The 288,358-nt window shown below is 32.3% G+C and overlaps 9 protein-coding genes and 1 long non-coding RNA gene across 13 annotated transcripts; 3 read left to right on the top strand and 7 right to left on the bottom strand.

Moving 5' to 3' along the window:
* Positions 1 to 13,234: 13,234 nt before the first annotated feature.
* LOC145324739 (uncharacterized) lies at positions 13,235 to 14,464 on the top strand. The gene is made up of 4 exons (XM_080167345.1): positions 13,235 to 13,337; positions 13,541 to 13,707; positions 13,790 to 13,876; positions 14,112 to 14,464. Exons 2-4 carry the CDS (start codon positions 13,542 to 13,544, stop codon positions 14,255 to 14,257), a joined length of 399 nt encoding a protein of 132 aa, XP_080023471.1. The 5' UTR covers positions 13,235 to 13,337; position 13,541; the 3' UTR covers positions 14,258 to 14,464.
* Positions 14,465 to 49,108: 34,644 nt separating this feature from the next.
* Positions 49,109 to 54,373, bottom strand: LOC145324738 (uncharacterized). 2 transcript variants are annotated; one of them, XM_080167343.1, is made up of 5 exons: positions 54,097 to 54,373; positions 52,616 to 52,713; positions 51,511 to 51,651; positions 51,057 to 51,155; positions 49,109 to 50,376 (listed from the first exon to the last, which is right to left on the bottom strand). In XM_080167343.1, the coding sequence occupies exons 2-5, from the start codon at positions 52,703 to 52,705 to the stop codon at positions 49,237 to 49,239; spliced, it is 1,470 nt and encodes a 489-aa protein (XP_080023469.1). In that variant the 5' UTR covers positions 52,706 to 52,713; positions 54,097 to 54,373; the 3' UTR covers positions 49,109 to 49,236. The 2 variants fall into 2 exon arrangements, with proteins under 2 accessions (XP_080023469.1, XP_080023470.1); XM_080167344.1 differs by lacking the exon at positions 54,097 to 54,373 and adding an exon at positions 53,874 to 54,088.
* Positions 54,374 to 58,163: 3,790 nt separating this feature from the next.
* On the top strand, positions 58,164 to 60,298 carry LOC145324737 (trehalase-like). Its single transcript, XM_080167342.1, has 5 exons — positions 58,164 to 58,424; positions 58,597 to 58,654; positions 59,090 to 59,126; positions 59,313 to 59,372; positions 60,207 to 60,298. The coding sequence occupies exons 1-5, from the start codon at positions 58,406 to 58,408 to the stop codon at positions 60,279 to 60,281; spliced, it is 249 nt and encodes an 82-aa protein (XP_080023468.1). The 5' UTR covers positions 58,164 to 58,405; the 3' UTR covers positions 60,282 to 60,298.
* Positions 60,299 to 60,520: 222 nt separating this feature from the next.
* LOC145324735 (trehalase-like) lies at positions 60,521 to 83,767 on the top strand. The gene is made up of 23 exons (XM_080167341.1): positions 60,521 to 60,551; positions 60,917 to 60,981; positions 61,716 to 61,755; positions 62,196 to 62,236; positions 62,673 to 62,768; positions 77,804 to 77,903; positions 78,012 to 78,052; positions 78,133 to 78,196; positions 78,680 to 78,787; positions 78,971 to 79,043; positions 79,179 to 79,219; positions 79,298 to 79,359; positions 79,532 to 79,627; positions 79,813 to 79,911; positions 80,140 to 80,208; positions 80,350 to 80,421; positions 80,789 to 80,832; positions 81,061 to 81,137; positions 81,344 to 81,401; positions 81,614 to 81,671; positions 82,198 to 82,267; positions 83,017 to 83,099; positions 83,421 to 83,767. The coding sequence occupies exons 5-23, from the start codon at positions 62,695 to 62,697 to the stop codon at positions 83,482 to 83,484; spliced, it is 1,353 nt and encodes a 450-aa protein (XP_080023467.1). The 5' UTR covers positions 60,521 to 60,551; positions 60,917 to 60,981; positions 61,716 to 61,755; positions 62,196 to 62,236; positions 62,673 to 62,694; the 3' UTR covers positions 83,485 to 83,767.
* Positions 63,964 to 72,432, bottom strand: cathD (cathepsin D). Its single transcript, XM_080167340.1, has 12 exons — positions 72,311 to 72,432; positions 71,673 to 71,759; positions 71,136 to 71,244; positions 70,805 to 70,890; positions 70,509 to 70,621; positions 68,394 to 68,557; positions 67,835 to 67,956; positions 66,980 to 67,052; positions 66,410 to 66,485; positions 65,737 to 65,858; positions 65,183 to 65,282; positions 63,964 to 64,175 (listed from the first exon to the last, which is right to left on the bottom strand). The coding sequence occupies exons 1-12, from the start codon at positions 72,373 to 72,375 to the stop codon at positions 64,102 to 64,104; spliced, it is 1,191 nt and encodes a 396-aa protein (XP_080023466.1). The 5' UTR covers positions 72,376 to 72,432; the 3' UTR covers positions 63,964 to 64,101.
* A 12,806-nt stretch (positions 83,768 to 96,573) lies between the features above and the next one.
* On the bottom strand, positions 96,574 to 116,662 carry LOC145324072 (uncharacterized). Its single transcript, XM_080166698.1, has 12 exons — positions 116,637 to 116,662; positions 109,504 to 109,543; positions 108,485 to 108,552; positions 108,142 to 108,200; positions 106,702 to 106,756; positions 106,304 to 106,355; positions 105,968 to 106,055; positions 101,016 to 101,064; positions 100,772 to 100,833; positions 99,938 to 100,022; positions 98,104 to 98,204; positions 96,574 to 97,291 (listed from the first exon to the last, which is right to left on the bottom strand). The coding sequence occupies exons 4-12, from the start codon at positions 108,154 to 108,156 to the stop codon at positions 97,169 to 97,171; spliced, it is 630 nt and encodes a 209-aa protein (XP_080022824.1). The 5' UTR covers positions 108,157 to 108,200; positions 108,485 to 108,552; positions 109,504 to 109,543; positions 116,637 to 116,662; the 3' UTR covers positions 96,574 to 97,168.
* A 749-nt stretch (positions 116,663 to 117,411) lies between these two features.
* Positions 117,412 to 120,814, bottom strand: LOC145324071 (uncharacterized). The gene is made up of 3 exons (XR_013881181.1): positions 120,728 to 120,814; positions 119,731 to 119,780; positions 117,412 to 117,533 (listed from the first exon to the last, which is right to left on the bottom strand). It is a non-coding gene; the product is annotated as an uncharacterized LOC145324071 (long non-coding RNA).
* A 5,715-nt stretch (positions 120,815 to 126,529) lies between these two features.
* ktub (Tub domain-containing protein ktub) lies at positions 126,530 to 193,763 on the bottom strand. Of its 3 annotated transcripts, none has more exons than XM_080167337.1 (18): positions 193,381 to 193,763; positions 179,440 to 179,536; positions 176,064 to 176,152; positions 174,762 to 174,825; positions 174,055 to 174,130; positions 166,969 to 167,068; positions 164,217 to 164,326; positions 153,839 to 153,891; positions 152,877 to 152,960; positions 151,521 to 151,572; positions 141,020 to 141,065; positions 132,341 to 132,408; positions 131,721 to 131,829; positions 131,531 to 131,607; positions 130,849 to 130,927; positions 130,380 to 130,488; positions 129,641 to 129,741; positions 126,530 to 127,898 (listed from the first exon to the last, which is right to left on the bottom strand). In XM_080167337.1, the coding sequence occupies exons 1-18, from the start codon at positions 193,383 to 193,385 to the stop codon at positions 127,826 to 127,828; spliced, it is 1,392 nt and encodes a 463-aa protein (XP_080023463.1). In that variant the 5' UTR covers positions 193,386 to 193,763; the 3' UTR covers positions 126,530 to 127,825. The 3 variants fall into 3 exon arrangements, with proteins under 3 accessions (XP_080023463.1, XP_080023462.1, XP_080023461.1); XM_080167336.1 differs by lacking the exon at positions 193,381 to 193,763 and adding an exon at positions 190,516 to 190,588; XM_080167335.1 differs by lacking the exon at positions 193,381 to 193,763 and adding an exon at positions 181,204 to 181,282.
* A 36,057-nt stretch (positions 193,764 to 229,820) lies between these two features.
* On the bottom strand, positions 229,821 to 245,150 carry LOC145324726 (uncharacterized). Its single transcript, XM_080167330.1, has 20 exons — positions 245,051 to 245,150; positions 244,757 to 244,836; positions 243,967 to 244,018; positions 243,375 to 243,443; positions 241,575 to 241,619; positions 241,162 to 241,237; positions 240,762 to 240,909; positions 239,972 to 240,180; positions 239,575 to 239,668; positions 237,454 to 237,493; positions 236,924 to 237,046; positions 236,730 to 236,779; positions 236,482 to 236,549; positions 236,069 to 236,115; positions 235,344 to 235,422; positions 234,912 to 234,999; positions 232,366 to 232,387; positions 231,933 to 231,970; positions 231,291 to 231,353; positions 229,821 to 230,212 (listed from the first exon to the last, which is right to left on the bottom strand). The coding sequence occupies exons 2-20, from the start codon at positions 244,819 to 244,821 to the stop codon at positions 230,128 to 230,130; spliced, it is 1,461 nt and encodes a 486-aa protein (XP_080023456.1). The 5' UTR covers positions 244,822 to 244,836; positions 245,051 to 245,150; the 3' UTR covers positions 229,821 to 230,127.
* Positions 245,151 to 253,223: 8,073 nt separating this feature from the next.
* On the bottom strand, positions 253,224 to 258,838 carry LOC145324730 (uncharacterized). Its single transcript, XM_080167333.1, has 10 exons — positions 258,675 to 258,838; positions 258,003 to 258,100; positions 257,811 to 257,915; positions 257,598 to 257,644; positions 257,088 to 257,246; positions 256,836 to 257,001; positions 256,562 to 256,635; positions 256,278 to 256,365; positions 255,863 to 255,916; positions 253,224 to 255,379 (listed from the first exon to the last, which is right to left on the bottom strand). Exons 1-10 carry the CDS (start codon positions 258,746 to 258,748, stop codon positions 255,276 to 255,278), a joined length of 969 nt encoding a protein of 322 aa, XP_080023459.1. The 5' UTR covers positions 258,749 to 258,838; the 3' UTR covers positions 253,224 to 255,275.
* Between the last annotated feature and the right edge of the window lie 29,520 nt (positions 258,839 to 288,358).

The raw sequence follows: 288,358 nt of genomic DNA, 5'->3' as shown, positions 1-288,358 counted from the left end.
AGTTTTGTTCAGGAATTTTTGGACGCCATGAAGGTGGACATTGATTATTACAGGAAGTTGTCACCGGTGGAGAAGGAGGAGTATATGCTCGAATTTATGGTCTCGTTGCAGGGTGATATTCATTCCAATGGGGATATGCTGGTTAATCTGACTGGACGAATGGCGCCGCTGGAGGCGAAAGTTCAGGAGTTGACGGATAATGTTGATACCAACAGTGCTGCGGTTACAGGATTAGCTAACAGTATGGACGATTTCGAAGCTCGAACTGCTAATGAAAAATTTAGTTTCCTTGAACAAGAAAGTTTGGTGGTGTTGCCAACACTTTCTATGGACGATTTCAAAGCTCCAATTGCTAATGAAAAATTGTGTTTCCTTGAACAAGAAAGTTTGGTGGTGTTGCCAAACAGGTTAGGGGGGGGAGAGTGTATAGGTGGAGAGGACCAGGTAACAGTCAAGGAGATGGTGAACCAGGTCGAACCTCTGGAGGAGGAGAGACATGTGATGCTGGACCAGATCGAATTCCTGGACCAGTTATGCTTGAAGAATGGAGAGATGGTGAACCAGGTCGAACCCCTGGTGAAGGAGAGATATGTGATGGTTAAGAACACCATGTCATCATCCTGTCCATTGAAGGACACCACGACACCATCCTGTCTAGTGAAGGACAACATGTGGGTGGAGGACACCAACATAATGTCCAGGGAAAGATATGTGCCGCCCTGGACATGTACTATGTTGGTGGAGGACACCATGAAAGGGGAAAAGGTGCCGCCCTGGACATTGCAGGACAACATGTGGGTGGAGGACACCAACATAATGTCCAGGGAAAGATATGTGCCGCCCTGGACATGTACTATGTTGGTGGAGGACACCATGAAAGGGGAAAAGGTGCCGCCCTGGACATGTATCAGCAGGGAGAGAAGGATAGACATGTGTTGTTAAAAATATATCCTTTTATAGTTTGTTTCTACAGGGAGACGAGGACAGTTGAGTATTGTTAAAAATTGTTAAAAATGTATTCTCTCTATTGTGTATTGATTAAACGAGTATTTCTTTCTACAATTTGCAGGGAAGAAGGATTTTCTCTACAGTTTTGGATTGTATCAGCAGGATATACATGTACTACGGCGATTTGACGGCGGTGTGGCGGCGATCGATTTTTGTAGTTTTGCAATTAAGATATCTATAATTGAATAAGTTTTGTATCTGATAGATTTGACGGCTTATAAAAATGTATAGAAGTTGTGCTTCTGGAAGTATTTTTATTTAGGAAATAAAACTCGCAGATGTTATGTTGACATACAAATCATAGATTATTTGTGGAGCAACTTTTTCTAGAATGAACGAAAATTTATCTGCTATTGTTATATCCCTGTATATTACTGATCTTACTCGATTTTTTGGGAATGAACGTCAATTTATTTTCCATTGTTGTATCCATTGCTAATCAATGTAGATCTCTGATATTATTCGAATTAGTGGGATAAATGTTAATTTATCTGCCATTGTGGTGTCCATGCATAAGGTTAGAATTTATAACATATAATTTGGAAAGCGCTGACATTGTTTAAATAATAAGAAGAGAAACGAAGCAACTCTATAAAGTTTGTGATGGAAAATAATTTGATTTATGGTAATTATTTGAATTCTGGAAATATAACATTTTGTTAACTATTGAATACGAGTTTATGAGATTATGTTATTATGAAAATCAAAATATATGCATTTATTTTTTTTTTGGTTTGTTACACTGGAATTGGATATTTGGATATATTTATTTTTGTTTCAGACTATTGTGGTGTCTAACAGAGATAAGAATAATAAAAAATTGAAGATGGATTAATTTCAAAGAAAATAGGAATACAATTTTGTAAAATTGTTAATGGAAGAAAATTGATTTTATTAAATGTTAATATCGTGATTTTATGAAAATTGGATAAAAATTTGAAATTAGATACTTTAAAAAGTATTAGAATTTTGATGAAAGGCTGAAAATTGTTTTAAAAGTTGAGTCAGTTATTATGGTTCTAAGTATTTAATTTTAAAACAATTATATTGCGGTTTATGTATAAATAAGAGTAAAGCTACTCTTAAGTTTATATGAATGGAAACAAAATATTTTGAATATGGTTAAAATGTGCTATGAATAATAACGATTGTACTTGCGTGAAGATAGATATGTGATCTTTGATCTGTGATATATTATTCATAGTACGAAATTTCTATTATAGATAGAACAGAAATTTTGTTTGTTTTGTTTTTGAATTTACGTTGATTTGGATTGATACATACTTGTCATCATGATCAGTAGAATGTGATATTTGATTAATGGGCGGAATTTTTGTGGATTTAACTAGATTTATTTTAAACAATTAAATGGCGATTTAAGATTGGAATGCATAACTCAGCAAAAATTTTTAATGAAGCAAAAATTGTTATTCAGTATTTGATTATGATGTGAGATAGAGAGAGAGAGAGAGAGAGAGAGAGAGAAAGAGAGAGAGAGAGTGAGAGAGAGATATGTGTGTAGAATTGGATTGTACAATGGACATATTATATGTGGATTAATTATGATATGTGTGCAAAATTGAAATGTATAATGGACATATTATATATATATGAATGAATTATCGGAAATATTTGTATAGTAGGAAATGAATGTTATTGGAAATATTTGTATGGAGAGAAGAGAAAACTTGTTGATGTGTGTACAATGGATATATTATTTATGGATGTTTGTTGAAAATAATATTTGTATAGTAGGAAATGAATGTTATTGGAAATATTTGTATGGAGAGAAGAGAACACTTGTTGATGTGTGTACAATGGATATATTATTTATGGATGTTTGTTGAAAATAAAACTTTGTGCAAGTTTTGACAATAGATCTATTATATATAGGATTGTGTAGGGAAGAGATGTCTATTGTGTATATCTATATCCAATGATGGGTGATGCAATATAGATTAATACTAAATGTGTTGTTTAGAATTGGTGGTTAAATGTTGCAAGTTTAGTTTGACTTATATATGACTTCTATTGTAATTGAAACGTTTTCGAATATGATGTATAAACCAAGGATATTAATATTCATAAAAATGGAGCATTAACACTCGTATAGTAAATGTTGATATATGATTTATATGATATATGATTTTTATTGTAAAGAGGATATGATGTATAAAAACAAAGATGACAGCATCCGTAAAAACGAAGCAATGGAATGGCAGGACAAACGGACATCAACACTTGTATAGTGTCAAAATTAAATAATCAGAATATACATATAAGATTCAATGCAAAAATTGTAAGCAAATTTGTTTGTAATAAACAAGGAAGACAACATTAATAAAAGCGAAGTATTGAATGGTAGGACAAACGAACATCAACACTTGCATAGTGTCAGAACTGAATAATCTTTGTAAAAACAAGGAAGACAACATTAACAAAAGCGAAGCATTGAATGGAAGGACAAACGAACATCAACACTTGTATAGTGTCAAAACTGAAAAAATAAGTGCATAAGAGTCGATGTAAAATTGTAAGTAAATGTGTTAAAAAAGAACTGATTGATACAGATTGATGTTTTACTTACATTTTATGAACTTGCTTATAGAGTGGCTTCGCTTATAAACCGCTTAACACGTAGCACATCTACTTGTCGTTGGGTAGGTGATAGGTTTGAATCTCGGTCTGACACTGAGTCATAACTAACAAAGTTAAAAATGGTTCCTACTGCTACTATGTGAGATGTGTGACGTTAAAGTTAGAATGGGGGAAATGTTTTGGCCAAATCCGGTGAAACTCGTTACCATGCACAGTTAAGATTTCTCGAAAAAGGTTGTGCATCTCAGAGTGTTGGTTGTCTGAAGGGTGATTGGATGCTTGACACTGCAAGCATAAAGTATTGTGCTTTATTGTCCCAGGAATCAATATACATCGAATCAATCGGATAATTAGATCATATATGATTATTGGATAATTAGATATTTCAACTGCTTCGATTAAAATGTTGAATTTTGTTGTTCCCGGAATTAGTATACAATCGGATAATTAGATCATATAGAAATTTGTGGTCAAATCAACATGTTTACAAATGGAAGTACGGACGTCATAGAAATGATTATAGTGTTGCTACGTTTTCTAAATTGTACCTACCTGCTGCAGAAATCACCATGTAAAGTTCGAAATACAAAAAGTAGATAGATGTAAAGTATGGATGGGCGGACCGAATCTAATTATAGAAAAAACAAATATATCAATAACACAGGGTGGTGAATCAAAATGGTCGTATGGATGGGCGGACCAAACCTAATTATAGGAGAAGCAATTATATAATTAACACAGGGTGGTGAATCAAATTGCACTCAAACTTGAAATTGAAACACTATGTGTTGCTAAATTTTGGATGAATCAAATTAAAGTGAATAGATGTGGGCGGATTTCAATCTATTTAAAAACTTGGAATATAATGAACGTATTGCGAAAGTTTTGGTGGATCAGAATAGAATGGAAGAATATTGAGGGGCGGATTGAGATCTATTAAAACTTGGAATTATAATGGATGTGTTAAGTTTTTGTTTAAGCTTAAATTTTATTAAGGACACTCGATATAGAATAGTATATATTGCGATTTAGTGATGTTGATTCAGCAAAATTATTTATGAAGCTTAGAATTTCATGAAGCAAAATTGTTATAATGCATTAGATATTTGTGTGGAGCTGTCTCTCTTCATGGAGAAGGGGGGTGGGCAATAATTTGGCAAGGAAAGTTTGCACTGTCTCTCGGAGTTGGTATGCGCAAGATGGGGTGGTGCAGAGAGGTAGCTGCAATGATGAGCAGGAGTTGGGCGTTGTATGCGCAAAAGTTGAGCTGCGCAAGAAAGTGCTCTCAGGTATAGAGCAAAATAGTTAGTTGTGCTTCAACTTTCAAGATTCTAATACATAAAAATAGTTGTGGATGATATAAGTTATTATTCAGATATTTCATTGAATAATTAGGTAAATTTTTTACTGTATTAGACTAATATATTGTATTAAGAATTATTTTTATGTTGCTCGATTATTGACAAACATTTGATTAATATTATATTTCTTAATACATTTTTAAGAAGACATGTTGAAATTTTATTTGTTAAGTGATAACATTTAAGTATGGCATCTAAAATAATTGTATTATGTTTTAGATTGGTCGAAAAGAGGAGTAGTTGTGGTGGTTGAGATACAGTATTACCTGTTGGTGAGTTTTAGTTTGTTAAGATTTTATTTTTAATGATGTTCAATATTGATATACATTTGATTAATATATACTAATACATGTTAAAGAAATTATTTTATTTTGTTGAGTGAAAATAAAATATGTATTAAATAAGTTTTGGCATCTAAAATGATTGTATTTTGTTTTAGATCGGCCGTAAGAGAAGTAGTTGGTGGTGACTGAAATCTGGTTTTGAATTTGGCCATTGTTTTGTGTTGACATTGATATTATTTGTAGGTGAGTGATTTGTTTTGTTTTTTATTTGCTTTTTCTATTGTCATTGTTAGTAAGAAAAATGTCGGAATTTGATGTAGACAGGCATTTTGAAATGGCTTATGAGTTTTGGGAAGATATTCGTGAATTCTTTGCTCATTTTAACAGTGTTTTATCTACGCATATACACAACCCTGCTGAACCCAAGGAGTTTGTTAGAGATTGTGCAAAGAGTTACTTGACCAAGTTAGAGGCTTTGTTCAATTGTTTTAGCATCGCTAGGCCAGAATATGGTGATCACTTTGAAGATACTAGAATAAAATTGACTCCTATTCTAGAGAATATTGATGCTATGTATGATGATTTTAAGGACTTAATTACTGTTAGAATAATATTAGAAAAAGTATAGAAAATTATATTATTGTAGTTGATATTTTAGGAGCATTATTTATGATTGTTTGGTAATTGGGTCAGTAATATTGTGAAACATGCTATTGCTGCTGGAGAATCTGTTTATAGATTAGATGTGAAGTCTGTTGAAGTTCAGGATGCTAAAACTGCTCTCAATAATGCGGTCAGGAAGCTTGGAGTATCACCAGGAAGGTAGATATCAAGTTCAAGGTTCCTGTATTCTCTGGCAACTATAAGGAGATTTAGTGATCATGAAAAGTACCTGTAGCTAACAACTGAGTGCTTGCACAAAACTCCAAAGGAATCCTGTGCTGGATTGACAACATATTTGGAATGTATGGAGCTGCTGGAGTTTATGGATTTACTAATATTCTGTCTATTGTGCAACAGAATATGTTTCCACATGATGTACTAGAGCTGAAGAAGAGAGTTGAAAGTAAAAGGAGAGCTGATGATGTTACAGATTTAATACTTGCAAACAATGATTGATGAAGCTATCTTTGAGCTTGAATATGATATCTCTATATATGGGAAGACTATTACTGATCTTGGCAAGAAGAGTCTTAAATCAACCAGTAGTGGCAAATCATATGCAACTAATGATAGTACTGGTGATAGTGATGATCATAATCCTACTGAAGCAAGTCAATCTGTTGGTACTGGTGATAGTGATAATCATAATCCTACTGAAGCAAGTCAATCTGTTGGTACTGTTGTTGCAACCCTTTCTCAACCTGTTATAAGTACTCCAATCAACAGTCCAACTGCTGCCAAGGAGAAGAAAAGTAATTTAGATTTATAGATTGCTAGATTTATAATAACTGTTGAAAAGTTTTGAAGACTTGGAGGTGTTAAATTTAAGCATTTAAGCAACAGTTGTGGATAATAAGACGTCGGAGAGTAGTTTTGAAGCTTAATTTGAAAATTGAGGATTCGTATGTCAAGGATAATGAAATAACATTGAGTTAAACGAAATATGTTGATATTGTAACATTTTGAACAGATGTGCACAGTGTGCCAGAATAACGTAAATAAATGCACAGTGAGTCAGGTAGCTACAAAGAGATGTATTTACAGTTGTCAAAATGAGAGGTATTTAGTTGATAGATAATGATATACAGAGATATACACCATGGGCTAGAAGCTATTGTGAAGTTGTGCAGAATTTTAAAATAGCATGCATTGTATCTTAAATATATTTATGACTGATAAAACGGATATTTGTAAGTTGTTAATACAGTGGGCAGTTAAAGTAAAATGCTGGTTAGTGAAATTTTAGCTGTTCTAAAGAAGGCGGGGCTTAAAGATGATGTGGCTGTTGTAGATTTGACTGCCAGGTTGGATATCTTACTTGTCAATAGCTGGTGTTTTTGTCGATAGTTAGTATTGAAAAACGAAATGGATCAGATTTCGAATCAATCTATGGCGAAGGTTTTGGTTGCTTTTGTTCGGCTGCAGTTTTCTCTGTGTTTGTTATTTCTGTTCATTGTTTTCAACGTTATCATTGGTTGGAGTGTCGACAGTAGCATCATTGTTATAACGAAAATCATTGGCAGTTTCTGTATTTTGAATGGCATGTCGATTTTTGGATTCTAACAGAGATGTTAATAGCAGTTATTGTGGTTGTCATTATTAGGCTTAAGTCATGCCTGACTATGCAATAGATATAATCTCATGGATGATAAATGTGAACAGCAGTTCAGATTTTTGACCTGAGACCTCAAACATTTGGCAGGTTTGGCTACTAGAATGGTTGAGTTAGATGCTCGGTTGGCTAACCTGCAGGATCAGCAACGTATTTTGAAATTCGATCCCAATTTTATTGAAGAGATTGGAGGCTTCTTGTGGTGGAGGTGAATGGCTGTTGTGTTGTTTGAGAAAATCACAGTTGCTAAGTGGAAACCAGTTTATAACTAAGTTTATAACTAAGCTAAGGTCAACTGGTATGGTTATATCGTTTGTGGTGTTGTAGCATTGGTATGGTTATGTCATTTGTGAGATGTTGATGGATTGATGGATAATGATGGATTGATGGATATGAATGATACTACTATTATCAAGAAAAATTTGGCAAAAGAAAATGAATATTATGATCAATGATTATGAATAATTATAGTTTTATGTGTGTTAATTCAAAGAAAATGAATATTATGATCAATGATTATGAATAATTATAGTTTTATGTGTGTTAATTCATAGTTTTATTTTATGTGTTAATGTTTAAGTATTTGTTGAGGCAGTAGTAGTCTCGAAAGGTTTAATATTAATGCTTTTATAACAATGCATCTCTAATGACATGTTTTTAAATCAATGCATTATATGTTAACCAATGCATTTTCAATGATTATATGTTAATCAATGTTTGTTTTTTTAAAAAAATAATAAAAAGAAAAAAAAAACACATAAAGAAAAAAGGAACAACTAAAAAACACAAAAGAGTTCTAAGGAACCAAAATAAAAAGAAAAAAAATGTATATGAAGTGTTTAAAGATCTGGAAATAAAATAAAAAAAAATATATGGCAGGTGTCATACCAGATCAATTATTATCTATTTAATAAGCATTCAATGCTATTTATAATATATTTGATAATTAACATGTAATAAACATATTGTTATATTCAATCTGTAATGTTACAGTTTCGAAATTTATGTTTATGTTAAAGCCAGGGAGAAATGTGATGTATAGTCCCTTTCTTCCTGACTTGAGAGCATTATATGTATTTTGTATATTAGCTGTCAGTTCTTGTGTCAACCGTTTCGGAGCAAGTCATTGCTCTGCAACTCGGCACGAACATAAAAGTGAATACTTGCTATTATAATTAATATTATTATTGTATGTTTAACTTGTCTTGAATTAATACACTTTATTAGAATATTTAGCTGTTTATTCTTACTATTGCTACACGTCATTAATAAGGTAAAAAAGTGATAATCTAAATCTTAATTTTGGGGATGATGATTTTAAAGACACTTTTGCTATTGGTGAAGTTGACCCAGATGGTATCAAAACATTAACATTATGACAACTTATCTATTAAACTATGGTCCCATTTTTGTATTTGTAGCATTCTTCAATCAAGAGAAATCCCAAAACATACAATCATGATTTTTAAATTCTCCAATTCATAAGGTAAATACTGTATTTTTAAAAAGATGGTTATATTTCTTGTTACAACTTTTAATTGGAGGCTGCTACAAATACAAAAATTGGACTATAGTTCAATAGATGAGTTGTCATAATGCTCATGTACTTGGATACCATCTGGGTCATCATCACCACCAGTAAGAGCGTCCTTCAGATCATCATCCCCAAAATTAAGATTTAGATTATCATTTTTTTACCATATTAAAAAACTTTTTGTTTTACTTTTTGGGCTAATTATTATCGCTAACAAGTATTTAACTACATCCTGTCAACTTGAGGTTGGCAGTTGTCCTCTGAAGTGATAGAGGTCAAATTTCATATTTTCCAAATTTTCTTTCTTTGAAATACATTAATTCCTACCCAATATTATGTTTCAGTATAATCAATGCATAAATCCCTTCAAGAATAGCCAATTTAACAGAACCAAACTTTAAAAATTAGAGAAAAGTAAAAATAAGTATTTTTTCTGTTGATTTTATGGTATCTGTGCATATAAAAGGTAACTCCCAAATTTGCCTTTTTTTGGTATTTTCATTAATTTTCCTTGAAATATAAAGATATCTTAAAACTGATTGATTGGGCTTGTAAGGGAACTATTTGAGTATCTTCGGTCGAAAAAGGTCTGATTTGTGAGCATTTTCGACCAAGTTGTAGCCAAATATTAATGAAACATATAAAAAGGTAACACACTTTATTTAATTTGAATTTAAAATAGTAAAGTCCAACTAATTATTCATTCTACAAATAGAGTAATTAAAGATTTACATTGTCTTTTCCCTGATATTAAAATTGTATGGTTATACTTTCTTTTAATATTCTGCTTAATGCTAATGTAATTAGAATAATAGCCTATTTATAATATGTCAGCCAGAAGGTCGACATTAACAATAAAAAAATAATTCGACACAATATGATTAAACTTTAAAAGAGTTTAATCTAAATTAAGAATTGAGCACGGATGTTCATTTTAAAAGGTTCCTAAAGGCAATGTATTCATCTAGTATCACACCAAAATAGCAACCAATTATGATTCTTAAACCAATTGTAATTGTAAAACTTATAAGCATTTTAGAACCTGAAATTAGTCTTTGTTTATCAATGGTAAATGTGAGGGTAATTTAATATTCAAATTAGTACCCACAAATACAGGAATTGGTATAATGCATGGGATATAGATGGCAACATTCCTTACAAGCGAAGCACTAAACACTTTTGAAAGTCCTCATAAGATATTTATGTTACACTAGCGGCTACGCCCCTAGAGGTATCTAGTGGCTCTTTAAATATTTTTTTTTACTTCAAATATCTAATTTGAGGAATAATTTAGTAATTTGTGTATGTTGCGTTCAAGTATCTACGTAAAAGCTAGAATTTTTATTAAAAAATTCATTTTTTTGTTATTTATATTGGGAGGGTGGTGGTGGTACCCCCCTTAAATAGTTATAACCATTCCTGGGACCTATGAGAAGCTACGCTGTTAAGGTGAACCCTTTCGGTTCAGCGGTTAGCGAGGTCCTTCAGTAAAAACATACAAAGACACAAACATCTTGTTACTTTATTCATAGACGTTTAGAAGTTTTTTTTTTTGGAGGGGGGTAAAAATTTTTCAAGGGGGGGGGTGGTAAAATGGCGCGCGAATCGCGCCGCAAATTTTTTACCCCGGGGGTAAAATTTGCTTGGGGGGGTAATTACCCCACCTGAAATCTGTTGGCAGGGGTAAATTTAGTTTACCCCCCCCAAAAAAAATTTATCCCCGGGGTAAAAAAAATTTAGTATTAAAAGTTTTTATTAGAGATTTTTTATTTTGGGGGGGGTATTTACCCCCCCCAAATTGTTTAGGGGGGTAAATACCACCTCCTAAATGGTTAGGGGTGCCTACGGCACCCCAATGGTAGGGGTAAATTTTAAATGAGGGGTAAAATGAAAAAAAAATCGTTTGGGGGGGGGGGGGGAATCGCCCCATTACTCCCTCCCTTGGACATCTATGACTTTATTATAAGAAATATTTATTAGGTACCAAGTAAGCAGAACACATTTTTCTGAATATTATAAATGGACAAAAAGTTTTTGCTTAGATAAACACAGATCTGCAAAATCTTCACCAAATATAATCCGCCAGCTATCTTTAATAACAGCTGAAAATAAGACATTTTTCATAATCCACAAGGGAACCTAGTAAAAGTGTCTGACTCTGATTATGACGTAAAAAAATTTGCCAATGATACATATTTTCTTGTTTGTTGTCTCTTTTTCTCTGAAAATATGTCAGCACTCGGCATTCCCTTGAACCCTTTTCTCATTTGTAAGAGACAGGTATGTTGAATATTCCAGTAAGGCGTTGAAACCGATAAATATAGTGAAAAAATCTTGTATAGCATGTTATTACAGACAATTTTCCACAAAAAAATTTAATTTGTTAGCCTTGGCCTTTGGCCACTAGAGGCCTACAAAACTGGTTTTAATCGAAAAATGTATCCGCGGAAAGCTGTCTAGCATACGATGTAATAAACAACTATGCCAAATTTAATAAAATATTCAGGACAGTCAAAGATTTCATTTATTTCAGTCCGACCGTTAAATCACCATTAAGCTTTATGATTTACTAGTGGCTGCGCCCCTAGCATCTAGGGGCTCTATATTCGAAGGGATATAGAAAAGCAGAAAAATAGCTCAAAACCATGCACAGACTAATTTTTAAAATAAAATAGCCTTAAACCATCTCAGGGCCTATACGAAGCTTCCCTCTACAGGAGAACCAAATCGATTCATTAGTTAGCTACAAACCAAAAACGCTTAGTACTTTATATAATAGGATTTCTTAACATCATTATCTCTGTTTCATATAGTTTCATGTCTATGTGTTACTCTCTTATATCTTTAATTTCCCTAGACAAACATTTAGCATAATTAGCATAGGTACCATCTTTCTTTATTAGTATTTATACTTTTTCTTTATTTATCTAACATTCCAGGTATCTAAAGGGATAAGACAATAGCCGATAAATTTATGTACATCCACAATGTACAATAGAGGTTGAAACTTTTAGACACTTAACTAAATAAACTAATCGATCAAATTTCATTAAAAGTCCCCAAGTTTGTCAATCCAACGAATTAGAAATCGTTATTTTAAAGCTTTAGGGACCAGTGCAATAAAGATCCCAATGTCCCTCCCTCCCTGCTAACATTCACAGAGTTTTTTTTATTTAAATGATATGTAAATTGATAAGCAGCTTCACTCCAAGTTTTTTTTTATTTTCGGGTTTGCTTAGAATTAGATTTAGATACAAAACTAACTACAATGTAACTGTGTAGGCTAATTTGCTTTTACGTATGGTTTGCTACCTAGGAATATTTTTAAACATGCAGATAAGTTCATTGGCTTATTGGTCGCTTTACGCTGCTGCCGAGCCAATTTAGATAATTCATTTTAATTTTCTAAAAAAAATGTACTCTTTGATTTTATCAATAAAAATTATTATTGTGCACTTTTATTGCGATTTCTGATCATTAAAAGTGTACACCATAAAAAATGAATTTAAGCAGAAAGAATTATTTTTTATTTTGTTTTGGTGTTGATTTACAATAAATCTAAATATGTACGAAGCTAAATAATCACATTTTACATATTTTGATAATTTGTGATCAATAAAATTTTGCAAACTGCTGCTTCAAGGGATCAATGGCTAAGATGTCCTTTACAGTAAGCAGTAACTTTTTAAGTTTTAAGTATTTGTTAAGGCTTATTAATTATCAAGTAGCATAAATTGTATTACATAATGGTTGTTTAATTGATTTATTGTTAATAAATGGTTAAAACGTAAAAATTCTATTGATGTTCAAAAACCATAGACATGACTGCAAATTTTTTTGCTGTTTTGACAATCAAGTGAAAAAAATCTATATGTTTAAAAAAATACATAACATTATAAAATTGTATGTAAAGGAGAAATGGATGTTCTTATTTTTTTTTGAAAATAAGAGAGATTTAAAAGATATAATTAAAAAAATATCTTTTATAGACTATCTACATATATGTTGGTTTTATTTATCAAAGTCATCTTAAAACATTTAATCTTGAAATCAAAATTTGTAGTTATAAACTCAAAAATTTAACTTTAAACAAAACTCACTTTTTACACGATTTTTACCTAAATTTGGTGATTTTACAGAAACATAATATAATTTTATCACCAACTCATCACTGAAAAAAATGCACTATCCTTCATTTAAAAATTTCTATATAAAAATGGGCTTTTTATCTTTTGTTATCAGTCTTCCATAAGCTCCAAACCCAAGCTCTAAAAGAGGTAAACAAATTTTAAAAATTAACTTATAATTAAATAAAAAATAATGAAAGAAATCATTAGACATTAAACATTATTGCGATTTTGTTTGGTTAGTTTCTATGAAATATTTTTATTAACATTACAATGAATCAAAAAATTTATTGTATATCCTTTTTGAGCCTCTTTTAATTTGCAATGATAAAAAGATAATAAAACAATTTCAGAATGATGCGTGCTGTATTTGTCCTAGCATGTCTTGCTACAGTTGCAATTGCCCAGCGTCCATTTGGCCCCAATGGTCCTGTTGGTAATGGACCAAGAGGCCCTGGACCTAGAGGTCCTGGTCCAAAGTGTGCTGATGGTTCCAGGCCTAATTGCCAGTTCAATCCAGGTAATATTAATAACAATCTTATTTTTGAAAACTAATGCGTTTCTTCATGTTTTTTGCTTATTTGACAAGTTTCCAACTTTAGGAAGTCGTCCAAGCTGTACCTGCGCAGATGGTTCCAGCCCCTCTATCAAGCCACCTTGTGATGACGGATCCTTCCCTCAGTGCCCAGGTAATAGCAAAAAGTTACAGTAAGTAATATACATGGTGATAAGAATATAATTATATCAACCCCTAGAAACTTTAACTTGTTGAGATGGAGTTAGTTAGACTTGTAATTTACTTTTCATTCCCTTCAACTGACTTTAAGAAGGGGACAGGGAATCCTTTATTTCTTTGTTTAATTTAAAAAATCGTTTGGATGAATCCTAGAATAGTTCAATTTGTTTACCTATTTATAATTGTAGGAGCCTGCCAGGATGGATCAGATGCAATTCTTACTGGCCAACCCTTTGTGAACCCACCCTGTGCTGACAACAGTTTCCCTGACCTGTCCAAGTGTGCCTGCGCAGATGGTACTGCTCTACCTGCCCGCCCACCAAGACGTGGATAGAAGACGACGTTTGAATTAAAACTTTATGGCTTTTAGTAAAAAGTAAAATTTGGAAAGAATACTACATGAATCAATTTGTATTTTAAAGAAATATCAAATACTTCAAATTTACAAAAGTTTACTAAAAGCCATATTTTAATAACATTGACCACAAGCATTTACAAATTATATAACTTGTTTAGAAATGAAATATAAAGCTACACCAAAGTAACTGTTAAATACATTAGATTTGATATCCTATTAAATAACTTGTAGTAAGAGTTATTTGTCTGAAGCTTAAGATATCTATTACTAAAGACCTGATTCAGTTCTCCCTTTTAGGAAATTTTTGTATAGATCTATGAATGGCTTAAGGAAATATTTCTGCCTACATCCTACCCCTTGTAAGACAGATAACTAGATTCTAGGGGCGCAGTTGCTGGTTAATATATATTGTACAGTAGCTTTGCTCTAAAAATGAATATTTTGCATAATCTTTCCCATCTTATCCAAACTAATATATTAAACTTCTCATAAGCTTTTACAACAAATTTTAGAATTTTAAACAACATAAACCAAAAGTTTTTTGTTGTCATGTATTTTAGATAAAGGGATCTGTAAATTAGGCAGATTTTTTAAAACCTCCTATACCCAAATTATTAAAATGAAGTTACATTAAACACCAAATCTTGTGTTAACTGCGAAGTTGTATGAACAAAAGGTATTTAATCAAGTATCAATAATTAGACAACCATCTCTTGAATTACAATTTTGTCTTTGGTAGGTTAAGATTGTTTGTTAATATATATATATTATTACTTAAATCTTATACCAGATATTCATGTTCTCTAAAAAGGTAAAACAAGCAGCTGGCTAAAATTAGGATTATCCTTTTTATCCCATCCACTCCTCTCATACTGATAAACAAATTGACTGATATATGAGTTCAGTGGTTTACTAGTGTTTCAATGTGGACAATTATGCTTTGAATTATAACTTTCTGGTTCCTGAATGACTGGATGTATATGATTAAACTTAGCTTGGCCTAACATCAAAGAATTTCTCCAAAAAATTTTGCAAAATTTGATACAAACTTTGAAAATGCAAACCATGGTTTTGAGTTTAGGTAGACAGAAAAATTATTATTTGTGTCTTTTTAGATAACTTACTAACATTCAAAATTATTAATAGATGAAATGTTAATCTTATATAATGTGTAATGTGGACTGTCTAAAATTATAATTTCTAAATAGCTGCTTAGGTTTAGTTTCATTGGTTATGATTTAGAGAACTGAAAAGTAGGATACCTGTCATCTAAAATGTCATCTAAATCACTGAGAATAGACACAGATCATTAATAGGCAATGGTGAGGTAGGGGAAAAATTACAGGAGGGGGGGGGGGGGGTGCGAGGTTACCCATTAACTAAACCTGAATGGTATATAATTTTCCAACCTTGATTTAAAATCTTGGCAGAAATATTTTTAAACAATCTGGCAACATATTTTCCACCCAACTGATCAGAGACAGAGAGTTTTAGCCATATATCATATTATGTATTTACTCCTTTATACAACTTTAATAGTTCCTACTTTTCACTGACAAAGAAACATATCCTTATGTAAAAATAAAATAATGTGATTTTTTCTTGCTAACAGTAAAATCATTAGAGGTGTTTTGAAGGTTTTGAGGTATGTTTTGAAAATATTGCTAAACTCAAAGAGAAATCCAGAAAATCCTTGTTTAACTAGTATCTGATTTAGTTGGCTGTTTAAACTCTCTTACCCTAATTTTTGAGATATAATGGTCTCTAGCACATAATAAAACTTATAAACAAAAAAATATTGTATAAATAATAGTATCAATAGCAATATATTGCTGTTGGTTATTTTGATTTTCTAAAAGAAATATTTTCTGCTTTTTAGCTATAGCTTTTAGGAACTTATTTTTTTATACAACTAGCTCAAAGAGATTTAAAGATTTAAAGCATCCCTGAAAACAAATCTTGATAGATCAAACACATAATTTAAAAGATCACATAGGAAGGACATGCAATGTCTTTCCTTTTAATTAGTAAAACAAGTAAAATGTTTTGTAAAATAATTACATCTAAATTTAATACACACAAAAAGCATGTTTTCATATTTTATAATGGTAGTTCATTGAGCTTGTATGGATATTATATAATGTGTTTTAACAGTATATATTTTGCTTACTGTAGTGTGATATTGTTATTACATGACTTTAGATCCCACTGGTATGATGTTGTATTGTAAAGTGTGCTATTTTTCTTGTCAAAACTTTATAGGAACAATATCTCAGACAAAAAAGTTTTATCCCAAAATGTGGGTTTATAGTTACAGTATTTCTTGTAATGCAATTTATTTGGTAGCAAAAATCAATTTTAGCCAAGGGCTCAAAAAGCTTTTTTTAAGGGAAAGGAGGCTATAATACAGCAAATGAATAATATATAAAATGGTTCCAGTTTTATAGTTGTTCTATTTATTCAAAAAAGAAAGAAGAAAAGCATACCTAATCATTTGGATAACTTGGCAAGAAAAAATTATTTCCAAGGGTGTAAAAATTCTAAAAAAATATCTATCAATCATATGCTTCTAAACCAGAGTAAAAGCAAAGAAGATATCTTCTTTGAGTAAAAGTTTTGGACATTCTGTATTAAAAACTCTGAATTTAGAATCAAAAAAAGATTTTTGCTCATCCAATGATTTTCTTTAAAACATTTTATATAAATCTTAATTTTGCTGCACCATTTCCAGTGTAAATACAAGACGAATACAATAAATGTCATGTGTCTATATTTTAGTTGACTTTATATATAATCTTCTGTCTTATATTTTAGTGTTCCAAAAATTCTTGGTCTATGATATTTTGTAATAGATAAATTTGGGTAACAGTGTAGTGGAAAGACCCAATACCGAGTGGCTGTGCTGCTTTGGGAGGAGCTTTATTCTTGTAGATAATCCAACTATGTTATCCTATTATATAAAGTAGTAAGCTTTTTTTGAACCGATGAACAGATATGATTCTGCTTTACAGTGAAGCTTCTTAAAGGTTCCGAGAACGTTTTTAAATATTTTGGAAAAGGGTATCTCCACTCCACTCTCTCAATAAAAAATTAACCCCCTGGCCCCCCCTCTACCAAAAACAATTGTTTTTACATTTTCTTTTAAAAACTCAAATTGGAAATGGGGGTCTACTTTTTCCCCTCCTCTAGAGGATTCTAGGGGCGCAGCCGCTAGTGATATTATAAGGAGACAATATATACCATCTAATCTATCTTTTAAACTGTACAGTATCATGTTACTCAGTTCTTGGTTTACCTTTGATTGTAAGTACATCAAACTTAGTGTGCTTCATACTTTAGGAGTAGAGCAGCTACCTTTACAAGTACTACTTGACCCTACAATAAAGTTAGAGAATAGAGGGAGCAAGGGTACATGACTATATAGAACTATCGTAAAGACCTACCAACACAATCCCATTGCTCAAGAAATTTGACAGCTTAGACTCTAAAATGGCTGAGTTTTATACAGGGTTTTTCATTTTTAGAAACAATACCCTAACTATAAAATTTATTATGTATTTGTGTTTGTCCTTTATAGATAATGCATATATCTTAAAATTAATATATTAAAAAAAAAATTTTGGTGTTGTCAAAAAATTATAAAATCATAAAAATCTGGATAGTAATTTCATTACAAGCTGTCTTGAGTACAATTATTTCGGAAAGTAGAGATTATTTCCATTTTTTATAATAACAATATTAAAGTTCAAGTTAACAGCACTATAGATTTAATTTGTTTTTAAAAATATATTTCTTTTTTTAGGAGGCTTTTAAATCTTTATCTTAGTACTAGATAGATAACTTTCTTCCTTACAACTTTCCTAAATAGTTTAACTGTCCATAGCAATGTGAACTGAACCAGAGCGCATGTATGTGTATATGTCATATTTAGTAGCGAAGCTACTCTATAATTCACTTTGTCTATCCATCAGAAAGTCCGGAATTTTTTTTCAATGAACTTGTAATTAAAATCAATCTGTATTTACCTTTTATAAAAGGATATTACATCCCAATAAATATATGTAAATTATTTCAAATTGTAGCTCATTTATGACACTATACATGCTATACTCTGCTTTTACAGTTACAAAATGAATGTAGTTATTTTGAATTCCTGAAAATAATGAAAATCTGTAAATTGCTATATACATTTTCAATATTTCATGCAATAAATCAACTGATTTTTGAAAGACATATTTGTTAAATGTTGCTAAACTTGATATCATCATCCTTGTTAGAATGTACTATAGTATTTGAATAAAAAATGTATTATTATTTTTTGAAGCTAGCTTTTAAATAGTTATGTTTAAATTCTTTTAGATTTACTGATAATTATCATATAATAATTTTTTGCTTATTTTCAAGGTCTTACTATTCTAATTATATATACATTATTATGTTTAATAAGAAAATTCCGACATTCATCTTAGGTTTTTTTTTTTAAAAATTGCTATCTTTGAATTAAATATTCAAATAAAATTACACAGTACAAATAACAAAAAACAGGTTTTGCTTACAAAACACAATCAAATTAATGGAAACACTTTTGAAAAGATAGCATTGATTTTAAATGATAAATATGCTCTAAATTTTTACAAAAATTAGGCAAAACATTTATTTTTTGTCGTTGATAACAATATCTTATTCTTATACTCTTATTTACAAATAGTTTTACACTAAAATCTTTTGATTTAATTGTTTTAACTCTTGTACATTAGGTCACATGACTTTAATTAATAATAAAGGTCCCCCAAATCCTTAAAACAAAATATACGGTGGTTTTGATTAATTAGTAAAGTTCCTTCAAATATTATTCCAATGACAGCTAATGAGCTTTCTAGCAGCTAAGTTAGAAAGCAAAATTTCTATCGATAAACAACCTTCTGCAGCGTCAGGGGTCTTTGAAAAAAGAAAATGGTTTCATAGCTATTTATCACTCTATATATATTACTTTAATGACCCTACTCTGCAATTTGTACTCGTTCTGCTATCCGTTTAACTTCTGGGTTCACGCCACTTCGCTACAACAGCATAAAAAATACAAAAAAGTTGACATCAATTGATTTGTATTGATGGGTTTATCTATTTATTTTTTTGGGTGGGGGGAGGAGGGGGGGGGAACCAGACTGTAGATATAAAGAAATGTAGAATGGTTTTATTGTCTAGAGATGTTTTGTATCAGAATATAAAGATAGGTATGTAAGCTTTGATTTTGAATTAACAGTAGTATAAATTAGAAATTCTTTAAATAACTTCTTTGATGATTTTAGGTTTCAAGCCCAGTAATTTATCCAATTTATAATATTTTTCATTCATTTTTTATTAATTACTGACGTCGTTGTGTCCAATGATATTAATCTACAGAAAGGGTAATTTGGATTCTCATCATTGTGGTTATAAAAAAATCCATCGTCCATTGTCTTATCCCTTAAGATCCCTGATCCTTGTGTACATGTGTAATAGGATTAAACAAATAGTGGTGTCATGAGTCACAAATGTAATTTCCTAGATTTTTTCTCAACTCAAATAGCACAATTGAATACCAGCCTTTTATAACCTACAACAGTACTGTCTTGCTTTTATAGCTGTAAGACTTTTGGAAGTATAAAAATACTAATCCGGAAAATGGGGAATTTTTACCTAGACTTTTCCTCTCCAGGAAAAAAAGAATATTTATTCTATAAATGATTGAACATTTATAAGAAATGTTTACATTTACTGATTATGTCTTGAGAAAAAGGTCTTATAAAAAGGCCATGCACATAGCAGATACATAAACTCATTTTTACATCTCTAGACCAAGAAATGACGTGGATTAGGATCGGCCAAGGTTAAATATTTGATTTTTAGGGGGGTTGTGAGATATTTTTCTTAAAAATTTGATAGAGAACCTATTTCTCCAGCGTTTAGCCAGGTCCTTTGCTACACAGAACAGATCTATAGTATAGATGTATACACAAACAACTACCTCCCATCCTTTTTCAAAGACCTCTTTCGTCTGCTTCTAAATTATTTTCTGCTACTTGGCTGTGTTAATATAAGCGACACCATTGGTTTGATTACCCAATAGAAAGGTTGAACAAGGCAGTTGCGATGGGGAGATACAGCTATTTAACCCTTTTTCCCTCTAGTGTTTTACTCTAATCTACACAGAGACATATAGACATTACGTTACTTTCATATTTTTAAAATTCAATAAACGAATTACTAAAATTCAGGTAAACTTATTTTTAGAATGATGAAAGTTTTAACAAATCTTTCTTGTAAGTTGCCATGAACTTGGGTAAATCATGAAAAATAACAATTGTAGTTCTTTATATAATTAGAATTAATACTCAGAAACTAATGAAAACTTTTTATATTAATCTTCACATTGGGTTGGAGTTAAGCAAGTCCAAAAGAAGTGAAGTCGAATTTAAAGATATAAATAATTGAATAAATGTTACAATTTAATATGGTAAATTTAAATTTCTTTAAAAACCTGAAAACTTTAATTTCAAAATCTACATTAGTGCATGTTGAGCTACTTATCAAAAAACTGCAGCATAGATAAAATATTTTTTGTGGGATTGCCATGGATGGATAGACAGACAGACATTTTGCTACCTAGTATAGAAATATTTTATCTGTTATCAAACCTCTGTGAAGCAAGAAAGAAAGAAAACTAAATTTCATTGTTTATCTCAAGTTGGATAAAATCTTTATAAGGTTAAACTTTCATTTACTTTCATAGAATAAAATAAATATAATAATTGAATTTGATTATCCTGCCAATTATAAATTTAATATTTTACTTTTGTCATCTTTAATAAAACAGCTAAACTTTTTATTTGTATTGGTTTAATTAAAAGGATCGCGACCTTTAGGGTTGACAAATGAATAAAAGTTAAAATAAAAAAAGTCTTTATAATGCATATTAGAGAAGTATGCTGTCATGACATCATCAGAATAGCGTTAAGTGCATTGTTTTTTATACATGATTTTTATTTTATTAAAATGAATTTAATGCCTATGAAGTAACAACAGATTTATGTTTATAGATCAAATAGTTAAAAGGAACCATTACAGTTTTTTCTCAAAAGACTGCTTTCAATTTTAACTTATCATAATACTCTATTTTGTTTGAATAATGCAATAAAGTTAATATTAGTATAAATTACATAAAAAATGAAGGTTTACTTAACTTTTTCATCTACACATAATTAATTTACCATAATGAAAATATTTTAACTCTTGCAAATCTGTTCTAAATATGAAGTCCACAATGACATTAAAAGAATATGATTAAAGTTCCTCCACATATTATGACGTCATACGATAGAATAGCCAATGAGAGGCCAGTTTACACTGCATTTGACCAATGGTAAAACTTATGCTGGCCTCTCATCGGTTATTCTATCGTATGACGTCAAAATCTGTGGAGGAACTTTAACCCTTTACAGTCGGGCCCCTTGCCGCACCTTAATCAGTCAGGGGAGAGGGGCGTTCAACCCCCCCCCCTTCCCTATTATATCAGTTCCTACTAGAGCTAGAGGGCTAAATTTTTTTTGTGCAAGTCCCCTGTTTGATAATGAATTTCCTACCTTTTATAAGTCTAAGTCAATTTTCGCTTCCTTCATCCTTTTATTTAACAACCTTTGTTTTTAGGTCTATTTTTTACTTAAAAATTCCAAACGGCTGTAATTTTCGTACTTTTGAAGCTAGAAGAAATTTTTTTTCTAGAAAATGTTATTTTTATGTAAATTTTACATTAGAAATATCAAAATATAAATTTCAGCGGCCGCAGCTGTAAATTGGCAGCTGTCAGCCGCCGCAGTCGGCGGTCGGCGGGAAAACGGCGGCGGATCTTTATGAAATTTTAATACATTATGTAGACATGTAAGAAAAGCTAAAGTGTAAAACTTGAAGTCTTTAAGTCAAAAATTGCGGCCAAAGGAGCCTTTTTAAAGATTTCTGGAGACCTGTAGGATCAGGACCTGCAGGATCATACCTGGAACCTAAAAGTGACTTGAACACCTGTATTTCATATCAGGATGTACTTGAGGATATTTTAGTATTTTGGTATGATAAAATGCTTTGTTTTAGTCAAAAAATATTTTGCTCTTTACCTGGATGACCCTGCCAGGTATGCTGGCATCCTGTGCCCGCCAGGAAGGATATATTCAAAAAATTCTTATTCTCAGTTATGTGTCATACCCATACTTAAAAAGTCACGCAGTTTGGGCTCATTATCTTTCACATGCAAAAAATGAGATAGAAAAAACCGGAAGGGGTGGCTTTCAACCCCCCCCCCCCCCCCCCTACCGTTAAGGGTTAATCATCTTCCATTAAAAAAATAGTACAATTATAAAGGAGATAAAACGTTCATAAAAATATGTTCGTTAACCATATTGTCGACTTGAAACACCTCTCATACTAGCATTTAGATAATAAGATAGAGTTTGGACACCGAGGGTTCGTACAGGCCCAATTTAATAAAACATTTCCATTTCTATTTACTTCTAAAATGCTGTACTTTACATGTCATTAAAATCTTTGTAAGTCGACTAAATTTTCATTAAGTTTTTTCTTTATTGTTTTATTATATCATTATACAAAAGGTTTATTAGCATCAATGACACGGATATACACAATTAATCATAATAGTTATTTATCGCATTGTATTATAAACAGTTTTCCGCGGATTGTAAGATTTAAATTGTATAAGAATAATCTAAGTTTTATTAAACCCGAGAGGCAAATAGCTAGGCTAACAAAAATTATATTAATATAGGGATCTTTATTTCATTATTTGCAGAAAATAGCCTACAAATACAATACAATACGATAAATTATTTATAATTATTGCTAAGAAACAGTTCTTTACTGTATGGCGGATTTTTTGTAATTGACTCATTTTTTTCAACTAAAAGCGGTCATTTGTTAATTATTTAAGGTGAATAAATAAAATGGAACTCAATTTCTTTTATTACAAATTCTTTATTTAAATTTCATAACATTTGTATCCATCTGTGACTTTTCCAAAGGTTTATTACAGAACACATGGCATTTACAATAATGAATTATATTGCATTTCATTATTTATCATTAAATTTTTTTTATTGCCATTATAAAAGTATGAAAATGTAATTTGTTTTTTAAAGGAAGAGGTAATTCAATATACAATCCTTTCTTATTACTAACATTACTGCTAGCTGCCAAACGGCTTAACGTACAGATCATGCCCGCACACCATTTTAGGCAGCATAAGAAGTGCTACAAATAATCTGGAATAGCCAAGACCCTATGATGCACAGCGAAAGCTTTGCTGAAGAAAAAACGCGTAAAATAGATCTTTTTCGCGCATTTATCTGCACTGCGAGATAATTATGCATTTTTGACTTATGGTTATTCCAGATTATTTGTAGGCCTTCTTATTCCGCTTAAAACAGTGTGCGGGCATGATCTGTACGTTAGGCCGTTTGGCAGCTAGCAGCCTTTAATTAAAATCAATACATTTTTAGAAATATTCGTTACCAGGAATATTTTACTGTGAATGTGGTAAGCCGAAGCGTTTCAGCTCACCGGTTGCGAGTTCGAATCCAACGAGCCCTAGCCTTGAAGTATTCTACCAAAACAAACTAGCAGGATTTAGTCATACAGAAATTATATATTTAACTGAATACATTTACAATGGATGTTTACTATATATATACAAATAGATTATAACAATAGGTTAGGTTTGAAGGGGGTGTGGGAGACAAGGGCGTAGCCCGCGGCGGTAGACAGTCTGTGGGGTTAGCTGTGGTAAAAGGGGAGGCACCGCCTCCCGGTTGTATAGTTGCATGAGGGGCGCGTGATTGCTGCGTGTCCGTGCCCCTCCCCTATTTAGCCAGTCCAGTTTGACCGCTGCGCAACGGGGTCATCTGCGGTCATGAGGTGAATGGTGATATAATAGGATTAGTGCAGAAGGCTTGTCATGATAAGCCACTGCGTAGCAACTCTGTAAACTACCCGTCCGTCTGTTGCCGTATTACCACAACCTCCCCTTCAAGGGCTGCGGGGCTCCCGAGCCACCAGGCCTTGAACCTGGGGATACGGCAGCCTCTGTCTGCGCACGACAACATCTTCCTGGGGCACAGCTCGGTGTAGGACAGCTCTGGCTATACAGGCTCCGCGGGACACTCGCTGCTCGGTCTGGCTGTGGTTGGATATCAGCATTGTCAACTCCCGGTTGGCTTCCAGCCGCGGATTGGCGACAGCCAGGCCCCGTCGTTGGAAGTTTGGCCTTGTTTGCAGGACTAGTTCTGTCTCGGCTTGTAACTGGACACGGAAGCCTAGGCTCACTCTGGAGGCTCCCAAGGGGGGAATAATGATGGAGGAAGGCGCGTAGAATTCCATGGGGGCGCCTGCCTGGTCCAGGTTGCTTGGCCTCTTAGCTCCCACTCGGATGGGGACGGCTGTCATCAGTAGGGGACACATCGCTTCAGCTTCACCCTCTGGGGCCGCCACTTCCATCTCAGTGGCCGCTTCTCCTCCTGCAGGCTCGCTGCTGGCCGGCAGGGGCTCCATGTCAGCATCAGGGTTCCAGATTGCATCCCTAGGTGGCTCTGGGGCTGGCAGCGGCAGCGGTGGTTCGTTGGGTTGGTGCTGCAGGTTCTCTTCTACAGGGTCACGATCCTGGCCGCTAGGCTGTGGGGCGGCGGCTGCCGGCTGGTACACTGGGAACTGTCCTGGGTCACTAGCTGGCAGCGCCGCGGCTCCGGCTGGCAGCTCAGTGGCGTCCTCGTCGCCGTCCAGGTCGCCTTGGATGTCTGTTGGAATCTGCTGGGCAGTTACATCTCCGGTGTATTTGCGCAGTCGGCCTACATGCGCGGTGATTTCCGAGATCTTGGCTGTTGGAGAGGCAGGTTTGATGACATAATGGACGTCTGTGGCTTGTCTCACTATCTTCCAAGGGCCAGTCCATCTCTTGGTAATCTTGGCTGACTTCCCTGGCACCAGGCGGGGGGCCAGATACCAGACCAGGTCTCCAACTTTGTACTTGGCCGTGCCTTCGTAGGCGGCCGCGCTCCTTCGGATGGTTCCCTCCTCATCGCTGCTGGATTGCGTCGTACACGGCATGGTAGCGTTGCAGGAGAGCTTGGACGTTGGCTGGGACTGAGGCATATTCAGTGTCTGGCAGCCGGAGTACCATGTCCACCGGAAGCTTGGCCTCTCTCCCAAAGTAGGCCAGGAACGGGGTCACGCCCGTGGATCTGCAGGCTTTGGTATTGTAGGCGAAGGAAATGGCAGGCAAGTGTGGCTCCCAGTTGTTGTCGTCTCTGTCCAGGAACAGCCGCATGCCTGTGTTGAGCGTCCGATGGAACCTCTCCACCCGGTTGGACTGCGGGTTGTAGGGCGGTGGATGTGTCAGGCCAATCTCGAGCTTGGAGGCCAGTTCCTTGAATACCTGGCCAGTAAACTCCATCCCATTGTCAGAGTGGATCTTCAGGGGACATCCGAACGTGGCCAGGTGGCGGTGCAGTAGGGTTTCAGCCACTGTGAGAGTGCGCTTGTTGGGGATGGCGTAGAGGCTGACAAACCGGCTGAACCCATCCTGACAGGTGAGGATGTAGCGGTTCCCGGCTGGTGTCTCTGGCAGGGGCCCCACCAGGTCAATAAACAGGACTTGCTGTGGATACCCCTGGCGGGAGGGCACGTGTATCCCTAACTTCAGCCTCTCCTTGGTGACCTTCTGTACACACTCAGGGCAAGTCTGAACCATCAGGCGGACGTCACGGGACAGGTTGGGCCACCAGAAATGCATGGCGACGCGGGCAATAGTGGCGTCCATCCCAAAGAATTCCATGGGGGCGCCTGCCTGGTCCAGGTTGCTTGGCCTCTTAGCTCCCACTCGGATGGGGACGGCTGTCATCAGTAGGGGACACATCGCTTCAGCTTCACCCTCTGGGGCCGCCACTTCCATCTCAGTGGCCGCTTCTCCTCCTGCAGGCTTGCTGCTGGCCGGCAGGGGCTCCATGTCAGCATCAGGGTTCCAGATTGCATCCCTAGGTGGCTCTGGGGCTGGCAGCGGCAGCGGTGGTTCGTTGGGTTGGTGCTGCAGGTTCTCTTCTACAGGGTCACGATCCTGGCCGCTAGGCTGTGGGGCGGCGGCTGCCGGCTGGTACACTGGGAACTGTCCTGGGTCACTAGCTGGCAGCGCCGCGGCTCCGGCTGGCAGCTCAGTGGCGTCCTCGTCGCCGTCCAAGTCGCCTTGGATGTCTGTTGGAATCTGCTGGGCAGTTACATCTCCGGTGTATTTGCGCAGTCGGCCTACATGCGCGGTGATTTCCGAGATCTTGGCTGTTGGAGAGGCAGGTTTGATGACATAATGGACGTCTGTGGCTTGTCTCACTATCTTCCAAGGGCCAGTCCATCTCTTGGTAATCTTGGCTGACTTCCCTGGCACCAGGCGGGGGGCCAGATACCAGACCAGGTCTCCAACTTCGTACTTGGCCGTGCCTTCGTAGGCGGCCGCACTCCTTCGGATGGTTCCCTCCTCATCGCTGCTGGATTGCGTCGTACACGGCATGGTAGCGTTGCAGGAGAGCTTGGACGTTGGCTGGGACTGAGGCATATTCAGTGTCTGGCAGCCGGAGTACCATGTCCACCGGGAGCTTGGCCTCTCTCCCAAAGTAGGCCAGGAACGGGGTCACGCCCGTGGATCTGCAGGCTTTGGTATTGTAGGCGAAGGCAATGGCAGGCAAGTGTGGCTCCCAGTTGTTGTCGTCTCTGTCCAGGAACAGCCGCATGCCTGTGTTGAGCGTCCAATGGAACCTCTCCACCCGGTTGGACTGCGGGTTGTAGGGCGGTGGATGTGTCAGGCCAATCTCGAGCTTGGAGGCCAGTTCCTTGAATACCTGGCCAGTAAACTCCATCCAATTGTCGGAGTGGATCTTCAGGGGACATCCGAACGTGGCCAGGTGGCGGTGCAGTAGGGTTTCAGCCACCGTGAGAGTGCGCTTGTTGGGGATGGCGTAGAGGCTGACAAACCGGCTGAACCCATCCTGACAGATGAGGATGTAGCGGTTCCCGGCTGGTGTCTCTGGCAGGGGCCCCACCAGGTCAATAAACAGGACTTGCTGTGGATACCCCTGGCGGGAGGGCACGTGTATCCCTAACTTCAGCCTCTCCTTGGTGACCTTCTGTACACACTCAGGGCAAGTCTGAACCATCAGGCGGACGTCACGGGACAGGTTGGGCCACCAGAAATGCATGGCGACGCGGGCAATAGTGGCGTCCATCCCAAAGTGCCCGGCCACTGGGGTCCCATGGGCCAGGAAAAACGCGTCCTGCTGGAGGGCCGAAGGCAGCAGGTATCTTGTCCTCTCTCCTGTCAGGGTCTTGTCGGTAGTGGTGAGGCAGCCATGCTCGTCGAGTCCCAGGGCTGCGAAGCGGCTGGCATACTGCTGCTCGTCCCGGTCCTTGCCTCGCAGCTCAGCCTTAGTTGGGGCCTTGCCGTCGGCCACCCACTGGCGGACACGGAGCAAGAGGGGATCCTGTGTCTGTGCCTCTAAGACTCTGGCCGGGTCCAGCCGTGCTGCGGAGGGCCTGCCAGCTGCGGGCTCCCCTAGCTGGCAAAGGGTGTGAATGTACTCAGCCTGCTCTGCTAATTCTTCGGCGGTGGCTGTCGGCATATTATCGTCCTCTCGGCGGCTGAGGGCGTCAGCATTGGTGTTCTGGGTGCCAGGACGATGGCAGACAGTGAAATCTAGGGCCGCTAGCTCCTCCTGCCAGCGGGCCACCATCCCTGTGGATGTGTTCAGTGACTTCATCTGTAGCAAGGCTGAGGAATCAGTGTTGATCTGGAAACTACGGTAGGACAAGATGCCGTGAAATTTCCGAATTCCATACATGATGGCGGCCATCTCTCCCTTCCAGGATGGGTAGCGAGTTTCGGAGTCGGTTGTCTTGCGCCCCACGGCGGCAATAAGCCTCTCCTTGCCGTCCTGGCATTGGCTGAGTATGGCAGAGATGGCGCGGCTGCTGAAGTCTGTGGTGAGCTGGAACACGGCCGGTAAGTCAAACCTGGGTGGCGCTCGGATGGGGGCTTGGTGAAACTTGTCCTTGAGCTGTACCAGCTGGGCTTCCATCTCAGTTCAGTGTCTTGGCCGTTTTCTGCCGATTCATCTCGTAGGTGAGGTCGGCATACTCTGGGATGAACAGGCGGTAGTAGCCAAAGAACCCCAGGAGCGCCAGCAGGTCCTTGGGGGTGATGGGGGCCGGCCAGTCAAGGATGCGGTCAATATAATCCTCTTGCATGGCTATCCCCTCACGGCTGAGGGTGTGGCCCAGGTAGTCTACTTTGGCTCGAAACAGCTTGGTCTTGGCTGGCTTGAGGTGGATTCCTCCCCTGCGGTGGGCTTCCAAGACTTCCCGGAGCCTAGCCAGGTGGGCCCAGGTATCTTGGTGAAAGGTCAGGACGTCATCAAGATATGACTGGAGGTTGGCCGTGCCTAATGGGTTCAGGACTCCTGCAATAAATCTGGAGTAGACAGATGGTGCTGTAGCTAGGCCAAAGGGCATCCTTTTCCATTGGTACAAGCCTCTGGGGGTGGTGAAGGCAGTGCAGGGCCGGCTGTCCTCTGACACTCGGATGGTGTAGTACGCAGCCACCGCGTCTAAGGCACTGTAGACGCGGTGTCCCCCGGCTCTTTCTACCAGCTGCTGGATCCTGGGCAAGGGGTAGCTGTCCAGCTCAAGACACTTGTTGAGGGCCCTGTAGTCGACGGCCCAGCGGGTGCTCCTGTCCTTCTTCTTGATGGGCACCAGGGGGCTGCTCCAGGCGGAGTCTGAAGGCTCTATGACTCCCTCTTGCAGCCAGGTGTCCAGTTGCTTCTCCAGCTCAGCCTCCTGCCGCGGGTTCAGATCCCTAAATCTCTGGCGGATCGGCTGGGTCCCTGGCTTGAGGCGCAGCTGTAACTCTACTACATCAGTGCAGCCGGGGGTAGAGTTTGAGAAGACATCTCTGTACTCTGACAACATGGTCCAGACCTCCTTCTTGAGCAGGGGGTCCTTGCGCAGAAATTCGTTCTCCTCCATCTCAAGGGCTGCCCACAGCTGCTGCATATCTGGGGGCTCAACAGGCTCTTGGAATGAATGGATACGAGGGGGAGGCTTGTCAGAAACCTCCAGAATGTTGGGCTTTACTCGTTCAGCAGGAGAGGCATCTCCCCCTCATTTACCACCAGCACTCGGAACACGCTGGCGGAGCCAGGCCTGTGTGCATACAGGCCTTCTGGGATGACAAGATACTCCCCAAACCTCTGTTCTGGGGCAGATAGTTGGATGGCATCCTTGGTACGGTGTCCCACTAGTTCAACAGGGACAGCCATGACACCGCGGCCAGGCAAGACCACCCTCTTGGCCGTACGAAGTTGGGGTGGTTGGCCATCGGTTGGAGTGACAGCGCTTAGCCTGTACGTGGCTGGCACGGGGTCAGCTTCGGCTCCGGGAGCCACCGGCCGCGATTTGACGGGCTCGGCGCCGGGAGGGGCTGAGATGTCGGAGCCATGCGTGGCTCCGAGGGCGTCCGGCCACGATTTGACGGGCTCGGGGCTTGGAGAGGCCGGCGTGCTGGGACCAGCCTTGGCTCCGTGGGCGTTCGGCCGCGACTTGACGGGCTCGGCGCTGGGAGAGGCTGAGGCATCGGAGCCATGCATGGCTCAGGGGGCATCCGGCCACGACTTGACGGGCACGGCGCCGGGAGAGGCTGATTCCTGGGGGTTGAGCGTGGCTCTGGGTGCATCAGACCGCGACTTGACGGGCCTGGACTCGGACTTGGCCGGTTGGATTGCTGGGGGCCCCAGGTAGAGGGGGCCAGGTGGACACGGCTGGCCGTTGATGAAGGTGTCGGCGGAGAAGATAGGCTCTGGAGGGCTGGAAATCTCGGGAAACGGCGTTGGCAGGTTCTGGGCACTGGGGGCAACCCCATGGCTAGCAGGTTCAGCGCAGCATCCACCCAGTGCGTGCCTTTCTCAACTACACGCGGCTACTCTGGCAGTGGGCCTGGCAGAGGCCCCTCGTAACTCAACTCTCTCTCGGCTGTCTCCCGGTCGATGGGGACGCCACGGAGTGGGATAAACTCCCCACGCACCCACAAGCAGGGGGGTTGCATGTCGAAACAGAGCCTAGTTCCGAACTCCTTGAGAAAATACCCTCCTAGGTTCAGAGGGTGTGAGAGATTCCGTACCACAGTCACGTGGTACAGATGGAGTATAAGAGTGTGTGAAACTGCCATATATAATTCATATAATTTTCCAATTACCTGAAGGGGCTGCCCTTCCTCATTAGCAGTCAGGATTTGGGTGTTGTCTGGAACCAACATGCGCTGCACGCCCATTGCGTGCATGAGGTGTTCAGAAATGACGGCAGACCCTGGGACACGGTTGCCAGAATCTACCATGGAGGTCCTGCCCTTGAGACAGGGGGGCCTCCCGCTCGGCTGGGGTCGGCAGGAACTTCGGCGGTGGCCGAACCGCAGCTATGGTAGTATCGCTTACCATGGTGTGTGTGTGTAGACCGCTGGTGGTGGCTTATACTGTAGCTTCGAATCACTAGAGCTTATCAATTATCACTGGGTCAACAAATTTTATATTTCTTTTTATCACTTGGTTGACATTTATACACACTTATGTGTAGTTATCACTAGGAGCTCTAGGTGTGATTCTGGAAGCACCGGCAGCAGGGAATGTCCATCCTGCAAGGGTCAGATGGATGGCGGCGGCAGGGAATGTCCCGTCCTGCAGCGCCGCTGGTTCGAATCCCGAAAGGTGGCGGCAGGGAATGGCCCTTCCTGCAGCGCCTCGGGTTCGAATCCTGGGAGGCAGCGGCAGGGAATGTCCCGTCCTGCCGTGCCTTTGGCTCAAATTCTGCTATCCGTCGCAGTGGTAGGCCTTACTTGTGTGCTGAAGCTTCGCAGCCACACATTGCCTTCTCAGGGAGACCAGCACTTAGCTGTCCGTCTCGTAGGTTTGGCCTGGGTGTCCTGGGGCTTGTCCCAGCTACACTTGCCAATTTAGACTCAGTTTTGTAGCCGTCTGAGCTAAATTATCCGATTACCGTGGCTGCGCACCTAGCGCTACTCCTACACAGTACGGAAAAACGCTGTAAACTGGCGCTTTTAGCAGGCTAAATCTGCTTGCCGTAGGCCAGAGGCCTACATAATGCGTTCAATTGATGGAAAATCGACCTAAAAAGGCCGTCTCACGGGTCAGTTGGCTTCTCAGTTGGCAGCTGACTGTCCCCTTACTTGCAAAAGGGTCCAATCAGAGGTAGAATAGGCTAATTTCTGTAGGGCTCGATTGAAACACGCTGACACCAAGATGTGGTAAGCCGAAGCGTTTCAGCTCACCGGTTGCGAGTTCGAATCCAACGAGCCCTAGCCTTGAAGTATTCTACCAAAACAAACTAGCAGGATTTAGTCATACAGAAATTATATATTTAACTGAATACATTTACAATGGATGTTTACTATATATATATACAAATAGATTAAAACAATAGGTTAGGTTTGAAGGGGGTGTGGGAGACAAGGGCGTAGCCCGCGGCGGTAGACAGTCTGTGGGGGTAGCTGTGGTAAAAGGGGAGGCACCGCCTCCCGGTTGTATAGTTGCGTGAGGGGCGCATGATTGCTGCGTGTCCGTGCCCCTCCCCTATTTAGCCAGTCCAGTTTGACCGCTGCGCAATGGGGTCATCTGCGGTCATGAGGTGAATGGTGATATAATAGGATTAGTGCAGAAGGCTTGTCATGATAAGCCACTGCGTAGCAACTCTGTAAACTACCCGTCCGTCTGTTGCCGTATTACCACATGAACTGCAGTTGATCCTTAACGGGCTACAAAAGTCAAATCTAATAATATTAAGTAATGGATTCATGCATCATATTTAAAAATACTATTAAGTTATCAAAATATAATTTAATAACTTGAAGTGTTCTTATTTAATCAAGCTTATTTACTGCATTACTTTTTCTTATTGCTTTTGCAGACATAATTGTAATCGATTAGTTAACAAGATTTTTTTTTTATTAGAATACCTTTTTCAATAAAATGTTATTTACCTAAACTCTTTCCTTTAGACAAACAATTGGTATGTTTACTTTAGTCTAATGACCTTTGTTTTATTCTTGTTAAAACAAGGATCACAACATTTTTTCTAGCGAAGATCAACAAATAAATATAAGACATATGGGGAAAATTTAATAAAAAAATATCATTTAAGATTTATGAAATTAAGCTCAGCGTAAGTAAGCAGTAAAATTTAGAACACAGTAAAAGTGTCGGACTGATTATGACGTAAAAAATAGCCAATAAGAGGACACTATAAATTCTACCATTGGTCAATAATGGACTCTCATTTGCTAATTTTTTTACGTCATAATCAGTCCGACACTTTTACTGTGTTCTAAATTTTATTATGATGCCATTCATCTTCGTTTATGTTTGGGGAGAAAGTCATCCAAAAAACAGCCACGTGACGTCTTCAAAATGAGGAATAATCAATCTCTTTTTTAGAGTTTTTTTTTCCCACTTCTCCTCCCATCTGCCTCATTTTTATGACGTCACGTGGCTGATTTTTGAGAATCTTTCTCCCCTACCTGATTATACCTAATTGTTTCAGAAATCCATACAAGATATTTTAATTAAAAACGATTGAAATATGCAAAGATTTACAAACAAAGCTGACAATTAAGTCAGACATACATACCCTAAATTTAGAAAATGCTTCACTTCAAATAATATCCCTCTGCTATTACTGTTAGCCTTTTTTCTGCATTTGTTTTAACTTTTTCATGATGTAGGACTTTTACAATTTCCATGTTATTTCATTCAGCCATTGTACCATACAACTATAAGTTATGTTATACATTTTTTTAAAGCGATGCTTTTCTATAATTAAGGTCGGTCCGTCCGTCACAAACGGATAGCTTTTTTTAGTTACTTTAGGCATGTTAGAATTGTCCTATCGATTTCAAACTTTACATGGTGATTCCTTTAGTAGTTAGGTACGATTTAGACAACAAATTTAACAAAAAAATTTTGTGAGCTAATCATCCGGTTAATCTGATTTTTGGTATGTTCATTCCTGGGACAACAAAGTTGTTTTAAGCAAAGCAACTCTATAATCAAGTCCTAAAAATGTAAGTATGCCCATAAACATTATCCTGTATCAAGCAGTTTTTCAACAAATTTACACTTACAATTTGCTTCAACTCTTATACATTTATATTCTGATTATTCAGTTCTAACACTATATAAGTGTTAATGTCCGTTTGTCCTACAGTTTCAGTGCTTCGCTTTTATGGATGTTGTCATCCTTGTTTTATTATCAAATAGGAAAGAAGGGGTATGAAAACTTTTAGTATCATAATTTAAACGGCAAATCTGTTTAAGAAAAATATTTAATTCAAAGTAAATTAAGTAATTTTAAGATTTATTTAATATCCTGAAAGTCTTTTCAGAAAACTGAAAAGCTCATCTGAAAATAAATTTTTCAAAGTTATTATTTCATTTTTTTATGTTGTATTCATAACAATGGGACTTTATACTTAATTACTTTATTTTTTAACTTGCGGCTACGCCCCTAGAGTCATTAGCGCCCTTAAGGGTGCGGGGTGGGAAGTCGACCCCCTCCCCCCCTACTTGCAATTATAGTTTTTAGAAGAAAAGTGTAAAAAAAATTAGGTAGGCACTTTTATTCAAGGGTCGATTTCTCTCAGGATATTGGTAAAACCCTCACCCTAAATAGTTATAATCAATAATCCTTCCCTAAAATAGTTATGAGAAGCCACCCTGTAAAGAAGAAATATATCGGTTCATCGATTAGCGAGAACCTATCGTTTCAGACATAAAACAAAGTTTACTTTTTATACATTAGGATTAAAGAAATGTCTACTAAAATAACTGGATAGCAAATATGTATGGTAGCATTTTAAGGGTCATATGAACTACATGAAATAATGGTCGAGTTTCATGCAAAGTGAATTAAATATACAACTACTACTGACTGGGTAATGTTCCAATTTATTCTTTTTCCTGTTACTCAAAACTTTGTCAAAGGGTCCTACAATATTGCACATAAAAATTGTTGGATAATTATATTTTTCATCCTTTATAAAATACTAGTGGCTTTGCCCCTAGCCCCTAGGGGCTTTGCCCCAAGAGGTAATTAAAAAAAAAGTATTTCTGGTGCTGCTATTAATTTGATGTAAATGCCTAAAAACTATTTTTTTTAGGGAGGGGAATTTTTATTTTTGGAGTGGTTGGGGGTGTCCACTCCCTCAAGAAAATAGCCTAAAACCACCACATGACTAATAGGTATATACCCTGAAGAGTAGAATCCGATCAGTTCAGTAGTTATCGAGATATTAAGGGATAAACAGATGGACGGACGGACAGACATGATTATACTTTGTATTATAGGTTATAGCAATACTGAAACCTTAAAAATTGTATCTCTAAAAGCAACATGTAACATATGGGAAGCTTGTAAAAATCAATCGCCCCAAAGGCCCCAAAGGCTAGAATCCATAGATCGTTTTTATCATTTAAGATAAAAGCCAAATTCCATAATCTAATTACAAAAGTGTTAACTTGTTTTGTCTTTTTTGATGTTTACAAATCTTTTTCAACATATAAACTAAATATGATACAATAAAGAACTTTATTCAGTATTAGTGTATTATGTTAATTGAAAATAATTTGGAAAACAGTGGGCAGTAAATTACATTCATAGTTCTTCTACTTGAACTTAGATAGAGAAAGATAGATTCATAAAAAAGAGAAGAAAAATGAAAAGGATAAATATAAATAAAAAAGGATATTCATAGATGGATAAATAAAATAATAAATTGATATAAAACAAGGAATACTACATCCATAAAAGCGAAGCTTTGAAACAGCAGGACAAACGAACATTAGCACTTGTAGAGTGTCAGAACTGAAAAACTGCTTAAATACAGGATAGTGTTCAAGGACATACTTACATTTGTAGGACAATTATAACATGCCTACTGCTACAATAATGAAAAAAAGCTATCCGTTCCAGACGGACGGATGGACTGACCTGTCCTATTTATAGTAAAGCTTTGCTTTTAAAAATATTTGAATAATGATCAAGTATGAAAGAGTAAAGTCATTTTCTTTTGAGTAGAATTAAATCCCCCCGACATAGTTTTTATATTTACCAGGACAAACGCAGGAGTCCCAAACGTCGGAGTAGACAAACGCAGGAGTGTTATATTATTAAGTATTTATTAAGTATTTCTATACAGATTAGGTTAGGTTAAGATATGAATGAACAAATAAGCCCCCCGCAGGGGTTAGGCATATAAAAAACCTATAAGATGGTCTAAAATAGGTTAGGTTAGGTGTCCACTCCGACGTTTGGGACTCCTGCGTTTATCGTAGGACCGTTATTATATTTACCAGGGCTTGGAAGCCGGATCAGCCTCAGCAACAGCCACCATCTTTCGCACGGCTTACAGTGCAGCGGCCTAAAAACAGCCGTGCGTTTTCAGTCCCCTTAAAATATTGTACATCTAACAAACTAATTTTGACAGACAATAGGTTTCAAAGCTGTACTAAAATGCGTATATAATTAATAAAATAGCTTAAAATGATCAATCTAAAACCCTATATTGAATAATTTAATAATTGATTTTCTAAAAGTTTCTTCAATAATTATTCAAAATTAAAAACCTAATAACCACAAAACTGCACTCAGGATTTTTTAAAGAATTTAAAACATTTATTTTATGATTTCCAAACATTGAAAAAGTTTAATAAACTCGGATTGCCTTTGGGCTAAACTATGTTGTATAAAAAGTTAAGGGTGGTGTTTAGAAAACGGTTGATGAAAAATGTTTTGTTTGTAATAAATATTACCTTGAATTTGGCCATGACTGACAAATCGTCTTCATGCAGGTTATAAAGGCTTTATTAATGCCAATTAATTGCATGAAATATTAGTTTTATAGACAGCTTTCCGCGGATATTAAAATGAAAAACTGTTTTATTACAAGCGGGGTGGGGGAAGGAGGGGCGAATGCCAAACCTAATTATATTGGTATTTAATTTATAATTTCTTTTAATCTAATTGTCTGTAATACGATGCTTATCATTACTTTTTAATATTAAGAACCAGTTCTAATCGGTTTCGAAGCCATACTGGAATTTATTTTTTCAATCTTTGATATAAAATATTTGAAAAAAAGTGATTTTGTTTTTGTATAAAATCGTTGAGTATGGCTAGACACAATGATTAATGTGTTAAAATGAGACTCATGTTAAGGAATATCCCCTTCAAAGCTTTAAGAACATAACCCTGCATTCCAAAATAATTATAAAGCAAACAACAATATAGATATTTAAGATTTTTTAATGGGGGGGGGGGGGCGGACATGGAGGATTGTTTGGACTTTCCTAAAATGAATCCAACCTTCAGAACCTGTATTTAGTCTAACAGTAAAAAAAGAAAAAAATTATGATAGTGTATAGCAAGAGAGAAGCTTAAAAACAGACAGACGGACATAGTTATTACTTATTTTATGTAGAAACTCTCTTCATACAAATTTTTGTTCATATGTTTATCTATGACTTTCTTATATGTGGTTCCCTTCTGTCTTTAACATGGAAAAGGGAGAGGCTATTAATATTCCAGCTTTATTTCTTGTTTAAGTCATATTTTATGATTTAGAAAATGTCTTTCTTTCTGTAGAAGCTTTCATTTGCCAAATATTCAAAACGATAAAAAAAATTTAAAAAGACGTGAATGTTTGTTACTTTATCCTGTAGGATTTTTTATTAAATTTGGATTGGTTGGTATAAACTTGCACTGTTTAACTTATCCATAGATGTTTTTATATTAAAATTAGGGTTGTACACCAATTTAATATTTATCATCCAGTGTCTTATCCCTTAATATCCCTGATAATGATAATATAAAGTCATCACAGCAAAGATTTAAATTTATGATGGAGAAGTTGACAAGTACAAGTCTGTTCAATTTTGTAGCACAGGCAAAATCTTGGAATATGATAAGATCTGATCATTTTTTAGGGCGCAAGACTACTGCAAACTTCCCCAAAAACGAATTCCTCATTTAAAATATGTTGGAAGGAAGAAAATTTTGAAGAAAACAATTTAGATAGCAAAACAATATTTTCATTTTTTTCTTAAATGATTATAGTTTAAAAGAAAGAAAGCTCAATTTAGCATCAATTGTACTTTCTCTGTATCCCCTCCAAAATTAAACCAACTATAGAGTTATAGAGTTGCTATTTCTCTGATATAAATTATAATAAATATATATTCTTAAGATTAATGGACAAGAGTTGCTACGCTACTAATATTATGTCTCTCTTGGAGTTAATTAAATTTGATGAGACTATGCTCTATACATTCTCTTTAGTGTGGCATGGAAGGGAATATCTGAAATCTAGGATTCGGAATAAGTTATCTTAAAAGTATAGATGTTTAACCCAAACAATTACCAGGATCAAATGTTGGGGATACTTTTCGTCTGCTAGCAAATTGATTTCTGCTATTGTGTAGCGACTTGACCGTGTTAATACTTGCAACACTATTTGCAGATAATCTAAGACCCAATTGAAAGTCTGCACAGGGTCCACGAGGTGGAGACAAACAGTTATTTAACTCTATTAGTATGTTGTCATAATCCGCGACCGTGGCATCCGCTCGTCGTCGGGAAGGTGATAGGTTCGAATCTCGATCTGACACCGAGGTATACTATCCATTGGAATTTCATATTATGCAAAAAAGTCTAAATTAATAATAGTCAAAGAAGTAATTTCAGTATTTATTCAAATGCTAATGTGTATTGATACCTATGTATTATAACTTCATCAAATTTCAACAAGGGTTGATAATCATGGATTTACAGAAGAGGTTGTACAAGAATTTGAACAACCTCCTAACAAAGATAATGTTCATTCTAATACAATTCTATTATACAATTATGTTTTCTCTTATTTTTATCACGCTCCCTGGTTTTAAAATGGTTAGATGGTGTTTTTAATAATTTCTTAAATAAATAAATGGAGGGATTTTACAAATTAAATAAATCTTTACCTTAAATACATAAAACTATGCTCTGAAACAGTAGGACAAACGAACATTAACACATGTAGAGGGCCATAACTGAATAATTAGAATATAAATGTATATAATTAGAAACAAAAATTTAGCAAATTTGTTGAAAAACTGCGCTAATACAGGATAATGTTTAAGGACATACTTACATTTTTAGGAATTGATTATAGAGTTGCTTTGCTTATAACATTGTACTTTGTTGTCCGAGGAATCAGTATTCCAAAAATCAGATCAATCGAATAATTCTATCAAATAAAAATTTGTTGTTAACCCTTACAGATCGGGCCCCAATTCCCACCTTAATAGATCGGGGGGGGGGGGGGGGGGCTCAAAGAGCCCCCCCCTCTATCTCGTCTCCTGGTACAGATAAAGACGTAATTTTTTTTTCTGGTGGTTCATGTGTATTTTTAGAGAAAATTACTTTTTCTAGTCATAGCAGTCAGACCGCTCCTTGGCCGCTTTTTAGCAGCCAGCCGCTAAATTTAAAAACAGCTGTAGAGCTGCCAATTTTGCAGCTAGGATGACCAAATTTTAGGACGAACTTTTATTTTTTATAACAAAAAAATTACTTTTTCTGACCATAGGCGAAAAACGGCAAATAACGGAAACCGCCATTTTCGGCGGTTTCGGCGGTAAAACGGCGATTGGCGGCACAAATTAATATTTTTATCTGTTCATTATTGCTCAAGGATTTACCAAAAAAAAATATAGGTCTCTAGCTGTAATAGAAGCCACGATATTCATGATATATTACTGTAGTAAAAGCCGGACAAAAATCGGTCATAAAGTCGGTCAGGGAGCGGTCAAACGGTCATAACACCACTTTTCTCAGATGGTCATTGATATCTAAGTATTCACCAAAAAATTTTTAGGTTTCTACCTTATACACAAAAGTCATAATGTAGAAATTAAGATTTATTAAGAATTTTTCTAATTTTTTTTGCTACCCAACCGACTTTGACCGGACACCACGACCGACACAGACCAGATATCCTAATAAAATCAACTCTTGCCGACGTATAATTACTAAACTTAAAAAGTCATGAAGTTACAGCTCTCCATCTTACCTACAAAAAAAATGAGATTGAAAAAACTAGAGGGGGGGGCTCTTTGAGCCCCCCCCCCCCCCCGATCTGTAAGGGTTAAAAAGTTAAAAATCAACATTCTCGTAACGATCATAGAGTTGGTACGCTTTCTAAATTGTACCTAACTACTACAGGAATCACCAGGCAAAGTTTGAAATCGATAGGACAACTCTGACATGCCTAAATTAATGAAAAGAGCTAACTGTTACAGTCTGACGGACGGACTGACCGCCCTAATTATAGAAAAGCTTCGCTTTTAAAAATCAATAAATATTTTAGTTATTTTATATAATTTGTATTTTTAGGAAAGCAATGTACCTTTCTGTTTAAAATACTCTTGGTATTTTAGTTATTTTATATAATTTGTATTTTTAGGAAAGCAATGTACCTTTCTGTTTAAAATACCCTTGGTATTTTAGTTATTTTATATAATTTGTATTTTTAGGAAAGCAATGTACCTTTCTGTTTAAAATACCCTTGGTATTTTAGTTATTTTATATAATTTGTATTTTTAGGAAAGCAATGTACCTTTCTGTCCAAATACCCTGGGTATAAACTCTTTGATTGTACATCCTTTGTGTAAACTTGAGTTTTTATTTGATCAAAATATTCCCCCTATTCTTACTATTTATATCACGAGCCCTTCATAGTAATTAGTAGTTACCAATATAATGTCCTCACGTTACTAATTACACTTATTATTTGAAAAATAACTCTGACCGACAGACTTTAATCATAGAGCTACTACAAATCGTTATTAATATTTCTGTGTAATTAATTAAAAATTTTAAATTAGTTTTTCTTCTTTGAAATTTAAATTTATTTCAATTAACCTCAATAATTCAATATCTTTGAATTAATCAGTACTTTAATTGTATCTTTACAGAAAAATATTTGAAATAATGATTTAAAATAAAAAAATTAACAATTAACAAATTGAAGATATCTGTAAATCAAAATTTTCATTAGAAATATTTCGGAGAAATTGAATAAAATTGAACCTACGCAGCGCATTTGATAGTTTTAGTTTTTTAAAAGCGAAACTTTTCTATAATTATTCTCGGTCCGTCTGTAACGTAAAGCTCTTAACGTTAATTTAGAAATGTTAGAATATTCCAACTGATTTCCAACTGAGAATAATGAATCTTGTATCAGTTAACCCATTAGTGCCGAACTTCCCCCCTGTCGTCAGAATCGCTTCAAATTTTAAACACAGCTTCCTTAAGGGATTGTAAGACATTTGTATTTTTAGATTTTTTGATTTGTGGCATACCAAAGAAGTTTTTTTTTTGCGTCGTTTCCGACGCATTCGGACTAATCATTTTACCCATGCGTCTATTATGTACCATATCGGACTAATCATCTTAGGCTTTTACTGAATAATCTATTAGTTGCTTCGCCCCTAACCTCTAGGGTGGGTGGGGAATGTCAGAAAAATAGCATAAAGCCATCCCAAGATATTTATAAAGCTTTCCTGATAAGTAAAACCAATTCAGACCCGAAATTTCTAAAATCTTTAGCTTGAGACAAAAACCTTACTACTTTATAGTATGGAACACTATACTAGCAGCGGTTAAGCCCCTAGAGGCATTAAGGGACTCTTGGGTTGGGGGGGAGTCAAACACCCTCTTTTAATTATAGTTTTTAGAGAAAAATTGATAAAAAATTTTGAGAGGGGTTTATTATTTTCTAGGGGTGATTTCTCCTAGGGCGGTTGTGGTACTCTCCCCGAAAATAGTTATAAACCTTACCAGGTCCTATGAGAAGCTACCATGTAAAGGAGAACAATATCGGTTCAGTGGTTAGTGAGATCCCTTAGTACACACAGACACATATATATAGAATGTATATCCTGTTACTTTATTTTAAGGATGTACATAACACAGATACTTTACAATCAGTGTCTGTCTGTGCGTCCATTTGTCTGCATAAAACAATTCAGAATATAATTATTTGGTACTAGTAGCTACGCCCCTAGAGGCCTTTAGGGGCACTTGAGATGGGGAGAGGTCATTGAATTCAACAACAATATTTTTTTTTTAGATTTAAAAAGAATTAATTTAATTAAGTTAATTCTATTTTATTTGTGTTGGGGATTTCTCTTTGGGGTTTTTTAAAGGGGCGATTTCTCTTTGGAGGGTGGTGATACTCTCCCCCAAAATAATTATAAACCTTACCAGGTTCTATGAGAAGCTACCATGTAAAGGAGAACCATATCGGTTCAGTGGTTAGTGAGATCCCTTAGTACACACAGACACATGTAGAATATATATCCTGTTACTTTATTATAAGAATACATCACACAGATACTCTACAATCAGTGTCTGTCTGTACGTCCATTCGTCTGTATAAAACAATTCAGAATATAATTATTTGGTACCAATGGCTACGCCTCTAGAGGCCTTTAGGGGCACTTGAGATGGGGAGAGGTCATTGAATTCAACAACAATGTTTTTTTATTTTAGATTTAAAAAGAATTAATTTCATGTAGTTTATTCTATTTTTTCTTGTGTTGGGTTTTTTTTTAAGTGGCGATTTCTCTTTGGAGGGTGGAGGTAACCTCCCAAAAAATAGTTAGTTATAAACCTTTCCAGGACCTATGAGAAGCTACAAAGTAAAAAAAGAAGCATATCAGTTAAGCAGATACACAGAGAGATATCCTTTCACTCTATTACAATGCTTTAGCTAAGAAATATGGTTTTGTCGACAATTATATTGAACAACCCAATACATGACAAACCCTCGCCCCCCCTCCCAGCCCCTGTTAGTCCCCAAAGTTTTATAATAACTTTTTCTTATTTGTTGTCTTGCTAACTTTGGGGAATTGTATTTGTATTTTGATTGGTTGGTTTATTAAGTTAAGTGTCCAAATGTTTCAACCACTAAATGTAATCTACAGAAAGATTTTATAGTATAAGAGCCCTGAGTAAGTACATCAATTTATCGGCCATTGACTTATTACTTTAGATCCCTAACAAATACATTTCTTAGTTGTAGTGTAGTTGTTAATTAATTGGATGCAATTGTGTATATACAGACGGACGTATATACAGACAGACCATAATTGTAGAGTATCTGCGCTATTTTCATGAATCCCTTAACAGCTAGGCTGCAATAAAAATTACAGAAGTATAAACATATTTACAGTCTTTAATTGGCTGTAATTTTGATATATAGACAGACATACATACATTCCCTAGTTGTAAGGTAGCTATTATTTATTTGGATGCAATTATGGAAATACAGACAGGTGGACGTACAGACAGACCCTAGTTGTAGATTATCTGCGCTACTATTTTTATATCCTTAAAATAAAGTAACAGGTTATTGTATGTCTTTGTGTGTGTACCAAAGGACCTTGCTAACCACTGAACCTAAATGGTGCTCCGTTACATGGTAGCTTCTACTAGGTCCTGGAAAGGTTTATAGCTATTTTGAAGGAGGGTACCACCACCATCCCGAGAGAAATCACCCCTAGAAAAAAAAAAAAAAAAAATTTAAAAAAAAACTTGTTCTTTAAAAAATTTTAATTGAAAGAGGGGATTTGACTCCCCCCGCAACCTAAGGGCCCCTAGATGCCTCTAGGGGCGTAGCCGCTGCTTGTATTGTATTCCATACTAAAAAGTAGTAAGGTTTTTTGTCTCAAGCCAAAGATTACAGAAATTGCGGGTCTTAATTGGTTTTACTTATCAGAGAAGCTTTATAAACACCTTGGGATGGTTTTGTGCTATTTTCCTGACATCCCCCACCCACCCTAGAGGTTAGGGGCGAAGGAACTAGCAGATTATAGGAGATTATACAGTAAAATTCTAAAATGATTAGTCCTATAAGGTCAAAAAGGACGCAATGGCTAAAATGATTAGTCCGAATGCGTCCAATACGACGCACAACAAATTATCAAAAAAAAGTATGTAAACTAACTAAAATTAAAGAAAACTAAGCAGAAACTAAAAATATATAATAAATGCTATAATTAATTATAAATAAGTATGTTTTAATTCATTAATAGAAAAAAGTTAGACCTGGTGTGGAAATTTTTTCCTATTTTTTCCACCTCTGCCATGAAAATATGATTTCATCTGGTCATCGAATTAAGTGAGAGCCCAAGCAATGTAGAGGACAAAACTTGAAGCTCTATTCAGTTATTTACAAACATTTAAAAAGGACAGCACAAAAAAATAGAGTGATAGTATAGGTTTGAATTTGTGCGTCGTTTAAGACCCTATTGTCATTAATGGGTTAAATACGACGAGTTAGATAAAGCATAGCAATTCTATAATCGTTATCAGAAAGTCCATGGGTCTTTTTAAAAATAAGTATGATATCGTATTATGGACAATGTTCCACGAATAATAAAATAAAAATCAAATTTCCTGGAGTTATCTTTTTTTTCATTTACTTTAAATTGTGTAAAAACAACTATTAATTCTCCCTCGTTTAATTATTATATACAAAATATACATTAAGGACCTAAGCATTAGTTATAGATTATTATCAAAATATTGCTCTAACGAGAATAAATACATGCTTTAGCTAATGTATTGAAAATAACATTTCGCAAAGAAACAAAAAATAAAAATAGACAAACAGCGTAGGGGACAAAAGGCTTTGTAGAACACCTTTAACTTTTAGAAAAAGGAAAGCTCATTGAAAAAAACTTTTCATTTTTATATTCTTAAAATGAATTATATATAACCCCTGCGGGAGGACTTATATATCTCACACTTATTTGGTTTCCTAACCTATACTTTTTAAAATGAACATCACTCATCAAATTATAAGAACTATTTGAGGTTTACAGAGAGGCTATCCTCCACATATTATTAGGCGAGTACAGACTTTGGGTTCATTAATCAACAAGAATAATAGATCTGGCGAAAAATATCAAGCTACATTAAAAACAGGGATGCCAACATCCATAAAAGCGAAGCTCTGAAATTGAAGGACAAACAAACATTAACACTTGTAGAGGGTCATAACTGAATAAGCAGATTATTATTGCATAAGTATAAACAAAATTGTAAGTAAATTTGTTGCAAAACTGCATAAATACATATAATGGTAAAGAACATACTTACATTATTAGGACTTAATTATAATGATGCTTCGCTTATAATTAAGCCTTGTTGTAACAGGAATCAGTTTTAAAAAAATCAGACGAAGCAGATACAAACATACAAAAATTTGATGTCAAAAAATAACAAATTAGCATGTTTAAAATGGGCGTACTGACTTTCTGGTAACGATTATAGAGTTGCTTCGCTTTCTAAGTCGTACCTAACTGTTATAGGCATCATCATGCAAACTTAAAATTTAGATTTTTTGGGGAAGTTTGAAGCTTTTTTTGCTAGTAGTAAATATTGAGATAAAATGAGGAAACACTGCGGAAACTGTGTACACAATCGGCAACTCAAATTCAGCTGACCGTATATTGGAGAAAAAGTCAAGGTATATAATTATATCATTTTTTATTATTATACCATTGTTTACAGAAGCATAGCTTCTCTATAATAAGTTAAATTGCACCTTCCTTTTTGGAAAAAAAATGGGGAAGTTTCCATTAAAATGCCCATTTGAACACAGCAAACCTTACTTCACCCTTAGGTGTAATTAATTAAAAATATAGAGAAAAGGGGTAAATTTTTAATGTGAATGTAATTTACTTTAGACTAGGTTAGGTTAGATTTTGTTCAGAGAAGTCTCGCAGAGAAAAGTCAGGGATTAGGCACACGGAAAAATAAATAAAAAATAATATACTAAATATTTTATTTTGCAAAGCTCCCCTGGAAAAGCAAAACTTATTATTTCAGACAAAAATTATAATGAAATTTTATTAAATTTTGTTCAAGAACAATTTTGAAGGATAAATGAACCGAATAGTTTTTTTATTTATTGAATAACTCCAATTTTGTTTAACCCTTAACAGTTGGGCCCCTTGCCGCACCTTAATCTTAGCTACTATTAAAGCTAGAGGGCTAAAAAAATTTGTGCCCGTCCCCTAATTGATAATGAATTTCCGACAATAAGTGAGTCAAAGTAAATCTTTGCTTCCTTCACCCTTTTATTTTACAAACTTTGTTTTTAGGTCCTTTTTTACTTAAAATTTCAAAAGGCTGTCATTTTCTTATTTTTAAAGCTAGAAAAACAATTTTTTTTCAGAAAATGTTTATCTTTCTGTAAATTTTTATAATAGAAATATCAAAACATGTTTTGCGTTTAAACTGAAAAAGTAAGTCCATCTCCAATTATGTTTACCACGCAGTGGGCTAAAAAAATATTCACCCCCTTTACCCAATCCCCTTCCCTCCTACTGAGTGAACGAAATGACCAATAACTGAGAGTTCCATATTAGTAAGCTAACACGACGTCAATTTTTCCCAGTCCTAATATCCACGAATATTCTACATCCTTAACTACTAATAAAAGCCATAATCAATATATATAAACTTTCCTAAAAAGGGAAAATGGTTAGTGTAGCATTAGAGTAAAACACTAGAGGGAGAAATGGTTAAATAACTGTATCTCCCCATCGCAATCGTCTTGCTCAACCTTCCTATTGGGTCATTGAAAATCAACCAATGTTAACGCTTATATTAACACAGCTAAGTAGCAGAAAATTATTAAGAAGCAGACGAAAGAGGTCTTTGAAAAATTAAGGGAGGTAGTTGTCTGTATATACATCTATACTATAGATCTGTTAGTGTAGCGAGGGAAATCTTGTTTAATCTAGTGTTAATAATCAAAATGTTTTTAATAGCGAAGCTTTTCTATAATTAGGGTCGGTCCGTCCGTACGTCTGGAACGGTTAGTTCTTTTCTTTGATTTAAGCATGTTACAATTGTCGTATCAATTTCAAACTTTACATGGTGATTATTGTAGTGATGATTTAGAAAGCGTAGCAACTTTATAATAGTTACAAGAATTTCCGTTTTTCATTTTAAACATAATGATTAACTTTTTTTTAACAAATAATATTTATGTGATAAAATTATTTCATTAATCTGATTTTAAGAATACTGTTTCCTAGGACAACAAAGTACAGTTTAAAAAGTGAAGCACCTCTTTAACCAAGTCCAAAAAATTAAGTATGTCCTCAAACAATATCCTGTATACTATGTAAGCAGTTTTTTCAACAAATTTACTTAAACTTTTTTTTCGACTTTTATGCATTGAAATTCAGATATTTAGTTCTAAAACTGTACAAGTGTAAATGTTAAATTGTCCTACTGTTTCAGGGCTTCGCTTTTATGGATGCCGTCATCCTTGTTTTTAACATCAACAAAAGAAAAACTTCCAAAATTACATTAAATAGTTATTGATCGTTGCTTTAAATCTATGGCCAATGTTTCAAACTTTTTAAAAGCGAAGTTTTTCTGAGATGGGTTTTTAATAAATGCCGCGTTTTTTCGACAATTTTTTAGACATTGATTGATTGAACGAAGACGATGGGAGAGTATACAACTTAAGAATTCAAAATTTTTAAATTATTATTTTAGCCATTTGTATAATGTCTAATACAACTTAAATCCATTTTCGCTGCATATTTATTAATGCATCTTTTTAATCTGTATTAGACATTATACAAATGCATGCCAAAATAATAATTTAAAAATTTTGAATCCTTAAGTTGTGTACTCTGTTTTAAACCTTATTTCATCTTGAAGATCAATGCACCGTACGATTTTAAGAGAGTATACAAATTAAGAAATCAAAATTTTAAAGTTATTATTTTAGCCATTTGTATAATATCTAATACAGCTATAAAAAGATGCATTAATAAATATGCAGCGAAAATGGATTTAAGTTGTATTAGACATTATACAAATGGCTAAAATAATAATTTTAAAATTTTGAATTTTTAAGTTGTATACTCTCCCATCGTCTTCGTTCAATCAATCAATGTCTAAAAAATTGTCGAAAAAACGCGGCATTTATTAAAAACCCATCTCTGTAAATAAGGTCTGTCCTTACGTACGTCCGTCAGTGACATTTGACTATTCATTGTTGATTTTGTTATGGTAGAATTTTTCCTATGGATTTCATTTGTGCACGAGGGTTTCTTTAACATTTAGGTACCAGGTATAAGGTGAATACAACAAGCGAAATGATTCTAAAATAATATTTTAAGGGTAGAAAAAAAGGTAATTAATTTTGATAAGTGTTGGCCCCAAACCACAACAGAAAAACATGTATAAGTTTCCTTTTTGTGGTTCGCATTTAAATCATTTTATTAAAAATCTAGCCAATAAAATGATGGCATATTTGTAGAGCCCTAAGAATTGGGTAATTTTTTAAAAAAAATAATCGTGTATTCTCCTTATGAAAACTCAACTCTGGCTAAAGGCTAAACATTACAGTAAAACACTAGAGGGAGAAAGGGTTGAATAACTGTATCTCCCCATCGCAATCGTCTTGAGCCACCATCCTATTGGGAAATTGAAAATCAACCAATGGTATCACTTATATTAACACAGCTAAGCAGCAGAAAATTATTTAGAAGCAGACGAAAGAGGTCTTTGAAAAATGAAGGGAGGTAGTTGACTGTATATACATCTATACTATAGAGCTGAGATGGGTTTTTGAGAAAGAATGCCGCGTTTTTCCGGCATTTTTTAGACATTGATTGATTGAACGAAGACGATATCGTCTTCGTTCAATCAATCATTATTATGTAAATGCCAACAGAGTATACAACTAAAGAATTCATTATTTTCAAATTAATATTTTAGTCATTTGTATAATGTCTAATACAGCTCTAAAAAGATGCATTAATTAATATGCAGCAAAAATAGATTTAAGATAATTTGTTTTTCTTCTATGAAAGCCGTACCAACAAAAGCGAAATAATTATATAAATAGTTGTACATTCTGTTTATTCGACATGTCTAAAAAATGTCAAAAAAAACGCGGCATTCTTTTTTCAAAAACCCATCTCTGTTGGCTAAACAAGCTGCTAAACTTTGTAAAAAAAATTTCCTACAAAATAATTTGTCGTCTTCGAAAACTTTAAACCGAAAAATATTCTAGTTGATCTAGTCGACAACGTAAAGGATGAAAACATCCATTAAAGCGAAGCTCTGAAACAATATGGCAAACATGCATTTAAACTTATCGAGTGTCATAACTAAATAATTAGAATATAAATGTTTAAGTCTGAACAAAATTGTAAGTTAATTTGTTTCAAAACTGCTTAAATACAGGGTACTGTTTAAGAACATACTTACATTTTTAAGACACGATTAGAGATGCTTTGCTTAGAACATTTTAACTTAGTTCCCATGTGAATAAGTATATCAAAAATCAGATAAAAAGATTAGATAGAATTATAACTAGTGAAAAATTGATGCCAAAATTGTTAAAAATTAATAGGTTTTAAATGGACGTTCTGACATTCAGATAACTATTAAGGAGTTGCTACGCTTTTTAAATCGGATCTATGCAAAGTTTAAAGTCAATAGGACAACTTGAACATGCTAAAATTAACGATAAGAGCAATCTGTTACGGACGTACGAACAGACTGACTATGATTGTAGAAAAGCCCCTTTTTTTAATGAAATATTTAAAACAATTTTTCAATACTTATACTCTTTATTCATAAATTTAGGTTTAAAATACATAATCATGTAAATTACATAAATACTAACTAATTATAAATATCATCAAGTAAAATGTAAATCAGAGAAAAAGTAATGTTGCTCAATTGGAATGTCTGCCTTGGTTCCTTCTTCCCTTTTCCTTTCCTCTACCAGGTTTTCCTTTATTAGGGGCTTTTGTATGATCAACGCTTACGTCTTCAGCTTCAAATCGGTTTGGGATATCTTGTGATGAATCTGATGTTGCTTCCCCAACTTTAAACTGATTTGGTATGTCGTTGGATGCATCTTGAGGTTTCTTGTGTCTATGACTTCTGCCTTTCTTGGACATATTGGCAGGATTTTTATTAGGAGCTTGTTCACTTACATCTTCAGCTTTAAATTGGTTTGGGATGTCCATTGATGAATCTGATGTTGCTTCATCAACTTCAAAATGATTTGGTATGTCATTTGATGCATCTTGAGTTTTCTTGTTTCTGTGTCTACTACCTTTCTTTGACAAATTGGCACGCTTTTTCTGATGTTCATCTTTGCCTACATTTGGAAGATTTTTCAAACCCTTCTTAACTGCTGGTTTTTTAACTTTAATATCTGCATCATTTGAAACTTCAGATGGGGTTTTAGAAGATTTATCTTTCTTTGCCTTATACCTCGTACGTCTACCTCTTACTTCATTGCCAGTGGTGTCATGAGCAAATTTCTCACCTTTAACAGCTTTGATTTTTTCCCTCATTTCATTTAATTTTGTTTTTCTCATTTCTTTCAACTGTTCCTTGTTATCAGTCTTTTTTGGAATATCAACATTAGAATCTTCAGAAGAAGTTTTAGAATGTTGTTGTTGATAGCCGTAAGTTTTAGAATGCTTATTTTGCTTGGAATTAGCCTTTGCAAGTTTACCTCTTACTTTGTTAACAGTGGTGTCACGGGCAGCTTTAATTTTTTCTCTCATTTCTTTCAATTTTGTATTTCTCATTTTCTTTTTATCATTTGAATCTTCGGAGGTAACTTCAGAAGCAACATTTTTCTTAACCTTTTTGGAAAGTTTTCCTTTTACTGGTGGCTTTTTATTTTTAGCGTGTACTATTGGAGCTATTTCAGCCATGTGAGTAAAATCTTCGTTGGTCTTATTTGGGATATCATCGGCATCATTTGAATCTTCATCAGCACTTTCATTATTTAGAGTTTCAGGATTTTCAGTATCAACAGGAGCGTCTACATGTTTGTAGATTTTTGGCTCATAACCCTAAAATTAAAAGAAATTATTATAAAAATAAAAGCTTGAATTTGGAAAATAATTACATCTGGCCATCTATCTGAAACTTAAGATATTGGTAACCACTGAACCAATTGGGCTCTATTAATTGAATAAACTGGCTGTACAGTTGTTTTCTTGGGAGGTGTAACATCCACCCCCCCCTTCCAACTTAAAAAAAAACAGAAAAATACGAAATATTTTTTTTAAATAAAAAAGGGTAAGGGGTTATAAAAGATTTATAACAACCCAAGACAAAACTACCACCAACTAAGTCTAGGGGCGAAGCCACTAGATTTTGTACAGAGCATTCTTTAATGACATAATGATCATACCTAGAACCTTAACACCTCCCCCCCCCCTCTCACCATATTCTATAAAATTCTACCAGCTCAGAAAGCAAATTCGAAGTAATTCTTTATAAAGTACGTTTCATGTAGCCTGTCAAATATTTTTAAACGAAGCTTTTCTATAATTATTTTAAATAAATGCTTTTATTTTAATCATATCATCATCCTTAAACAATATCAAACAATTTATGCAGTTTTGAAACAAACCTTTTTTTTCGACTTTTACATATTATATTCTTTTTTTTTCATTTAGGACACTCTACAGGTGTTAATGTTAGTTAGTTCTATAGTTTTAGAGCTTGAAAGTGTTAACTAAGTTACCTTTGGTTGATATCTGATTCTGACTTGAACCTGACAGGTACCACAGCGCTTCTCCCAGGTTGAATCAAAGTTCTGGTAACAAACACAAAACTCGTTACCCTAAATAAAATAAACTAATAAATAACAAACACAATAATTAAAATATTAGTTGAATGATCAATCGAGCCACTTAAAAGATCTAATAGACATACATACAGACATTATGCCACTTTAGGCGTTAATGCTCCTTAAGTTCTATAAGAGAACTTGAAATGGGATTTGTCATGTACTCCTACAAATTATTGAAAAAACTTCCCTCAACCAAAAAAAAAAGATTCACTGGAAATTAAAACCATAAATCAGTCCATTGGTACAATTACACAGACAAACATCCTGTAATCTTAATTAATAAGACGTACGAACAGTCAACACAACCAACTTGAAATAGTATAATACAACAAAGAAAGAAACTTACAAATCTCTCAAAGTCCATCAAGCTCCCAACAACTCTATCGCATAAAGTTACTTCAAATGACTTGTTTTCAGGGAACTGCTGTACATCCTTCGCATTTTCTTGAGAACAAACTGCACCAAAGTAGTCAAGCAAATAATAGGCCTTAAATAAAAAAAAAAGAATAAAAGAAAATAGACAAGGAAGACGACATCAATCTCAAAATTTTAATGAGTATTAAGAATGAGAATATAGCCTAAAATAATAAATATTAAAAGCAAAGCTTTTCTATAATTAGAGCCTTCCTTTCGTTCGCTCTACTCATTAATTTAGACATGTTAGTATTTTTTTTATAGATCTCAAACTTTGACCGGTGATTCCTAAGAGAGTAAGGTAATATTTAGAAAGCATAGCAACTAAATAATAGTTACCAGAAAGTCAACTTTATAAAAGTCATGGGGGGTATACCAACCCTTCGCCACAGGCTAAGGGAGAAACAAATAATAGCATTATAAACAAGCCCTCAAGTGCCAATAATAGACTATTAGACATACTATATCTAAATTACGCTTCTGACCCGGTTTTTCGTCAAATCTTAAAAGGGAACATTATTAGCAGACGATAGTATTGTTTACTTTCGACTTAAGCTGAGGTGGATTCTTTAAAAAAATAGACTCACTACTTGATGGGGAGGCAAAATTATTTTAGTTTAAAATGCATTTAAAATGTGGGCTGTTTTTTTATGTTTGTTTATTACTTTTTGTCAGGTTAGGTTTTTTTTTTTGATACTGTGTAGGTTGAAAGGTTTAGAAAGCCACATGAGCAGGCACCGAAATTTTAAATTGCAATGTAAGCGCTCAATCGCCTATGGTACCAACACCCATCAGACAACCAACCCTTTGATTGCACGACCTTTATCTGAGAAATCGTAAATATGCATGGTAATGAGTAGCGCCTGTTTCGGGCCAAGGCATTCCCCCTACACTAACTATTTATTCCGCGCATCTGACATAGCCGCAGTAGAAACCATTTTTAACGTATTTATTTATGACACGGTGTCAGACTGAGATCAGAACCTTGCGCTACTTGTTGAGCCATAGGCACGGGTTAGGCTCATAGAAAAAGTTACCTTAATTTGAGAATACATACGTTTCTCCTCTCTTCCACTGGCGAAATTTAAACAACAACAAAGGGCTGTTAGCAAAAAGAACAGCCTCATTATATAACCTAAAAGTAGTAAAAAATAATATAATGGATAATACAAGGATCACAACATCCATAAAAGCGAAGCTCTGAATCATTAGGACAAACGAACATTAACACTTGTAGCGTGTCAGAACTGATTATTCAGAGTATGAAACCAAATTATAAGTTAATTAGTTAAAAAAACTGCTTAAAAAAAAGGATAATGTTAAAGGAAATACTTACATGTCAATGACTTAGTTATAGAAAAGCTTGGATTTTAACAATGTACTTTGTTGTCCTATGAATCAGTTTTCCAAAAATCAGATCAATCTGATTATTATCACATATCGCATAAAAATTTGTTAAAAAATTTATAAATCAACATATTTAAAATGGAAATACGGACATTCTGGTAAAGATTATAGAGTTGCTATGCTTTTTAAATCGTACCTAACTACTATAGGAATCCCCATGTAATGTCTGAAATCAATAGGACAGTTCTAACATGCCTAAATTAACGAAAAAAAACTACCCCTTTCAGACGGACGGACAGACGAACCTACGGACCGACCCTAATGATAGAAAAGCTTCGCAACGAATACCAATAATTTCCTCTGGAATATATTTTCTCAGAAGTAAATTCCTATTTTATTGTTCTAAATATTTTTAAAAGCGAAGCTTTTCTATAATTAGGGTCGGTCCGTCCGTACGTCCGTCCGTCCGTACGTCCGTCCGTACGTCCGTCCGAGATAGATAGCTTTTCTTCGTTAATTTAGGCATGTTAGAATTGTCCTATCGATTTCAAACTTTGGATGATGATTCCTGTAGTAGTTGGGTACGATTTAGAAAGCGTAGCAACTCTATAATGATTACCAGAATGTCCGTACGTCCATTTTAAACATGTTGATTTTTCTCCTTTTTTAACAACAAATTTTCAAGTGTTCTAATTATCCGTTTGATCTGATTTTTGGTATATTGATTCCTGGGACAACAAAGAACAATATTATAAGCGAAGCAACTCTATAATCTAGTCAAAAAATTTAAGTATGTCCATAAACATTATCCTGCTTCAAGCAGCTTTTCAACAAATTTACTTACAATTTTGCTTTGGCTCTTATACTTTTAAATTCTGATTATTCAGTTCAGATACTATACAAGTGTTAATGTCTGATTGTCCTACCGTTTCAGTGCTTCGCTTTTACCTGCTGGAAATTGACTGGTTTGGTGCCTTCTGTAAAATCAGTTATCATATTATTAACAAAGTTACACGAATAATAATTTTACTATCCACTGAAAGCTACTTAAATTACTATGCGTTAAAAAAATATTCTCATTTATGAATTTATAAGATAAACATAACAAACTAAACTGAAAATAATACGTCAAATTTTGAAACAAAAAAATTTAAAAGATTAAACTACATACCTCTTACAGATAAAACCGCTCTATTCCTATCAAATGCTAACGACTAACTAACAAAATTTTGTACTATTTGTACACGTACTTTGGCAGGGGAAAATATTTAAACCCAGGGGGGTGAAATTATATTTTTATAAAATATCAAATTTAAATTGAATATATTATTACAAATGTACGATAACATACGCAAAATATTTTCTGAAATAAATTGGAATTGAAAATATTAATCCCTGTTATTTAACCCTACACAGAAAGCATTTTATAGATTTTTATACAAAAAAAAAATACAAAACATCTTTTAAAAAGCAAAGCTTTTCTATAATTGGGTAGGTCCGTACGTCCGTCTGGAACGGATAGCTTTTTTCGTTAATTTAGGGATGTTAGAATTGTCTTATCAATTTTAAAACTTTTCATGGTGATTCCTGTAGTAGTAAGGTACGATTTAGAAACTGTATAATCGTTACTAGAATGTCCGTACACCAATTTTTAACATGTTGATTTTTAACTATTTTAAAAGTTAACTTTTTGGTGATAAAATAATTTGATTTACCTGATTTTTTGGAATACTAATTCCTAGGACAACAAAGTAAAATGCTATAGGCGAAGAATTTCTAGAATCAATTAAAAAATGTAAGTATGGCCTAAATCATTATCCTGTATTTTCGCATTTTTTCAAAACAAATCGACGTTTATACATTTATATTCTAATTATTAAGTTCTGACACTCTACGAGTGTTGATTCTCGTTTGTCCTACCGTTTCAGAGATTCGCTTTTATGGATAATGTCATCCTTTTTCATATAAAAATTTAATCCTATTATTGTTAATTTGTTTTATTTCAATATTAAAAGCATTTTAATAATCATTTAATTGAGATCGACCTTTCTGAAAATAAGATTTTCTTCCATGAGAGTAGCGGGGGGGGGGGAGAGGTTACCCCATTTATCGTTTTTGTTTTAAATAGAGGATAATGTTTTCTTTCGAAGCAATATTTCTTTATGGGGACAGGTATTGAAACGACTAATAAACAGCCTAAATCTTACCATTGTCTATTTCATTTTATGCTAGATAGTGAGAATATACATAATTGTTCATTTCTGTAGCTTAGCCACTGTATTATAAGAGTATGTCCAAAGCACGGCCTTCCGTTCATATTTTACTATGTAAAATTAGTAGTATTTTTAATGTATTTTTTCACTACATACCCATATTTATTTCCTTGCGCATTTACTCCTTAATAAGGGTATGTCTTAGAGTCCTTAAACATAGGATCTTTATTCTTTATGTCACATCGTACGATAAAATGTAATTTAGCTTAAAAACTTTTAATTTCAATTCAATGCCTTTTTAAAAGCGAAGCTTTTCTATAATTAGGGTCGGTCCGTCCGTACACATCCGTCTGGAACGGATAGTTAATTTAAGCATGTTAGAATTGATCTTTCGATTTTAAACCTTGCATGGTGATTCCTGTAGTAGTTAGATACAAATTAGAAAATGTAGCAATGTTATTATCATTACCAGAAAGTTCTTACGTCCAATTAAAACATGTTGATTTTTAATTTTTTTAAGAACAAGTTTTTATATGATATAATTATCTGATTCATCTGATTTTTGGAATACTGATCCCTAGGACAACAAAGTACAATGTTACAAGCAAAGCATCTATAATCAAGTTATAAAAATGTAAGTATGTCCTTATAAAATCCTTATAATTCTGTTTATACAAATACATTTATATTAAATCTGATTATTCAGTTTGACGGCTAGTCGTTTTGACACATTACAAGTGTTAATGTTCGTTTGTCCTACCGTTTCAGAGCTTCGCTTTTATGGATGCTGTCATCCTTGTTTATGGTAAACTTGATATACTTTATGTTCTTGATTTACCAACTTTAAGATTTAGGAATTTTTAAAATAAGATTTTACCATTCTTTTTGCTGCACTACTTATGAACTTAATTTTCCCTGTATCAATATATTTATTTATAATTATTGACCTACATATTAACACATATGTTTAGGTAATTAAACAAGGATGACTATCTTTTAGAAGCGAAGCAAAGAGCACTTTCACACAAAGTGGGTACTGGTGGGTACTGCTACCTACCCCTCTTATAAAATAATTTGGATAAAACAAATTTGGTGTTTGCCGTAGGCAACCCCAACATTTTTTTTAAAAATATATTATTATCAACCTCCTTCCTAAATAACACAATGATGACAACATCTATATATAATAGCTCTGAAACAAAAGGGCATTAACACTTGTATAGAGTCAGTCAGAACTGAATAATCAGAATCAGTCAAAGCAAAATTGTAAGCTAATTTGTTGAAAAATTGCTTGATGCAGGATAATGTTTAAGGGCATACTTACATTTTTTGGACTATACACTTATAGATATTGTACTTTGTTGTCCCAGGAATCAGTATACCAAAAATAAGATCAAACGAACAATTAGATCCTATAAAATTTGTTGTTAAAAATTGAAAAAATCTACATTTTGAAAAGGGACGTACGGACATTCTGGTAACAATTGTAGAGTTGCTAAGTACGCTTTCAAAATTGTACCTAACTACTACAGGGATAACCATGCAAAATTTGAAATCGATAGGACAATTCTAACGTGCCTAAATTACAGAAAAAAGCTATCCGTCACGGACGGACCGACCCTAATTATAGAAAAGCTTTGCTTTAAAAAGTAAAAGAGGATTGAAATTTGCTTTGAACTTTGCATTGAACTTTGCTTTAAAAAGTAAAAAGAGCATTGAAATTAATAAAAGATATTCAATATTGTTTAATCAACTTACTTAATCATCCTAAGAATCACGAATGAAAAAAGAACATATGGATATAATATTTTTATATTTTATCATAATTAAATTAAGATATGATTAAAAAGAAATAGTAAGTTATAGAGTGCTATTCTGTTTTAAATATAATACATAGAGTTATATATAAAATCAATAGGTAAGCGTAATATGTTGAATACTTCTCTAAAGTCGATTATTTACAATATAATAACACTACAGTAAAATGTTTTCAAATGATGATTTTTACAGTTTTACTATCAATTTCATAGTTTTAGAAACTTCAGATACAAAACACTTGTTCTCTAATGTAGGAAGATATTCGATCATTTTTTTAACTTGAATGATATGTTTTATATCTTTAATTGCTATTTGAAATTGTATTTGTTTTCTTTTTTTTGTAATATGTTTAAAGTTATTTTAGTACAATTTGTTTTTTGGTTTGTTATATTTATCCTATCCATCAGATTTTTGGATTAGTTTTGGAATAACTATTTATATTACTGAAACGGTAGGACAAACGGATATTAACATTTGTATAGTGTCAGAACTGAATAATCAGAATATAAATGTATAAGAGTCGAACCAAAATTGTAAGTGAATTTGTTGAAAAACTGCTTGATACAGGATAATGTTTATGGACATACATACATTTTTAGGACTTAATAACAGAGTTGCTTCGCTTATAACATTATACTTTGTTGTCCCAGGAATTAATATATTCCAAAAATCAGATCAATCGGATGATTAGAACACATGAAAATTTGTTGTCAAACAATTTTTTTTAAAATCGACAGGTTTAAAGTGAACGTACCTATTATTATAGAGTTGCTACGCATTTTAAATCGTACCTAACTACTAAAGGAATCACCATGCAAAGTTACGGACGGACCGACCCTAATCATAGAAAATCTGCGCTTTAAAAAAAAGCATGTTCTGTATTATTTTTTGTGAATCAATGCCCATGGAATATATGAATCATCCTTGAAGTAATAGTTTATGTATCATTCAGTAGTTTTGTTTTCTTCTAAAGATATGTTATTATGTAATATTGTATTTCACTGATAGTGCTTTTAGTTTTAAGTCAGGGAAAGGGATATTTCTCTTTAAAACAATTCGTAGAACATATATATGCATAGGGTAAAAAAAGGTGGTTTTAAAGGTTATAGAGTGATAATTTAACGTATTTTTTAAAACTTTATGGGGTTTAATGAGGGGTTTCAAAACTTTAGAATGAGAGACGAATTAATCAACTCTTTTAATATATTAAAATAAATGAGTAAAAAATTGTTATATGTTCTTTTTTTCATTTTTTTTCTTGGACCTAATAAAACGCTCATCTGTTCTACATTTAGTTTTATAGAATCATAATTCATATCCGTAATTTTTGATCAGGTGTTTATGTTTGTAAACAAATCTTAAAGTGAAAAATAAAAGTTATCTCTTACAGCATATGATTTGATAAAAAAAGCAATTATAAATAGTGATAAAAAATTAACCTAGAAAAAGATGTTTTTTACACATAAAGGTATGTTTACTTTTATTTACTATCAAGCTTACCAAGACCTGAATTTATGATAAAATAAATAAACTATTAGGATATATGTAAAGCCTCACTTTAATGAAAACCTTATCGGTATAGTGTCATTCATGTAGTCTAAATATATATATTTACATAAAGTGTTTATTTTTATATTTAGTTATTTTGCAAGCTGTTCTAATATTATCTGTGCAACTAAATGTTCTTGTTTCTTCTAGGTATAGTGAATACAATTATAATCTTTATGCCAAAAATCTACAAGCCTTTAGAGTATTTTTCTTTAGTTTATATATATTTTATTTTATAAGAAGAAAGAATGAATTTGTCCCATCTATATTATAGGCAGCTTTTCGCGGAAAATGAAAAATTATAGGATAAAAAAAACTAGTTTTATTAGACCAGAGGGGCCATAGTCCCGGTAAATCAAAACTGTTAATAATTTTATGATTTTTAAGTTGGCTGAGACTCGGTTCTAATCCAGAGGATATTGATCGGGTTTGAAGCCATACTGAAATAGATTATCTTAAATTAAAGCGACTTAGAAAAAGTTAATGTTTTCATTATTAAAAATCAATGTAAAAAACTGTATAAGAATACACAGTAACCAATAGAGAATCTTCACTTCTAAAAAAAATTAATTGATATTCTACAAGTGATATTCCCAGCGATGAGTGGCCCTGTGATAATCAGGTTCAATTTATTAAAAATTTGTTTAACGCAAACATAATGTTATTATTAATACAAAGGGTGTTGTTTTCTTGTATTTAACTGCACATTTTTAAATGTTAAATTATAAAATTCTTGACATACCGAACTTACTTTTATAATCAAATGGTTATATTAGCTATTAAAATATATTTTTATGGCCTTTTTTAGATTTTCTGCAAACCATTCTCTGGTATTCTTCATACTGTTCAAACACTCGGAATATTTGAGGTAATATAAATAGGACTAGTGGCTTCGCCGCTAGAGGTAATGGAAAGTCTCTCCTCGCATATGAAATTGTTCTTAAAGCTATAGGAAATATTATCAAAAAAATCAAGTTAATCTATGACAAAATTAAACCCAGGATAAAAGCTTCTGTAAAATTGAACGTATAATCTTTCGTAATTATTTCTAAAACTATTGGTAACTTTTTCAGGGGGGGGGGGGCTTCGTTAGGTGGGTTTCTCCCATTTTCCTTACTGGCTTTGTTTAAATTTTGTTTGATTAAAATCACTGCAGGCCAACCGTAGAAAATTCCCTGAAGATTAGAGCCCATTTGGTTCAGACGGACATAAACATCGTTCTACTTTGTATTATACATAAGAAACAAGCTCAAAATTTATATTTTAAACCTTTTCCTCTTACATTTATGTTGGTTATTATTAGCAGGTACGCTCTTAGAAGCTCTTCAATCTAAAATAAATTATGAATGAAATTTAATGTTGTGTAGTTTTTTTTTATATGGGGTTGATTTCTCGTGATGCACAATCCCAAAAATAACTGAACACAAAACAAAGGACATTAAATGAAAAACCCTTACTATTTTATATAATACTAGCGGCTGTGCCCCTAGCATATAGGGGAATCTTTATCTAAAGGGGTATACATGGGGCAGAAAAATAGCCTAAAACTAAATTAAAAACCAAAATAGCCTAAAACCTTCCCTGGACATATAAGAAGCTTCATTGTAAAGGAGAACCATATATGTTCAGCGGTTAGCGAGATCCTTCGCTAGAGAAAAGAAAAGCTTACTACTTTATATAATAGGATAATTGTTATTTTCAGGACAGTAAAACATTTGTCGATATGCCTATGAAGTATTCTGAAAATGTTACACTCACAAGGAAATGTTTTATATAATTTACAAAAAAAATAATGCTTTTGGAGTTAACTAAAATTTTTTTATTTCGTCTATTTAGATTTTTTAGAGGGATTGGGAGGGGGAAGGGGGGGTTAACGGGGATAGTAAATGCAATAAGGTTAAAGACAATTTAACTATTTCTCCCTCTAATATTTTAGATGTTAATATTTTAATAAATATTTTAATCTGAATGTTTTAAAATATGCTATCTTAAGTTTAATAAAACATTTTTAAGATTTAATCAAATTAACACTGAGTCAAAAGAAGCGGTAATTAGTTTTGATGTTTATTTATTACAAAATTTGATTTCTATAACGGTTACACTTACTTTTGCGAAGCTTTAATTATTTAATGGTTTTACTATTTCGAGCGATGCGTAGCCTATAGCCAGTTGGGGAACCCAGTACTCAAATGTAAACTAACAATCAGAAAACTGCCCCCAAACTTTATTTTCACAAAAGTAGTCATTACGTGCCAACATTAGAAAATAGTGAAGCACAAAAAAATGAACGGACATACACAGCTTCAGAGATTTTTTATAATTCAACAAAAATTTGTAATCTGTATTGCTTTTTAGTAAAAAGATTCATAACAAAAACATATGAATTTAAAACTATAATATTTATTTTGTAAGGTAAAAGAATTTGTAGAAGAATTTTTCTTACCAGCAGGAACTGAAATAGTAGCATATAATATTAGGTAACCATTAAAATATGTTCTCGTATTTATTCGAATCCGGTGGATAGGAACCGGTTCTCATCCATACTAAAGAACTATGTGTAGCATCGTATTATATCCAGCTTTCTATGAATATAAAAATGTACAATCATAAGATTAAAACCAGTTTTTTAGCCCCTAGGTGCCGTAGGCACGGGCTAAAAAAAAATCATATAATTGTACATTCTATATCCGCGGAAAGCGGTTTATAATACGATGAAAGAAATAACTATTAAATCTCAATTAATAACGAATTTTCATGTATATTGTTTTATTTTATGCTTAGATCTTACATTATTTCATTGCAAATTCTGAAAATATATGTATGAATTAAAAAAAAACATAGTGCCTTAGCCTCTAGCCAAGAGTGACGATTTCCCTTCTTCAAAACAATCCCAGAACCAGTAAGCTTCACAGTAAAAAGGCACCATTTATGTTGACTGGCCAGCAAGATATTTCAGACAGACAGACAGATACACATCAATATACTTATATATTAGTATATAATTATTCCTTGCTGCTACGTACGTACCTTTAAAGTAACGGTCACTCCCCAAAATAGATAGAAAAAACCCCTCCCAGAAACTAAATCAAACTTTAATGGAAATGAGAACAGCCGCGGTTAGCGAGGTCCTTTTATACAGAAACAAACAGACAAACAGCTGAACGCCGAACTGACTTTTTTTGTGTTTCTACCTTTTTGAATAATATTTTAGCGAATGGCAAGAAAATCCTGCAATACTGAACACAATCCAGGTAATATAAGGGATTTTCAGGGAAAAGACAATGGTGAGGTGATATTTGATTTGCATCCACAATGATGAACAAAATAACCCCTATGTAAATTATCTATTCTTGAAGCTACCCTAAAATAAAGTTTGTCTTATCGTCCACTGTCTGTGCGTCCAAACGATGTGTGATTTTATCGGCTCTTGTCCAGATAGGCTTATGATTTTTTTGCATGTGAAGATACCATTTACCAATAATAATTATCTAGTATAAAACTTACTTTGCCCGTAGGTCATATATATGTATAAATATTTGATATAAAGGTTTCGTGATTTTCTTTTGGATATTTAAATTTCAGTCCCTGTTTACTATAAAAATTAACTGTTTAGTGTTTAGCTCAGTTTTTCGCTTCTTATCGATGATGTCATCCTTGTTTATCTAATGAAAAAAAAACTTATTTTTTTTAGAATGATGTTGCTAAAAAGTTAGTTAAAAGTCTTCATGAAAGGTAAAAACCTAAATTTCTACTAAAACTTTTCAAAAGACTAGCGGTTGAAGCCTGAGCAACTAGGGGCTTATGATTCGGACAGAAAAGTAGGCTAAAACCATCCCAAGACTTAAATTACATCTTTCCTGGATCATTTGTGAAAATTCTATAAAATAATGGATATAGGAAATAACTGGATATATTGACAGGGCAAAATTTGTGGACCTCATTTATTGCCCAGTTCGTTTATACAGTAGGAGATAAGAGGATGCGATAGAGGTTGGAAATGAGGTTTAAACCAGCTGAGAGCATCACTTTATTAGAGTACATGAAAATTATTTGAAACATTGAATATTATGTCTTCTCATCCAAGTAATAATATTTCGATTCTTAAAATGAACAATTCCATTGGTTTAGTAAATTGGAGAAAACGGAGAAATACAAGTTTTGCTTTTAGATGGAAGCATTTATCTAAGCAAATGTCAACGAATATAGATGAAACAAGAACAACATTGATCAAGCTCAACCATCCATTTATTGTTCCTGGCGGCAGGTAAAATGATAGTAGCTACGCTGTTGTACAGGCCTTAATGTATGTATGTCCGTATTGAAACTTCGCCTTTTTAAAACGATAACCAGGAAAAGAGGGATCCATGGACAAAAGTAACAGGATGTCTCTTTGTCAGTGTGTTTGTATCTTTGTACCGAAAGATCTCCCTAACCGCTGAATCGATATGATTCTCCTTTACAGGGTAGCTTCTCAAAGGTCCTGGTAAGATTTTAAACTATTTTGGGGAGTTTTTTTTGTACCTATAGAGACTTCAACGCATTATTATAGGGTATCGTAGAAACTTAAAGCAACATAGATGGGTATTGTATTATTTAAAAAAAAAACATTTAAAGTGCCTCTAGAGGCCTCTATGGACGTAGCCGCTAGTTACATATAAAGTATTATAACCAAGTTATCATGAAACATTGAATTTATTGGCTTCCTTCTTTGTGTGTTCAAACATTACAACCGATGATTTTAATCAAAAGAAGGGACAGTTTTGTTTATTATCAATAAAATGAATATCCATAAGGATCATGGAAAGAATACGAAGTAGCTGGTTTCGTCGTATTTTCAAGTAGCTTTTTATAGGAAATTTTAGGAGTAATGATTGCATGCACTGCAAGGTTAGGAAATAGGCCCCGCAGGGGTTAGAAATAGGAAAAAAGATACTGTGAAAATACGACGAAACCCACTACTTCATTTTCTTTCCATGATCCAGCAATTGTCTTATGAAAAGAGCTATAATCATATTAGATCGAGTTATAGCAGATTTAATTTAGTAATGCCTAATTTTAAACAGAATATTGACAAACATGCAAGAGGAATTGGCGCCTATAACATTGAACTTAATAAAACATTGACTTCTGAGGTGGATTCTTAAAAAACTTTCTTTTGTCTTTGTTGGTATAAATGGTTTTTAAACATGTTTTTTAGGCTTAATTTGAATACTTGATGATTTGAAAAATCTTTGAATTAAAAAAAAATATTCCAAATTTATTGTTGCTATTGTGAATGGAAATCACATTTCCCCCATTTAATGAGGCAAAAAAATGGGGGAATTAACAAGGGTAAATAACGGGGGAAAAGAGTGGGGGAAATTCAGTGGGGCAAAGTTTTTTAAAAATCCACCTCTGATCTTTTTTTAAAAATCATAACAAAATACATTAGAAATCGCATTAAAAAAATACACAAAAGATATATTTGAAAATTTATTGAAATAAAAAAGTATTTTTTTTAGATTATTACATAAAAGAATTACTTAAAATTAAGCAATTAGAGTATTTTTGGATCAATCAAGAGTTAATTTCAAATAAATAAGAATAGTTGATATAAATTAATTGTTATGAACGGTGGTTCTGGCGAAACCAATCCTGTCATTTCCCAGATCAAACTCTGTGTAGTAGGGTCCTGAAATACATAGTTTTAGATACTTTACATTGGTTTTTAAAACGCATTTTACAGATCAATTGAATTAGGCTTGTAAAAGAGTCGCTTATCCTTATACTAAAGTAACAGGATGTCTATGTGTTTGTGTGTTTGTACCGAAGGATCTCGCTAACCGCTGAACCGATCGGGTTCTCCTTAACAGGGTAGCTTCTCATAGGTCCCGGGAAGGTTTATAACTATTTTGGGGGAGGGTACCACCACTCTCCCAAGAGAAATCGCACCAAGAAAAAAATTACCCCTCCCGAAAAAGAGACTTGATCGAAACATAAACCAATTTTTTCTCTAATTAGATATTTTAAATAAAATAAAACATTCAAAGTGCCACTAGAGGCCTCTAGGGGCGTAGCCGCTAGTAAAATATAAAATATTAAAACTTTGGTCAAACTGATCTGGTTGATGTCATAATAGAAAGAGATATGACGTCAATCGGGATTCATCGTCCAATGCTTTTTTATAATTTGTCTCCTTTTCAGGAGACACTTTTACCAGATCAAAGACGTCAGTAAAGTGGGGATTACCCCCCCCCCCCATTTAAAATTTACCCCTACCCTGGGGGTGCCGTCCTCAACTTTGCGCGCATTTAAATAATAAATATTTCATAATTAGGCAGGTACCCCCCAAAAGTTTTTTCCCGGGGGTAAATTTTTTTTTTGGGGGGGAGTAAAAAAATTTACCCCTTCCAACAGATTTCAGGGGGGGGGGTAATTACCCCCCCACTTGAAAATTTTTTACCCCCCCCCCCAAAAAAAAAGCTTGGACGCCCCTGTACCAGATCTTAATAAAATTAAGAGATTTAATATATTTGGGAAATGCTTTCCAATTATTAATATTTATTTTGTCATAGCTGAAAATCTATGTAAATATCTAGGTATACTTATCAACAACACACAAAATGTATCTGGTTAAAGCTTATTTCACCAATTTACTACTATTAAAATCAAGAAAAATATTGGTCTTTAATTACTTACCAATGAAAACATCTCCCAAGATCCAGATAGGTCCCATGGGTGGGGGGACATCCAGACCCATAAAGCCAGACAGGCACATAGTCTTACCAAACTGGGAAATCTAGATAAAATTTAAAGTAAATAAAAAGGAATTTACAGCAAAATATGGTTTGTGACCTTTGATGGAAATTCTTTTAAGTAGATCAGTTTCAGCTGTTCTATATAAAATTAAAGTCAGGATGGGTTTAGGCCAGTTTAGTTCTCCTTCCTATTCTTCAGTATGCAGTGTACTCCGCTAGTTCTACTTTTAAATGTTAACAATTTTGTATATTATTAGTTTTAATTGAAGAGAATTACTAGAGGTTTAAGTTTACAGTGTGTTTTTAAAAAATCTCCTAATGATAAACAGAGTAGGCTCTTTTTAGGGAAGCTTGATATAGGTTAAAATAAAGTTATTTAGATGATTTAAAAAAAAAATTTAGATCACAGACTCATTACCTTTATCTTTGTTTCTTTTCTATTTAAGAACAAAAAAGTTTTTGAAAGTTTTTAAAATCCGTAATAAATCATTTTACCTTCATGACATATTGATCAGGGGTGAGAGGGAAATCAATGCCAGCAATGTTGAAGTTTATGTTGGGTAGGTTGGGTAAGGTAGCACAGTCAATAATATATTCACCTCCAACCACAGGGGTACCTACACAATTAAAATATTATTAAATACAACTCAACATTTTATCATTAGAAAATAATCCGGTATAGTCCCTTTCGTGGCAACGCCCCTTAAGGAGCGTTTCTTCGTATTTTCACAGTAGCTTTTCTCCTATTTCTAGCCCCTTGCGAGGCCAATTGTCTATCCCTGCGGGGCAATCACCTGACCCAATGTAACCTAACCTAACCTATCAAAATTTATTTTTAAAATACGACGAATCGCCCCTTAAGGAGCGTTGCCAAGAAAGGGGACCATACCAAATAATCCTTATAGAAAAGTTACAGGATGTCTTTTGTGTGTGTGTGTGTTTGTGTGTCTCATTGTTCCTGGGAAAGTTTATGACTTTTTCGGGGGAGGATACCACCACTCTCCAAAGAGAAATAGTCGCTAGCAAAGCAAATTAAAATTTATAATTGGAGAGGATAGACTTTCCCTCTCGAGCCGCTAGTATTAATATTTTGTAATCAAAAGTAGTATTTTTTTTTTAATTTAAAAGTAAATAGCAATTAAAAAGTATTTAATATTTATATTTTTACCTCCTAAAGCCTTGTTAATAGCAGTAACTTGGTCGCTAGGTCCAGCAATCAAAGAGGTTCCAGTATCAGCAATAGCCTAATAAAATATGTTTGTCTTTATGAATATAGTTCCAGAGAAAAACTTTTTAATAATACTTCAAATTTTAAAAAAAATATATAATTTAATTAGAATTGACAGATTTCTATTAGATTAAAAATTTCTTGTTATCAGTACGTCAATCATAATAAATAAATGTACAAAAAATGTGCATTTAAGCACTTTGATAGAACTTGAATTGGCTTCAACTTTTAATAAACTCTCATATGACAACAAACCCAGGAGAGTTTTACATATTCGCAATTGTTTTAAATAGCAAATGCATAAAAGAAAGTGTTTTAAAAAGATTAACAGGACAGTTTTTGTTAACCAAACATATCAGTTCTGATGATGATTTGCTAATGTAATATATGTGCAGAATTGTAGAAACACACTTAAAAAGCAAAATTTTTGTAACCATTAGTTTTTTTATGAATAATGCTCTTAAACAAATGTAAAAAAGTTCAAATTTTTACTTATTACTATTTGCATACCTGGCATCCACCAGTGCAGAACTTCTTGTCTCCAAGAGTAACCTCATCCATCTCAAACTGCCAGTATCCTTTTCTAAAAAAAGTTTTAATTTTGTAAAATTTAAGAGTAAGAAAAGCAATTTAAATATAGGAATGGATATATTCTACTTGGGTGTTACACCAGATTTTTAAATAAAGTGTAACTCGCAGCAGGCTAAAATAACAATTCCACCCTTAAACCCCCTTTACCCCATCACGCTATTCTCTTACTAAACGAATGAACTGACCAATTGGAGAGTTCTCATGTAAGAAACCTAGATTTTCTCCTGTTATAATACCCAGGTATATTCTACATCCATTGCTACATAGGAAAATAATTTGTCATCCCAACTGATTTAATTATGTGTGATTGTGAAAGAGAATAAGTTATCATATGTTACTCATTATAAACATAAAAAATTTAGTGTTTTTTTAAATTATTTTCATATTTCTTTTTTATCTAATATAAATCTTTGTGACTTAAGGACACTATAAGAAAATCCGCGAATAGTCCCTTTCGTAACATCGCCCCATAAGTGGCGATTCATCGTATTTTTAAAATGGATTTTTATAGGTTATTTTAGGTTAGGTTAGGTTATATTGGGTTAGGTGATTGTCTCACAGGGTTAGGTAATTAGCCCCGCAGGGTTAGAGCCCCTTGCAGGGGCTAGAAATAGGAGAAAAGCTACTGTGAAAAGCACGAAGAATCGCCCCATAAGGTGCGATGTTACGAAAAGGGACTATACCCGAAAATCCAACTAAGAAAAATATCTAAATAAAAACATTAAGCTACTAATGCTTTTAATTCACAGACAACCAACAATATATAATACTCACTTGGTTACAGGAACATACGTAAAGTTTCCTTCATAATATTTATCATCAGAGCCACCCAGAATAATTTCACCTCCAACCTCTCCAGCAGGATCTCTGTTCAGGTAGAAACTGAACAATGGAGCCTGAACAAAATATTCTTCAAAATATATTTCCCACATTTTATAGATTTAACATATTTTTTTCTTTCTATGCCTTTCTTTCCATCTTTGACATATACAAAATTTAAAACTTTATATTGGTATAATGAAACTATTGGAGATTCTATTATTTTTTTTATAATCTTCCAAAATAAAACTTCAATTTTTTTGATACCATTACCAAAGGTAAAAACAGATCGCAAAGTTCGAGGAATAATGTGTAAATTCAAATACCCCCCTACTCTTAAGAATGTGCAATAGTAGTAGAGTCATTAGATCTTAATATAAAAAGAAACATTGATTGCATTCTTTTTATTTTATCCTTTATAATTTAGTAAGTGTGTTTGTCTCTTGGTAGGTTTTAGTTTATTTTTCTTTTATGAAGCTAGCTTTAACCCCATCAAAAATTTGTGTAAACTTACAGGAACAAGATTTTGTTTGATCATATTGTAGAAAGGAGGAACAACGCCGTTCACAGCAATAGTAGAATATCCCATGCCAAGGATACCATCAAACTTGGCGGCTACAAAAGCCATGCCAGGCTCATTAACTGCTTCAGCAAAGGTTTGGCCTTCAATGGTTTCACCTAGAATGAATAACAATTGTAAAAAGGTGGCATAAGAATACAACAATAGGAAACAGGATACAACTTCCAGGGACCAAACACTATAATCCAATCTATAGATAAAGATCATTTAGGAAAAACTTTTTATGATTTACAGCACTAAGTTTCCCATTTGCCCCCCACGGCTGGTTTTTTATTAAATGAATAAGTTAGGGTACAATGTTTGGCACTTTCGATATAAGTAAATGATAATGAAAAACCCATAGAATACGATAATACCTTCAGAAAAATCGATAAAAATAGTTTTCATACTAAATTTTGATTTTTAAATTTTTTTTCTTAAATGTCATAGCAGAAGATGCAAAATGTCGTCTTAGTTTTTGAGGGTTTTCATATTCTCTGAAATCTAAATTATCAAAATATTTTTTTTGGTAAATGATTATATGATATATGTCAAACATTTTATCAGAAAAAAAATATTTAAAATTATAAAGTAGAAACCTGAATAATTTTTCTTGTGGAAATACTTTTCTTTAATTTTGATAAACATATGTCTGCTAGCATGAAGATGTTTGTACTGCCAATACACGTTGGGTTTTATTTAAAGAATTTCTTTAAAATGTTGTTTTTTTACCTTGTATACCAATAACGCAAATTGCTATCAGAAAACCCCCGTACCCCCCAATCGACCAAGACTTGCCTACGGCCCGATCTTTTAGGATTGCTTTGTAATTCACATTTTTGAAAGTCTTTCAACAGTATACACAGCAAATGCTCTCTTTTTTAACTAACTTTCCGAATAATATACCTAAAGCATTTGAATTAACAAAGGATATGCTAATATTTTTACCATTCAAGTTTATTTAATATTCTAACAAATAGTGCAACCCTCCAAGTTATGGCTACTTTTCATGAACATATGATCTAAAGAATAAGCTCTGACGCAATGTCATATAAGGATATTATAATATTCATTAAAAAAATTGTTATTTTTGCATATATGTTACATTTTACAGTATTTTGTGGCTCAAAAGAAAGACAATTAAAATTTATTTCATATTATATAGTTTAAATTGCATAAGATAACCTAGAAATAGTAAAAAAGTCCCTTTCTTTTTTTGTCGTAAAACAGAAATTAACAAAGATTTTTATTAAAAAACACCTTAGTGTAAAAATTAAAAATTTTAAATATGGTCACAAAAAGATTCAATTAGTTTATTAAATGTTTCATTTTCAGCAAATTACGATTAATCTCTATTACAAAGAATAAAGTGTAAAAAGATATTCTCGTTATAATTTTAAGCAACTTAAAATGCATTTTAATACCTTTTAATGATTTATTTTTTAAAACATCATTTTATAAAATGTTATTGATTTTTAAAGTTATATATTAGAATGATTTTAAATTTTGTTAACAGTTTGTTTTAAATGTAGAAAATTGGTAATTCTAAACATTCAAAAAATGATTTTATTAAATTTTCATCACTTAAATTGCATGTTTGATGAAATTTTCAACTGATAATTCAAGAAAAATCGTTTAAGTTTTATTATATTTTACTTTGAAATGTTAAAAAATATAATTATTGTCAAAAATGTGGAAGTTATACTTTCCTCAAAAAAAGACCTAAAACATGCAAATTAACACGTGTAATGAGATTTCTTTTCTTTCAGGTTTAATTTTAAGTAATTATTGATATTTTTTGTAAAAAGGATTTTATATAAAAAGTTTTAAAACTCGAGTTATGTAGTGGTTCTAAAAAAGGTTGCAAATTTATGCAATTTTCTTGCAAAAAAAATTTTCTAGGATTTTAAAAATAGCATAGGGTGTTATTAGACGTACTTACAGATACAATTGCTAAGTCATTTTGGCCAAACACTAAAATAAAGTTTTGACATCTGAGGGACCATACGTGCCCCATTTGATGTCAATATATAGAAACTTTACTACTTTAAAATTATAAAACAAGATTACCTCCAAAAGAACAAGTATCAGTGGACTGGAATCCTGAAAGGCTTCCACTGCCATATCTGATCTCAAACTTGGTACCATCAGCCTTGTAGGTTGATGATCTTCTGGAATCATACCTGGGGGGAAAATATTATTATGTAGACTTGATCTAATGACCATTAGTGTGAATAGAATATTCTTCTGTGTGATAGAAAAATATTAGAAGCCTGAATTGCATTCCGACTCTTATGGTGCTAATCCATTGAAATATTATTTAATTAGCTCTACCAATATGATAGGCTCTTATAATAATTTCTTACTTGTTATGAAGCATGCAGGCAATGTTGGTCCAGGAGCAACCCTTGCTGGGTACCCATAGATTACTAGATCCAGTATCAAATACAACCTAAAATACAAAACTATGGAAACTCTGTTGAAGATTTTAAAAACTGACTTTTTTGATTATATATAAAGAACAATTTAAAAAGCTCTTTACCATATATCAATAGGCTAACAATGATGGGAATGTATATTCAATAGTTTGACAGAGATGCTATGTTATCTTACATGTTTTAAGGGTGGGGGGGGTTATCAATAGAAATATTTTGATAATACTGGAATATACGTTGTTTGATAGAGGTACTAGTTTACCTTAAATGTTTGTGGGGGTGTACCAATAGTGATAGGTCCATAATACTGGGCATCTAGATAGTTGGATAGGGGCTCTGGCTCAGGTCCTGTAGATCCAAGTGCATAATACCTGTATAAGAATATAATTTTAAAATGAAGTAGGTCTGTATGTATGTCTTCACACCATTGTTGTGTTAACTATGATGTTCTCATGTATAGGTATGAGATACAACCATAGTGTAAGTGGTATTGATGTGTTTTGACTATAATGTGCACATGTTTAGGTATACAACAATAGTAAAGTAATGTTGCTGTTGTGTTGACTATAGTGTTCTCATTCTATTTAAAATTTTGCAGGTTAAATAAAATATTTTAAGGCTTTCAATCGAAAAAAAGAAAAGGTTTTTATTATTATAAAAGTAGCAAAAACTTCTGTTAAAAATTAAATTATAAGCTCTCCAATAAACTTTCTGCTATTTAAAAAACTTCTTTTTCTTATCTTGTCTCTTACAAACAGACTGTAGTGGAATAGAAGAAGAATTATAATAATTGAATTACCTTTTCCTGACATACTGAATGCTTGTTCCAACTTCATGGAAATGTCGTCTTGCTGATTTAAATTTCTGGAGTGGTACTCTTTTTACCCTGAAATATTCAGATCATAGACTGAAATAGAAATATTTTCTTGGCAGACGTTTATCCAATTGACTATAAATAGATTTTTTAAAATTAAATATGAATTTAAATAATTACTAGTGTTATCTAAAGTTCTAAATAATATCTATCCTTTTTAAATACAATATTTATCTCAATTTGTAAATTTAAAATGCAATAATAATAGATTAAGTTGGATCTTATACCAGAATTTTATGTTTTACAATAAAGTGAATTATGTAGTGGGCTAAAATAACGATTCCCCCCATTCTTCCATTCTCCTCCTTTACCCTATCCCCTCCCATACTACTGGAAAAACGGTTCAACCAATAAAGCGAGGGAATATTGCAACCTAAAGTGACAAAATTTTTCTTCTGTTATAATATCCACCTATAATCTATATCCATTAAATAATAAACATAGATTTGAAATTCATCAAACAATTTTGAAAGATATTCATTTTATGAAATATTTTTGGGTGTAACTGTATAAACATGATATTATTATAGAAAGAGAAGGACCATGATATAAAATATACTTACTCTGGTTTGTTGACAGAATAGGCGGCACATGCCCCTACTAATGCTAGTAGGGTAAACAATTTCATCTGAAATAAAAAAAATAGTAAGAACTTTAACACAATTTACTGTAAGACCTCATATACTTTTAAAGGTTAAATCTTTTTTCAAGTCAAACTTAAAATAAAAACTTCGGTTTTAATTACACAATCAGAATTTCAAACATATATAAAGTTTTTTAAATCAAGAATTTAAAATTTGTAAAATACAAAAAATAAAATAACACGTTTAAAAATTAAAAACAGATGTTTGAAAAATTAATTAGTATTGAAATGATGATAAACTATTTTAAAAAATATGAAATATTAAATAAACTTTATCAAACTGCGAATTAATCCATATTAACTTTAAAATACAAAAAATGCATAAAACACAAATATAAAATAAAACAAGTTGTTACTAGGAAGAGAAACTAACAACAAATGAAGATTAACTCAAACAACTAACAGATAAAAATCTACTAGTTTTTATTTGTATCTAGATTCTTATCAGGGACAGATATGGGGATTCCAAAATAAATATTACTAGAATAAATAATCTTTTTATGACCCTATTTTATGTCAAAATCATTAAATAATATAAAACCAAACCTAAATTTACGGCCTCTGACAGGCTAATTCGAAAAAAAACTTCACATATATACTAATTCAGTGTGTGTTCCGAAGATCGTATTAAACCGATATGTTTCTTATTGATTGATTGATTAGCCATAGCTTCTTAGGGTTTGGGCCTTAGTAGTCATGGAGTAGGCTGAGACACTTTTGTATAGCCACTAGGGCTATCAAGCTCCACGTTCAAGCACATTACGACTTGACCCGCTGTCTCATGAGAGCTACATATGTTTCTTATTTACATTGTAGCTTCTCGTAGCTCCTGGTTTATAACTATTTTTTGGGAAGGGTACTAATACACTTCCAAATTAAATCGCCCCTAGAAAAAAAATTAACCCAATTTTTTTTCTTACTTTCTTTCTTTAAAACTAAATGTAAAAGTAAAGGGTGTTAGACTTCCACCCCTATCTCAAGTGCCTCTAGAGTCCTTGAGAGGCTTAGCCGCTAGGTAAAGGAAAGAGGCCTTTGGGATTAAAAAACTACCATCTATGACTTTTTTTTCATGCAACCACATATTATTCCTAAACCTGTAATTAATTAGTTTGAAGGTAATTTTTTCTCTTATATTAATTTCAGAATCCTAATCCCTATGTGATTACTGACCTAAAAATAGGGTTTATTGGGAAGGGGATATGCTTAGCAAACAAATATTCAGGAACAAAAGGATAATGAAATATAGTCATTAAAAAAATATTTTCTATTTGTTTCTCTACATATAAGAATAGTTTTTCTGGGTAAATTTGGTATGATTTGGTTATTAATTAAAGATTATATATTTTTATACATTATTGAAATTAAATCCTTCCTATCTCTGAAAAAGCACGCACATATGATAACAAATCTTGTTATTATATTGACTTCTACAGCCTATCAAAAAGGGTATTATTACATCACATGGGCAGATTATATGGAACTGAAAATCAACTGGGATTTCTAAGATAAAATATGCTTAGAAACAACCGCTAGTTTTTATCTTAAACTGATTCAATTCCGGTTGCTATCCCAATTTTCAACAAATAAAATTAAATGATGGTAAAAGGATGATAGAAAAATGGTGCTACAAAATTTTTTAAATTGTTGCTAAAAATACAGCTTTAAAAAATTTACATCCATTCTTTTATTGTTAAGTCATATATATCTAATGAAAACCTCAAACATGATAAAATGTGGTTTTAAAAGAGTATCAACTCTAAAATCCTAAAGTCCTCCTTTAGCTGGATGACCCTGCCAGGTTTGCCTGCCAGGATGGAGATATTCAAAAAATTTCAACACTCAGTTATGTGTCATATCCATATTGAAAAAAGTCACACAGTTATAGCCCTCATATTTCACACACTCAAATGAGATATAAAAAAACGAAAGGGGAGCCGTTTAACGACCCCCCCCCCCTCCCGACCGTTAAGAGTTAAATATAAAGATTTTTGACTTTATGACAAATTGTATAATTACTCTATAAACTAGAGTTCTCAAGTGGTGAATCCTGATGATTATACCAGGGAGTAAGGGAGGGGACAATGGGCAATTATTTCAATATAAGAGTTATCAAAGAAAGGGCATGAAATCCAGTTTAATCCAATAAATTTGTAGGAAATTATAAAGGGATTGTTAATTGAATAATAGATTTCCATAGCGTCATGTAAAGTGAAATCACAACTTGTTTTTGATGAAATATATTGAGGTTTTTTGGTGTGATTTTTATATTAAAAGATTATTAGACCCAGCCAGCTGCTAGCAAGAATATGACTGCCCCTTTTTATTCTGTTTATTTCCCTTGCCCCTTTTCCCCACCTCCCTTCTCCCTTCTCCCCATCTGCTACATTCCAAACTAACACAACGAGTGTTTATTTCCCTTCCCCCACTTCCCTTATCCCTTCTCCCCGTCTGCAATATTCAAAACATACATAACGAGTAGCGGCATTCTATGCGCAAGTCCCCAAACTCAGTCAGAAACTGCTAAATTCTTGCACATTCCCTTTAAGCCAGTCCCCAAAGTCTGAGACTCCTAAAAATTGAATATTCGATCCATTGTCCCCTCCCTTACTCCCTGTGATTATGATGGGTAAATTATGTCAATAATTAAGTCATAAAACGAAGGAATATCCAGTATGTAAGCAGTTTTGTTTTGAATATTGTCACTAGCGGCTACGCCCCTAGAAGCCGCTATGGGCCTTTAAAAATAAGAGGGTGAAAAGTTGACCCACTCCATCTTCAATTTGAGCTTTAAAAAGAAACAGTTAAAACAAAATATATATATATATTTTTTTTTTGGGGGGGGGGTCATTTTTTACATGGATGGTTAAAACCATTCCTTGGACCTGTAGGAAACTTAAAGGGACTGTGAACGTAAATTTTTCTCATCTTAAAATCAAATCTTAACATCATCTCATTCATAATATCTCACAGATTGAGCAAAACGCGCTTTTGTTTGCTTAAAAAACGGCTTTTTCCGACGATTTTTATAAGGTACAGGGAAAGGAAGAAATTTTCCGTATTATATAAAATGTGCATTAAATTGCTTTTTTCTCCCATTATAGCTAAAATTAAACTTTTTCACATAGTTCTAGATTTTTCCTAACAGTTAAGCTGACTTTTAACATAATCCTTGCTTTAAAACAATGTATAGTTACTTAGAAATTGATAAAATAAGCAATATTTTTTATTGAAAACCAAATACAATAACAAAGCCAGAAACAGGTTTTTTATTATTATCCAATTAACTTTAGATGGCCCATCTCTCGCCCACCTTTAATTACAAATTTGTAAAAAATAAAGACGCAATATTTCTTTATGAACAGTCTGATAAAAGTGTAAACTAATTCTCCAAAGTGGGTTATTTATTGTCCAACACAATAAAAAAGGATATTATTATTTTAAATAACCTATGAGATTCAACCCTTTGTAGACAGTGAGGTATTTTTTTGTCAATAATACGAATTTAAAATAGGTCTTTATTACCTAATTACTACGTTATAAAAAAACTAATTGGCAATTTTATAGCATAAAATAAATCCTTAACAGTAAGTAAATTGTTTCAACTATATATGACACGTTAAATATCCCTACAAACATTATAAGAAATAAAAACGTTCAGATTTTCCATGTTTTTTCCTTTTTCCCTCCCAAAATACCATAAAATCAAGGCATTATTCCTGGATATTTTTGTTAATAGGACGTTTTTGGTTGATCAGTGTAGTGAAATGTGCTTAGAAAATGTTAAGATTTGATAATCAGATGAGAAATTTTTACGTTCACACTCCCTTTAACTGTAAAGCAAAAAACATATCGGTTCAGCAGTTATCGAGGTCATTCGCTAGAGATAAAAACATTATATTCTAGTTTATGTGTTTTTAATTGTAGCACCAAACATAATATATATATTTGAATTGATATTAACAAGAGCTGATAAAAACTTGACACTTTTTTATTAATGTCCATGAAAAGAAACATATATTTTAAAGATTTTAATCAATTTTATTGAATTTGTATGCAATGGAAATAATTTTCTTATTTTGAAAGAAGGTAAAAATGATTGGATAAAGGAAATATGCTTAAAGTTTTATTAAAAACATGACACAGAAAATATTATGATTTAACTTTTACTGAAACTATGTCTCTATCTCAGCAAATGTTAAGTTTAGACAGACAAATAAGAAATTTCATAAACACAGAGGTGTGAAATTTTTATATTAATCTCAAAGTAAGCATTAAGGAGCAGTTGATATATCATTTGTCGCTTTTTTAATAAATCATTTAAAAAGTTAAAAATTACAAATTACAAATTAAAGAACAAAAAAGTCCAAAAAATGTTCTGAAGTAAAAAAATTTTTAAGACCCTCTTTTTTATAATTTTGGATATTTAATACCATTATTGGGGTTCTTACCTCCCACAATAATATAACCTTAAGTTAATGGGTAAAACCCCCCCAAAAAGAGCTTTAATTATAAATATAATGAAGTCATTATAGTTTAAAATAAATCAATTCAAACAAGTTAATTTTTTTTTTGTTAATTTCGCATTAAAATTAAAATGTGCGCAATTATCATTCAATTGAATTTTAGTTCATAAACATATGTTATTCTTGTTTATGGCTCATTACTCAATATAATTTTCTTTTAAAATTTCAAATTTGTACTTAAATTATAACAGCTCGATATATCAGTTTTTAGAAGCAGTATATCCACAAGAACTTTTTCCAAAAACAAAGCTTTTCTACAATTAGGGTTGTACATAACGTGATAGTTAGCTCTTTTTGTTAATTTGGGCATTTAGGAAATGTCAAATAGGTACATTAGAAAGCGTAGCAACCCTTATAATTGTTACCAGAAAGGTCCTATGTAAAACATTTTTTAACAACTACTTCTTGTATGATATAATCATCCTATTCATCTTATTTTTGGAACATCCTTTGGTCAACAAGCTACAATATTTCAAGGGAATAAATTCCGCATGTCTACACCTATGTTCGTTATTTAAAGAACTGAGAAGCCTGTCATACAAGGACGCACCCCTACATAGGCATATATGCAATGCTAAACTTGCGGGATCGATCCATGAGTATGCAGTGTCACTGCATATTGTATACTATCTTAAATAAGTCTAATACTATGTGTAATACTAAGTACCATATGATGATAAACAAATTTACCCCTATAGTAGATTACAATTTGTTAATAAAATGTTTGGACACTCAAGTTAATGAACAAATCAATTACAATTCAATAAAACATAACATAATTGTCAAGCCAACGAATAATCAACATTATTATAAAACTTTGGGGACTAGTGTAATAAAATCTTATGTACCCCCCCTCCCAGAATACTCTAAACATCTATTTTGTTCACTAGGTTTCGTGAGATTTACTACTGGGACTCCTTTTGGACAATCAAAGGCCTACTTCACTCAGAACTATATGATATGGTAGATGGAATGCTTCATAATTTTAAGGTAAATAGCAATTTAATTATAGCAAAATGTTCTAGAATTTAAAAATTAATATACTTAATATTATAATATTACTTAGTTTTGTAAGCTTATAATGTTTCTTTACTTTAGGAAATGATTGAACGTTTTGGCCATATTCCCAATGGAAACAGGTAATGCAAATTTCAACCCTTGATTTTTTATAAAAAACATTTAAATTAATGGAAGCAGAAAATTGATATTTATCTTTTAGAATATATTATGAAAGAAGATCCCAGCCTCCTTTCTATTCTCTCATGGTTGATCAATATATCCAGGTATGAACTAAGGTGTTTAGCTGCAAATACATGCACAGCTGTAGCCAAATTCCAATTTAAAAGAAAAATTCTGCTTCTGCCTCCAAGTTTTATTTTATCTTCTTATTTTACTTTTAATTTGAAGTTTTCACACAAATTACCCTGTTTATCACTTATAACACTTCTTATTTAAAATTTATTGAAAATAAGTGGAATTGCAGTTTTGGATTTGTTTGACTATTTCTTATAGGTCAGGATAGGTAAGGTACTATGTATGTAGCCCCACAAGGTAAAGGCACTGCAGGTATAGGCAACTCCTAAGGTTAAGTAGAGGGAAAAACGAATATCCTGCACCATAATTGCAGTTTTTTTTTAAATGAGGCAAATAAGTAGGAACCTGTTTTATCAATACCCATTTACTTTCAATATACTATTGATCTTTCTGATAATATAAAGAAATTCAATTTGATATCTCTTAAACTGTTTTTTGTGAATCATGTTTAGAAAATGTCTGAAATGTACCCTAGCAGGACCAGAGAGTTGTATGCAGATTTCATTGAATCAATGGACAGAGAGTTTCAGTTCTGGACAACAAGATTCAAAAATATTTCAGTAATAATTTATAGTTTTGCATAAATTATCTACTAGTATTATCATATTTTAACATAGTTTTAGCATTCTTTGCTCTGCAGGTTATAACTATTATTGAAGAAAAAAAAATTCTTCAAATTTTTGCTTATATTTATTTTTATAATTGTTGACTAATAACTTTGGGACATATAAATATTTGTTTAGAAAAATGGAGAAACTTATCAGCTTGCTGCATATGATGTTAAAATTAATGGCCCTAGACCTGAATCTTACAATGGTAAATAACGATCTAAAAATTTTTTTAGCATAAATTTTATAACATTACTCTTTTCTTGTGCATCTTATCAATAAATTTATATTATATTTTTTTTTCTAAAAAACAGTCCTTTTATAGCAATTGTTTAAATTTCAGAGGATTTTGTTCTTGGATCATCAATCGAAGATGGATCAAAAGTAAAGCTTTCCTTAAAATTTACAATTTTATTTGAATTACAATTTTGAACCCAAAATACATTTGTACAAAATGATTAGAGAAAGGAATGGTATGGACACATGGCATCAGGAGCTGAATCAGGGTGGGATTTTTCTTCCAGGTATAATTGGTTATTTAATCAGAAAAATTAGATAAATAAGAAGATATGCACTTCAGTTTCAAATTATATTACAACTGCAAAATAATGTTGTTCATGTCTATAAAATGGAATTACAAGAGTTTAACAAATAAGGTTCACCCTTGTAAAATTATTTTATCATATGTAAATGAAGGTGGTATTCTGAAGATCAGAAGAGTGTGACAAATCCACTGTTATCCATAGTTACTGCAGATATAATTCCAGTGGATCTCAATTCAATTCTGTGCAGGTTATACAGAATTCTTTTAAAAATGGAAATACCTTAATCAATGTTAGAGGGATTATTGTAAGAAAGATACAATCTATGAAACAGAAAGTTTATTAATATAATGTTCTGTTTTGTGAAATAAACAGAGCTGTCAATCCAAATTAGCTTTTTAACTCTTATCTATTGTAACACAATTTTAATTTCAGAGTAGCAGAGATAATTTCCCAATATTATGAGGCACTAGAAAGATTGGATAAAGCTAAAGAGTATCAAAACTACTCTGATTCACTCAAACAAGCCATAAGGTAAAAAATATTCTGTGTTTACAGTTTCTGCAATCTTGTATAAAAACTTTTAACTTCTTATCTTTATGTTGTGTACTAAAAGAAAAGAAATTATAACTGAAATATATATACTGTTTTCTTTGGCTTCTTTAATAATATAATTACTTTGTGTCTTTGATATTTATAACTGAGGTTCAATATTAAATTATTTTTAAACTTTGAAAGATTGATAAAAATGTATAATTTTAGAGCTATATTATGGCATGGTAGTGATAATACTTGGTATGATTATAACATCAAAAAACACGAACAAAATAGGTAAGAAAACTTTTAAAAATAGTTAGATTTGTTAAATGTAATAAAATGTTTTAATTCAATAAAATTGTCAAAGTATTTTTTCATTTATCAATTTCTTATTTTAAAAGTTTAAACTAGTTTAACCTCTTAGTATTTTTTCAGGAACTTTTATCCAAGTAACCTATCTCCCCTGTACACTGGATGCTATAATGACAGTTACATCAACAAAACAAAGTAAATACAATACAAAATACACTCTCTTATTATGTACTCACCACTGTACAATTTTTTAAAAATCAATATTCTGAACCTTATTTGAATGTGACTGAATGCTAAGAAATAAAGTACTGCTTTGCCCCAAGAGGTGAAAGGGGTAACCATTTACAGATAATATGTATTGGCTTTTCTGCATCTGTTTTTATTTGGGGGGGGGGGGAGGGTATCACACCGCAAAGTAAAATAGCTTAAAACCATTACTGGGTCAAGACCTTTTTATTAAATGTAAGAGTTATTTTGGGGGATCGGCGGATAATGGACAGTAGATAAATATATATCTACTTTTGCATAATATCCTGCAAGTTGATATCAATTTATTTTTCAGTATGATAAAGAGTATGAGAGATCTTGGAGTTTTTGATTTTCCAGGTAAATCTTTTATTTGATTCAGTAGGAACAAACCAACCACATTATTGGGTAGAAATGTGCACCGTTAGGTTCAAAAGGGCAGTTTCATTCCATTAATATAGTAATTCAGTTAAAAATTATGGAATTTCCAGGAAAAAGCTTTGCTTTGGAAAATTATATTTCATTCAATGTTGTTTTTACTTTTGTAATATTTCATTACTGGATGTCTCTTATTATTAACTTACTTAGGTGGACTTCCAACCTCCCTCTATAATTCAACTGAGTTCCCTCAACAATGGGATTTGCCAAATATCTGGCCGCCTTTGGTAAGCAGGTTTAGTAGGAATTTTAGCAAATGTTCATCTGTTAAGATTCATGACATGAATACAAATTTATAGCATTTCTAGATATTAAATAGTTCCTTTCTATAAATAAATTTGATATATGATAAATACTTAAAGAGTTTTATGTTCATTAAAATTTCAAATTTGGGCTAAATAATTAAAATTCTTTATTTCATTAAATTTTATAGATAGAAATGTTTGTAACCTCTTTGGAAGAATTGAGTACTCCAGAAAGTAGAAAGTTAGGTAAAAATCAATAAATTATTGTCAAAAAAACCTAAAACCAAACCAGATAAAACTTATAGATTTACTCAAATTTGTAGACTATAAGGAATCAAAATATATAAATGTTTGAGAAACAAATTTTTATCTTGTAAATTATACTATTTATGTTTTCTTAACTTTAAATATTGTTCATTTTATCTAAATATCGTCTTTCAATTGTTATTTATTTTAAGCTGAAGAGATGGCGACCAAATTTGTGCAGAATGTTGTTAGTTCTGCTGGTGAAGACAGGTTTTAATTTGTTTGTAAAACTTTCAACAATTAGCAAAAGTAAAGTTGGACTTTTTTTCCCAATTGGTGTTTTATAAATTTCAATATTAGTTAATGTATATTTAGCGGATAGTTTTTCTTCCAATCAAAAAACTCTAAAAATCTTTTACTTCTCTACAATGTGTTCTAATTCTTTTAATCTGCTGTTATTCTATTAACTTATGGAATAAATGTATAATCTAGTCAACTATCTGGCTCAAATGGCGGGGGCCTTTTTTGTCTGTTTGCAAATAGCTTTCTGCCCTTTTGTAGTGACTGTGTTTATATTTTCGACGCTAATGGCTGATATTCAAAGACCTAATTGAATGTTGTCATAGGGTCCTTTCCCCGTAGGCAGCTGATGACCCCTCTATTCTTTTATTTTAATACTTATGGTATGGTTTCAAAATGTGAAAGTTAATTATGTGTACTGACCTAAGGAAAAGACAAAACTAATTATGCTTTCAAGAGTGGCTGAAACAAAACACAATGATAAATTTGTTTTTAGAGTGATGTATGAGAAGTACAATGCATTAGAGGTCGGGAAACCTGGGGGTGGCGGTGAATATGGTGTACAGGTTAGTTTTGATAATAGATATAGAGATTCTAGGTAAACAATTACTAAACCTGACAAATACATTCATATTCGATGGGAAAAAGATCGGAAGAAAAATAGCATTAAACCATCACAATACTTAAATCTAAATTTAAACCATCTAAAATCTGGGACCTATATAAAGCTTCCCTAAAATGTAGAACTTTATCGGTTCAGTAGGTATCAAAAATAAAATATGTAGCTTTAGACATAACAACCTCACTACATTATATAATAGGATAAGTCAACTTCCCGCATTATGGTGATGAAGTATATGTGACTAAATATAAACACCTATTTTTGTTTACTAAATCCCCCCCTTATGTTTGATGATTAGTCATCTAGGGCATTATATTTATTTTATTAGTTCCCTCATAAAAGGTTTCGTGATTTTAGAGTATAATAAATCTTTGAAAACAACACTTATTTTGCACAATATTCATAAAAGAATAAATTGCAAAAGCAGTTGCTTGAATTGAGGTGATGTAACATTTTCCGCGAAGTATTTTTACAAATTTTATGTTACATATTGGAACATTGAATTTTAAGACATTATTTAATTATTCAATTATTATGCATATCGAAAATAACATAAAGCTGCATATTTACTTAAATGGTAAACCTATCTGGCTTTATCAGTTTGGTAGCTATATTTTGAACTCTATAGCAAAACACACATCCAACTCCTTTAGTAAGATGTTTGTTTGTACCCTGTATGTTTGTACTTTGTAGGAAGGTTTTGGATGGACAAATGGGGTGACAATGGACTTACTGAGTAGATACCCTGATATGGTCATTTCATCAGCCAATACAAGGTATCCTTTTATTTACTTAAAATTTTGGGTCCAAAATTTATCAACCCCAAAAGATCGGCACTTGACTAGTTTTTTAAAGATTCGGAAGGGAATTTGAAGAAAGAATAAATCATTTCTGTATTTCTATTTCTTTTATATAAATAAGCAATTTCTGTTAAGCTATATGCTTTTTAGCTTTCTTTTATTTAGCATTCCTTATCTGTAGGTACTTTTTTTACATAAAGATACCTCTAAATCGGCTTCTGGTAGATATCTAGGAAATTGTTTTGTAGTTTTTATTTTCATTGAATGTTGCTGTTTTATTGATTTAAACTATTTCAGATGCAATCAATCCCCTTTGCTTTGGACAGTTATGATATCAGCCATTTTATTTTATGTTTTCTAATTATATTTTTTTAAAGCTAAGCTTTTCTACAATGATGCAGTGTATGTCTGTATGATAATTCCTGTAATAAATTGGTATATTATTTGCTTGATTCGATGTTATGCTTAGGCTGTAGTCGTATAAATAATTTCTTTATTTTAAAAGAATAATTTACTAATGTCTTTGATGTTCAGCTTTGTACTAATGGATGTTGTCATCCTTGTTTTAACAATGTTTAAAGTAATGTAATTATATGAGATACTTAAAATATTTATTTATTTAAAATATATAAAGTTTTGCAACTTTTCCAATGTTTTTTTTTTTAATTTTTAAAAAAAAGAATCTTTAAGTTACTAATAGAAATAATATTTATCAGGGAAAAAATGAGCTTGTTCGTTCAAGGCTACACTTTATTTATATTGTACAATAGCTGCATTTCAAATTTATCAATATTGACCTTTTTGGCTTGAGCTCTGAAGAAGCTTTGCTTCATTGGCTATGAGAAGTCCCAAGTTAAGCAATTGCAATTATAGAAAGCAGTATTAAACTCCAGCATTAATAAATATTGAATATTATAAAAGGTAAATTTTTCGTCAATTTAGGTTGCTAACATCATTTATTGGTCAGTTTTTTCATCCAGAGGAGGGGGGGGGGGTAAAGGTGGTATATAGTGGTGGGAGATTCGTTATTTAGCCAGCTATAAGTTTCACTTTATTAGAGTGTATGATAATCTGGTGTAAAATTCAAGTAATGATACTCAATTTCTAAATTAACAACTTCTTCTTGAATTAATATGTTAGCTTTCATGAGATGATGTAAAATACTTGGAAGTAAAAGGTTAATGTTATTCATATAGTGTATAGAAAAATGACCAACTGTTTGAATTAATTCAATGTATATTTTTACACTAGATAAGACAAATTTAATTGACCATACTATACATATAGTTTAGTGAACTTAACACAAGTGAAAAATAAAATTCTATTGGATATTAGTTTTGTTATTGAATAATGCAATTAGCGCATTTAATGTTTTATTAATAAATATTAGATTTACACATTCTATAAAATTTATATGAACAGTTAATTTGATTTAGACAACAAAAACTTGAGACCACATTTGATCCTACAGTATAGAATGTAATCTTAATATTTACATTCATTTATCATTTTACATTTTGTACAAAATTTTCACAAAGGCTCGTCGGATTCAGTTTTTCTATAAGCCGTTCTTCTAATTCTAAATAATCAGCAGCAAAATTAATAATTTGTTGACTTTTACCATTAAATATCCAATTTGATTTGCTATTGTAGTCGCCTGGATGCATAAACCACCAAAGCTGTTGCAGTTCAGTAATTTGCTGACAAGCTGTCTGTTAAAAGAGCTACACAGTTTAGGAGTAAGGCACAAAAAATGCTTCAAAATTAAGCGAAGCTAGTCTATAATAGACTCTGTCTGTTCGTCAGTCAACCTGTAACGCTTTGGGGGATTTCCTATACCAATTAATAGAATCAAGTATGTAATCTACTTTGTCCGTAACTAGCCAGTCATTCTACAAATATAAATTAAAATTGAAAAAAATAAGAAATTTGAATGAGAAAAGTTTTATGATGACAGGTCATAAGATACTTTATTTCAACAATTGCTCTTTTTATTTTCATCCATTATGTTTTGTGCTTTGCTACTTATCGTTCTTGTTGTTATAATTAGTGACAATTAAAGAAGTAATTCATACCTTTTTTGTAAAGATGTAATAATTTCAAAGTTCACAATTTCTGGGAAACTATTTCAATTGCAATTTTATTCTCTCCCTTTCTGGAATTTTCTCAATTAACCTTTCACAATAAAGAATTTGAGATTATCACATAGGACTTTAATGGAAAAACTTATTAGTGTATTATTGTTTGAGTACAAACCATTAAAAATGCAATCAAACTTTTCAGCCATTAAATTAAATAAGGTGGTTCTAAAACATTGGGGGGCAGTGAAATTTACATTGTATTGGCCTCTTCCCTAAATTTCAAACACAAAAAAGTAAACTAATGTTATATCTACCAGAATTAAACCAAAGAATATTTTCCTCTTTCTCAATTCATCTTCATGTCACAAACAAAGGTTATTTGCTCTGGTTTTATACACAAATGTCAACCTTCTATCTCAGCTTTTGATAAAGCTAGATGGCTAGAAATAATTGTTGAGTTCCATTGTTTGATACCAGTTATTTATTGTCTCATAGTATAGAAAGCTTTCCGCGGTTTCAAAATGAAAAATAAAAAAATGTTAAGACTGGTACTAGTTTATGATTTTTAAAATTATTCGTCTGTAAGGCGATGTAATACATTATTTTTCAGTATAGCTGAGAACCAGTTCTAATCAATAGATTTTAAGATTTTAAGATAGTCAAAGTTACAATTGGTTCTAACACCCATTTATCTAGCAACTTTTGTTTTTAGCTCCGTTTTTACTTGGTGACTTAAAACTGCTTTATTTTTTATAATCTTAAAGAACATTTCTTTAAAGGAATAAAGAATTTTTAATCACTGCAATTTTAAGAGGTGGATATTTCTTGCTCAAGGGGGTAAACATAGAAAAAGTGACAGCTTAGCTGTGTTTAGTGCCCTAAGAAAATGGAAATAGATGTCACAGATTTTGGCCTATCTATTCTATTGACGTCATAGTAGAAGGAAAGAGAAAGGGAAAGGGGAAAGAAACCCCATATATAGCTTTTGGCCTACCTATTCTATTGACGTCATAGTAGAGGGAAAGAGAAAGGGAAGAGGGAAAGAAACCCCATATAAAAGAGATGAGATTTATGGTATTTCCTGACGTCAATAGAATAGGTAGGCCAAAACCATTTTACTAGGGCACTATAAACACCTACAGTGCCAGCTTATCCTTTATTTCTGAAAAAAATTATGGTTAATTTATCTGAAACCTACATCTTTAGTAACCAAACTTTATGTGTATAACCTTGTTAATAATATGTGAAAAGTTAAGAATTTGTTATAGAGATGAACTGAATAGAAAAGATGTATAAAAATGAGCAATTACTTATCCTATTATATATAGTAGTGAGCTTTTTTGTGTCTGTAGTCAAGGATCTCGATAACCACGTGCTCTCCTTTACAGTGAAGCTTACTATATGTCCAGGGAATGTTTATAACTATTCTGGAGGAGAGTATCTCTACCCCCAAAGAAAAATTACACTAGAAAAATGAATAGAAATATAAGAATAGAAGCATATTCTGAACCCTTTTTTCGTCAAATCTAAGAAGGAACATTTCTAGCTGACAAAAGTATTGTTTACTTTCGACTGAAGCTGATGTGGATTCTTAAAAAATGATAGACTCGATACTCGATAGTAAGACAAAATTATTTTTGTGAAAAATCATCCAAAAGCACATTAAAAATGTACAAAAGTTAAACAAAAGCATATGTTAATAACCCTTTTCAGATTTATTTAATTTTTGTAAATTTTCTTATTCGATTTTGGAGGATTTTTCACAAAAATAATTTTGCCTCACCAGCGAGTAGCCAGCCTACTTTTTTAAAAGAATCCACCTCGTTTCGAAGCTTTCAAATTTAAACGAAATTTTTGGGCAATTAATTCTGATTCCGCAAAGCTTTCTACTAGGAAAATATACTGTTTACAGCTGACTTTTATCTATGTATGAAATAAAAAAAACATGCATTCGTATCAAGATGTGTACAAAATTTCAACCAATGAAATCAAATGTATGTACCGATGCGATTCTCCTATTGGCTCAATTAGACATTCCCTCTCTTTCTTAGTACCTTTATTGGAAAATGATTCCCTCTCCATAAAATAATGTCCTTTTCCTTTTTAAAACTAAATTTGAAAGTGATGTGTCAACTTCCCCCACAACCCAATTTATTCCCTCCAGTTTCTCTAATGGTCTCTAAGGGCGAAGCCGCAATTTTTTTTAAAATTTAACTGTAAACTAGTTTTATGTCATATATATAAAATACTCACTAAGTAAAGTGATAAAAAAAGGCAAAAATATGAATAAAACTAATTGGATGAAATCTAATTGAGTCTAAATAATAAAAAATCTATTTTTATCTCAATTTCAATTGAAATCAAAATTTTAACTATAGAGATATAATACATAATATTGATTTTACTTCTTTGTCTAGAAAAATTCAATAATGTTTTTCTTTATCAGAAAAAAATAAATATTTTTATTGATATTTAGAGATTTATGTTTATCAAGCAGAAGTCTTTATTATATAGACAGTGGCGTGTGAATCAAAAGGGGTATTTGGGGCAATTGCCTCCACCCCCAACGCCTAAAGCGCCCCACTCCCTAGCCACTGCCCACCCCTGCTGCTCCACCTTAAATGTTGAAAAATGCCCCTTTTTGCCCCCACCCCCTAATCAAAGTGCTTCGCATGCCAATGCATTGTATGTATTTAGAGAATATAACATACTCAGGATGCATAGATTAAGTAACATCTATAAACTTTAACAATGCCAAGGATAAAGGAAAACATTTCAGCATGGCTTTTAAACCGATTAATATCCGCTGGATTAGAACCAGTTCTCAGCAAAAACTAAGTACCGTATTACACACAATTTTTCACAAATATTTCAATAAAAAGAATAAAGTTTTATTAGCCCGGGTCATTCAGCCCCTAGGAGCTAACAAAACTGGAATTAATCTCATAACTTTTTATTCTAATATCCGCGGAAATATGTCTATAATATGTACATATAATGTTTAAAATGTATAAATTGCGAAAGTTGTTTTTGGATAGAAAATACATTAAGCGTACATATGATGCAGGTTAACTGATTAATACCTTTGGGGACGGTTGATAAAAACGTAGAGTCAGACCTATGTTTGTATGTTTGTACCGATGGATCTCGCTAACAATTGAACCGATCAGGTTCTCCTTTTCAGGGTAGCTTCTCATAGGACCTGGGAAGGTTTATAACTATTTTCGGGGAGGGTTACACCACCCTCCCTAGAGTTATCTTAATTTACAAGACAATCAACAATTACTGCTTGACTTTTGACTGTGTACACTAATTTGTTGCACCTGATACGGACTAAAGCATTCTGCCTACTCTTATTATTATTGTCACTCATCTAACATAACAACAGTAGGGACTTCGTTTAACTCCCAGTTATACGACAGGAACTGTTTTTTATCTCTTTATAAGTTGCTTTATTCTTGGGGGTAATCCGAATAATTTAAGTTTCTCCTTGTATGTAAATTTGTCTTTCTAATTACCACAGAGAAATTTAGACAAAAAATATAGAAAAGGTATTGCCTAATTTGGGTCAAGTTGATACATTTAGCTGATTTGTAAAAGGTTTAATTCCATGGGGCTTACAACGGCTAAAATGTGGCTGCCGAGCCCTAAATTATAAAATCCTTTATTGTGTAGTACAGCGGCTGAAATCCTATCATTTTTGCCTAAATGCCCTTCCCCACTACTATCTCGGAAACTAGGAGAGATGTTAAGCCACACTGAAAAGCAAAGTTGTTAATTATACCAATGTAAACCAGCTTAAACATAGATTTAATATACTTTTAATAAGCAGTATCAAAACATGGCCATTTTCTAAAATTAGATCTGCTAGGAGCTTTCATAAAATGAAATACTTAATCAGATCTTAATGAATACACAATAACAACCTTGCCACTATATATATAAAAGCTATATTTCAGAGATTTCATATATTACAAATAATTTTTTATAATATTTGTCTCTGTCTGAAATCATAATTCAACCCAAGTACTTCTAGATGTTCTACATAATAAGTTTACAAACAAGGATGACAACTTACATAAAAAACAGTGTAATGTTTCTCCAAAAAAATGACGTCATACAAAAAAATGACTAATGATATACATTGTAAAATTAATACTGGCCTCTCAATGGTCATTTTATCATAAAACGTCATTTTTGGCGGATTTATATGTCGTCTCCTTACTTAACGAGTATTACATATCAATAATTTGCGAAGTTTTATAAAAAAAAAATGAAAAAATTGGTGATTCACTGTAAACTATTTCTTGACCATTAAACCCACTCCATTGTTATAGTTTGAAAATTAACTCTTTCTTGCCCCTATTATATAGGCCATATTCTTATTGGTCATAATTAATCACAGAGGGGCTCTTCTATACTTTACTGAACCTAACCTAAAGTAGATATCATAATTCCTTTTTTTTAAAGTAGTTTGTATTCTAAATGTAAAAGGGAAACCGCGCATCTATTGGATTCTAAAGTTACTTAATTCTTACTATTACAAAATAGTTTAAATTAAAGAAGGTTGCTATTATACTACAACACAAATGTAAGAATCTGTCTAGAGAATCCACTCTTAAAGTCTTCATTTCCGCTGGTTTATCCGCTTGTATCTTATCCTTCTAGATTAATGAACTTTTTCTGACGCAGAAACTTCGGTGGTTGTATCTTTGTTTCTTATTTTTTACTTTTACTGTATTCTTTACAGTACTTTTTAAAAGCGTAGCTTTTCTATAATTAGGGTCGGTCCGTCCGTCCGTAATGGATAGCTTTTTTTGTTGATTTAGGCATGTTAGAATTGTCCTATCGATTTCAAACTTTGCATGGTGATTCCTGTAGTAGTTAGGTACGACTTCAAAAGCGTAGCAACTCTATTATCGTTACCAGAATGTCCGTACGTCCATTTTAAACATGATGATTTTTTTACTTTCTTAATAAAATTTTTTTATGTGATAAAATCATCCGATTGATCTGATTTTTTGATTACTGATTCCTATTACAATGAGGTATAATATTATGAGCGAAGCATCTCTATAATCAAGTATTAAAATGTCAGTATGTCCTTAACCCTTAACGGTCGGGGGGGGGCGTTGAACGCCCCCCCATCCGGTTTTTTCTATCTCATTTTCTGTGTGTGAAAGATAAAGAGCCCAAACTGCTTGACTTTTTAAGTATGGGTATGACACACAACTGAGAGTTGGAATTTTTTGAATATCTCCATCCTGGCGGGCACAGGATGCCAGCAAACCTGGCAGGGTCATCCAGGTAAAGAGCAAAAATATTTTTTTGACTAAAACAAAGCATTTTATCATACCAAAATACTAAAAAATCCTCTAGTAGTACATCCTTATATGAAATACAGGTGTTCAAGTCAATTTCAGGTTCCAGGTATGATCCTGCAGGTCCTGATCCTCCAGGTCTCCAGAAATCTTTAAAAGGCTCCTGTGGCCGCAATTTTTGACTTAGAGACTTCAAATTTTAAACTTAAGCTTTTCTTACATGTCTACATAACGTATTAAAATTTCATGAAGATACGCCGCCGTTTTCCCGCCGACCGCCGACTGCGGCGGCTGGCAGCTGCCAAGTACAGCTGCGGCCGCTGAAATTTATATTTTGATATTTCTAATGTAAAATTTACATAAAAATAAACATTTTCTGGGAAAAAATTTTTCTTCTAGCTTCAAAAATAAGAAAATTACAGCCGTTTGAAATTTTTAAATAAAAAAAGACCTAAAAACAAAGGTTCTTAAATAAAAGGGTGAAGGAAGCGAAAATTGACTTAGACTTATAAAAGGTCGGAAAATCATTATCAAACAGGGGACTTGCACAAAAAAATTTAGCCCTCTAGCTATAATAGGAACTGAGATAATTAGGGGGGGCGTTGAACGCCCCCCCCCCCCCGACCGATTAAGGTGCGGCAAGGGGCCCGACTGTAAAGGGTTAAACAGAATTATGTAGTTAAGAAGTTTTGTAACAAATTTACGTATAATTTTGTTATATTTTCATATTTTGTATATTCAGTTCTGACACTCAACAAAAGTTAATGTTCGTCTGTTATATCGTTTCAGAGCTTCGCTTTTATGGATGTTGTCATCCTTGCTAAATTTATGTACAAGACGTTTCTTTTGCGATTTTTAAATTTTTTTGGGGATGGTTCGGCTGTCATAACCGATTCTTCTGCTTTTTTAAAGTATCTGCAACGACAGCTGGCAGAAATTATATTATCAGCGGCAGTCGGTGACTGATGCGCTTGAATTCAAAAAGATTTTTTTGAACACAGTAATAGTGTTTGACTGATTATGACGTAACAAAAAAAATTAGCCAATGAGAGGCCACTATAAATGTTACCATTGGTCAATAACGGCCTCTCATTGGCTAATTTTTTTTTACGTCATAATCAGTCAGACACTATTACTGTGTTCGATTTTTTTAAAATTTAAGTTTTTGTATTAATATTTTAATTTTTACATATATACGTTTGAATATATCAACAGTGGCTTGATAGATTGAGGCAGGCTTCCCCAACTTCAATTATAATGGAGGTGTAAAAACCACTCTACCCTACGCCAATGTATGGCCTTTTCAAAGAACAGCAATTGAAACTTTTCTTGTTAGCTTTTACTTTTATTTTACCTTTTTCAACAAAGGACAATTAGTTGGCGCAGCAATTTGCTAGAAATTTGTAATATGCTTAAAATAAAAATAACTTAATAAGTCAATTAAGTGTGAATTTATTTTTCTAATAGAGATTAGTTATTCATCACATTGTATATTAGACAGCTTTCCATAGATAATAAAATAAAATTTATAAAGTTAATTTTCTCGGGGCCAAATAAACTTTTTGTGTAGAAAATTGTCTATAATATGATACGATACAGGATATTTCAGTATGGCTAAGAACTGGTTCTAATCCATTTTTATGAAAGCATTGATATGGATGGTTGCTGAGTTAATCCCTAGTTAGGGAGTTGCTTCGCTACATAACAGCGTTTCAAATTCATGGCATAACGCCATGAGCATAATGACCTTCAAATAAGAAAGACTATTGTTAAATTCAACTTTAATCAACTATGAAAACCGCCAAAGTTTTACTTTTAAGTTTTAAGACATTTGTTTCTTTCTCTGTAAATTTAAATGTATTGAATTACATTTCAAGATTTCAGCACAAACAAATACCATTAAATTAAAAAGAAGAGATGTCTTAAATGATATTATATAGGCAAAGAGAACTTGTTTAAGGTAGATCATTATTCTTTCGTCTATGTCAGAGTATTCCCTATAGGCTAGGGCGCAGATAAAATTTCTAGTAATCATTTCTTTTTAATATTTATGTAAGGCTCTAATGGATTTAATATTACTAAGATCTTGCTCTAATGAAGTGAAACTTGTAGCAGGCCCCCCTATCCCAGTACATAATCCCCTCCCTTCTTAATGCATGAACGAACTGACCAATATATTACAGGGGATAAAACATCCTAAATTTTCGACAATATTCACCCTGTCAAAATATCCACGTATTATATTCTACATCCATTGAGGCTTTAATTCTTTAGATGATTTAATTTTAGCCAAGTTTAAACACACAATGAACCAAAACCTATACAATTTCTAGTAGCCAGGGTTTCTTAGGCCCTTAGCCTTACTAAATGTAAAGTAATTACATGTTAGATTATAAGGCTTTCCTAAGAAACTTTATAGGATTTAAGTCTTCTTTTGAAAATATTAATTTTGTTTAGGTATAAGATTCTCATGTTTGTTTGAAGCCAGATGTATCAAGGGACCTGTAAACCAAAACAGAATAAGTTTAAAATCCATGGGGAAAATACAAATTCTTTTATCTTAAGTTTAATTCTCTTAGATAATACCTTTTTTAAGTTTTTACTTTTACATAATCTAGCGGGAACACCAATAGCCTTTAGTACAGGGTCATTCAAGAGAAATGATTTTTTAAAAAACATAATTATGCATAGAAAATAAAACAATTATGTAAAATCCTTTATATATTTGGAAAACCTATTATGAGACATTTATGTTTCAAATATTTGAAAATGATTATTTCAACAAATTTTGTCCTAAAAACCGGTTTTTCCAAAGCAGTGGCGTGCGAACCGAAGGGGGCATTTGGGGCAATCGCCCCCCCCTAGCGACCAAAACGCCCCCCTCTGCCCCCCCCTAGCAACCGCCCCCCCTGCCCCCCCCTAAATGTTAAAAAATGCCCCATTTTGCCCCCCCCTGGTCAACAAAAATGCCCCTTTTTGCCCCCTACCCTACAAAAAGCAAAACTATCCCAGTTTCCAAAAAAAAGATCAAGAAATACTCCAAAAAAAAATTTTTGGCGCTTCGCGCCAACCAGACAGTTAGGTTATAACCTTTTTTCACTGAACATAACAAACCAGGTTATAGGAAGTATTTTATTTTGTATAATATAAACTTTTTACCAAAGAAATTACCCCTTATATAGATTACAATTATTGGATGAAATATATGGAAACCCGACTTAATTAACCAACCAATCAAAATTCCATTAAAGTCCCCAAAGTTGTTGAGCCAACGAATAAGAAATTTTTATATGAAATATTGGGGACAAGTGTAATAAATAGCTCAAAAACCCCTCCCTCCCTGCATATTTGAAGAAAAAAATTTGCGCTTCGCGCCCTTCCAAATGGTTTCTGCTATGAAATATTGGGGACTAGTGTAATAAATAGCCCAAAAACCCCTCCCTCCCTGCATATTTGAAGAAAAAAATTTGCGCTTCGCGCCCTTCCAAATGGTTTCTGCTATGAAATATTGGGGACTAGTGTACTAAATAGCCCAAAAACCCCTCCCTCCCTGCATATTTGAAGAAAAAAATTTGCGCTTCGCGCCCTTCCAAATGGTTTCTGCTATGAAATATTGGGGACTAGTGTAATAAATAGCCCAAAAACCCCTCCCTCCCTGCATATTTGAAGAAAAAAATTTGCGCTTCGCGCCCTTGCAAATGGTTTCTGCTATGAAATATTGGGGACTAGTGTACTAAATAGCCCAAAAACCCCTCCCTCCCTGCATATTTGAAGAAAAAAATTTGCGCTTCGCGCCCTTCTAAATGGTTTCTGCTTTTTATCACAATGAAAGGACAAGTAATTTTTTTTTTATTTTTTACATAGTTCATTATATTTTTGGTTTTTATGGTACAATATATTTTTTTGTGGATTATAATATTAAAAAAATTTTTTCGCTGTTTCGAGCATCCAGTATGTAATTTACTTTGACTGTCATCACAAAACATACAGGAAAAAGGATTTGTGACTTTTTTTACCTAAAATATATATTTATTTCAACAGATGCTCTTTAAATCTACTTGTCTGTATTCTTATTAATGATTTTTGTGCTTTGCTACTTAAAGATGTTGTCATCCTTGTTGTCATACAATAATGAAATATTTAAAATCATTTTTTCATAGGTATTAGGTTAATTTTTGGTAAATTATTTCCAAAATGAGTGTTTTTATCCCCTCCCCCCCCCCCCCATTTTTTTTTAATGGGGTTATTCATCCTTCCTGCTGAGATTTTATAACATCCCCTTCCACCCATTAAAAATGTTTTGTGGTGGAGGGGGGGGGAGGGAAAGGTTAATTTAACTTCTGTACTATTTTTTCGAAGATGCTTTCTAGCTCCCTTCCCTTCGGTCATTGCAGGGTGGGGAGAAGGGATGGGGGAGAAGAGATGGGGGGGGGGGGAAGAGATGGGGGGGAAGAGATGGGGGGGGGAAGAGGTGGGGGATATAAATGGGAAATAGGGATGGGGGAAGGGATGGGGAAGAAGGGATAAGGACTAGGAGGCCCATAATCAAATAATCCCACCCCTTAACGCCCTTAATTAAAATTAGTATATATAATCAAAATGCCCCCCCCTAAAGCAAAGTGCCCCCCCGGGGCACTTTGATTTAGGGGGGGGCAAAATTTTACAAAATCTTCAAAATGCCCCCCCCTAGACAAAGTGCTTCGCACGCCACTGTTCCAAAGGCCTTTTTTTCGAAGATTTACTGATTTAAAGGTTGGAAAAAATGTGCACCTTTTTGAAATTCAAATTGCGCAGCTTGTGTTAATAGTAGAAAAATGTTATGCATATCGTTAGAATCGTCATAAGCTCTATTTTTTTAACATATGAAAACCTTTCCAGTGCCACGCATGGTATATGAGCTACGAGGTAAAATGTTCCAATTTCTTAAAACTTTTCAACCTTTTTCTCAAATTTTTCAACGTAGCTCCTAAACTATAAAAAGCACAAAAACGGGTCTTATATTTTCAAAAATTAGAGCTTATGACGATTCCAACGATATGCGCAACACTTTTCTACTATTAACACAAGCCAAGCAATTTGAATTTTAAAAATTTGTGTACTTTTTGCACACCCTTTAAATCAATAAATCTTCGAAAAAAAGGCCTTTGGAAAAACCGGTTTTTAGGACATAATTTGTTGAAATAATCATTTTCAAATATTTGAAACATAAATGTCTCATAATAGGTTTTCCAAATATATAAAGGATTTTACATAATTGTTTTATTTTCTAAGCATAATTAAGTTTTTAAAAAAATCATTTCTCTTGAATGACCCTGTATAACTAATCCTTATACTAAAGTAAAAGGATGAATGTCTGTTTGTCTGTGTGTTTGTATGTTTGTACCAAAGGATCTCGCTAACCGCTGAACCGATTGGGTTCTCATTTATAGGGTAACTTCTAATACGTCCCGGGAAGTTTTATAACTATTTTCTTGGAGGGTGGGACATTTCCAACCCCTACAAAAATACCTCCCCCCCAAAAATCATTTTTCTTTTTAAAACTAAAATCAAAATAGTAGGGTCGACTCCCCCCCCCCCCAACAACCAAAAAATACTCCCCCCAAAGTAAAATTTAAATAAAAATAATTAGGTTACTCCATCCTCTTGGGGAAAAAGCCCCTAGAGGCTAGGGGCGAAACCGCTAGTAGATCGAATTTGTTGGTCATTGATCATACATAATAGTCTTACATATATGTAAGAAGAATGCTTAGGAAAAGACATTACTCTAATTATATAGTAGCTACTCATCTTAAACTTACTGATAAGCAATTTTAATGGTTTTTTGTCGACACAATGTTATAGACACAATTAACAATAGTCTTTTGTTGTCGATGCATGTATAGCTAATTTTGCAATTAAGCAAGTACAGTTAAATCTAAAATTCAAAACTTAGGTGTCAACATCTAAAAATGGTTTTAGCGTATTTTTCTTATGCCTAAATCTTCTAAGAAAAAAAATTAGATTTTCTTCGGTCGACTTTGGGGGGCCAGTACTCCCTCCTTGGTTGAGATATGACCTTTAAACTTTGATATGTTCTAGTACATGTCCCTAATAGTATCTGTATACATTTTTAGCTCTATATCTAAACTTTGAAGTGTTTTGCAGCCATTCTTGCAAAAGGTTGAATATTTGAACATAAGAAAAATGCGCTGAAACCATTTTTAGATGTTGACACCTAAGTTTTGAATTTTAGATTTTACTGTTTTTTTTTAATAAAAACTGAAATATTTTTTTGTTGTTCTATTAATTGCCTTAAAAAACGAAGAAAATAAGCCATTAATCATTAAATTCTGATAACTATAAGTGGGGTAAAATTGCTTTCAAAAAAGTTCTCATAAAAAAAACCACTGTATTTACATACTTAGCAAAGAAACTCGAGAACAATAATTTATTGGACAAATTTCCGTGGATAGTGGAAATATTATGAGATTAATTAAAGATTTGTTATCTTTTGGGAGCCCAAGGCTATTATCATCATTATCTAGAAACTGGTTATAATACGATATGATACATGGTGTTTCAGTATAAAACATATTTAAAATAATGAGATCTGGATGAATCTTTATGCATCACAAAAGAAAATTTGTGTAACAAATAATTAAAGCTATTTTTGTTGATGGTAGTTCTGAACAAAACTGAACCTAGACAAACGGTCATCCCAATATGGAAATGGTTTCGCATCTTTGTGAACAAAAAGAACATCAAAATAGCACTGGTCTCGTAAATCCTAAAAATAACAAGGATGACAACATCCATAAAAGCGAAGCACTGAAACGGTAGGACAAACGGACGTTAACACTTGTATAGTTTCAGAACTGAATAATCCGAATATAAATGTATAAATGTCGAAGCAAAATTGTAAGTAAAATTGTTGAAAAACTGCTTGATACAGAGTAATGTTTATGGACATACTTACATTTTTAGGACTTTAAAAAATCAACATGTTTAAAGTGGACGTACGGAAATTCTGGTAATGATTATAGAGTTGCTACGCTTTCTAAATTGTACGTAACTACTACAGGAATCACCATGCAAAGTTTGAAATCAATAGGACAATTCTAACATGCCTAAATTAGCGAAAAAAGCTATCCGTTACGGACGGACCGACCCTAATTATAGAAAAGCTTCGCTTTTAAAAATTAATCTATTCTTATTACTTGAGATAACTTAGAAAGGTAAGGAGAGGGGAGATTGATCCTCTACTTTAATTTTTATTCTGTTCAATAGTTTAACCTTCATCTATGTATAAGATATATATTTAAAAGAATTTCAATTTTCTATCAGGTAGTTAAAAAATATCAAGACTTGAAGATCATATTTTTTAAAAGAATATGCAACTTTAAGGCTGTCCTGTTTTCACAAAAATAGCATGATGACTATTTTATTGGTGCCGAATTGATTGCTATTTATATTAAAACAAATTCATATATTTTAGATGGCATTCTTGCAACTTATGCTTGCAATCAATCCTGTTAAATGCACTTCGTGCAGCTATCCCTTTTTGTATATATCTATAAGCTATACTAAATGCAAAAGTACCTGATAAGTCGTAGGTAATGGCACATGCGGAATATAACCCGAAGACTCTAGTAGTGGTAAAAATTCAGTTTTGTAGCTCTCAAAACAAGGACCATCAAAACCTAAACCAGAGCTGGATCTTTAAATTGTTTTGATGGTGCGCTGAATCGGGGCGATTCAGAGGTGAACTGGAGATGCACTGATGGTGCACCACAGCCACTGCTATTTTACATCGATCTTTAAAAAGATTTTCGGCGCAGTATTGCTAGATCGCTGGCGACACTCAATAACATATCCATACTTGCCGGTACAATTTTATAACTTAAGCTGGGTTAGTACGGTGTTTTATATAAAACAATATATAATCTATTTTAAAAATAACTATAAAAATGTTTTCACGATAGTTTTGCAATAAAATATTAAACTAATTTTAAAAAAATATTTATTTATTAAATATGATTCACCCAGATTTGGCGCGGCAATGCCACTAGTTGAGTACCATTGGCACGCTGGTACCGCGCAAATGACCCCGCTGAATCGCCCATGCCATTTCAATTTAACCCTTAACGGTTGGGGGGGGGGGGGGGCGTTGAACGCCCCCCTATCCGGTTTTTTCTATCTCATTTTCTGTGTGTGAAAGATAAAGAGCCCAAACTGCTTGACTTTTTAAGTGTGGGTATGAGACATAACCGAGAGTTGAAATTTTTTGAATATCTTCATCCTGGCGGGCACAGGATGCCAGCAAACCTGGCAGGGTCATCCAGGTAAAGAGCAAAATTTTTTTTTTACTTAAACAAAGCATTTTATCTTACCAAAATACTAAAATATCCTCTAGTAGTACATCCTCATATTAAATACAGGTGTTCAAGTCAATTTTAGGTTCCAGGTATGATCCTGCAGGTCCTGATCCTCCAGGTCTCCAGAAATCTTTAAATGGCTCCTGTGGCCGCAATTTTTGACTTAGAGACTTTATATTTCAAACTTAAGCTTATCTTACATGTCTACATGATGTATTAAAATTTTATAAAGATCCGCCGCCGTTTTCCCGCCGACCGCCGACTGCGGCGGCTGGCAGCTGCCAAGTACAGCTGCGGCCGCTGAAATTATATTTTGATATTTCAAATATAAAATTTACATAAAGATAAACATTTTTTGCAAAAACATTTTTATTCTAGCTTCAAAAATAAAAAAATTACAGCCGTTTGAAATTTATAAGTAAAAAAGGACCTAAAAACAAAGGTTGTCAAATAAAAGGGGGAAGGAAGCGAAAATTGACCTTGACTTACTTAAGGTCGGAAATTCATCATAAAACAGGGGACTTGCACAAAATTTTTTAGCCCTCTAGCTCTAATAGGAACTGAGATAATAGGGGGGGGGCGTTGAACGCCCCCCCCCCCTGACTGATTAAGGTGCGGCAAGGGGCCTGACTGTAAGGGGTTAAAGATTGGTATTAATAATCTGATGGTGCACTGAAATGAATCGCCCCGGTTCAGCGCACCCATAAACGATTAAACGATTTAAAGATCCAGCTCTGTAGCACATAATTCAAATTACAAAAAAGGACAAATAAATTATTAGACAATATCATTGAGTTGAATACAAAGCTTCAAATAAAGCAAGAGACCAATATTCTGACAAACAATTTAAAAATTCCCCACAACTCACTTTCTTCTCCACCCCCCCCCCTTCTATTACCCACTTCCCTTTAGTAACATAAACAATTTGAAGTCAACATTATGCCACATAATTATGCAATTTTTCAGCAATTTAAAATGGAAATAGGTTGCTGAATCACATATCACCTAATAATTTCTACATTTATAAATTCACAAATCAACCAATAACATGATTTTACCTTTATAGCACAGTTCAACAGTTTCCATTTGTATATAAGGGACAGATTTAGGTTTTCTTTCCATTTTCAAAAACTCTGTCAAAGCCTTAATAAATATTTTTTAATTTTTAAGAATTTTTGGATGATGTAATAAAACGAAGTAGAGGGTTTCGTCGTATTTTCACAATAGCTTTTGTTATTTTAGATTAGGTAAATGATAATGATTGCCCCGTAGAGTTAGAAAATAGGCCCCACAGGGTTAGAGCCCCCGCAGGGGATAGAAATAGGAGAACAACTACTATGAAAATACGACGAAACTCTTAGTTTTCTTTCCGTGATCCTTATTTTAAATAAAAGAATTAAAAATGTCCAATATGATATATTTTTTGTATGAAGATGGTAAAGAAAATATTCCATCAAGGACTATTTCGATATTTATCTTATCATTTTATTGTAAAATGTTGTTTTTTGATCAGGAAAATTAGAGCCTAGATTTTAACATATTTTGAAACTATTTATTGTGACTCTTATCACATATATTTAAGACATAGGCGCCCAGAAGAGTGGCAAAATAAGAAGGGGGGGGGGGGGGGCACCTCCCTTTAAAATGTTTTACACCTACCTAAAAAAGTCAATGTGGATGGCTATTTAAAAAAAGTGTCACATCCTTTAAATTTCAGCGAGGATTGAAAAACATTTCGCGTATCGTGCAGCAATTTACCAGTCAAGAGACGTTTTTTTTTACTTTTGAGTATGTTAATTTTGTATTTGGAATTGGATGAAAGGACACCATCATGACAAAAGCCTGTGCATGACATTGGTATGAACACACTTTTTTATCATTTAAGCTGTTACCTTGCATTCAAATCCCTGAACATCAATTTTGATTATATAAGTATTTTCTTCTGGATTTATACCTGAACAAAATAGCAATTCTTAAACAAATTTAGTTGTCCAAATGATTTCATTAAACGTTGAACAAATCCCCCACCATAAAGCTTATTACATTCCTAGGATAAATATTATGGGCCAATCCTTCCAGCCATTTACAAGATCTTACTTGACAGAGAGAATTCTTTAGAATATGGGAAAGCCTTACCAAAAATATCCTTAAGTGTTATTGTAGTAAGTGTTCCATTATAAGGCTCCTAAAACATTTTACAAGTTTAGTTTATACATTAAAGGAATCCTGCAAGGGTATCCATCAATTTTAATATTTACAGGCTATAGGATGTCTGTCTGTCTGTTTATTTCAACAGGTCTAGTTAACTGCTAAACCGCTTAATCAATATGTCTCTAATATACAGTGAAGCTTCTAATTGGTCCCAGGAAGAATTTACACTATTTGGGGCTATCCGGTACCTCTATCCTCCCAAGAAATATCAGACTTACACAAATCAAACCCAACTTCCAAAAACTTCTCTTTCAACCAAAAAATAAATTGAAAAAAGAAAGTTGACCCTCGAAAGGGCCCCAAGAGGCATCTAATGGCTTATTGCTAGTGTACATAAGGAATTAAATCCTGAGTATGTACGCCCTAGTCGTTTAGTCCGAAATCAAATTTTTATAATATGAATTTACATGGAAAAGTGCATGTAGAATATTCCACTAGTAATCAGACTTTTAGTATTTTAAAGTAAAAATCTCAAAATTGGTTAACTTTATGAGGAAATACTTAAAGAAAAAAACTTTTCAATACCCTAAAGAAAATGAAAGTATGCATCAAACTTTGAAAATTATTTCTAGTTGTTGAAATAAAAAAAGCATTTTTCTTCCTTATACTTTTACTTAGAATATCTTAATCTTCTAAATACAAACATTTTTGGGGTATACAAACAAAGGCTTAAAGGGGAAGATATTCTTTAATGATAAGGTCCCCTCACACCCAAGTAAATATTTAAAATTAGATAGTACAATCTTTATGATGGTCTCATAAAACAACCAAACTTACTCTCAGTTATTTTATTGACTAAAGAAATTACAGTTTTTTTCTTTTTTTGGTTAAAAAATTTAATAAAATGATTGAGGTATTTTTTAATATATTGAAATTATTAGGTATAGATATTTAAATTTTTTGTAATATTGTAAAAACATCAGATGCATATGACCCATGCAATGTAGAGAGTTATTAATGATATTCTCCAGCTGTCCAAATGTAAAGTGTGGGTTTAAATCATAAACTTATATTTTATAGTTATGTATAATCTATGAAAAAGGATATAATCTAAAGAAAACATTCACATTAAATAGATTATGTTTTAGTAAACTAATTCAGAATTAAAAAGAATAAAAAATTATCATATGAGATAAGCCACGCTGCACTTTAGTGTTAATTTTAATTACAGATTAAAAGTTATTAAACATAATTGTTTAATATGTTTTATGTTTATTAAAAGTTATTATTCATTAAGGAGTATTGCTTTCCCATTTCCACTCTTCAGTTATATACTATTTCAAGAAAGAATAATTATACACATAACCCTTTTATTGGGGATTATGGGAGAGGGTAGATGGGGTAGGGGAAAGAAAAAGGGAATGCAAACGGTCAACTAGAAAGAAGAAAGATAGACAGCAATTTTTTGGGGGTTTTATTTAAAAAGGGGGGTAGGACAATATTCAGAAAAAATCTTACAATGCAACAAAAAAAAATGTTTGAGTATTTTTAGTATTAACAGTTAAGATTTTTAATTACATGCAATTAGTAATCTAAAATAAAATTTTCATTTTAAGATTATAAAAAAGTTGGTTTATAATTTATTTGAAATGTGTTGGTCTTATATAGCTAGGATTGGAAACTTTAGCTGTTTTCTTTAAACATTATGATAAATCCCCTGTAGACTTAGATTCACTCAGTTTTCTATTAACATTTCACAAAGCAAGACAGAAGATAGAAATTTTTCAAAGATATCTCAAACAAAGAAACTTTTAGAAATGATTAACTTCATGAAAGCTTCTAAGAATGCAAAGGTGTATAAATTATAAATTGTTATCTAAGTTTAGAATTAGTAACTTAGATATATCATTTATTTTTTTTTACAATTTTGCTTTTCAACAATTTTAAGAATACTTTTGATACAGTTTGTAAATGCATATAAACCAATTATTTAAAGGTTTTTCCTTTTTTTGTAAACTTTAGATAGTTATGAAAAAAGTGAAAACTTGCAATCATCATGGTTTATAACATCCTGAAATTAATTCCTATATCTTTTTGTATAAGATAAATTTGATTTTTTTTTCTACCAATGATATTAGTTTTTATGTGTCATAGAAATCTTTTCCAAAGCGAAAAAACATACTTAAAAATATTTGAACTAAAAATATATTTTGATATATGTTAATTTTTTATTTTTGTGTGTGGATGAATGTAAATAGGGTAGGGGTAAGGATTTTTAGTGGAAAGGGAGGAATTAGAGAATAGGGAAACTGTGGGAAAAAGGGAAGGTGGCTGAACCAAATAAAGAGATGGGGAGAAAAAAAGGGTCAATAAAGGGTGGGGGGCTGGCTAAAAGGGGGATGGTGGATAAAGGGGGGAAAGGGTGGATAAAGCAGGGGAGGGGGGTGCAAATTAAAGAAAGGGAAGAATGGCGATGTCCAGAAGGAGGAGGGTGGAATTTGTTCCACTGGCAAGAAATTTTGGTTTTTTGATAACTTGTTTACCCCATCCCTTATCCTCCTTCCCCACTTTTGCTTTCATTACAAAATTCTTCCATCCAATCTTAACAACGCTACTTAATAATATAGCTCACCAAATTTAAACATGAGCTGACGTTAAAATCAGAAATACATATCATTCATTATGAAAATAATACATCCAAGTGCGTCTGTCGATAAAAAGAGAAAGACGCAGTCACTCATTTAGCTCTATATTTTAAATTTTAAGTATAAAAATATCGTTTTCAGCTATTCCTTGTCCGATTTAGGCTTTTAATTATATCCTGTCCGAGACAAATTTAGATCCGTTGACTAATCAAAAATCGTTTCAGTTAGAGGTGTACCCAACGTCTCATTTTATTGCTACCCAAAGTCTTATAACTACGTTGCAATTATATAAGAAACCCTAAATTAAGTTTAACAAAAGGAGTATACTACACATTTATATCACGCCCCCACCGCGTGATTTAGTTTGGCACTAGTTTGTTAGCAACCAAAGGAGGAGTGGGTAATTAGGGGAAGGGGTTAGTTAAAGGGTTAATTCAAAAAAGGGAAAGAACAATGTCAAGAAAGGATAGAGGGGATTTTAAAAGGGATTAAATACAAGGGTCAGAGGTGAGATAAAGTAAATAATTTGTCAACTGATATCTAGTTGTTTATCTGAAAAGAAAATTATATTCCTATTAATATATTATTATTCCCCTTTAATATTTTCTTCCCCTTTCTGAAAAAAACGTCTTACACCACAAATAAATTCTATTACAATTTAAGCACAGTAATTTTCTGAAACTTAATGACTATCATCAACTTTAAAAATTACTGTAATAGTATTCTACTAATTTTGTGATTTCAAAAGACTAGGGCGGCTAATGAATTTTTCAATATAATACACTGTTCCATGGCTAGATGAAAAAAAGTTTATTTTAGTGTTAGGCAAAACTGACATTGCAATTGTATTAGTAAGTAGGTCTATTAACACCCTTTGCTAATTTTAAAACTAAAATAAATCTAATTTTTAAAAATTTAAGTTTGAAAATTTCAAGTTCAAATTTCATCCCCTAAAAGCTTACACTCATCCATGGTAAGAAAAACAAATATTCATACTTTCCAATTCTTTACAACTTTGCTATTATGAAGTCTTTCATTAAACTACTTTCTATATAATTTATTTAACCCATTAGTGAGGAACCGGCTTTAATCGCCCGGTTCCAAAAATCCCGAAAAAAAATGGTTCTCAGTTTAAGGATTGCATCATTCTCAGTATGAATCCCCCCTCTACTACCCTGGTTTTCATTTCCCCCTGGAGCAGGCAGTTTTGCTTACTTCCGTTTGTCGGTATAGCTCAACAAAATTTAAAAACCAAGAAAAATGAGGTGATTTTAAAATACCCCTCCTAACTTTTTTGTTTATGAAGTAAAGTTAGTGATTTTTTTCGTCAAATTTAAAGTTTATTGGCAACTACATTCATTTGTGAATTCGTTTTATTCAAATTAATATTTTTTATATGATTTTTGTATCGTTTTTTTTACGTGCTATATAGGTCCGGCTCGGCGCAAGTAAAGATACCCGCTAGTTTTATCGCCCTGCTCGGCGCGAGTAAAGATACCCGTCCACATATAATATCAAAATTTTTAAACTTCTAGGAAATGGGCTTTTTTAACTGAAAAGGGTGGCACCTATAGCCAAAACACTAAATGTGATATAAATCGTTTTGTATCTTACTTGTAGCTCTATCAATTACATGAGGTTATGTAGTTTTCAATTGCGTATCGTATCGTAGTATTAGCTACTCTACAACTCACTTTGGACGTTCAAAAATTACATTTTTAATTTTTTGGGCCAAATAACCGGGTATTTAGGTCGAAAACGGGCTTTAAGGCTGGAGGAAAGCACCAAAAAACGCCAAAAACGGTTACCAATGCCGAACGGTTTCTTTACTTGTGCTGAACCGGGTTTTCCTGCAACTTTCCTGTGCACGCCACTAGAGCAAAACAAAAAAATTGGAATTCCGTTTTTACCATAACAAAGCTTCCCTGAAATTTTCAGCTCGATTGGTCCATAAAAGTGGCGCTCGGCACTAATGGGTTAAGACTGAATTTCCGTGACCTTAGCAAAGCAACTGATAAAAATGGCCATTGATTAACTCCCTTCAGGAGTGGTTTTATGCTGATTAAAGCAAACTTGTTCAAAATTTTAAATTAATAGTCTTTGCTTTTCTTGTCATGATTGTTTGGTAACTCCTAGGGGATGAAAATTGAACTTAAAATTAGATTTAGTTGGATTTTAAAATTAGCAAAGGCCTACTTACTGATACGATTGCAAAGTCATTTTGCCTAACACTAAAATAAACTTTTTTCATCTGGCCATGGAACAGTGAATAGTATATAGTATTATTATTACCGATAAACTAAAATCCAAAGAATCTCCACTATTATCTATCTTGTTATCATCTGTTTTTGTAATTCCATTGTACTCGTAATGACCATCACTAAGTATTAAAAGAACTAGAAATATTTTTAATCTTTTAAATTGTAAAATATTTGCAGTTATAGGGCAAGATACACTAATTTTATCTGTCATGGAAAATCTTTGGAAATGTTTCTTTTCTAATTCGATCTTGATGAAACCTTTTTCTAATTTTTTTTTTTTAAATTTAAAATGGACGAATTTAAAACTCTTTTTGTTATTTAAGGATCTGGCAATAATCTATGAAATACATAGATTTTCTTTACTAACCTTATTGGATTCATGACGTGTATTACAGCCCCATTATTAACATTATTTAAAGCTAAAATAAATTGAAATAAGATTATCTTTTGTATTGAATGAAATTTAATTTTTGTTTTGAATAATCTATACTAATTCTATTCTTGATAAGCATTTTTTTCATTTTAAAAAAAATCCTTTAAAAATTCTTTAAATTTAAAACCAAAAATTCAACTTTTTTTGTGCTTTCCTTTAAAGTAACTATATGGCATTGAACCCCCTACTTATCTGGAAATAAACTTGAAAAACAAAGGGGTTGGTATATATCCCCTACCCCTGTGTTACCCCAGCAGGAGCCCCTCACCCAATGGTTTGAGTGCACAACAGGCAAATTAAGGGAAATTACCTTTTATTAAAGGCTTGCTTACCTAAACTATTGTATAGCAGAGCATGATTTTGTGGGCTTGGGTCTACTGATATAACCTACATACATTAACCCATTAGTGCCGAACCGGGTTTTAAAACCCGGTGCCAGAAAATGTAAAAAAACCGGTTTTCGGCTTCATAATTGCATCATTCTCAGTATGAATCCCCCCTCTACTACCCTGGCTTTCATTTCCCCCTGGAGCAGGTAGTTTTGCTTACTTCCGTTTGCCGGTATAGATCAACAAAGTTTGAAAATCATGAAAATTCAAAATACCCCATCTAACTTTTTTGTTTTTATAGTAAAGTCGCTGATTTTTTTCGTTAAATCTAATGTTTATTGACAAGTACATCTATTTGTGAATTCGTTTTATTTAAATTATGATTTTTTTATCGTTTTTTTACGCCCTATATAGGCCCGGTTCGGCATTTCCATTTTGAGTCTGAAATTTTTATTACCCGGTTTCACTAATAGATCTTTTTTGACAACAACAACAAAACAGGTTTTTTTACCCGAAATCGCCGGCTAAACACGAAATTTGAAATAAATCGCTTTGTATTATACTTGTAGCTCTTTAGATTACATAAGGTTGTGTAGTTTTCAATTACGGATCGTATCAAAGTTCTAAAAAGTTTTCATCTCACTTTTGGCATTCAAAAATTACATTTTTCGATTTTTGGTCAAAATAACCGGGTTTATACAGGTCAACCTGGTTTTAAACTGGGGGAAAGCACCAAAAACGGGTGTTAATGCCTGGTTGGTATTTATGGCCAAGCCGAACCGGTTTTTTTTGCAACTGTGCACGCCACTAGAGCAAAACAAAAAAATACGAATTCCGTTTTGACCATTATAAAGCTTCCCTGAAACTTACAGCTCGATCGGCCCATAAAAGTGGCGCTCGGCACTAATAGGTTAAGAATTACATAAATAATAATAAAGGTTGGGCTCTTTATTCTAATTTGGTGATGAAGTAGTTTAAATGTTTTTATTTTTTTTTCTCGTATTCATTCGAATCCGGTGGATAGGAACCGGTTCTCATCCATATGAAAAAACTATGTCTAGCATCGTATTATATCCAGCTTTCTACGAATATAAAATGTACAATCATAAGATAAAAACCAGTTTTTTTTAGCTGGTGCCTTTGGCACCTTGGGGCTAAAAAAACTAGTTTTAATCTTATAATTGTACATTCTATATCCGCGGAAAGCCGTTTATAATACGATGCGAGAAATAACTATTATTGTGCATATAAATCCCTATGTATGATGCTTAACACTATGATAGAAAATCATTGATTATAAAATTACATTACAATTGATACTGAAAGTGTACTTAGAGGCCTAGCGCTTTTAACAGGGTTTTAATAAATAACAGTTATAAATATTTATTACTACTTTACATTTAACTTGTCACTAAATCCATAACTATATGTACAAGTTTATACCTTTTCAATTCCCATAGCCAAACTGGCTAGCGTGAATACTCCAATATTACTTCCTAAATCTAAAAATAGATAATTATTGTTTTTTGCAATCCTTTCAATGAGTGTTTGTGCTATTCTATTCTTGTTCATTTTTTAATCCACATCTTTATTGTTCTAATTAAAAATTTAACTACATTTTAAAATCTATTTATCATTTATGATTATAAATTGCAGCCATTTATTATATATAAAACATTACTTTTTATATAGGTTATATTATGAAGATATGCATACACAAAATCGTAATAGATATTTCAGCTCTATTTGACTAACAATCATTACCATACTTAGTTATTTATTTTACCTAAAACCACAGCATCTGGATAGTTATTCAATAAAGTAAGCCAGATATTTACTATGTGTTCTTCATATCTGGAAAAAATGTAAATCTAAATGTCAAATGAAAAAAAAGGTTAGAGCGAATTAAAAACTAAAATACGTAAAAAAGTAAAAACTCAACATTAACAAAAGGATTAGTAGGTTGCGCTAAAAAATCGTAAAGGTTTTAAGTTAGAAAAACGGTAGTAGAACGTTAAAAATTTATGTTAACATTTTTTAAAAAATTGTTGTCTTTAGTTCTTGTCATTAAGAAATACACATATTTAGTGAATATTATCGTTCTATTACTATGTTTAAACCTAAACCCCTTACAGTCGGGCCCCTTGTCGCACCTTAATCAGTCGGGGGGGGGAGCGTTCAACGCCCCCCCCCCCTATTATCTCAGTTCCTATTAGAGCTAGAGGGCTAACATTTTTTTGTGCAAGTCCCCTGTGTTATGATGAATTTCCGACCTTAAGTAAGTCAAGGTCAATTTTCGCTTCCTTCACCCTTTTATTTAACAACCTTTGTTTTTAGGTCCATTTTTACTTAAAAATTTCAAACGGCTGTAATTTTTTTATTTTTGAAGCTAGAATAAATTTTTTTTTGCAGAAAATGTTTATCTTTATGTAAATTTTATATTTGAAATATCAAAATATAAATTTCAGCGGCCGCAGCCTGGATGACCCTGCCAGGTTTGCTGGCATCCTGAGCCCGCCAGGATGGAGATATTCAAAAAATTTCAACTATCTGTTATGTCTCATACCCACACTTAAAAAGTCAAGCAGTTTGGGCTCTTTATCTTTCACACACAGAAAATGAGAGATAGAAAAAACCGGATGGGAGGGCGTTCAACGCCCCCCCCCCCCCCCCCCGACTGTTAAGGGTTAAAACTAATATCTTTACGGATTTTTAGCGCAACGTTCTAATGACTACGAAAGCAAACCGTGACGTATACAGATACAGACTAATTCTGGTTGTAGAATAGCTTTGAAAGAAAATAACCTGTATGGGGTTCCTGTTTCAGAAACTGATTCTTTAGTATCTAAAAATAAATTAAATATGGCTAATTTATAGTCCAAAGTCTTCTCCCTCCCCTGGGTTGTCATTCTAAACGTTAAACTTATAGAAAACATTCATCTATAATACAAAGTAGCTTGATGCTTGTCCGTCCGTCCGTTTGTCTGTCCCTTAAGATCTTGGTAACCCCTAAACCGATTGAATTCTACTCTTCAGGGAATATATCTACTGGTCCTTTGGTGGTTTTAGGCTATCCCCAACCCCCCCCCCCAAAAAAAAAAAATCCCCCCCAATTAAAAAAAAAAAAAAAAGTGGTACTGATTTGTTTTATATTACTAGAAGCCACTAGTAGAAGTATAAAAAAGAGATCATTTGAAAAATAGACAATTCATTCCTTAAGAATGAGCATACAATTTTGTATCGTTCAATTTTATTTAACTTAATACTAGAAAAAGTGAAATCTGAACGATTATACTGTGGTAAGCCGAAGCGTTTCAGCTCACCGGTTGCGAGTTCGAATCCAACGAGCCCTAGCCTTGAAGTATTCTACCAAAACAAACTAGCAGGATTTAGTCATACAGAAATTATATATTTAACTGAATACATTTACAATGGATGTTTACTATATATATACAAATAGATTATAACAATAGGTTTGGTTTGAAGGGGGTGTGGGAGACAAGGGCGTAGCCCGCGGCGGTAGACAGTCTGTGGGGGTAGCTGTGGTAAAAGGGGAGGCACCGCATCCCGGTTGTATAGTTGCATGAGGGGCGCGTGATCGCTGCGTGTCCGTGCCCCTCCCCTATTTAGCCAGTCCAGTTTGACCGCTGCGCAACGGGGTCATCTGCGGTCATGAGGTGAATGGTGATATAATAGGATTAGTGCAGAAGGCTTGTCATGATAAGCCACTGCGTAGCAACTCTGTAAACTACCCGTCCATCTGTTGCCGTATTACCACAACCTCCCCTTCAAGGGCTGCGGGGCTCCCGAGCCACCAGGCCTTGAACCTGGGGATACGGCAGCCTCTACATCTTCCTGGGGCACAGCTCGGTGTAGGACAGCTCTGGCATACAGGCTCCGCGGGACACTCGCTGCTCGGTTTGGCTGTGGTTAGATATCAGCATTGTCAACTCCCGGTTGGCTTCCAGCCCCGGGTTGGCGACAGCCAGGCCCCGTCGTTGGAAGTTTGGCCTTGTTTGCAGGACTAGTTCTGTCTCGGCTGGTAACTGGACACGGAGGCCTAGGCTCACTCTGGAGGCTCCCAAGGGGGGGATAACGATGGAGGAAGGCGCGTAGAATTCCATGGGGGCGCCTGCCTGGTCCAGGTTGCTTGGCCTCTTAGCTCCCACTCGGATGGGGACGGCTGTCATCAGTAGGGGACACATCGCTTCAGCTTCACCCTCTGGGGCCGCCACTTCCATCTCAGTGGCCGCTTCTCCTCCTGCAGGCTCGCTGCTGGCCGGCAGGGGCTCCATGTCAGCATCAGGGTTCCAGATTGCATCCCTAGGTGGCTCTGGGGCTGGCAGCGGCAGCGGTGGTTCGTTGAGTTGGTGCTGCAGGTTCTCTTCTACAGGGTCACGATCCTGGCCGCTAGGCTGTGGGGCGGCGGCTGCCGGCTGGTACACTGGAAACTGTCCTGGGTCACTAGCTGGCAGCGCCGCAGCTCCGGCTGGCAGCTCAGTGGCATCCTCGTCACCGTCCAGGTCGCCTTGGATGTCTGTTGGAATCTGCTGGGCAGTTACATCTCCGGTGTATTTGCGCAGTCGGCCTACATGCGCGGTGATTTCAGAGATCTTGGCTGTTGGAGAGGCAGGTTTGATGACATAATGGACGTCTGTGGCTTGTCTCACTATCTTCCAAGGGCCAGTCCATCTCTTGGTAATCTTGGCTGACTTCCCTGGCACCAGGCGGGGGGCCAGATACCAGACCAGGTCTCCAACTTCGTACTTGGCCGTGCCTTCGTAGGCGGCCGCGCTCCTTCAGATGGTTCCCTCCTCTCGCTGCTGGATTGCGTCGTACACGGCATGGTAGCGTTGCAGGAGAGCTTGGACGTTGGCTGGGACTGAGGCATACTCAGTGTCTGGCAGCCGGAGTACCATGTCCACCGGAAGCTTGGCCTCTCTCTAAAAGTAGGCCAGGAACGGGGTCACGCCCGTGGATCTGCAGGCTTTGGTATTGTAGGCGAAGGCAATGGCAGGCAAGTGTGGCTCCCAGTTGTTGTCGTCTCTGTCCAGGAACAGCCGCATGCCTGTGTTGAGCGACCGATGGAACCTCTCCACCCGGTTGGACTGCGGGTTGTAGGGCGGTGGATGTGTCAGGCCAATCTCGAGCTTGGAGGCCAGTTCCTTGAATACCTGGCCAGTAAACTCCATCCCATTGTCGGAGTGGATCTTCAGGGGACATCCGAACGTGGCCAGGTGGCGGTGCAGTAGGGTTTCAGCCACCGTGAGAGTGCGCTTGTTGGGGATGGCGTAGAGGCTGACAAACCGGCTGAACCCATCCTGACAGGTGAGGATGTAACGGTTCCCGGCTGGTGTCTCTGGCAGGGGCCCCACCAGGTCAATAAACAGGACTTGCTGTGGATACCCCTGGCGGGAGGGCACGTGTATCCCTAGCTTCAGCCTCTCCTTGGTGACCTTCTGTACACACTCAGGGCAAGTCTGAACCATCAGGCGGACGTCACGGGACAGGTTGGGCCACCAGAAATGCATGGCGACGCGGGCAATAGTGGCGTCCATCCCAAAATGCCCGGCCATGGGGGTCCCATGGGCCAGGAAAAACGCGTCCTGCTGGAGGGCCGAAGGCAGCAGGTATCTTGTCCTCTCTCCTGTCAGGGTCTGGTCGGTGGTGGTGAGGCAGCCATGCTCGTCGAGTCCCAGGGCTGCGAAGCGGCTGGCATACTGCTGCTCGTCCCGGTCCTTGCCTCGCAGCTCAGCCTTAGTTGGGGCCTTGCCGTCGGCCACCCACTGGCGGACACGGAGCAAGAGGGGATGGCAGACAGTGAAATCTAGGGCCGCTAGCTCCTCCTGCCAGCGGGCCACCATCCCTGTGGATGTGTTCAGCGACTTCATCTGTAGCAAGGCTGAGGAATCAGTGTTGATCTGGAAGCTACGGTAGGACAAGATGCCGTGAAATTTCCAAATTCCATACATGATTGCAGCCATCTCTCCCTTCCAGGATGGGTAGCGAGTTTCGGGGTCGGTTGTCTTGCGCCCCACGGCGGCAATAAGCCTCTCCTTGCCGTCCTGGCATTGGCTGAGTATGGCAGAGATGGCGCGGCTGCTGAAGTCTGTGGTGAGCTGGAACACGGCCGGTAAGTCAAACCTGGGTGGCGCTCGGATGGGGGCTTGGCGAAACTTGTCCTTGAGCTGTACCAGCTGGGCTTCCATCTCAGCCGTCCAGGTCAGTGTCTTGGCCGTTTTCTGCCGATTCATCTCGTAGTTGAGGTCGGCATACTCTGGGATGAACAGGCGGTAGTAGCCGAAGAACCCCAGGAGCGCCAGCAGGTCCTTGGGGGTGATGGGGGCCGGCCAGTCAAGGATGCGGTCAATATAATCCTCTTGCATGGCTATCCCCTCACGGCTGAGGGTGTGGCCCAGGTAGTCTACTTTGGCTCGGAACAGCTTGGTCTTGGCTGGCTTGAGGCGGATTCCTCCCCTGTGGTGGGCTTCCAAGACTTCCCGGAGCCTAGCCAGGTGGGCCCAGGTATCTTGGTGAAAGGTCAGGACGTCATCAAGATATGACTGGAGGTTGGCCGTGCCTAATGGGTTCAGGACTCCTGCAATAAATCTGGAGTAGACAGATGGTGCTGTAGCTAGGCCAAAGGGCATCCTTTTCCATTGGTACAAGCCTCTGGGGGTGGTGAAGGCGGTGCAGGGCCGGCTGTCCTCAGACACTCGGATGGTGTAGTACGCAGCCACCGCGTCTAAGGCACTGTAGACGCGGTGTCCCCCGGCTCGTTCTACCAGCTGCTGGATCCTGGGCAAGGGGTAGCTGTCCAGCTCAAGACACTTGTTGAGGGCCCTGTAGTCGACGGCCCAGCGGGTGCTCCCGTCCTTCTTCTTGATGGGCACCAGGGGGCTGCTCCAGGCGGAGTCTGAAGGCTCTATTACTCCCTCTTGCAGCCAGGTGTCCAGTTGCTTCTTCAGCTCAGCCTCCTGCCGCGGGTTCAGATCCCTAAATCTCTGGCGGATCGGCTGGGTCCCTGGCTTGAGGCGCAGCTGTAACTCTACTACATCAGTGCAGCCGGGGGTAGAGTTTGAGAAGACATCTCTGTACTCTGACAACATGGTCCAGACCTCCTTCTTGAGCAGGGGGTCCTTGCGCAGAAATTCGTTCTCCTCCATCTCAAGGGCTGCCCACAGCTCCTGCATATCTGGGGGCTCAACAGGCTCTTGGAACGAATGGATACGAGGGGGAGGCTTGTCAGAAACCTCCAGAATGTCGGGCTTGACCAGCTCCCCAGCCACGGGGAGGCCGGCGTTCAGCAGGAGAGGCATCTCCCCCTCATTTACCACCAGCACTCGGAACACGCTGGCGGAGCCAGTCCTGTGTGCATACAGGCCTTCTGGGATGACAAGATACTCCCCAAACCTCTGGTCTGGGGCAGATAGTTGGACGGCATCCTTGGTACGGTGTCCCACTAGTTCAACAGGGACAGCCATGACACCGCGGCCAGGCAAGACCACCCTCTTGGCCATACGGAGTTGGGGTGGTTGGCCATCGGTTGGAATGACAGCGCTTAGCCTGTACGTGGCTGGCATGGGGTCAGCTTCAGCTCCGGGAGCCACCGGCCGCGATTTGACGGGCTCGGCGCCGGGAGGGGCTGAGGTGTCGGAGCCATGCGTGGCTCCGAGGGCGTCCGGCCACGATTTGACGGGCTCGGCGCTGGGAGAGGCCGGGGTGCCGGGACCAGCCTTGGCTCCGTGGGCGTTCGGCCGCGACTTGACGGGCTCGGCGCTGGGAGAGGCTGAGGCATCGGAGCCATGCGTGGCTCCGGGGGCGTCCGGCCACGACTTGACGGGCACGGCGCCGGGAGAGGCTGATTCCTGGGGGTTGAGCGTGGCTCCGGGTGCATCAGACCCAGTCACAGTCACGTGGTACAGATGGAGTATAAGAGTGTGTGAAACTGCCATATATAATTCATATAATTTTCCAATTACCTGAAGGGGCTGCCCTTCTTCATTAGCAGTCAGGATTTGGGTGTTGTCTGGAACCAACATGCGCTGCACGCCCATTGCGTGCATGAGGTGTTCAGAAATGACAGCAGACCCTGGTACACGGTTGCCAGAATCTACCATGGCATCAACCTGTACGTGCTGGGCAGGGTCAGGAGTAGGAAACCTCACCCTGATGTGGCAGGGGAAGTGGAGGTCCTGCCTCCCGCTCGGCTGGGGTCGGCAGAAACTTCGGCGGTGGCCGAACCGCAGCTATGGTAGTATCGCTTACCATGGTGTGTGTGTGTAGACCGCTGGTGGTGGCTTATACTGTAGCTTCGAATCACTAGAGCTTATCAATTATCACTGGGTCAACAATTTTATATTTCTTTTTATCACTTGGTTGACATTTATACACACTTATGTGTAGTTATCACTAGGAGCTCTAGGTGTGATTCTGGAAGCACCGGCAGCAGGGAATGTCCGTCCTGCAAGGGTCAGATGGATGGCGGCGGCAGGGAATGTCCCGTCCTGCGGCGCCGCTGGTTCGAATCCCGAAAGGTGGCGGCAGGGAATGGCCCTTCCTGCAGCGCCTCGGGTTCGAATCCTGGGAGGCAGCGGCAGGGAATGTCCCGTCCTGCCGTGCCTTTGGCTCAAATTCTGCTATCCGTCGCAGTGGTAGGCCTTACTTGTGTGCTGAAGCTTCGCAGTCACACATTGCCTTCTCAGGGAGACCAGCACTTAGCTGTCCGTCTCGTAGGTTTGGCCTGGGTGTCCTGGGGCTTGTCCCAGCTACACTTGCCAATTTAGACTCAGTTTTGTAGCCGTCTGAGCTAAATTATCCGATTACCGTGGCTGCGCACCTAGCGCTACTCCTACACGGTACGGAAAAACGCCGTAAACTGGCGCTTTTAGCAGGCTAAATCTGCTTGCCGTAGGCCAGAGGCCTACATAATGCGTTCAATTGATGGAAAATCGACCTAAAAAGGCCGTCTCACGGGTCAGTTGGCTTCTCAGTTGGCAGCTAACTGTCCCCTTACTTGCAAAAGGGTCCAATCAGAGGTAGAATAGGCTAATTTCTGTAGGGCTCGATTGAAACACGCTGACACCAAGATGTGGTAAGCCGAAGCGTTTCAGCTCACCGGTTGCGAGTTCGAATCCAACGAGCCCTAGCCTTGAAGTATTCTACCAAAACAAACTAGCAGGATTTAGTCATACAGAAATTATATATTTAACTGAATACATTTACAATGGATGTTTACTATATATATACAAATAGATTATAACAATAGGTTAGGTTTGAAGGGGGTGTGGGAGACAAGGGCGTAGCCCGCGGCGGTAGACAGTCTGTGGGGGTAGCTGTGGTAAAAGGGGAGGCACCGCCTCCCGGTTGTATAGTTGCATGAGGGGCGCGTGATCGCTGCGTGTCCGTGCCCCTCCCCTATTTAGCCAGTCCAGTTTGACCGCTGCGCAACGGGGTCATCTGCGGTCATGAGGTGAATGGTGATATAATAGGATTAGTGCAGAAGGCTTGTCATGATAAGCCACTGCGTAGCAACCTTGTAAACTACCCATCCGTCTGTTGCCGTATTACCACAATACCACAAAGTAGTTTACTAAATAGCGTGTTTTAAAATACTAGTAAATTCAACAGAAGTTTTAAGATGATAGGATTATTAGACTATAATTTTCCTAATTTTCGACTAATATTTATACATAATGAAATATCTATGTACATTCTGAGAAGCCAGCGGCTACGCCTTTAGGATCAATTAAGGGAAGTGTTTTTAGTTTTCGTTCTAGCTTTTAAAAGAAAAGGAGGGGTTGGGGAGGTTTCAAGGGTGTTTTTCTTTAGAGGGTGGAGGTACCCTCCCCATAATAATTATGAACCTTTCCTTGACGGTTATTGAGATCTTAATGTACAGAAACACTCCCGTATTTAGTAACAATTGTGATACTTACACGCGTTAGCATGGAAATGGGATGATATCAACTAAAAAATGTTTCATTCAATTTTCTATTTGTGAGGCAGTTAACATTTTACATTATTTTATACCAGAGGTGGATTCTTAAAAAAAATTGCCCCACTATTCGGTTAGTGAGACAAAATTGTTTTCAAGAAAAATCCTCCAAAATCACAAAAAAAATCTACAAAAATTAAATAAAATCTTATGTTAATAACCCTCCTATGATTTAATTAATTTTTGTAGATTTTTTATGTGATTTTGGAGGAATTTTCTCGAGAACAATTTTGCCCCACTAACCGATTAGTGGGGCAAATTTTTTTTTTTAAGAATCCACCTCTGTACCCAAAGTTTTATAGACATGTTCTCACATTCGTTAATTTAAAAACTTGATAGGTTGGTACAGACTATTTAGAATTATCAAACTTTCCCCCAATCAATTTAATTTTAAATAAATTTTAGGGGATGTCTACGGTACTCCCAAACTCATTTGGGCGAGGGATAATCACCCCTTTACCCCCTCCGGTGAAAATATTAATTTAAAAAAGCTAAATATCGTTTAAATCATTATGATTTGAGAATATGTTATTCAATGTTCCATTCTTTTCACAGAGCCCATATTATCCATTTGTGACGTCATAAATTTCGGGAAATGGAACCCCATTTCTTCCATCTCATTTGAAGAGATTTTCTTTCCTCCTTCCCTTCTCCTATCCCGAAATTTATGACGTCCTTCTTTTTATTTCACATCAAAAAAATTGAATGTAACTTCCCGAGTCTTTGGAAGGATGTTTATAACAGATAACAAAGGTTAGGTTATACTGATGACCACTGTAGGGTAATGTCTGTTTACATCTGAAGGGTTTATACTCAGTAATTGCTTCTATCAATAAATCTGAACAAAAACAAGGATGATAACATCCATAAAAGCGAAGCTCTAAAACGGTAGGACAAACGGACATTAACACTTGTATAGTGCCAGAACTGAATAATCAGAATATAAATGAATAAGAGTCAAAGCAAAATAATGAGTAAATTTGTTGAAAAACTTCTTAATGCGGACATACTTACATTTTTAGGACTTGATAACAGAGTTGTTTTGCTTATAATATTGTACTTTGTTGTCCCAGGAATGAATATCCAAATTTCACAACAATCGGATAATTAGATCCCTTAAAAATTTGTTGTTAAAAAAGTAAAAATCAACATGTTTAAGATGGACGAACGGATATTCTCGTAACGATTAAAGAGTTGCTACGCTTTCTAAATCGAACTTAACTACTACAGGAATCATCATGAAAAGTTCGAAATCGATAGGACGATTCTAACATGCCTAAATTAACAAAAAACTAACCATAACGGACGGAAGGGCATACCTTAATTATAGAACTGCTTCGCTATATATATACACCACAACACTAAATCATAAATATTTTGGAAGGACAATTTGATATTTTAAACTTTATAAAAACAATTTACTAGATTTTCATCTAATTATGCAAAAACCAAGCGACGTAGAAAATTGTAAAAGAAGTTGTATCAACTTTTTTTTTATAGCTAGCCGGTTCTTTTAGTAAGTAGTAGATGTAAAATTTTTCATAGAATTCAAATATGCAATCGGTTTTTTTGTAGACCTCTTATTTTTTAAGTAATTTAAGTTTTTTAAAAAAATAATTAAGTCGGTTTTAAGGTACTAAAACGCAACAAAATAAAAGAAGAAAATGGTCAGTAAGAACAAAAATAGTAAGATCTTTAATTTGACACCTTACTTTTAAAATTCTGTTGAGTAATTATTGAAAAAATTTATTTTTTTAACCTCGGTATAATAAAAACTTTAGACCTAAATATTTTCTCAAACAGACATAAAAAACATGGGTTCATATATACCATTAGAATCAGAAAAATATTACGAATCCATTGTAAGCAAAATTGAAAAAAATTAAAAAATTAAAAAATTACAGAAATGGCCAATTATTTTTTTTGTTCAGACAACACTATTGTCTTCCCTTTTTTACCCCCTCTTTACCCCCTCTTTACCCCCTTCCCATTTTTATACTCAATTGAAGAATTAAGACGTTGCCTGTACAACATAATATGATATTTTCATATAATTCCTTTTATTGTAGTTTATATACTATATTGTAAACTTTTTTTTTCAATTTTGCTTACAATGGATTCGTAATATTTTTCTGATTCTAATGGTATATATGAACCCATATTTTTTTATTTGTGAAATAATAAAATTAAGTTCAAAGTTTTTATTCTCGTGGGTTTAAAAAAATCGATTTTTTCAATAATTACCTGACAGAATTGAAAAAGTAAGGTGTCAAATTAAAGATCTTACTATTTTTGTTCATAATGACCATTTTCTTTCTTTTTTTTGTTGCATTTTAGTACCTTAAAATCGACTTAATTTTTTTTTTTTTAAACTTAAATTACTTAAAAAATAAGAGGTCTACAAAAAAACCGATTGCATATCTGAATTCTATGAAAAATTTTACATCTACTACTTACTAAAAGAACCGGCTAGCTATAAAAAAAATAGTTGATACACCTTCTTTGTCAATCTTTTATGAAAAAACAAGGATGACAACATCCATAAAAGCGAATCATTGAAACGGTAGGACAAATGGACATTAACATTTGTATATTGTCAGAACTGAATAATCAGAATATAAATGTATGAGAATCGAAGCAAATTGTAAGTAAATTTGTTGAATAATGTTTATGGACATACTTACATTTTTAAAGACCTGATTATAGAGTTGCTTTGCTCATACTATTGCCTTTGTTGTCCCAGGAATCTGTATACCAAAAATCAGATCAATCGGATAAATAGATCACTCAAAAATTTGTTGTTAAAAAAGTAAGAAAATGAAAATGTTTAAAATGATCGTAAGGACATTCTGGTTATGATTATAGAGTTAAATCGTATCTAACCACTACAGTCATCACCATACAAAGTGTGAAATTGATAGGACAATTCTAACATGCCTAAATTAACAATAAAAATTCATCCATTCAGGAAGGACGTACAGACGAACGGACCGACCCTAATTATAGAAAAGCTTCGCTTTTAAAACCAGGCTTACTATTTCTTGGGTAGATTAATTTTGTCTCTGGCAATAAATTTGAATTCTCCCTAAAATAAAATTTAATCTTAAATCTATTTAAAAGATATTTGTTAGAAAATAACGGCGTTGGGACAAAAGACCTACATGCATAAGATCAAATGAACAAAAGACCAAAAACAATAATACCTAATAAAAAATAAAAGTTATAAGATTTAATAGACACAAGACTTTCTGTAAAACAAACAAATGAGACAAAATACCATTAAAAGTCGAAAAAAATTTTTAAGTAAATTTGTTGAAAAACTGTTGAAATACAGAGCTGGATCTTTAAATGTGTAGCCGTTGGCGTGGCTGTAGCCGTGGCCGTAGTCATGGCTGTGGCTTTAGCAACGCTTTAGCCACACTAACGGACTGTGGTCACTTTTAGCGTGCTTAACCACGCTACGACTACGACCACGCGTTGCCAATATGATTTAAAGATCGCATTTTTTTTTGTGGCCACGGCAACGCGTGGTTAATATGATTTAAAGATCGCTATTAGGTTGGTGGCTGTAACTCTGACCACGACTACGGCAACGGCTACGCTTTTAAAGATCCAGCTCAGGATAATGATTAAGGACATACTTACATTTTAAGAATTGATTTTAGAGATGTTTTGCTTATAGCATCGTACTTTGTTGTCCTAGGAATCAGTATTCCAAAAATCAGGACAGTCGAATTATTATATCACATAAAAATTCTTTGTAAAAATAGTAAAAAATCAATATGTTTACAATGGAAGTACAGACATTCTGGTAACGATTATAGAGTTACTTTCTAAATCGTATCTAACTACTACGTGAATTATCATGCAAAGTTTGAAATCTATAGGACAATTCTTACATGGCTAAATTAACGGGGGAAAAAACGTTCCAATCAGACAGATGGACGTACGTACCGAACCTAAACCGAACGTACAAAAAAGCATCGCTTTTAAAAAGATAATGATAATTCATATTATTGCTATTTAACTCACCTATGTAAAACTAGCAAAGAAAAAATCAATAATAACATAAAACATTTATAAAATTCATTATTAATTTTACAGTTTAGCATTTTATCTGAAAAAATGTTTTGTTTTATTTAGGTATACTATAATGAACATTTGATTATTTAGTGTAATTTACTCTACTCATAAAATAGATATATCATATATCAGATATTTGGACGGTCGGACGGACCGACCCTAATAAAAGAAAATCTTCGCTTTTGAAAATATTAAATAAACTAATATCAAACAATGAAATATCGCAAGTCATACAAACTCTCACCTTTTCATATTTGTCCTAGGATAGGTAATTGAAGACGAAGAAAGTCCCTAAAAAATCAGTATGTTACGTCATAAAAACTTTTTAGGGGTTTTATTTTCCACTCCTCTTCTCCTCATCCCTCATTTTTATGACGTCATTGAGGGACTTTCTTAGTCTTCTAAATAATTGCTATGTTAAGGGGGGGTATGTTCAAATGAACCTCTAATTATTATAGCCTAAAACCATTACAGTTCATATCCAACGCTGCACTGAAAAGAAATAAACTTTTTTTTCTTAGAGAGCTCCTTAATATTATATAGTAGTGTCTTCCCCTCTCGTCCCCCAGCCCATGTGTTTTTTTCCACCTTCTTTTCCATAGGGGTGTATCCCATCTTAAAAGAAACAGCCTAAAACCTTGGCAGGGCAAGTATGAATATTCCCGAACTTAATCGGTCAAGCGATTAACGATATCTTAAGCTTTTCCCGAACAGACAGACATCATAAATAATTAATTTTTACAACAGACTTTTCAATGCAGTTACACTTTCCAAAATATTTCACAAACTGTTAACTTGATTCTAGTTTCAAAAAATGATCGAAATCACTCGTCATGAGCCATTAGCACTTACACTTTGTAAGTCATTTCATGAGCATCTACCATACAATTTACTCTGTCAGTCTGTCTGTTCACAACGCTATAACAGGAATCTATTCATATTGCACATTTAGTCTATAATTTTTTTAACAAACTATGTTGTTATTGCTTTAAATGAAACTAGCGGCTACGCCCCTAGAGGCCTCTAGTGGCACTTTAGATGTTTTTTCTTTAAAAAATACTATCTATGTTGCTTTCAAGTATCTACGATACCTTGCTATGTTTCGTTCAAGTCTTTATAGTTAAAAAAATATACGAGAAGCTACCCTGTTAAGGAGAATCCGATCGGTTCAGCGGTTAGCGAGATCCTTCGTTACAAACAAACAAACAGACAGACAGACATCGTTCTACTTTTTATTGTAGATTAATTTAAATTTTTAACTTTTTTTTGATTTTCTTTGAGCTTTTGCATATTCTGTCTCTTTCTTGTCTTTGTTATGACACCTGAACATCTGTTCTTTAAATCACTTTGTTTGACCATTCCATGATTCGTTACTTGTGTATGTTGTCATCCTTGGTACTGTGCAGAAGATTGGTGAGTTGTGTACAAAGTGCTCTCATACAAAATTTCTCTTCTTTTTGTTTAATTTTATAAATGACATATAATTTAGCGATTTAACACAACGTCTCTTGTTGAGCACTGATGTTGTTTTGTGTTTTTTTGGTACTAGTAGCAACGCCCCTAGAGGCTTTTTGGGGGCACTTGAAGAGGGGGAAGTTGAATTTGATAACCCATTTTTTTCAGATTTAAAAAGAGAAAGTCGTCCAACCCCCCACTTCCTTCTTTTTCATTTTAGTTTTAAAATTATAAAAATTCTAGGTGCGATTTATCTTGGTAGAGTGGTGATATCCTCCCCAAAAATAGCCATAAACCTTGCTAGGACCTATTAGAAGCTAACCTGAAAAGGAGAATCATATCAGTTCAGTGGTTAGCGAGAGAATAATAGTTTCCGGTTATTATTTTATAGCACCTTTAACTTTTATCTTCTCTCCTTTTGTCACAGATCTTAATATCTGCTCTATAACTTACTTTGTCTGTTTGACAATTCCAAGATTTTTTGCTCTTCACTACTTATGGAATTAGAGGTGGATTCTTAAAAAATTGCCCCACTAATCGCTTAAAGGGGGCAAAATTGTTTTCGTGAAAAATCCACCAAAATCACATTAAAAATCTACAAAAATTAAACAAAATCATAGAAGGGTTATAAACATAAGATTTTATTTAATTTTTGTAGATTTTTTTTGTGATTTTGGAGGATTTTTCACGAAAACAATTTTGCACCTCAGTCTTGTTAATTATATTGATGTTCTATTGTTTTTAATTAAACAAGGGCGACAACATCCATAAAAGTGAAGCTCTGAAACAGTAGGACAAAAAATCATTAATACTTGTAGAGTGTCAGAACTGAATAATCAGAATATAAATCGAAATAAAATTTTAAGCAAATTTGTTTAAAGACTGCTTACGTGCAGGATTATGTTTAAGGACATTTGTAGGACTTGATTATAGAGATGATTCGCTAATAACAATGTACATACATTGTTGTCCTAGAAAGCATTAATAAACAAATCAGATCAATCGGATAATTATGATGCATAAAAAATTGTCGTTAAAAAAGTTAAAAGCTGCTTAAAATACGTACGGACATTCAGGTAACGAATATAGAGTTGCTACGCTTTATAAATTGTACCTAACTACTAAAGAAATCACAATGCAAAGTTTGAAGTCATTTGAAGACATTTCTAACATGCCTAAATTAACGAAAAGAGCTATCCGTTCCAAACGGAAGTATGGACGGACGGATCCTAATAATAGAAAAGCTTCGCTTTTAAAAACAGAATGTTGTTGATGCAAGAATGAATAATAACCGATGACTGATAAAGAGAAACTTAATAAAACCGTGACTGCACTTCAAGGCTTGTCAACCGCACATCCACTTACCTACTGACGCGAGTATTTACGTTTTTTTTCCTTTTTTAAGCGTAGCTCATCTATAATTAGGGTCGTTCCATCCGTCAGTCTGTAACGTAAAAGTTAACTCTTTTCGTTAATTGAGGCATGTTAGAATTGTCCTATTGATTTAAAAATTTGCCTATAACAAATATGATTGATTTAGGAAGCAAGGCAGCTTTTAAAAACTTACTAAAATGTCCGTACTGATTCTATTCAATTTATAATGTTATTAGCGAAGCATCTCTTTACCCTTAAAATGTAAATATATCCTTGAAAAGTATCCTGTATTTAGCAGTTTAAAAAAATTACTTACAATTTTGTTTAGACTCATACATTCATATTTTGCTTATTCAGTTCTACAAGTATTAATGTCGGTTGTTCCACTGTTCAAGAGCTTCGCTTTTATGGATGTTGTCATCCTTGTTTTATGCATTTTTTAACATTAAAAATTGTTGTTAAATGTCTTAAAATAGCACAAATTATGATTTTTTGATTTTTACTAATCGCACGGCTGCCAAGTCCTGATCAAACAGCCTAACGAAAGATATTTATTCAAATAAGGAAAATTTTTATGTACAAATCAAATAAAAATAGTAATGGTAGGGTTAATAATAATTTTTTATAAAGTCGTTTCGAATGTGCTTGTCATAAAAGCTTTTACATAATGCATTAAAGTCTTCATTGAAATTATATTTTGATAAAACATGTATTGTTTTACTTGTTAAAAGTTATAATCCTTGATCAAAGCACTAAATTAACTCAAATCGTACGCATCATTGGGTTTGGAAAAATGTTTAATATTAATACAAAATAAACTAAATAAATGTAATCAAGGATGACAACATCCATAAAAAGAAGCACTGAAACTGTAGGACAAATGGACATTAACACTTGTATTGTGTCAGAACTGAATAACCTTAATATAAATGTATTAGAATCGAAGCAAAATTGTAAGTAAATTTGTTGAAAAAACTGCTTAATACAGGATAATGTTTATGGACATACTTACATTTTTAGGACTTGGGTGAGTGTAGAGTTGCTTCGCTTATAATATTGTACCTTATAGTAATAAGAATCAGATTAAAAAAAAACAGATCAATGGGATGATTATTTCACATAAAAAATTGTTGTTAAAAAAGTTAAATATCAACATGTTTAAAATTGACGTACGGACATTCTTGTAACGATTATGGAGTTGCTACGCTTTGTAAATCGTTTCTAACTTTTACAGGAATCATCATGCAAAGTTTGAAATAGATAGGACAATTTTAACATACCTACCGACCCTAATTGTAGAAAAGCATCGCTTTTCAAAATAGTTTGTTTAATTAATTCAGAAATGTTTAATTTTGCAAATGATTATGAAGAAAATAACATACCTATATTAATGAATATTTTCTGAAATGGATATTTGGGTTAAATAAGCCAATACGTTTAATCTGCACGCTATATTATTTTCTCGTATTCATTCGAATCCGGTGGATAGGAACCGGTTCTCATCCATACGAAAAAAACTATGTCTAGCATCGTATTATATCCAGCTTTCTACGAATATAAAAATGTACAATCATAAGATTAAAACCAGTTTTTTTAACCGGTGCCTCCGGCACCTCGGGGCTAAAAAAACTAGTTTTAATCTCATAATTGTACATTCTATAATTATATCCGCGGAAAGCCGTTTATAATACGATGCGAGAAATAACTATTCTTGGGGTTTCTAAACTTAAATTCTTTTTAGCGTAGCTATTCTACAATTAACTTTGTCTGTCTGTACATCAGACCATAGCGCTCTGGGAAAGTGATATTCTTGGCTACTGTTTAAAATAGACTGTTGATTTTTCTGTGAAAATACTCCGTAGAAAGTTTATAATTCAACTTACTTTTTTCTCTCTCTCTTTTTATGACGACTGAACATCTGCCAAATAAATGACTTTTTCTATTTGTACATCCAAGATGGATGTCATCCTTGTTCTCTATTTTAATTAAAGATTGTATATGGTGGCTAATTTAAGGTTTTTTTTAAATAGAAGCAGGGATAAGTAAATTAATTATAGAAATATTTTTAAAAATAATTTTGCCACGCAGCACCATCTATACTATTTATTTTCTTTAAGCTTATACCTTGGCTGTAGCTAAACACGAAGTGCATCCGCTCGTCGCCAGGGAGGAGATAGGTTGAAATCTGAGTTCTTGTGGGAAAATACAATTTATATACATCGTCAATGAAAATAAACAATATCACCCCTTTTGAAGATAACAATTTTTAGCTGAAAGTTTGGACACTTCTGGTGTAAACAAATCAATCAAAATTTGAAAAAAAACACAAATTTTTGAAGCAAATGAATGAGAAAAAATAACAGGATGTGTGTAATATGGAAGGATCTGACTAACCACTGAACTGACTTGGTTCTCCATGGATGCAGAAAATTTTTAAACAAAATTCTTATTATTGTATGAATGATTATGTTTATTTAGTTAACCCTCTATCTCAAATGTTTGACAATCTGAAATGTGTAAAAAGTTTAGATTGGGGATTGTGTAACGTATTAAAAGTTAAGATTTCTTTGAAAACTTTTTCAAGTTTGACTTTCTTTAATTACAAACATATTTAAATGAATTTTTATTAAAAATCATTAATTTTCTTTGTATAAATACTTAGAAACAGCAGCTGTTATATCATCAGGGGTTGCCTCAAGATACGTCCAGGGGGGGGGGGGGGCGTGAGTGTAAATATTGGATAATGCCCCCCCCCCCCTTGCAACGAACAGATTTGTGTGACACAAAAATTATTTAAATATATTAGATTTTTGGTTCCTTTTCAACAAAAACTTCGTTTTCTTCAAATGATTCATTTTTGTACCACTTCCTCAAAAGTATTGGGGCAAGATTTTACCCCAAAACCAAAGAAAACTATTCTAATAAGGTCATTATACATATTTATTTGTGTCAAAACAAGTTTCAAAATGTTTAACAAATTTAATTTTAATCATTTCATATAAAATGATTAATATCTGTTCTGCCGGAAATAGAACAACATAGCAGCCAAGTATCAAAAAGAATCAAAGTAAAAGTTTTTCAACTAAGAATTTCCCAAATTTCTTATTTCTCAAAGTGAAAGCATTATTTAAATTTTTGTCTGCTCTGTTGAATTATTATTTTCAGCATTATTTAATATAAAATTGTGAATAACAGATAATAATTATTGCACTTTTTATTTATGAAATGTACTAAAAATTAATGATATAGAGAATGGGATTTACTATTTAAAATAAACCTTTTAACCTTTTAAACTTTTTTAACCTATTATAATATAATTTCAGTTTTTTATTTAATCAAAAACAATCTTAGTATTTTTTGTATGTAATCACAATTTATATTTATGAACTTTTTTTATTAAAAAAAAAATGTATGAAACATGTATTTTAATGAAGTATTTTCTTATTAATACATAATAGTGTAGATTAAAAAAGGTCATTAAAAAATGAATAAAAAAAATGTTGTGATATTTGCAATAGAACACAAAATTTCATTATTAACTAAAAATACACTTTGTTTGGTCTTCAATAAATCTGAGAAAAGAGACTCAAATACAAGCACTGAGATTACTTTCCTGCACTAATTAAAAGATTAAAACAAATTAATTTATTTTTCCTAATATTTTTTTTCGAACTTATAATCTTTTCATAGCTTTGTTTTGGACGAAATTTTATTTGGAAGTTCATTATTGACAATTTAAATTTTATATTGGAAGGCCACATTTTTTGATAATACAAACCAAAACTTAATTTTTCCATTGACAATGATTATTAATTTTTTAAAAAGTTTAACAAGTCTCTGATAATAATATCTCTTAATTTTAGGAAATAATTATAATTCTATAACAATATTATAACAAATTTTGCAAATTAATTAATTGTGATACATTTGTTGGTGAAAATAATATATATAAAAGTAGAGACAAAACAATGAACGTGAAAAAGATTCAAAATATTTTAATCTTTTTTAACATCAGTTTGTCACTAAATCTAAAATTTTACTAAATATCATATATAAAGACTTAATAATAAAGCCTAACATTTGTAAACAAAGTTATTCTAACGCAATTGGTTGATTAATTGCGCATTTTTGAGTGTACACAAGTGAAAATAAAACGCGGCAAATGCGCTTTTGAAGAGGCAATTCACTTGCGCATTTATTGAGAGATGGTTGGTAGATTTATTCGCAGGCAAGTTTGCTGTCGAAACTGGATAGAGCCACTCCAAATGCTTGTAAAGCACACATGGGATACCTGAAATAAAATAAGTTTGATCCAGTATGTCTTTGAATTAAATTAATATCCACTGAATTAGAACGGGTTATAAGCCATACCGAAAAATCACCTATCGTATTATAGACAATTTTCTACAAATAATAAAATCTAAAACTCGAATCAATCTTGTATTGTTACATTTTTATATCCGCTGAAAGCTGTCTATAATACGATGCCATAAAATACTATTATAGGTTAGATTCAGAAGTTAATAGCATAAGATCTACAAATCTAATAATGTAATCTAAATTCTAGAAAAAGTTTAAAGTATGAAAAATATGTTGCTATTTTATTATCCTACTCTACTATTCATAGCTACTGCTTGGGAATATAGACAAACTAACATAAAAATTAGCTTCCAGAAGTCAAACACTTAAATTTGTTATTACATTTTGTCCACTATTCCTCTGAGTCCGATTTTCAGCTGGATTAAAGCTGATCCATAAAAAACATTCATTGCTATGTATTAAAGACCACTTTCAGCAAAAAGTGAATTGAAATCCAATGAATTATTATTGCCTGGACCTTCGGCTATGTGGGGCTTACAAAATAGGAAATCATGTATTTTTTACCATTTTACTATATGCAGAAAACAGAGGTGGATTCTTTAAAAAAATTGCCCCACTAATCGCTTGGTGGGGCAAATTTTTTTCGTGAAAAATCCTCCAAAATCACATAAAAAATCTACAAAAAATTAAATAAAATCTTATGTACATAACCTTTCTATGATTTTGTTTATTTTTTGTAGATTTTTAATGTGATTTTGGTGGATTTATCACGAAAACAATTTTGTCCCACTAAGCGATTAGTGGGGCAAACTTTTTTTTAAGAATCCACCTCAGTACATAAACGATGCAATAGATGGTAAATGTTCAAGACTAGGTAAATAATCTAAATCCAACCTACTATCTACTTCATTAAAAAAATAAGATTTCATTTCAAGATACAATAATAATATACTTATGTTTCATTTTGATAAATATAAAGCAAAAGCAAACTTTAATAAAATATAGCATAGCTACTCTATAATAATAATATTACCTATAGTCCATGGTAAATACGTCCTCAGCCACCCTACCAAACTATATGATAATATAGCATAGCTACTGTATAATAATAACATTACCTATAGTCCATGGTAAATACGTCCTCAGCCACCCTGCCAAACTATATGATAATATAGCATAGCTACTCTATAATAATAATATTACCTGTAGTCCATGGTAAATACGTCCTCAGCCACCCTACCAAACTATATGATAATATAGCATAGCTACTGTATAATAATAACATTACCTATAGTCCATGGTAAATACGTCCTCAGCCACCCTGCCAAACTATATGATAATATAGCATAGCTACTCTATAATAATAATATTACCTATAGTCCATGGTAAATACGTCCTCAGCCACCCTACCAAACTATATGATAATATAGCATAGCTACTGTATAATAATAACATTACCTATAGTCCATGGTAAATACGTCCTCAGCCACCCTGCCAAACTATATGATAATATAGCATAGCTACTCTATAATAATAATATTACCTGTAGTCCATGGTAAATACGTCCTCAGCCACCCTACCAAACTATATGATAATATAGCATAGCTACTGTATAATAATAACATTACCTATAGTCCATGGTAAATACGTCCTCAGCCACCCTGCCGAACTATATGAAAATATAGCATAGCTACTCTATAATAATAATATTACCTATAGTCCATGGTAAATACGTCCTCAGCCACCCTGCCAAACTGCATGATAATGTAGTCTATATCAGATTCGTGGATTATTTGAAAGTTCTTCACACTGGCCTACAAATAATAATAATTTGTTTGTTAAATGTTATTTTAAAGTCAAATGAGTTATATAGTTCAACATTTAAGAAATTTGTTTCCTTGGCCCTACATAAATAGAAAGGAACTGGTGAATGCACTCCCAAACATATAGGGGTATTATTCAAAGATGTATGCAAGGGTCAAAAATAGCTTCAGAGAACAACCTTAATACTTTAAACAATCGGACAATGGACGTCGTATTCGAGTGGGAATCAATAGGAAGAAAAATAACCTAAAACCATGCAAGACTTGAATCTGAAGGTTTTAACCCTTACAGATCGGGCCCCAATTCTCACCTGAATAGATTGGGGAGGGGGGGGGCTATTGGCCCCCCTCTCTATCTCGGCTCCTGTTACAGATAGAGACATAAATTTTTTATAAATAAAATCAAATCTGGCCGACGTATAATAACTAAACTTAAAAAGTCATGAAGTCACAGCTCTCTATCTTACCTACAAAAAAATGACATTGAAAAAACTAGAGGGGGGTCTGATTTACCCCTCTCCCCTCCCCCCGATCTATAAGGGTTAAGCTATTTTACTCATCATTCCGAATACAGAGCTCCTAGATGCGTGGGGTGCAGTCGCTGGTTCTTAATAAAGTATAATTCTTACTTGTGTAACCCTGCCGTGAAAATTGAGGACATAAGATTGAGTCTCATCATTCCACACTGGGGTCTTGTTCTGTAGCTCTAATATCCCCTCCAGATTTTTACTTTTATATCTAAATAAAACATTTCTATTTTGACAATTTTGCTTTGATAAAATAGTGATGTTCGTTTAAATTTTGATGCCAGCTTCTAAAATTTTAAATGTACTAGATACTTTCTGTCAGAAAAAGTATGAGCCAATAAATTTACTCAATTGTATGCAAGATATGATATTAGAATTTCTAGTTTAGAGTCTTATTCTTTTTCATGTATTCTACAATTTTATTGTTTGCCACTTTTAAACATAGCCATTTTTTTTTGTTTTAAGTTCAAAATAAGCTGGATGTCTATAACTCTTTCACATTTGGGATTCCGTAATTTTATAAAACACTAAAACACCTAAAACCTAAAAAAAAACATGTTTGAAATGTTACCTCTCTAATAGCCCGTCATGATCTGATGTTTTCTTGATCTCCACCCTCTTCCTGTCTGTTCCCATGCCAGGTAAAACAACTAAATAATTGGATAATTAAGTAGCGTAGCAACCTCACATAATTTTAATTTAAAAAGTATAAACTCTGAAGCAGTGTTAATGTACTATTTAGGAAATTTAACAAATTTTGTTGTTTTCACTTTAAGTGCTTAGCGAGCACAGAAACCTCATTACTCCCTTTTATATATCCTATAATATAAAGTACTAAGCGTTTTTGTCTGTCCCAAAGGATCTCGCTAACCGCTGAACCGATATTGTTCTCCTTTACAGTGAAGCTTCTTATAGGTCATGGGAATGTTTTAAACTATTTTGGGAAGGGTGTCTTCACCCCCCACCCCCCCCCCCCAAAGAAACTCCAATTTAAAATAGGATAAGGTCGACTTTTCCCCCTCCTACCTTAAGTGCCCCTAGAGGCTTATAGGGGGCGTAGCCGCTATTATTGAAAATAAGGAAGGGGGAATAGTTTTTCAGTCTTATGCCTAGCTCCTGCGGGGCTCCTAACCCTCCTGTCATGAAATAGCTAGATGGCAGGTTGCATTAATAATAAACTGAAACACCTATTATACTTTTACTGTAAATTCTTTTGATATAGCAGTATCCATGTAAGAAAAAAACTATTCTACCTGTCATTTTTCGAGGTCCTTTAAAACCAAGGACATTAGTGTCATAAAGAATGCCAGCTATTTCAAGTCGGTTGGTCCTGAAAGAAAAGGTCATATTGAATTCAGTAGTTTAAAGAACTCAAGAAAAATTAACGGGTTCAACGCCCCCCCCCCCCCCCCCCCCGACCGTTAAGGGTTAATCAATGAATACCTTGGTTTCTGTGTGTCGCCATTATCATAAACAGAGAACTGAGTACCCAAGATATTTGATCTCAACTTCCCAACAAAACTGTCTCCTCCCCGCGATAAATCTGTTGGATCTGAAAAAATAGTGGTAAAATATGATTAAGTTAGAAAATTAAATAAGAAGAATAGAGGGGACATAAGCTATATGTAACCCTGTCGAGAGGGTGGCGACCTTGTCCCGAATTTTTATTGGGTCTTTTAAATCAGCTAATAGCGTCGGAAACACAGCTGAGTACCTACAAAAGAACATAAAGCACTTTACTAGCAGACGAAAAGGGTCTCAACCACTTGGGCAAGGTAATAGTTTGGATTATGTACTTTAATAGGCAATTTTACGCCACAAGGATAGTGCAAAATTTAAGGATCATCTGCCAAAAAATAATAGCTAATAATTCTATAATTTTGTAGGTAATTAATTTTCTTAACATATATATACATATTATTACAAAAAATGGTGAGGCTTTTTTGTCTGTAGCTTAAACGATTCATGACATTGGTCTTTGGATGGTTTAAGGCTATTTTTGTAGCCTTTCTAATAATGAGGCCCCAGATGGTACCTCTAGTATAATATAATGTAATGATAACCTGTAGAAATAAGATAGTTTGATGTTGCTGACTTCTTTCTCTTCCGCCCAGCCAATAAGAACACTTTCCTAAAAACAAATTTTGTTTTAGAAACTTATTGTATTAGTAAACAAATAGACGCTGTTTTGGCTTAAAAATGATGTAGGTTTTCAAATTTATTGTAGCTATTTTGTCATAAGGGGCAAAAAACTCTACATTTGAGGAAGAAGCAGGGGGCTTAAAATAGCTTTTAAAATTTCAGCTGTCTATATTTAATACCAGCCAAGAAAATCACATATCCCCAATAGCGTTACGGACTAAAGTGATATATAGAGTAGCTTCTTAAAAAATAAATATTCCCATTATTTTTATTTTTGTATAAACACATGAAACTTTAACACAAATAAATGATGCATTTTAATGCAGCTATTTAAATTTTCAGGCTATTTACATTGTAACAATTTATCATATTTTTATTCTTTTGTTAAAAGTAAAGTTCATAATTAAAAAACTCTTTGCTTTGAGTTGCAATATAAGAATTGATAGATTTTAAACTTATGGATTTGAACTTCTGTAACATCTGCCGTTAAGAAAATGCACAATAAAAGTTTAATTACAACTTTTTATTAATTAAGATTTCTACAACGGCTATGAGAATAAAGATGAGATATAAAAGTAAAACTGTTAGCTTCAAAATATATAAATATACTTAAAATATAAATGTTAGAAAAGGAAATAAAAACAAATTGATATAGATATTTGTATTTCTTGTGGATCGACAGCAGTCTTTAAAACACCTTATTTGAGGTATAAATACTTTTTTTATGATTACATTGCCTGGAACACAGTAATAGTGTCTGACTGATTATGACGTAACAAAAAAAAATTAGCCAATGAGAGGCCGTTTTTGACCAATGGTAAAATTTATAGTGGCCTCTCATTGGCTAATTTTTTTTTTGTTACGTCATAATCAGTCAGACACTATTACTGTGTTCCATTGCCTGTTGTCAGAATTTTAGGAATTAAAGAAAATGATACTATAAAACTTTGATTTTCCTTTCTTATGGGACAACTACCCGGGCTAACAAAACTGGTATTGTAATCTTATTTTTATTTTGATATTCGAGGAAAATTGTCAGTATAGCTGAGAACCCGTCCTAATCCAGCGTATATCAATCAGTTTCGTGGCCATACTGGAAATCATTTTACTTGAACTATGTTATCTTTAGTTTAATTTATATTATTGTTGTTGTAATGAAAGCTGCACACAAAAAAAAATCAAAATGATGGCAGATACCAAACCCTTGATAATCTGTGGTTAAAGATGCATGAAATCAAAGCTGAAATATTTCAAATATCTTCACCAACAAAATTTATGGTATTTTATATAGAATGAATTTATATTTATTTAATAAAAAAAGAAATAGGATGTTTGTCTGTCTTCCACTTTAGTGTTCAGTTAGATCTCTAAAACTTCTAGGCTAGAAGAACCATATTAAAAAGAAATTTCTATGGTTAGAGAAAAATTCTAAATATTAAGTTTAATTTTAACATTGTAACATGTAAAATCTTTTAAAATGCTTTTATTTTCAAAAATCGAATGTTATTTTCTTTTAAAAAGCTTTTAATTTTAAAAAATCTAATTTTATTTAAAAGATATTGGGAAAAATTCAGTGGGTATTAACTTTTGCTCAAAGTGCTAAATCATCACAAAAAATGACGATAAAAAAGTATAATAAGAATGTTTGGGTATAGTCCTTTTCGTGGCAACGCCCCTCAAGGAGCGTTTCTTCGTATTTTCACAGTAGCTTATCTCCTATTTCTAGCCCTTGCGGGACCAATTGCCTAACCCTGTGAGGCAATCACCTAACACAATATAACCTAACTTAACCTAAAATAACCTATCAAAAGCCATTTTCAAAATTCGACGAATCGCCCCTTAAGGGGCGTTGCCACGAAAGGGACTATACCCGAATGTTTACCTATTATAGTTAAACAGAGGGGAAATAAACCAATATCGCTTTAATATTCGATTCTAAAGATTGGAATAATGTGCGACAGTGAACCCACACTAAAAAATCTATTGAATAGATAGGATGTGCATTTTATATAAAAATCAATAACAATTTTGTTTACTGCCAAACACAAATTTCTATTAAAAACATCATTTTGTAAGCAAGGACAATATTTTAAAAAGCTAATCAAGTTTCTTTTCACAAATGTAAAATACATAGAAACACTTTTGCAAGTCTGATGCTATTTGACCTAAAGCCTATTACGTCATTAACACATTTTATTAAATATTGTCAAGCTACCTAAGGAAGAATTTGGCGCATGTTTATTTTTTAAAATACCTAAATAGCTAAAAATCGACTGGTATACTACTATACTATTATAGAAATTAGCAAGATTGGTAAGATCTTGCTAAATATCAAGTCTATTAAGTACTTTATTTTTAATCAAATCAACATACGATGGTTTTATACTATTTTAGGTTATTTTTCCCGTCCAGTTTGCTAAGAAAAAAGACCCTTTAGATGCTAGGATCGCAGACGATGGTAGGACTAAAAAGGACAAGAAGACTAACTTTTTATGATTATCCTATCCTTATACTAAAGTAACAGGAAGTCTGTTAATCTCTGTGTTTGTGTGTCTGTGTGTTTGTACCGAAGGATCTCGCTAACCGGTGAACCGATCGGGTTCTCCTTAACAGGGTAGCTTCTCACAGGTCCGGGGAAAGTTTATAACTAATTTGAGGGAGGGTACCACCACCCTCCCAAGAGAAATCGCCTAAGAAAAAAATCTTACCCCCCCCCCAAAAAAAAAAATTAACTTAAATTAAATATGGGGTGGGGAATCCCCCCCCCCAAAAAAAAAAAAATAATTTCCCCACAAATTTTTTTTTACTTTTTATTTTAAGATCTAAAATAATAACTTGGGTTATCAAATTCGACTCTCCCCTTCTCAAATGTCCCTAAAGGCCTAGCCGCTAGTTATATAAATAAAGTTGTAAGGTTTATCGTCTGTAGCTTTAGATTTTAATAAATTTTGAACCAATCAGGTTCTCCATTTTGAAGAAGCTTCACATACATCCCAGTGAGATTTAGGCTATCTTATTTTTTATATAACTTGAGTCGGTACTAGACTATTTTTCTTGCTCTTTTCTACCCTTTCAATTACAGAGCCCCTAAATTGCAGCCTCGTCGATAATTGGCAGGGAGTAAGGGAGGGGAAAATGGATTGAATAATAAATTTCTAGGAGTCTCAGACTTTGGGTACTGGATTAAAGGGAATGTGCAAGAATTTAGCAGTTTCTGACTGACTTTGGGTACTAGCGCACAAAATGCCGCTAAGTCGTTTGTTAGTTTTGAATATTGCAGAAAAGTATCAATAAACCTAATTTGTTATGATGTGGCTGGTTTTAACAATTTTTTTCTCTCCAGAAAATATCATTTCATAGATAAAAACTTTATTGTGATATTTATTTAATAAACAATATAAGAATCCAATTACATTTTGGGTTATGGGGCTATGGGTTAAATGGGTTCCAGTTTTCTAGTTATTAATTACAGAATGGTTACATGTGCTGGTAATTTAATTTTCAAATAAGTGCTTTTTTCTTGGAACTTTCTTCTTATTTTATAGTTTTCTGTATTGTATGAACTCTCCCTTTACAATTTCCTCCATATTTTCTGGATTAATCTGGATTTCAAGGTCTTTCAGCAAATACTCTTAAATTGAATTAATTGCCCATTGTCCCCTCCCTTACTCCCTGATAATTGGTTAATAAGTTAATATACAATATATTATTTTTCCATATTATACATCTAAGACTAAAAACTGTATGAATAAGAAAAGAAAGTAAAAGTTATGGCACCGTGAAAAGAAAAGAAATTGAGCACAACTAAAAGTCAGCTTGAGATGTCTTTGGATATTCTGTAGGTACTTCCGATAATAGTCAGGATGGCTAAGACAAAGAAAGATAAACTAATCTACATATCCAATGATGATAAACAAAATTATCATATTACAGATTATAATTATTGGTGGAACAGTTTGGACACTTTTTTGAACCAACTAATCAAGATTTAACTATAGCCTAAGTTCATAATCATCATAGCCAACGAATGACAAAACGCTTTTTAAAACTTCTGGTATAGTCCAATGTCCCCTACACACCTGAAAAAAATGCTCCGTAAATTACATAATATATTGTTTTTTTTTCTCAAGACTTATAAAAAAACCAGTTCATTTTAAGAAGTAGCTGCCTTGATAAAAATAGTACAATTAAGTTAAAGGTTAAATAAAAAGGTAAAGAAAGCATAGATTTGTTATAAATATAGAATAGCAAATCCTTTATCAAAACAGGAAACCACAAAAACAAAAAAATCAAGCACTCTATCTATTATAGAAACTTAACAGCTACAGGGGACGTTCAATCAGCTACCCTACCTAAAGTAATTAAAAATACTTAAGGTCTGATAGGAGGAAAAGGTTAATTATAAATATAATTAACTTTCCTTTTAAGAAAGTATATCCTGAATTAAATAGCTTGAGGAAAAGGATTAAGTCGATATTAGAAGGAATGCAAGAAGTAAATTTATACTCATTCTACTCTTATCTGTAGTTAATGTTTCAGAAACAGAAATTATTACAAAAAATTTACAGATTTCTCCACATAAATCTTTCATTTTGTTGCACTATTTATTTTTGATTTTAATATTAGAAAATTATTTACATAGGATATCAAAAAAATAGGTTTAAGGAAAAAATAATAAGTTTTATACACAATAACAACATTAGAAAAATTATTTTTTTTAAACCTGGCCCTGTGAGTGGTATGTTAAATCTGTTATTTAAATGGAAGGATTAAGGCACTAGAAGCTGTGAAGATAGTGCTCAACAGAAATCCATCAGGTTCCGGTGTTTTTACATTTACAGTAAAATAATAGAGACGGCACAAGCTATTTATATGTAACTGTGCCCACGAGGTGGGGACCCTGTGCCGACTTTCAATTGGGTCTTTGAATAGTAGCCATTAGCTTCAGAAATATAAACACAGCCAAGTCGCTATAAAACAAGAAAAGAATTTGCTAGGAGACGAAAAAGGTCCTTACCACTTGGGCCAGGTAGTTGTCTGGGTTATACATCTATACTTATTCACTAATGTTTTCACAATATATAGATGCACATGGCTAATTATGTGAAGTTATTCACCAAACTTTGAAAGCCTAAATACCAAATAAATTTTTATATATACCAAACAAAATTTCCTGTTAAAGAAACAGGAATGTCTATCTATTAAATATAAATACCTATCTATCAGATAATCAATTATAGGCAGATTTACCTAATTACTAAAAAGCATGACTTTAGTTCCCATCACCTTGTCCTTTTATAAGGGCAATAATCATATTTTAGGTGGGTAACCAGACTTAAACTCACTTTCCAAGCCAAGTTTACCAACCTCTTCGAAATATGAATAATTTTCTTATACAAATAGAAGAGCAAATCATAAAATTTTTGTTTCGTTTTGTACAAACATGAAAGTTTGATTCTTGTGTGAAGCAAATGAGACATAATCCTTCTTACAAAGTTATGCCTAAAATCATCTCAAATAAATCATGACAGTAAATCAACATACTAGAAACCCTTGTATGTTATTTCTAAAATTAATTAACTTTAGAACTAGTGTTATGTGGCTTTGAATTTGTCAATTTGCACCATGATCATACCTTAGAGTTAAAAGTTTGTTTAGCCTATCTATTACTAAAAGGTGGTTTAAATCTACATGGCTAATAGTATTTATGTAGAAGAATCTAATAGTTATATACTCTTTATATTTTGGTTGTACAATCTAGAATTATGTTCTATATTTATTTGGCTTTGTAAATCCTTTTATCCCTATAATAAAGTTTGTCTAAAAGACAAATTGCACTGTGTAATAGAAAATTAAAAAAAAAAACATAAAAAATAGATCATTAAAATAACAAAGAATGTTTTGAAAAAAAGCGAATTATATAGTTTCTATCTTTTAGCACTCTTTTCCTTTTAATACACTGATAAATATCTTAAAATTTTTAACATATATTGTTGAGATATAAAATATCTAAAAATTGGAGAAATAATGTTTTCTTACAAAATATCATTTTCTTTACTCGACTATTTTCACTTCATTGAATAGAAATTTGTGCTGAGATTGAAAATAATATAAAAATTCCATAGTCTTGCAAGATTGTTTTAGTTATTTTTAAGCATGAGGATACGATAGTTGTACATTAAACCTTAGCTTAGGTCAGACTTTTAGAATATATTGCCTTTCTTAATATCTCAATCATTGCTACTCTATAATTACCAGAGAGGTAGGTCCAACTCATTGGCTGAAAATTATTGGGACTTTTTAAAATCTTATTTGGATAGTAGTGTCAAAACTTTTGCACCAATATAAAAATCTACAAAAAAAAAGGTAATTTTGTTTTTCATAATAATCGATCACTGTTTTATCAATGATTATGTTTTATGTAAATCTATGAACCTGCATACGAAACTATGAAACACACAATGAAAGCCAGAGGGAGAAAATTTTTTAGCTGTAATAATATTTCAATGTTTATCTTCAATAAATGGTGGAAATTCATACAGTTCAGTTTTTGTACATTTTATAAAAAGAATTTCAAATCATACGCCTTTCTTGTCTGTGGTGAAGGATCTACGCTCAAAGTGAAATAGCCCTAGGAAAAAAATTGCCCACATCCAACCTCCCCAAAAAAGTTTTTAAAAACTTAAATTAATAATTTAAGGTGGGGTGGGTTGACCTCACCCCCAACATCCACACTTTTAGTGTCCCTAGAGGCTTCAAAAGGGCATAACCACTAGTAAATACTAACTCAAATACATACGTGCATGACTTATATAGGGTACAACTACTCTATAATATCCAATATTCGTCTGTTGCCTTCTTTGGCTAAGTTTATAATTATTGTTGTATAGAATAATTTATATGATGACAAAATAAATTAATTTTAATATAATATCCTATATTTGTCTGTTGCCTTCTTTTGCTAAGTTTAGAATTATTGTTGTGCAGATTAATTTAACTGTAAGTATTCATAGTTATAAGTTATAACAACTTGGTTAAATATTAATATAAAAATAGGTGTAATTTTGTCATGAAAACTGTTAATTTAACAGCCTCATAGAATTTCAAGGATGTGAAAATGACAGTAAAACTGTGTTTATGACAGCGGCAAAGGTGTAATTTTGACAGTGGATAAAAAATATTGCCAAAAATACAGCTAAAAACGAAATCGACAAAAACACAGTGGTTATATTTTTGCTAGTGGTAAAAGTGGCAACACCTCCTTATATAGATTTGTTAACTTTCTTTCCTATAACGTTTAGAAACATAAAACATATAGCGTACAAACTTATTTAAGTTTAGGTTTGTTTAAAACTTACTCTTATACTATCTTTTTAAAACAAGGATGACAACATCCAATCCAATTAATAAGTTTGAGCGCCACAATTTATTGGATAGTTGGTGGGTTTAAAAAATTTGAATTTGAAAAAATGTTATTCACTCTAAGACCCATTGCCTTGAACGTGCAATTTTTTAATTGAAGGGTTAGTGCTGGAATATTTGTGATAATTCTGGCTTTACAAAAGTCAAAACTTTATGAGTAACTATGTAAATATAAATAGTTCTTATATTTCTTATATTTATAAATTTTCTTATAAATAGAAAAAGCAAACAAATATTAAATTTGTAGCCATGCTTTTATCCGAAATACATACTTAATCTCCCTTAGGGAGTTTTATTTTACCTTTTACTTTTATCTTACATCTAGTTTTCAAACTTGTAGACTTTAGATTTACAAAGTTTGTTTTTGCTTACTATAGGTCTAAAAGAGAACAGTAAATTCTCTCTTTTTTTTCAAGTTCTCAGAAGTGATTTTAAAAACATACATTATATTACACTGGCTATTTGCAAAACAATGATTAAATGTAAAAAAAATCTACGTAAATGTGAAAAATCTACATTTACGTAGATTTTTAAAGAAAAAGATTAGTTTGAAGAAAATATTGTCAAATGCTTTGTTTATGTCAAAGTGTTTTTAAAACTATTTTGTTATTCTTTTGAGTTCTAATTACAAAGATGCTAAATTATTAATGCTCCCTAATTATTATTTTTGACTCCTGCTGGGGTGCTATATATTTACAGGGTACTATCCCAGCGAGGCATTTTTATCCTAAGCAATAAGCAAATTGATAAAATCTTCTTATATTTATGCCTTAATGTTATATGAATCATGCAACAAGGGTGTATATTTTCAAATTTGACCCTGCTGAGGGGAAGGGGGGAGGTAAAAAAATTTTTAAAAAGTGGTTGAGGGAAAAAATGTAAAAATTAAGAGAACTGAAAGCATTTTTTTCCATTTTTCTCACCTTTTTGGTGAAAAAATCTAAAAGAATATGTGGGAGGGGGGATAATATGAATAAAATAAAGAGTTTTGAAAATATTTTTTCCATGTTATTTCCTTCCTTGCTGGGAGGGGAGGGGGAAAAAATAAGAAATTTTGCAGCAGGGGAAAAAAATTAATCTTGTGCAGAATATACACCCTTGTCATGCAAAGTTGACAATAACATAAGATCTCACACACCCTAAATGTAGAAAGCTTGGCTTAACAAATATAAACTAACCTTCCGTCATCTCTCTCCATGTGCAGAAAGTAGGTGGGGTACAGACCTACAAAATAACAAAACAAAATCAATTATATATGAATAATAGTCTTCAGTTTCTTAGAAAGGGAAAGGTAGGTTGCGGGTAAAATCCGTAAAGGTTGTGTGTTTTAAGTTAAAAACAGTAGTAGAACGATAAAAATTCATGTTAACTTAAAAAAAATTTTTGTCTATAGTTCTTTTCAATAAGAAATACACATATTTAGTGAATATTACTGTTCTACTACTTTTTGTAAGCCTTAAAACACACACTTTTACGGATTTTACCCGCAACCTACCTTTCCATTGGCCTCAGATACGTCAATTAAAAATATGGAATTTTAGAGTAGGCACCCGCGACCGTGGCTCAACACGTAGCGCCTCCGCTCGTCGTCGGGAAGGTGATAGGTTCGAATCTCGGTCCAACACTGCGAATTAACTAAAGACGTTAAAAATGGTTCCTGCTGCTGCGATGTCAGGTGCGCGACATAAATAGTTAGAGTAGGGGGAATGCCTTGGCCCAAAACAGGCGCTACTCACTACCATGCACAGTTAGGACTTCTCAGACAAAGGTCGTGCAATCAAAGGGTTGGTTGTCTGATTGGCAAATGGACGCTTTTCACCGCACCGTAATCAAGGGCTTAGGGCTGACAACCCTATCACATATCCATAGAAAAAGCCACAATGTTACAGAAACACTGACAAATTGTCAGCGGCCTATGCTCCCCCTGTGGAGTGAAAAAGGCTTGTTACTGTTTTTCTATAAATAAAGGCCAGGGTTTTAACCTTTACAAGACTAAAATCCATTTTGTCAATAGACATAAATTTCATGCTTGGTTAAATCTGAGTAACAGAACTTTGAGATGAATAGAGCCAATGTTAGAAAGGGTAATTAATTCAACCATCATATATGCTTTTAAATATTTTTTCCTTATGCAAAACAAATAAAGAAGAGTAGTAAATATAGGATTTGTTAAGCGTTTAACAGTTAGGGAGTTGAATTCATTTTTATAGAAGCAGAAATATAATCTATGATTATGGTTTGGACCCTTTAAAACTGTAATCTACCTTTCCACTTTCCCCTCTCTTGGTGAAGATATCTTCAACGCCGATACGATTTTTGAAATGTAAGATTCCACTTTCCCCTCTCTTGGTGAAGATATCTTCAACGCCGATACGATTTTTGAAATTTAAGATTCCACTTTTGCCTCTCTTGGTGAAGATATCTTCAACAAGAGAGACAAAAGTGGAATCTTATATTTCAAAAATCGTATCGGCGTTGAAGATATCTTCACCAAGAGAGAGGAAAGTGGAAGGGTAGATAACAGTTTTAGAGGGTCCAAACCATAATCATATATTATATTTAAGCTTCTATAAAAATGGATTCAACTCCCTAACTGTTTAATTAAGAATGAAAAAGTACGTCTGTAGAATAATCCAATTACACAAAAAAATGTTTGTCCTTTACTTTGTTTATATTTCTATCCTGACCAATGGTTAGCTTTATTTGTTTGTTTATTTTTATAAGATTCTTTTTTATTCTTTGGAAAGCTTTAATCTATTTTTTTTTAAAGTTTTGAAATAGTTTTAGGCTATTTTACAGCCATGATGCTTTAATTTTTGCTACAATTTGGTATTATCAATAGAATATTACAAATAAGATTGGATTCAAAAAAATATTCTTCTAATATAAACAAAAATTTGAGAGACTTAAAAAAACATACATAAAGTTGACTAAAAGTCTACATAAATCAGTTCACATACCTACCACTTTTGCTCTGGAAATGATATAACAAAAGTTTTTTGTTGTAAAGTTATTATAAATTTTATCTCCCACAGGCTCCTACCAGCAGTAGAGTTGGTTGTCTGATGGGTGAATGGACGCTTTACACCGCAATCATTGCAATTGCAAGTATGTTCCAAGGTGCGTGGAGATATAGGTCTAGTACCCGAAGCGACACCTAGCCCCCTAGAGTCTTAACTCTTTATGTAATCTGTGTATATTAATAAATCATCATTGTTTTGCCTGTTATCTTTTTGGTTCCAATAACCAATTAAACACAGAAATATAATCCATTTTCAAAAAGGTTTTTTTCTGTAGCTTAAGATTTCGAATAAGGTGATTGAGTTCTTCATTTGAAGCGTCTTAAAGGTTCCTTGATGGTTTTAGGTTATTCAACTTTTATATCTAAATTGGGCATAGGTCATTTTTTAACCTTACATAGTCCATCAAATAAAAAGCTCCTAAATGCTAGAAGCGGAGCCGCTAGTATATGTTTATAATAAAGATTGGAAGTTCATATAATGTTGATATCTACACTTGTAATAAATACATATTATGAATAAATCTGGCAGATTGTCTGATTCAGAGAAAAAGAGCATCAATATGCAATAGTATTTACCAATTTCCCATTAGTTATTCTAATTTTGTATTACTTGATAATAAGAAGTAAGTGTATTTACAAAAATATTTATTATATTTTTGAGGGGTGCAAAATGGGGGGTTCCAAAGGTTTGAGGGAGGTAAGCTAATATATTTTTTAAAATTTTGAGTGGTTAAGAAAAAAGGGCTTAAAGTTGAAGAGGGGTTAACACCCCTTTACCCCCACCATTGGAAGTATAGGTCTGAAACAGAGAAGGACTAAATGGAACTTTTTTCCCCCACTATTAATCTATACCCTGAAAAAATGAACCATTTTTAATGGGGTAAAACAATCCTTAATTACAATTCCTCCATTTTCTATCAAACTTTGTATAATTGGTAAAATCCAATTTTGGATTTAATCTGAGATTTATGTGTTGACAATTGACCATAAAAGGATTGAGAAAGGATCTTTTATGATTGGCATAAATCAAAAATAGAGCATTTTCTATATGATTCATAAAAAAAGTAGGGCTTCAAAGAGGTCAACAAAATAAAGTATGGATGTTAGCTTTATCTTTTAGTTTATCAATATTTTACAGATGGGTGAATATTTTCATCAGAAATACTTTCCAGCCATAACAGAACACCATAACAACAATATATATGTAGTTTCTTATATTTTGTAGTTTCACCTTTATCGCATATGAAAATAAAATATTTATATCTCCTTGAGGTGAAGGATAAAGAAACCATAGGCGTCCAAGGGGGGGGGGTAATGGGCCATTTGGCACCCCCAAACGATTTTGGGGGTGCCGTAGGCACCCCCAAAATTTTGTGAACAATACCCCCCCCAAAAAAAAATTACCCCTACCTTGGGGGTGTCGTAGGCACCCCCAACGATTTTGGGGGGGGTATTTACCCCCCCCAAACGATTTTGGGGGGGGTAATTACCCCCCACAAAATAAATGTTCTTTAAAAAAAAAATTTTGGGGGGGGTATTTACCCCCCCCAAATTGAATGTTCTTAAAAAAAAAAATTTACTGTCCAACCAGTTAAAACAGTTCTTAACCATGATAACAAAAAATTTAATAGTTTGATCATGTTTTATTTGCTTGGGCCTTTATAAGGGCTAAAACCATCCCGGGGATCTATGATGTAATTGTAAAGCACTGAAGATTCCATAAAATAGATACCTAACTAAATTAAATATTTCATTAAATAATGAAAAAGAATTTCTATAGGCGATTTCTTTTGGGAGGATGTCAGGGTGTCTCAAAACTAGTTATAAAACTTACCAGGACCTATAAGACGCTTCACTTTAAAGTAAAATCATATTGGTTCATTGGTTAGTGAGTTAATTATTGTATTTTTATGTTCTAAAGAATGAGATACTACTATATATTTGAATAGTAGTGGCGCCCTTAGCATCTAAGAACTCGTGTTTTCTAAAGGGTAAAAGGGAGGAGAAAAATAGCCTAAAACCACTCAAAGGATTGACCTATAATAGTGTGGAACCATCATGGGATCTATGTGAAGCTTTCCTAAAAAGGAGAACTCAGTATTAAAAGTAATGAAATCTGAAGCTATAGTCAAATAAACCTTACTTACTACTTTATGTTATAAGATAGTACTTATTATTAACTTAATAGATTAGGTAGGTGCTTTTTTTACATAATTAAATTACCCCCCCCAAAAATTTTACCCCCGGGGTAAATTAGTTTGGGGGGGGTAATTACCCCCCCCCCAACAGATTTGGGGGGAGTATTTACCCCCCCCCCAACAGACTTTAGGGGGGGTAATTACCCCCCCCAATCAAATTTTACCCCCAAGGTAAAAATTTTGGGGGGGGTAAAAAAAAATTTCGGCGCGCTTCGCGCGCCATTTTACCCCCCCCAAACACGAATTACCCCCCCCCCTCAAATTTTTTACCCCCCCCAAAAAAAAAAGCTTGGACGCCCCTGAAAGAAACATTATTATTTCTTATTTGAGCACTTCTTACTTCCTTATACAAAAAAATCACACATGAACGGAAAAAGCCTAAAAACTATCCTTAATTATAAAAAATACATTAAGAAATGATGGTGTGTTGAAAAAAAATATTTTTTCCAACAATTGAAACGCCCCCCCCCCCCCCCAACCGTTAAGGGTTAAATAAAAATTAACAATGTATTATTTTTTTAGTAGCAATGTCTGTCCGTCTTTTAGAGACAAAAAGGGGGAAACATCATTTTCTCAGCTCCTATAAAAGATAGAAGGCTGAAACTTCTCGTAAACATTCAATCAATATGGAGCATAATTAAGTATAAAACATCCATAGCAGTCGGACTGCTGTTAAGCCGCTTATATTTTTCACAACTAATTTTCTCAATGTATTATTTCTTTTAGTAGCAAAGCTGCTCTAAAATTTGAAATGTCCATCTGTTAGAGACAAAACGGGGATGGGGGGGGGGGGGGGGTGGAATCGTGATTTTTCAGCTCCTGTAAAAGATAGAAGGCTGAAAATTCTTGTAGCTATTCACATAAATATGGAGCATCAGCTCTATAACTCATTTTGTCCGTTTGTCTATTTCAGAATAGATTTTAAAATAAGGGGAAGGGGGTTGTACACTTTCACAGTAACAGTGCGCTCTGAGGCACATATTCAAGATAGAGCTCTGAATTATAATACAATGGGTCAGTCTATAAATATTCTGCAAAACTTTTAATTTGGCGGTTTGGCGGCTGAACACTGGTGCAATTATTTAGCTAAACTTGTAAAATTGAACATGCAATCTTGTTTTTTTGGGGGGGGGAGGTTTGTTTTGGTTAATTATGAGAAAATATATCAACAGTAACAAAAAACTGTTGAGCTGCAAACTACCAGCCGCTGGCTGTGGCTATTAATAAATATTACAACAATTTTGCAGCTCAGCAGTTTTTCGTTACTGTTGATATATTTTCTCATAATTAACTAAAACACACCCTATGGTTTAAACAAAATTAATTTTCAAGTAGCTTCGCTACTGTAAAGTTGTTTTCATGCATAATATATTTTTTTGTGTCCCATTTATGTAGGTTTAACAGGAAGGGATAGTTCATCTGTCAAGAGGTAATAAGGGAAAATTTAGCCAACCTCCCTGGATATACTTTTCTATCTATATTACCTTATATATTTAAGACTATTTGTTAAAACATTTTATCATTTTGAAAAGAAAAAAAAGTACAAAGAAGTGTAAAGAAAGAAAGCTAAATTTTTGGAAACAGATTAATCAGTTATAGAACTAGTTTGAATAACGTCTCCAATCTAGAATTGATACCATATTTTACCCAAGTATAGACTATTCCATTTATGAAAAAAAAATTTGATATTAGGCAGGGGTTTTTCCACAATCGACCTCCAGGTAAAAATGACTTGTGAAGAGCTGTACTCCTACACATTAATAAATGTGTTGATTTAAAGGTTTTCGATTTTCAAGCAAGTTTAAAGGAAGAGATTAAGGTATTACTCATGTTTTAACTCTGAAAATTGTGCGTTTTAGAACAAAATTAGTATCTCCTCTTCAATGTGTTAAAATTGATGGCGTTGCTAAAGTCAAAACGAAAAAAATTAATTTTGTATTATTTAATGACTAAATGAATTTTTTTTTGAAAGACTATCAATTGTTTATGTATGTTTAATTATTTAGGATGGTTTTTAGGCATTAAAAAAAATTTCGTGAGTTCTATAATATTCCAGTCAATTTTGTCTCATTTAGGGTTGGCAAACCGTCTAATTTTTTACCCCACTCGGATTCGGATTCTTACAATAATTCATCCAAAAATACAACAAATTCTTCGCGGATTCCTGATTCTTATTTTTTTGATGGATTCCATATTCTAGCAATATTTTAAAAGGTTTTAAAAAAAAATAAATTAAGGTATTAAATTATACCGGGCTTCTGGGAAGAATCTAAAGCTGCGTTGAAAGAAAAAACTCAAGATGCTAATTTTAGCCTAACAATTAAGAATCCAAATCCAGATTCCGGATTCGAATTCTGGATTCCAAAATTTGCCAAAAATTGGGCGGATTCCGGATTCTAGATTCCAGATTCGGATTGCCAACCATTAGTGTTAAGCACCAGACATAGCAGAAATGGTTTCCATTTTGAATGCCTCAATTTTCTATTTTATATGAAGTTACTTTGGGCCAACTTCACAAAATAGAACATGGATAGTGATTTTAATTAGACCTCTATGCAGTCAAATAAATACAAAATAAGTTAATGAACTGTTACTTTTTAAAATATTTTATAGTTAGAATCTTTTTCAACCTATTTTTATTTTAAAAAATGAAGATATATTTCGATTTTAGTAAGAGAATCAAGCAAAATTAGCTTGGTCTTTTTGAAATCCCAAAAAAATAAATCTTTTAATTGTGCTCAAAAATTGTAATAAAATTGAAGCATATTACAATATACGTACATTGTTATAAGTTGAGAGTATTATCCAGCTTTGTAATATTGCACATATTATATTTACTCTTCTACACAATATCTAGATATCAGATTTTCTTCATATCAAGATATAAATAGCTTTCAGCAGAAAGGTTAGTAGTACATTTAAGAATGAAAAAGAAAAAAATCTAGGAATGGAATTTTTAAACTCCGGTAAAATTAAGAATTTTTTTTTTAAATCAACATAAATTAGGACCAAAAATCAAAACAAGAAATTTGGGTTTAATTTGTTCTTTATGAAATTCTGTAATGCCTATCAAAATTTTAATAGATATACTTTGTGTGTAGCATTTATATACTTTTTAATCATGTTTCATTTATATAATGTTGGTTTTTACCTTTTTTTTCTAATATCTGATGTAATTTAATCATGTCAACAACATGGTCACAGGACCTAACCTAATTTAAACTTGTTATAGGGCTTATTTGTATATTCATATCTTAACCTAACCTAACTTGTATATTAATAATTAATGAACCAAATATTTTAGACACTCCTGAGTTTGTCCACTCCAACGTTTGTCACTTCTGCGTTTGTCTTAAAACCAACCAACAATGAAGAAAAAAGGTAAATAATATTTGATTTATTTTATTGTGGTTTTGTAGTGTATAGTTGATACTTAAACTTGTTTTTTTCTGTTATTTTTCATAAAGATTTTTTTAGTGTACATGTAAAAGTTTGTTTTCTATTTTGTTTATTTGTGTACTGTCCAAAATGCAATAAAAACATTTTATGGAAAACTGCACTTTAAACAATGTTTTTATTTTATTTATCTAATTTATCAATACAAAGAACCTCGTAAAAGTGTCGAACTATGACGTCAGAAAAAAATAACAATTAACCAATGAGAAGCCAGTATTCACTGTAATTGACCAATGGTAAAATATATAGCGGTCTCTCATTGGTTAATTATTAATTTTTTCTGACGTCATAGTCAGACACTTTTACTGGGTTCCAATACAAATTTACATGTTTAAAAAATAATATATGGCAGTAAATAACCCCCAAAAAATGCATTAACATTTTAATTACTAATCTTTAACAGTTAGGGACTTGAATCCATTTTTATAGAAGCAGAAATATAATCTATGATTATGGTTTTGACCCTCAAAACTGTAATCTACCTTTCCACTCTCCCCTCTCTTGGTGAAGATATCTTCAACGCCGATACGATTTTTGAAATGTAAGATTCTACTTTCCCTTCTCTTGGTGAAGATATCTTCAACGCCGATACGATTTTTAAAATGTAAGATTCCACTTTCCCCTCTCTTGGTGAAGATATCTTCACCAAGAGTGGGGAAAGTGGAAGGGTAGATTACAGTTTTAGAGGGTCCAAACCATAATCATAGATTATATTTCTGCTTCTATAAAAATGGATTCAAGTACCTAACTGTTAAATATTTGCATCTTTCTCTGAAAATAGATTGTAGCATTATTCTAATCGCTTCCATACATGAAATGGAATACAATAAATTAAGAATGTAATTACCATTGCACACCCAAACATTACATTTTAGGCGCGTTTTCTCAAAGTTCCTATCGGGAAGGATGCAGTTTGTTTCCTATGAATAACTCTTGCGGTGCCTATATCTGCTTAACCCTGCGAGGCTAACCAGTACCCAACTTAACCCTACCTAACTTGTTTTTAGACTTTTATCATTGGTACTATTACTATTATTCAAAAAAAGTATAAAAGGCATATCCTTATAATATAGTAACATGATGTCCGTTTATTTTTTTGTCTGTACCAAAGGATCTCGCTAACCGCTGAACTCCTCAAGTGCCCCTAGAGGCATCTAGGGGCGTAGCTGCTTGTAAGTAATAATTTATAATAAAAATAGTAAGTTATGTATACTACATAATATCCAAGAACTAGGAAGTCAATATTAATTTAGAATAATTGATCTGTTTATAGATTGATATAAAATATACTGCTGATTCTGAAAGCGTAGATTCTCTGCATTTTTTTGTATATCATGTTTACAATATATAGATGCTATTCTAATCCACCGGTTCCGAATAAATACGAGAAAAATATTTAATTAAAGCTTAATTCCAACTCTAATTAACTTTAAAAATATGCTAAAATCAGGTTAAACTAATTAAGTAAGGGCAAGGATCGCCTCAAATAGAAATAAAGCTTCCCACGTGGGCTTGGAAACTACATTTTTAAAGACGAAAATCAGAAATATAGTAAGAGAAAGAGATGAGGGTGAGTTATATTTTTAAGTATTCAGTTTTCAAGGATCCAACCGAAAAATGATTATTTTATTGGGCTTCCAAATTTTAACTTGATCTACAATATTTTGGAATCTTTGCTTTAATTATTATCATTGTTATAGCTGTAATGTAACATTCTTACTATTTGCATTTGCATATTATATAATTGGTAATTGTTGATTCATCAATTATTTGTAATTAGCGAATAATTAAAGGTTTTTAATTAGGTTGTACTTATAATTGTTCTTACAGTCAATAGTTAGGAATAGAAATAAATAAAACAATATGCTAAATATTTTTATGAAGCTCTAAATTAACAAGGAAAACAACATCCATGAATGTGTAGCTCTGACGGTCAGACAAATAAACAAATTTTAAGTAACAATGCATTCGATTTTCAAATGCTCAAGAAGTTTGACTAAAAATCCAACTTTCAAAAAAAACCTATCCCAACCATAACATTTAAAACTAGTAATTATTCCTACAAATTCTATCTTTAATACAGGATACTAAATAAGGACATTCTTTAATTTTAAGACATCATTTAAGAGATGAATTGCTCATAACATTATACTTTATCGTCTTGACAATCACTATCAAAAAATGAAAATAAAGGGCTAATTTTATCAAAGAAAAGAAATATATAAATATATCCTTATACTAAAGTAACAGGATGTTTGTTTGTCTGCGTGTCTGTGTATCTGTGTGTCTGTACCAAAGGATCTCGCTAACCGCTGAACCGATCAGGTTCTCCTTAACAGGGTAGCTTCTCATAAGTCCCGGGAAGGTTTATAACTATTTTTTGGGGAGGTGGGACACCCCCAACCCCTTAAAAAAATGAAAAATCCCCCCCCAAAAAAAAATTTTTTATTTTACTTTTTCTTTTAAAATCTAAAATAAGAAATTTGGTTATTAAATTCCACTCTCTCCTCCTCAAGTGCTCCTAGAGGCCTCTAGGGGCGTAGCCGCTAGTAATATATAAAATATATTGAAAAATGGACTTCTGGGGATGGGGTTTTTAGTAAGGATATTTCAAAATTCTGCCTCTGAGCAATGACGTTTACAAACTATTATAATAATAAACAGCAGACTTATTAACCCTTAACGGTCGGGGGGGTTGAACGCCCCCCCCCCCACTTCATTTTTAAGTGACTTAAGTTAATAAAGGTTGTTAAATAAAAGGGTGAAGAAAGCGAAAATTGACTTAGACTTATAAAAGGTCGGAAACTCATTATCAAACAGGGGACTTGCACAAAAAAATTTAGTCCTCTAGCTCTGATAGGAACTGAGAAAATAGGGGGGGGGGCGTTGAACGCCCCCCCCCCTCTCCCGACCGATTAAGGTGCGGCAAGGGGCCCGACTGTAAAGGGTTAAAACACAAGATTTACATGCAGCATAGCGGCTCTACAAATCTTATTTTCTTACCTCTATCCATTCCTTTCCTGTCTCTAGTTATTCTACATTTCACTGTCGAGCCCTGAAAATAAATTTAGTATTGATAAATCTTTATCTACTCTGTCTTACTAAATCATCTTTATCTATAACAAATGAAAAAATATTATGAGAGGGAGGAGACATTGGGCTGTTTATTACACTATTACACAAAGGTCAAAGGTTCATAATAACATTTTCTTATTCGTTGGCTTAACAACTTTGAGGACTTCATAAAATATTGATTTGTTGGCTCACTAAGTTATGTGTCCAAACATTTCAACCACAATTTGTATTCTACAAAAAGGGTTTTTGCTCATCATCATCTAGAATCAACATCAATTTATCGACCATTGTCTTATCCCTTTATATTCCTGATAATTATTTCACATAGTGTGCTTTTGACTTTAATAAAGCTTTTGTAATTACGACTAGAATTCTAAAACAAAATTAATACACTTTTTGTTTAGATGGAGATTCCTTGTGTTTGCTCCTTTTTATCATAAAAACATTATATTTTTTTTTAAATACCTATATTTTACATTTTGTCTTCAACATTCACCAAACAGATTTGTATTAAAATTCATTATTTTCAGTTTAGACTTACAAAAGATTAAAAGATATTTATTCTCTGTAAAGAATTTCAGGGTTTTTTTTTCATAGAGAAAACAACAAAAGAAAGTACTTATATTTTTTCATTATGCTACTAAGTCACATTTCTCTGATCATTCTGCAGATTTTCATGTTTTTTTAATTTCAATTACTTCCATTGAAAATATTTATAAACCGCAAAAAGATAATATCTATCTTTAAATGATTCTTAATTTAAAATTGTTGGCACTTTTATCATTTGTTGCCTTCAATTGTTTACTTAGAGATAAATTGCTTGGTATTTATTCAAATCATTACTCGGGTTAAACCAATAGGTTTGGTTTCATTCATTAACGTTGATTAAAAAAGAACACCTGACAGTTTATGTAGTATTAAAGTAGATCTGAATACATGTTTGATATATAATTAAAATCTATTCATCTGGTATGAGACTAGAGTAAAAAATACAGGAGGAAAGGATTAAATAACTGTATGTCCCCACCCTGAGGACCCTGTATCGACTTTTAATTGGGTCTTTTGGTCAACCAATAGCGTCATAAATACTAACACAACCAAGTCACAACAAAATATAAAAAAAAGGAATTTGGTAGCAGAAGAAATAGGTCCCTAACAGAGGGATCCAGGTCTTGTATGGTTTTAGATTTATTAATATAAGGACATTGAGATTAATTCCTTTCATCCTGTGGTTGTAATTTATTCCTATTCATGACAACTCCATAGTCCAAACAAAATAATTACCTGAGGAGCTGGCTCTAGAACAAAAGTGTCAAGATTTTCCATAACATCATTGACCAATTGATCAAGCTCGGCTTTTCCAGTTTCCTAAATTTAATTTAATTTATTTTTAATCTTGCATATTAGAAATTTAAAAAGAATTGTTATGCACTTAAGTTTTTTAGATTAATAGTTACATTTATAAGGACTGGGATAGAAAGAAAGTAAAAATATTGAAGTTGCAACTTTTATGATAGACGTTTTTTATTTTTATTTTTAATTTTAATTTAAAAAAGGAAAAGAATTTTTGGTGTGATATTTAATTGTAAGGTTGATTTCTCTTTGGAGGATAGAGGTAAACTTTTCCATAATAAATATAAACTTTCCCAAAACCTATAAGAAGCTGCACTGTAAAGCAGAAATATATCGGTTCAGCAGTTAAAGAGATCCTTCAGTACAGACAGACATACACATATTTTGTTACTTTTATATAAGTTTTATAATAGAATTATCTTTTATCTGAATGGAGTATTGCTTTATAAGCATTATCTGAACACATTTGCATAATAACTTAGTTTACTCATACAAATATTAAAGATGCCAACATCCAGAGAAAAAAGCTCAAGAAATAAGGGTTACAATATGAAATAATATGAAGAAAAAGACTAGGTATTAATTTAAGTTTTGGGTCCTTGTTTCAAATTTATCTATAACATAACAAAACATTTATTTAACTTTAGCATGGTTAAACACATTTAATATAAAATATAAATCATTGATTGTAATACAAAAGTAAGTAAGATTTTAACAATTTTGTTTAGTCTGCTTGAAGCGATATAATTTTAAAATGTGTTGATTCTAGTACTTCAAGCCCAATAAACCAAAAGAATGAATTTTAGATCAAATGGCCCATCCCTATAAAGAGGAGAAATCATGTATCATGTGATAAGAAGCTGTTTGTGAGATCTTAATATAATCTTTATTACCTCTTCCTCTTCATTTTGAGATCTTTTGTTGTTTTCCTGACCCACCTCGTCACCTAGATAGATAGATAGATAGATTAGATAATGATAGTTAGATAGATTAGATAGCAAGATAGATAGATAGATAGATAGTTAGTTAGTTAGACAGATAGATAGATATATATTAAATTTTAGTTTATATTCTTCAAAAAATAATTAATTTTGTTATGAGAAAAAAGTTGAAAAGTATAAATTTGTATAAAAATTAAATTCAAAACAATTTATTTCATTTGTAAAAGTGCAGCTTTAAAATTATTATTTTATGTACTTTAGCAGGTTTTAAAAAATTGTAGTGTATCATCTTTTTCTAAATCATTAGAGAGCTTTCCTTTAATAAATTGTAATATACTTTTTTGTGAGCCAACAATATAAAACCCCTAAAATATATTTGTTTGACGATTTAAAGCCTTAAAATATCTGACTAAATCAATTTTAAAAATAAAATGGAAAGACTTAGGGCGCAGCCATTATAATTTCAAAAAAGAAAGAGAGTATATATTTTAGAAAGAAATGGAATATCTTCAGAAGAAATATATATATTACATTTGTGTTAAAATATGTCGATTTCAATATCGAAATTCAATCATACCATTTCATATTATATTTACATAGACAGAGGCGATCTTTCTTAATTTGGAAAGGGCGTTCATCAGGGATCTATGGAAGATTACCGTACATCCCAATGATGATAAATAAAATATAACTTTTGTACATTCCAATTATTGTTAACTGATAGTTTAAACTAACTAACAATATTCAATATAAGTACTCAAATTTTGAACTCAACTTATTAGAGAACCTGTATTTAAAACTTTGTAGTTTAATATTACCTTCTTCTCTAGAGTTAATTTTGGTTTCAAACTATTAATTCAATTAGACAACCTGACATAGTCTATAAAAATATTTATAAGCTCTTGTAAAGGAGAGAACTTGATTTATCAAACTGTAAATATGTAATTACTTTTCTCTTTCGCAAATTATAAAAGAATATGTACGAATTTAATTTTTAATGTATCATAATAATAAGGAACATACAAATTTAAATATAACTTTTCATGTTTTTACTGTATTTTATGATCAGTTATTTCACTGTAATCAAACAAACATATTATTAGGAATATTTTTTACTCTTCAATAAAAAACAAAGAGTCTTTTCTATATTTTGTTTCATTTTGAATACTAATTCATAACTACACAATTTAGCTTATTTTCCTTTTAAAGTTTTAAATATAAAAAAAAGTAAAATTCCTTTCATAATATTTTTGAAAGGAAATCTACAGATAGCCAGTCATAAATAGTCAAAGAAGCTTTATAAAGACTAAATGGGATGAGTTTATAATCAACTTTTTAAAATAGAAGTTTGTATTCTGCACTGATTTGTGTTTTTTTCTTATTGGACGATTGAGAATGAAAACCTGGGCTTTTAACTTTATAAATTTAGCCTATACAAAGATTAATGAAGTAGCCTTGGGTTATGATAGATCAATAGCTTTTTTTAAAAACTATAACAAAATGATTTTAAAAATATGTGAATTTAAGATTCGTGACCTGATATAATTATGTTAAATTCACAGCAACTATATCTTTGCTAGTTGTAGAAATGGCAGCACCCAAAATATTGTTTTGTGCCTATACACAAACAAGATAGTTCCTAAACTTATTTTTCAACCTTAGTGTTACAGTGCTAATATATTACTTTGATTTATGTCCTATTAGTATAAACTAAGAACTACAGGGTACAAATTTCTGGGGGGTGAGTATTAACCTTCACACATAAGCAAGCCATTTGAATTAGTATACTCAAGAACAGATCTATAGTATAGATGTATATACAGACAACTACCTCCCTTCATTTTTCAAAGACCTCTTTCCTCTGCTTCATAAGTGACACCATTGGTTAATTTTCAATGACCCAATAGAAAGGTTGCACAAGACGGTTGCGATGGGGAGATACAGTTATTTAACCCTTTCTCCCTCTAGTGTTTTAATCTAATTACTAAAGGATCTTGAAGAATATGTCAATTTATTAAGAAGAACCTGATCAGTTCAGTGGTTAGCGAGTTCCTATGGTACAAACAGACAGACAGACATTGTTCTACTTTGTATTATAGATTACAAAAGCTATAACTGTCAATTCAATTTTGCTTAAATTTCATAATCAAATTGCTATTGTGTCAATTGCAGTTGTGATGGCATGCAGAAACTAAGAAACAACCTGACAGTGTATATTTTGCATTATTAAATCATATTTGCACTCAGGATAACACGTTGAGATACAGAATCTTATAAATAAAGAAAAATATACATGTTTCATTAAACATCTACATAGCTATACAAGGACAAAACTGCCCATAAGTAGAACAGGAAAAAACATCTATTAAGGTTTTTTTTAAAGAACATTAAAGTGCCATATAGTAAGAGTGTGACAAACGTATAGCCATACAATAGAATGATAACTGTATGATTAGAGTTATACACTAGAGAGGGAAAGGGTTAAATAACTGTATCTCCCCATCGCACTATCCTTATGCCGTCTTTCAATTGGGTCATTGGAAATCACCAATGGTGTGGTGTGTATTAACACAGCTAAGAAGCAGGAAATAATTTGGTAGCAGACAAATAAGGTCATTGAGAAAGAAAGGGAGGTAGTTATCTATATATACATCTATACTATAGATCTGTTACTGTATGTTTGTCTGAAGCTTTAGATCTTGGGAACTGCTAAACTGATTGGGCTCTAATTTTCTGTTAATATATGTATTTTATTGCTGTACCATGGTTTTATTCAATTTTCTGGGATATTGGGACTCCCCAGAGAAATACCCTCCTCCCCTCCAAAATACATTATTTTGAACCCAATAAATATGAAGGTAATGGGTACCCAACATAACATCTTGTGGGTATGGGGAAAGAACCTCTAGAGGCATGGGCCGACGCCACTATTAAGGTTAATTATTCATTAAAATAATAATCTTATCTATAGTTTGTATACCCAAGTGGCAGATATGTATTAAATATATTATCTTTATATCATATGTTATATATATTTTTTTTTGTTTTTTTTTGCAAAAATGGCATTAATATTATGACTTGAACCATCACATAAAATCGCAAAACAGATAAATAAAGCTAAGTATTAGTTAGGGGGGAAGCAGAGGTAGAGGGAGAGGACAATTTCTGTAGAGAAAATTTTTCTTCAAGTAAAAAGGCATACATGGGTTAAATTTTTTAAAAATGAATTGGGATTTGATTTAGATTTAAAATAGAAAGTCAGAATGAAGGTAAACAGGAGATACACATCAATAATTAATAAGCGTTCACAAAATCCTTAAGCCAACGGTTAATAGATCGTGTTCAAAAAAGGATTTAGTATAATTAACGATCCACTGTCCCTTTCCTCCCTGGTTTTATAGCAGTTTCATGTCCAAATAAATATTTGATCACTTACAAAGAGATTCGGAAATAAAGAAAAAAAAAATATGTTTAAAATATTTTTTTTACAATTTGATATCAATATAGGAAGGATATGTTATCATGATTTAAAAACTACACAGAGTAATTGAAAGTAGTAATCATAATCATTAATTAAATTTATTGTTATTAGAATTTACTAAAAAGTATACCTCAGGTCTTATTTTGTTTTGTTATCTAATGATTTAAAATGTATTTATTCTAAAGGAGGAATGGAGTCTTTTTAGATTAAAACAAAACATTATTTTTTTTATTTTTCTTAGTAATGCCTACAATCCTGGAGATCTCAAAGAAAAAGTTTAACTTACTACAGTTTTTTTGCAATATCTTTCAAAAAAACTTTTTTATATATTTCTATACATCCGATATTAAAATTAATGAAGATTTATTTTCATTTTAAAGAAATAAAACACGTTAAGGAAAACAGGACAATGTGAGAGAGAAAGAAAATAAGAAAACAAAATATAGAGGATTTTATTTTTATTATTTTCTAATTAAGACTTTTGTGTTGTTCATCTTTTAGTTTTATAAAGTCTTACATTTATAACAAAATTACAGCTCATTAGTAGAGTCTGACAGGCTTAAAAGTTGCTGTAACTGTAGAAAATTAAGCTAAAGAGAATAGCTTTGTTGTTTTCATTCTTTTAGTTTATTTTGAAGTGCAGTCACTCTTTACTATATTTCGCAATTGACAAAGAGTCGTAATGCATCTGGAAAGAGTTATCCAACTATTTTATTTCTAATTATAATTGATGAAGAACTAGGCTCATCTGTCATATGTCAGCAGAAACTTCATAATAATTCAAAATAATAATAGTACCTTTATAAGGCATAAATAGGTGAATGAATTTTATACCATAATATAATAAAAATACACTTTCATAAACATAATATGTATTGGAAGTTTATTAGGTTTTTTATTACTACTATAGTTTATTATGATAAAGTACCTAGCTCCTATGAAAAAAATATTTCCTTGTTTTACTTTTCTTTGCTTTGAGATGAGAAATATCCTCAATTGTTGACTTGACAAAAGAAATACAAATACAGGAAAAGTATCATTTTCACTAAAGTACTTAGATGTGTGTGTGTGTGTGTTTGGTGGTAGTGGTTCCTGTGAGGGGTTATGGATGTGTGTGATGTTATTGTGATGTGTATAGTAGGACCATGTAAATTTTCAGGAAGGCTATAACATGATGACATGCTTTGACTAGTATGCAAAGGTTCATGTCAACCACCCAATCTATATGGCAAAAGACTTGACTTAAAGCTTGGGATGCAGCTTTATATCATGGTTAAAAAGATGCTGTAAAACAATGTTTAAACCTTTAGCGCCAAGGTACAAGATATCAATGTGTAAATAAAGAAAATCCTAAAATAAAATGCGCTAGGTAAGAAATTTGGAAATCAATCAAAACATTTTTAAAAGGAAAAATAAATCAGTACAATTTTAAAGATTGCCAATTTTATTATTCAAATTTTGCTAATATTGATACAAAAATTTAGCTAAAAGTTTAAAATGATAAATTTTGCAAACTCCATTATCTAAAATGAATATAAAGTTAAAATCTGTCTATATTTTATGGTATAAAATAATAGAATCCACAAGGATGAATTTTCCATAGATTTGTCCTTATACAAGTGTGTTTGTGAGAGTTGGTCTAAATTCTTAACAAGGTTTAGGTGACATTAAACTTTGATTTATTGAAACCTGTAAAAGTTACACCACTATAAATAATCATGATTAAAAGCTATTGATCCATTTTAACCCAAGACTACTTTATCAAACTAACATCATGTCATTGTACAGGCCAAACATAAATTAAACTAAACTAAGGTTTTAGTTCTCAATCTTCTTATACACTTTTTTGACATTCATATTTACACTCGCAGTACTATCAATTAGTGAGTAAAACGAGGGCAAAAATACAATTTAAGAGAAGCAACAGCATTGCATAAAAAGGCTTTTATGTCTGTCTAGGCCATTACTTTATCGTACATTTTGTATACAAAAACTGTCAATGTAATAACAAGAATTCTAAAATTTATATGTTCTGTTTATCTCTTATTTGTGTATCTTAGACTAAAACAAAGGGTTTGATTGTAGTCTACAAGAGTTAGCTATACACAGCTGTCAATTAAGATAATCTTAGTATTTTTGCATCTTACATAAAAAAAACATTTTTTATTTTTCTATTATTATCATATTTTATAAGGAATAAGTAAAGAAAAAATAATATAAAAGTATTTATACCTATTTTCATTCTATAACATATTACATAATTTTTTCTACAGACCATTTCTCTTAGGAGGGTGGAGGTACCCTCCCCAAAATAGTTTAAGAACTTCCCAAGACCTTTGAGATGTTACATTGTAAAGTAGAAACATATTGACTCAGGTAAGGAAGATCCTTCGGTATGAACAGACTGACAGAAAGACATATGAACATCCTATTACTTTAGTATATAAATAATTAAATATTGTCAGAAGGTTTATTAAAAAAAAACTTACAGACTATTAAATTTATTGGATCATTGAAAGAAAACGAAGTTTCCGGTTTCATCGTATTTTCACAGTAGCTTTTGAAGGGTTATTTTAGGTTAGGTTAGGTTAAGTAAATGTTAATGATTGCCCCGCAGGGTTAGAAAATATGCCCCGCAGGGCTAGAGCCCCCCGCAGGGGCTAGAAGTATGAGAAAGTCTACTGTGAAAAAACGACGAAACCGGAAACTTCGTTTTCTTTCCATGATCCAATTTATTGGATTTTTTTTCAGTTTTTTGAAAATACTTTTTTACCATATTTTAGAAAATGAATCACCCTTTTTATGACAGTTCAATTGAATCCAAGGATCTTAACCCCTTACAGTCGGGCCCCTTGCCACACCTTAATCAGTCGGGGGGGGGGGGGGGGCGTTCAACGCCCCCCCCCCATGTTATCTCAGTTCCTATTAGAGCTAGAGGGCTAAAATTTTTAGTGTAAGTCCCCTGTGTTATGATGAATTTCCGACCTTAAGTAAGTCAAGGTCAATTTTCGCTTCCTTCACCCTTTTATTTGACAACCTTTGTTTTTAGGTCCTTTTTTACTAAACGGCTGTAATTTTTTTATTTTTGAAGCTAGAATAAAATTTTTTTGCAGAAAATGTTAATCTTTTTGTAAATTTTATATTTCAAATATCAAAATATAAATTTCAGCGGCCGCAGCTGTACTTGGCAGCTGCCAGCCGCCGCAGTCGGCGGTCGGCGGGTAAACGGCGGCGGATCAAATTATTGGTAAAAAGTATGAAATATGCTAGTTTGTACCTTCTAAAAAATATCCCACGTTTATAAAACTTTGGGGACAATTTCCATCATCTTCCCTGATTTAACCTTTTACAACGTCAACTTTATGTTGATAAATTACACATTTATGAGTTCTGAACAAAAATATAGAATGATAGATGAACCAAGAAATATTGGGGTGTTTTATTGGTGATACCAAATTTCTCGATGTCTTACTATCTGTCTATATATAGGTCTGCATCGCTATGGGGAAGAAATGTTTTATATCTGCTGTACAAAGTTGATTATGAAATATAGATGTACTGACTTTTCTGAAAGTGTACTTAGCATCCGCGTCCTATCTCAATAATTGCTACTAGCTAAAAAAGCTTCAAACTTCCCCAAAAAAATCAAAATTTAAAAAATTAAAATTTTGAATGTAAAATGTATAAATCGTTTATACATTATATCGCTTTTCATTTTGACCGGAGTAGCTGAAAATAGCGTTTGCAATAATTGGGTTATCTGCTGTATACATTTGGAAATTATTGAAGAAATAGGCAATCCATTTTCAGCTCATCTAAATATAGGACTAATGTGTTTCTGCTCTACAACAAACTGTGTCCGTTTACTTAATGAAACTTTTGTTAATATATGTAATCTTTACTTAAAATGGAAAATTTGCTGAGTGAAAAAGTCTCTGGCACTTTGGCACCCTCTTCAGTCTAAATGGCATAAATCATATAAATTCAATTTACATATTAAAAGATAAAAAAAAAGAAATTTGTAAAACTATAAAGGCAGAAAATGTTGTTTTAAAAGGAAAAAAAATTATAATAATATGATCAACCTTGTTTAGCTAGATGTATTGTAAACTGATAGGAATTCTTAGCAAAACGCAAAAATCAACAGGGGGAGGATGTTTAAAACCTTTTTTTTTAATGTTCTCGATGTTTAAATAGATTTGACATTATGTTTAAAAATTCCATGTCACTAAAATATTCAATTACTTTTCTACAGGAACACCATATATTTTGGCTTGGGATGAAATAGTTAAATTGAATGACAAATTAACTAAAACTTGGCCGAAATTAATACACTTATTGATTTAAATGTTACTGGAATGTATAGGACAAATTTATTAGGCTAGATGAATATTTTCATACTAAAAGTTCCTAATACTTCCTATATTAACTCTATGCTAATTCATACGTTTTATTATAAAAAAAGAACATAAAGGGAGGAGTAGGTTGCGCTAAAAAAGTTGTGAATTTTCAGTTAAAATCAATAGTAGAACGATAAAAATTTTAGTTAACTTTTTTTTGTCTATAGTTCTTTTCAATAAGAAATAAACATATTTAGTGAATATTACCGTTCTACTACTATTTACGGATTTTTAGCGCAACCTACTCCTCCCTTACTCAAATTAAATCATAAACCAAAAATTCTGGCATATTGATTATTATTTTTTAAACTAAACAACAATTATTGAATAACATTAATTTCAATACTTATCTAAATTGGATATCATTATATTAATATTACTATGCTTGACTTTTAGTTTTGTTTCATTAATTGGTCCATTAATAACTTTTTCTGTGAACTTCAGTAAAAAAAAGAATACTTACTGAAAAAACTTAGTTTATAAGTTGGTTATTATCACGTTGATTCATCTCTAACTTTGTTAATGTTGTTTATTTTGGGGCATTTATATACCTTCTAAAAATTGTTTAGCTTTTTATTTCAAATATAATCAAAATAACACACTTAAAAATTATTTTAAATTGAAATTATTAAGCCAAAAAGACATCAAATTAAGGATAGCTACATCCTGCCCAAACTAGCTTCTTGATGTGCCTGATAAAAAAAAAAAATCCATTTAAAAAAAATAATACCTATCCTAGTACTAATGCTTTTCAAGTCACAACTTGCATAAGCAGAGGTGAAACAATTTTAACATCATTAATTATGACACAGTTCAGGCAAAAAAGTCAATAGTGTATACTGCTATAGATATGAACTAAAACTAAAATGGTTTTTCTGTCAAAATTTCTCTGTCAGCCCAAAACATCTCTCACCCATTTTCCCGCAATCTCATTTTATATTTTTTCATCTCTATCATCTCCCCCCCCCCTTCTCTCTCTCTCTCTCTCTCTCTCTCTCTCTCTCTCTCTCTCTCTCTCTCTCTCTTTAACCTATCATCCTTACATTTCCTTCAGATTTAAAGTAAATATATGTATTACTAAAATTATAGTTTAATACTTTGAAATAACTTTCAATATATTTTTTTACTTCTTTTTTTAATTTATATCCTTCTTTTGGAATAAATTAATTATCATATTTAATGGATTTATTACACTTTTAAAAGGAAGAGGGCATTGCTAGTTAAAACTTTTATTTTACTTTTTATTATTAAAACTAAAATTATAAATTGGGGGAGGGTCGTTCATACTTCCCCTCAAAAGCCTCTAGGTGCCTAGTCTCTAATTTCAAATAGAATATGATCAATCATGCTTACCTCCTATGGGAACTGTGTGTGGTCCATCCTCTGTGGGTGAGAGGATGGAAGACATTATTAGAATATGATCATGCTTACCTCCTATGGGAACTGTGGTGGTCCATCATCTGTGGGTGAGAGGATGGAAGATATTATTAGAATATGATCATGCTTACCTCCTATGGGAACTGTGGTGGTCCAACCTCTGTTGGTGAGAGAATGGAAGATATTATTTGAATATGATCATTCTTACCTCCTATGGGAACTGTAGGTGGTCCATCCTCTGTGGGTGAGAGGATGGAAGATATTATTAGAATATGATCATGCTTACCTCCTATGGGAACTATGGGTGGTCCATCCTCTGTTGGTGAGAGGATGGAAGACATTATTAGAATATGATCATGCTTACCTCCTATGGGAACTGTGGTGGTCCATCATCTGTGGGTGAGAGGATGGAAGATATTATTAGAATATGATCATGCTTACCTCCTATGGGAACTGTGGTGGTCCAACCTCTGTTGGTGAGAGAATGGAAGATATTATTTGAATATGATCATTCTTACCTCCTATGGGAACTGTAGGTGGTCCATCCTCTGTGGGTGAGAGGATGGAAGATATTATTAGAATATGATCATGCTTACCTCCTATGGGAACTGAGGGTGGTCCACCCTCTGTGGGTGAGAGGATGGAAGATATTATTATAATATGATGATGCTTACCTACTATGGGAACTGTGGGTGGTCCATCCTCTGTGGGTGAGAGGATGGAAGATATTATTAGAATATGATGATGCTTACCTCCTATGGGAACTGTGGGTGGTCCATCCTCTGTAGGTGAGAGGATGGAAGGGATGGAAGATATTATTATAATATGATCATGCTTACCTCCTATGGGAACTGTGGTGGTCCATCATCTGTGGGTGAGAGGATGGAGGATATTATTAGAATATGATCATGCTTACCTCCTATGGGAACTGTGTGTGGTCCATCCTCTGTGGGTGAGAGGATGGAAGATATTATTAGAATATGATCATGCTTACCACCTATGGGAACTGTGAGTGGGCCATCCTCTGTGGGTGAGAGGATGGAAGATATTATTAGAATATGATCATGCTTACCTCCTATGGGAACTGTGGGTGGTCCATCCTCTGTGGGTGAGAGGATGGAAGATATTATTGGACTAGATTCATTATCTTCTACTTCTTCATCTCCTAACATTGACTTTCCACTGAAATACAAATATTAAATTAAGGTTGCGTGATTATATTGTCACACAGCAAATTTTCTAGAATTGTTGAGTGTTTACTTCCAAACCAAAATCAAGGATTCAAAATCACCGTAAATATTAGCTGTCTATAGTGCTTTAGCAAAATAGGGATAGATGTAAACACTTTTGACGTGCCTATTCTATTGATGTCAAAAAATATCCTATACTTCCTTCTTGACGTCGACAGATTAAAGTAATATATATAGAGCGATAAATAGTATATGTAACAATCACCTCTTTTCAAAGGCCTTCTACCAACTTTGGGTTGGGTCCTTCGTGTCAGCTGAATCTTTCACAAATGTAAATACAACCAGGTGCTGGTAAAAGAACAAGAGGCAAATTGTAAACTAATGTTAACACAAGGACGCCCAATCTTTTTACTTTGTATTGGGGTAAAATTAGGGGTTCTATACGTTCAAGAGGAGTAATCGAACGTATTTTAAAAAAAATTGAGGGGTGTAAAATAAGAGATTCAAAGTCTAAAGGGGTAAACACCCTTTAACCCTGTTTTTGGACGTCTATGCATGACCTTTTATTATTTCTGCATTTTTTTTTCTAGTTAATTTCGTTTTTGTATTGTTTAGATACTGTTCATTTGTTGAAAAATATTTTGAAAATTATCTATTGATTTCATGTAACTGACAATAACCCAATAGTTTTAAAAAAGGACATAGATAATTTTCCAACATCTCATGGAAAGCTCAACCCTTTACGGAAAAATAATTGAAAACAAGGTAAATTCAGGCAAAAAATAAATTTGGGAACATCTGCAATATATTAGTTCTATATTTGTTGCTAGGTGTCACTAAAAACTTAATAATTATGATTTGCAAGAAAGTATTCACATTATTAGGAAAAATGTCTTGTTAATCACAAATAACTAGGTTTAAAAATACAGTAGTGTAAATCGGAAAAAATAATTATGAATATAATTTTATAGTCAGGAGTCTAATTGTGAAAAATTGATAATGACAGTTTTAAATACTTCATGTAAGTTTAGACAGAAATGGCAATTTTTCACAAAAATTGTCCCTTTCTTTTTGAAAAAGCAGAAGAAAGCATTAAACAGCTGAATTTAGAAAGCAAAGTTTAATGAAATTATTTCTCGTCTGCTAAGCTTTAGGTCTTTGCAATTGGAAATCATTAAGTAATCTGTTTATACATCTAAATTTATTGTCGACAGAAAACGAAGGCCAAACGCAGTGACATTTTGTTAGAGCACTATAGACAGATACCCAAAAATAGAACTTAAATCCTGCATTGCAAAGTTAATTCAATACAGAAAAACTGGAGCATTTATTATCAATTAACTGTACAGTTTTAATAGTTTCATATGAATTTAAAAATCCACCAATTTAGATATAGTGAAAATTGAAATTTTTCGATAAAAACTGTACAATTTCAAATTATGAAACTATAAAATTTATTGCCCATGAACAATAAGATATTTAAGTTAAAGAGAATTTTAATGTACATATATAATAGATTTGAAATCTGCATAAAATTCTAAGGATGTTTTTTTACAAAATTCGTTTTTTGTATAATTCTTTATTTAAAAGCGCAAATACAATTTAAGTTAGTTAATTTTGATATCTGTGATTGGTGGGTTGAAAACAATCTGTGCTCTGATTGGAGAAGCTTAAGTTTTGTACATCATTCAATCATTAGAGCTCAGGTATTTTCCAATCCACCTATCCTATTGGTCAAAATTAAATAACTTAAATTGTATTTGCGCTTTTAAATAAAGAATTATATAAAAAACTAATTTAAAAAAAAAAATCCTTAAAATTTTATGCAGATTTCAAATCTATTATCTACATTAAAATTCTTTCCAACTTAAATAGCTTAATGAACAATTGGAATTCATATTTCAAGAAAAATATATTTTCAATATTATGATAAATCTATCCTTTTCCTTTCTAATACAATTCAGTTACTATCCTTATATGAAAATAACAGGATCTATGTCCGTCTGTTTTTTTACCGAAAAACAGCTGAACCGATATGGTTCTCCTTTACAATGTTTCTTCTCATAGTTCCAGGGAAGGCTAATAACTAAATATTTTTGGGGCGGATACCACCACCTTGATTAATCGCCCCTAAAATAAATGATAACCCCCCCCCAAAAAAAAAAAATTCTTGAAAGAACGTAAATAGAAAACCTAAATGCTAAGTTTCAAATCGATAGAACAATTCTAAAAAAACTTAAAATTCAGGGTCATCTCAAAAAACGCCTATCTCAAAAACGCCCATCTCAGAAAACGCCTATCTCAAAAAACGCCCATCTCAGAAAACGCCCATCTCAGAAAACGCCCATCTTAGAAAACGCCTATCTCAAAAAACGCCTTTTTCATTAAATGCCCACTACATACTACTACGATACTTGTCATTCATGATCTCTTACTTAAAACACAAATAAACAGTTACCAAATCAACCACTTAATAAACTATGTACAAAGATAGATAAAATGGTAAACTAAGAGTAGCTGCTATATTAAGAAAATAGGGATAGTTTAAATAAATGGGAGAAAATTATTGTAGGAACACATTAGAGGAATTCAATAAGACAATGTAGAAACACCTTGCTTTAACAAGGAACTTACCTATTGGCGTGAGCGGTGGACGGACGTTTTTCAAAGAATGATTGTGTGGATCTGTTGATACCTCCAGACTGGGCTCTGTCAGAGGTTGGAGCTCCAATACCTGAAATGTTATAACAGTTTTAAATAGCTGTATGGGGATACATAAAAAACAAGGATGACAACATACATAAAAGCGAAGCACTGAAACGGTAGAACAAACGGACATTAACACTTGTATAGTGTCTAAACTGAATTATCAGAATATAAAAGTATAAGAGTCGAAGCAAAATTGTAAGTAAATTTAATTCTAACATGCCTAAATTAACGAATAAAAGCTATCTATCTCGGACGGACGGACGGACGGACGGACGGACGGACGTACGGACCGATCCTAATTATAGAAAAGCTTCGCTTTTAAAAACATATTTAAAGTGAAATAATAGTTTTGTTCGACTGTGGAAAATAAAGATGTTCTGATACAGAACTAGTGCATGAAAAATCACAGATTTTTTTTTCATTTAAACACTTGCGGGAAGCTCTTACCCTAGGTTGACTTAGCCTAACATAAATTAATAATGAATATAAAATATACGAGGATATTATGAAAAATTGTCATAAAGTTAGGTTGCTAACATGGACATCATGTATTGGTCAGTGCCTTCATCCAGTAGGAGGAAGGGGATAAGGGAAAAATGGGTTATTTATGGGTATCTTTTTTTTAGCCAGCTACAATTTTTTTTAGAGTACATGAAAATCTGGAGGAAGATCCAAGTAATAATATATCCATTAACCAAATAAATACTTATTTCAGTTGGATGGATTTTTCACATATCGTTAAAATAAAGTTCTTATTTACTCGACCTGAAATAAGTCTTTCAATGCTAGTGTGGTCAAATATTGCAAACATTATTCATCTTAGGAATAAAAATGCTGAAATTAATTTAGAATCAAAAAATCCCCTTTCGATCAAAAGTGTGAAGATTTTTAGAATTTCAAAACGATTCAACAACAAAAGTAAAATATATCCTATAATTATATAAAGTAGTGATATTTTTTGTCTGTTATAAAGGATCTCGCAAACCGCTGAACTGTTATGGTTCTTCTTTACAATAAAGTTTCAAGAAAAGGTCTTCAACCTCTTAATAAAGATGACAACCCCCCCCCCCTCCCCTCCAAAAAAGTTGTTTTTTATTTATTTCTAAAATTCAAATTCAAATGTTGGGGTACACTTTTTCCCCTCCCAAGTCCCAATACTAAAGGTTTTAGGGGCGCGCGTAACCGCTAGCATGTTAAAAAGTCTTACTTGTGTGATGCTTTTTTAATAATTAAAAATATTTTTAGTCTATCCTTGAAATTTTATTATTTTTTTTTTATTTTGATTGCATCAAGAAGCAGTTTAAATTGCAATTTTGAAATAAAATAATCTTTTTTTAATATAGGTTTTAAAAAATTTACAAAATTACGTTTAAAAGAAATAAAAGTTGTGTTTCATTCAAATATTTCAAAATCTTATAAACTTATAAGTTAAGAAAACAATTTTTTTTGCTGAGTGAAAGCTATTGAAGAGGAAGTTGATTTTGTTATGTTGTAAAAAAAATCTTAACATATTACATTCTGTTTTGAATGAGATTAATATTTGCTTCTTCAAAATTTTAAACTTCATTTTGATATATCACGTAAAAAGATTTTCACTTAAAACTTATTTTTAATTCACGCATAAATTTTGTCCTAAAACATTGTTTTATTTAAAATCCACAACCACTACTACAGTTTTTAGAAAAACTAATTTCATGCACAATTGCGGTAAAATGAGTTTTTTGAGGGCTCCAAACCATAGACTTTGTATTGTGTCCAGAGCGGAAATTTGAGTATTTTGAAATTGGATATTGTTTAGTTTCTAATACTTTATAATACACATTGACGAATTTTGACATATTTAGTATTCCTAATGTATGTTAATAATAGTTGCTTTGTCCCTAGCCTCTAGAAGGTTTGTGAAGAAAACAGCCAATGACATCCCCAAAACAATCCCATCAAACCAGTGATTTCTGAGATCACAAGTTTCAGACAGAAAACCTTACTACTTTAAATTTTAGGATGAAAAAATGAAACAAATTTGAATTTCAATTTCTTTTAATTTGCTGCTAAAATAATTTAATCACATGTCTTCTTTTCACGTTAAAAGTCTTTTGACAAATGAAGTTTGTGATTAGTTCATTTTGGCGGCAAATTAAATTGTGAAAAATTCAATGTTGTGTTATCATCTCCAATCTCCAGGGCCGATAGATTAATAAAAGTGTTTTTAAAAGCGAAGCTTTTCTATAATTAGGGTCGGTCCGTCCGTCCGTCCGTAACGGATAGCTTTTTTCGTTATTTTAGGCATGTTAGAATTGTCCTATCGATTTCAAACTTTGCATGGTGATTCCTGTAGAAGTTAGGTACGAGTTAGAAAGCGTAGCAACTCTATAATCATTACCAGAATGTCTGTACGTCCATTTTAAACATGTTGATTTTTTTACATTTTTAACAACGAATTTGTATGTGACCTTATCCGATTAGTCTGATTTTTGGTATACTGATTCCTGGGACAAGTATAATCAAGTCCTATAAATGTAAGTATGTCCATAAACATTATCCCGAATCAAGCAGTTTTTCAACAAATTTACTTACAATTTTGCTTTCACTCTTATACATTTATATTATGATTATTCAGTTATGACATTATACAAGTGTTAATGTCCGTTTGTCTTACCGTTTTAGAGCTTCGCTTTTATGGATGTTGTCATCCTTGTTTTTAGTTAAGTTAGGTGAGGTTAAATTGGGTACTAGGCAGTCCTACAGATTTAGGACATCCAAGGTATAGGTGCTGTTAGGGTTAAGTCCCCCTTAAGAACCCGCCCCAATACATATAATTTACAGTTTATTTTAAAATGATTAGGAGGGGGTTATCAAAGCTCAACATATGCTTTGTGTGTAATCACCAGCTATTTCAAATAAAATTCTTTAAAATAAATTAGAAATTACACTAAAAATCCTAATTTTGGTAACAAACATACTATGAAATATGTGTATACTAGTAAAAATACTTTTTTTCATATATTTAGATGAGAAAATACTAGATTTAGAATTAGAAATAGGAAATTCGAGGTTAATAACAAAAACCTTTTTACAATGGACACAAAATTACTAAACTGTAGACAATCTATAATAAAAGTAGAAGATGTCTGTCTGTCCGTCTGTCCCTTATAATCTCAGTAACCACTGAACCGATTGGATTCCACTCTTCAGGGATTATACCTACTGGTCCTGTGGTGGTTTTAGGCTATTTTCTTGGTGGGTAGGATTCCCCTAACCCCCCCAAACCAAAAAATTCTACTTCAATTTTTTTAATCTGTTCGAAATTAGTGGTTACAGCTACAAGCCGCTAGTTACAAAACAAAGAAATATATAAAAAGAATTAACTAAGTCTAACATTCCAAAAGTTAAGAATGGGGAACATACAATTTACAATTTAATACCTCCGTAGAACTCTGAAATCAAAGTTACCCCTTCTTTAGATTGAAATTATTGTTGGACAAGTTTGGATAATGCTAGTTTTAATAAACCCACCCAAAATATAATGTTTCCAAAGTTTGAAAACAAACTTGTTTATACATTTTAGGGTTCCAGTATAATTTAAAGAGCAATGTCCTCTCCCTTCCTGCTACTTAAAATCAACCAACGAGCAAATATTGGTCTTTTAATTTTAACAAAATGTTTGTGTTACAATAACATACAATCCAATACAACTAACAAAAATTTTTTAGAATTTTTAAATATAATTTTTTTTTTGTATAAAATATAAGTTTAGAAATAAAATAAAACTATATGACGGTTGAATTAACGGTTGGATAGACTTACTGTAGTTATATAAAAGCTGCGTTAAATAATATTGTCAGATAAGGATAAATTTGTATAGTCCATTTCGTGGCAACGCCTCTTAATGGGCGTTTTGTCATATTTACAGAGCAGCTTTTCTTCTATTTCTAGCGTTTTCAGAGCCAATTTTCTAACAATGAGGGGCAATCATCTAACCTAACCTATCAAAAGCTACCATGAAAATATGACGAAACGCCCCTAAAGAGACGTTGCCACGAAAGGGACTATATCCGGATAAATAAATCTACGAATAAGTGGTTGAAACTAATGTTACATATTTACAATGTTGTAACCATAAGAGATTAAAACAAATAACTACTAAACCTTTCCTAATTCTTTTTAGTTTCTCTCTTACTCTTACTCTTAATATCCATATACATATCTACATATACTTTACAGATTAAAATATTCTACTCTCTTAAAACTAAGAGCAGGTTCTTAGGTAAGGTCCTAAAAATACCAAAACATAAACAATTACACTAAGAAACAGACCTTAAAGTCCAAGAAATGCTTTTAAATATATCAATTCTATATTTTTATTTTTAATCCTTCTGTAATAATAATTATCCTTTTTGGACAAAATATATAAAATGTACAAGGGCATATTTGATTTTATAAAATTAAAATGCTACTTCTAAATCATTATTCAATAATTACTTTGTTTTAGATAAAAAAGAATGACATTTCCGAAAAAAGAATTGAAAATTCATTATAGAAATCCAATAATATCCTGGTATTTTACAAACAATTAAAAAATAATAATATGGCTTTTATTGAGGGGTTAAGAAAGCTGCTTGTCTTTGTCTGTGAGTTTTTAAATTTCTAGTTGTTAAAAGCTGAAGAACGACTGTTACATAATAGAACGATGTCTGTACGCCTGCAGTCTAACTGAAGATTAAGATCTCGGTAACCACTACTAATGTGCTGCAATGTTTTTGCACAATACTAAAGCTGTCTAATATTATCGTCTAGGGGCTGCTTGCAGCTTCTTGAATGATAAAATACTGAAAATAGCTGCATTTATACATATAAACAAATAAAACTCCTCCATCCTCCCAATTGGCACGCTTTTAAAAAAATCTACGTATAGAAATATTTGTTTTAATATTCTCTGGAAAAGAAAGATTAAACCAATCTCCATGGTATTTTTGCTGGGTTCAAAACATTTTAAAAACGCGCAATTACAGCATAAACACTAACTAATCAAGGTTAAAAGTATACTGTAATCTTTATCTACACATGGCTCTAGAAACTAAACTTAAACTTCTCTAGTTTTAACAAGTTAAACCAAGTAGAAAGACTATGATAAACATAAAAAATTATAGAATTTCAGATTTTGCCGCTTTCATAATGGGAAACCAATTTATTAATCAATATTTGTTTTAGGATAAAATAGGCATATAAGTAATTAATACTGATGAAAAAAACAACTAACCAAAGTGTCACAAACATAAGCCATGTGACGTCATAAAAATGAGTGAAATGACAGGTGGAGTGGGAAAGAAAAACCCTCAAAAAAGATATGGACAATCCCTCATTTTTAAGACGTAACACGGCTGATTTTGGAGAACTTTGTCCATTTACATAAATATATTATTACTTGGATGTTACACCAGATTGTCATGTCCTCTAATAAAGTGGAAAACGCAGCAGGCTTAAATAAAAATATCCATCCATATACCCCCTTTACTATATTTTCTTGTCCCCTACTGGATGAACGCACTGACCAATTAATGAGTACCAAATTAGCAACTGACAAACATTTTACCCCTGACATAATATCCACGTATATTATATATCCATATAGAAAGTGACTTACTTAAATTGTCTTTCCTTTACCTCTTAGAATCTTTAACCTATTTGTAGATTCCTTCATCTATGTTTTCGAGGATTTTAACAACTTTATCTGTATTAAAATATTCCTACATCAGATTACAATATAAAAGGTAAGTTAAGATATAAATTCTACTGTGATATTTATCAAATACAAAACTTAAGGAATCAAGTCTTGTTATTCTCATAGGTCCCGGGAAGGTTTTAGAAGAGGGTACCACCACCATCCTATGAGAAATCGCCACTAGAAAAAATCCCCCCTAAATATAAATTTAAAAAAATGGGTAATCTAATTCAACTCCCCCCTCCTCAAGTGTCCCTAGATGCCTCTAGGGGTGTAACCGCTAGTTTGATAATATAAAACAGTAAAATATTTAACTATTAGAATAATAGGTAGTTTTTTTTAATATTAAGTGTTTTAAATCAAACGTTTTGGTAAATTCAAAACTACAAAAATAATTTTTAAGTTTTATATTTAAGTCCGATATGATTTCATTTTCTCTCGTAAACAGATCAAATTTTAGTGAGGCAAAACTTTTCCCTTTAGCAAGCCTCACTGATTTTAATGGGGTAAAATGATTATAGTGAGGCAATTTTTTTTTTAGAATCCATCTCAGATCAGATATAAAATCCAACCACAAGGTTTCTGTGCTCGAAAAGGCACTTTCAGGGGAATTGTTGAAAGTAATTTATTATAATAAAAATATTACTACCAGACATAAAAGAACTTTAGAACCAAATTAAATGAACGTTTTTTAAAGAAATAAATATTCTATTAAAAATCTTCCTTTTTTTCTCCCAAAATATTTCCTCAGATTAAAATCAAATAATTTTCTCAACAAAATATAAAATAAGACGACCTTTGATAAATATTCTGTTTTAATAATTATTATCTAATAATACTTTAACATTTGTTTTTTTGTATCAATACTTTTTCTTTTGGTATAACAGACTGTAAAATGTTAAATCGTTACACCGTTTTATCGCCATATTGGATTTGATTGTTAAATAGATTTAGAGTTAGTGGATTTTGTTCTTAAAATTTGGAAGATTTTTTCATTTTTAAAATTTAATTATTTTGTTAAATATCCTACAGTGCAGTGTAGTGTTTTACTTAGGAGAGGCACTCTAGTACATTTTTCCCTTTTGGGATTTGTCACCCTAGTACATTTTTTGGTGTACTGTTTTATCGAGTTTAAAACACCAGTTGAGATTTTTGTTTTACAATCAAAATAAAATGAACTTGATTTGCCGTAATCTTCTTTCAGATTATAAAATTTTTGAGCAATTGAAAAAAAAGATTTAAAGCATCCAAAAAAATTTCTCAATTAGCCATTTGAACAAAATAATGTTCACCTTTATTTCTTGGAGGTGCCTTTGGTTTATCAGGTGTGGATGTATCTAAATTTTCCATACTAGAGGTCGGCAGTACCTAAATATTACATATCAATTAATTATATGTCTTTCAGTCTGTCTAAATGTGCACTATATAAAAGTCTCTATGTAAGTTTGTTGCTCTTCATAAATTTTCTAAACTATACTAAAGGTCGGCAGAACCTAAACATTAGATGTCCATTAATTATATGTTTTTCTGTCTGTCTAACTGGCCAATGTGTATTAAGTCTGTATGTTTTTGTGTATGTGACTGTTGCTAAATATTCCATACTAGAGGTAAAAGTATAACAAAAAAAAACATAAGATATCCATTAATTAGATGTTGTTCTATCTATCGAAACAGCGTAATGGTACCAAAAAATGACGTCATGCGATAAAACAACCAATAAAAGGCTTATAAATTTTACCATAGGTAAATTACAGTGTATACTTGCCTCTCATTTGTCTGTTTTGACATCATTTTTTCATCTATCTATCTATCTATCTATCTATCTATCTATCTATCTATCTATCTATCTATCTATCTATCTATCTATCTATCTATCTATCTATCTATCTATCTATCTATCTATCTATCTATCTATCTATCTATCTATCTATCTATCTATCTATCTATCTATCTATCTATCTATCTATCTATCTATCTATCTATCTATCTATCTATATACCTGAACAGAAGTCATACTATCAGGATTACCACCCTGGGCTAGGTACTGAAGTGGGCCATCATACCTGGACACATTAAAATTGTCAATTGGAAAAATCCAAATTCATCATACATTGTAAATTAAGAAATCTTTACCCTCGTCTCCTTTTGTTAAAAGCGAATCTTTTCTATAATTAGGGTCGGAACGCACGTCCGTCCGTACGTCACAGACAGTTAGCTCTTTCAGTTGATTTGGTACGATTTAGAAAGCGTAGCAACTCTATAATCGTTACCAGAATATTAATATGTCCATTTTAAATATGTTGATTTTTACGTTTTTTAACAACAAATTTTTATGTGATACAATTATCTAATTGATCTGATTTTTTGAAAACTGATTCCTAGGGCAACAAAGTACAATGTCATAAGCGAAGCATCTCTATACTCAAGTCATAAAAGTGTAAGTATGTCCTTAAACAATATCGTATATTTAAGCAGTTTTTCAACAAATTTACTTACAATTTTGTTTCGACGTTTATACATTTATAATCTGATTTTTCAGTTCTGACACTCTACAAGTGTTCGTTTGTCCTACCGTTTCAGAGCTTCACTTTTATTGATGTTGTCATTCTTGTTCTAGATTATTTAGGTAGAAAAATCAATAATCACGTTAAAAAATTAAAAACAGGAGCATATCTCATATTTGCTTTGTTTTGAACCTTTAAAGTAAAAAATTAAGTTTAACAGTTTTGTTAGTGATGGAAGCTTTTTATATATGTTGGCTGTAAGAAATTATGTAAAAACAAGGATGACAACATCCATAAAAGCGAAGCTCTGAAATGGAAGGACAAATGAACATTAACACATGTAGATTGTCAGAACTGAATTAACAGAATATTAATGCATCAGTACAAACAACATTTTAAGAAAATTTGTTGCAAAACTGCATAAACAGATGATACTGTTTAAGGACATACTTACATTTTTTGGACTTGTTTATAAAGATGCTTCGCTTATAACATTGTACCTTGTTGTAATAGGAATCAGTTTTCAAATAATCAGAAGAATCGGATAATTTTAACAAACAAAATTTGTTGTCAAAAAAGTTAAAAATCGACATGTTTAAAATGGCCGCACGGACATTTTGGTATTGTTTATAGAGTTGCTACGCTTTCTAAATTGTACCTAATTACTATAGGAAAGTTTGGAATCGATAGGACAATTCTAACCTGTTTAAATTAACGAAAAGAGCTAACTCTCTGTGACGGACGGACGGACGGACCGACCCTAATTATAGAAAAGCTTCGCTTTTAAAAAAACCTACCCATGAAGCTCTCTCTTGCCAGAAGAGCTGGACGGACGTTTAGCTAGGCTAGTACCAGATTTCAGGTCGGATAATTGGATGGTCTTGTTCTAAATAAATACAAGTTTAGCTAGGCTGGTACCAGATTTCAGGTCAGATAATTGGATGGTCTTGTTCTAAATAAATACAAGTTTAGCTAGGCTGGTACCAGATTTCAGGTCGGATAATTGGATAGTCTTGTTCTAAATAAATACATGTTTAGCTAGGATGGTTCCAGATTTCAGGTCAGATAATTGGATGGTTTTGTTCTAAATAAATACATGTTTAGCTAGGCTGGTACCAGATTTCAGGTCGGATAATTGGATAGTCTTGTTCTAAATAAATACATGTTTAGCTAGGATGGTTCCAGATTTCAGGTCAGATAATTGGATGGTTTTGTTCTAAATAAATACATGTTTAGCTAGGCTGGTACCAGATTTCAGGTCGGATAATTGGATAGTCTTGTTCTAAATAAATACATGTTTAGCTAGGCTGGTACCAGATTTCAGGTCGGATAATTGGATAGTCTTGTTCTAAATAAATACATGTTTAGCTAGGCTGGTACCAGATTTCAGGTCAGATAATTGGATGGTCTTGTTCTAAATAAATACATGTTTAGCTAGTCTGGTACCAGATTTCAGGTCAGATAATTGGATGGTCTTGTTCTAAATAAATACATGTTTAGCTAGGCTGGTTCCAGATTTCAGGTCGGATAATTGGATGGTCTTATTCTAAATAAATACATGTTTAGCTAGGCTGGTACCAGATTTCAGGTCGGATAATTGGATGGTCTTGTTCTAAATAAATACATGTTTAGCTAGGCTGGTTCCAGATTTCAGGTCGGATAATTGGATGGTCTTGTTCTAAATAAATACATGTTTAGCTAGTCTGGTTCCAGATTTCAGGTCAGATAATTGGATGGTCTTGTTCTAAATAAATACATGTTTAGCTAGGCTGGTTCCAGATTTCAGGTCGGATAATTGGATGGTCTTATTCTAAATAAATACATGTTTAGCTAGGCTGGTACCAGATTTCAGGTCGGATAATTGGATGGTCTTGTTCTAAATAAATACAATTAGCAGCTGAAACGAATGGATACACAAGAATGAACCAACCAATTAAATTTCAATAAAATTCCCCAACGTTGTTAAGCCTTCGAATAAAACTTTGAGGGCTAGTGTAATAAACAGCTCATTGCCCCTTTCTTCCTATAAATAAATACCTTTTAGTAATTAGAATTCCAAGGTCCTTAGAAAATAAATTTACTATAGATAAAATGTAAACATTATATGGATATGGAGAAAAACTATTGAGAAAAAAATAATGACATTTTTGTCCTTAAAAAGAAAAGAATCATCAATATATTAATTGTAAAAAATGAAGAGTATAAGAGTCAACAATAAATCTACAAGGGTTAAGTGGTAAAGGTATTTTTATGTTAGGGAAAGAGAAAACACTAGACTTTCAAATATACTTCAAGTTATCATACATTATCTTATCCCTTAATATCTTATTTTCAATAATCTATAATACAAAGTAGCTTGATGTCTGTCCGTCTATCCGTCCGTCCGTCCGTCTGAAGCTTAAGATCTCTGTAACCACTGAACCGATCGAATTCTACTCCTCAGGGAATATACCTACTGGTCCTGTGGTGGTTTAAGGCTATTTTCTTGGGGGATGGAACACCCCCAACCCCCCCAAAAACCAAAAAATCCCTCCCCGCTTTTTTTTGAGGAGATATCCTTGTTTCTTATTTTTTTTACGAATTTCACCTTAACTTTTTTTTTATCATCTCTTGGGGCAAAGCCCCTAGAGGCTAGGGGTGAAACCGCTAGTGCTTATAATAAAGTAACAGGATGTCTGCCTGTCTATTTTTCTGTATGTTTGCCTGTTTGTACCAAATGATTTCGCTTAACCGACATGGCTTTCCTTTACAGGGAAGCCTCACATATGAAAGATATTTTGGGTGAGGGAATTACCACCCTCCCAAGAATAACCCTTAGAAAAAAAATTACCCCTAAAATATTTTTTTTTCTTTTTTTGAAATCTAAAATAAAAAAAAATAGGTTATCGAATTAAACTTTTCCCTTCTCAAGTGCACCTAGAGGCCTCTAGGGGCAAAAACGTTCGTCATGAATAGAGAGAAGTACGCCTATTCCCTAAATATAAAGTAGCTACTATGTAGTTGTACAGAATATATAAAAAAATGTAAATCAGATTTACAAAGAAACCCTTCAATATTTTTGGTCTCTTTGAAAAAAGAGATTAATATGGTTTCATCAAAAAACAATTTTTAATTTTTTTGATCTTTCAATTCGATATCAAATTTCATATTAATTGAATTTAATAATGATATAATTATTTATCTAAGCTCTGAAAATATAAAAAAAATTGCTCTATCTAAAATTCAAATAAGAACGATATGTGTCTGTCCTTATGGCGTTAAGTACTTGCTCAATTCACTAAACCGTTTCGGCTCTGCTTTTCGGGAATATTTCTAGTGGTCATATCAAAGTTTGTCTTTGGGTATAGGACAAATCCTGAAAAATAGCCTCCCCCTTCCCTTAGAAGTAAAATCATCTTTTTTTCACCAAAATATAACCTTACGCCATTCCGCCTCATTAGTATGAAACAAGTTGTTGGATACAGGTTGTTTGTTAGGAAATAAAAAATCTACCTATTTGCATCAAAATGTGTACACTTTCTAACCAATATTGTGGTCGGATTGTTTTTACATTTGTTATTACAATTAGTCTAACTTTTACTTTTACTCCAAAGAGGTTTTATCAAACTAATATTTCGTGTTTTAGATTTTAAAGAAAATTTTTTAAAAATTCTGTTTTTTTAGGGGGGGGGGTATTTTTCATTTTTTGGGGGATAGGGGTGTCTCACCTCCCCAAGAAAATAGTTATAAACCTTCCCGGGACCTATGAGAAGCTACCCTGTAAAGGAGAACCCAATCGGTTCAGCAGTTAGCGAGATCCTTCGCTAAAAACAAACATACAGACATCGTTCTACTTTGTAATATAGATAGATATAGAAATTATTCATCTAGTCTGTTTATATTTATTTCCATCCCCTGAAATTGTATTTGTATATCAATAATGTAGTTATTTATCGCATCGTATTATAGACAGCTTTCCGCGGATAGTGTAACGATAAATTGCGGTTTTGTAGCCAGTAGATGCCGACTAACCAGGGCTAACAAAACTGGTATGAATATTATGATTTTGTCAATTTACAATTTTTAGAAAATAGTCTTTGTGATACGAACTTTAATTTTTCAGTATTGTGGAAAACTGGTTTTAATCCAGCGGATAATAATCGGTTTAGAAGTCATATTGGAAATGAGTTTTACCTGTTGCTGTCTCTTTTTTCTCTGTTTTTCTTCAATTAATTTTCGTTGCTGTTCTAACTTTTGTTGTCGTAGATTTGCAGAGGGTATTGTATCTAGTCTAAATAAAAAATATATGAAAAGGTTGCGTGATTTTAAAAAAATATTTAACGCATTTTCGGATAGGGGGGAGGGGTCCTTAAAATATCTAGTGGAAAGGGGGTTATATGACCGTCCCTGCTATCTCGGAAAGTTAACCCTATTCTAGGTTGGTTCCAAATAATTTTATTCCAGGGGGGTGGAGATTACATGCCACCCCCACCTTCATGCTATCTCGTAAATCCTAAGAGATAAGGCAAAGTTGCTCAAAATGTTAAAAAAAATCCGCTATTTCAACATATGGCTCGGGGAATAAAAGATATGTACTTTACATTAAGATATATAAGTTTTGCATCAAATTTTGAGGATTTTTTATAAAATTCGTTTTTTCTATAATTCTTTATCTAAAAGCGGAAATGCAATTTAAGTTAATTAATTTTGGCATCTGTGATTGGTGGATTTAAAAATCTGCGCTCTGATTGGATGGCGTACATCATTCAACCAATTAGAGCGCAGGTAGTTTAAAATCCACCTATCCTATTGGTCAAAATTAATTAACTTAAAATGCATTTCCGCTTTTAGATAAAGAATTATACAAAAAAACGAATTTTATAAAAAATCCTTAAAATTTGATGCAGATTTCAAATCTCCCTCTAACATTAAAATTCCGGAAAACTTATATATCTTACTGTACATAGTACCATAGTATGGAACACATGTGAAGTCAAACTATGGCCTATCCTTCTTTATAAAGTGGTAAGTTTTTTTTGTCTGAAGATTAAGATCTCAATAACTAATGAACCTATTCTGTTCTCTATTCTAAGTAGGCCTAAATGTTATTAAGCAATTCGTCTAGCTCTTTTGAATACAGAGCCATTAGATACAATAGATAAAGCTTCTGGTTCTTTTTTACTTCAACTTACAGATGACTGTCGAGCGGCTACCCAACTCTATTTAAAAGAAAAAAAAAGGCATTACTATTTTAGTTTTCCTTATAATACTAGACAAAATTTGTTTGAAAGAAACAATAAATGTTTAGATTTAAACATCATAATTAAAACCTATTGAATTTTATAATATGACAATGCAATTACAAAACATTTCTTTGAAATCGAATTTTGTTGACAATTTCATAAAAAGTAAAAAAAATAATTTTAATTTGTTAAATATTACAATTTAGAAAAGAGACATGCATGATAAAAAATATTATTTTAATATAACAATTCTAGCACAGCTGCTTAATAATTAGCAGATCTCGGCAGCCTCAAGTCAGCCGCATGTAAGCCTCAGGGAAGTCAACCTTTTACAATTTTAAAAATCAGCTAGAAGTGTAAACCTAACCCCAAATATGGCCAAATATGTTTAAAAATATTCAAAATTCAAACGGGTTTAAATTTGAGGCTTAGGTGCCGCTAACGCATGACTGCCGAGTCCTGATTATTATAAAGAAGCTGCACTGAAATTTTAAATTCGAAATTATTATTTCTTTATCATTTTACCATACCTCGTTTCAATGATTTTAAAACATAAGTAGGGCAAAAATCTACTGTTTTGGCTATTTTTTCATCTAAAATATAAATGCTTTTTATACTGTTGCTCTACTTATAAAAATAATTGTCTCTAGTAGTTTTCAAATACATATCCTTTTTTTCTGATTAAAAAAAATAATAAATTGCTTAAAAAATGCACCTAATTTCAATGACAATTTGTGTATAATTTTTTGTTTGTTTGCATTGTATCATCTGAGCTACGGATCAACACACATAAACTTTACTAAAAGGATTAAATTCAAAGACACTAATAAACTTTACTAAAATTTTAAGATATACATATAATTAGATTAAGTTGTTTAAATTATTTTACCTTAGATATCAATCAACAAAAATATGATTAACTGTAATAGTTTTTATTTAATTCAGTTTTTCTCTTATGATAGACAAATATAAACGCTTCAAAATGTCGTTTATTACCATTATGTACTGTGTTTACTTTTATTTATATTTTAGTAAAGTTATGTCATAAAAATTGATATGCAGGCGACGATTTTATAAAACAATCTTGATGCATGTTTTATTAAAATAAATGTGCTATAGTCCACTTATCTAATAAATAAGAATTTAAAAAAAATATTTTTTGTAAAGTTTTTGTAAATTAATTGTATAAAAAAATTACAGTAAAGTAGTTTTGATTTAGTAAAGTTATGTAGTGATAACCCATCTACAGGCAACAATTTCATAGAACAAAACATCTAACAACTTCCTTCGTAGATAGGGATAAACATTATAATAAACAATAGGTAGAACAGAGCATTTAAAAAATTATACAGATAAATAAAGTTTAGAGGTTTAAGTGATGACTTTTTTATTAAAGTAATATTTTTTAGTTTGCATGTATTTTTAACTTTATCAACATTAGGCCTGACTGAACTAGTTTTTTAGTTGAAAAAAAAATAGGGAGTAAGGGAGGGGACAATGGGCAATTGATTCAATTTAAGAGTTTTCCCTGAAAGGCCATGAAATCCAGGTTTATCCAGAAAATTTGAAGAAAATTGTAAAGGGTATGCCATCAAATCTAGTAAAACTATAAAATAAGAAAAAAGTTGAAAATTAGATTACCAGTACATCAGACTAACATAACCATTCTGTAATTAATTACTAGAAAAATATCCCTGGAACTCGTTCAACCCATACCCCTAAGTTTTAAAAAGCACTATACACAAGAATTAAATTTAAGGGTTCTTAGATTGTTCTTGTTCAACACTGCTTACAGCAAGAATTAAACTTCCATGGGCACAAAAATAGAAAATTTATGTTTTTATACTCTACAAAATTAAATAGCTGAGAACTTAAAGGGTTTGCTCTGGTCTACAAATTGTATACTATAATCTTTATCCCTAATGCAATAACTTTAATCACGACTTCACTGTAAAGCAATCACAACTCAACTCATTGTTCTTATTAAAAATTACAGGTGGTTCCTATAGTCAATCAGCTACAGTGGAATGATAGAACAGTCACTGAATATGAAAATTGTAATCTTACTATAACTCCATTATGGTAGATAAAGTCATAAAGGCATAAATTATAGAAGTAACAAGGACAATAATACCCTAAGTGAAGAAATGCAGAATGAATTCAGATGGAACCACAAAGGTATAACTTTGAAGGCTGCTACCTGGACGCATAGTCAAAATCTGTAGAAAATCTGTTTAGACTTAACAATAAACAGTTGGGCCCCTTTTTCGGACCTTGATCTTCCAGGGGGGGAGGAGATTAAAACGCAACCACCCCCCATTCTATCGATAAGGGTTAATGATGATGTACAATTTGATAACCCCGCCTAAGCAAACACACAACCTTTTTTTTAATTTTCTACAAAAATACGCAGATATTGTGTCCAAATCCATGAAGTTGTAGAGTAGCTGAAAGTTAATTAAAAATGAAGCGCGCATTGCATATTTGAGCTCCAATGAATGTGCATTAGCAAATACAAAGAAAAAGAGAGAGAGTGAGAAAAAGTAAGAAGAGAAAATAGAAGAAATGTGAATAAAAAGTAATAATAAATTAAAATAAAATTAAAGTAATAATAATCTTAGGGATCATATTGATATTGAAGGTTAAGACGATGCATAGCACCAATGATGATAAATATAATTACCACTTCTGTAGATTTAGAGTATTTACTTTGCTAGTTTAAACCAACAAATCAAATTTAAGTACTAAGTTTAAAAAAACGAAATTTGAATAAAATATGATTTTTAGTATATTTCTACTACCACCATGAACAATGTAAAAAAATAAAAAGAAAGAAAGTAAAAGTGTGAAACAATAAAAAAGGAAAGAAAAGAAATATTAAAAATACTAAGAAGAAGAACCATATTGGTTGAGCAGTTAGTGAGATCCTTTGCTACACATAAACATCCTGTAATTTTTATTTGTTAAGATTATAATTAGCTCACCAATTAAAGCAGGAGGTTAAGAGATAAATATGGAAATAATTCAAAGATACTTAACTTAATGAAACCATAAAAAGTAAGATAAAATTAGAGATTGACGACATACAATAATGAACATGATTCATGTCATCCTTATACTAAAGTAACAGGATGTTTGTCTGTCTGTCTGTGTATCTGTCTGTTTGTCTGTCTGTGTGTCTGTACCGAAGGATCTCGCTAACCACTGAACCGATCGGGTTCTCCTTAACAGGGTAGCTTCTCATAGGTCCCGGGAAGGTTTATAACTATTTTCTTGGGGGGTGGGACACCACCAACCCCCCCAAAAAATGAAAAATCCCCCCCCCCCCCAAAAAGAATTTATTTTAAATTTTTAAAACTAAAATTAAAAAGGAGAGGGGGCACCCCCCCCCCTCCAAAAAAAAAAAATTGTTTCGCCCCCCCCAAAATTTTTTTTTTACTTTTTCTTTTAAAATCTAAAAAAAGAAATTGAAGTGCCCCTAGAGGCCTCTAGGGGCGTAGCCGCTAGTATATGCATAAAAGACAAAAAAAATAGTTTGTTTTGAAGTGCATATAGAGCAGTATACATTGTAAAAATCTTGGCTAAACAATTCTAGGTACTTTTTTTGAATTTTGATTGGTTGGTTCATTACGCATCCAAACGTTTCAACCACTAAATGTAATTACAGAAGGGTTAATTTTGTCCATCGTCCTATAATTTAATTAAAAATTACATGTGATACATTAAAATTGCTATTTACATCTTCCTGTTCCTATATTTTTTTACATGTTTCATAAGTATAAGTATAATAAGGATTAAGGAATTATAAAGAAGAAAAGGTTAATCAAATAGGTAAAAAAGGATGACAACATCCATAAAAGTGAAGCTCTGAAACGGCAGGACAAACGAACAGAATATGTTAGAACTGAATAATAAGAATAGAATTGTATAAAAGTTGTAACAAAATTGTAAGTAAATTTGTTAAAAACTGTATAAAAACAGGAAATCTTTTAAGGACATACTTACATTTATAAGACTTAATTATCTAAATGCCACGTTTACAAGATTGTTCTAGGAATCAGTATTTAAATAATCAGATATATTTGATAATTATATGACATAAAATTTGCTAGTAAAAAAAGTTAAAAATCAACATGTTTAACACGTTGCTTCGCTTTCTAAATTCACTACAGGAATCACCATGCAAAGTTTGAAATCTAAATGCCTATTCTCACATGCCAAATTAGTTATAGAAAAGTTTCGCTTTAAATAATAGGAAAAAACAAATAAAGTGAAAAAAGAAGAGCGATATATAGATAAAAATAGCTAATTTTGTATCAATATAATTTAAATGGGATTGGGGTTGTTACCCTCAACGCCCCTCAGGCACAATCGAAGACCCCGGGAACTAAGAAAGCAGCCACTAATGTACAAAAAATATCTTTTAAACACTTATTCTATAATTCTACAAAAAAATTATTAATTTTCAGCCAAATAACTAATTAATGGTGTGAATTCATTGCCGCATCTGTATCACATTATTAAATTAGCAAAATCACATACTTTATAAAAAAGAACAACGGTCATTTCGGAGGGAAATATCCTTGGATGATTAATTTTTAAGGTATCCAAAGTTTAATAATCACGTTCTCTCATTCACTGGTTTAAAACATTGGATATATTTATTAAGGCTTGATTTGTTGGTCAAACTAGCAGTGTTTAAACTTTTCAGCCACATATTATTATCAACGATGGGTAATTTTGTTTATCGTTAATGGGAATAGTGTACTTGCACATATAACACTTTATATAACACTTTATAAGGATGTGATAATCATAGAGGTCTAAGGGGGGGGGGTAAAGGGGTGATTACCACCCCCAAACGAATTTGGGGGCCCAATTTTTTTCATTTTACCCCCCCCCCTTAAAAAAATTTTTACCCCCCCCCAAAAAAAAAAAAAAAAACCTTGGACGCCCCTGGTGATAATATGCGGCAGAGAAAGCACTACCCCCTAATTAATTTAACAAATTTAGTTATTACGTGGACGCTGAAGCAAATATTTATTAATTATTTTGTATTAAAACAAGAATGTAAAAAGACAAAAAAAAATTTAAATTTTCAAGAAAGTATGTGCTTTTGTGAAGTATTATATGTTATCTACTATGTTTGAGTTAAATAAAATGACAAAAATAACCCAATTGATATGTAATTTCAATGGTGAATGACAAAATGACATTTTTGAAAGTAATAAATGCAACATAAAATCGTCATATCGTTTATTTAGAGTAGTAAAATTGTTAATCTTTAGTTTAAGATTCCTAAACCCATTGAATTCTTAATTTTATGGAAGCTTCACATGTCCTATGTTGGTTTTAGCCTATTATCTATTATGGAATTCAATTGGGCTTCTGGATGCCAGAAGCTCACCCACTGGTTTTTAAAATTACATTGATTAATATCTATAGTAAATAATTGGGCTGTAACAAAAGTAGAGTAGCTGCACTGATTATATGTTGCTCTCTTCATCCTAAATTATTATATTATTTTGATAGAATAGCACATTTAAGTTTGAACTAATTATTTAATGTAAACAAGAATGAAAGAACTAAACAAAGTTTTCAAGATACCTGTAGGATCAGAACCTGCGTGGAGCTTTAATTTGGTTTAGGCCCTAATAATTCACATTATGTTTTACTTTTAAGAAATGAAAATCTAATCTAAATGATGTCAAGAAATCAATAGGTAATATAAGTGTCCTTACTCATACTTTCAATATAAATAACATTAACCTTCAGAAACTATGACATTTGTTAAAATCTGTTTGTGACATTCAATAGTTTTCCAAATAATTCTTCTTCTATTTTCAAATCTTTTATGTCTTTTTTATTTTTGCACAATTTAGATGAACATTTTAAATTTGGTATGTGATTGTGCATTTCTTAATTTAAAAATATAAAATATTTTCTATGCTCTCATAATATTAAATAGGTATAATCCTGTTTACTACCAAACCAAACACTCCCAATAATTAATAAATATGCTTTTAGGTTCTTTATAAAGCTCTAAGACTGCAGGGTCCTTACCCTAGTCAGTCAAAAGGGAGCTATTCCAATTTCAATTTAACTTTTCTACTTTTAGATTAAATAAAATCACAAAATAATTATTTTTGCAATATTTTACAATTTAGTTAAAGTTAAATTTGTTGAATTTAATGCTCAGCCACATATATTTAAGTATTTAATTAAATAATTAAATTTTAAAGAAATTAAAAATTCAGTAATTGGCAAATGTCAAGTTTTCTAGCCGTCACAGTTTTTGAAGTTAGGATTATGAAAGAGATTGTGTTTAGTTAAAATACTCTGACAATATCTTATGCTTTCCATGTAATATATATTGGTATCCTCCTCCGTCCTTTCCCAGCTGTAGAATGGCTTCGCTCCAATTTGAGCAGCTTTGCCCCTAGCCTTTATGTCTAAAACCTCCCTCTTTACTCTGATATATCATATTCTTTTCAAAATAGCCTCTGCAGGTCTATCTTACTTTAACCTAGTACTAGCAGCTACGTCCCCCCCCCCTCATTTTTAATTTAGTTAACAAAAATTTTTTTTGGGGGGTTAGTGGTGTCCTACCCCCCAAGAAAATAGTTATAAACCTTCCTGGGACCTGTGAGAAGCTAATGAACCTAGTAATAGTGTCTAACTTTTATCTTTGTTACGTAACAAAAATCGAAGGATGAGAGGGAAGGTGTGAAAGGAAACCCCTAAAAAAGAGATGGATTTTTGTTACGTCACAAAGATAAAAAGTCAGACACTATTACTAGGTTCGAAGCTACCCTGTTAAGGAGAACTCTATTGATTCAGTGGTTAGCAAGATCCTTCAGTTCAAACATACAGACAAACACACAGACACACAGACAAACAAACATCCTGTTACTTAATTATAAGGATAGGAATAACACAAAAAAATTTCTTTTCATAAATTTAGTTTGTGGTTGTCAAAAAATTTAAAATATTTCAAAATCCTTTAAACTTCTAACTTCAACATTTAGTATTTTAAACTGTAATTATTTTCAGCTAAAACATTATAAAGCAATAATTAAGTAAGTATTTAATTTGTGTTTAACAGAAACAGAAAACCTAAGACAATTTTTTTGTAGGAACAGATGAAAAGTAAGGTTTATTCTAGTAGAATAGAAAGTTCGTCAATTGGTACTATTCCTTTTTTTCTAAATTATACATTCCTTGTCAAAATGCATAACTAACCAAAAGCTGAAAAGCTTGTAAAGTTGTAAAAAGAGTGAATTATTGATTAGAGTGATAATAATAATAAGTCTACAGGCATATTATCTCTTATATTAACATATCATGTCATTTAACTTTTTTTTTCTTGTTCCACTTATTTTGAAAGAATAACAATCCTTGAAGATGTATTGTCTACAATCTAAAATGTTAAGAGTCAGTATATTTGATTCTTATTTAAATAGATGAATTTGTAATTAAAATTCAATTACTAAAAAGTTATAAAATACAGAAAATATCTAAAAAAAAATGTAAACAAAATTTTAAAAATTCTCCTCTTAACCTTCAGGAAAAAAGCCCCTAAAGGCTAGGGGTGAAACTGCTAGTTCTTTTTATATAGGATTAAGAAACTTTTGGAAGCAAAGAAAATCAACAATTATAACATGCTTGGTGGTTATTAACATCAGTAATGCTTTATACTCTAAAATAATTTTATAAAACAATAACCATTTCATATCCATAAAAACATTTATTAAATGTTTATAACCATAATTAATATTTTAACTTTTGGATTTTGTCATACTTGTCATAACTAAAAGATTATATAGGTTTTGTCAGGGATAAGGGATTTGTAGAATAGAGTAAGAGTTCAAAGAGGTACATGTATATGATAAAAACAATCTAATATAGAATAAAAGAAAATTTCACTTTAAAACTTACTCATTATTTACCCTTTCTTGAATAGTAAATACAAAAAGGAAGAAATTTGTATGAGTTATTAAAACAATTATTAACAGTTTTAACACAGTATAGTTTATGTCCTAGAACAACTATCTTTCTGATAAGAATATATTTAAAGAATCAGCCAAGATAAGAAAAGTAGTGCTAGTCCTACCCCCTAAATAAAAATCCATTGTTCCCTACCTAATCTTTGAGTTTTGTGAAGTGGGGCTTATCAAAAATATATTCTGTAAGCTAAGTAGATTTATTTTTAGACAATATTAACTTATTCTTATAATATTTCATATTACATTGTATTTTTATACATTTACTATTTTTACTTTTTTTGTAGAAAAGAGGTTTAATATTTATCAGTTTGTTATTATTGATCATATTGATCTTTAATCAAAAAAAGTTTCTCATAAAAAAATTCCATTTCTTTTCAGAAAAAATCTTGTTATTTTCATGATTTTTAAACATGATTTAATTTTTTTTTATCAGTAACTTTTTCTTTGGCTATGGTTCTTTTTATTGGATTTACAGTTCATTATAAACTAAACAAGGATGACAACATCCATAAGTAGCAAAGCACAAAAATTGTGGATGGGAATACGTAGAAGTAGATTTAACGTGTATTTATTAAAATCAAGAATAGATTTATTGGAGAATATAAACACAAAACCTTGTATTATTATGTATGATAAATTACATACTAGATGCACATAACAATGGGAAAAAATATTTTGAAACTGTTAATGCAAAAAAGTTTTAAAATTGGACCAAAAATACCAATTGGACCAAAAAAGATATGGGGAAATATGTCAAACATATAAAAATAGCCAAAAACTTGCTAAAAGGTACTTTGGCTGCCATTGTTTCTTTTCTTAAAACGCCAGAAATTTAATTTTAATATCTTTAACTGAAAATTTTTTTAAAATTGGACCATAAACACCAAAGATATGGGTAAAAATGTGAAAAATATAAAAATAGCCAAAAACTTGCAAAAAGGCAGTCTGACTGTCATTGTTGTTTTCTTCAAACAACAGGAAATTTAATTTTGATATCTTTAACTGAAAAAATTTCGAAAATCGGACCATAAACACCAAAGATATGGGGAAAATTGTGAAAAATATAAAAATAGCCAAAAACCTGCAAAAAGGCAGTCTGACCGTCATTTTTGTTTTCTTCAAATGATGGGAAATTTAATTTTGATATCTTTAACTTTAAAAAATTTTGAAAATCGGACCATAAACACCAAAGATATGGGGAAAATTTATAAAATAGCCTAAAACCTGCTAAAAAGCAGTTTGACCGCCATTGATGTTTTATAGTTAATTGTGCTCCTTAATGGGAATGTTGTCAAAATATTTCAGCTCTCTATCTTTTATAGGAGCCAAGAAAATCACGTTTCCCCCAATTCATTAATTACGGACGGACGGAGGGACAGACGGACGGACGGACATAGTGAGTTATAGAGTAGCTTCGCTACTAAAAATGTAGATTTCAAAGCTCTAAATCATTTTTAGTAATGAAGCTACTGTATATAAGTTAAAGTTTTTAACTTTGGATAAAACTAAATTGGGCAAATGTGATTAAATCGAAGATGATAAAAGTCCCTTCACAGATTATGATGTCATATGATAGTTTAAAATTTATATTGGCCTCTCATTGGATATCGTATGATATCATAATCTGTGAAGGGACTTTAATCTATTTCAATTAAATCTATTAGCTACTGTTGCAGTATTTTTTCATAGAAACAGACCTATTGCAGGATTATATATGGATGCGCTCCTGTTTTCATATTTAGGAAATTTAATAACTTTTCCATAAAAGTTAAAAATAAAATGTTGATGACATGGCAAACTGAAAGTGTTCTGAGAAAAGAATTGTATTTTTTCTAGAGAAAGAGATAATTATTATCTCTGTAATTTTGAGGACTATTCTTCTTATATAAATAAACAAATTTTTGCATTATTCTATGCTTAGATTAACAATAAGTCTGTCTAAATCCTATCCAAACTAGTAGTAATATTTAGTAGTAATATTTAGGGATAGAGAAATATCATAGAAAAAAAAACTAAATTACATGTTTTGATCCGCAGGTAGCAGGGACGGGTCCCAGACACTGCCCGACATTATCACCGTCGGTGCTAAAATTTTCGTCTGCAAAAAATACAAAATATTATTATCATTTTGTGTAGCATACCAACTCTTCAATAATTGTGTTTATAAAAGGTAAAATGGTAAGGTTGAGATTTTCCATCTCAGCATATAAAAAATGTTAACTTTCACAATCAAATGAAGAAAATCTTCCCTGCTTTAAGGTGCAATAATTATTTTTCAAACATATTTTTTCCTTGATATAATGATTTATATATTTCAAAAGGAATATTAGCTCTGCTTTTATTGGTAATATTAGTAAACATAAAATATTAATATAATCAAAATGTACAAATACCTAAGCACAATTTATTTGTTAAACTTTTTGCAAATACATACATATGTACAATATACACATACATTCATACAATTTATACTTAAAAAATAAAATACAATATGAAAAATTAACAATATTTAAAACAAAATTAATTGTTATATAAGTTATTTTCTATTATGTATTTTGTTAATGACAATCAAATTTTAGGTAAAATAGCAGGCAAAAGTTGGTGTATTTTCTTCCATAATCAAAATTAAATCATTTTGAAAGTTAGTTTTGGTTAGCATTTCATCCCTTTTAAGATATTCCTTCAGTCAAGATTCTTAGAAGATTTCTTTTTCAAACTATAGGGGATGTTTAATCGCAATAGAATTTTTAGAATGCATATACCATTCTCAGAATAAAATCAATATGTCCTCGACATTCCACATACCAAACTAATCAGGTATTATATCACTTCCGATAAAGTGTTCATATTTTACATCAAGAACACTTGGCGATAAATTCTACCGACGATTTATTTTTTAATATTTGGTTGGATTAAGGTTTGTCGATTCATTTAACATCAATCGTCTTTTCCTTTTCTGCAAATTTCAAGATTTATTGATTGTCAAAATGCTAGAACTTTAATTTTACTTGCAGTTCTGGTATTTTATTAGATACTAGCAGCTACGCCCATCAGAGGCGTCCTCTAACAGAACTTAAAATATTTAATATGAAATCAAAGTTAAGAACAGCCAAAAAAATATCTTAAATATCTATTTTCGTAGTACATGATTCTTAACATAGTTATAAAACTGACCAGGGCCTATTAGAAGCCACACTGTAAAGGAGAACAGTATCGATTCAGTGATTAGCGAGATTCTTATATATGGATTTGCAGGAAACAGTGCCTCCAAAAAAATGACTTCATACAATACAAAGTACCAAAGATAGGCCAGTATAAATTGGAATTGACCAAATTTATACTTGCCTCTCATTGGTCACTTGTATTGTATGACGTCATTTTATGTTTCATTTGGAGGTGTGATACGCTTGCGGATATGAATCAATACCAGACTAATATTAATGTTCATTTATTACTCTTCATCATAAATATTGAGTTTTTATATTACGTAAATTTTATACATTATTATGTAATTATTACAAAACAAGGATGACAACACACATTAAAGCAAACCTCAAATATCAGACAAGCGAGCATTAACAAATTACTGAAGCACAGGATAGCAAATAATTTTAGATTTGATTATAGAGATGCATCGATTTTTATATTGTAACCTATTGAATTGGATAAATTAACTATACATTAAAAAAATGTTAACAGCAATTTTAAGGCTTAAAATCGATAGGACATTTATAGCATAAAAACATAAAAAATCAATAGGTATAAAAGCTTTGCTAGAATTCCTACTTGAAGATGTTTATTATGAAGTGAAGTGTTTTCATTATTTGTTATTAAATAACTTTAATTCCCTGTTGCATAAGCAAATGAAAAGCTACTTCAAAAGCTACTTGAAATCTATTTAAAAGCTATTTGAGCTTCAATTAATTACTCGATTAAAATCTTGTTTTATTGTATTTTATTTATAATAAAGAAAAAGTTGTCTGATTGTAATAAAAATTAAAATCTTAAAGGTCCTCTTGTATTATTTAGATCATGTAAAGAAGAAAGACTACATAACCTTAGTAACTTGAAACTGTTCGTTGGAATACTTTTTCTCAAAATCAGGGTTCGGCAGCTGCGAATCTGTCGCCTTTAAACCTCCGGGAAAGCAATCTTCTACTTTTAATTTGAAGCATAGTCACAGCTGACGCATGGCTGCCTAGTCTTTAAAAGCCTTTTATTCTATAGGGTACGAAACAGGATTTTTTTCTTCTAACGAAGAGTTTGTTGTAAATTGTATATAAATCTCTGCTATACATAATTTTTGTATGGCTGAGACCCGGTTCTACTCCAGCAAATATTAATCGGTTTCGAAAAACTTTGTATTTCATCGTATTACAGACAATTTTCCATGAATATTAAAATAAGATTAATGATAGTTTTGTTAACCCGGGCCTATGACCCTCAGGGCTACAAAATGTCTATAATACGATGCGATAAATAATTATTATTTTTATCTAACCCTTTGAATACAGAGCCCATAGATGCTATGGAAGGAGCCACTGTATATTGTTAAAAATATCTAATTAAAATTAATAGAAAAATTCTATTTACGTGAAATTATTGACGTCAATGTTGCTTAAAGATTTTTGCTAAATTTTATTTGTGATTGTTAAAACGGTTATTTTGATAAAATTTTTTTTATTTAGGCCTTTAATACGTACAATTAGTTAATCATGTATTGCACAATAATAATGATAAGATATTTAGAAAAAGTTAGAAGCAACATTTTAAAATATTTGTAGTAACCATGTATTGTAATACTTGAGTATGTCTATCGTAATCTATTTTTTCATGTTTCACCCCTCTTTCTGCGTTTCGATTTTTTAAAATTTTTATAAAATTACCTCATTGTAACGTTTCATGAGTGTGCTTTCTATAATAACAAAAAAAATCACTTAATTCGTGGATTAATCACTAGAAAAATAATTTATAAAATCAATATCTATAGACAAGTCACAATGTTGTTAATGTGTGTGTTTGTGTTATGTCAAAAGTTGGTCTGCTAACTGCGGTTTTCATGGTTTACAAATTATAGTAAAGTCAAGCCAAAGTAGCAGTCTGTAGTAGACAGAACTTGTATTGTTATACTTTAGTTTTATTATTTTGTAGAACCGGCTTAAGGCACTATTTTCAAGGGAGGTAGATTTCACATATTTTTGTTTTCGTAAAGGGTATGTGTGTGTGTGTGTGTGTGTGTGTGTGTGTGTGTGTGTATGGCTTAACTGCCTGTAATGCACTGTTGTGTGTGTGTGTGTGTGTGTGTGTGTGTGATAACCATATGTTAACGGGCGGTTATTAGACAACATATGTGCTATTGACTATAAGTGTCCTTGTTTTTATTACTACCACAGGCTGCACCTCTACCATCTAGGTGAGTCGTATTCGTTGGGCCAAAAATAGCATAAAACCATCGATGAAGAATTAAATTGGTTCAGTGGTTAGCAAGATCGGAACGGATCACAATCATAATTTTAGGATAAAATACTAAGATTTACACAATTATATGATTTTTGTTTTTAAAAAAACAAACATATCTTCCTATGACATGTTACCATCTATCGGATATTAATTCTTCTAAATATTTCAAAAACATTTATTTTTTCTTCAAATATATCAAAATTTAAATTTGACTTTCCTCTTTTTATACTTTCTAAACCTTATTCTTTTCCTTACAAAATACTAACAAATTGCCTTTTCCGTGAAACATCAAGAGGGGTAGAGAATATTTTACTTTAAAATATAAAGATATTAAAAGATATAAGTTATCTCATTCATTGACTTTAAAACTATTACATCTTCATTAGGATTTTAAACTAATAGTTGTAATCTATTAGTTTCTGTATCATCATTAGGGATATACATAAATATAATCCTTCATTATCTCATGCCCAAACGTCCTTGTAAGCTTCTGTATTTTCCAATATTTAATATCTGTTCGAATTTCCGCCCATGAACTAAATCAGATAGGGAACAACACCTTAATTTAATATTACAATAAAGATTCATAATTAGAACCATATGTACTTGTAAGGAGGGTAAAAGTATCTATGTGACAAAATGATATTCAATTCAATTTTGTAGCATTGAATTTAAATTTTTATTACTAAATATTATGTATAAAAAAAAAAATTATGGTCGTTAATCTTTCTACGTAACTCTATTAATATTACGCTAAAGCAGGTAGATTTGACTACATAGTAGCGTATTTATGCTATATACTCTACATTAGGATATATAAGTTGGAAGGAATTTTAATGTTAGAGGGAGATTTGAAATCTATATCAAATTTTAATGATTTTTTATAAAATTCGTTTTTTTTTGTATAATTATTTATCTAAAAGCGGAAATACAATTTAAGTTCATAAATTTTGACCAATAGGATAGGTGGATTCGAAACTTCTTGCGCTCTAATTGGTTCAATGATGTGCGACTCTTAAGCTTCTCCAATCAGAGCGAAGAAAATTTTTAATCTACCAATCACAGATGTCAAAATTAATTAACTTAAACTGTATTTCCGCTTTAAGATAAAGAATTATACAAAAACGAATTTTATAAAAAAAATCCTTAAAATTTGATGCAGATTTCAAATCTCCCTCTAACATTAAAATTCTTTCCAACTTATATATCTTACTCTACATACATGTTGATTTAGAAGAATGCGTGGATATTAATGTTGATTAAGGTTACTAACATTGACATTATTTGAATAATCAGCTGTAAGTGTCTCTTTATTAGAGTGTATGATAATCTGTTGTAAGATCCTAGTAATAATAAATCCATTTTTATAGATATACCATTTATTATAATTCTTTTATTCTTTTTACTTGAAAAGTTTGGACACTGCTAGTTTAATTCAACTAATCAATGTTAAATAAAAGTCCCCAAAGTTTGTAAACCCAACAAATGAGAAACTTATTCATAAACTTTGGGAACCAGTGTAATTTATAGTCTGTTATCCCCTTCATCACTGCAAAAATGTTTCTGTGGCTACTTTAATTTTTACAATTTCTTGAGAAGATTTCTCTGACTAATAAACATATACTCTAATACAGAATACTATATCCGTCTGTTAAATCCATTGAGAATATTTCAATGTTTCAATTATATAAATTGCATTTCAATTGAAAAAATTTATTTTGAAAAAAAAATCAAGATTTTAAAACATCTCAGTTAATTTAACTTTTCATGAAATATTAATATTTCAAAATATTATGAAATGAAAACTTCCTTTTACCTTTAAATAAAATTCGAAAACCCCCCCTTCAATCAAGTTATCTTTTAAATGGTCAGTAATAATACTAAATGCTTTCCTTGAAAATGCCAAAACTGTGCAAGTGGCCCTATTCCTGAAGGGACTAAAACTAGGGTGCCCTAGGCCCCTGGACCCCCCCCCCAATCTTATTTTGAAATTTCTTTAAATAACTGGGGGGGGGGGTGCGTTTTTGTGCTTAACAAGGCACTTAGAGGGAAACTTCCTTTTAATCTTATCACTTTCTATCTAGGGAGGGAGGGTTTAATGAAAGTTATACTGCTCTTTCTCCCAATCTGCTTAGAACCTTGAGTACTTAATTAGATGTTATTAACTAGAAGTATCCAATCTTTTTAACCAATAATTTCAATCTGCGAAAGGGATTTGATCATTGGTCTTCCCCTTGCAATGTGCATTTTTTTAATGTTTTTTTCGTCCCATCGGTACTAAAACTTGTTTAAAGACTTTGTATTTGTAAAAATAGGTTAAAACCACAAAGCAAAACAACTTTATAGCAATTATATCTGTTAATTATAATGATTTAATTGCTTAAACTATCTTCAACAAAAGTATATTCAATAAAGGGGAATTTATTTAGGTCCAAATGAAAAACATAGAAAATAGTCAAGATATATGAAACCAATATAATAAAACTTGTATCATTTTCAACTTTTCGATTTATAATTTCACAAACTAATTAAACATATAATAACAGTCCGTTTTAGTGTAATAAAGCTTGCAATTCTGCTGTTACATTTCCATAACAAATAAAGTTTTACAACAACCTAAGATATTAGATTGTCAAAATTTAAGACGTTCGTAATTAAGTTTGGCCATAAATCTGCATTTTGAATATTTGATTTCTGAGAACGTGAATCATTTTTGTATTTGTTTGTTAACAAGGATGATTACATCTTTAATAGGCGAGTCTACAAAACAACGTTTTTTTTAGGTGCCATCACTCAAAGTACCCTCTTGAACCCCTCTCTTATTATGAAAAAAAAAATTGATATCGGCAGGTAAAAAATATAAAAATAATTAATTAATTTGGTTACCTTTGACTAAAACCGTAATTGCAAATAAAACATGTCAGTATATTGCAAAAAAATATAATATTATTGATATTTACTCTTAGTGAGTAATTTCTGTAATCACAGACAGGGAAAATTATTCTATAAAATTTAGCATACAAATTTTAAAGTAAAACACTAGAGGGGGGAGGGGTTAGATAACTGTATGTTCCCTTCCCAACGACTCTGTGCCAACTTTCAATTAGGTCTTTGAAAAATCTACGTCGGGAATATTGACACAGCCAAGTCGCTACAATAGAGAAATTTCCTTGAAAACTGAAATAATTGGTCCAGCTGTCTATGAGATATTAGCAAATGTACCTATCTTAATAGACAGATAGTTATTTAGTAAAAGGATATATTTATAATATTGCTTATAATTATTGTCGTTGTATGTAATTGTGTACTATATTGGTATTGATATTTATATACAGTGTGTTTATTTTTATGAGAACTTTTTTGAAAGCAATTTTACCCCACTTATAGTTATCAGAATTTAATGACTAATGGCTTATTTTCTTCGTTTTTAAATGCAATTAATAGAACAACAAAAAAATATTAGTTTTTATCTAAAAAGTACAGTAAAATCTAAAATTCAAAACTTAGGTGTCAACATCTAAAAATGGTTTTAGCGCATTTTTCTTATGCTCAAATAATCAACCTTTTGCAAGAATGGCTGCACTTCAAAGTTGAGATATAGAGCTAAAAATGTATAAAGATACTATTAGGGACATGTACTAGAACATATCAAAGTTTGAAAGTCATATCTCAACCAGGGAGGGAGTACTGGCCCCCCAAAGTCGACTACAGAAAATCCATTTTTTTAAGAAAAATGCGCTAAAACCATTTTTATATGTTGACACCTAAGTTTTGAAATTTAGATTTTACTGTACTTTTTAAATAAAAACTGAAATATTTTTTTGTTGTTCTATTAATTGCCTTAAAAAACAAAGAAAATAAGCCATTAATCATTTAATTCTGATAACTATAAGTGGGGTAAAAATTTTTTCAAAAAAATTCTCATAAAAAACACACTGTATATTCTATAATTATACATTGTATCTTAATATTACATGTATTTATCCTATTATACAAAGTAGTAAGCTTTTTGGTCTGTAGGATCTTGCTAAACGCTGAACTGATATTGTCCTCCTTTAAAGTGAAGCTTCATATAGGTCTCAAGATAGTTTTAGGCTATTTTATTGTTTGATTTAAAATTTTCGATGGTTTTAGGCTACTTTTCTTCCACATTCTTACCCCTTTGAAGACAGTGTCCGCTAGATAGCTTTGGACCCTAACACTAGTTGTTTAAAAAGGACAAAAAATCTAATTTTATGCAATACCAATTAAAAAGTACAGAGTTTTCATTTTAAATCTTGACAATTCATTCATCTTAATTCAATTTTTTTATTCATCAACATAAATAATAATTTCGTTATTAATTTTTTTATAATCATACTAGCAGCTGGGCCCTAGCTAGGATTCTCTATTCGGCGCAGGAGGGGGAGGGGGAGTAAAAAATAGCACTCATCCAAATCCATTCCAAGACTCAATTCCTAAAGCATAAAAAACAATCTCTGGACCTAAATGAAGCTTTTCCAAAATAGAGAACTCAACTGGTTCAGTGTCTGTCTGTTTATGAAGAAAGATCTCGCAAACCACCTCACCGTTAAGGTTCTCCTTTAAGCAAATCTTTGTATAGGTCCCAGCAAAGGTTCTAAAAATTTAAAAATTAAACTCCCAAAATTTAATTACTTTGTAGTTTTTAAAACAAATTGAAGTTTAAATCCATCTGTAGGTGTTTCTAGGGGCGCAACCGCTAGTATTATTGAGGACACTAAAGGACAATATCGATATCTGATGAAACAGACGTGTATACACTTTCAAACAGAGATACAGATTAGGAAAAACAGCGATCTTAAGGGATAGGACAATATATGATAAATTAATGTTAATCCCCAGTGAAAAATTACCCTATATGTCAGTTAAAATTAAAAGTCCAAAATGTATTTTATGAAACTTAGTGAACCAGTATAATTGTCAGTGCAATATCACCTACCTCCTTTAACAGGAAAGATCTGACGAAGATTTAATTATTTTTGGATTATTTTATTTGCTTTGCATTGTTATTTACTGAGAGTTATTAGAATTATTCATTCAAAAAATGCCCCTACATCTAAAGGGCGTTTATAATGGCATATACAAAGATATGTTTAATTTTTAAAATTTAAGCTTCAATACGTCCGTTTGTACGTAAAGGATAGCTCTTATCGTTAATTTGGTGGTGTTAGAATTATCCTATTGATATAAAATTTGTTTATGTAACAGTCAGGGTTAACCTAAAAGTATTGCCAGCAAGTCCGTATATCCATTTAAAACATGCTGATTTTTTTCTTTGACAACATATAAATATAAATGATGTAAATATCCTATTCACCTGATTCTTGGAACAATGATTTCTAGGACAACACGGTGCAATATTTTTATCTCTTTAATCAAATAAGTCCTAACAATGCAAGTGTACTAATAAACAATTTTGCAACAAATGTATATACAATTTTGATTAGACTTATAGACTAATATTTTGTTTTTTTTGAGTTAGTCCTATCGAATGATTTTGGAGCTTTTATGGATGTTGTCATCCATGTTCTCCCTAATATTTATTCCTAGACTTAATTGAATACATACATACATATACATGGAATATATACAAAGTATGTGTGCGTGGATTATATGCCATTTACCCCTTTATTAATAACAAGGATGACAACATCCATAAAAGCGAAGCACTGAAACGGTAGGACAAACGGACATTAACATTTGTATAGTGTTAGAACTTAATTATCATAATATAAACTTATAAGAGTCAAAGCAAAATTGTAAGTGTAAATTTGTTGAAAAACTGCTTGATACAGGATAATTTTTATGGACATACTTTCATTTTTAGAACTTGATTATAGAGTTGCTTCGCTTATTACATTACACCTTGTTGTCCCAGGATTCAATATACCAAAAATCAGATCAATCGGATGATTAGATCACATAAAAATTTGTTGTTAAAAAAGTAAAAAAATCAACATGTTTAAAATGGACATTTTGGTAATGATTATAGAGTTGCTACGCTTTCTAAATCATGCCTAACTACTAAAGGAATCACCATGCAAAATTTGAAATCGATATGACAATTCTAACATGTCTAAATTAACGGAAAAAGCTATCCGTTATGGACGTACGGACGGACCGACCCTAATTATAGAAAAGCTTCGCTTTTAAAAACAAAAACAATAAAGTACAGTGTAGCAAATTAATGATCTATAAATTAGGGAAAATGTAAGTTACTTTTAATATTCCTGGGGTCAAAACTTTGGGTACTTTTATTGAGTTTTGATTGATAGGTTCCAAACTAGGAATGTCCAAACCAATAATTAACCAATAATTTCAATCAATTTATCGTCCAATGTTTTAAATAGTAGAGTTGCTTTGCAAACAGAATTTCAGCAAAAAAAAATTTGTTTGTTTATTCATATCAATAACATTAGTAATTATGTACTGTTGGTCCTAATCAAGTTTTAGGCTATTCAATCTTAAAGTCTATTTCCTTTTCTCTACGACTTGCTTTGATATAATACGACTTTGTCTAAATATAATGAAATTTGATAATGATTAAAGGGACTGTGAACGTAATTTTTTCTCATCTTAATATCAAATCTTAACATTATCTCATTCATAATATCTCACAGATAGAGCAAAACGCGCTTTTGTTTGCTTAAAAAACGGCTTTTTCCGACGATTTTATAAGGTACGGGGAAAGGAAGAAATTTTCCGTATTATATAAAATGTGCATTAAATTGCTTTTTTCTCCCATTATAGCTAAAATTAAACTTTTTCACATAGTTCTAGATTTTTCCTTACAGTTAAGCTGGCTTTTAACATAATCCTTGCTTTAATCCAATGTATAGTTACTTAGAAATTGATGAAATAAGCAATATTTTTTTATTGAAAACCAAATACAATAACAAAGCCAGAAACAGGTTTTTTATTAGTATCCAATTAACTTTAAATGGCCCATCTCTCGCCCACCTTTAATTACAAATTTGTAAATAATAAAGACGCAATATTTCTTTATAAACAGTCTGATAAAAGTGTAAACTAATTCTCCAAAGTGGGTTATTTATTGTTAAACACAATAAAAAAGGATATTATTATTTTATATAACCTATGAGATTCAACCCTTTGAAGACAGTGAGGTATTTTTTTGTCAATAATACTAATTTAAAATATGTCTTTATTACCTAATTACTACGTTATAAAAAAACGAATTGGCAATTTTATAGCATAAAATAAATCCTTAACAGTAAGTAAATTGTTTCAACTATATATGACAAGTTAAATATCCCTACAAACATTATAAGAAACAAAAACGTTCAGATTTTCCCTGTTTTTTCCTTTTTCCCTCTCAAAATACCATAAAATCAAGGCATTATTTCTGGATATTTTTATGAATAGGACATTTTTGGTTGATCAGTGTAATGAAATGTGCTTAGTAAATGTTAAGATTTGATAATCAGATGAGAAATTTTTACGTTCACACTCCCTTTAACTGAAAAAAAATTGTTTATGCTTTAAACAAGGCTGAAACCAGGAGATACGGAAAGTGGCATGTGTGACGTAATAAAATGCGTCTAAAAAGAAAGAATGAGAGAAAAAGTGGTAAAGGAAACCCCTAACAAAGATATGGATTTAGACGTATTTTTATGACGTCACACGAGACATTTTCCGTATCTCTCTAAAACCATCCAGGGACTTTATTAAACTTTTAATATAAATCGGTTCAGTGCTCTAAATATATCTCAACTGACAAGCTTAAAACTACTACTATAAAAGTGCATGGGTTACCCGATAATTGCACTTATAAGGAAGCACTGCTGTTGTAACTAGCTGATTATAAATGAAAAAGCAACTTTATTTATTATACCATTAACTTTTGTTTCTTGCACTCAATAAGCTTTGTTAGACAGATTTATTCTGATTTACTCACAAACAATTTCAAAATTTGTATACCAAGTTTTCACTGTGGATTTTAGTAAAATTTTAAGGATTTTATTGAATAAATTCGATTTGAATATAAAGACCATTACATTATTTTGATTTTTTAAGTTAAAAAAATAGTGCATTTAATTTTATATATCATATTTTTCAGATTTTCTAAAGCCTTTTTACTAAATTTAATATAAATCGGTTCCAATTATAGTTTAAATTTTTATTACATTGAAACAATGTATCTACTATTGCTGAGATAGATTTTTTTCACAAAAAAGGTAAATTTATTTTCTCTTATACCATACAATAAAAGTTGTACATTTGAGTAACAACAAATTGTGATAACATATCCTTTGTCAAAAATAACAAGGATATAAAAGGAAGTCTAAGGCAGGGACAAGCAGACAATATGATAACAGGACTGATACAGATTTTGATAACTTTCAGAGTTTGATAACGTTAATAAAAAGGTATAATAAATGTGTTTTTTTGGTCTTTTTTAGTGCAAGACCACTCTTTTTCCTCTTTTTCCCCGATAATAAAAAAACAAGGATGACAACATCCATAAAAGCAAAGCTCTGAAACGGTAGGCCAAACGGACATTAACACTTGTATAATGTCAGAACTGAATAATCAGAATGCGAATGTATAAGATTTAAAGCAAAATTGTAAGTAAATTTGTTGAAAAACTGCTTGATACAGGATAATGTTTATGGACATACTTACATTTTTAGGACTTGATTATAGAGTTGCTTCGCTTATAAAATTGTATTTGTTGTCCCAGGAATCAGTATACCAAAAATCAGACCAATCGGATAATTAGGTCACATACAAATTTGTTGTTAAAAATTTAAAAAAATCAACATGTTTAAAATGGACGTACGGACATTCTGGTAATGATTATAGAGTTGCTACGCTTTTTAACTCGTACCTAGTAACCTAACTATTACAGGAATCACCATGCAAAATTTGAAATCGATAGGACAATTCTAACATGCCTTAATTAACGAAAAAAGCTATTTAAAAAAGTAAAAAAATCAATATGTTAAAAATGAACGTATGGACATTTTGGTAATGATTATAGAGTTGCTACGCTTTCTAAATCGTACCCAACTACTAAAGGAATCACCATGCAAAATTTGAAATCGATAGGACAATTCTAACATGTCTAAATTAACGAAAAAAGCTATCCGTTACGGACGTACGGACGGACGGACGGACCGACCCTAATTATAAAAAAGCTTCGCTTTTAAAAACTCCTCTGTTTATGCAATACAGCCACCTACATTATACGATCCTCTCGATTCGGGTTTAAGGAAAATGGTAAATATTGTAAAAGAGTTATCAAAACTTCCGTTTGTGGTGCACGCCCCTATCAACCAGGGAAGCACAAGCATCAAAGCATGGCACTATGACAGGTTTTTTTACTGTTTTTTTGTTATGCTTTCAGTAGAAGCTTTTATCTTATGTCTTTTAAAAGGCTTTAATTTTAAATCGTTTAAATTTACACAATCAGTAATTTGTGATGTTTTGAACTTAGCAAAGCAACCCTAGTAATCCCAATCCGTGTAAGTAAGCAATTAACATTTTTTTTGGCTTACTTAAATGTGCCATTGTGCCATTTTTGTGGTAAATTACTGATAAGCCATAAAAAATACTAATTGCTTACTTATATCAGCATTCAACAACAATTTGGTCTGACTTGTGAGTTAAAAGAGGGTGGAGTAAATAAATACTCAGTCATTTATAGTAAAAGTGGCTTATATAAGTTGAATTGAAGAAAAAGGAGGAGGAGTAATAATTAATCCCTTTCTTCCTGTAAGCAGTTTATAAAAAAAAAGAGAAGATTTGGATGATAAAAGCCAAATAAGAAACAATTGTGATTGATTCCTTATAAGTAATTTATCAAAAAAATTGCATGATTTGGTATAAAAGCCAAATAAGCATTTATTGTGATTAATTGCATATAAAAAATTTATAACAAAAATTGCATAATTGGTATATAAGCCAAATAAGCCAAAGTTTTCATTGATTGCTTATAAGTAATTTACCAAAAAAATGCATGATTTGGTATATAAGCCAAATAAGTCAAAACTTTCATTGATTGCTTATAAGTAATTTATCAATAATAGCATGATTTGGTATGTAAGCCAAATAAGAATTTATTGTGATTGATTGCTTGTAAGTAATTTATGAAAAAATTGCATGATTTGATATATAAGCCAACTAAGCCAAAATTTTCATTGATTGCTTATACGTAATTAATAAAAAAATGCATGATTTGGTATACAAGCCAAATAAGCATTTATTGTGATTGATTGCTTATAAGTAATTTACCCAAAAATTGCATGATTTTGATTTTAAGCCAAAACTTTCATTGATTGCTTATAAGTAGTTTATCAAAAAATAGCATGATTTGGTATTTAAGCCAAGTAAGCATTTATTGCAATTGATTGCTTATAAGTAATTTACCAAAAAATTTTATGATTTTGTATATAAGCCAAATAAGTCAAAACTTTAATTGATTGCTTATAAGTAATTTATCAAAAAATTGCATGATTTGGTATGTAAGCCAAATAAGCATTTATTGTGATTGATTGCTTATAAGTAATTTATGAAAAAATTGCATGATTTGATATATAAGCCAACTAAGCCAAAACTTTCATTAATTGCTTATAAGTAATTTATCAAAAAAATGCATGATTTGGTATATAAGCCAAATAAGCATTTATGGTGATTGATTGCTTATAAGTAATTTACCAAAAAATTGCATTATTTTGTTTATAAGCCAAATAAGCTAAAACTTTCATTGATTGCTTATAAGTAATTTATCAAAAAATAGCATGATTTGGTATGTAAGCCAAGTAAGCATTTATTGTGATTGATTGCTTGTAAGTAATTTATGAAAAAATTGCATGATTTGATATATAAGCCAACTAAGCCAAAACTTTCATTGATTGCTTATAAGTAATTTACCAAAAAAATGCATGATTTGGTATACAAGCCAAATAAGCAAAATTTTTTATTGATTGCATATCAGTAATTTATCAAAAAAATGCATGATTTGGTATTTAAGCCAAATAAGCATTTATTGTGATTGATTGCTTATAAGTAATTTATCAAAAAAATGCATGATTTGGTATATAAGCCAAATAAGCATTTATGGTGATTGATTGCTTATAAGTAATTTACCAAAAAATTGCATGATTTGGTATATAAGCCAAATAAGTCAAAACTTTCATTGATTGCTTATAAGTAATTTATCAATAATAGCATGATTTGGTATGTAAACCAAATAAGCATTTATTGTGATTGATTGCTTGTAAGTAATTTATGAAAAAATTGCATGATTTGATATATAAGCCAACTAAGCCAAAACTTTCATTGATTGCTAATACGTAATTAATAAAAAAATGCATGATTTGGTATACAAGCCAAATAAGCATTTATTGTGATTGATTGCTTATAAGTAATTTACCCAAAAATTGCATGATTTTGATTTTAAGCCAAAACTTTCATTGATTGCTTATAAGTAGTTTATCAAAAAATAGCATGATTTGGTATGTAAGCCAAGTAAGCATTTATTGCGATTGATTGCTTATAAGTAATTTACCAAAAAATTGTATGATTTTGTATATAAGCCAAATAAGTCAAAACTTTCATTGATTGCTTATAAGTAATTTATCAAATAATTGCATGATTTGGTATGTAAGCCAAATAAGCATTTATTGTGATTGATTGCTTATAAGTAATTTATGAAAAAATTGCATGATTTGATATATAAGCCAACTAAGCCAAAACTTTCATTAATTGCTTATAAGTAATTTATCAAAAAAATGCATGATTTGGTATATAAGCCAAATAAGTATTTATGGTGATTGATTGCTTATAAGTAATTTACCAAAAAATTGCATTATTTTGTTTATAAGCCAAATAAGCTAAAACTTTCATTGATTGCTTATAAGTAATTTATCAAAAAATAGCATGATTTGGTATGTAAGCCAAGTAAGCATTTATTGTGATTGATTGCTTGTAAGTAATTTATGAAAAAATTGCATGATTTGATATATAAGCCAACTAAGCCAAAACTTTCATTGATTGCTTATAAGTAATTTACCAAAAAAATGCATGATTTGGTATACAAGCCAAATAAGCAAAATTTTTTATTGATTGCATATCAGTAATTTATCAAAAAAATGCATGATTTGGTATTTAAGCCAAATAAGCATTTATTGTGATTGATTGCTTATAAGTAATTTACCAAAAATTTGCATGATTTGGTATATAAGCCAAATAAGCCTTTATTTTGATTAATTGCATATAAGTAATTTATCAAAAAAATGCATGATTTGGTATATAAGCCAAATAAGCATTTATTGTGATTGATTGCTTATAAGTAATTTACCAAAAAATTGCATGATTTTGTATATAAGCCAAATAAGCCAAAACTTTTATTGATTGCTTATAAGTAATTTATCAAAAAATAGCATGATTTGGTATGTAAGCCAAATAAGCATTTATTTTAATTGATTGCTTGTAAGTAATTTATGAAAAAATTGCATGATTTGGAATATAAGCCAACTAAGCCAAAACTTTCATTGATTGCTTATAAGTGATTTATCAAAAAATAGCATGATTTGGTATATAAGCCAAATAAGCAAAATCTTTCATTGATTGCTTATAAGTAATTTACCAAAAAAAATGCATGATTTGGTATACAAGCTAAATAAGCCAAATTTTTCATTGATTGCTTAAAAGTAATTTATAAAAAAATAGCATGATTTGGTATGTAAGCCAAATAAGCAATAATTGTGAATTATTGCTTAACCCCTTACAGTCAGGCCCCTTGCCACACCTTAATTGGTCGGGGGGGGGGGGGGCGTTCAATGCCCCCCCTAATTATCTCAGTTCCTAATAGAGCTAAAGGGCTAAATTTTTTTGTGCAAGTCCCCTGTTTGATAGTGAATTTCCGTCCTTTTATAAGTCTAAGTCAATTTTTGCTTCCTTCACCCTTTTTTTTACAACCTTTGTTTTTAGGTCTTTTTTTACTAAAAAATTTCAAATGGCTGTAATTTTCTTATTTATGAAGCTAGAAGATCAATTTTAATTTCCAGAAAATGTTTATCTTTATGTAAACTTTACATTAGAAATATCAAAATATAAATTTCAGTAGCCGCAGCTGTACTTGACAGCTGCCAGCTGCCGCAGTCGGCGGTCGGTGGGAAAACGTTATGTAGACATGTAAGAAAAGCTTAAGTTTAAAATTTGAAGTCTCTAAGTCAAAAATTGCAGCCACAGGAGCCTTTTAAATATTTCTGGAGACCTGGAGGATCAGGACCTGCAGGATCATACCTGGAACCTGAAAGTGACTTAAACACATAGAAGGATGTACTACTAGAGGATATTTTAGTATTTTGGTATGATAAAATGCTTTGTTTTAGTCAAAAAATTATTTTTGCTCTTTACCTGGATGGCCCTGCCAGGTTTGCTGGCATTCTGTGCCCGCCAGGATGGAGATATTCAAAAAATTCTAACTCTCAGTTATGTGTCATACCCATACTTAAAAAGTCACACAGTTTGGGCTCTTTATCTTTCACACACAGAAAATGAGATAGAAAAAAATGGATGGGGGGGCGTTCAATGCCCCCCCCCTCCCCCGACCATTAAGGGTTAAAGGAAGCCTGCAAGAAATATCACGCTTTAACTGCTGAAAGACTGCCACAAGTAGACCCAATACCCCAAATTTGAGGCCTTCAGCTTCTACAGTGTTTTTTTTTATGAGAACTTTTTTGAAAGCAATTTTAACCCACTTCTAGTTATTAATGGCTCATTTTAAGGGAAATTGAAAATCCACGAAGAAAAATTTAAAAAATCTTTTAATTATGTTGTGACAAACACAAACGTCATGGCACCCCAACCTGCATTTTCTCCTGATCAGCATGTATGGATAATTTTTAAGTATGGCGAAGTGAAAAATATAAAATTGCTTCAGACAGCCTTTCAAAAAGAGTTTTATCCTACTAGCTGGAAGAAAGTGCCACACATTAGTTGTTTCATACGAGTAATTCATCGTTTTGTAAACAGTGGTGGGAATGCCCAGCCTAAGAAACGTCAGGGAAATGGAATACCTGACGATGACATAAAACAAGTTAATGATTACTTTCAATCCAAGGATGATGCACATCTCAGAGATGCAAGCAGAGAGCTAGGTTTTTCTGTTTACAAAATATGGCTCATTCTAAGAACAAAGCTGAAATGGAGATCATATGCACCTTCTCTTTCAGCATGTCTAACAGCAGACAACATTATCTCTCGCCTAACAGCTGCAGAGTGGTTCTTAAACCACAACTCCACCTTTTTTCAAGATAAGATAATTTGGTCTGATGAGAAGTACTTTGTGCTAAAGCAAGGACCAAATAAGTCTGTTAATAGAGTCTGGTCACCTGTCAATCCATACTTAAATGTTGAATGCAAAACACAGAGCCAACAGAAGATTATGGTCTGGGTTGGATTGTATGCTGGAAAAGTTTTAGGTCCTTTCTGGATTGAAACAAAAATGGATAATCAAGTTTACAATGAACTTCTGATGGAAAAGGTCTGGCCTGCTGTAAGAGCTAAAGCTACCAGAAATATGCTCTGGTATATGCAGGATGGTGCTACCTGCCACACAACAAAGAATAATCTATCCTTCTTATTAGATAAGTTTGGTGGTAGAGTCATTTCAAACAAAACGGATGTTACATGGCCACCAAACAGTCCTGACTTAAATACTTTGGATTTTTTTTTCTGGGGATATGTCCAGCAAGAGGTCTATAGAGTCAAACCAGCGACAATTAACGACTTAAAGATAGTTTTAGAGGATTTTATTGCTGGCATTGACGAAGATATGATCAAGAAGTCATGTGCATCTGCCAGAAAACGCTTTGAGATAATAATCAAAGAAGGAGGCAGAAGATTTGAGCACAAGAAAAATGCTCTAAAACCATTGTTAGATGGTGACCACTAAGTTTTGAATTTTGAATTTTACTGTTCTTTTTAAATAAAAACTGAAATATTTTTTTGTTGTTCTATTATTTCCCTTAAAAACGAAGAAAATAAGCATTAATCATTAAACTCTGATAACTAGAAGTGGGTTAAAATTTCTTTCAAAAAAGTTCTCATAAAAAAACACACTGTATAACAAAAGATTTCTAGGCATTTTAAAATGACATTTAGGGTGTACTTATCTTTTAATGTATCATTAAAAGCAGCATTTGTCCGTGTTCTCTGTACATTTCCACACAAGCATATATAAAAATTTTAATTTTTTCCTTCATAAACACTGGAGATTTTTAGAGCTAAAGTTTTGAAAAAGTGACTCAGCAAAAATTAACTTTTAACATGAAACAACTTTTTTACCAAAATTAAGGTAGAAATCCTTTTATTTTTGTTACTAGCAGAAACTTTATACAAAAATTCAATTAAAAATTTAGGTTTTAAGTTAAAAGCATTTTTTTATACATATTTTTTGAGTCTTTTTAGCTTAATGATATTTTGAATAACAAACCTATAAGGCAAAATTGTTTTAGATTGAAAAACCAAATAAATCTTTAAGAATTTAACAGGAAAATTGTTTTTGTTTCATAATCCTAACTTTAATAACAAAAAAGTTTTAAAGAAAATAAAATTACAATTTTTAGTCTAAAAAGCTTAATTAAACCCCTATTAAGGGATTGAGATGTCAGAAAAGGGGGTGGAGCAACTGTCATAATTAGTCATAATTAATCCTTTTCATAAATAAGGGTAAGTAAATAGCTTGAAATTTGCAAATAATCAATTCATTTAGTAGTAGTATTTTTTGTCATTAAAAATTGATATTTTTTGGTACAATAAAAAAAAAATTAGTTAACTTGTTTTCTTTGTATATCATTCTTCAGTTACCAGAAAGACATAATATAACCATCCAAAAATTCTAAGAAACCAAAAAAAATATTTTTCTCAGTCACTTTTTCAAAACATTATCACTAAAAATCTCTGGTGTAAATGGAGATAAAATAAAATATTTTTATATATGCTTGTGTGGAAATGTACAGAGAACAAGGACAATTGCTACTTTTAATGATACATTAAGAAATAAGGGCTCTACACCCTAAAAAATACTTTTTCCTGGGTCATACTGTATAAAAAATAATAATTTGAATAAAAACAATTCACAAATGGATGTAGTTGCCAATAAACTTTAAATTTCACAAAAAAAATCAGCAACTTTACTACATAAACAAAAAAGTTAGGAGGGGTATTTTGAAATCATTATGTTTTTCTTGGTTTTCAAATTTAGTTGAGCTTTACCGGAAGTAAGCAAAATTGCCTGCTCCAGGGGGAAATGAAAACCAGGGTAGTAGAGGGGGGATTCATACTGAGAATGATGCAATTAAGAAACTGGGAACTGGATTTTTTTTGGTTTTTGGAATCCGGGCGATAAAAACCGGTTCGTCACTAATGGGTTAATATTGAAATTTCAAGATTTTTTTTACAATATAAAAGAGTTATCTTAATTTTTCACATTTTTCACATAAAGCATTTTTTAAAACTATTAAAACTACTCTACTCTACTCTAAAATTTTGTGTTTTGGTATAAAAGCAGAAAATCATAACTTTATTGTTTTCTTTTAAGCCACAATAATGGCAAACCTATCAAAATGCTCGTAAATTTAACCACAAATGTGAATATCTAGAAAAATACTAAATCTAAAACGATACAATGCTACATTTTTTTTTCTTCAACTATATAAATTTTTTATATGAGAGGCTTCTAGTAGAGTAACCACTAGCAAAAAAACAAAATACAGGGAGGGAATGAAACCATGGGCTTTTTAATACACTACTCTCGAAAGTTTTATAATAACGTTTTCTTGTTTGTTGGCTTGCCAACTTTGGAAACATTTATTCTGTTATTATTGGTTGGTTCATAAAGTTGAGTGGTCAAACATTTCAACCACTTATTATTCTACAGATGGCTTAATTTTGTGTATTAAAAGTCCCAAAAGTTAATTGCTAAACCAAAGAATGAGAAAATGTCATTATAAAACTTTGGGGACCAGTGTAATTAACAACCCAATGTCCGCTCCCTTCCTGATAAAATTAAATGATACTGTCCTGCAAGATTCTTGGTTGTGTCATTTGCTGTCAGGGTTATCATTGTTTTAGCCTTCGAGGCCAGCCTCGCTAATGTTGCTACATCCTGATGTCGTACTTAGTTGAGGATAAGTACCCAAAGTAGAGAATGAGTACCTAAAGTCTATAACTACACTGTCCTAAGATAGAGGAGACAATGGGCTAATTATTACACTGGTCCCCAAAGTTTTATAATAACATTATCTCATTCATTGGTTTAACAACTTTGGGGACTTTTTATAGGAATATTACTTATAAGCAATCTTTATAAATTATTGCTTGTTTGGCTTATATATCAAATGATACTTTTTCTTCAATTCTTCTGAAATGAGCAACTTTTACTATAATTGTCTGAGGATAGGTCAGACAATATTTTTGTAGAATGCTGACACAAGTAAGCATTTTATATTTATATGGCTGATCAGTAATTTACCTAAAAATGGCACAATTGGGTGAACAATTTACTTTTTTTATGTGTAAAATGGGGGGGAGAGATTGCTAGGGAAAGATTTTACATAGATCAATTATAGCGCAAAAATAATTTGGTTGCCTTTTTCTTTAAAATATATTTTTTTTCTAAAGACTAAAAAAAGTTCCTTATATATCCCACTACCGCCGTAATGGTGCGTCCTAGGTGGATGCTACTAATAACAACTTTTGTTGGGCTTTAAAAGTTCAAGGAAAAAGTAGTTTCATGTCATGTCCAAAAAATGACGCCCAAGTCCACTTTTAGGAGTTAAAAATATTCAATTTTTTTTTCGCCACAGAAAAACGCCATTTCCACCACAACGGCGCGTCCTAGGCGGATGCCATATAAGTCAATTATGGTCCAGGCTGGCAAGTTCTACAATATTGTATTTCTTTAAGAAGGCCGTAAAACGACTACTTTTATGAGTTTTGCCTCAACAAAAATCTTTTTTTGCAATATCTGATCATACACGTATATATAAATATTTGTAAACGTTTAATGGTATGAGAGGGTGTGCAGCAAATAGATTAGAGGGCGGGACAGTACGTTTCGGTCAGACTATAGTCAACCAGCGCTGTTTAGTTTGGTTTTCGGTCAGCGCGGTACAGTACATTAAGGACAGCCAGCGCTTGGTTTAGTTTAGTTTTGTTTGTGGAGGAGGTAGAAAGTTTGTTGAAGTGTGAATTTAATACAATGTTAATTAATTAATGTGAGATATCAAATAATAATTAATATATATAATCTTTATGTAAACTGTGCATGATATTAAAGGTAAATAATCAATGAAATAAAAATTAATTATTTATCTTTTTTTATGTAAAGTTTATAAATGCGCACTTATTTCAAACAAAAGTAAATTCTTAGTGAGACACAAAATAGAATCCAGAAATTTCGGCCCTCTCTGGGAATTGTCTTTCATCATAGCTGAAATAAATTTTTGTAAAGGTAATTCTTATATTATGTATCATGTATTTACAGCTATTATCTATATATATTGTTTATCTAAAGGAAAAATTGTCTGTAATGCGATTCTATACATAATTCAGTATGACTGAAAACCGGTTCTAATCCAGCGGACATTAATCGGTTTCGAAGTGTCTTTAAACAGTATCATGCTTATTTAGTTCTGACACTCCACAATTGTTCAGTACAGAGCGTTGATTTTATGAATGTTTTCATCCTTGTTTTTCTGATATTTATTAGGGATCTAAAGCGATAAGACAATGACCGATAAATTGATGTACATCTCCATTGATAATACACCAAATTAAAATTTACAACTAGATTACAATTAGAGGTTAACACGTTTGGACACTTAACTTAATCAACCAACTAATCAAAATTCATTAAAGTCTCCAAAGTTGTTAAGCCAATGAATAAAACCAGTAATTGGGTTGGGGGAACCCCACTGCACCATGGGGCGAAGCCCCCATGAACCCCCCCCCCAAAAAAAAAAAAAAAAAAATTGACATCTTTAAAAAGGGTACTCGCTTATACTCACCCCGTACAAGATATACGGTGAACAACCTGGGTTTAATTTTTACGAATTGAAATTTTTGTGCATACGGCGCACAACCTGGGTTTAATTTTACCAAAGAGTAATTCGGCAAAGAATAACTTTTTTGAAAATATAACTATAAAATTATTCTGGAGGGTTGACTTTCCATTACCTCATGGGGCGAAGCCCCTAGAGGCTAGGGGCGAAGCCACTAGTTACAATTATAAAACGGGAATCGATAAAAGTTATTAAGCTGACCAATTGGGCTGTTTATTACACTAGTCACCAAAGTTTTATAATAACGTTCATATTTTTTGAGGACTCTTATTGAATTCTGATTGGTTAGTTTATTAACTACTGGCTGGTTCGTCCCAAGAAAATAGTTATAAACCTTCCCGGGACCTATGAGAAGCTACCCTGTTAAGGAGAACCCGATCGGTTCAGCAGTTGGCGAGATCCTTTGTTACAAATAAACAGACAAACAAAAAAACAGACATCGTTCTACTTTGTATTATAGATAGTGTCCAAACGTGCACCCCTAATTGTAATCTATAGAAGGGTAATTTTGTTTACCATCATTGAGGATGTACATCAATTAATCTGCCATTGTCTTATCCCTTTAGATTCCTGCGATAATAAAATTTGGGTATAGTCCCTTTCGTGGCAAGGGGTGTTTCGTCGTATTTTTAAAAGCGAAGCTCTCTATAATTAGAGTCTGTCCGTCCTTCCGTATGTACGTCCGTCCGTACATCCAGAACGGATAGCTTTTTTGTTAATTTAGGCATGTTAGAATTGTCCTATAAATTTCAAACTTTTCACGGGGATTCCTGTAGTAGTTAGTTACGATTTAGAAAGCGCGGCAACACTATTATCATTACCAGAATATCCGTACGTCCATCTTAAACATTATCCTGTATCAAACAGTTTTTTAACAATTTACTTACAATTTTGCTTCTACTCTTATACATTACATTCTGATTATTCCGTTCTGACACTATACAAGTGTTAATGTTCGTTTGTCCTACCATTTTAGAGCTTCGCTTTTATGGATGTTGTCATCCTTGTTTACCTTTTTTGACGCCATCCTTTTTAATTTCTTTTTTATGAGATAATCATTTTGTTATTTAAATTTACTTGTTTTAAATTAGTAAATGGGTTAATGTTTGGCTTTATTTCTTAAAACGTTTTTATGATGCATTTGTTTGAGCAAACAAGGAAGGAGGTGCTATTGGACCATAAATTACACTTGTACCTAAAGTTTTATAATCAGTTCAACTTGATGAATTGATATAGGGTAGGGCTTTACGTTATATGATTTAATTATAAATATTAACATAAACACTTTTTCAGATTTGAATAATCAGAATAAAAATGTTTAAAAGTTAAAACAAAATTTTGAGTAAATTTGTTGAAAAGGTGCTTAAATACAGGATAATGTTTAAGGACATACTTACATTTTTATATATGCTACGCTTACAAAATTGTACTTTGTTGTCCTAGGATTCAGTATTCCAAAAATCAGATCAATCGAATAATTATAGATCACAAAAATTCTGACCTGCCTATTTTAATTTAATTTGATAATTTAAATTAACACTCAAAATATTCTTAAAAGTATCATTCAATAGTTAGGATATATATACGTCTGTCTGTCCGTCAGTATGTCCGTCGGTCTGCCCATCTGTCTACCTGTCTCTCCGTCTTTCTGTCTGTCCATTTGTTTATGTCTGTATGTCCGTCAATACCTTTTCGTTAATTTAGGCATGTTAGAGTTGTCCTTTGAATTTCAAAGATCCAGGGTTTCAGTGCTCAACAAAGTACCCTGAGTGAAAGCGCCGGTTTTTATTGCTATAAGAAAATTAATGTTTAATTGCAATACATCCCCAATTATGATAATAGTTATTCATTGCATCGTATTATAGACAGCATTCTGCGGTTAGTAAATTTATAAATTAAAAGATTAATTCCAGTTTTGTTAACCATGAGGGGCCGAAGTCCTGGGCTTACAAATCTGGCATTGATATTATATTTTTCATTTTGATGTTCATATAAAATTGTCTAGAACATAATGCACATAGACGTCCAAGGGGTTGGGGTAAAGTGGCAACTACCCCCCCCCCCCCATTTAAAATTTACCCCTATCCTGGGGGTGCCGTAGGCATCACCAAAAAATCTCCTAACAAAAAATTTTTTTGCGCGCTTTGCGCGCATTTTTAATACTAAATATTTAATAAAATTTAAATTACCCCACCCAAAACTTTTACCCCGGGGGGTAGATTTGGGGGAGGTAAACAAAATTTACCCCTGCCAACAGATTTCAGGGGGGTGAATTACCAAACAAAGCAAATTTTACCCCCGGGGTAAAATTTTTTTTTTGGGGGGGGGGGAAATTTATGAACGTTATTATAAAACTTTGGTGACTAGTGTAATAAACAGCCCAATTGGTCAGCTTAATAACTTTTATCGAATTTTGATTGCTTGGTTCAAAAATAGCTGAGTCTGTGTCAAAACGTTTTTTACCAATGATTTATTTATTTCTTATCGTAAATGGGAAAATTTTCATCAATTTATCGCCCATTGTCTTATTCCTTAAGATTCCTGGTAAAAAAAATCTAGTTTGAAGTAAAAAAAAGAAAAAACATACATCAATGCTTAAAAAAAAACATTAACGCTTTCACTTGAAGTACCTTGTTGAGCACTGAAACTAGGCAAGGTTAGGTTAGGTTGTATAAGGAGGAGGGGAGGGGGGAGGGTTATTACTTAATTAATTTCTATGAATACAAAAATGGACATAAGATTAAAACCAGTTTTGTTTACCCGTGCCTTTGGAATCTCGGGCTAACAAAACTGATTTAAAATCACACAAAAAAAATGTAAAAAAAAATTTAAAATCAACATATTTCAATTGGACGTACAAACTTCCTGTTCATAAAGTTGCTACGCTTCTTAAATAATACACAGGAATCACCACCTACAGTTTGAAATTGATAGGACAATTCTAAATCGACATAGTGTATGAACAGACGGACGCACAGACCCTTATCATAAACAAATAAGATTATTGAAATTACATCACCAGGCCGGGATTTGACATTATTATTGCATCGTATTATAGACAACTTTCAGTGTAAAGTAAAATCCTTATACTAAAGTAACAGAATGTTTGTTTGTCTGTGTGTCTGTCTGTGTGTATGTATCTTGCTAACCGCTGAACCGATCGGGTTCTCCTTATCAGGGTAGATTCTCATGGTTTATGGGAAGGTTTATAACTATTTTGGGGGAGGGTACAACCACCCTCCCAAGAGAAATGACAAAAAAAATCGAAGTTTTAAAAAATATATGGGAGACTTCAACGTAATATAAAGAGAATTATCGTAAAATAAAGAAGTAATGTAGAGACTTTAACAAATAAAAACATCTAAAGTGCCACTAGAGGCCTCTAGGGGCGTAGCCGCTAGTAAAAAATATAGGAATTAAAACAAAACTGGAAGGTATTAATTTTATGATTTTATTTTAATATTCATGAAAAATGTCTGTAATTTGATGCTAAACATGATTTTAGTATAGCCGATAAATTGATGTACATCCTTAATGATGAAACACAAAATTACCCTATTGTATATTAAAATTAGTGGTTTAAACGTTACACTCTACTTAGTGAATCAACCAATCAAAATTCAAATCAAAAGTCCCCAAAGTTGTTTAGCCAAAGAATAGGAAAAGTTATTATAAAACTTTGGGGACTATTGTAATAAGCCTATTGTCTTATTTCTCGGCTGAGAACCGGTCTTAATCCACCAGTTAATCGGTTTCAAAGCCATACTGGAAAATGGATTGTAACTTTTTAAAAGAAAACCTTTTTATAGTCAGGGTCAGTCTGTCCATCAGTACTGGTTAGCTTTTTTCGTTAATTTAGACATGTAAGAATTGTCCTATCAATTTAAAACACACTACATTATAACAAGTAGGTACGATTTAGGAAGCGTAGCAACTCTATAATTGTTACAAGATCTTAATCATCTTATTTTTGGAATACTGATTCCTATGACAACAAGGGACAGTGTTATAAGCAAAGCATATCTTTAATGAAGTCCCATAAATTTAATTATGTTCTTATAAAGTATCATGCTAATTTAGTTCTGACACTCTACAATTGTAAATGTTCATTAACATTTGACATTACAGCAGTAGGGACCACTTTTAACGTCTTAAGTCATGACACGATGTCGGGTCGAGATTCAAACCTACCACCTTCCAGACAATGAGCGGATGCGCTACGTGTTGAGCCACGATTGCGAGTTACACACAATATTTAATAATTATGTTATCTTATTTGTTGGCCCAGAAGCTTTCGGTACTTATATCGAAGTTTTATAATCGCAGGAACCTAAAGGGATATGACAATGGCCGATAAATTAATTTACATCCCCAGTGAACAAAAATTAATAGATTACAATTAGAATTAGAAACGTTTCGAAACTATAGTTTATAAACTTTGGGGACTTGTTTCACAAACAGCCCAATTTACCATCCCTCTCTGAAAAACGCACGCTCATTGGTCAGTTTAGGTACTTTTTTTATTGTCCATTGTCTTATTCCTTACAATTCTTGTTATAAACGAAAATTAAGTTTGAAGTAAAGAAAAAAATCATCTATAAAAGCAATGCTTTAAAACAAAAATATTGGTTCTTTCACTTGAAGTACCCTTTTGAGCAATGGAACCTAAAAATTTTGGGTCGGGTTTGGTTAGGTTATATAAGTAGGGAGGGGGGGGGGGGAGGCATTATTACTTAAAACATTTTTATATGATGCATATCATAGAGCAGTTACAAAGAAGAAGGTGTTATTGGACAGGAAATTATATTTAACCAACTTTATCTTAGTTATCGGCTAAATCATTGGTAGATTAGTTAACAAACTTTTCAACTGATGATATTATAATATTTCTTAGTATTAAAATCCAAAAACTTAAGTGCAGGTCAAATAAATAATAAAAATGATGTCTTAATAAGTTTGTATTGACGAAGCCCAATCTGTACCACTTTTGAGCAAGACGATTCTTATATGACGTCATATCCTTATACTAAAGTAACAGGATGTTTGTCTGTCTGTGTGTCTGTGTGTACCTAAGGATCTCGCTAACCGCTGAACCGATCGGGTTCTCCTTAACAGGGTAGATTCTCATATGTCCTGGGAAGGTTTTTAACTATTTTGGGGGAGGGTACTACCACCCTCCCAAAAGAAATGACAAAAAAATCGAAAATTTTTGTTAAATACGGGAGACTTCTACGTAAAATAAAGAGGTATCGTACTAAAGAATTATCGTAGCAAACAAAAACATTTAAAGTGCCACTAGAGGCCTCTAGGGGCGTAACCACTAGTAAAGGAAAAAGAAAAAGGGAAGGGAGGGGAAAGAAAAATCTCTTCAAAAGAGATGGGAGAAAAGGGAATCGTCTTGCTCAAAAGTGGGACAGATTGGGCTTCGTCGTTTGTATTTAATTGGTCTAATTTAGCAATTAAAAAGGCAAAAAGAATTTTTTTAAAGTCACACCTCTACGGAAAATTCGAGCAAACAATAACTCCCTTTTTACCAGTTTTGTTAGCCAGGGCCTTCGTTCCCTTCAGATCCAGCAAGTCTGGGATAAATCTTGTAATAATTTTGAAATTTTTATTATTTGATAAATAATCTTTTGCCAGGTAGAAAGGGGACATTAGGCTGTTAATTACATTGATACCCGAAGTTTTATAACAACTTTATCTTATTTGTTTTATTTTTAAGGAGTAATCTTGTTTATTGTCATAGGGGATGTAATACAATTTTTCTCTATTATCGTATCCCTTTAAATGCCTGTCCCTCACAGCTTAAGATCAGGGCTCGGCAGCCGCGTGTAAACTTCAGTGAAATCGTCATATTACAACTTTAATATATAGCTGGAAGTCTTAACCTGTTCCTAAAAACACTATCCTTCTGTTCGATTTTTTGTCACAATAGCAGGTTTAAACTTGAATCGTATTCGAGGCTACTGTACGGCTTCCGAGCCCTTTTTAAAAGCGAAGCTTTTCTATAATTAGGGTCGGTCCGTCCGTCCGTACGTCCGTACGTCCGTAACGGATAGCTTTTTTCGTTAATTTAGACATGTTAGAATTGTCCTATCGATTTCAAATTTTGCATGGTGATTCCTTTAGTAGTTAGGTACGATTTAGAAAGCGTAGCAACTCTATAATCATTACTAAAATGTCTGTACGTCCATTTTAAACATGTTGATTTTTTAACTTTTTTAAATAGCTTATTTCGTTAATTTAGGCATGTTTTAATTGTCCTATCGATTTAAAATTTTGCATGGTGATTCCTGTAATAGTTAGGTACGATTTAGAAAGCGGAGCAACTCTATAATCATTACCAAAATGTCCGTACGTCCATTTTAAACATGTTGATTTTTTTACTTTTTTAAATAGCTTTTTTCGTTAATTTAGGCATGTTATAATTGTCCTATCGATTTCAAATTTTGCATGGTGATTCCTGTAATAGTTAGGTACGAGTTAGAAAGCGTAGCAACTCTATAATCATTACCAGAATGTCCGTACGTCTATTTTAAACATGTTGATTTTTATACATTTTTAACAACAAATTTGTATGTGACCTAATTATCTGATTGGTCTGATTTTTGGTATACTGATTCCTAGGACAACAAAGTACAATATTAAAAGCGAAGCAACTCTATAATCAAGTCCTAAAAATGTAAGTATGTCCATAATCATTATCCTGTATCAAGCAGTTTTTCAACAAAGTTACTTACAATTTTGCTTTGACTCTTATACATTCGCATTCTGATTATTCAATTCTGACATTATACAAGTCTTAATGTCCGTTTGTCCTTCCATTTCAAAGCTTCGCTTTTATGGATGTTGTCATCCTTTTTAAAATACAAGTTGTTTCCAGTATGGCTTCGTAATCTAATAATATCCGCTGAAGTAAAACATGTTCTCAATAATACTGAAAAATTATGTATAGCATCTTATTACATATAATTATTCACGAATATTTGAATAAGAATCATAAAATTATTACCAGTTTTGATAGACCGGACCTTCGGCATCTAGGGTCTAAAAAAACTGGGTTTAATCTTAGATTTTTCATTTTTATATTTTCATGTCCGCTGAAAGCTGCCTATGATACGATGCAATTATATTTATTTATCACTTTATATGCATAGTTTATCTGCTATTGTCCTCTCCCTCCATATTATATTTTAATGTCATCAAATTAACCCTTCTGCAGATAAAAGTATTGGTTTAAAAGTTTGGACACTTCTGTTTGTAACCAACCAATCAATGTTCAAGTTTGTTTGTAAAAAATTTAAAGGAGCTTTGTAAAGGGAGGGAGCATTGGACTGAAGATTTTACCACGTTATTTAAACACAATCTCTCATTTGTTGAAGTAAACTTTGGATACTTAGAACAAATTGATTAGGTTGTACAAAAATCATCCATTTTCATATCCTTTATCAAAAAAATATCCTTTTTTGGGTCTTCACTTCCGCATATTTTCATATTTGCAATCTTATACTCGCCAAATAACACAATAACATCTATATTAGAGAGAGGTTAATTAGTAAATTTATTTGTGCAGTAATGATGTTAATGGTTTGATTTTTAAAAGCGAAGCTTTTCTATAATTAGGGTCGGTCCGTCCGTCCGTAACGGATAGCTTTTTTCGTTAATTTAAGCATGTTAGAATCGTCCTATCGATTTCAAATTTTGCATGGTGATTCCTTTAGCAGTTAGGTACGATTTAGAGAGCGTAGCAACTCTATAATCATTACCAAAATGTCCGTACGTTCATTTTAAACATGTTGATTTTTTTACTTTTTTAACATCAAATTTTTATGTGATCTAATCATTGGATTGATCTGATTTTTGGTATATTGATTCCTGGGACAACAAAGTATAATGTAATAAACGAAGCAAATCTATAATCAAGTCCTAAAAATGTAAGTATGCCCATAAACATTATCCTGTATCAAGCAGTTTTTTTAACAAATTAACTTACAATTTTGCTTTGACTCTTATACATTTATATTAGGATTATTCAGTTCTGAAACTATACAAGTGTTAATGTCCGTTTGTCCTACCGTTACAGTGCTTCGCTTTTATGTATGTTGTCATCCTTTTTTTTATAAATTATGGAGGAAGTGATGACACGCCATTAGTTCTCATTAAAGAAAGACAAACATTCTATTAAAAAACTTTATACTATACTGATATTAACGCGCAACCATGGCTTAACACGTAGGGCATCAACTCATTGTCGAGGAATTGATGGGATCAAGTCTCGGTTCAACACTGCGTCAAAACTAAGGACGTTAAAAATGGTTCCTACTGCACAGATGCTTTTCAGATGTTCGACATTAATAATTAGAGTAGGGGAAATGCCTTGGACTAAAATAGGCACAACTCATTACCATGCACAGTTAGGACTTCTAGACAAAGGTCGTGCAAACAAAGAGTTGGTTGTCTATTACATGGCGATTAAGCATAATTATATAATATTGATTTTTATAAATGTTAAGTATATTCATAAATAGCGCGGCAGTATTATACTTAATATCCCTAGTAATCTCTCCCCTTGTGATTAAGTATTTTTTTGGTAAATTACTGATTTTAACAAGGGGAATTATGTCCATAAGTTAGCAACATTATAATAATCTAATTCTAACGAGGACAGTTATATCCATTAGTAGCACAGCAACATTATTTTAATTCTAACAAGGACAGTTATATCTATTAGTAGTACAGCAACATTATTTTATTCTGATTTTAACAAGGATAGGTATATGCATAAGTAGCACAGAAACATTATACCATACTAATTTTATCAAGCATAAGTAGGAAAGCAACAATATACTATTCTAATTTTACCAAAGGATCCCCTCCACCTCTGTTTTCTCTTATTTCCTGTGCCTGAAATATGATTTAACACATAATTTTAGAGTTGAATTTCCTTGAATATTTTATTTTCTTGGCTCTTATAAAAGATAGACTGCTGAAACTTCTTGTTAACATTTCCATCATTAAGAAGCATAATCAACTATAAAACATCCATTCAGTCTGATTTTTTCCCCAGCTATTTTTATATTTTTCACATTTTCCCCCATATCTTCAATGTTCTTGGTTCTATTTACAAAATAAAATTTCCTGTCATTCTAAGAAAACATCTGTAGTGGTCAGACTGCCTTTTTAGTAGATTTTTGTTTATTTTTCATATTTTCTAAATATCTTTGGTGTTATGGTCCGATTTAAAAATTCTTTTTAGATTACAGTATTAAAAATAAATTTTCAAGGAATTTCCAAGCAATTTTGGTGTTTAAAGATGAAAGTACAAGTAGCTTTTTTGATTTTTTACATATTTCCCAATCTTTGGTGTTTTCAGTCCTTTTTTTAAAGTTTTTTTTTGTAAATAATAGTATCAAAATGATATTTCCTGTTCTTCTGAGAACACTTTAGCATCTACATGACATTAAAATTTTATGAATAACTGAAAAAAGATAAGGTTATAATATTTTGTCTATGCCACATAATTTAATATTTTAATTTCTATTATGAGCAATAGAAATCTTTCAAAATTTTCATTTCATAAAAAGGGGTATTTTTATTGGAAAAATATATAATTAGTTACTGGCAACCTAAATTTGTTTTATGAATATATGAATATAATTTTGAATCTAGGTTACATACTTTAATTTCAAAATTTCTAACATGAGCATTGAGTATTGTACATAAAATGTCAGTTTGAAATGCCTAAAAATTTTTTTGTTATTGAAGCTGAAGGCTTCAAATTTTGGGATATTGGGTCTACTTGTGGCAGTCTTTCAGCAGCTATAGCGTTATATTTCTTGCAGGCATCCTTTAAAATTTTTAAAAAATGTTATTCCACAGGGTCATTCCAGAGAAATGATTTTTTAAAAACTTAATTAGGCATGGAAAATAAAACAATTGTGTAAAATGCTTTGTATATTTGGAAAACCTATCCTCAGACATTTATGTTTCAAATATTTAACAATGATGTTTACAACAAATTATGCCTTATAAACTGGTTTTTGCAAAGGCCTTATTTTTGAAGATGTATGGATTTAAAGATTGGGGAAAAATGCATACATTTTTAAAATTCAAATTGCACAGCTTGTATTAATAGTAGAAAAACGTTATGCACACCGTTAGAATTGTCATAAACTCTAGTTTTTTAAAATATAAGTATTATTTTTGTGGTATTTGTAGTTTAGGAGCTACATTGAAAAATGTGAGAAAGGTTGAAAAGTTTTAAGTAAGTTAGAACATTTTAACACATAGCTCCTGTACTATACATAGCACATGAATGGTTCTTATATATCCAAAAACTAAAGTTTATGACAATTCTAACAGTATGCATAACGTTTTTTTACTATTAAAGCAAGCTGCGCAATTTGAATTTTTAAAATGTGAGCATTTTTTCCATTATGTTTAAATCAGAAAATCATCAAAAATAAGGCATTTAGAAAAACCGTTTTTGAAGGCATAATTTGTCACAAAAATAACTTTTAAATATTTGAAACATTAATGTCCCAGAATAGGTTTTCAAAATATACAAAGCATTTTACACAATTGTTAGAAAAACTGTTTTTGTAGGCATAATTGGTCAAAAAATCATTTTTAAATATTTGAAACATGAATGTCCCAGAATAGGTTTTCCAAATCTATAAAGCATTTTATATAATTTTTTATTTTCCATGTCTAATTTAGTTTTTTTAAAATCATTTCTCTTGAATGACCCGGTAGTATATAGGTAGTATAAGACTTTTGTTACTTTTCTCTCATTTCAAAGTTTTGATTCTGTGAAATTACCAATTTATCAAGGGTATTATGCATTAGTTATTGTGTAACAGAAAATCAGGTTCAAATAAAAGTTTTAAAAAACTGAAATTCTAGAATATTGCTTGAGAGAAAAGTTGGCAAGTCTGTAGGATGTAGTTAATGCAATTTAAAGATAAAAATTTTGACTAAAAGTATATTAGCTTTAAAAAAACAATGTAAGGAAAAGCTATAAACTTTTAAAAATGGGGTAGTTATTGGGGGTGGAATTTTTTTTATTCCCCCAAAGTAATATTTTTAAAATATCGTCAACCTTTAAACACTCAATATGTGTAAAGAAGTGCTTATAACTTAGATTTTTAATTACAATTTTGTAAAAAGTTTTTGCCAGTAATAAAAAAATGATTTTTACCTCAATTTTGCTAAAAGAATCTTTCAAGTTAAGTTACTTTTCCTTAGTCACTTTTTCAAAACTTTTTCAAAACAAAACAAGATTTTTTAAACCTTGAATAAAATAAAAAAAAAACATTTCTAAAAATGTTTAGGTGCCTACAGGCAACCCCAAATTCAATTGGGAGGGTAATCACCCCAATACCCCCCCCCCCTTTGGACATCACTGCACTTTTATTATATTTTTGAAATTTTTAAAATGAAAGTCTAACCCTAAATGAAAAATACTATTTAAAATATTTATTTAGTTTTATCAATAGCAAAAAGTTATTGGGATATTTTGTGGTCATATTTTCTATATTTAACTAGAATTCATTGATTCTAAAAATTCATAATCATTCATTAATATTTATGTAAAAAATATTAACTAAAATTTGTTAAGAATTATTTTATGTATATCATATCATATTCATTATATATATATATAATTTTTTCTTATGAGTTTTTCAGTGGAGAACAGAGCTGAGCAAATCAATCAAAAATATCATTAGAGGACATTAGGATCACTTTAAGGGCAGATTGTCTCAGTCTGTTGTTGGAGTGGTTTTGCTGGACCTTTTATAACACAACATTAAATTAGAAACATCAGATTGATTTATGCTGAAAACTAGTGAGCTTTAAGTAGAAATATAATTTAATTGTATCAATTTCAACCTAATTTTCATCAGTCCAAATTTTGGTAATATTTTACTATATAATTTAATATAATTTTACTTTTAAAAGCTTTTTTATTGATTTTTTAACAGCAATAAAGGGTCTTATAATTCAGTAAGCCATAATTGAGTTAAGATTTTTTTTAAATGTAGACTTTTGCAGCAAAAAGTAGAATTCAAGTTTTAGTTAATTTTAAAGCAAAAATCCTAGAATTTTACTAAAAAAGCTTTATTGAGACAAGCAATTTTTATCATTATTTACTGGCTAAGTTCTTCCCCTTTTGCTACAAGCTTCTAATTAAGTAAGCAAATGTTTTGGTAAATTTTTTAATTATGTCCTTTGTTTATATTATAAAACCCTTAACTAAACAAGCTATCTTTTTGGTTAATTTATTAATTATTTCCTTCATTATTATTATTGAAAACCTTTACCTAATCAAGCAAGTTTTGTGATTCATTTCTTAATAATATCCTCTATCTTTACTATACAATCCTTACTAGCTAGTTCTGTGATTAATTTCTTACATATGTCCTCCAGTTTTGTCATAGAACACTTACATCTACAAGCCCTTTTTGTCATTAGTTTCTAGCTTAATTAAGAAATTAATCACAACAATTGCTTGTTTAAGTAATAATTTTGTAGCAAAAATAGATGATATAAGTAGGACATTAATCACAAAAATGGCTTGTTTAAGTAAGGATTTTGTAGCAAAAATGGAAGATATAAGTAGGACATTAATCACAAAAATGGCTTGTTTAAGTAAGGATTTTGCAGCAAAAATGGAAGATTTAAATAAGCAATCAACCCCAAAAATGGCTTATTTCAGTAAGGTTTTTGCAACAAAAATGGATGATTTAAGTAAGCAATCAACCCTAAAAATGGCTTATTTGAGTAAGGATTTTGCAACCAAAATGGGTGATTTAAGTAAGTAATCAACCCCAAAAATGGCTTATTTAAGTAAGGATTTTGTAGCAAAAATGGATGATTTAAGTAAGCAATCAACCCCAAAAATGGCTTATTTAAGTAAGGTTTTTGCAACAAAAATGGATGATTTAAGTAAGTAATCAACCCCAAAAATGGCTTATTTAAGTAAGGTTTTTGCAACAAAAATGGATGATTTAAGTAAGCAATCAACCCCAAAAATGGCTTATTTAAGTAAGGTTTAATTACTTACTTAAATCATCCATTTTTGTTGCAAAATTCTTACTTAAATAAGCCATTTTTGGGGTTGTTTACTTATTTAAGTAAGGATTTTGCAACCAAAATGGATGATTTAAGTAAGTAATCAACCCCAAAAATGGCTTATTTAAGGTTTAATTACTTACTTAAATCATCCATTTTTGTTGCAAAATTCTTACTTAAATAAGCCATTTTTGGGGTTGTTTACTTATTTAAGTAAGGATTTTGCAACCAAAATGGATGATTTAAGTAAGTAATCAACCCCAAAAATGGCTTATTTAAGTAAGGATTTTGTAGCAAAAATGGATGATTTAAGTAAGCAATCAACCCCAAAAATGGCTTATTTAAGTAAGGATTTTGCAACTAAAATGGATGATTTAAGTAAGCAATCAACCCCAAAAATGGCTTATTTAAGTAAGGTTTTTGCAACCAAAATGGATGATTTAAGTAAGCAATCAACCACAAAAATGGCTTACTTAAATCATCCATTTTGGTTGCAAAATCCTTACTTAAATAAGCCTTTTTTGGGGTTGATTGCTTACTTAAATCATGGATGTTGTCATGTTAGTTAATAAATACATATAAATTGATAACAAAGATGACAAAATACAAAATAGATAATCTACAATTTACAATTTAGTTTTAACTTTTATTCGTTTACATTTACATCCATACTAGTGGTGTGCAAAGGGTTTAACCAAGATGGAATGAAAACTTTGAGGGGAGGGAAAAACATAAACAAAATCCGATATGGAGATTAAATTGGACTGCAAATAAGTTTGGTACCTTGTCCATTTGAAAACTTTGGGTACTTTTATAAAGTCTTAATTGGGTGGTACGAAACTCTTCACAATAAATATCAAATACAAATAAATTTATGATGTACAGTACAAAACCGTACAGAGTGGCTGCGCTTATAGGATTATTCTACAATATCATGCAATGTGAATAATCAAGCGCTGATCATTTTTGGCAGATTATTTTAGTTGAAGTGACATATTATGACTATATGTAATAAAGCTTCGCTTTTTTAGTACGTATGAATAAATATTTAACCAATAAAAGCAGAGTTAATAAATGTTTATGACATATATATACAATATACATATTGGTAGCTATGCTACTCTATACAGTATTTTTTTATGTCGGTCTATTGGTAACACATAAAAAAGAACCACTGTTAGAAAAAGGGGGGGGGGGGAATAATTTTAAAGAGGGGACAATTTGATTTTTAAAAATTAATTTACTTAATTAATTTAACCCAAACATCTTACATATTTTCTAACTGGACAAACACGTAGAAAAATATCAAAATAACACATAAAACTTATTGGTAACTATTAATGATATGCATTTATATGTATGAAATCACAAAAAGTTGGTTTATAACTGTTCACAGTTAAGATCACTTAATATTATTTCTCTCTCACTCTCTCTCACTCTTTCCTCTCATATTCTCTTATACTAAATATGAAATAACTCGGTATTTTCTCCAAAAGTTATATCCACTATAAACCCCGTTTGTCTGTTAGTCTGTCTGTAGGGCAATCAACAATGTTTTAATGCAAGTAAATTAAAGTTGACTAATTGCCTGAATCATATAAAGGAAAGCCATTGAAAAAGTTATTTAGAATTTTTACCATTAACCATGCTTTTCAAATGTGGGGTAAAGGGAAGGGGCACAGTGGTAACAGATTAGATTTTTTAGAAGTCAAAATTTTAAGTTGAATTGAAGAATAGTTTATTTTTATTATTTTATAGGTGGGTTGAAAGGTGGTTTAAATAAAGCTGGTTTATGGGGCATTAAAGTATATATATTTTGGTAAATTCTGTCTTTGGTGTCACAGAGAATTGATAAAGAGGGAAAGAAAAGACTTTAAATCAATTTAACTGCGTTTGTCCTTTTGTAGAAAGTTATTAACACATATATTTTAGTTAATTAACAAAATTAATGAGAGTTGAGTGCCGTATAATAGCCTAAAACAATGGCAGACTAAAGACTAAAATTTTGAATAAATAGCCTAAGCAAGAAATAATCATTGGGTTAAAATACATTTTTTACATCTATAAATAGTTGAGGAAAAGAAAGGATTGTAGATCAATTTCAATAGAATTTACATAAAACTTTTGCTTTCCAAACTTATATAAAAAATTTCCCACTGTGTAAAGATTTGTATGGAAAGGAGATTTGGTGGGATGGTTAAGGGATTATTATATTAGGAAGTACCTCGCAGTTGAATACACAGTGTTTCAACATTTTAGCCAGTATTGTTTTTTAGCTAGATATTATTATCGTATTATAACAATAGTAAGTTTTTTTTTGGCTGGAGCTTAAGATCCCAATAACTACTAAACTAATGGTTTTAAGCAGACCATCTTATTTTGAGATGGTTTAAAGCTATTCTTATAGCCTCTCTCTTACTTTATGAATACAGAGCCTCTAGAGGCTAGGAGTGTAGCCGCTAGTTTATTATAAAGAATTATAATATTCACGTTTATGTATATTCAGTATGGTGTCCTAAATGGCTTTACACATCGATTCATAAGTTTAATATTTATTTGAGACAGGTTTTAGACTTTTAGAGGCCTCTACGGGAACTTAAGGAGGGGGGAATAAGATTAAAAAATAAAATCAAAAAATTTTGATCAGGATTTTTTTTATGGTGGGAGGTCGAACCCCCTATTTTAGGTTTTAGTTTAAGAAAAAAATATTTCATTTGAGGGGAGGGTAATTTTTTTCTAGGTGAGATTTCTCTTAGGAGGGTGATGATACTCTCACCAAAAATAGTTATAAACCTTCCAGGGACCTATGAGAAGCTACCCTGTAATAGGAGTCATACCAGTTCAGCCGTTAGCGAGATCCTTTAGTACAAACAAACAAACAAACAAAAAACATCCGATACTTATTACAAGAATTTTTGCTATGTTTAAAATGTTAATATGTTACATGGACACTTTTCTCTTACCTGTGTATTTTTGTACCTTGTCGTTAAGACAACCAACTTTGTAAACCTTACGCTACCACCACACCATCCTCCCTCGCTCTTTCTACCTCCTTTTCACACAAGTAAATTAAACCCGGGTTTTTACCTTTCTACACAGTTTACTCTCTTATATGCCTTTGCCCCTTCTCTCGATCTAATAATCTCTCTCTGTTTCTCTAGTTATGTGTGTCGAAAGTGTCTCAAAACAATTTCATATTATAAAAGACAAGTAGCAGAAAAAAGAGAAAAAACATCTTTATCCCATCTCTCTCTCTCTTTCTTTCTTTTTTCTCTCTCTCTTTCCTTTTCCAATTTTTGAGTGTTAAGAGTCAAAACCAAATTTGATAAAAATTTGAATGAAAAGAAAGAAAAGAAATATAATCATTCAAATCTCTTACTCTCCCTCTCTATAAATCTTCATTAATTTATATATACATATAATTTTTGTATGGCGAGAATTTTCAATGGTTTTTGGAGTCACTTGTTTTTATTTCTTCCCCCCCCCCTCTCTCTCTCTCTCTCTTTCTCTCTCTCTTCTCTCTCTCTTTCTCTATCTGCCTCTCTCGAAGACAAAGTTTTTTTTTATTGTCGGTGCATTTTATTAACTTAGTAAATACCAAGTGAAGCTACTCTATATTTACAAATGTCTGTCCGTCTGTCTGTGTCTGTCAGACACTAAGTGGGAAAACTAGATTTTCTCGTTTTCTTTATCATTTATTATAACAATGCGAAGGATATAAAATAATTTACAAATAACATACACATAAAATGAAGTTACATATTACATTTTTGTAGTATTGCTAAGATTATTTAGATAAACATAGTTTTTGCTATTCAAATTTGAAAAATAACTTTTTGTAAATAAGAAAAGAAACTCAAACTTTGTTTCTCCTTTTCAAAAATTTACATTCTCAAAAATGTTGCTGTAATTGTCATCAATGACGAAAAGTAAAGCGATACTTTAAACTTTTGCCTGGTGGAAAAGCAAGATTTGTTTATGTTAGTTGACTCTCTGCCAGGCGTTGATAATGTGGTCGTTTTCGTTTTCCATTTGCTTTCCATTCAGCTGCACAGCTGTTATTCCTGTCATAATTTGCTTAAATCTTTTTTTTTTGATCCAGTAGCTTTACTCTGTGTCTATAATGGCTTTTTTAAAAGGTGATTTGTAGACTTTAATTGTAATGCTGGTCTAAAAGTTTTTTTTTGTCGATTGAAATGTATAAAAAGGGAAGCTTTTCTATAATTAGGGTCGGTCCCTCCGTTCGTCCGTCCGGAACGGATAGCTTTTTTCGTCAATTTAGGCATGCAAGAATTGTCCTATAGATTTCAAACTTTCCATGGTTATTTCTGCAGTAGTTAGGTACGATTTTTAAAGCTTAACAACTCTATAATCATTAATAGAATGTCCGTACGTCCATTTTAAACATGTTAATTTTTTTTACTTTTAACAACAAATTTTTATGTGATCTAATTTTCCAATTGATCTGATTTTTGGTATATTGATTCCTGGGACAACAAAGTACAATATTGTAAGCAAAACAACTCTAATTTCAAGTCCCAAAATATGTAAGTATGTCCATAAACATTATCCTGTACCAAGCAGTTTTTCAACAAATTTACTTACAATTTTGTTTCGACTCTTATACATATTCTGATTATTCAGTTCTGACACTATACAATGTTAATGTCCGTTTGTCCTGCCGTTTCAGTGCTTCGCTTTTATAGATGTTGACATCCTTGTTCTCTTGTTAATCACATCACTACTAATCTATAACTTAAAATTGATAAAAAAATAAGATACAAAGATGACAATATCATTGAGTAGTAAAGGAAATCTTGGATGAACAAACGGACAAAATGAGTTATAGAGCAGATTTTCAGTGATTAATTACAAGAAAATGAAAGAATGATATCTTAGAAAATCGTAGAACCTGTATGCTTCTTTTGTAACATGACCAACAAACCGACGGATCAAATAAGTTTTATACTATATGCTATTTGGGAAAGGTTATATCAATAGAAAAAACAGTATGGCTTAGGTAGCATATTATAAAATAACATTTCCATCAAATAGTTGCCAACAGATTTACATATTGGCCGACCGATGGACTAACACAGTCAAAGTAAATAGGAATAGCTAAAAAGATTTAATTAAATTTTCCTTGATGCATACCATTACCATTGTTGAGGTCTACTTCAGTAACACTTATAATCAATCCATTCAAGCTTAATAGAAGGTCAGCTAGGTATTGATTAGAAAATTAGAAAAGTGTGCAAGTGTGGTATTCGGCAACCGTGAGCCATGCCTATGGCAACCCTGACCTGGGTTCGGGGAAGGGCCCTCCCCCGAGTCCTTGGGAAGGGGTCTGCCGACCCCCTCCCTATACCTAAAATTAATGATAGATTCTGACAGCCTTATTATGGTTAAGCTGTATTGTTAATTCCCCCCACCCTTTCCAGGGATGGGGGATCATTATTGCCCAAACTGACTATTGTATATGTATTATATTGATTCTGTTTATGATTACTTATTCCAATCTGTGTATTTATTGTTTGTTGTATATAACTTTAGTAAACCTTAGACCCTGAATAAAGGAACAACTGAATAGACTCTGTTTATTATTTAGTGATTGCTAGAGAAGCGTAGCTTCTCTATAATATATGTGTCCACGTCTGTTCGCACTGCCGTAGTCATTTGAACTCTGGTGTCTGCCATTTAACCTAGGCGGATACCACACAAGAAAGCTAAATCTAATAACTTTGAAAATAATTTTATTGATCTATTTTTTATTTAATAAATATTACCTTGTTGAAATCCTCAGTACACCATCCGACTTTTCATTCTAATTTTTAGGAATTAAAATTTTAAAATGAAGATAATGAAATGTAATCTATAATACAAAGTATAACGATGTCCGTCTGTATGAAGCTTAAGATCTCAGTAATCACTTAACCGTAGGGACTCTACTCTTCAGGTAATATACCTACTGGTCCTGTGATGATTTTGAGCTATTTTGTTGAGGGATGGGACAACCAAACCTCCCCCCAAAAAAGAAAAAAATATATTTTTTTAAAACTAAAGTTAAAAATGTGGGGTTGGTCGAGACTAAAAAAAATCTCTCCTTAAATTTTTTTTACTTTTTAAAAAATCTAAGAACCAAAAAATTGTGTTGTCGAAAGAATGAACCCCTCCTCCTTCAAGCTATAGGGGCGTAGCCGCTAGTAAAAAAAAACTTACGTCTTCCAAAGTCATATCCCAGCTAAAAAGAAATAAATATAAATTTTTGTCTAAGTTAGAAATTAATTTTCTTCTCAAAACAAAAATAAAATGGCCCGCATGGAAAAAATATCATTTGACAAAATTAAACCCTATCTCACTTAACAGACTTATAATTTTAGTTGGATTAATATACAGGGAAAAATCTCAAAGATTGTAAAGTTTTGGATAACGACTTTCAAAAATATATACATAATAATCTAAAATGTTGTGTATTTGTTTTTGATGATTAGCATCCTTTAAAGTTTCTTATCCCTCACTGACTATCTGACTCTTTTAATCCTTTACTTCTTCCATCAGAAAAAAATGTATATGATTTTGATATTGTTTGGATAATATGTGGACATGTTTGTCTGAGTGTAAAAACTCTGTTGCATTAACATTAATATTAAATATCAAAGTTTTTTGAGTAAGGCAAAATGATCAGAAATGGTTGTATTGAAAGTGAATTAAAATCAGGAATAAGGTATAACCAACAAGGAAATTAATTCGAAAATTGATTTGGGGGGCAAAATAATGCAACCTTTATTAAATTGCCTTTTTCAGCTGTCGTTGGGGGGCAAAATTTGTATTTCACAATTGAGAAATTATAGGGTAATTGCGGAATTCTCTTAATATTGAGCTTTATTTGTAAACAAAAAACATAGTGATTGCAGATAATAGTTTGTAGGAGGAATAATAAAGAAGGACTGTCCACAAGCAGAAAAAAAATTTAAAGAAGATTTCATGTTGAAATCATCATGATCAAAATTCTGACCTCTAACCATTAAGCTATTCTACACTTTTTTGTGCTCTTTTAGTGGCGACTCTTTTAGTTTTCTTTCCTATTTTTTTGCCTTTCAAAACGCTATATATGTACCCAATTTTAAAATATTTAGAGGTTAAAATTTTCAAAGGGCTTTGGTCGCCATGCTGTCATATAAAACCTGTCTATAATCAAACAGAAAAAAAGTTTAGGAATATAGTTAAATATTTTTATAATTCCTTTTTATTCATTTGGACACACCTTAAAAAATAAAAATTCTAGTTTTAGAGATTTATTTTAATAGAAATAATAAATCTAGATGGTCAATCTGGCCTTTTAATCTGCTGAACTGTAAACATTTTTGTTTATTTATACCTTTATACGAACAACGAAAATGTTATGTCATACGCTTCATATTATACAAGGGAAGAATTTTTACATGATACATATACCTAAGCATAGCGTTATCCTAAAAAATGTTACTTTTTACAGCAAACTAAATAAAAAAATAACTGCCCTTTTGCATCAAAATATGTACACTATCTAACCATTTATTGTCTTGTTGTTTGTTTACTTTGTGCCTATTGTCTGATTTTAAGATTATGTATCTCTGTATATCTAATATAGAAAATCTGCGCTGTTAACAACCAATTAAAACCTAACACGCACATCACACACAGTGCAAATGAAGGTGCTTTGACTTTTGTGTCAGAACCTAAATTGGGACATAGTGCATTTCATTACCCTAGGTTAGATAACTTCATTTCACTTTTCAATAAAATCTAAAATGCAGCGGTTTTTGAGAAAATTATATTTGAAAATTTCAAGTTCAATTTTCGCCCACTAGGAGTTACCGCATAATCATGACAAGAAAAGCAAAGATTATTCATTTAAAATTTTGAACAACTTTGCTTTTATAAAGTTCTTCATAAAACCACTCCTGAAGTGAGTTAATTAATGGCCATTTTTATCAATTGCTTTGCTAAGGTCACGGAAATTCAGCCTTAAATAAATCATATATAGAGAGGTTTTATGACTGACTTTATAAAAGCAAAGTTGTTCAAAATTTTAAATAGATAATCTTTGCTTTTCTTGTCATGATTATGCGGTAACTCCTAGTGGGTGAAAATTGAACTTGAAATTTTTAAATCTAATTTTCTCAAAAACCGCTGCATTTTAGATTTTATTGAAAAGGGAAATGAAGTTACCTAACCTAGGGTAATGAAATGCACTATGTCCCAATTTAGGTTCTGACACTAAAGTCAAAGCACCTTCGAAGGCACTGTGCACAATGATTGGTATAATTTACAGGAGAAAATTGTTGTCAATTTGGGTTATTTTTTTTTTATTTTAGATAAGATTTATTCTTAAGAGAAGAACAATAATAAATGAATTAAATAAATATCATGTCCATTTAATGTACAGTCAAATTTTATGGATATGGTTATTTTATATGAAAATTTCATCTTTCTTCTAGTACTCATTTATTTGTCAGTTCGTTCATCCAGTAGGAGGGGAGGGGTTGGGTAATGGTATAGGATGTTGATGGTGGTATCATTGTTTTAGCCAGATGCAAGAATAATTTTATTAGAGTACATGCAGATCTGGTGCAATATCCATTTAATAATATATCAATTACCATAGTTTGAATGTTTTAGTACTAACAATTGTATCATCTAAAAAACAGGTTTTAAGCAAGTATGGTGAAATAGGGTTGAATAATTAATTCGCTTGTTGGTTATAGCTAGCTGAATTAAAATACCTGCTGCAAGTTTCAGTAAAATTCTCCACCTGTAAACCATTCTCAATACAGAAGGTGACATAACAGTCCTTGCGCTTTGAAACATATCCTAAAAAATGTATATAGTAAACATTAGAGCAGTGTTTTAGGATATTTAGTTATCATACAGATTACTAGGCTATGATTGAAAATACATACAGTGTGATTTAAAATGATGGATTGAAGAAAAAATAAAATTTATTAGCATTTGTAATTGTTCTTACAATAAATCTACAAGATAAAAATAGGCATCACACTGGCCTACCATTGGTCAACTAAAATGTATACTGGCCTGCTATTGGTTATAGTCTGTTTATTGGCCTGTAATTGATCAGTGTATTGTATGGTGTAATTGTTTTTTATAGGCACTGTAAAGAGCTTCTGCATAAACATGTTTAATTTATTTTTACTTACCCAGGAGTGAGTTAGGTTGTAACTCAATTTTTATTTGAGTTTTAGGTCTTCCTTGTTGATCATAAGACTTGTTGTTGACCTTAATTATGCTTTTTTTTAATGCACTAAAACTGATAATTTCAAGTAATTATCATGTGTCAAAATAACTGTTATTACCTTCTACCTTAGATTACCTCGTATGGGCGGGATTACAGTCCAGGACCTTTTCGACTTGGTGTACTGTCTAGGCCCTGGTACAGCAATCCAGGAGAACTAAGGATGACTGTTACGCACCCTTCTCTGTCCAAACACCCAAGGATATTAGGTTAAGTAACATCCAACAGACAACCAACTCTCTGTGATGCACGACCTTTGTCTGAGAAGTCCCAACTGTGCATGGTAACGAGTTGCGCCTGTTTTGGGTCAAGGCATTCCCCCTACTCTAACGATTTATGTCGCGCATCTGACATAGCAGCAGTAGGATCTATTTTTAATGTCTTTAGTTATGACGCGGTGTCGGCCCGAGATTTGAACCTATCACCTTCCCGACGACGAGCGAATGCGCTACGTGTTGAGCCACGTTTGCGGGTTACCTTCTAAGTCTCACAATATGTTTCAGAAGACAAACAATGTACTAATTTATTTTATTGGCTGTTGTTTAAAAAAAATGAATAAAAATATTATACATATAGAAATGGATTATGTATATTCCCTGTTAGATATAAAACAAAATATTGAAAACTGACCTGGATAGCTGGAATCAATGCTTGTCTCAATTTTCTGTCGACCAATGCTAGAAAAATCTCAATATAAACAATTATTTTTAGGGAAATTATTGTTAGGAAGTTTAATTTAGAAGAAGATAGATAAAGGAATAAAGGTAATCAAGTATCATTAATAGAGTTCAAGAAAAAAGTTCTGAACTTCATTGGGTTCATCCTGTATCGCATTCTTTATATATCATAAGACATTACGTAACATATGTATGGACATACTTTATATAAAGAGTAGTATGTTATAAATACAATTAATGAAGAAGACAATATGGGAAAATTTGATACACAACACAAATTTAATAGGACTAAAGTTAATAAGTTATAAATCTTACATGCAGGTCTTTCTATTGTTATAGGTATAATGTTACATGATTGATAACTACCTAGAGCTCTCAATGGTGCAGACATACCAGAACTTGTTGATAGCAGGCACAGCAACAACTTTACATTCCTTAACAAAAATGGATACAACTTCTGCTAATAGCCATCTTTTATTTTATAAACAATAAAAAAGGCAATACAGGTATCAAAATTAATTTAAGTATTTTTCTAATCTAGAATACTATAAAATAAGGAAGTTTTATATTAGATAAGACATTGGTTGAATAAAGTATGTAGTTTAAGTTAATACCTGTTTCCATAATACAATCTTGTTAGACAAGGAGATACTACTCCTTCTGTCTACAATTATCAATAAACGTTGAATAAATTCATTGTACAATATCTACATATCAAAATCAGGAGAATACTCTTCAAGGTAAAACTATCTAATTAAATTCATACAGTTTATGCAAAACTTTAAAAAAAACAAACATATTTTTTTACCTTAAACCTTTTCATAACAGAATCAAGAGGACTGAAATGTCCACTGGAAATTATCCAAACTAAGTTGTAGATATTCAACAAGCAGTAGACTATCAATAGTGATGCATATATCCAGCCAACAGTCTAAACATGAAAATGATTACCATGAAATGTATTAATTTGTCTCTATGATTGAAAATGGAAAATTGGGTTGAACTACATTTTAAAACATTATCTTTTTGCTTCCTGAAAAATATCTTTTTACATTGCTTTACCTAGAGCTCATCTAAAAATGTTTTTGATGAAGTAACAAGGGTCTTTGTTTACTAAATATGTATTTGGATATTTAGATGAAAAATTATTCAGAAACATTTTAGTTAAAACTATCATAGGCTTATTCCCATATGTTAAACTTTAATCAAATTTGAAGTTTATTTAAATTTTGGAAGGGCATTATCCACAACCACCTAACCTTAATACATAAAGGATATTTTATATAAAACAACATATTTTACTTGAAATTATTTACACTATATTTTACTAAAGATTACCAGATAGAATCCAGTTGCATGGCCAGAACATTCATACCACCTAAAATTTAAAATTACTGTTGGTTTGCAGGTATACAGGGATGGGACAATGGTCATTAATTCACATTTAGGGTTCTATATCAATAAACCAGATATATCTAGAAAAATTCCATCAACTTAGATAATCTTTATTAGATTTGGATAATCAGAAATAAGTTTATGTTGAAAGAAAAATTTGTAACAAAAGGTTATCCTATCTTATTTTACTCTGAAGTTTGTAATTATTATAAAAGGTATGACCATAGTTTCTTTTAAAATAATACCAAATTTAGGGTTTCATATAAAATTACAAAAGGGTTGATTAGAATTGTTAACTAAAATAGTATGACAGTAGTATTTCATTTTTATCACATTCATGCTAAGATGAAAAACTATTTTGTTTATAACTTTTGAATTTTATTGAAATTGTGTACTCATCTGCTTTGAGCATTATTTTTATTAGCAGCACTATTTTGCGTTGGTCCCCAAAGTTTTTAAAATATAATCCTGGTTGGTTTGTCATATCAATAAAATTAATGGAATATTAAAGGGAGTGTGAATGTAAAAATTTCTCATCTGATTATCAAATCTTAATATTTTCTAAGCACCTTTTACTATACTGATCAACCAAAAACATCCTATTACCCTTACAGATCGGGGGGGGGGGGGGGAGGTCATATTGACCCCCCCCTCTAGTTTTTTTAATGTCATTTTTTTGTAGGTAAGATGGAGAGCTGTGACTTCATGACTTTTTAAGTTTAGTAATTATGCGTCGGCAAGAGTTGATTTTATTAGGATATCTGGTCGGTCGTGGTGTCCGGTCAAAGTCGGTTGGGTAGCACCAAAATTTAAAAAAAATTCTAAATAAATCTTAATTTCTACATTATGACTTTTGTGTATAAGGTTGAAACCTAAAATTTTTTTGGTGAATACTAAGATATCAATGACCTTATGAGAAAATTGATGTTATGACCGTTTGACTGCACCCTGACCGACTTTATGACTGATTTTTGTCCGGCTTTTACTACAGACATATATCATGAATATCATGGCTTCTATTACAGACCTATAATTTTTTTTGGTAAATTCTTGAGCAACAATAAACAGATAAAAATATTAATTGGCGCCGCCAACCGCCGTTTTACCGCCGTAACCGCCGAAAATGGCGGTTTTCGTTATTTGCCGTTTTTCGGCGATATTCAGAAAAAGTAATTTTTTTGTTATAAAAAATAAAAGTTCGTCCTAAAATTTGGTCATCCTAGCTGCAAAATTGGCCGCTCTACAGCTTTTTTAAAATTTAGCAGCGTGCTGCTAAAAAGCGGCTAAGGAGAGGCCTGACCGCTATGACTAGAAAAAGTAATTTTCTCTAAAAATACACATGAACCGCCAGAAAAATTTTACGTCTTTATCTGTAACAGAAGCCGAGATAGAGGGAGGGGTCAATATGCTAATTCATGTTTTAATAACATAGTAATTAGGAAATAAAGATTTTAAATTTGTGTTATTGACAAAAAAGTACCTCACTGTCTACATAGGGTTGAATCTCGGTGGTTATTTAAAATGATTATATCCTTTTTTATTGTGTCGGACAATAAATAACCCACTTTGGATATTTAGATTACACTTTTATCAGACTGTTTATAAAGAAATATTGTACATTTATTATTTTTAAATTTGTAATTAAAAGTAGGTGAGAGATGGGCCAGTTACTTGGTTACTAATGAATAAACTTGTTTTTAGCTTTGTTATTGTATTTGATATAAACAAAAAATATTGCTTATTTCTAAGTAACTATACATTGGTTAAAGGCAAGGATTATGTTGAAACAGGGGTTAACAATTAGGAAAAACAGAGAACTATGTCAAAAAGTTTAGTTTTATCTATAAACGGAGAAAAAGACAATTAATTGCACATTTATATAGTCCGGAAAAATTTCTTCCAATCTCGTATTTAGTAAAATTCAGCAGAAAAGCCGTTTTTTAAGGAATCAAGAGCTCGTTGGGCCTTATCTTTGAGAGTATATGAATGAGATGAAGTTAAGGTTTGATAATCTGATGAGAAATTTTCTCGTTCACAGTCCCTTTAAGATTAAATAACAAATACCTCTCATGAACAATGCATATAAATGCTTCTTGAAATTGATCATAATTGTACATCTGGTAGAATATTATGAACAACAGTATTGCAAGAGAAGCAACTAAAATAAATTTTAAGTTTATCTATGATACAAAGTTGAATGATGTCTGTCCGTCCGTCCAACCGTTTGAAGATTAAGATCTCAGAATTCGCAAAACTGATTAGGCCCTACTCTTCAGGGAATATGGATAATAGTCCTGCTGTGATTTTAAGCAATTTTGATAGGGGTATGGGACACCCCCAACCCCCTATAAAAACATATTATCCTCCCCATCCCAATTTTTTTTGTATTTTTAAATTTTTTATATATATTTTTTTTTGTTTGGAAACTGTCATTTTAGTTTCATTAAAATAATCACTTTACCTATAGAAAGAACTGTCCTTGTGAGGTAAGACGTGAAGTAGCTGCCAATTGCTCCCATGCAGGATACTATCTCATGTCTTTTCTTACTTTGATATGTTTTCCTTTCTAATTTGTCTTTTTGTTTCACTTGTTGATATGGATCCTCAACAACTAGTAGATTGTAAACTTGTTCAATATTCAGAGATCGAAATAAGATGATCACAAATGGCCTAAAGAATAGATTTTTTTCAGAAGTCATTGATTGATATACAATATACATATTTGGTGTTTTACCACAAGATCCATGTCGAGTAGTGAACTGACCTTCTCTTATTTTTTTATTAAATTGAAAATAAGGTGATTGTATTTTTTTTCCAGTATGGCTTCGAAACTGATTAACATTCACAGAATTAGAACCGTTTCTCAGCCACACTGAAAAATCATTTATCGTATGGTATTACTTCCAGTTTTCTACAAATTTAAAAATTTACAATTTTGATATTAAAACCAGTTTTGTTTACCCCAAGATGCTGAAATTGTACATTTTTTATCCGCAGAAAGCTGTTTATAATACGATGCGATAAATAACTATTTTCATGCCCAACTGCAGGAAGCCCTAAACCTGTGTGGATCCAAGAACTAACCTAACCTAACCTGATATAGATTTATAAGTAAACAAACAAAAAACTATCCCCTCTCCTTTATTGTCAATTTATTTTTAAAAATAAGGGGAATTCTGTACTCAACATGTCACTTTGAGGGTAACACCATATATTGAAGAATAGACTATTTATGTAGACAATTGACTTACCTATCCAGTACTATGAGAATTGCAGAAATTGCTAGAAGAAAGTATTGAAAGTAGATTATGTATGTTGGTATTCTGAGCCCATCAGAGTATCCGTATTCATATCCATTTGAAGTCGATCCAACCGATTGTGGTCCTAAATTCCATGGAACTGAAATGTATATATTATTTAAAATGATAAAGATTGTTTGATATAATCAATGAAAATCATTCAAAATTACTATTGCACAAAAAAATTCAGATTTAAATGCCTACAGCTGTTTTGTTATTAAAAATGAAAGCTTCAAATTTGGGGTATTGGGTCTACTAGTGGAAGTCTTTAAGCAGTTAGAACAGTGTATTTCTTGCAGGCTTTCTTTAAAGAAATAAAACTGAGTTCTTGTTTTAAGTAAAAAAAATATACCTGGATTATTTTCACAAAAGCGTCTAACAAAGTAAGCATTTAATTCTTTTTCATTTTCGATTAAATCAGCATCAACTATTAATTTCTATCTATGAAACATTACAGATGTTTCCTGAAATCTGAGAAATTGTTAGTAGTCAATATTATGACCGTTTTTGGTGTAAATTTTCCTCAAGTGCCTTGCGAGCAAAGAACATGATTAATCAAATAGACTATAAATAAAGGGGCAAAAATTTTTATGCCTAAGCCCTGCGAAATCTAAGGTAAAGATAGAATCAAATACATAAAAACTAAAAATTATTTGGCGTGGTTAAACACTTTGAGGGTAATTGCAATTTCTTTGTGACAAAAGTATCAGATACTGGGTAATTTACAAAATCTAATTAAATTCATTTTATGTTTCATAAATTTCCATAACAGCCACGTAAATGATAATTGTATGAGCAACAATGAGAACCCTATAAAGAAAAAAAGTTCATTTGAATTAATAATACAAGTAATACGGATCTACTGCAGTTCACGGTAAAATATTGCTAGTAAGCAATATTTCCAAAAATCTATGAATTTTAAAGGCTGCTAGCTGACAAACGGCTGAACGTTCAGATAATGCCCGCACACTGTTAAAAGCGGCATAAGAAGGCCTACAAATAATCTGGAATAGCCATAAATCAATAATGCATAATTATCTCGCAGTGCAGAGAAATGCGCGAAAAAGACCTATTTTACGCGTTTTTTCTTCAGTGAAGCTTTCCCTGTGCATAATTGGATCTTGGCTATTCCAGATTATTTGTAGGCCTTCTTATGCCGCTTAAGATGGTGTGCGGGTATGATCTGTACGTTCAGCCGTTTGGCAGCTAGCAGCCTTTAAAATTCATAGATTTTTGGAAATATTGCTTACCAGCAATATTTTACCGTGAACTGCAGTAGATCCAGTAATACTTATGGCAATTTATACAATATGTAAAATACAAAGGAAACGAAATAATCAACTTTTGACCATACATGATACAAACGTATAATATAATAAGATATACAATATAAATTTTAATTATTATCTATAATACAAAGTAGAACGATGTCTTCTCTCTATCTGTATGTCTGAAGCTTAAGTTCTCAGTAAAAAATGAACCCATTGTGCTCTACACTTCAGCGAATATACCTAATTGTCTTGTGATGGTTTTAAGCTTTTTTCTTGGGTGGTGGGGACCCCCCCCCCAAAAAAAAAAAAATCCCACCCCAATTTTTTTTACTTAACCCTTACAGATCGGGGGGGGGGGGTCATATTGACCCCCCCCTCTAGTTTTTTCAATGTCATTTTTTTTGTAGGTAAGATGGAGAGCTGTGACTTCGTGACTTTTTAAGTTTAGTAATTATGCGTCGGCAAGAGTTGATTTTATTAGGATATCTGGTCTGTGTCGGTCGTGGTGTCCGGTCAAAGTCGGTTGGGTAGCACCAAAATTTAAAAAAAATTCTAAATACTTTTGTGTATAAGGTAGAAACCTATAATTTTTTTTGGTGAATACGAAGATATCAATGACCTTATGAGAAAAGTGGTGTTATGACCGTTTGACCGCACCCTGACCGACTCTATGACCGATTTTTGTCTGGCTTTTACTACAGACATAAATCCTGAATATCGTGGCTTCTATTACAGCTAGAGACCTAAAATTTTTTTCGGTAAATTCTTGAGCAACAATAAACAGATAAAAATATTAATTGGCGCCGCCAACCGCCGTTTTACCGCCGTAACCGCCGAAAATGGCGGTTTCCGTTATTTGCCGTTTTTCGGCGATGCTCAGAAAAAGTAATTTTTTTGTTATGAAAAATAAAAGTTCGTCCTAAAATTTGGTCATCCTAGCTGCAAAATTAGCCGCTCTACAGCTGTTTTAAAATTTAGCGGCTGGCCGCTAAAAAGCGGCTAAGGAGCGGCCCGGCCGCTATGACTAGAAAAAGTAATTTTCTCTAAAAATACACATGAACCACCAGAAAAAAATTTTACGTCTTTATCTGTAACAGAAGCCAAGAGAGAGGGGGGGGTCAATATGACCCCCCCCCCCCCCCGATCTATTAAGGTGGGAATTGGGGCCCGATCTGTAAGGGTTAAACAAAAATATAAAATACAAAAATTGGGTTGCCAAAATCAACCTTCCCTCCCTTCAATTGCGTCCGGAGGCCTCCTGTTGCATAGCCACTAAAATTTTATAAAATCATACCTGACATCTGTTACAATCAATGTTATTTGATCCAGTCAAAATAAAACCACCAGGTGCCACTAAAATACTCTGAAAGAAGAAAAAAATGTTTTGAAATATTAAAAAAAAGTCTTAAATACAATAAAAACATAAAGTTTTGAAAATCAAATAATTGAAATTAATTTTTAGCAGTGAACAATGGTTTAAAATGTACTCTTACAGAAAGAAATGTGAATTCTAATTTGAGCAAAAAAAGTATAAAAAATAATACTGTAATAGATTCATAATCGCAAAAAATCTAAGTATAGCATTTTCATAACATTGGACATATGGGAATAGGTTTCCAAATTGTTCTGTCAATATAATGATAAAATGGCAAAACTATTCTAGCTATCAATTTTATGAAATGCGATAATTACAAGGATCTTATTATAGACAGCTTTCCGCTGATTTAAAAGTAAAAAAAAATACAAGATTAAAACAGTTTTGTTGAACCAGAGAAGCTAAAGGCCTGGGCAAACATATCTGGTGTAAATTTTTTATTTATTATTATTAGTGGAAAATTGTCTGTAATACAATGCTATACATTATTTTCCAGCGGAAAAAATCTTACAATAATTATCATTGAATACACCAAGAAGTTTTCCATATCATCCCACCATGGCCTAGAATACAAAATTTTAAATTTGTATTATTTAATTGATTTAAATAAAGAATCAAAAAACAATATATTATTTTGATTCACATGACACTGCGGTCTGCAGACTTACTTGGGATTTAAAGTCTTAAGTCATATTTTGTGCATATAAAATAAATCTTATTAAAGCTTTATTTTGCTGTTCATTTGCATAATAAAGAGTTTGCAGATGTCGTCTTATAGAAGGATATATAAAATAATAATATATTTTTACATTTTAAGTTTAATAATGTTCATAATATTATTTAATTAGGTATATACTTTCATCTAATTTGTTTTTAGTGTATAATCTGCTTTCATTTTATTCAAAGTTTAAGATTAAGAAGGTCATATAGCTTGGGAATTTTTGCCAGTTGTCATTCTTTTAATAAAGTAACAGGATGTATGTTCGTCTGTTTGTTTGTCTGTACCGAAGGATCTGGCTAACCACTGAACCGATCGGTTTCTCCTTAACAGGATAGCTTCTCATAGGTCCCGGGAAGGGTTATAACTGTTTTGGGGGAGGGTACCACCACACTCCCAAGAGAAATCACAAAAAAATCAAAATTTTTTAAAAATATTTTTGCTTTTACGCAAAATAGACAAATTATTCTCAAATTAGATATTTGAAATAAAAAAAAAACATTTAAATTACCACTAGAGGCCTCTAGGGGGCGTAGCCGCTAGTAGGATATAAACTTTAAAAATCAATTTTGTGATATTTTACCTAAAAGCTTTTTCTGCAGTAGAGAGGTTGAGCTGGCCCAATAAGTTGGCCGTAATGGAGGCCATTTTCTTTACTGTGCCCTTTCAAAATTAAGAATTTAATAGGATATATAGCAAATCAAATTTAATTAATCTTTAGAACCTAATTCAATATAATTTTTGGTCTTATAGTAATTTTGATAAAAATAGAAAGAAAATTTAAACAAAATAATTCTTTTAAAAAAATTATTCTTTAATCTTTTTATTTTCAATTAGCAAGTTTAAAAATTATGTTCTCCAAAAACACTATTTTTACCTTGATAAAAGTTGTATTGATTGCACTGATCCAAAAAACAAACTAAAGAATAGGTTATCAAAAAAAAGATAAGGTCTGGCTATCTTAAAGCATTGACAAATAAAGGTTATCTTTGTGTTTTTTTTTATGGACATTTAATCCTAGTTAGAAGACGCTAATCTCTACACATGATTTTAGTGTATAACTCATTTTGTCTGTCTGTCCATCCACAAGTCCTACAGTTTCATATAAATGTGATAGCAGGTTCATTTTTATAGGATATTCCCAATCGATGATCACCAATCAATAAAAAAAAACAGGGCTCGGCAGCCGCGACTAAACCTCAAATTTAAACCTGTTGACTTTGTTGATTTTTACTTGGCGAATGTTTATCTACTCTATAACTTACTTGGTTCGTCGAATTATATGTAATGGTGAACAATAAATTTAATTCTTTTAGGGAAAATATTTTTTTCTTTATCTCAAAAACTATTAAAGGTAGGCTGCTGAATTTTTGTCATTGTAATTTCAGGCATATACTCTCCAAGTTACTTGGTCCATAGGTCTACATATATTTATATGTTTCTAAGGGGCATTCATCATCGTTTTTTCCTCAAAACCCAATGAACACAATCATCCCTGTCTTTAAAATTAATCATAATATACATTTTAGCTGTTTGTCTGTTTGCTTTCAATAAAGATAACTGTAGATGTTAGAAAAAAAGTTTACTTTACTTTAACCTTATCTCAGATACAATTAGAAAGATTTAGAAAGCATAGCAACCATATAATCATTACCAAAAAGTCCATAAGAAATTTTTTTTAATGATTTATTTATAATGTTCATCTGATATTTGGATTATTAATTCCCAAGACAACAAGGTACAATATTATAAACAGGCATCTCCTTTACCATGTCCTAAACGAAGATGATTTAACCCTTCGCCCCCCCCCTCCGGATTTTTCTATCTCATTTTCTATGTGTGATATAATCACCAAGAGAGGGGAAAGTGGAATGGTAGATTACGTTTTTCAGAGGGTCAAAACCGTAATAATAGAATATATTTCTGCTTCTATAAAAATGGATTCAACTCCCTAACTGTTCAACCTTTTTTTTAGATCCATGAATTATATAACCAGTTAATAAATAAAGCAAAAAAATATGAAAAGGAACAGCTACAAATTAGCAGCATTTTGCCAGCTTAATATATGTTAGAAGATATTTCTTATCTTTTATGATTAATTGTTTAGAATTATATCCTTAATATCTCAACAACAAAATTAAATGCGTCATTGAATATCTCTAACAATAACCAGAGTTGAAACTTTTTAATTTTAAGTCAATAATTTACAATCCTCACACTAAAATAAAGTAGATTTTATTATATGTTGATTTTCTATCAACTTCAGTCCTTTTATTCCCTATTTTATAATCTAAAATATCAAAATTACCTCTAGTTTATATCAAATGTTATTACAAGTTTCTAAAAATTCTAGGTACTTTTCATAAACCACCCTGTCGAAATCCCATGTCGACTTCTATATACTGGTTATGAAATAAACATTCTTTACCTATTAGGGATACATTTACTAAAGATTTATAATTATGCATAACTCAATGGCCAATTAGGAAAATCAGGGCACGGCAGCCGCGACTAATCCTAAAACTTAAACTTGTTTGGATTCTTTGAATTTATTTTGTTGAAAATTTTTGTGCTTACAGCTAATCATCTAAAAGCATTTATATCTCTAACAAACCCATCAGTCTCCGGCCTATCATTATTTCTATTCAAGTTTGTAAAATCAGCAAAATTATAAAATCTTTAATATGCCAAAAGGTGCATTCTTCAACAAATAAATATATACATCTGTAATACAAAGTAGAACGATGTTTGTTTGTCTGTCTGTCTGTTTGTTTGTAGCGAAGGATCTCGCTAACCGCTGAACCGATCGGGTTCTCCTTTACAGGGTAGCTTCTCATAGGTCCCGGGAAGGTTTATAACTATTTTCTTGTGGGGGTGGGACACCCTTAAACCCCCCAAAAATGAAAAATACCCCCCCAAATTTTTTTTTATTTTTTCAAAATCTAAAACACGAAAATTTAGTTTGATTAAACCTCTTGGGGCAAAGCCCCTAGAGGCTAGGGGCGAAGCCGCTAGTAATTCCAAAATAGTAGAAGTTCCGTGTGTTATCCTCATATTTGAAAAATATTACCCTTCATACTTCTACTTTAAACATGAATTTCTGCAAATGGAACAACAAAATTGGATCAATTTAGGACAAATGAGAAACAGAGAGACCTCATCTTACATTTAGAGATAGGTTGAAGATAGAAGGATAGCTGCAGGGGATGTAAATAATATTTTAAGTTTAATCAAATAAAATCAAATGTATTTTCTTAAAAATTTTATTGTGTAACCTTGAGATAGTTAATCATTTAGAGAAAGGCAGGGGGGGGATCATTTTTTTAAAGTGTTCTTTATTTTTTAGCTTATAATTTTTAGGTTTTTTTTCAAACCTTTGGTAATTTGGTTTATCATCATTGGTAGGAGTGTACCTTTGTACGCCTTCGGCACCTCGGGGCTAAAAAGCTGGTTTTAATCTTATAATTGTACAGCGGAAAGCAGTTTATAATACGATAACTAATCTATAATTTAAAAATCTATTTTGTTCTTTTTATGGTTTAATGGTTAGATGGTTGATTCAAAGGCACAAAACAAATAATTTCATAGTCTTTTTTGCCAACAACATGAAATCGATTTTACCTTTCTTGAAATATTTTAATATATTCAACAATAACACAAAAATACTTTTTATTATACTATCGATGATTTTTTTTCATGAAAGACTTTCATACAACAGATTAAGAAACATAATTTTCAGATATTACACAAATTTATAACAAGGAATATAAAAAACTGGAAGAAGGGAGGCCAACCTAGAAATCGGCCTAAACAAAACATAAAATAAGGATTTATTTTGTTGTTGCATATGCAAACCGAAAATGAAATAAAAGCACCCTGAAATAACAGGAAAAAATATCCCAGATGAAAAAAAAGGAAATTTTGGAAACAAATTGCTTTTTCTTATTACCCGTTTAAAATTCATGAAAAGGTCGAGAAATATGAATAGAGAAAAATTGTCTAAAATGTCCAACATTTAAATTTAATTTTACTACAATAAATATTTAATTCTACATTGCTGCTAGTTTTCTTTGTTTATTTTGACTGATGCTTATAATTTGACGTCAAAAACCTCTTGTGGCTCTTCTTACCTTAGCATTAGCTGAACTAAAGTAAGTATCATAAAAAACTTTCCAGAATGGTTTTGAACCGATTATTATCCGCTGCATTAGAAATAGTTCTCATTCACAATGTATATTATCGTATTATAGACAAATTTTCTTGATATTAAATAAAAATCATAAAATTCATACCAACAACAAAACTGGTTTTATTTCTATAATTTTCCATCTTAATATCCGTGGAAAGCTGACTATGATAAATAACTATTACTTATGGTTATTCTCAAGTGACTTTTGGGATATAACATTTGATTTTTTTGCAATTGGTGATTTTTTTCGTTTAGAAGATAATTTTGTATAATTTTTTTTTGTTCTCTACTTTAAATCCTGATATATAAAATTTTTTTTAAAGCTTGTTCCTGTTTTGAAATTTGATTGCCTGCATGTGTGTGTTCTATATTGGCAATAAACGTGTTCTACATCATTATACACAACTCTATAATGAAAATAGAAAATTAAAAAAAGTATTTAAACATCAAGATGCTTTTCAGTCCTTGGATACTTGAATTTTACTGTGTTAGAAATAGTATTCATTGTTTACTAAAAGTAGTGTATTTATAAATTACTAATGCAATGTAATTATCATTTATAAATGTTATATATGTTGTTTTGTCCTGATAAATATTTGAATTTAAAAACAGTGTTTTTTATCTTGCACAAAGAATAACAGATACCGAGAGGACTAAACAATTTTGCAATTAAATTACTATTGAGAAAAAGTTTGCTTTATACTGGTCACATCAACGTCCATGGAAGGGGGTGTTTGTTTACCCCTCTTAAACTTTGAAACCCCTCATCTTACCAGCCTTGAATTACTTCTGAGAAAAAGTTTTCTTCAGAGTTATTGTTCTACCCAAATACACAGCCTTGCATGTTATAAGCCAAATTTATGCCAGGCTTTAGTTTTAGCTCCACACCAGTTGATTTTGCCAGATCGTAAATTTTGCCAGCACTATCCTTTACAAGGTTATATTCTTTAAACATACTAGTTTTTGTTGCTTTAATATTGTTCTACAACTTTACATGAACAATTCAGCAAGGTTTGCTGGCGTCTAGTGGCCACCAGTAATATTTGACATAAAAACACGTCACATGAAGGTACATTTGCCATAAAGGTACATTTGATATAAAAATACTTCACATAAAGGTGCATTTACCATATATGTACATTTGTCATAAAGGTACCTTTGACATAAAGGTACAGTTCCCCTAAAGGTACATTTTACATAAAGATACAATTCACATAAGATATATTTCACATAAAGGTACACTTTACTTGCAGTACATTTGACACAAAGATACATTTTGCATAATGATATGAAGCTTTATTTTCCTAAGGATTCTAATTAAAATCTCATTTATTTTTGTATTCTTTTCGTTACAACAGGGCGTGTTGGGGATGGGAGGTTATGATTTAAGATCTTTCATGAATATGGCTGGTATTATTTTATCCTGAAGAGAGAGGAAATTATTGTTCAGATTTTCAGGTTCCAACACTTTTTATTAGGACTTGGTATCCTCTGCACCCAAATCAGGACATTTTTCTCAGGTGTTTATCTGCAACTTATTATAAAACTGCTTATTTAATGCATTTCATATTGAAAAATATTGATAATTGTTGTTATTACCATTTATTGTAAAAACATTATAAAAGAGATGTATATTAAAACATAATTTTACCTTTTTTGTTTGATTAGCTATAGTTTCTTGCTGCTTGAATCTAGGCCGTCATAAAGTGAGTTCAGACACTCTTGTCTGGCTAATAATGTCAAGCTCCAAATTAAAGCATATTATTAACTGACCAGTTATCTCATGAAAGCTCCTCATTATAACCCCACTCTTGCTGATTAGGGCAGGTGTCCCTATTTAACTCAATGTAATAAATGACGCTCTCCAAACAGTTTCATCGGCTGAACCAAAACACATTTGATGAATGTAAGACACAGTGTATGAGAAGGATTTTGAATGTTTAACATTTCCAAATAACAACCTTTACGTCTTACTTAACCTATTAGCTTTCAAAAAATATAAGAATGTTTTGGTACATTTATATAAGATTATTTAACATTAAGCTGCGCGTTCTATGGTTAGACAAAGTTATATTCTTGTTATTAAAACATATGTTTAGTTATATAGTGTGTGCATGTGTGTTTCATTTCAAATAAATATTCAACTCCCTGCAGAATTTCAATGAGCTAATTCAACCAGTGTCATAAATTCAGGTTTACTTTTTAGAGAATTGGTAATCAAGTATTTGGGTCGTTTATCTGCCTGATATAAAACGTGTGGGAGGTGGTATTTTCCTTTTATTATTAGTTTATGTGTTAAAGCTTAAGTGACTAGCTCAATTGGGACATATTAATCAACATTAAATGTGTGGATCTGGATAACCTCTAGAGGATGGGAAACACAGTGAGGTCGTCTTTCTGAAAAGTGGTACACATTACAATATAGTTGCATGGTATATATGATAAATACTAATGTGTCTTGACCATCTGTATAAATTTTCTTGACAAGAATTCATAAAAACCGCCGGATCCCACTTTGAAGATTCTCTATGGATGTGTGTATAGATCTTAGAGATGGCATGGTCGAATAAGAAATTATATTTTAAAATAAAACAGTTCAAACATTCATTAAGTTGTCAGTTTGACAAGTTTCTCTGAGGCCAGTGGATAACTATTTTTTTCAGCATGTAACAACAATATTACCAATGTACAATTAACAAATAATATAGTTTTTAAGACATTACTTTTACAAATAATAATTTAGTACATTTTTTGTAGGAATTATTAGAAAAGTGAAAGGTTAATATATAATTTATAAATGTGTGTTTTCTAATCAACCTGAAATTGGTTAATTTCTAGTGACTATGGCTGATTAAAAATTAACAACAGTTTGTTTTGAGGATGTTTTGTTAATTGCATCTAGTGATGACAGTATATTCTTGGTAACATTTATGATACATATTCTAATGCTCCATCTAAAAATGTTCAATAATAGAGCTATTGGGATGTTTATATTTAGCCCTTCACATTGGGCCCCTTGCCGCACCTTAATTTTTTATGCAAGTCCCCTGTTTTATGATGAATTTCCGACCTTAAGTAAGTCAAAGTCAATTTTCGCTTCCTTCACCCTTTTATTTGACAACTTTTGTTTTTAGGTCCTTTTTTTACTAAAAAATTTCAAACGGCTGTAATTTTCTTATTTTTAAAGCTAGAGGAAAAAATTTTTTCCAGAAAATGTTTGTCTTTATGTAAATTTTATATTTGAATTATCAAAATATAAATTTCAGCGGCCGCAGCTGTACTGCAGTCGGCGGGAAAATGAAATTTCAATACATCACATAGACATGTAAGAAAAGCTTAAGTTTAAAATTTGAAGTCTCTAAGTCAAAAATTGCAGCCACAGGAGCATTTTAAAGATTTCTAGATACCTGGAGGATCAGGACCTGCAGGATCATACCTGGAACCTGAAATTGACTTGAACACCTGTATTTGATATAAGAATGTACTACAAAAGGATATTTTAGTATTTTGGTAATATAAAATGCTTTGTTTAAGTCAAAAATATATCTTTGCTCTTTACCTGGATGACCCTGCCATGTTTGCTGGCATCCTGTGCCCGCCAGAATGGAGATATTCAAAAAATTCCAACTCATGGTTATGTTTCATACCTACACTTAAAAAGTCACGCAGTTTGGGCTCTTTATCTTTCACCCGCAGAAAATGAGATAAAAAAAAACCGGAGGGGAGGGGCGTTCAACGCCCCCCCCCCCTCCCGACCGTTAAGGGTTAATGTGCTGAAGGCAGTTCTTATAGAAATAACCCAGCTGAAGTCTATTGCTGCAAATCAATCATGAAACCACAAATGGTTAAAGAGAACCCCACAGGGTTTGAAAACCTAGCATTGTTCTAGTACACAAAATAGGCTGACCCCGCTACCAAATAGTTTTTTTTTTAAATAAAAATTATATTGATATAAAATATTCAAAAATAATTAGGCTAAAAGATTTTTTTTCTCAATATTTATTACTCCCTTTAATATATTTTTATAATTTTCAACATGAAAGCCCACATTACAAACAATTTAAGTTTTGATTATTTTATCACTTTTTATCAAAACTTTGTTGTTTTTACATTTATCTAACTATTTTCAGGTTGGGATAGGTATTAATCAAAATCAAATACACATAAGAAATAAAAGAAATATATTTAAACCCTCATAACAATTTTTTAAGGGGAAGTTTGAGTTAAAATTAAGGGGGAGGGATTGATTTTAATAACCTGCAAATCCCATTTCATAAATTGGGTGGGTGTTTAATGGGATTGTATACCCTTGTCGAGAATGGTGTAGGTTGCTAGACCCCTATTGGGATAATACACTTCCATTTGCAAACTTTTGCCATAATTCTATTTTTGAGAAAACATATTCTGTTCTACTACAAATTTTGCAAACCCAAAACTTTTGACTTTAAAATTGAAGGATTTATATCTGAAAGTTGAGCAAATGGGTGTAAATACAAAATAGCCAATAATAATAAGAATAAGTTGAATAAGAATCAAACGACAATTTTACTTCACCGAAAGTTGACAACAAACAATCAATTTTTACAATTAAGAAGTCCAATTTTACCCCCCTCAAACTGTAAAACTCCTTAATTTATCCCCCTCAAATAAAAAGCTTGGACGTTCTTGAACCCACATTTGTAAAAAATAAAATGAAAATAAGGCCGGAGAGGGGGGGGTGCTAGTTTTTGTTTATGTTAGTTATTTTAGGTTATATTTGGCACTTTATAGCCCCAAGCAGGGTTAGTGGATTACATAAGTTGCCCTTAATATGAACCAAGGAAGTTCCTTCGTTGTCAAAAGACATCCACCAATATAAAGATATTTTTACAAAGATTTATTTCATTAGTTGTATCTTTTATTTAACAAAAAATATAGATGAAAAAATAAATCATATTTTTGTTTCAGAGAAGTTTTGTAAAATAATTTGACAAATTTACTTAACTTTCCTAACCTAACCCAAGATAAGCATCACAGTTCATTTATTTCAAATTATATCTAAAATATATATCAATAAAAGACATTTAATAATTAGATAATATTTTTTCATTATTTCATATATTTTTTTTATGTACTATATGGACATACAATAAGTTTTTTTTCAAACAAAAATTGCACACCTAGGTTTCAATGGTGTTTTCATAATATATACAGAATATGACCCTTAACAATTTTCAAAAGTGGTTATTTTCTCATAGCTGTAACTCTATAACTTACTACTAAGATTTACTTAGCTGCTATATAAGGTAGAGAATTTCGCGTAGATTCATTTTATATACATAGCAGTTAGTATAAAACTATATTCAAATGATTTTTTTTTCAATTTAGTCTCACCCTTAAGAAACTAGCTTAAAACCACCACAGGACCACTAGGTAAATTCCCATTTCCCGGTTACCGAGATCTTAAGCTTCAGACAGAAAGGACCGACAGACAGATAAACACCATTATACTTTGTATTATACATAGACATACCCACAAATAAGAGGGAATCACTTATAGATTAGGGCGAATCAACTAGTAAACTAAATGGTAAACTGAAACAATTTGAATGGTTGATTGTTAAAGGGTTAAATTCCACATAAATCTGATTAAATAAGAATATTATAAAACTACTCGAAAAAATTCCAAAATGCTGAAATTCCCAATGACAGATATTTAGAAAGAAGTATTTACCTCAATAATCCGATTTCCCTTCCGGTCCTTGCAAAAAGACTTTTTCTGGTTGCATAGCATTCATATAGGTTTTTGATTCTAACTTTTCTATTTATTTATTATTGGTTTAATTTTTCCACCACTTTGAAAATATCTTTTTTTCAATATATTTAGTTTTGTTTTTAAACTACATTTATTTTCTCTGAAAATCTAACATAATCTTACAAATTATTAAACAGTATTACATAGTTTATGAGGCCTGCCTTTGGAAAAATTCAACTATAAAATATTTTAAAATGTAAGAAATAAATATTCTTGCAAATTACATCGTATTTTACAAATGCTGGTACTGATATTTTTGCAAAAGTTAAATTTTTTAAAAACAGCCTCAAATTTTAAAATTATAGATAAAGCCTTTGCAGAGTCAAATACACAGAAATAACAGCCTAAATTGAAAAAAAAAACCTTACAGCCATAGCCAAGTCCTGGTTGGTTTTAATAATAAAAATATTCCAAGCTAAAAAAAGTAAAGGTAATTTTTTTAATGTGCACATATTGTTCTTGTTTTGTGCACTATTGCTAAGCATGTTTTAACAGAAAATGCAGTTTTTTTTCTGTAAAAAAATTTAGTTTAATATTTTTTTAAAAATATACAATTCATATTTACTTTTTATCTAGTTCAAATTTGCTACATAACTTTTTGTCTAATTGTAGATAAACCTTACTCCTTCTTAAAATCTCAACCCTCAAATGATTAATGTGAACTATACTGGAATAAGGTAATACTTTGTCTACTGGAATTTTGTTTTGAAATCCTAACCCAATTGTCTCAAAATTACCTATTATAAAGCTGTAAGGTTTTTTGTTCATAGCTAAGGATCTTGCTAATTGCTAAACTGATATAGTTTTTCTTTACAGTGTATCTTTTCACAGGTCTTTGGAAGGTTTATATATATTTTTGGGAAGGTAAGAGAAATCACCAATAGAAAAAATTAAAGATTTAGAAATAAGGGTATCGCCCTTCTCCTCAAATAGAAAAAATTCAAAATTTAGAAATAAGGGTATCGACCTTCTCCTCAAATACATCAAGTTTCCATAGAGGACTTTAGGGGTAAAGCTGTTTGAGTAATAAACAACATAGTATTTTAAATTTTTTTTTGAAAATAAAAGTTAGGGTATTTATGGAAAATTAACTTGAGTATAATCATGTTAAAAAAAATATTAGTCATGGTTAAGAATATAACTGATGGTCTTAATAACAGTTCCATCTTCTTTCCCAGTCTGGTAGTCTGTGCATTCTCCAGGTTCATCTTCAGGATGCCCATCTAAACATTAGGCATTATATCTTAGATATAGATTCTCCTTCCCAATTTTAATTTAGATTTTTTTATTAGTGGGGTTGATTTCCATATACTTTAAAGCAGTAGGTTGTATGTCTGTAATTGTAATTCCAGTTCAAGTTCAGTTCAAGTTAAAAAAAAAAGGGTCAAGGCAATGTTCAGGCTCCTTAGAGGCTAGGATTTAAGCCAGTATTTTATTAAAAAGTATAATATATGCATTAATTAAATATGTCTAAAATATTCAAATGTATAGTAAAGGATCTGTTTGGCAGCTTTATTATAGGTAACCACTAACAATTGGAGTGATGTAATTGTTTTATCCAATTTATTTTGTATTGATAACAAATCTATGACATGCTTTTCAAAGTACAACTCATAGATAAAACCTTCTAAATAGATTACAAGCTGGAGTAAAGAATAGCTTTTTTAGAATAATATATCACATAGTGGATAATAATGGATACTTACTTCTATAATATGTATCTGAGTTAATAGACCAGTAAATCACGCCACCTAGTTCATCTGAAAAATAAAATGTTCTTTATAAAAACAATAAATTACTTTTGATGATTCTAATTTATTTTCTCGTATTCATTCGAATCTGGTGGATAGGAACCGGTTCTCATCCTTACGAAAAAACTATGTCTAGCATCGTATTATATCCAGTTTTCTAGGAATATAAAAATTTACAATCATAAGATTAAAACCAGTTTTTTAGCCCATGCCTTTGGCACTTCAGGGCAAAAAACTGGTTTTAATCTTATAATTTTACACTCTATATCCGCGGAAAGCGGTTTATAATACGATGAAAGAAATATCTATTCTAAATAATTCAAATTAAAAATGTATAGAAAAGATATTAAGGATAAATGCTGCACATTACCTGCTTTTACTCTTTCAGCTTTATGAATCAATTTTTCAAATTCATAATCACAATACCTATCCCCAGCAACAATACTTCCATAAACAATCTAGATTTTATCAATGGTGAGCTCATCTATTAAAAGCCTAATATATTGTTATTAGGGTTGTCAAAATTTACACACATCTACCGAAGACTGGATATCAAAATGAAGAAAACATTTGGTCTTTCCATTTCACAAATTACAAGAATATTTGCAATATATTTAGGGTAGATTTACTTTAAATATATAATGATAGATTTACCTTACTTTTAGGAATACCATTTTCAATAAGATAATCAACATCTGACTCAAAACCCCAAATCATCGATACATAATCTGAAAGAAATAAAATTCAATCATATTAATAACTATAAATTGAGCTAAACAGCTTATGTCTAGCAGGTTTTTGTCTCAACGTGTAGCAACATTGCTTTTATAACTGACATTAGTATGGGGGTTTAGTGGGTATGATTTGCCCAGAAATTATTAGTATTAGTTTGGAACTATGTACATATATGATGGAAACTAATAGTTACCTAGATTTTCAATTGTAGGTGTTATAACATCCATATAATAGTGGTAGCGTTCTGGTTGGTGGGGAAAAGTCAATGAAATCATTTTGTTTGGCATTAATGCTCGTAAGCTGTTGATGATGTACACAACATTTTCAGGATGTTTACATTTTCCAACTGCACAACCGTCCTACATAAATTATCTTTTATGTAATTAAAATATTTTGTTATATAATTTTACATAAAGTTGTCAGGTAATCAAAACTTATTATTTACCAATACAAGATCAACACCATCAAGATCATAATCATTCATAAGGCTCTCAATTCTATGAACCAACAATTCCAGCCCTACTTCATCAAGAGTTTCTCCAGGCGTTCCATAGGTCACCCCACCAAAGGAAATTTTAACAAATCCTCCTGCATCGTGTATAACCTTAAAATGAAGTTTTTTTGGGGGTTAGATATGATTTATTTCTGCTTGATAAAGCAAGGTCTAAGCAATAATTTCAATACCATGTATAATAAACAATTATTAATATTTAAATTTGAGACAATGTAAAGTGCCACCAAAAAATGACGTCATACAATAAAATTGACCAATGAGAGGCCAGCTTACACTGTAATTGACCAAGGGTAAAATTTATACTGGCCTCTCACTGGTCAATTTTATTATATGATTTAATTTTGTTGGAGGCAATTTACGCTGTCTCTTAAAATTTTTCATTTTACTTTCTGTTTTCAGTAAGATATTTCTATATTACATGACAGTTCTAAAATCGTTAACCTTGATTGCTTGTTTAAATGCTTCGTTATCCTTCATGTCACTTAACCCTGTAAATAAATTAAACACATAACATAAGTTTTAGCTAAGTTTATCTATTTGTGAGTCCTTAAATTAAAGAATTATTGAAAACAGCTGTTCATTTTAATTGTGATTAATTCAATTAGATTGGAATATACTTTGTCTTTTATAAAAAGATTTAGCATAATACAATACCTGGAGTTACACAGTCTGGTGAAATATCACAAGCTAATACTTCTTCTATAGTTGCTGCATCTCGTGCAAAAGCAAGGTTGACAACATTAAACCCTCCAGAAGAACCTATAAGGTATTGATAATATTAATTGATTTAGTTCAATTATTAATAAAACTTGTAAAGATTTTAGTAAAATTAAATTAACAGCATACCTACAGGAACCACAGGTAAGTTAGAAAGATTTGATCCATAGTTTCCATGAGTCTGATCCCATGATTCCCAGTAAGTCTCAACATGGGGTATAGTCATCCTAGATTGTTTTAAATTATATAAAATAAATTAAAAGTAACAGAAAGTCTATCTGTGTAAAAGGATCTTGCTAACTGCTGAACCGATATGATTCTCCTTTACAGTGTAGTTTCTCATAGTTCCTTTGAATGTGTATAACTCTATAGAGGGAGGGTACAACGTCCACCATCCTCTCAAGATTTATTGTCCCTAGAAAAAATTGACACCCCTGAAAAGTTTGTATGTTAATTTCTTAAAAAGAAATAAATTTGAAAATAAAAGGGTGGGGTCGACTCCGCCTTTCACTAGAAGATTTATGGGCGTAACAAATAGCATAAAATAACTCACTCTGTTAAGTTAAACTATAACCTCAAGTTTTTTATTTATGTAAAACACAAACAATTTAAGCATCTCAGCACCTTTCAATTTTACCTTTATACATATTTTTCATGTTTTTTTAGTCTGCTGCAATGGTTTAAAAATAGATATCAACAGTGTTGGTTTAAGGTAGTCAACTGAAATTCTAAGTAAAGTATTGTTATCACTGGGTTGATGGTGTAAAGATTAGTAATTAAGAAATTTAATAATTATTCTACCTTGTGATAGGGTTATATAATCCAGAACAAGACAGAATCCAGCTGACAAAGCAGATTATCTTTAACAATTCCATTGTTTCTAGTAATACTAATTTACTGTGAAACTAACATTAAAATCGTATTTTTGTAAAGCAAGTCTTATCTTTAACTTACAGCATAAGACTAAAAACTAGGATAATCATGTCAAACTATCTAAATATCTAAGTATCTAAATATAATTGTTGTTGTTTTGTAAAAAATACTAGCGGTTGCGCCCCTAACATCTGGGAGATCTGTTTTTTCAATCGGTAAGAGGTTTAAAGAAAAATCGCATAAAACCATCTTGAAGCGTTTATCTAAAAATATATAGCTTAAACTATTCCATGACCTCTGGTAAGATCCTTAAAAAGGAAAACTCAATCAAAGTAGAATTTAATGACATTGCTTTAGACAAAAAAAACTGACTGCTTGTAGGAATGCTTTAATTTAAAGCTTTGATAAAATTTATATAAATTTAGCATATGTAATGGACACAATAATATTCAAAAATATTCAAAAAGACTTCTTATTGAGTATCTTTGCATATGAAAAATAAGTAATTTTAACAAAAAAGATAATGATTATAGGATTATAGAGATTAAAAAAACATGTAAATATATGCAGCACTATTAACTATTTAACCAACAGTCTATAAAAAATAGCAACCGATAATTTTACATTCCCCCTTAGCATTACAGACAAACAGATGGATTGAGTGATATATAAAGTTACTACTATATCAAAAGGACATATATTATACTGCTTATTTGTTAATTGCTTTAGCTTTTTTTGAGGGGACAGGTAGAAGTGAATCGGTCCGCATATCCCATTTTTTTTATGATTTTAAAGGTTTATAATTATATTATTCTGTTTATGATTAGGATGTATACATTAATATTATGTAAAAAAAAAGTCCATCACAAATTCTCAGAACATTTAAAATTGAAAATTAGGTTGAAGTAGAAAAAACTTTTAATCCCTTGAATTAAAAATTTATATTGAACTTTAATTTTATCACAGCCACTCTTCATATATATTGTTCATAGGAATGTTATGAAATTGTTAGTCTCTAGATAAACACTTATTTAAGCATTATTATAAAAAGTATAATTGTGTATAATATTTGAGTCCCTCTGGTGAGGGGGGATATTTTTCAATTTTTGGGGGGGGGTTAATGGTGCCCCCCCCCTCCAAGAAAATAGTTATAAACCTTTACAAGCCCTATGAGAAGCTACCCTGTTAAGGAAAACATCCTGTTACTTTAGTATAAAAATACAAAGTAGAACAATGTTTGTTTGTCTGTCTGTTTGTTTGTAGCGAAGGATCTCGCTAACCTCTGATCCGATCGGGTTCTCCTTTACAGGGTAGCTTCTCATAGGTCCCGGGAAGGTTTATAACTATTTTCTTGGGGGGTGGGACACCCCTAACCCCCCCCCAAAAAAAAAATATCCCTCCCAAAAAAAAAATTTTCCTTTTCTTTTAAAATTAAAATAGTTTGGTCGACTCCCCCCCCTAAAAAAAAAAAATACCCAACCCAAATTTTTTTTTTTAATTTTCATTAAAATCTAAAACACGAAAAATTTGGTTGATTAAACCTCTTGGGTAGAGGCTAGGGGCGAAGCCGCTAGTATTAAATAAAGTAGTAAGGTTTTTTGTCTGTAGCTCTAGATTTCAAAAACTACGGAACTCACATATTCATTTTATTTAAACTTTCTATAGAGTGTGGGATGGTTTTTGGCTATCAAATTTTAAGATTAATGTCTTTTGTGGCTTTTATGATATTTTCTGCTTGCGTTTCTTTTCAAATACAGGGCCCTTTAATGCTGGGGGCACATCCGCCAATAACTTATAATTTGTTCCTTTGTATCTTAGGATAGCAGTTTTAACAGTTATTTGTAAGCATTGAATTGCAATAGAATACAAACCTTTTATTCCATGATAATCTGTTGTAAATCTATAGCAACCTACCAACTTTAGATTACCTGGCTTCAGTCTGGGTTGTCCAAAACAGTATACCTGCATAATTGCCTGGCAAGGACAACGTATTATTAAAAAACTAGATTTTTCACATCAATTTCTTAGTTCGTAATTACTTACCCTATTACCATCCTAGAAACGCTATAAAAATTACCTTCTGCTGCTTTGTCTGGCAGGTGACACTTATAGTGAGAGTAGGGGGAAATATAAAAAGATGCAACTTGTTACATACACGGTTAGAACTTCAGAACAAATTTCGTGCAATCAAAGGATGTCTGTTTGCATGTTACTTTACCTATTATCCCAGTGAGCGTTAGAGCAACGCATACCATTACAGGTAGATGATGCCTTGGCTTCTCTGGATGATTACTTGAGAAGTTGAACTCAAAGGAGAATATCCCCCCCCCAAAAAAAAAACGAAAAAAACGAGGTAATTTACTAAGGTTGCCATAATTAAAGATGGATGGAAAATTTTGTCTTATTACTAAATTTATATTAAAATTTTTCCTGATACATAAAAATCGGTTTTCGTCATGTGATAACTGAGTTTTGATTTTAAAAGAAATGATTTTTTACAACTTTTTTCACTGCCCAAATCTAAACTGAAAAACTATAAAAGTCAATCTTCATCATGATATCTCTAAACAGCAATCCACAAAAAAAATTAATGATTATCTCGTTGTCCTGTTTACCTATGCAGTATATATTTATGAGTCTAATTAACCTAGAAACACGATTTATTAAAATATGCTATCATTTTATTGTATACACTATTTCATTTAGCAAAGCTATTTTTTAATTCACTCTCCGTCCGTCAGTTCATAACATTTTGGGTGAAATCCTTTAAGAATTTTTTTCTTCCGATTTTGACAGAACTTTGTCTCTGGCAGAGAACAACTATTTTAGGTTAGGTTAGTTTATAGGCTAGGGAGCCAAGCGCCCACGGCTAGGCAGGCTAGGGGGCTGAGCGCCCGTGGCTAGGCAGGCAAGAGTGCCAAGCACCGCGGCCAGAGTTCATAGTTCTATCAGAGGGGGGGGGGGGGGGGGTTATAAAAATTTTCAAAATTAAAAAAAAATATTTCAAAGAGGATAATACCGAAATCATATTTCATTTACCCATAATGCGTCATGACAAAAATTTTTCTTAAAAAGTCCTGAGGTGGAATCCAAAAAAAAAATAAGCGATTAGTGGGGCAAATATTTTTTAAAGAATCCATCTCTGCTGGTTGTTTCTTAATTACAAAAAGACTCAAGACACATTTTTTTGCAAAGATGAGATTCCGTTTTTTAAATTAATTTGGTTTTGAAAAGTTATAACTTTTTTAAAAGTAGGATGGAGACTTTTATATAAAATAATATATATAGTTTTAATGCGACTTGCACATGAGGTGTGTGAAAATTTGACCCATAGAGGGATGGGGGTGACTGCCAGGGCATCTCCCTCTCTCATTAGTATCTTTCTATGTGGAATAATTATTTTCATTCTTTATGTAAATAAATGCTCTTTAAAACTATTAGTCCGTATTCCCATCCATGATTTCTTGGTGCTTCGCTTCTTATAGTGTTTTTATTCTTGTTTATATTATTAGAAGGAAAAACAATTTTATTCGATCCTTTTTTTCATGAAAATATTCACTATTTGATAACTTTTCATAATCTGATAACTTTTCTCTAAAATAAGAACTTTTGAGACAGATATTAATAATTAAAATTTATAATTTTTTTTATGAAAACTTTATTTTTAAGGAAATTGAATTTTATAAAAAAAAGATTATTAAAATATTTAGTTATCCTGTAAAACAAACTTTTTACTAGGGGCTATTTCTCTTGGGGTGGTGTTAGTACCCTCAGGGGCGTCCAAACTTTTTTATTTGGGGGGGGGGGCTTATCTTTATTTCATAGAGGCATTTTTTTTTATTTGGGGGTGGTAAAAATTGAAAATCCAACATTTTTTGGGGTGCTACGGCACTCCCAAATTCATTTGGGGGGGGGGGGGGGTAATCACCCCTTTACCCCCCCCCCCCCTTGGACGTCTATGAGTACCCTACCCAAAAATGGTTATATACCTTCCTGTGTAACTAATTTAGGAAACTGAATAGAAATTGCCCAAATAAATTTGATGTCAAAAAGTAAAAATCAACATGTTTTAAACGGACTTTCTGGTAACGGTTATAGAGTTGCTAGGCTTCTTCAAACTGTTATAGGAATTAGTATAATAAGTTTTATTTTGTTTGTCAATTGTTTAAAATTTGTAAAACTGACTAATGTTAATGTTAATGTCGTGTGGGTGAGTTGCACCTGGACTGAACAGTCAACTTGTCAACTCAAGGCCAGACTCTTGGTCCTTCACCTCATACCCGGGGTACAGTACATTACAGACAACCAACTCTTTGATTGCACGATCTTTGTCTGGAGATCCTAACTGTGCATGGTAATGAGTTGCGCCTGTTTGGGGCCAAGGCATTCCCTCTACTCTAACTCTTTGATGTCCTGTGCCGAACAGAGCAGGTAGGTACCATTTTTAACGTCTTTGGTATGACGCGGATTCGAGTTGCATCCTTCCCATCAATTTCCTTGGCACTTTAATTAGGACTTGTGGGTAATTTACACTTCAACCTTATGGGTGGAGAGTTAAGGTTTCGTGATTTTTCGGTCACGGTATTATTGCGACAATTAATGCAACCCAAGCATGAACATGACGCTGTATCAGCAATGACTGAAGCCACATCAAATCCTAGGGACTTTTCAATACAACCTAGAATCCAAGCATGACTCCTAGTCGTTGAACTAACAAACGCCACTAATACACTAGTGAGCTACTACACAATGCTAGTCCACAAGGACTTTTCAATCAACCTATGACCTTACAGCGTTTTTCGATCACTAGTGCACCATGCCAAGGACCACCCATGCATACCTGATTTAGGGCTAAGGCTTCCCCCCTACTCTTACTCCAAATCTCTAACGCCTGAAAGAGCAGCAGTAGGTACTAATTTTACATCTTTAGTATTGATGCGGTCTGGGGACTCGAACCCGACACCTCCCCAACAGATAAGCGGACGTTAAACCACTAAAACTGACTAACAAAACTTTTTAATTTGCCAAAAAAGGAGGTGTTATTTGAGTGTTTATTCAATTATTTACTTGTCTCCCAAATTTCTATAATTATATTTTTTTATTTGTTTTCTTACCAACTTTGGGGACTTGAAATGAATTTTGGTTGGTTGGTTCATAAAGTTGAGTTTCATTTACTAATTGTAAGAAAGGATAGTTTGTTTATCATCATTGGGAATGTACATTGTACATCAATTAGATCATTAGATTCCTGAGTATTCACGAATATATATCACTATTCTTTATTTCTTAAGGAAAAAAATTGTATATTTATTCAAATCTTATTAATATCTTTACTTCTCCCTAAACCAATTTTACCTAATTTTCTCTCTCTCTCTCTCTCTCCCTCCCTCTCTCTCCCCCTTTCTCTCTCTCTATCTCTATCTCTCCCTCCCTCTCCCTCTCTCTCTCTCTACCCTAAACTATCCTAACCACTTCCCTATCTGCTCTCATACAAAACAACATCAGGGGCTGCTATTCAGCCATTTAATTCCAATTGAAATTGCCGAAAAATTTAATATTTTTTGGAGTAAAGTTGACGTGTAGCTGTGACTGAAGGGGAGTGGGTAAGAAGAGGAGAAAAAGGGAAGGGGGTTATAGGGTAATTGTCAGAATCACATTTCCTATTCGATCCCTGAACAATACAAGGTCAAAAAGCAGTATAAAATATACACATAAAGCTCATATTGTGGTTACAAATTTGTATTTATAATATTTTCAAATAAATTTTTTAGTAGCGAAGCTACTTTATAATTCTAAAAGACCATCAGATTGTCCATCTGCAAGAAATTGTGAATTTCTCTATGTTTTTAGCATCCAGAATATAATTTACCTGGCTCGTCGTTCTTTTTAGTAGCGAAGCTACTCTATAATTCCAAATGTCCGTACGTCTGTAAGTTGGGAAATTCGATTTTTTCAGCTGATTTTTTTCAGATAGACACCTAAAAAATTCAGGTATTAAATATGTTATCATTCTTAATATTTTCACCAAGTTTCATTAAGATTCGTCAATTAATTAATTAATTAATTTAAAGAAAAGTTATGATATTGCATATCTACTTTATTTATAACTCACTTTTATTTATTCTTAGGTTTCTTATAGATCTTGACATCCTTGTCTATGATAACAATTTTAGTAGGTTGTCTGGGCCAAGCCACATACGTCTTGATCCAAGTTAAATTTTAAAGACAACTAAGGTGGATTCTTAAAAAAAATTTGCCCCACTTATCGCTTAGTGGGGCAAAATTATTTCATGAAAAATCCACCAAAATCACATTAAAAATCTACAAAAATTGAACAAAATCATAGAAGGGTTATTAACATAAGATTCTATTTGATTTTTGTAGATTTTTTATGTGATTTTGTAGGATTTTTCACAAATTTTTTTAAAGAATCCACCTCTGATAAAAAAAAAACATCTAGTAAAACGCTCAATAATACTATAAATGGCTAAAATTTAGTTTAAAATTGGCTGTGACGCAGTTACATCTTCCTTGTCGATAAATTGGAATCCTGTATTTTCATTTCTAAGAGAAACACTCTGTAAAGGAAAGAATTTGTAGACATGCAGTGGATATTTTATCAAGGATCTAAAGGGGATAAGACAATGGACGATTAGTTGATGTACTTCCACATTGACGTTAAACTTAAGTAGATTAAAATTAGTGGCAGAAATGTTTGGATACTTAACTTAACGAACCAACCAATCAAAATCAAATAGAAGTACTCAAAGCTGTTAGGTAAACAAATGACAAATCGTTATTATAAAACTTTGGGGACTAGTGTAATAAACAGCCCAACTCCCTCACTCCCTGATATAATATTAAATTAGATACGTTCAACCCTTAATGAGTTTATTTTAGCAAGTCACCAGAAAATCTGACATCTGCCATCCAGGTAGAGATTTTTTGCCTTCAACAAAGGAAATTAAATGACAAAAATACAAAAGATAGTGCCAAGCCAATTCCAAGTTATTTGAATGATCTTACAGGTTCTGATCCTCCAGGTCTCCAGGAAACCTTTATTGCTCGTAAATTCTTTAGCTATTTGGGAAACCCTCTATATCGCAAGCTAAGATAATAGGGTGTTGGTGGGAGGTGTAACTTAGTTTGTCTTAGTTACCAATCATATTCTTTAAAAAAACGGTATGAATATGTAATAGGGTTTCAAAATACTTTTATCCTTATCAGGTATCCATGAAAAGCCTAATTTCCTTCTATGTTTTTCTATTTTATTGCTTTCCTGAGTGGCTAACTATTCAATACATATACATTGTATATATATTTATATAAAGATAGATAAATAAATATGTAAAAGATATTTTAAGAAATAAAGACTTTTTAATAATACGATGCCAATTTCGGTTAATATAGTAAGTATCTTGTAATGAAAATTCCCTAAAACTCCTATCGTCTACACTTTAATAAACTTTATTTTCATAACGCTATAGTTTTAAGTATTTATCCTTTTGACTTAAATTAGGCCCTACTTGTCCTGAAGAGAATCATCATCATCTATCTATCCAGCTGAAATTCTATCTATCTAATATTTTAGTCAGGTATAAACTTCTGGAAGTTAACCACACTTGGGATGGAGAACAACATCTATCTATATAGTATCCAACTGGTTATCTATCTATCTATATATATAAAAAGGTTATAAAGTTGATTTTTTAGTTTTTCATTTAGTCAACTCGTTTTGTTTTAAATCATCAAATTGGATTTAAAGGTTGTCATAGCTTACATAAAATCTATCAATTTTTATAACATTAATTTATTATTAATTAATTTATAATTAACTTTTATTTTTTTAATGATAAAATAATATACAAAATTAATGTATAATCCCAACTTACGATAATCAAAATTACTACTGTTGTAGATTATAATTATCATTTGAAAAGAAGGAATACTTAGAAAGGAATAGTTTCTACTAATAAATCAAGACGAAACAAAAGTATCCCAAGACAACGAATATGAGAAAGTGCTTATAAATCTTTTAGTACCTAGTTTTAGCAGAATTCTTAAATTTTCAAAGTATAACATTGGAGTGAAACATTATAGCTAATTGACAAACCAACAAAGCAAGTTATATAGAGTAGTTTTGCTGTAACAAATTGTCTACCTAAATGTAATTTTTACCTAGTTAATTGCTCGTTTTCTGGAGGATGTTAACAGTAATTTGCTGTAAAGTCATTAGCAAAGCAATTTCAGAGCTAAGATAAACATTATTATACTCTAAGGGAAACTCATGCATTTAAAAAAATCTGATTATGTTGTTAAAATGCTGAAATATCAGTTACAATAAACAATGTATAGATGTATAACCCAGACAACTGCATTGCCCAAGTGAAGGGGGCCTTATTCTTCTACTATCAAATTGATTTCTGTACTTTTGTAGCGACTTGGCTGTGTTTATTTTTACAGTTCTTCTATTGGCTAATATTCAAAACATAGAGTCTAGAAAGGTTATGTCCCGCATGGATAATTCCTTACATTGATAATCTCTGCAGGGGTAGGAGCATTTGCAGTTAATTGAAACAATTTGTGTGATATACTACAAAACCATTTTTAAAAAAAAAGTCTAAGTATGAGAATATCCTTGTTGCTAAATATGTAGGAAAGAAGAAATTATATTTTGGTTAGCAGAAACCTTTTATCTTGTAAACATATACATTAAATAGAAAATATTACATATAATAGACCTGTACAATAGTTTGAATAGTTTGTAAATACACTTTTATTAGTTTACAAATAATGAAGTTCATTATAGACATTTTATAAATATTAGATATTAAAAACATCAATATTATGAATATTAATAGTAAAACTAAGTTTTATTATATAATAGTATATTTTCCTTCTGAACAAGAATATATATTTCTGTAATGTTAGTAGCAAAGTTTCAATAACCTAGGTCTTTTTTTCTTCTGTCGGTTCATGTGATTTATATAAATATCTTATACTAGAGTTAGCTCGATATAACTTTCTCACTAATGGCTAGTTTTCTATAAGTACATATCTATTTATCTATTTCAATTTTCCTCTCTCGCCATTACTATCTAAAAGAAAGAAGTAAATATTAATGATTATAAAAAAGATTTCTTCAATTATATTTTTTATTTACATTACCATCACTAAAGGGTTAACCCTTAACGGTATACCCCGACTGATTAAGATGCGTCAAGGGGCCCAACTGCAAGGGGTTAATATGATTAAAATTTTAGTTTTAATATTTGAACACTACCTAAGTGTCGCCACAATCTAATTCTTTTAACCCATTAGTGCCGAACCGGGTTTTAAAACCCGGTGCCAGAAAATGTAAAAAAAAACTGGTTTCCGGCTTCATAATTGCATCATTCTCAGTATGAATCCCCCCTCTACTACCCTGGCTTTCATTTCTCCCTGGAGCAGGCAGTTTTGCTTACTTCCGTTTGCCGGTATAGATCAACAAAGTTTGAAAATCATGACAATTCAAAATACCCCATCTAACTTTTTTGTTTTTATAGTAAAGTCGCTGATTTTTTTCGTTAAATCTAAAGTTTATTGACAAGTACATCTATTTGTGAATTCGTTTTATTTAAATTATTATTTTTTATATGATTTTTTTATCGTTTTTTTACGCCCTATATAGGCCTGGTTCGGCATTTCCATTTTGAGTCTGAAATTTTTATTACCCGGTTTCACTAACAGATCTTTTTTGACAACAACAACAAAACAGGTTTTTTTACCCGAAATCGCCGGCTAAACACGAAATTTGAAATAAATCGCTTCGTATTATACTTGTAGCTCTTTAGATTACATGAGGTTGTGTAGTTTTCAATTACGGATCGTATCAAAGTTCTAAAAAGTGTTCATCTCACTTTTGGCGTTCAAAAATTACATTTTTCGATTTTTGGTCAAAATAACCAGGTTTATACAGGTCAACCGGGTTTTAAAACTGGGGGAAAGCACCAAAAACGGGTGTTAATGCCTGGTTGGTATTTATGGCCAAGCTGAACTGGGTTTTTTTGCAATTTTCCTGTGCACGCCACTAGAGCAAAACAAAAAATTACGAATTCCGTTTTGACCATTATAAAGCTTCCCTAAAACTTACAGCTCGATCGGCCCATAAAAGTGGCGCTCGGCACTAATGGGTTAAAACAGAGTTTTCTTAGATTTTCTATATTATGAATGTATATTTTTTGTTTATTAAATCATGATTAAATACTTTGATGTATTCAAATATCAACATGGATTGAAAAACTTTATTCATTCCATAAACAAATAGAATAAAGGTCTTATCGCTTTGGTCAATGAGAGTTTAATGAGGATTAATGGAGCACTATGAGTTTTAAACATTTATTTCTTGGAAAACTTGAGCTCATTTATAGACATTTATTTTCTACATAATTCTGACATGGATCTTGAAGCAATAAAGCAGACTGTTTTGTATATGTTAAAAATTGGAAGAATCTATTAAATAAAAGTTATCGCAAATATACTTAGTAAATACCTGCTATTGGATATAAACGTTCTAGTTTATCAATAATGTTTAGAACTATTTTTGTAAAATATTTTTTGTTAACCTATTTTAAATAGGTAAATATGGAACAAGTCTAATATAAAAAAATGAATTAACTACGTAAAGATAATTTTAAAATTTGTATTGTTTACATTACTTGCAAATTCTGCAGGGTTCGGCAGCAGCTCGTCAGCCGCGACTAAGCCTAAAATTTAAACCCGTTTGGATCCTTTGAATTTTTTGAAAGAACACAGTAATAGTGTCTGACTGATTAGGACGTAACAAAACAAATTAGCCAATGAGAGGCCACTATAAATTTTACCATTAATCAATAACGGCCTCTCATTGGCTATTTTTTTTTTGTTACGTCATAATCAGTCAGACACTATTACTGTGTTCTTTTTGAAAAGAGGGAATGCCATATAAGGAGTAGGGTTCAGACGTCTGACGCGCGGCTGCCGAGCCCTGAAAGTTTTGAAGCCAAGATAAACTACAATCTTTTTTGTTATGTAAAATATACCTTACTCAAATATTAATTATTACATCCAACATATTGCTTAATTAGTTTTGTTTTTTTAAACCAAGTCATTCCACAATTTACTTGTGATGTCACTCAACATAAATATCAGCAATAAGTATCATACAACTAATTATCTAATAGATTACTTTGTCATTTAAAGTTCTTTTAATTAGTATATCTTTATGTGGCCTATCCATTCTCTGTCCCTCGGACAATCAGTGGCATATCACCTGAACTTTGTTAATAAAATCCACCAAAACTTTTTGCATAAAAGTTGCACCATAATAATCGAACCAAAGCTTATCAAAAAGAAGTAAAATAATTGCAACATTTGGTCAGTCACTTTATATTATGTTTAACTGCTAAAAAAATTGTTAAATTTTAATTACATGATTTTAAAATCTATGTAATGTAATTTTTTTTGTCCCAATTCCTTATAATTATACTAGCAGTTGCGCTCCTAGCATATAGGAGCTCTGCATTCGAAGGATAAAGGAAAATATCCTAAAACTAAACTTATATATACGAATTAGATAGCCTAAAACCATCTATAAGAAGCTTCCATAAAATGGAGAACTTAATATGTTCAGTAGTTATAAAAGCTAAAGACAAAAAAGCTTACTACTCTATATAATAGGATATACAAAAAAAACTGGGCATTTTTAGACTTCACGCATATACCACAAGTTGCGCATTTAAAAAAAAATATTACTGTATATCCATATACTGGGAATAAAACAATCTTATTTGAAAGGTCATGACTTTGTCAATATCAATTTGCAATAAATTCTACTTTTTAGTGTAAGAATGAATGATCTTAAAAAAATATAACTATAATACAAAGTAAAAGGATGTCTAGCTGTCTGTCTGTGTGTTTGTTCGTCTATCTATTTGTCTGTCTATCCGCCTGTTCATACGTCTGTCCGTCAGGCTATTCGTCTATTTATTCGTTTGTCAGTCCGTCTGTCCAACTGTTTGTCCGTCTGTCTGTCCATCTGTCTGTCCGTCAGTCTGTCTGTCTGTCTGTCTGTCTGTCCGTCTGTCTGTCTGTCTGTCTGTCTGTCTGTCTGTCTGTCTGTCTGTCTGTCTGTCTGTCTGTCTGTCTGTCTGTCTGTCTGTCTGTCTGTCTGTCTGTCTGTCTGTCTGTCTGTCTGTCTGTCTGTCTGTCTGTCCGTCTGTCTGTCCGTCTGTCTGTCCGTATATCCATCTGTCTGTCCGTCTGTCCGTCAGTCTGTCAATCTGTATGTCTGTCTGTCTATCCGTCTGTCCATCTGTCTATCCATCTGTATGTCCGTCTGTCTGTCCGTCTGTCTGTCCGTCGGTTTGTCCGTCTGTCTGTCCGTCCGTCTGTCTGTCCGTCTGTCTGTCCATCAGTCTATCCATCTGTTTATCCGGCTGTCTGTCTGTGTCCGTTATAAAGCTGCGTTTAAAAAAAAATTTCTTGGGGAAGGGAACACCTCAACCCTCGAAAAAGAAAAATATCCCTTCTCCAAATTTAACTTTTTAAAAAGAACATCTATGGGGTATCATATAGTACACATTTCCTTGATTTTTCCTCTAATGTGACGATGCTCCTAGAGGCTAGGGGCGATGCAACTTGTAAGTTTAAGTTGTTGTTCTCCATTTGTAATTTTACAAAACTTAGCTATTTAAAGCTTTACTATAAAGGAGAACCATATTATCCAGCAATTAGCGAGATCATGAGCTTTACACAGATCTATAGACAAACATAAATCCTAATACTTTTATAGAAGGTTTCAAGTTTTTAATCCTTGACAAATAGATTAATTTTATTACATTCCGAATGTTTTTGTGTTATGACCAAACGTGGTTTTGTTGTATAATATTGCTTTATCCTTCAAAGTGTCCTATAATTCAAACTTAAGGCTGAAAGCAAATATTGATTGTCTAATTGGGAGTACTTACAAACCAACCAATATAAAATCTTATGAATTTACCCATTTTATTCTTGATAAACTACTATTTATTCCTTTATAAATGTACAGACCTTAAAATATTGTGAATCCAAAAAATAAGAACTTCACATTTGCTTTAACTATACCAATTTGGGACAGACCATCTCGAGCAAGTTATACATAACTGTTGCCCTTCCCCCCCCCCCCCCTCCCTTATTAATATTGCTTGGATTATAAATGGTGTGCAAAAAAAATGCGGCCCTTTTTAAAATTTAAATTGCGCGGCTTGTGTTAATAGTAGAAAAACGTTATGCATACCATTAGAACCACTATGAAGTCTTTTTTTTAGAAATATAAAAACAATTCCTGTTCTACGTATAGTTTGGGAGCGATGTGGTAAAATGTCCCAACTGCCTTAAAACTTGACTTGCGAGTAAATCATTAAAGATTAAAGTATATAAAAAAATATTTACATTTTAAAATTCAAATTGCGCGGCTTGTGTTAATAGTAGAAAAATGCTATGTATACCATTAGAACCGCTATAAAGTCTATTTTGTGGAAATATAAGAACCATTACTGTGCTACTTATAGTTTAGGAGCTACGTAGAAGAATGTCCCAACTGACTTAAAACTTGACTTGAGAGTAAATCATTAAAGATAAAAAAAAGTGTGTGAAAAAATGCGGACATTTTTAAAATTCAAACTGCTCGGCTTGTGTGTATAGTAGAAAAATGCTATGTATATCATTAGAACTGTCATAAGCTCTATTTTTTGGAAATATAAGTACAATTTTTGTGCTATTTTTAGTTTAGGAGCTGTATTGATAAATGTGAGAAAAGTGGAAAAATTTAATCTTTAATGATTTACTCGCAAGTCAAGTTTTAATTCAGTGGGGACATTCTACCACATAGCTCATAAATTATACGTAGCACAGGAATCGTTTTTATATTTCTAAAAAATAGACCTCATAGCGGTTCTAATGGTATGCAATATGCATAACATTTTTCTACCATTAACACAAGCTGAGCAATTAGAATTTTAAAAATGTACGTATTTTTATTTGCATATCCTTTAATTTAATCTTTAATGATTTACTCGCAAGTCAAGTTTTAAGCCAGTTGGGACATTTTGCCACATAGCTCCTAAACTATACGTAGCATAGGAAGCGTTTTTATATTTCCAAAAAATAGACTTCATAACGGTTCTAATGGTATGCATGACGTTTTTCTACTATTAACACAAGCCGCGCAATCTTAATTTTAAAAAGGTCCGCATTTTTTTGCACACCCTTTAGTATGCTGTCTTATATTGTTCTGGCTGTAGATCTACGCGTTTTTCAAATCATTATGCCATTTAGTCCTTCTATCACATTGTATTTTTCATTCTTTTTAATCATAATAAATTTAATTATTTTACTCCCTCACTTTCTTGCTGTGTTTAGTGCCCTATGAAATTTATGATAGATGTTATTGCTTTTGGCCAACCTATTCTATTGACGTCATAGTAGAGTAGAAGGGAAAAAGAAACCCACTAGAAAAGAGATGGGATACAGATAATTTCCTGACGTCAATAGAATAGGTAGGTCAAAAGCAGTGACATCTATCCCCATTTTGCTAGGGCACTATAGACAGCTATCTCACTTTCTTTTTTCTCTCTTTCACGTGCTTTGATTCTATATTCCCTGATTTATGCATTTTAATTGACTAGAGTTTTACTTTAGAGATTCTTAATCTTGTATTAGTAGAATTGAAGGAACATTATCTGATTATTTGTTTGAACAATACATATTCATATTGCACATAATTAAAGACCCGATGTTTAACAAACAAGGACAATTATCTCAATATGCTGCATAATAATAATTAGTTAGACATAGATATATTAATTATTCCACATAAGTCAATTTTAAAAAAGTATTTATAACAAAAATGCAACATTTGTAATTCATAATGGGATATCAGAAAAGCTATGTCTTTAATACAAAGTAGCTTGATGTCTGTCCGTCCGGCCGTCCGTCCGTCTGTTCGTCTGTCCATCTGTCCGTCTGTCCCATCAACTCTCGGTAACCGCTGAACCGATCGGATTCTACTCTTTAGGGTATATACCTATTGGTCCTGTGGTATTTCTATTTTCTTTAAATTTTGAATTTGATACCTACTGCGGCCGATCCAATTTTTTTCCCAAAAATTTTGAAATTGATACTGGGGCAGCTGCAATTTTTTTTTCACGAAAATTTTGAATTTGATACTAGGGCAGCTTAATTTTTTTTTTAATTACCTCTTGGAGCAAAGCTAGGGGCGTAGCTGCTAGTCTATAATACAAAGTAGAATGATATCTGTCTGTCTGTCCGTCTGTCCCTTAAGATCTTGATAACCACTGAACCGATCAGATTCTACTCTTCAGGGTATATACCTATTGATCCTGTGGTGGTTTTAAGCTATTTCATGGGGGATGGGACACCCCGAACCCCCCTAAAAATGAAAAAATCCCCCCAATTTTTTTTTCTTTCTATTATTTAAAATTAGTGGTGGAGTGGGGGCTTCTCACTAGGTACTTAATTTTCTTTCTCATTTTTTACCTCTTGGGGCAAAGCCCCTAGAGGCTAGGGGCGAAGCCGTTAGTTGTAAACAATCGACTTATTGACTTTCTGGGAATAAATAAAGAGTTGGTACACTGTGTATATTGTACCTTTGTAAATGCTGACTTTAAAATCTATGGAGCTCTTTCGCACAGATGGACAGACCAACTTTGAATGTACATAAGCTACGCTTTATAAAACAATTTATTAATGCTTATTTGTTAAAGAGGAACAATTTTTTGGTATTCGCTGTAAAGTTGTTTGTTAACCCGCGACCATGGCTCAACACGCAGCGCATCCGCTCGTCGTCGGGAAGGTGATAGGTTCGAATCTCGGTCCGACACCGCGTCATAACTAAAGACGTTAAAAAATTGTTTCCACTGCTAGTATGTCAGATGGGCGACATAAATAGTTAGAGTGGGGGGAATGCCTTGGCCCAAAACAGGCGCAACTCGCTACCATGCACAGTTGACACTTTTTAGACAAAGGTCGTGCATCTCAGAGAGTTGGTTGTCTGATGGGTGAATGGACGCTTTACAACGCAATCATAAGTATTGCATGTATGTTTCACGGTGCGTGGAGGTCTAGTACCTGAAGCTACACCTAGCCCCTAGAGTCTTAACTCTTAAAGTTGTTTGTTAGCATTTAGTCAAATGCGCTTATTAGGTCAAACAAGTCTAACTTTGTAAAAATGTATAAAATTAAGAACACTTTGACTTAATAAGCGCATTTAACCAAACGCTAACAAACAATTATACGAAATATACACAAAAATAAACAAGTAGCTTTGCAGCTCTTGAATATTTTGTTCTTGACTCCAGAAAGCTGGCCGTAAATTTGTCAACCAACATTATTTAAGAAGTAAGCTTTTCCTTTGCTAGACCCATAATTTAGACACAATACAACCTTGAGTGTTCCTTCAGCTTTTTTTCTGCCCACAAGTTTAATCTCTAAAAAGATACAGGTTTTCAGAAGAAAAATAACATGCACATAATAGTTATATATCGTATCATATTACAGACAGCTTTCCGCAGATATTAACATGAAAAAATATGAAATTAAAAAAGTTTTGTTAGCTCCAAGGGGCTGAAGGCCCGGGCTAACAAAATTGTTATTTCTATGTTAGTTTCATTGTCTGTAATACAATGCTATTATATTTCAGTATGGCTAAGAACCTGTTCTAATATTGCGGATATTAATTTGTTTCGAACTTAGTAGATAATCAAATAAAGTTTTATGAAAATTGCTCAACAGTGTCATACATAGTAATTTGTTTGCAATAACTGCAAAAAGATAAAAATTTCTCCGCTTCTAATAGACATAATTTTCCTATAGTTCTTTAGATCAATTGACCTTGCTCTTTATTGAAATATATTACATAAATTGATCTGTTTACATAGTTCACGGAAAGATAAAAAAAAAACATGATAGCAAACGGTTATTTTCGTTATCATATAGCCTTTTTATTTGCAAGAATTAAATTTTGTGTTAAATTCCCTCGAATTCGAATAGAAAGTAAAAAAAGGTTAAATTAAAAAAAAACAGGCTTTTTTGTTTACTTCAAACAATTCAATTAATTCCTAGCCCTATTAAAAACATTTTGAATATTATGATCTACTTTTATTTCTTATACACTTCTCCCTCACCCCGTGAAAAAGAGTTAGGTCGTAAATTTTTGGGAACCATTACTTTGTCTATACGAGTCAACATCATTATATCTTTCACTTTGCGACCTTCAATCTTCATTCTTTCTCTGTTAAACCTTGTGATGGTATTATCAAAAGACTACAGTTTTATTTTCATTTATAATACAAACAAAAATTCAAGATACAAGACTTATTGTAGGTAGGGTGCATTAGGTTTTAAATTACACTGTTACCCAAAAATTTGCTATCTATTTGCTATTTGTTGACGAAAAACTTGGTGTACTTTTATCTAATTTTGGGTTGATTCAAAACTTGTAATGTCCAAACTTTTCAATCAATAATTTTTATCTACAAAATGTTTACCAATATATCAATTTATTGTCTATTATCTTATCTTTTAAGATCCTTGAGTATGTATATAATGGGATGGTAATTTTAATTAGTTTGACTTTACGAAAACCTTCGATAAATGCATTTAGTCTATATCTTTCTCTTTAATAATACACAAAATGTTTGTTTTCACTTTGGTTTTAAATAGGAGGGGAAAAATAAAAAAAAAATAATTTTCTAAGACCATCCCAAAACCTAAGTAAAGATTTTCTTAATTAGATAATTCAATCGGCTCAGTGGTTAGCGAGATCTTTATGGAAAAACAAACATTACTACTTTAAATGATAGGTTTAGGATTAGGTACTATAATATGTATATATGACCCAAGACCAGGAATGCATGGATATGTAAATAAAAGATAGATTATATCTTTAACACATTTTGATGCAACTGAGTATCAAACTCTTAGTATAGCTATCCAAAGAATACCAGCAGGGAGATATGGGACATTGGTCTGTAGGTACAACAGGTTCCTAAAGTTTGATAATTAGTTTCTATAATTTTAAATGGGATTTACAAATCAGCAGTGTTTAAAGGTTTCAACCAACCATTTTTAACTGCAATTGTTTTGTGTACTTTTTTTGGAAAAGCATATCATATCATATATTTTCTACTTTCTTATTTTTCTTTTAGTATACGTAAGATACCAGTCTACATTGATTTGAAGTTTTACCTAAATTGAGTTAACAAAAAAGATCAAAAGCTATTGCTTGCATTATTAGTATTTATATCCCTAAATCCTGGAAGCCAGACAGACTTATCCAATGCCAAGGTTGGCAATACAACAATATCATAATTCATCATTTCAGCGGGAATAAAGATTCTCAAGAAGAAAAAAAAGAAAAAAAATAACAATCTTATGAAAAACAGTTATACTGCTCTAAAAAAAGTAATTTTTTCTCAGTTTGGAATGATTTGTTGTAACAAAGTATTCAACAGCTCCAGATTGTTTTTCTATAGAGTAGTTGCATTACTTGGAAACTCAAATTATTGAGCTATTACAATAATTAGATTTATTTATGTTAGACTCCAAAAACTCTTTACCCAAAGAGAATGAGACAACAAAAACAATCGACAACTTTTCCACTTTAAAATCTAATAAAGGCAACATATTTGATGAAGCGATAGAATATATTACCATTATCTAATTTTAAGTTTGTTTTTCTTATTAATTATGCTTATCCTTGAGTGTAATCTTATTATACTTCTTGATATGATTGCCTTATGATGACCATTTCTATTAACATTATAAACTTGGAATTATATATATTATAGCATGCTCGTGGGGGAGGGGGAGGCGAAAATTCTCACATTTTTATCCACTACTTCAGTAACTTTTGGCCTAGAGGGCTAATTTTCTGGTGCAGTTTACTATTGTTGAAAAAAACAAGCTTCCTAACCCCCTTTATTTAGCAACCCTTATATGTATTTCTTTTTTTTACATAAAGATACCAGTTTTTTGGCTTCTTAGATAGATTTACAATTTTCTAAGTTATGAAACAATGAGTGTGTGTATAACAATAGGTATTTGTTGTTCATGTTATGTATGTAATATGAATTATGCAGTATAATTTTGTTGCAGATATTTACTGCATATTTCATGCACTCGCTTTCCCTGTTTCAAGTATTTAGGGTATTTGGAATTAGAACATTAATATTCAAGGTTTTAATAAAACCTGGTGGTTACGTCTGCCAGCAAACCTTACTGCAACTGAAAAGATATGCTAAATAGTACTTATGAACAGTTTGAATATAATAGTGGGATATAGTCCCTTTCGTGACATCGCCTCTTAAGGGGCGTTTTGTCGTATTTTCACAGTAGCTTTTATCCTATTTCTAGCCCCTGCGTGGGGCTCTAACACTGCAGGGCCAATTTCCTAACTCTGCGGGGCAATAACTTAGCCTAACTTAACCCTTAACGGTCGGCTTTTTTCTATCTCATTTTCTGGGTTTAAAAGATAAGGGGCTATAACTGAATTAAAACAAGGATGACAACATCCATAAAAGCGAAGCACTGAATCGATAGGACAAACGGACACTAACACTTGTATAGTGTCAGAACTGAATAATCAGAATATAAATGTATAAATGTCGAAGCAAAATTGTAAGTAAAATTATTGAAAAACTGCTTGATACAGAATACTGTTTATGACATACTTACATTTTTAGGATTTGATTATAGAGTTGCTTCGCTTATAATAATGTACTTTGTTGTCCCAGGAATCAGTATACCAAAATTCAGATCAATCGGATTATTAGATCACATAAAAATTTGTTGTTAAAAAAGTAAAAAAATCAACATGTTTAAAATGGACGTACGGACATTCTGGTAATGATTATAGAGTTGCTACGCTTTCTAAATCGTACCTAACTACTACAGGAATAACCTTGCAAAGTTTGAAATCAATAGGACAATTCTAACATGCCTAAATTAGCGAAAAAAGCTATCCGTTATGGATGGACGTACGTACGGACGGACGGACCGACCCTAATTATAGAAAAGCTACGCTTTTAATAATTATAGAAAAGCTTCGCTTTTGAAAATTCATGTTAATCTAATGAAACTTTATTTTGATAGGGATAGGAAACAACATAAAAAGTAAAAATGTCCAATTCCTATATTCTTGTTACTTCCTTTCAGTTTTCAAGGCTTAGATGCTTGTAGAGGGCAACAATGATTAACTACAATGCACCATTTGTCAGATAATTCAAAATTCAAACTTCAAATTTTGATTTACTACCTTGCCATTGCAAGTACAATTGAAATGGATGAATTTTAATTTAAACTTTTATTTGCATAAACATTGCAAAATAAAATTGAAACTAAAAATTTAGACACTTCAAAATTGTTTCATTAGCATACTTTCTCTAAAAGGTGTTGGCTTTGAGCTCTATGCGCAATGCTAGATTAGATTAGATTAGATTTATTATTCTTGGGTGTACATACATAGAAAAAAAACAACAATAATAAATGAATTAAATGAGTATTATATATGTACATTTATATATACAGTCAAATTTGATTGATATGGTTAATTTATAAAAAAAAAAGTTTCCCAAATGGCAGTTTCCTAAAAAAAAGTAGGAAGTATGCAGTAATGTGTATTCACACATTGTTTTCATACAGGCCATATAAGTAAGACAAAAAAATAGAAAAAAGATAATAAGCAATAGATAAAATCATATTGGAGAGGAAAGAATGATAAAAGGAAGGATTGATTAGAGTATATAAGTCTCACACCATTATTGCAATAATAGAAATTAAAGAAATTTTCAACAAATAAATTTTAACTAATTCTAGAGATATTGAAAAATGCGTGTTTTAAAATATTGACAAAAAAGTACATATACCAGCCTTCAAATTTATAAACTGAATACTATGTTTGTGCGTGTAAAGTTTGGTGTATTAGGTTGATGAACATACAAATAATTTACTAAAAGATCATAACTTCTGACAAAAATAATATATTTTTGTTTCCTTATGTTTGATATGTTATATTTAATTTCTATCTGTCTATCTGTACTGGATTAGTTTTCTTTAACATTCAATCTTATTTCTTTATGGGCATGTTTTCATCTATTTTTTGTGTGTGAATCAATCCTGCAAATAAAGTTGTTAATTAAAAGTCTAAAAGTTTTTTTTTTATCTATAAGTAAGAATTTGTGTATTAGTTCAATATAGACCTCAACAGGTAGAAAATTGAATAAGCAACAAATTTGTTTACCAACAGTACAAATATGTAAAATTGTGTGTGTTTAACTTGCAAGGTCTGGCAGGGAAGCCAACAAAGTTTTCCCACCAACAAACTGTTGACAGTGTCCCAAAAGACTAGCTAAAATATAGCCAACACAAAAAATAAATCATATCTATAAATGTTTAATACTATTTAAAAAATATATCTAAAGATGGGAGCAGACTTGAAAAAAAACTAAATTTCACAACAATCATATTAAACTTTTTATTTTGAAAAAAAGTTTTCTTTTTTAGTATATCTATAAAACCGATTAATATCCGCTGGATTAGAACCAGTTCTCAGCAATACTGGAAAATCATGTGCAACATCGTATTACAGACAATTTTCCACAAATATTTAGAAAAAAAATCATAACATTAAAACCAGTTTTGTTTTCCCGGGCCTTCGGCCCCTCGGGGCTAACTAAACTGGTTTTAATCTTATGATTATTAATTTTTCTCTTCGCAGAAATATAATATGACGCAGTAAAAAAACTATTATGATACAATTGTATTACAATACGGAAATCAACATATACAATTACAAGAAAAAAATACTACAAATTAATTATTCTATTGACCACATTTTTCTGTGGAAATTGATCTATCTACATGGGATATAAACTAACCTATAATTATTCTAAAGCAAATGAAAATAATTTGATTAATTGGTAAGGATTTTTTATTGTTTAAAATATAACTTTGATCTTCATATTTTTAGGAATTTGACCTATGTATGATAAAATAAGAATATGATATCAGAATACAGATATCCAAAAGGAAAAGTACTGGGAAAGGTTATTTTTACCAACAACTTTTGGGGAAAGACCATCACATGACCAAATAAAATTGAGATTTCAAACGGTGGTTAGCGAGGTTTTAAGAAACAAAAAATCATAATATTCCAGTCCAGACGATTTTTTTTCTTTCTCAGAATCTATATAAATTTTTGTGTAAAAAATCGCCCTGAACAAAAATGACTAAATGCAAATAAAAGTCTGACAAAAATAATTCTGAATCCTTATAATAAATCAACAGGATGTTTGTCTGTCTATTTGTATATGTATGTACCGGAGGATCTTGCTAACCACTGAACCGATCGGGTTCTCATTAACAGCGAAGCTTCTCATAGGTCCCAGGAGGGTCACTATTTTGGGGAAGGATACGACCACCCATAGGCGTCCAAGGGGGGGGGTAATGGGCCATTTGGCACCCCCAAAATTTTGTGAACAATACCCCCCCCAAAAAAAATTACCAAGACCCCCCCCAACGATTTTGGGGGGGGGTATTTACCCCCCCAAACCATTTTGGGGGGGGCAATTACCCACCCCAAAATAAATGTTCTTTAAAAAAATTTTTTTGGGGGGGGTATTTACCCCCCCCCAAAATTGAATGTTCTTAAAAGAAAATTTTACTGAAAATTTTTTTTTGGGGGGGGAGGGAGTAATCCCCGCCTTCCCCCCCCCCTAAAAAAAAGTCATAGTTTGACTCGAGCCTTGAGGTGTAATATATTTTATGTTCCTCGTTTGGTCTCCTAATAGTTAATGAAAAGTATATCCAAAATGGCTTTTGATAGTTTATTTTAGGATAGGTTATATTGGTTTAGGTGATTGCCCCACATGGTTAAGCAATTGGCCCCCCGCAGGGGCTAGAAATAGGAGAGAAGCTTGTGTGAAAAAAACGAAGAAACGCCCCTTAAAGAGCGTTGCCACAAAAGGGACTATACCCCAATATAGTCCAACCAGTTAAAACAGTTCCTAACCATGATAACAAAAAATTTAATAGCTTGATCATGTTTTATTTGCTTGGGCCTTTATAAGGGCTAAAACCATCCCGGGGATCTATGATGTAATTGTAAAGCACTGAAGATTCCATAAAATAGATACCTAACTAAATTAAATATTTCATTAAATAATGAAAAAGAATTTCTATAGGCGATTTCTTTTGGAAGGATGTCAGGGTGTCTCAAAACTAGTTATAAAACTTACCAGGACCTATAAGACGCTTCACTTTAAAGTATGATCATATTAGTTCATTGGTTAGTAAGTTAATTATTGTATTTTTATGTTCTAAAGAATGAGATACTACTATATATTTGAATAGTAGTGGCGCCCTTAGCATCTAAGAACTCGTGTTTTCTAAAGGGTAAAAAGGGAGGAGAAAAATAGTCTAAAACCACTCAAAGGATTGACCTATAATAGTGTGGAACCATCATGGGATCTATGTGAAGCTTTCCTAAAAAGGAGAACTCAGTATTAAAAGTAATGAAATCTGAAGCTATAGTCAAATAAACCTTACTTACTACTTTATGTTATAGGATAGTACTTATTAACTTAATAGATTAGGTAGGTGCTTTTTTTACATAATTAAATTACCCCCCCCAAAAATTTTACCCCCGGGGTAAATTAGTTTTGGGGGGGTAATTACCCTCCCCAACAGATTTGGGGGGAGTATTTACCCCCCCCAACAGACTTTAGGAGGGGTTTTACCCCCGGGGTAAAAATTTTGGGGGGGGTAAACAAAAATTTCGGCGCGCTTCGCGCGCCATTTTACCCCCCCCAAACACGAATTACCCCCCCCCTAAAATTTTTTACCCCCCCCAAAAAAAAAAGCTTGGACGCCCCTGCGACCACCCTCCCAAAACTGTATGCCCCCTTCAAAAGGACCTTGTGCTGACATTCAATTGGGTCTTTCTAATCAACTAATAGCGTCGGGAGTTTTAACACAGCCAAAAAAAGGTCCTTGGAAAATGGAGACAGTTGGTTGTCTGGTTATACATCTATACAATAAATCTATTCTTGAATATGAATTTTTTTTGTTACCATAATTATTAATTATAGAGAAGCCTTGTCACCCATATAACAAAGAGTCTGATTACTAAATAGATTTTACCATTGATTATATTATTGGCGGCAAAGTAATTTAGTTTATTAACTACACAGATCAGGACAAGAAGTCTAGACGATCAGACAAAAAATACAAAGATACACTCAGATAGTACCCAAAATTGTATTAGTAAATTTGCTGATCTAGACCACTCATTGTTTGTACCAACCAATCGATATTTCAAAAAATCCTCCAACAGCAAGCAGATCCGAGGTGGATTCTTAGGAAAAAAAATAGGGTCACTTAGTGAGGCAAAATGATTAGTGAGTCAAAATCATTTTTGTAAAAAATCCTCCAAAATCACATAAAAAACATTAAAAATTTTACAAAATCTTATGTTAATAACCCATGGGTAACATAATTTATTTTTTGTAGATATTTTAGGCGATTTAGGAGGATTTTTCACAAATATAATTTAGCCTCACTAAGTGACCCTATTTATTAAGAATCTACCTCAGAAAACTTATTTATAAAACTTTGGGTACCAGAACAATCGACAGTCAAATATCCCATCCCTTCCTGGTAATGATATCTATAACTAGACTACAGTGTGTTCGTTATTAAGTCTTTTTAATCTATCTATTTTATTTGTTGACAAAAATTAAATGTAGTCTATTTTAGAGCCAGATAGAAGTCTGAATTGTGTGGTGACGATTCGCATGACATTGTTATATAAAATACTAGTGGCTACTCCCCTAGATGCCTCTAGAAACACGTAAAATTGTTTCTTTTCAATTTATTTTAAAATCAGCTATTTACCAAAAATATTTTTTTCGCCGATAGATGGTGTTAGTTATGTTTTTAGCTAATTGTAAAAATGTCCGCATGGCGGCGATTTTTTATTTATTTTTGTCGATTTCTGTGAAGAGGGTGATGGTACCCTCCCCCAAAATAGTTATAAACCTTCCCGGGACCTATTAGAAGCTACCCTGATCCTTCGTTACAAACAAACGAACAAACAGACAGACAAACAGACATCGTTCCACTTATTGTTATATATATATAATATATATATGGCATAAAATATTTACATAATACATAATAATTATCTATGTCTATGTTCTTGGTCTAAAAGGATAATGGTGTTATATTGTGTGTACTTTTAATACACAAACTTATTTTCTGCATTACCTTTTGCTGCGGGCACTCTTGCTAACCACTGAACCGCTATGGTTTTCTTTTACATTTTAGTTGCTCATAGGTTCTGAGAAGGTTTAAAGCTATTGTGAGTGACTGTACCACCACCTCCCTCCAAAGAGAAATCGCCCATAGAAAAAAATGACACTCCCAAAACTATCATGTAGATGTTAGAAAATGTATTTGTATATCAAGAAATTCAGTTCTTTCAGTTAGGTTAAAGGGTACACGGCACTTAAAATTTATATAATAGAACTTAGGATAATGGTAAGAATATTATATTTTTTATCAGTATGTTCTTAAATTCCTAAATAAAAAAAATATAATAAAAAGATAAACTATATATATATAAAGATGTAGCAAATTCGTATCGATGAAAAGCTCCGCATTTTTGACACATGGATAAACCAGACTGCCTGCCCTAAGTAGTGGATACCCTTCTTGTCTGCAAGCAAATTACTTTTTGTGCCTTTGTAGGGTTTTAGGTGAGTTTATATTTGCTACATCATTAGCTGATTTTCAAGACCCAATAGAAAATCGAGAGAGGGTTTCTGCTCTGTGGATAAAAAGACATACATATATTTTGCCCCCTCTATTCTTTTACTTTAATGGGCAGAATGTAGATTTTTATTTTTAATCTTGAAAGTATTAGTGTACACTGTGTACAAAACTATACCAGTTCTACAATCAACCAACAAAGTATTATAGAATAGTCTAGAGGAATTTCTATATCCCAAGATCAAGTACACGAGAAATATTCAGAAAAGATGTATCAAATGCAAAAAATGTTACAGCAAGCCTGTTTTCATTTTTAGATCAAGCATATTGCTATACTTTAATTTAATAAAGCTTTTACTTAATAAAATTTAAATAATTATTGATTCAAGAGACGATTTAATTTTTTACCTAAAGCTAAAGATATCAAAACCTGCTGAACAGCATAAGTTACTTTTTATAGAAGCTTGTTAAATGGTTTTAGGCTCTTTTACTCTCTTAGAGACAAGTATTAATAAATATACTTTAGTAATTTTCTATAATCTTTTAGAGTATTTTTCGGTTTCCCTGACCCCCATGAAGATCAAGTATAAGAGGATTATGCAATAACATACTATATTTTACTACCCTAGGAAGTTGGAAAAAATTCTCTAGAATTTATTATGAACGTATGTCTATCTGTCTGTTTAAAATCTAAATCATACTAAGATTTTCAGGAAGCCAGAGTTTCATAAACATCTTATCTCATTCTTGAACTTTATAAAGAAGTTGTATCAACTTTTTTTTTTATAGCTAGCCGGTTCTTTTAGTAAGTAGTAGATGTAAAATTTTTCATAGAATTCAGATATGCAATCGGTTTTTTTATAGACCTCTTATTTTTTAAGTAATTTAAGTTTTTTAAAAAAATAATTAAGTCGGTTTTAAGGTACTAAAACGCAACAAAATAAAAGAAGAAAATGGCCAGTAAGAACAAAAATAGTAAGATCTTTAATTTGACACCTTACTTTTAAAATTCTGTTGAGTAATTATTGAAAAAATCTATTTTTTTAACCTCGGTATAATAAAAACTTTAGACCTAAATATTTTCTCAAACAGACATAAAAAACATGGGTTCATATATACCTTCAGAATCAGAAAAATATTACGAATCCATTGTAAGCAAAATTGAAAAAAAATAAAAAATTAAAAAATTAAAGAAATGGCCAATTATTTTTTTTGTTCAGACAACACTATTGTCTTCCCTTTTTTACCCCCTCTTTACCCCCTCTTTACCCCCTTCCCATTTTTATACTCAATTGAAGAATTAAGACGTTGCCTGTACAATTTAATATGATATTTTCATATAATTCCTTTTATTGTAGTTTATATACTATATTGTAAACTTTTTTTTTCAATTTTGCTTACAATGGATTCGTAATATTTTTCTGATTCTGAAGGTATATATGAACCCATATTTTTTTATTTGTGAAATAATAAAATTAAGTTCAAAGTTTTTATTCTCGTGGGTTAAAAAAAATCGATTTTTTCAATAATTACCTGACAGAATTGAAAAAGTAAGGTGTCAAATTAAAGATCTTACTATTTTTGTTCATAATGACCATTTTCTTTCTTTTTTTTGTTGCATTTTAGTACCTTAAAATCGACTTAATTTTTTTTTTTTTAAACTTAAATTACTTAAAAAATAAGAGGTCTACAAAAAAACCGATTGCATATCTGAATTCTATGAAAAATTTTACATCTACTACTTACTGAAAGAACCGGCTAGCTATAAAAAAAATAGTTGATACACCTTCTTTTGGGGACTTTTTAAAATCTTTTTGGTTGGACTAAGATACCAGATAACCAAAAGAAAGAGTATTTTGTTTTTGGAGGGTGTTCATAAATGTATAATTTTTTATGTTACACTAAATTACTAAATTTTTATTTTTTTAAAAATCTATTAAAACAAGCCACTCCCTATTTTGGAAGTTAATCACCTTGTTTAAATATTCAGCTAGGAGTTAGATAGGCTTTAAGTACGCAAAAAAATAATGTAATAAATTTGGATTCAAGTTGAATAACCTTTAATGGTTTATACTTGAATTTTAAAATTTATCAGTCATAGGCGTCGTCCACACAATTCTAGAAAAGGTAGGCTTATTGGAAAAAGAATGACAACATCCATAAAATCGAAGCTCTGAAACGGTATGACAGACGAACATTAATTCTTGCATAGTGTCAGAACTAAGTATACAAAACATAAATATAAAATTTTAAGTAAATTTGTTGCAAAACTTCTGAAATATGTACATACATTAGGACATACTTATAGGACTTGATTATAGAGATGCTACGCTTAAGATATTGTACCTTATTGTAATAGGATATGTACTCCAAAAAACAGATCAATCGGATGGTTATAATACATAAAAAATTGTAGTTAAAAAAGTTTTTAAAAAACAATATGGACGTTCGTATATTCTGGTAACTATTATAGAGTTGCTATGCTTTCTATATCATACCTAATTACTACAGGAATCATCATGCAAAGTTTGAAATCGATAGGACATTTCTTACATGCCTAAATTAACGAAAAAGGCTTCGCTTTTAAAAGTGCAGTTTAGCTATTGCTCCATCTTCATTAAAATTAATGGTTGGCTAATACTTAATATACAAAAACAGAATAGTTGAAAAAAAAATAAAAATCTTCTTTTACTAATTTTGGCTTAGGTGTGTAAGAACTTACCTTTTCTAAATATAGTAAAATTGTTCTTATTTATGTTTGTAGTTGTTAATTATTGGTAAACTAGAGATTGCTTTGTTCATGTTTTATGTTTTATCCCAAGATAATTAGTCTTTACCTACACAACACAATGAGAAAGGGCTCATCTCAAAAAAAGCTTTTTAAAAATACAACACTTTTTAAAAGGTTTAAAAAGTATGAAAGTTTGTGTTTTTATGCAACATAATTAAAAGGGTTGATTTTATGAAAAGCTTGTAGGAAAAATATTTTCTGATCCTCTAATTTTATGAAAATGTATTCCATGTTAAATTTTTTTGGAAATAGCTGATCACAAACAAAGCAGTAAAAAAATCATGATTATTATATGAAAAGTACTTTTTCATTATGTTTTTTAGTATTACTAATTCTACAATTCTACAACTTTAAAACTGCAAATTTGTTTTTCTTCAAATACAAAATCTTGAAAATTTAATCAACAACAAATGTAAGTAATATCAACATTGCTTCTTTTAAGTCCACCCAAAGAGAAAGCAAGAAACCCATTAGCAAAATGGGTTTAAAAACAATACATCATTATTTGAGAAAATTTGGTCTTTCTATCCAATAATAGAACTGAAAATTATTAGCAACAAGGCCTATTTATCATTTGAAAAGCAATACAATTTTAACCGTCAGTGGTACAATCCCTCAAATTATTCTATGGACCCTATAATAACCCACGCCCCTCTTCATTGTCCACTTACCTAAGCGGTTAAATTTTAACTAGGTGATACCTAAAGTATTAGCGCTCCCCACATGGAGTCGGCATAGGTAACCCTCCTCCCCTGATCTAAATTTATCTATAATACAAAGTAGAACGATGTCTGTCTTTTGTTTGTCTGTTTGTAGCGAAGGATCTCGCTAACCGCTGAACCGATCGGGTTCTCCTTTACAGGGTAGCTTCTCATAGGTCCCAGAAAGGTTTATAACTATTTTCTTGGGGGGTGGGATACCCCCAACCCTCCCCAAAAAATGGAAAATAACCCCCCCCCCCCAAAAAAAAAAAATT

This window comes from Acartia tonsa, chromosome 7 (assembly GCF_053477335.1).
Source record: "Acartia tonsa isolate MP-2025a chromosome 7, ASM5347733v1, whole genome shotgun sequence".
Taxonomy (NCBI): Eukaryota; Metazoa; Arthropoda; class Copepoda; order Calanoida; family Acartiidae; genus Acartia; species Acartia tonsa.
Note: the sequence above shows the minus strand (reverse complement) of the source record. Positions and strands in the feature narration are given on the sequence as shown.

Excerpts from the sequence above, each read along its gene's own strand:
- LOC145324737 (XM_080167342.1), top strand. Across the intron at positions 59,127-59,312 it reads AGTGGCCCTGTGATAATCAG|ATTTTCTGCAAACCATTCTC; the intron begins GTTCAATTTATT and ends GGCCTTTTTTAG. Across the intron at positions 59,373-60,206 it reads AAACACTCGGAATATTTGAG|GACAGTAAAACATTTGTCGA; the intron begins GTAATATAAATA and ends TGTTATTTTCAG.
- LOC145324735 (XM_080167341.1), top strand. The coding sequence starts at position 62,695 with ATGTCAACGAATATAGATGAAACAAGAACAACATTGATCAAGCTCAAC. Across the intron at positions 79,044-79,178 it reads TAGACCTGAATCTTACAATG|AGGATTTTGTTCTTGGATCA; the intron begins GTAAATAACGAT and ends TTTAAATTTCAG. Across the intron at positions 80,422-80,788 it reads AGTTACATCAACAAAACAAA|TATGATAAAGAGTATGAGAG; the intron begins GTAAATACAATA and ends TTTATTTTTCAG.
- ktub (XM_080167335.1), bottom strand. The coding sequence starts at position 181,256 with ATGATACAATGCAAACAAACAAAAAATTATACACAAATTGTCATTGAA. Across the intron at positions 153,892-164,216 it reads ACCCACAGTTCCCATAGGAG|GTGACGAGGTGGGTCAGGAA; the intron begins GTAAGCATGATC and ends CTATCTATCTAG. Across the intron at positions 131,608-131,720 it reads GGCGACACACAGAAACCAAG|GACCAACCGACTTGAAATAG; the intron begins GTATTCATTGAT and ends CTTTTCTTTCAG.
- LOC145324738 (XM_080167343.1), bottom strand. The coding sequence starts at position 52,705 with ATGAGGCTGTTCTTTTTGCTAACAGCCCTTTGTTGTTGTTTAAATTTC. Across the intron at positions 51,652-52,615 it reads GTATGTATTCTCAAATTAAG|GCCTATTATTTGCTTGACTA; the intron begins GTAACTTTTTCT and ends TTTTTATTTAAG. Across the intron at positions 50,377-51,056 it reads GAATCAGATATCAACCAAAG|GGTTATGAGCCAAAAATCTA; the intron begins GTAACTTAGTTA and ends TTTTAATTTTAG.
- LOC145324730 (XM_080167333.1), bottom strand. The coding sequence starts at position 258,748 with ATGGAATTGTTAAAGATAATCTGCTTTGTCAGCTGGATTCTGTCTTGT. Across the intron at positions 256,636-256,835 it reads ACCTACAATTGAAAATCTAG|ATTATGTATCGATGATTTGG; the intron begins GTAACTATTAGT and ends TATTTCTTTCAG. Across the intron at positions 256,366-256,561 it reads ATGGTATTCCTAAAAGTAAG|ATTGTTTATGGAAGTATTGT; the intron begins GTAAATCTATCA and ends GATAAAATCTAG.
- LOC145324739 (XM_080167345.1), top strand. The coding sequence starts at position 13,542 with ATGATGCGTGCTGTATTTGTCCTAGCATGTCTTGCTACAGTTGCAATT. Across the intron at positions 13,708-13,789 it reads TAATTGCCAGTTCAATCCAG|GAAGTCGTCCAAGCTGTACC; the intron begins GTAATATTAATA and ends TTCCAACTTTAG. Across the intron at positions 13,877-14,111 it reads ATCCTTCCCTCAGTGCCCAG|GAGCCTGCCAGGATGGATCA; the intron begins GTAATAGCAAAA and ends TTATAATTGTAG.
- cathD (XM_080167340.1), bottom strand. The coding sequence starts at position 72,375 with ATGAAATTGTTTACCCTACTAGCATTAGTAGGGGCATGTGCCGCCTAT. Across the intron at positions 70,622-70,804 it reads GCCTGCATGCTTCATAACAA|GTATGATTCCAGAAGATCAT; the intron begins GTAAGAAATTAT and ends TTTTCCCCCCAG. Across the intron at positions 65,859-66,409 it reads TATTAACAAGGCTTTAGGAG|GTACCCCTGTGGTTGGAGGT; the intron begins GTAAAAATATAA and ends TTAATTGTGTAG.
- LOC145324726 (XM_080167330.1), bottom strand. The coding sequence starts at position 244,821 with ATGGCCTCCATTACGGCCAACTTATTGGGCCAGCTCAACCTCTCTACT. Across the intron at positions 240,181-240,761 it reads ATTCTCATAGTACTGGATAG|GCCATTTGTGATCATCTTAT; the intron begins GTAAGTCAATTG and ends TCTATTCTTTAG. Across the intron at positions 236,116-236,481 it reads TGCACCATTGAGAGCTCTAG|CATTGGTCGACAGAAAATTG; the intron begins GTAGTTATCAAT and ends AGATTTTTCTAG.
- LOC145324072 (XM_080166698.1), bottom strand. Across the intron at positions 100,834-101,015 it reads AACACTTAAGGATATTTTTG|GTATAAATCCAGAAGAAAAT; the intron begins GTAAGGCTTTCC and ends TATTTTGTTCAG. Across the intron at positions 98,205-99,937 it reads TGTTGAACTGTGCTATAAAG|GTTTTGATGGTCCTTGTTTT; the intron begins GTAAAATCATGT and ends GCTCTGGTTTAG.